General features: G+C 42.0%; 4 protein-coding genes and 1 non-coding gene across 20 annotated transcripts; 3 read left to right on the forward strand and 2 right to left on the reverse strand.

Annotated features, from left to right (window-relative positions):
• Positions 1-991: 991 nt before the first annotated feature.
• Positions 992-80,109, forward strand: LIMS1 (LIM zinc finger domain containing 1). 5 transcript variants are annotated; one of them, XM_065677816.1, is made up of 10 exons: positions 992-1,131; positions 61,784-61,943; positions 68,623-68,689; positions 70,758-70,878; positions 71,595-71,744; positions 72,922-73,072; positions 73,876-73,968; positions 75,521-75,569; positions 77,671-77,746; positions 78,600-80,109. In XM_065677816.1, exons 1-10 carry the CDS (start codon positions 1,085-1,087, stop codon positions 78,712-78,714), a joined length of 1,029 nt encoding a protein of 342 aa, XP_065533888.1. In that variant the 5' UTR covers positions 992-1,084; the 3' UTR covers positions 78,715-80,109. The 5 variants fall into 5 exon arrangements, with proteins under 5 accessions (XP_065533888.1, XP_065533889.1, XP_065533887.1 ...); XM_065677817.1 differs by lacking the exon at positions 992-1,131 and adding an exon at positions 7,142-7,222; XM_065677815.1 differs by lacking the exon at positions 992-1,131 and adding an exon at positions 41,854-42,173.
• Positions 35,680-35,797, reverse strand: LOC136014214 (U6atac minor spliceosomal RNA). Its single transcript, XR_010612557.1, has one exon. It is a non-coding gene; the product is annotated as a U6atac minor spliceosomal RNA (small nuclear RNA).
• A 3,159-nt stretch (positions 80,110-83,268) lies between the features above and the next one.
• RGPD4 (RANBP2 like and GRIP domain containing 4) lies at positions 83,269-115,719 on the forward strand. 2 transcript variants are annotated; one of them, XM_065677819.1, is made up of 29 exons: positions 83,339-83,437; positions 85,847-85,914; positions 86,397-86,508; positions 87,393-87,545; positions 88,364-88,594; positions 89,040-89,185; positions 90,723-90,915; positions 91,600-91,690; positions 92,508-92,717; positions 93,221-93,399; positions 93,494-93,669; positions 93,945-94,068; positions 94,921-95,082; positions 95,420-95,557; positions 95,646-95,792; positions 96,317-96,499; positions 96,590-96,673; positions 97,456-97,594; positions 97,764-97,861; positions 98,435-102,977; positions 108,216-108,383; positions 109,130-109,222; positions 109,552-109,736; positions 110,290-110,518; positions 110,632-110,730; positions 110,903-111,045; positions 112,558-112,831; positions 113,015-113,349; positions 115,143-115,719. In XM_065677819.1, the coding sequence occupies exons 1-29, from the start codon at positions 83,363-83,365 to the stop codon at positions 115,446-115,448; spliced, it is 9,084 nt and encodes a 3,027-aa protein (XP_065533891.1). In that variant the 5' UTR covers positions 83,339-83,362; the 3' UTR covers positions 115,449-115,719. The 2 variants fall into 2 exon arrangements, with proteins under 2 accessions (XP_065533892.1, XP_065533891.1); XM_065677820.1 differs by lacking the exons at positions 108,216-108,383; positions 109,130-109,222; positions 109,552-109,736; ... (4 more) ...; positions 113,015-113,349; positions 115,143-115,719 and adding an exon at positions 107,487-108,209 and having other exon boundaries at positions 83,269-83,437.
• Positions 115,720-116,626: 907 nt separating this feature from the next.
• Positions 116,627-154,374, forward strand: CCDC138 (coiled-coil domain containing 138). 7 transcript variants are annotated; one of them, XM_065677821.1, is made up of 16 exons: positions 116,627-116,729; positions 117,253-117,306; positions 118,426-118,486; positions 119,127-119,265; positions 119,976-120,091; positions 121,329-121,513; positions 122,546-122,704; positions 125,367-125,486; positions 127,435-127,512; positions 127,592-127,699; positions 128,586-128,750; positions 128,976-129,092; positions 131,815-132,007; positions 136,085-136,261; positions 151,516-151,654; positions 152,236-154,374. In XM_065677821.1, the coding sequence occupies exons 1-16, from the start codon at positions 116,676-116,678 to the stop codon at positions 152,405-152,407; spliced, it is 2,037 nt and encodes a 678-aa protein (XP_065533893.1). In that variant the 5' UTR covers positions 116,627-116,675; the 3' UTR covers positions 152,408-154,374. The 7 variants fall into 7 exon arrangements, with proteins under 7 accessions (XP_065533893.1, XP_065533894.1, XP_065533895.1 ...); XM_065677822.1 differs by having other exon boundaries at positions 117,253-117,300; XM_065677825.1 differs by lacking the exons at positions 117,253-117,306; positions 119,127-119,265 and adding exons at positions 117,474-117,547; positions 119,323-119,415 and having other exon boundaries at positions 116,700-116,729.
• An 11,240-nt stretch (positions 154,375-165,614) lies between these two features.
• EDAR (ectodysplasin A receptor) lies at positions 165,615-243,027 on the reverse strand. 5 transcript variants are annotated; one of them, XM_065677831.1, is made up of 13 exons: positions 242,811-243,027; positions 208,287-208,324; positions 193,100-193,168; positions 192,277-192,399; positions 191,020-191,201; positions 186,554-186,639; positions 175,188-175,274; positions 173,932-174,060; positions 173,769-173,843; positions 173,394-173,466; positions 172,535-172,694; positions 169,527-169,587; positions 165,615-168,139 (listed from the first exon to the last, which is right to left on the reverse strand). In XM_065677831.1, the coding sequence occupies exons 3-13, from the start codon at positions 193,148-193,150 to the stop codon at positions 167,820-167,822; spliced, it is 1,347 nt and encodes a 448-aa protein (XP_065533903.1). In that variant the 5' UTR covers positions 193,151-193,168; positions 208,287-208,324; positions 242,811-243,027; the 3' UTR covers positions 165,615-167,819. The 5 variants fall into 5 exon arrangements, with proteins under 5 accessions (XP_065533903.1, XP_065533904.1, XP_065533905.1 ...); XM_065677832.1 differs by lacking the exons at positions 208,287-208,324; positions 242,811-243,027 and adding exons at positions 223,912-224,034; positions 232,776-232,834; XM_065677833.1 differs by lacking the exon at positions 242,811-243,027 and adding an exon at positions 232,776-232,796.
• Between the last annotated feature and the right edge of the window lie 766 nt (positions 243,028-243,793).

Consider the following 243,793-nt stretch of genomic DNA (forward strand, 5'->3'; position numbering starts at 1 on the left):
GGCAAATATTTGCATTTTTTCTTCCACTGTGCAGCTTCCTTGTTCTGATACAAAGGCTGGCAACAGGTTGGCAATACAGATAGCTTAATAAGCCTACGTTTCCCATAACCCTCTTTCCTTTGTCCATATACCTCTGGAACTTGTACAGTTTGGAATGGGATTGCTTCTCTGCAAGTTGAGCAGGGCCTCACCCTCAGGCTGGGCAGCTCTGGCAGCGAAGGCTCCTACTTACTCATATTTGCCTTCTAACAACGTTAGCAGAACCCAGGTGAGGCGCTGGCCCTTTCCTACATGATTGCTTGTTAGTACTGTTGTTAAACAATGCCGATTAAAAACTGAACCTTGCCCCAGCACTCACCTTAAGGAGCCTTATCTTACACTGTACAGTATTACCTCTAGCATGAGAGCTATTGCCTCACCTTAAGCCAGTCTCCAAGCCAGAATAGAAAGACCTCCTTGACATGAGGCAACAGCTCTCTTGCTAGAAATAATACCATACTACACAACCACATGTAAGAAATAGCAAAAATACTTGGAATTTTTTCAACGCTGATCTTCTGGAAAAACACAGCAACAAGCGCTCTCTGGCACCCACTGCAGGCTCCTTCACAGGCCTTTCTGCCCACGACCCCCCCTCCAACCCCGCGCGTTTCCTGAGGGGCTGCTAAAAACCACAAATACACCAGCTCCCAAGACTTACAGCCATAGAACGGCTGGGGTTGGAAGGGGCCTTACAGCTCACCCCGCTCCAACGCCCCGCCATGCGCAGGGACACCTTCCACGAGCGCAGGTTGCTCAAAGCCCGGCGCTGAACACCGCCAAGGGCGGGGCTTTGGCTCCCCCGCGGCCAAGCCCGCCCTCCTCACCGGGCGGGCCCGGGCGGCCTTAGCAGGCGCGGGGGGCGGGCGCACCGGGGCGGTGCCTGCCCTCGGCCCTCGGAGCCGGGCCCGGCAGCAGCGGCGAGGCGGGCGGAGCGCGCCCCCCAGCGGGCGCGGCGCCGGTGGTGCGGCCGCCCAGCGCCATTACCGCCGCCCGGCGTGGCTCCTCCCGACGGCGGCGGGCGCTCTGCGGCGGCGGCGGCAGGATGCTGGGGGTGGCCGCGGCGGCGGCGGCAGGGATGAACTGTAACAGGTAGGAGAAGCACGGGGCCGCCCGCCCCGTCCCGCCTCCCCCGGCGGGCGCCTGCGAGGGCGGCGCTTTGTCTCGGCGCGGCCCGGCCGCTGTCAGCGGTTGCTGCCCGCTTGCTCGAGCACCCCCTGCCCACCTCCGTTCCGGTGCCCCGGGGAAGGCGCTCTCCTTTGCTCCTCTGGGCGCCGTGCGCGGAGGAGGGCGGCGGCGGCGGCGGCCGTGGCCCCGGGCTGCGGCGGGTGGGCAGGGCGCTGGGACGGTGCGCTGCGGGGCTCGGTGAAGGAGCGGGGCCCCGCCACGGCTGGTGGTTTGCAGGCGGGCAGGTGAGCCGCCTCCTCCCCTCGCCCCGGGAAGTTCCCGTTTCTCGTGGAGCTTTCACCTTCCCTCCGGCGGCTCCGGGACGGGGCCGGCAGGAGCGGGCACGGCGAACCCGTGTCCTCTCATCCCCTCGGGGCTGCGTTCACCTGAGGAGCAGCGGGATGGCCGTGCGTCCTTGTCACAGCAAGCCGTAAATGGTACACAAACCTCGAGTGTAACCTGTTTTGGACGGAGTTTGAGGATGGTTTAGTGCCCCTGGCGTTAAGAGGCGGCCTTTCCTAGGGGACGGGGTTGTTCTAAAAGCGCGGTTCTGAGTAACCTCGGGTGTTTACGTGGTGAGATTCGTGCAGTTTTATGCCTATCCCACAATTATGGAGTAGTCATATCTTGGGGAATGGTTAATGGGGATGGGTTATGGAAAGCAAAGTCTCTTCTGCTCCTCGTCCCGTGTTTCAGAGCCTCACCCGCTGTAGTTATTTCTCAAGAAGAAACGTCCCTAGTTAAAGCACTTGGCAAGTGCTGCACTAATAACGGCAAAACCTGGGGTTGCGGGAAGGGAAAAGAGTGACTCGTAGCAGGCTTGGGCTGCGGGCTCCGGACGTCACCTGGTGTCCAGACTTTAGCCTGGCTAAAGACTGCTTTATCTTTCCCGTGCCCGGTTTCTACCGCGAGCCCCTCCAGCTCCACACCACGCCTTTGAAGGAGAGCTGTGTCAGCAGTGAAGGCAAACCGAGTCGGGGCCACTGTGGTGGGCAGTGCTGAGCTGGCCCTGCTCCCGGGTCAGCGCCCCGCTAACGGTGGGTCTCACCAGCCTTGGCCAGCTTCAGCGATAGCTGCTGAGACTGCATGCTGAGGAAAGGATGACAAAGTGATTCAGATGTCTGTGTGTATGAAGGTAACTTTTTTCTTCACTCATTCTAAGTTGCAACCCACATCTCAGTGGGTGATAGGTGTTTCTAGGCCAGGCTTCTTTCTGCATTCATAGAACCACAGAAAAGTTTGGGTTAGAAGGGATCTTTAAGCACATCCAGTTCCAACCCCTGCCATGGGCAGGGACACCTTCCACTAGACCAGCTTTCTCAAAGCCCTGTCCAACCTGGCCTTGAACATTTCCAGGGGTGGAGTATCCGCAGCTTCTTTGGGCAACCTGTGGCAGTGCCTCACCACCCTCATAGTGAAGGATTTCTTCCTACTATCTAATGTAAGTCTCCCCTCTTTCAGCTAAAATCCATTCCTCCTTGTTCTATCACTACATGCCCTTGTAAAAAGTTCCTCTTCAGATTTTTTATAAGCTACCTTTTAGTACTGGAAGGCTGCTATAAGATCGTACTGGAGCCTTCTTTTCTCCAGGCTGAACAACCCCAGCTCTCTCAGCCTGTCTTCATAGGAGAGGTTCTATTCCCAAAAGTGCCTGAGTGGTCAGTGTTTGTGCTGCGAGCATCAGCCTCTTGTGACTGCAAGGATCTGCGTGGCCTTCAGCCCCACACAGGTGCTTCAGCTCCAGTACAGAGCCTGCCTCGTCGGGTAAATAGAGCAATTGCGTATTTGGCATCTGTTTTGCTGAAGTTGTCAGGGAGCAAGCCAGCTGTCCTGCTGGTACACGTTTCCCAGAATATGAAATAGGCTACACCCCGGGCACAGCAAGGAATTTTGGGACAAAGTCAGGCTAGAGCCCACGCTTGCAGAAACTTGCTGAGGCGAAGCAGCAGAGCACTCTGGTGGGAGCCCACTTTGCTTAAAGCTGTCTAAGGGGAAGCTTTTTCAATGCAAAATGCACACCGTGGATCCAAAAGAAGAAAAGCGGGTGGCTAGCACATCCAGGGAAGCGGCATCCGCAGGGCATCCATCCTGGGATTGGCTGATAGCTTGAGCATCCTTCCTCCCTGGCAGCAGGGATGAGCCTGGCTGCTTCCCAGCTGAGCAAATCCTCCCATGGCTGAGAGTCGGGCTGGAGTCCCACTGCTGCTGCTGCACTCTCAGTATGAACTGCTTGCCCAGCAAGGGCTGGATATGGAGCCCCGTGTCTAAATAGGCCAGACCCCTCTGCGGTGCTGTTCCCACCAGTCATTTGGGGTGAATCGTTGTATCGAGGATGAGGGGCTCTGCTGCGGCTCAGGAGGTGGTGGTGCTGTGCAGTTGATTTTGGCAGCAGCGTGACTGGAGGGAGCTGCTGGCCAGGCAGGGAATGCTGCTTGCCTGACAGGGCACAGCGGGGACAGGCTGTGGGGTCAGCTCCAGAGAGGAAGCCAGTTGCAGGACTGCTGGCTGAAGGAGTTTTTCTTTAGATGATTCCAGCCTGTTGAGGTCAAACTAAAACAAAAGGGTAAGGTTTGTATGAGATACATTTCTGTTGGTAAAGTGTAGGGAGAGGAAATTAAAAATCTGTGCTCTTTCTTGTTTTGGTTCTTTGGGGAAATAAAAACCCAAACAAGCTAAAAATGCAAATGTTTCATTCAAAACCACTTTTTAACAAAAAGTGGTTCTCTCAAAGGCTTCCACAGCCTGAAAGTCCTAAGGGTATCAGATCTTTACTTTTTGCTCTGATTTAGAGAGTTCAAATAATCTTGGGAAATAAAAAAGGAAGGAATGATGTGAGGTCCGTCTCTTGGTTTGGTACACGGAAGAGCAGCAGGTCAATAGGTGCATGCATGGGGTTTGCTTTTGTCCTGGGAAATACTCTTAACTTTTTTGTTTATCTCCTTCACTTTATAGAGGCTTTTTTGAACTGGAGTGGCTGCTGCAGCTTTTGTTTTGCAGTTGAAGGAACTTGGAGGCTGGTGCTGAAACCTGGACACGCACTGCCCAAGGCACCCATCCCCACACCCACACCCATCTCACTCAGCATCATGCTGGGAGATGAGACTGCCCCAGAGGAGAGGGGTTTGTGCAGGGAGGGATGTGCAGTGTGTCCTATAGATGAGTCAGTGCTGGGTGGTGGGCTGTCATTTGGGATTGCTGGGTGCTTGCTTAGTATATGTCCTCTGAGTTTTGTGGGCAGCTTTTCCAGCTGGTTGTGCTGAGCTCGTTTTGATGTGTTATCGTTGGAATAAGTTTCTTAGGCATTTCAGAGAAAAAAACATCAGCTTGCAGTATTATTGCATTATTGTCTTAAGTTTTTGTAGTTTCCTAGCACAAACTCTTTAGTTTGTAGCAATAAATGCAGACCAACATGCATACAATACTGAACAAAGCAGGCTGCTCTTTATTTAGAGCGTAACTGCATTTGAAAAACTAGCATAGACTCATTGGATTTATAGCTCTTGATCTGCTGTAGTCTGTAAAGGTCAAAAATGTGGGCACTTTATAGTGTTGCTGGCTTTGATAGGGACTCCGTAAGTAAGAATCTAAATGCAATGCTGCACTCTGTCTCAGTTGTGATGCACAGATCTTTTTCTTAGAACTGTCCGTGTACAGTTACTGCCCAGGAACCGTTAATGGCCTGCAGTAGGCAGAGAATGGTTTTTATAGTTAACAAATTCTTTTTCAAGTTGCAATAAAATATTTATTTTTGAAGCACTTAAGGCAGGCTTTTCAGCTCCTGCAATTGTGGCTTTGTGCTAAGTGTGTGAGGTTAGACATCCTGATTCATCTGGGTTTTGTTCTTCTCCAAAGCCCGATTTAAAGGTTTTTCACTCCGTGGCATAATACAGTCTCTTATTACTTTACAATGTAGGGAGGCTTTAACTATTAGCTGTGCTAAAAGCAGCTTCATAGTTGATGGGGAGCTTACTCCTGTCAGGTCTTTCCATGATGACAGGTGCTAATGACAAGGAAAATTAGACTGACAGTCATGTTTTGATAGCCAAAGCCTTCCCTTGTATAAACTATCCATAGCATGAGCCAAGCGTCTGTGTACGTGGTCTGCTGTCCCTGTTGCGTTAGCAACGTGTTACAGTGCATGAACAGCTTGTGCAGAAGTGGTGGTGTTCAGGCAGCAAGGATGGGAAGGTCCTAATTCAACCTAACAATTAGAGAAAATGTAGCAAGGGAATGTGCTCTGGGGTTAATGCTTTTCTTCAAATTAGGACACTCCTTTGCAATTACTTCAGCACTTCCCTTCCTGCAGTGTCTTAAGTCTTTGTGAAAATGCTTACTTATGTTTTTTAAGCAGATAGAAGGAAAAAAAAAAAAAGATACTGTAATTTCCTTGACTGGTTTTGTGTGCCCTAGTAACCCTTGACGCAGAAGAGTTTGATGAGTTTGTCGTGGAGACCATAGGCAAGGTCCGGGGGGCAGACGCTGATGGTGTACTCAGTGACAAACTATTTATGGGCAGGGTGGACCTCTTGCCTGCAGTCTGAAACGGTGTTCCTGCGCAAAAATGGCATCGTCCGGAGTATCCTAGGGTGCGTAAAAAATAGTGTCACAACAAGGACAGCACCCAGGATGAGGTTTTATGCTAAGTGTTTTTCATCTTGTTTTCCCTTGTATTTTAAATAAGAAGTCCTTGAATTCCAGCTCTGATCGTCCATTTTTTCATTTATTAAAAGAACTCACCAGCCACTTCTACAGAATTCGATAGGAAGATGAGTCTTGAGTCACAGGGCTGTTTCAGTCACTGCTTGCATTAAATAGTGTGAAGAACTAGGAGCACACCAGTGGATGGCATTTTGATTGAGTAAACCCTAAACTGGTGGAAACAGCAGAGTTAAAACCTCAGTGTTTGTTGCTCCCACCATGGGTGGGAAGTTGGTGTGGATAATCTGAGAAACTAAGGCAATGTAATGATGTTATGAATGTTTCCTGGGTGGCCTGAGCAGCATGGGGAAGCTGCCATGCTCAGAATTATAAGGGTTTTCTGTACTGACACATTGTTTTAGTGTAGTTGGGGGCACCGAGAAAGACCACAGTAAAGCTGAGCAGTAACGCCAGCGAATACTTGGGAGGCAACAACATGGCATTGTGGCTCCTGTCCAGACCCCATGCTGATGCGCAACAGCTGTGGGATTGATGTGAGGAGAGACAACCACGCAGAGAAATAGCTTCAAATCTGCCCTGGGAGGGGGAAAGGAGGCATCAGTGCTCTGCAACGATTTGTCGCAGAGTCTTGGTCATCCCCTTGGCGCTGGGTGCTGCCCGGTGGGGGTGAGGAACTGGCTGTCAGCCTCTCGCCTCCCTGAGCCACAGCATCGCTGAGTCCTCCCTTGGTGTGTCCTGGCATGCTGTCTCTGATTTGGGAATGAAAAGCTAGAGCTTGGCAGGCAGGGCGGCACGGACTGCTAGCCAGTGTGGTCAGGGTAAGGCGGCCCCTGCAGATTCAGGGCTGAATCAGCACAGAAGATCTGCTTGCAAAACCCTCTGGTTTTGATGAATCTTCGTTGTGAGGAAACGCTTGCAAATAGGCTCATACTTCAGTTTGTAACCCCTCTACTGTTTTGATAGCAGGACAGGCTTAGGTTCTGTGACAGAGACACCAACATTTGCGCTGGATTAAGTAATTTGTTTTTGCCTGGGTCTGCTGGTAAGTGGGCTGAGGTTCACCCAGCAGTGATGATCTCCCAGCCCCAGCTCTGCCCAGTGTCACGAAGCAGGACACACCATATCTGGGCTGTGCCAGGGCAGCTGCTTTACCCGCAGGCGGCAATTACAGAGACATTTTAATTAAGCATGTGGTTGTGCTACAGCTGACCAGGGTGACTCGCACGCTCCCGTCCCACAACATCGCTCGTGCTGGCAATGGGAACCTGAGCCAGCTGAAAACCCATGGCGAGAGAGACTAGTAGATACATAGATTTAAAACTGATTTTGTCTCAGTCTGGATCGATTCCTTGATCTTGTGAGTGCTGGTGATGTCTGGGGTGAAGGGACATTGGAAAGGTGGACACGCCTATTTCGGCAGAAGCATGGATTTGTGACTGGGTCATGTTGCTGTGGTCCAGTGAGTGGTGTTATAGGTGGGGTCCTGTGAGGAGGTGCTGAGGCTCTAAAGAAGGAGGGAGCTGTGTTTGTTGACGGTCTGGGTTGGGGCTGTGGACTGCCTGTGGCCATCCTGGGTGCAGTGTTGGGAAGGGGCATGTTCATGCTCTGTGTACTGGAAGAGTTGTTGAAGGAGGATTGCCTGGGCAATTTTGCTTGCTGCTGTTGAAAGCACCCTTGAGTATTTTTTCTCCACAGCTTCTTGTCCCCCACTACAGCCCTGCCCGGAGGTAAACTATCACGGCAGTGGTTTTGTTACGGTTGTCACAGAACTAGTCTGCAGAATTCACCTTCAGAGGATTCGGAGGAAGGAGACCTTGTGTCTCATCGCCGTGACACATAGATATGGTTAGAGAGGGCACAGAGAATAGCAGCACATCAATACCTGTTTAAATCTACCTAACATTTGTTGGCAGGACACGACTTCATGATCTGAAGGTGCCCAGAGTCTTTTTTCACCTGTTGCTGTGAAGTCCAGAGGAACTGGATGCTATATATGCCCGCTTGTACTGTTAAGAAATAAAACGGAACAAGAGCTGTGCTTTTGAGGTCTTGCAGGCTGAGTCCCACCATCTAGAGACCTGGCTGTGGGACAGCCACAGTGCATGTGGCTGCTGGCTTGTTCTTCTCAAACTCTGTGCCGTAGAGACCAAGCAAGCTGCTGTGGAAAAGGGGGCTCAGTGGGAGCAGCCAGTGAGCTTCACCGGGGCCAAAAGGAGAAGGGCAGGAACCTCCTGAGTCTGACATTTCCATAGTACTTTAACCATGTCACTAAACAGCGTGTCTTTTCCTCCCTTCTCTGTTTCCTCAACTGTGTATACACAGTTGCATTAGAGAGGCAATATTCTGACTATATGAAAAAGGAATTGAAGTGGATCATTTTAAAGCTGCTGCTGTTAAGAAAAAGCTGACTTACAAAATCTTTGTTCCTTCATTCACATTTTTTTCCCTTTTTGTTAGCCAGCCTCAGGAAATGAGAACATTCTTTTGGCTTTCCGTGCCTGAGTCACATCTTATATATATCTATCTATATAAAAATATGTTAAAACATCTGGAGATGTTTGTTTCAGAGAAGTGCTTGTTTTGTATTAGGGTGTCTGAGCTTTAAATGTTTGTACAGAGTTGGATGTTTCCAGAGTTTCCCATACTTCTCTGGTTACAAGGATATGTGTATTTCTGTCAGAAAAGCCAAGGGAAATGTGCTGATAACCTAGGGAACATGCAAACAAGTAGGAGTAAAGCCTTTAAAGAAGGTGAGAATTTGCCTTTTTTTTTTTTTTTCTTACAAAAATTGAACTATCAAAGTACTTGTTTAATGTATCCAAATATGTAACTCTTTAATGTTTGCCAAGTATGTGTTTAAAAAAGAAAAGTGTGAGGAGGAAAATCCCAGTAGCTCTTCCCTTGTTCTTTAGGGGAAAAAAAAAAGAAAGGAAGTAATTCAAAGCCCTTTATACCCATCTCTGCCATGCAGGGAGCTGACGCTCATTTGGCTCTGGCAGTACTCTGAGTGCACGGCGAGGTCTCCCTGCCTCCCCCTCTGTCCTCCCACCGGGGTCACCCCGGGATCGTGAGACTTTGCTTTAAAAGGAAGAGAAAAAACCCACATTTAGTTTAACCAAAGGCCTAATGTTTAACTTTGGTGGGGGAGGGGGGATTTAGGAGAACGAATAACATTTCCACCCTTGATTGTTTAACTGAAACGGATGGGAGACCCCGGATGGTGTGTGCCGCTGGTGTCCATGCAGGGAAGGAGGAAGGGACATTGGCAGGACACGAGGGCAAGATTCTCTCAGGGGACTCCATCTACCTTGGCCACGCATCCTCTGGGCAGTCATGGCAGCTTCTCCTCCCACAGCTCGCACTGAAATGCCCTTGAGTTTATGGCTGGGATAAGAAACCTCTCACTGATCAAATATTTTGATTGCATCCTGGCCTTCCTGTTAGTTTCTTTGATCTTTTGTCGTTAGTGGATTATAGTGGACTTTCACAAGTCCTGCTTGTTGAAATAGTTGTATAAATATGGTCCATGGAGTAGGTGTTATTTACAAAAGTACTTTTCTCCCAGAAAAAAAAAATCCCACTACCTCCTTTTGCCTCTTCAGTATGCTTATTTGCCATAGTGCACCAAAGAAGTGTGATTTCTATTGTTACATCAAGTAATAGCAGCTTATGTTAATTGTTTGAAATGATCTAAAGGCCAGTGGGGATTATTGTTTTGGCTGATATCCTGCTGGTTCACTGTTTCAGTGAACACTGAAGAACTGTTTCAGGTTCTATAAAAGAAACCTGTAGAGCCAGGGCAGTCTCTGGGGAGACTGATGGGCTTGCAGCCCTCAGATGAATCGTTCTCTGTTGAAATCTCCAGCAATTACAATTTCTCTTTTTCCCAATGAGAAAAGGGTCTCCTTCTCCCTGGGCATCCTGCTTATGTGATGTCCTCTGTGAAATGGCATTGCTCAGTGCCACGCTGGAAGCTGTATGTCTTCAGGCAGCGGAATGAAGCACGAAGCTCTCTGGTCATCAGGCTGAGTTTAGCTTTGGAGTGTGGCCAGGGTGGCTGGGGGAGGAGTTGTGCCATAGCTTTGTAGCCAGATGAAGCAAGGAAGGAAGGATAAAATATTGCCAATGGCTGTGTATGGTGTAAGACCAGAGGTCAGAATTTCCAATCTTCATCTAAGCCCGAAAGCTGTGTTTTCTTTATTGTCCCACACAGGATGGGAATGATCACCCTGACCTCTCCAGTGGGACCTGGGGAGGGTCGAAGGGGGTTCAGCAGTGGTGGGTGTTTGATGTGCCAGGCTCTGCCATGGTCAGTACAGATCATAGCGTTATTCTCAAGGGAAAGCAGGATGCTCCTCGTTGTTGGCTAACACCTGAGGCAAGCCTCACCCAGAAAACATTGCTGCTCTTCACACCCCTCCCTTCCACAGCCTGCATTAACTGCTGGACTGGGGCTCTGTTTTGAAAAGTACAGGGAAAATGAAGTGCTATTTCAAGTGTCAAGTATTAAATGACACTGCTTCATTTTGACACAAGTGAAGCTCTTTGTGCTGGCGATTGCTTAGCTGGTACATGGCAAGGGGGAAATAACTTGGATTTCTTGTGTTGAATTGCATCAGTCACAAATGTGAAAATCAATATTTTTATCATTAGCATGCAGAGATGGGCAAACAGTAGAGTTAAGAGGATCCTTGACATCACTCTTGGGAAAATTGCTAGAACATGATAAAATGGCAGAGAATCCAGGAACAGTAATATTGTGTTATTACTCAGGTTTCATGAGAAAGCCTTCTGCTCACCTTGGGCTGTTTATTCATTTATAAATAGCTTTGTGAACCTGTATTGAAAAGAGACATTCGAGGAGTTTAATGCTGTTGCATGATAACAATGTCTTTTCAGAGCAGTTTCAGCGTGGACAGATTCCCAAGGGAGGCAGAATTACGAAATGAGTGTTTTCTGTCATCTGAGGTAAAATTGGTTTAGTTGTTTTTACCCAATGGATTTTGAGCTTTATGGTAGCTTGACTCATAATGGATTTTTGTTAAGTCCATAAAAACACAGTTTAAAGTGTGCAGCAGTGTTCCTTGCACACACATACAGAAACAAGTGCCGGAGCAAGAAACAAGAGCTCAGAGCAAGGAAGTGATGGGGCAGATGCCAGGTTGTAGATCCCCATGTGCCCAGCAGAGCCCTGTGGCCATCTCAGCCATCACTTGAATAGTTTGGGTGGTGTCAACATGCTGTTGGGAGGTCTTCTGGGGTGAGAAGTTGGGTTTCATCCCCCTAGAGGAGGGACCATGCCACTGAAAGCTGTCTTCTGGTGTCCCACCCATGCAGGCATGGAGGGTGATGATGGTACAAATGTCAAGTGGAGAATTTTTCTCTCATATGCTGAGTAATGCTCCTTGTTTGATTTACACTATAGATATTTATCAGTTCCCCCTGCCGCGGCGAATGGAGAATACAATGAGAAACTGCTGAGTCCAGATTTTCTAACATACCATTAATCCCTTTTCATGAAAGTGTATGTAGAATGAATAGGGCCTTAGCTCCAGAGCAAAAGGTTTTCCATCATATTTGGAAAAACAAAGTTACCTCCTCTGTATTCATGGTTTGAATGATAATGTTCTTGTAGCTGGCCTTGGGGATGTAAGAGAGGCAGGGTCTAACTGAACTAATTAGAAGGAAATCCATAGTTGTCATGCTAAAAATACGTTTTTCTTCATAGCATGGAAATACTGAAGTTCACCTAAAGTTCGTGTTGAACCAAAGCTTAATAAGCCCAAAGTGCTTGTGCCGTCAATATCCATCCAATATTTCGAACTGTAGTGCTGAATTAGTGCTTGAGTGGAAATGTTGCAAGGATATTAATGTAATTGAATTTACTGAAACTTTTTAATATGCTTTTCTCCTTACAATATTATCAGAAATCAAGGAGGACAAGGAGCTCATCATATTTGTCTCAAGTATTCTTGTCTTAAAGGAAACATCAGAAATTTACAGAGAGGATCTACTTGGGTTTCAGAAATTCATGGACAATGAAATGTATCCAAATAAAAATAATTGGATTCATTTATTTAGTCTGAAGACAATATAGTCCTGCTTATGCAGAGCACTTGAGTTAAATTCCTGAGTTCACTCGGGTCACGTTATGAGTTTGAATTGTCATTTCCTTGGAGCCAAGAGCTCAAGTGCGCGGAGCTGGCATGATAAACATCTCCACTAACAGGGCCTGGGTTCACCCTCACTGTCTGTGGCTCACATGGGGACTAAACTGTATCTGTTCCTCTGTATTCCCTTCATAAGCTTTTTAATGAGATGCATGTGAGATATATTTCAGCACATGAAGTATTGAAACCAACCAAATAGGTAAGAAGAATGGCAGGAGAAAATGTAGATTTGTTTGTTTGTTTTTTTTAAAGTGATTCTAACATAAATTATTCCACAACTCTTCATTGTGTACAAGCAGGTGTTGCAGTAGGATGTTGTCTCCAAAATATTATTCACAATTGCCTGGTCAGGTGTATAAACAAACACAGGATGCCACTACTGAAGTTTTTCTTCCAAAGCAAGAAATGCACCTGTGAGAATGACTAACATTTTAAAACCTCAGTAGATGATGGTATGGCATCAAAAGTACTGTGGCAAGGGGAAGCTGAGGAACAGTGACAGCATCTGGGGATATCCAAATAGAAGGCATTGGTTTGCAGCTTGCCTAGTGGCATGGGTGTGAGAACCCTCCTGGCAGCCTTTGCCAAGTGGTGATATGCCACCTCTCCTGTCTCTTACCAGCACCAGAAGAATTTTTTTCCTTATGTACCTTACAATTTTTAATTACTTTATGGCATGCTAGGATGTTTGGTTTTCCAACAGCTCAGGTGTATCCTGTTTCTTTGCTTCTTTAAATACGCAATTTCTATGCTAACAGGTGTATGATGTTGCAGAGAACATCTTCAATGTTTCATCAACCCAAACCACGGCAGTGGCTTTCTCTTCCTCTTCAGCACTCAGGTGTGAGGTCACACTATGAACTAGTTGCACTCATAATTTACATACGGAGGGAGAAGAGAGAAAACTGCAGCTGAAGTCGGGAATTGTTTGCTTATTCATTAGTTATGAAGAGGCAGACTGAGATCATTTCTAGCTAGCTGGCCAATGTGCTGCTGCTTGCTTCTCTTGAGCTATCTTTGCGGTCACTGTTTGCATCACCCCTCTGGCTATATATTTTGGGAGGTGAGGCCAGCCACCAAGGGAGGATGAAGATTAAATTGCCCCACATTTTTTTTCCAGGCATATAGGAGAATTTTCTGAGAATACAGAAGTGTCTTTTACTGGGGAAGAAATGTGTCCACCTCTCAAAATTGGGGGACTGTGACTCAGAAAGGGGTTTTCTGCATTTCTATGTCGAGAGGGAAATCGAGATGGACAACCAGCTGCATTTAGCATTTTTTTCAAATAGAGCAGCTTTGCAGAGGTATTTTAAAGCATGGGGGCAACTTCCTTTTTTGCTGCTTGACAGTGATACAAAACCACCTGAGTAACAGGGTTTAAGAATACCCTGTCTTGTTTCCCCCGCAACACTTCTTGAACTCTATAAAGATGTAATTTTTGTCTTTCCTGACTCCTAGACATGGAAGCTTGTTAGGAATGGATACCAATTTGTCCTGGGACAAAAGCTATCCGTGAATGAGCCCTAAGGTTTTACTATGACATCCCACTTGCTGTTGCTGTTGTCACGTTAATAGCTGCTCAGTCAGATGAGAGTTTTGTAGCTTAGACAGGAACTGAATTTCTAATGGGGAAAATAAACTCCCCGAAAAGAACAAAAAAAAAAAAAAAAGGAAGTTTTGATTAAAAAAATGGCTGTCCTGATTTATCCTTTTGCCAGCTTCTATAGTAAAGTTTGAAATCATTACCTGTCAGAAATATAGGTGATTTTCCCTTACTCAGAATCAAGTACATTTCAGATCTGCAGGGGTGAATAACTAACTTCAATAAAAATAGTTTAGTGGAGCTTGTGACAATTCCTCAGGACTGCATGCATATAAATACGGAATTCTGCACCAGTTGAAGGGAAGAGTCACTTATCTTCTGCACGTTGTTATGAACAGCCTTCCAGTACCTGAAGGGGGCCTATAGGGATGCTGGGGAGGGACTCTTCATCAGGGACTGTAGTGACAGGACAAGGGGTAACGGGTTAAAACTTAAACAGGGGAAGTTTAAATTGGATATAAGGAGGAAATTCTTTCCTGTTAGGGTGGTGAGACACTGGAATGGGTTGCCCAGGGAGGTTGTGAGTGCTCCATCCCTGGCGGTGTTAAAGGCCAGGTTGGATGAAGCCTTGGGTGGGATGGTTTAGTGTGAGGTGTCCCTGCCCATGGCAGGGGGGTTGGAATTAGATGATCTTGAGGTCCTTTCCAACCCTAACTATTCTATGATTCTATGAACACAGAAATACCCCAAGCTGTATATCTGATCACTTGATCATTTGCTTTTATAATGTTTCTCATAACATGTGCAAATGCTAGAGGTTAGTGTGATTAACTGATTAGGTTAAGGCAGCAAGGCTTTCCCAATTCTCTTGAAGCCAATTGAAATTCTATTGTTCTCTTTAATGGGGTTTGGTTTAGACTCAAGGGCCTGTAAGTGGAGCCTCGGTGGCCACATAAGACAAAATACCTGCAAATACTTGGAAAACAATTCTGTCAGCTTTGAAGCCTTGCTTCTGTGTATGAAGTATGGGGATGTTGTTTTGAGTTAGTTTTGTCTGGATGTTACAAGAAGTTCTGTCTCAGAACAGTTACAGCTTGGGAGGATATTTTCCTAATCTATTGTTTCTCATATTTAAAGAAGATCAGGTGCTTGCTGGATAAATGGATACTGTATGCCTGCCCAGTGTTAGATCCCTGTGCCCACAGATAAACACCTTCAGTTGAAGTTGTCCCAAGTTGGATTTTGCACCTAGCAAAGAGTATTTTGTATAGTTCATATCTTGCTTATAAGTAGTAACTAAGGCTGTTTCAGTTTGTTTTTTTTTCATACAGAAGACCTGAATTTAATTAATAAGTGATCATTGTACTATATAGTTTTACTTACAGTTTTTCAAGGGGATGGCAACTCCCTTTCATTGCCCTAATTGGGTTTGCATAGTTTAGCAAACCATTATGCAAATGGCAATGTGAGAAAGAAAACGAAAGTCTGGATCCGCAGGCTACAAAAAGTGAGTCAGTGCAGGTCTGCTTGCTCAGAGTGTGGCACCCAAATGTCAGTTCAGTTTCAGTGGTACACAGTGGGGTGTTATGAAGTTGTGTATTAACCCAGTTCACTGCTAACTGGTAGAATTTAATTTGCATTTATAGCACAGCGTCCACTTGGCTGATGACCTGCACATTGTTCTTTCAGCTTTGGTGCAAACAAAATGGTTACAGATCAGTAAGCAAGAAGGAGGTGCCTGCTCATGGAAGCCTTCAGTGGTACCCGGGGCGAGCCCTGGCGGGTGAATTTTACAGCAAGTGTGTTTCATTTGTGAAAGGGAGCTGAGGTTTGGGTTGGCACTGGAGTTACTACTGCGGGTGGAAGGGAGTGGGGTGAGTTGGAGCCCATGGGACTGTCAGCCAAACTGACTCTGGCAGAGGTGATGTCTAGGTGATGTCCTGGGTCTGGTGTGAGAACTGGTGGTGCTTTGCAGTAGTTACGTTTTGACAAGGCCAGAGCTCCCCTTCAAGAAAGGGAAGGCGGGGGAGAGGTGCTGGGCCCTGTAGCAGTGGTTAGTGAATGATACACATGAATAAAACAGCAGCAGGGAAGATGGCATTTACGTATTAACATGGTTGGGGGAGGTTAATCGCTTACAGTACATCCCACAAGCAGCAGGGCCCTGAAATGCCTGTGGCCGACCACTTTGAAACTAAAGATGTTAAAGAGGAAGAAAGGTAACACTTTTATTGTCAAAGTCGCTGTGTTTTCTAAGGTGCCTGGTGTATTTGTATGTCATGGTCAATGTTTCTGGGGCATTATGCCAGAATTCTTCAGTGACATTAGGAAGAGCACATTGGGATTTAATGGTAAAAACAGGGTTTCTGTTCACCACTTCCCCATGAACCAGACTGAATTCTGGACAACTGTAATGATTTATCCATTAGGTCACTGAAACCATAATCTCTGTATGTGTGCATTGCATTGTGTTTGTGTTCCTAATCAATTTATGCTGGTGCTTTCTGCTAACTGCTGAGCACCAGGTCAGACTGCTCAGAGCTACCTATTGTCATCTCCTTTATAAATACATGTGGAGAAGCCACCTTCCAAAGGGGATAGTTGCAGGGCAGTGTTAGAACAGAAGACCTGCCACCACTGGCAGCAACCAAATGGAGCAACCAAATATTAAACAGATGTTTGGACCCTTGGGTTTTGCCCAGGGTCCAAATTCAGGAAAGAATGTCTAGCTTCATATGTATTACATGTTATCTGTCCTCTAAATATTTTCCTGAGGGAGGATTATAATGGTGATGTTCTCTGATGGGTCATCCAGGTAGGAATCCAGACATTTGTATTTCTAGAGCATGTTGTGCATGGCCTTAACATTTGACATGCTGTCATAGAAGTACAGGCTAGCATTTTTAGATACGTTTTAGTCCAGTGAACAGTACTGGGAAATTTCATAGATACTGTAAATGACTCTGATTCCTATCCCAGTTTCTGAAAGAAAAAATAGCTGGTGATGTTCAGGGACACACATTATGTGTAAATTAAGTGCGGCTTATGGCTGGGCTAACCCCATGTACGATGCCGCTTGGTGGGACAGATGTGGTCAGGCGCAGTTCCGAATGATCTCTCTGTTTAATTGCGCAAAGCATGCAGCACAGTTTATGCCAGCTGTGGGAGTACTGAAGATAACTTCTTCTTAGTAGGTTTTATACTAAGACAGGTCATGTACCAATAGTTTTAATTTAAAGCTTATTTGATCTGTGTAGGAGAGTTTATAGTGGGTTGGTACTTAGCACTGTGTAGCACATCTGATCCTGCCTGAGAAGCTGTGAAAAGGGCTATGCATAAACTGTGTCGCTGAACTGCCATTTCAAGGTGATTGCAGCCTGCTAAAGGTCAGAGAGCAGGACCAGGAATGGTATACAGATTTTCTTCTTGTTGTTTGTTTCGGAAAAGAGAGCTTAAAAGCAAACAGACAGAAGCAGCAAACAGACAGAAGCAGCAAACGGACATTTGCTTTGCCAAATGCCTTGCTCATAAGAACATGAGCAAATGAGATGCTCTTGAACTGGCATCCATGTCCTGCCTTATGGCAGAAAAACAGTCTCTGTTGTTCCTTAGAGGTGTCTGTTTTACAGCTGCTTTGTTTTTATACCCTCAGTTATAGGTTGATTGGGCTGATTATTCTGCATTTGGGAAGGTGCCTGTGAGCAGTCTAAGCATACATTAATGATTGGCCTGAGGGTAAAGCAACCTCTTCCACCCACTGGAGTAGAGGATGTTGCTCTGAACCCAAAAGTATGGTATTCTCCTCTGGCTCCTGTTCGGAGGGTGATGGTAGCATAGCACAGTCCCTGCAGTAACATTAATCCTTCCCTTGGGGTAGGTGAGTGCTATTTGGCATGGTTGGGCTATATACATTCCTTACAATTTTATTAAAAAAAAAAAAATCATCTTTCTACTGTACTTTATCCAAGTACAAATAAAGTGTTAGCAAAGGTCTCCATAGCTTAAAGGAATTCAGCAGGAAATCCTGTGGCTGAGCTGACCACAAGGAAAATTTTATCTTCTTTGTCTTTCTTCCCTTTTGCCTGTAACTTCCAGTATCTAACTGCTGTTCTATGGTTCCTGGCAGTGATAGTTAAAGCTGAGGGCTGATTACATTTTTATTTTTATTATCTTTTAGCATCTATAGGCTGAAAGTCAGGACATGGAAAGACCAGAATTTAAAGTAACTTCGAGTCACTGTGCGTGTGTTCTGTGTGGAAATCAGAGTTAATTCCAAGTTTTAGGTACAGGATAATTTGCAATAATTTAAATCTGGATAAATTAAAAGAGGCTTTTCTGTAATGATTCCAGGAAGAGAAGGCTCTGGGTTATGAGTCCCATTTTGGGAACTGCTGAGTATCTGAAGCCTCTGTTATTCATTTCAGGAGAAGTTCAGATAAATTTCCCCAGCCATCTTTTTGAAGGTGCTCCCTATGGCCTCACTTCTATTTCACATAATGTATTTCATATAATATGGGTGTATATCTGGCTGTATTACTGTCTTGAATCCATTTACTGGAATTCCTGTGCTTTTTTTTTCCAAGCATTTACTGCTAACCACTAATAAATCTGGAACATATTGGGACTTGGTGGGATGTTGGGTTTTCCAGGATAAAACTTCATTGTTTCCTGTTACAGGCTGTGGCTGGCAATTACCTTCCCCTCCCTCCCACCCTCAGTCATCTGAAGTCTCCTCTTACTGCACCAGCTCTTTCTATCAAGCTGTCCCTGCTCGTTGCTGCCTTTGTCCCCTTCTTCCCAGGTTGTCTCTTCCCAGGGTGATCCTGCTAGAAGATGGTCCGGAGTGGTGGTGAAGGCTCCTGGTACAGGCTCCTTCAAATCCCATTTGAGCTGCTTCATCTGCAGTGACTGCAAGAAGTTTTAAGTGACTTGAAATGGCTCACAGGAACAGCCAAGGCCCCAGTCTGAAAGATAAAATTTGAAGTGAATTGGAGTACATGCCCAAGACCACATCTTTTACTAAATTCTTGTTTTCATGTGTCCTTTTTGTTGGTTTTTTTTTTTTCTTCATTTAAAATCTTTAGGATGGTGTCTTTTCTGTAACTGCCCACTGTATTTGAAGCTCTCACGTAAATGTATAAAAAATGTTAGAATCGTTGAAAGGTTTGGATTGGAAGGGACCTTAAAGATGACCTAGTTCCAGCCCTGTCATGGGCAGGGACACCTTCCATTAGACCAGGTTTCTTTTGTGTTTCTTAAATCCTTAGTTGTCGCAGACACCAGCATTAAGCAGTGGGTTTCTCGGCTGCAATCTGGCCAGGTCTCTCTTCATGGGGTTTATATTCACAATCATGAGAGAAATGAAAGGTGACAGAATGCCCCTGCTTTTCTCCCGGTGCCCCTACTCACTGGTTGCAGCATGGCAGAGCTGTACCCAACCCCTGCAGCGATGCAGTGGTACGTGGGGTGAGGAGGGAGCAGGGTGCGTGGGAGATGCTGCAGGGAGGTGGACTCCCATGGCTGAGCTCCCAGCTGCCGAGTGTGGTTTTGTCTTGGGTTGCTTTTCTTTTTGAATAAAGACTTCCTTTGCATTTTTTTTTTTTCCCTGAAGTTGAGGGAGCCCAAATTGTTTTTCCATGTGTGGTTTCTCTTTTTCTTTCTGTCAAAAGAACTAGTGGAAAATTTTTAAAGTATTATTCAAAGATCTTGATTTTTTTTTTTTTTTTTCCCCTCTAGGCTTACTCTTGACTTTGGACTGATGCCTCGTTTTTCAGTAGCAGATCAGAGCTACTGAAAAAGGTTCCAGCTAGACCAACAAAATAACTTTTTATAAATTAATCTTAGACTCTTTTAATACCTTGAGATGGATAATTGTATGTTACTGGCATTGCCATGATCTAAAGATGGTATTAAAATAAAGATGCTTTGGGCTGGCACTTTCTTGCTGTCCCGAATGAATTCTGTTACAGGCTGTGTTCAGAATAACTTGGCATCCTTGCAGCTCTGTATTACTTAGAAAGCAAGAAAGTAAATTTTGGAAGTAACTTCTTTCTATTATTGGAATATCCAGTGCACAAAATTAGTGTTTACTTTTTGCTAGGCACAACTTCTGGGGATTTCTGTTTCTTCTGCTAAATCGTGTGTTCAAGTTAGGGTGGTGATGGTTCTTCTGAATGAATTACATCAGGGTTTCTTTTAGCTGTATGGCAGCAGTATTTTCAGATGAGTTCTTAAGTTTTGAATGTTTATGGAAGTCACAGGTTAAAGCACTTTTCCTCCTAGGGCTTATGTTTTTCTCATCTATTCTTATAATTGGTACAAATGTGTAACTTACCGTAAGGGTATGAATTAAGAGGAAAAAATAAGTATATAATTCTCCTAAGAGTTCTGTTATTGCCCTTACTTTTCTACATTTGACCTATTTTCCACACAGATAAGTGACCTGTACTTTGCCTCACACATGACGTTAATGTTTATGCTTATTTATATGCTGAGTATTTGATGTGCTGTTGAACTTCATGACTTGCTGGTTCTATAGCAGGTAGAAGTAAATGGAAGTAGAAATGGGGAATGGCTGTTGTCAGAGGAAGCACAAATGAATGATGGGCCAAAAAACCACTGCAATTATTACTGACTTTAGACCTCAGTTTTTAACTTCTTGTTAAGTGTATGCTGTGATAGTAATTTTTATCTGAATATGATTGTTTATATGCATAACACACTTCATGTGTGACCTCTGTTTGGATTGCTTTTAGGAGCCCTGTGAATGCTCCTTCTTCACATTCTTTCATGAAGGGTGTGTGTACACAGAGGGTTTAAAAATTACTTTTAGAGGAAAAAAATTCTGACAAATACCACACCCTCTTGCTGCAAAGAAGCCTTGTGCTGTTTTCCTTTGGTTATGTTTCCTGTTGTTTTCTTTTTCCTTCCTGAGGTGCATGCTACCTGAAAGTTGCCCTGGAGTATTTAGTGGTGGTGCTGGCATAAGAGCCTGTATGATGAGCCAATACATTCGATGTATCCGTATCCCTTTTGAATCAGTGTTGAGTTGTGCATGGGATCATCCTTGAAGTTAAACCTAAAAAATTAGGTTTAAATCCAAACAGTGGTGCTTATCCCAGTTTAACCAAGTCAAATTGAAACAGCTCTTCAACCACTGCAGCCTTCATATGTTAACAGATGTGCCCTTCATTTTTACAGAGCCCACAAGCAGCATTTCTGCTTGTGGCTTCGTGAGCAGGTAGGGTAGAACTTGATGTGATCCTTATCTTGGTCCCTGCCAAGGAGAGCAGGCTGTCTGGGGACAACTTACCTTGGGTGGGAATTTGGAGAAGACTAGGTGAAATAGAAAAGGGAATGGTGGGAATGCAAAGATAACAACCTCCTGCTACTTCACTCTGGTCTTCATGTTCTGTCTACTTCACCGTTTGCCTGTAAATCTCTTGAGCTGGCATCAGACTGAGTGCTTGGGTCTTAGCAGTTGTCTGCTGGTTGTTGATGTGCATCCTGCTTCTGGCACCAGGTCGCCAGTGTCACCATGTTATCTGGCACAAGGGTCTTCAAAGCAGAGTGTGCACTGGATGATGCATTGGGGTACAGGAAGAAAATACTAAGACTTCAGTAGTACCTGCTCATAATTTATAAATGAATAAATGTACATATATTGGGGTGGTACACTAAAAGTTTTTTTTTTTTACTAATGGATGTACATGATCAAAATAGTTTGGAGACCAAAGCTCTAGCAGATGGAAAATCAGTTTTCTTTTTAACTCTATTTGCCACGTGATTATGGCTCTGCTGTAAATTCAGCCCTCTGCAAGTACAGCATCCTCCTAGCTTTTAGACACTGTGTAATGAAATGAATTCCCCAGGTAATCTGGCTGAATACCAGCTCTTCTCCAGCAGATGTAAATGAAAGGGTCTGGCTGAAAGAGAAGCATGCTTGCAGCCTGCCTCTCCAATGCAATTAATTGAAATGCATCCACGTGATCTCTTCATTTTGAGTTGTCTGGGAGCTGGTTGGTTTCCCAGTGCAGGCGAAAGAGCTGTTTTCTTCTCCTGAAGTGAAATGCCTGGTATCTGATGCTCAATTCACTGAGGCCAGTCAAAGGAAGGAAAGGGAATGGGCACAGCCAGGCAGCAGGGGGACTGAGGCAGGGGGACATGAGCATGGTGCCAAAATTTGCATGGCAGGCTGGTGGGGTGCAGCAAATGCAGAGGTGGGGTGACTTGGGTGGCATCACTGCCGGTCCATCCTGCTGTGTATTCCTCCTGTCCTGCTGCAGGAGGAACTGTTCTCTTGGAGCAGTTCTTCCCTGCCCTCTCAAAAATGAAAAAGCAGGAAGGAGCCTGCCAAGGCCCTTTTCAGAACGGCCTCTGGCAGGGCACAGCAGTGGGAGCAGGGTCTTGCTCCTGGTGTCAGGTGTATGAGCTCTGGCTAAACCCTATTTGGAGTCATGAACGTGGGTTTGTGCTTATGTGGCCCAGGCAGCACAGGGAAAGCCTTTTGCTCCTGTTTACACTGCCTGGTGCAGAAACTTGGGCAAAGGTGTAGGGAAAAGGAGCGGGATGGATGGACAGGTGGACATACCTTGTCTAGCTGTGTTGCAGTGGGTGCTTTCAGGGCTGACTAGTAAATGCCAGAGCCCTCCATCTCCCAGATGGGAGATGGGTTGTAAATCCAGCTGCGGTGGGACTCATGAGCTTGACAGGCTTGAAGTCCTTCTCTTTTGCTTGAGTTAAAACTACCCGTTTTTTTTTTTTTTTTTTTTTCCCTGTCTTTTTATCTAAACAGCATTTCTGCTTAGAGCATACATCCAGGCTTCAGATGGCCTGAGGTGAGGATGCAAGCCCAGAGCGGGATTTGGTCCCCTGTGCTGCACCTTCTTTCACTCGTGGACCTTTCATAAATGGTGCTGCCCCTGTCTCACACCACCTCCCTGACTTACAGGAGTGCTTGAGGGCAAATAGTTTAAGGACCATGAGATGCTCAAATACTAGTGTCAGATCTGTACACTGTAGGGGAAGCAGCCAGTGAAGAACTGATAAGTAAAGAGATTAGTCATCTAGGGAATGGGTGCCTTGACCACTTCCTTCTTCCTACCTAAAATAAGCAAAATCAGGTAAAACTGCAAGAGGAATACAATTCTGGGATTACAGTGTGTTTAATATTCCGCAAGTGGAATTGCAAACAACAAAAAAAGTGTTGATGCTAAATTAATTCATTAGAATTTATTATCCAGTACTAAGCAGTAGGGTGATTGAACTTGATTTATAATGAAACTATTTTTGTTTCCCCTTAATGACTATAACCTGGTCTAGTGGAGGGTGTCGATGCCCATTTCAGGGTGTTGTAACTAGAAGATCTTACAGTCCTTTCCAACCCAAACCATTCTATGATCTTTTGAAGGGTATTCTTTTGCTCCTTACTGGCTTAAACATGTTGCACACAGTTCTGCCTCTCTGCTGCATGTAATGCTGCTCCTGCTACTGTAAAAGTGCTGATATGGAAAGTAAGTTCCTGGATAAGCCAGTGGATAAGAGAAAGAGGGTGCTGAGGAAGGAGGGGAGGGTGGACAGGGACCAGCAATCTGCCTGGGGGGGTTGGAAGGGAAGCTGGATTAGATACTAGGATGATTTCTGCAGATGCATGACCTCAGTGCTGTTGACCTGAAGGAGTGGAGGAGGTCTTGAGGCTTACTGTAGTGACACACAGGGCAGACATGTGGACTAGAAAGAACTGTTGCTTCAGTAGTAGTACTTCAGGCTATTATGGTCTTCAGAAAGCAATGTTGCATGTATTTCCTGTTGGTTAGAAAGTCCCTCTGCTTGGAGAATGTTAATTCTTTATATAAGTCTTTGGACTCTTAATTGTCTCCCAAAATAGGGTGGGAGAAGAGAGAGGGAAGCGGCATGGTGGGTGAAGTGGGAGGGCAAATGATTAACACAGATGTTGTCAGTGCTACACACATGGTACTAATTCCTCTTTCTTGTGCAGTATGCAAATATGGAGTTCCATTATTGAATAAAAACACTTCAAGGCAGTTTCCTGTTGAAACGCAGATTTATTCAAACTGGAGACCAGCTGATAATGTGAATGAAGTCCGATAATCAAATACTTATTCATAGGTAGGCTATCTGAATCAGAGAGCCTGCAGTCTCTTTCTGAGTCTTTTAAGTACTTTGCAGTCTCGTGAGAGATTGTGTTGAGAACACTTGAAATTTTAAAGGGTGACTCACTATGTATTCCCCTCCAAACAATTAAGCTGTTTCACTGGTCTGATATGTAATAACTTGTTTTTCCTTCTGCTGCTGCCTAAATTTATTCCTCTAGTAGTGTTGTTAAATGTGAGCCTTTTTAATGACTTTTTTAAATGCAGCAGTCGCTCGGTAACCCAGAAGTTCATAGGTGTGTGGAAGGTTGCCACAGGTAATGCAATTCTGTGCAGCTTCTTAATCTTGGCATCAAGCAGACCACTCTTGAAAGAAATCCAGTCCTTGCAGCGAATAGGTTTTTCTGCGTTTTCACTCAGGTTGGGGCAGGCGCTGATGCCCCAGCTCTCTCTTCTATCCTGTGGTCCAGCCCTGGCTGTGTTGACAAGTCCAGACAGGCATTGTGATCCTTCAGCCAGAGAACCCTGAGGTGGCTCTGAGATTCAAAGACAAAGTAGATGCCCCCTGATGCATGGGTGCTTGGGCTTTCTTCACAAGCTGATGAGCTACTGCTGTTGCCTTTGCAAAGGCTGGGGAGTGGGACAAGCCTGTGCAGTGCCCTTGTGAGAGACTGACAAGCAAAAGTTATTTGGTGTGACTGGGAGGAGAGGGGGAAAGGAATAATTTCTGTCCCTGACTCCCGATGGCTGAGACATGGGGAGCAAAAGGGAGGGAGCTGAGACAGGAGAGAAGCAGGGCATCCAGTGGTGTCCAGCTGGCCCTGGGTCCGTGGCAGCCTGCCTGGGAGGGAGATCCCTGGTCCACTGCCAGTGAGTTTGGGAGGAAAGCAGCTACCAATGGTGTTAGTCAGAGCATGACTGCTGTTCAAAGGGCTGGCGTGCTGTAAGCATGACGGGTTGGGCGTTATCTCATTTCCCCTTTCATGTAACCCCAAGGACGGGGGAGACCATTAATGAAACCCTGGCAGTGAATGGAGCCAGAACCAGACTGATATGTGTAAGTAATTTCTCCTTTTGTAGCACTCCAGTTTGCCTGTTGTTTATTTTCCCCTGGCTGTCAGTATTCCTGTTTAAACCTTAAAGGTAACAATATGTAGCAATAAGGGTGAGGTAGAATGCTTTTCTTAACATTAATGTCAAACATAGTGTGATAAAATTTCTGTAACGCTTTGGCTTAATGGGATGGTTGCTAGTGGAAGTACTGAATAGTTCTGACTGCTGTAATGCTCACTAGGGATGCTTTTTCACAGCTCATGTAAGAGGCCCCAGAAGACATACAGAAGAGTGAGCGCAGTATTTGTATTTGAAAATGGTGGCAAAAATAGGCTGCTGGAGAATTAAAGCTCAGTCAGCCTAATTTCAATTCCTAGTAAGGCATGAATGCAACTAACAGTCAGTGTATAAGCAGTTACTGAGTAATGCAGCATTAAAAAAGCCATATGGATTTCGAAGAACAGATCGTTTCAAAGCAGCCAATTTTCCAACTCTGACAGATAAGTGTGCCTCTTAAACAGAAGGGAGGGAATAAATGAGGTGTATCTGCTGATTCTATCTCACACAAAATTTCATAAGCAAACAAGAGGCCTCTAGAATTAGAGCCAGGGTGATTAACTTTGTTGGAGCACAAGCTTTGCAGCTTCTCTTTTGCCTCCATGTATCCAAGTGTTCTTGCTACTGACTTGTTGCTGTCTTAGGTGGTTCACAAAATTGCTGCTGCCATCTCCTGTTCCTTCCTCATCTGCTTGCAAGACGTGTTAGTTTGGGCTCTGTGGTAGGTTTCACTGTTCTTGGCCTTGTTCAAGAGAAGCCCAAGCAGTCTGGAAATAATAGTCTAGGTGAACTTGCCAGAAGGGAGGTGTGCAGCGGCTTGGGAAGGAGCATCTATTCAGGAATTCCTGTTTTGATACAGTTACCAAACAGGACCTTCCCCAGCAGTACCTTCCTGACAGTACCTTGCAGGAGTTCTCCTTTCCCACTTGCATTCAGTAACTTGACCGGTGACCTGGATGTTGGAGCTGAAAGTTAGCTCATGAAGTTTGTGTCCTTGAGTTGAAGGAATCTTGGGGAGCACAGGAGGTGAATTCAAAATGGTCTTAGCAGGCTGGAGAGAGGATGCATGATGAAGAAGTTGAAATTTCACAAAGAGAAGTGCTAACAGCTGTATTCATAAAGGAGAACTCAAATGGCCATAGGCAGGGCCATTTGGAGGGCGTATTGAAAAGACAACATGTCTTATGATGTGCTTGCACAGAAAAACAGATCTTATTTTGGAAACATTGTGTGTAAAATACAAAGAAGGATCGACCTAGATTTTTTCTTAAGAGACTGTGTATTCATTACTGAAAAAGCCTGAGAGCTGTTGTCCTGCCAGAGGATAACAGAGAGGCTTTATAAGAGCAACAAAGTACTTGAAGAAGATTGGAAAGAGTGCAGCAGCCGCTAGCTGATGTGTGCTGCTGTACTGAAATCAGGAGCAGGGTTGTGTCCGTGGATGGCAAATCTATTTTGGTTGTGAGTTAATGCATCTGTAGTCTCTGTAAGTGAAACAGGAGGAATACGATACCCCTACCCAGAAACTGGGATCAGTCTTCTCTCCAAAACACCATTTCCTCCTTCCCTGTGCTCTGTTGCCAAAAGCAGATGGGTACGTCAGATTACACAGGTGAAGTGAGGTCCCAAAATGGGACCCATGCCCAAACATCCTGATGATTGTTAGTTTGGGATGAGAAGCACCCATGTCTGTGCTCTCTGCATGCAAGAGGGTATGTGCGTCTCCCCGCATGCCAGGTTGTAGACTGCAAAGAGCCATCCAGCCATGCTGGGCAATATATAGCCCTCCTGTTTGTCTTTCCCCCTGTCATGGGAATTGCAGAGGAGGAGGCTGGGATATGGAATGGCAATGGGAATGGCAGAAATGATGTCTTCCCTTTCTGGCCATCATTTTTTCTGGGGCTCGGATCTGGTCAGTGCGGCTTTGGACTCTGCAGATGGAATTATAACAGAAGCCAGGGCCATGGGCAGACCCAAAATAGATGAACATTAAAGTCCTTGAGATTCAAAAAGTAACCGGCGAGTAGTGTTTATTGGTTTTGGAGCAAATTCCATTGTTTAACTGCTAACAAGAGAAATGCTGCTTTCACTTCTTCCAGCAGCATGCTGGCAGAAAGGTCAAGCCTTTCTGCTGTTAAGTGTGTTAGAGGAGAGGAAGCTTCTGACAGCTCCCAACATCAAATACTTCCTCCGATCAGCTGCAGTGACTCCAGTCGCACAGCGCAGTAGATGTCCTGTCTGCCACAGTTCTGGATTTCCGAAGGGCCAACTTTGGCCTCTTCAGTCAACTGCTAAGGGAAGTCTCATGGGAAAGTGTACTAGGCGGTAAAGGGGCTCAAGATAGTTGGTTAGCATTCAAGGACCGCTTCTTCCAAGCTCAGGATCGGAGCGTCCCAATGAGTAGGAAGTCAAGTAAGGGATCTAGGAGACCGGCGTGGTTAAACAAGGAGCTGCTGGGCAAACTCAAGTGGAAAAGGAGAATCTATGGATTATGGAAGGAGGGGCTGGCCGCTTGGGAAGAATATAGGACAGTTGTTAGAGGATGTAGGGAGGCAATTAGGACAGCTAAGGCCTCCTTGGAACTCAATCTTGCTAGTCGGGTTAAAGACAATAGAAAGGGCTTCTTCAAATACATAGCAAATAAAACTAACACAAGAGGCAATATAGGCCCACTGCTGAACTAAGTGGGTGCCCTGGAGACAGAGGATATAAAGAAGGCAGAGGTGCTGAATGCCTTCTTTGCCTCTGTCTTTACTCCTGCAGACTCTCCCCGAGGGCCCCGGATTTCTATAGCCCCAGAAGGAGTCAGGACAAAGGAGGAGTTTGCTTTGGTAGATGAGGATTGGGTTAGGGATCAGCTATGCAAACTGGACATCTGTAAATCGATGGGTCCGGATGGAATGCACCCACGGGTGCTGAGGGAGCTGGCGCAGGTCATTGCTAGGCCACTTTCCATCATCTTTGGTAAGTCGTGGGAAACGGGCGAGGTGCCTGAGGATTGGCGGATGGCAAAGGTCACACCAATCTATAAGAAGGGCAAGAAGGAGGACCCGGGTAATTATAGACCGGTCAGCCTTACCTTCATCCCTGGAAAGATGATGGAACAACTTATTCTTGACTCCATCACTAGGCATATCAAGGATGAGGGGGTCATTAAGAACAGCCAACATGGTTTTATGAGGGGGAAGTCATGTATGACCAACCTTATAGCCTTCTATGAGGAAGTGACTAGGTGGAGGGATGATGGTAGAGCGGTAGATGTAGTTTTTCTTGATTTCAGTAAGGCATTTGATACTGTCTCCCACAGCATCCTCATAGATAAGCTAAGGAAGTGTGGGCTTGACGATCAAGTAGTGAGGTGGATCGAGAACTGGTTGAAAGGAAGAAGGCAGAGAGTTGTGGTCAATGGTGCAGAATCTAGCTGGAGGTCTGTGACTAGTGGAGTTCCTCAGGGGTCGGTGCTGGGACCGGTGCTGTTTAATATTTTCATCAATGACCTGGATGAGGGAACTGAGTGCACCATCAGCAAGTTTGCTGATGACACAAAACTGGGAGGAGTGGCTGACACACCAGAGGACTGTGCTGCCATTCAGCGAGACCTGGACAGGCTGGAGAGTTGGGCGGGGAGAAACTTGATGAAATTTAACAAGGGCAAGTGTAGAGTCTTGCATCTGGGGAAGAACAACCCCATGTACCAGTACAGGTTGGGGGTTGACCTGCTGGAAAGTAGTGAACGGGAAAGGGACCTGGGGGTCCTGGTGGATAGGAGGATGACCATGAGCCAGCAATGTACTCTTGTGGCCAAGAAGGCAAATGGCATCTTAGGGTGCATTAGAAAGGGAGTGGTTAGTAGGTCAAGAGAGGTTCTCCTCCCCCTCTACTCAGCCTTGGTGAGGCCGCATCTGGAATATTGCGTCCAGTTCTGGGCCCCTCTGTTCAAGAAGGACAGGGAATTGCTTGAAGGAGTCCAGCGCAGAGCCACAAAGATGATTAAGGGAGTGGAACATCTCCCTTATGAGGAGAGGCTGAGGGAGCTGGGTCTCTTTAGCTTGGAGAAGAGGAGACTGAGGGGTGACCTCATCAATGTTTACAAATATGTGAAGGGTAGGTGTCAGGATGATGGAGCTAGGCTTTTTTCAGTGATATCCAGTGATAGGACAAGGGGCAATGGGTGTAAACTGGAACATAGGAAGTTCCACGTTAACATCAGGAAGAACTTCTTTACTGTAAGAGTGACAGAGCACTGGAACAGGTTGCCCAGGGGGGTTGTGGAGTCTCCTACACTGGAGATATTCAAGGCCCGCCTGGACAAGTTCCTGTGTGATGTACTGTAGGTTACCCTGCTCTTGCAGGGGGGTTGGACTAGATGATCTTTTTAGGTCCCTTCCAACCCTTGGGATTCTGTGATTCTGTGATTCTGTGCTTGTGCCTGGTACCCCAGAGCCTGCAGCCTGCTCGTGCTCCACTCACCCTGCAGATGGGTGCCCTCTGGGCCCGGGAGGGGACACTTGGTGAGGAGAGCAGGTCTACCAGTGGAGCTGGTGTTTCCTATCACTTCTAGGCAAGGGGCCCTCAGCTGAGCACCGCACTTGGTCCCACAGCGTTGCTCAAGGCCTCTCTCAATAAAAGTAGCAATAGCACTTTTCTTTTCAGAAGTTGTGTTTAAATATCCGTGAATTCAAGAGGAGGGAAATGACTGTCATCAGGTGAGAGCAGGAGTTTTATCTTTATTGGTGCTGTTTCACAGAATCATAGCATGGTTTGGGTTGGAAAGGAGCTTTAAAAGTCATCTAGTTCCAATCGCCTGCCATGGGCAGGGATGCCTTCCATTAGGCCAGATTGCTCAAAGCCCCATCCAACCTGGCCTTGAACACTGCCAGGGATGGGGCAGCCACAGCTTCTCTGGGCACCCTGTGCCAGTGGCTCACCACCCTCATCCTAGAAAAATCCTTCCTTATTTGAATGGCTGCAATTTTGTTGCCTGAACCTGAGTCAGCCTGGCTCAGAGGTCCAGCTTTAGTTTGCCATTAGCCGTTGGGGTGATGGACTGTAAGGCAGACCCAGGGGCTTCCTGATTTGATTTTGGTTTTTACCCCCTTTTCTTTTGCCCTGGTTGCACCTTTGCAACTCGGTGATCTCGGCGCAGGCAGCAGCACGCTCGGGGGCAGTGCTGTGGGGAGGAGGCTATGGCGGCTCTGGGGCTCCGCCTGCCGGCGGGAGCGCGCTGTCCGCGGGCAGCGGCTCCCCCTGCTGCAGGTCGGTGCAGGGATGGCTTTGAGCGCGGCTGTCGGGAGAGCTGTGTGTGAGGGGGGCGAGACGTGCCGTGCCGTGCCGGTGCAGGTCCGTGGCCCTGTGTGTGAGGGGGGTGAGACGTGCCGTGCCGTGCCGGTGCAGGTCCGTGGCCCATCCGCCTGCACCACGGCGTGAGTCAGGGGGTTTAATAATTGATGAACGTTTATTTGGACGCTGTTCACGTGCAGGTGGCTTATCAAATATAGTAGAGCCATCTTCTAATTACAGGTGCTTTACTGATTCTGATTCACTGGGAGAGGTCCCCATCCCCTGTCCCTGAGTCCTACCCCACTCCATTCCCTCTTACCCAGCCTGTAGGGTTACCTGCTGCTGCAAACCTGGTGGGAAGGGATGTGCTTGCCAGTCCTGTGCTGGTCATCCCAGCACAGGATGCCCACGCTGAGGGGACACCTCACTTCTGCTGAAATGCAGGGATGCTCCTTGTGTCTTCCTCCCTTGTGCTGGGTGTAGTACTGACTGGTCCTTAGCTGTGCACGAGCTGCATTCACTATCCCACACCCCACATCCCAGTCTCCTGCTGGTTTGGCAGGCTGTGTCGGCTGGGAAAGGGCTCTTGTGAGAGGAAGAGGTGGTCTAAAGGAGGGTGCTGGGCCTTGTGACTGCGGTGGAGGTGAGGGAGGAAGGAGTGGGGTGGTGGGGGAAGGAAGAGCAGTGGAAGGAGAGAAAAGGAACTAGACCTTGACTTTTCTGTGGTGGTGAGCTCCTAGATCAGCTCAGTCATCTCAGCAAAGTGGAACAGCTGAGGCACTAGCACGCATTCCCTTCTACTTATTTTGCCCTGCGAAGGGTGATCTCACAGGGTGGCGAGACAGGCGGCTGCAGGGTGTGACTGTCTGGTTTCTCCACCAGCGCCTGCAATGCAGGCACCTCACAGATCTCCTTGCAGGGGTTATCCAAGCTGCCTGAAGCAGAGAGAAGGACACAGACCTGTCCAGGACCTGCTGAGTATTGAACAGCCCTGGGGATGTGTTTCCACCTGTGTGCTGCTGTTTTGGTTCATGGTGGCCTGCTAGGGATGCAAATTAAAATACTAATGGGAAATGTGGGTGTGAAGTGATAGTGCCCTCCCATAGTCAACCTTTGCTTGACAGCACTGGTCCAATTTCATGCCTAGTGCATGTCCAGACCCTTATCCTCTACCTCAGCAGCATTATCATCACTACAGCTGCTTGATCCCATATTTTGCTGGTGTTGGAAGCCCAGGTGCCAGGACCAAGGTGATGGGCCTGGCTAGACTGTTTGTCTCAAGCTGTTCATGTGGCTCTGAGCTGCATTTTCCCTAATGCCTAGTCTGGGTGACTGCAGACCGCATTGATGTGGCAGTGCTCATGAGCATGGTGTCTGTGGGGCTTGCCCTGTCCTGCTCTCCCCAGCTGTAGTTTGGTTCGCAAGTTTTGTTTTAGCACAGCTCCTCTGGAAAACAGATTGCTGATACACTAGGGCCAACTGTCACAAAGCTGAAAAAAACCCTGTATTTTAGCCAAGCCAAACTGGTTAATAAACAACTCAAATGTGCTTTTAAAAGTGTTAATTAAGGAGTTAATGCTTGTTTTCTTAGTTCCCTATTAACAGATGCCTATTCACGTTCTCTGGGAAGCCTTGCAGCTTTTACAGTTATCATGAATCAACAAACTGTCCTTGCTTTCCTAAAAAGGTGGAACTTCTGGTATGTGAGCAGTATATGAAATAACATGCGTTGCAGTAGCAAGAGAGGACTCTTATTCTGTACAGCAAATGGTTTATTGTGGTTTTCTCCATGCTCAAGAACAAACTGCTCTTGCCTTGACATTTGCCACATTATTTTGGGACAAAGCTGGAGTGCATTCTTTCTCCTAGGTTAGTAACTGTCCACTGATAAGTTTAATGCAACTTTGCTGCTACTTTTGTACTTGAAGGGCCTTTGCAGGAAGAGATAAGTGGTTCAAATGAGGAAGCTCTATGCAGTGGTATGGGAAACAGCAGCTTGGAAAGATAACTTACATTGTTAATTTGTCCACACAAAAGGGTTAGTGATAACATTAAGTGGCCTGAAGACAGAAATAGATGGAGCAAGAAGCCGGCTGTAGAGATGTGGTGGAGAAGGGAAAGCAAAATGAGGCTCTGTTGGTATAGCATAGCATTTGGTGCATACAAGTGAAAGCAGGTAAGAAAGGTTAACAAGGTGCATGTGCATTGTCTGACAAAAATCTTGTAAGAAGGCATGTAATTGTGCATCAGACTTCACCACAATGCATTGAATGTTGCAGATACACTACAGTGCACTAAAATACAGTTTTAAATATCTGAATAGAGCAGCTTCCTGAATTGCCTTTAGGGTCGCTATGAAAAGCCAGCAAAAATGCCATAGATAAAAGCAGCACGTCAGCTTATTCATTAAATGCTGCTGTAAATCTGAGGCTGGCCCTACTCAGTTTCGCAGCTTGAGAGCATAGAGGGCAAGTGGTCATGTTTTCACACGATGTATTTGCTTTTAAGTTACGTCTGTCCATAAACAGACAAATTAATACATACCCTTCCGAGTGACCAAGAAGAAAGAATATCTGTTTTCCTGAATTCCTTTCTAAACTCTACAAGCATACTTTGTAACCATTAATCTCAATGAGTGGTAGAATAGTGTTACGAGGGTTAAATATTTGTGTTTAAAAATATTAATCTTTAAAAATTATTTGGCTTGCTCAGTCTGGGCCAATACTTACATGGGAGAAAGCTGCCTTTGAATGGATTGCAGGGGACATGAAAACTGTACCTTTATAATCTTTTCTCTGTAACCAGTAGCAGGCCAAAAGGCATGTTATTAAGAGCATGCAGTGGAAAATGCCAGTGGGCAGATTTGCACTTGGAGGTGGCCTGGAGCTGTGGTATGAGCAGAGTTGGGACAAGTTCTACCTGGAGGCATGTCCTGCATGTCCCCTTCAGAGGTCAGGTTGTGGCCTCATTTCTCTGTCCCCATCACTGGTGGTAAGCAAGGTTTTAGGCTCCACTTGATACAGCTCTGTGTGGCAAGCGGAAGGGAAGCAATGTCAGTCTTGAGGATAGTGCTGCTTTAACCTGCAAAGGATTGTCTGGGGCCTTTGAGGTATGCAAGGGATCCAGATTGTTTTAGGGAAACTGAGTCTGAGCCCCTGTCCACACAGGAGAAACACAGCTCAACTCTTGTTTGGTCATGCAGGTAGATCACCCTGACCTGCTCTAGGAGGTGGCAGTAACTTTCTGTTCCCAGTTACTCCTTGCCCTGTGCTGAGGATGTCGAAGATGGCAGTGGTCTTCCAGGATATGGAGAGTGAAACTGGATGCCTTCATCTCAGAAAAGAAGAAAATCAGAGGGTATTCCTCCTTTCTCAGCAGGTGGGAAGGAGGGGAGAGAGGGTCTTCCCCTCCCCTTGATATTGACAGAGGTTCTTGTGGTGGGTTAAGGTAGCCCTGTGTGGCTGTTCACAGCTCACCAGTGACTCCAGTGGTAGCTCTTCCCAGGCAAGGACCTGGCACCCAGTCACACTCATTTTGTTGTCTCGGGTTATGCACACAGAGTTGTTGCCTGTTGCTTTTCTTTTTGTCCCCATAAAAAAACCCCAAGTAAGGTATATATCCAGAGGGACTGAAGTTGTCACAATAATTTTCAGTACCTGGAACATCAGGAAATTTGTAAGATCAAAACACCTCAGTGATCCGGAGAAGTGGATTTACAGCTGTTGGCTAGTCCCTCTCCAGGTTTTCTACTTTGTCATTTAAGAAAATACCAGTGCTGTAAGTAAAGCTATGCCCTTTTCTGTAGGGTGGAGGATTTGCTTCCTTCTCTCCTTGGTGTTTTTGAGATGGAGACTTGGCATGACACAGTTTGTGGAACCAGACCGTGAACTTCGATGGGTTTGTCCTCTTCTCGACAGTGTCAGTTTTTTACAGGGTGAAAGGAGGAAATGGTTTGCCAAGTCACTTCTTTTTTTTCTTTTTTTTTTTTTTTTTTAAATAATTTATCACAACTACCAGTAATAACCGCAGGGAAAAGATGCAATGGTGATGCAGTGTAAAGCTGTATATGGGAAAGGCTGCTCATTGCGAACCAGCTGCCAGCGAGGCTGCACCCTGCCAGTAAGTGTCCGGAGTCGCTGGGGCTGAGGGTCGGGCTGTTGCATCTTCCTGAGGGCACGTTGTGCTGCTTTCTGAACCGACAGCTGGGCAAGGAGTTGTACAGTCTTTTAGCTGTTCACAGGGAAATTCTCAGGAGCAGGAGCCATGCATGGAAATGGTGATAAATGGAGTTAGGAAGAGGATGGATAATGCTGGGTTTTATTAGTACTGAAAGCAAGGGGCACCAGTAACAGAGCTTTGAGCAAAGTCGTTCGTCATTCTTGAAATGTGTAAGATGTGTCCTAATATTCCCAGTAGATTTTTATCCATTGCTCATCTGCAGTGTTTTTAGGGACACTGTTTTGTCCCCACCCAGAACAGAGGTTTTGTGGTCGGTTTGAAGATACCCCATTGCTGACAAAGGTTTTTTGAGCAGTGCTGGCAGTGACTGAGGAAGAGGACGTGGAGTAATTGAAGTTGGAAGTGTAATTCCAGTGGAAGGAATAATTTTGTCTCACCTGTTTCAGAAATTACATCACTTCTGGCACCATTTGAGGGAGTCTTTATCTTCAGAAGTCAGGCACTTTTCCAGTGAAGCAGATATTTTATGGTAGGGCACCTGAGTTTTTTTGGTTTAAGGCTTTTGTGCTAATTCTTGAATGTTTTCATGTACTTTAAAATATTATAAAAAATCCATTGAGATCATATTTTTTTATATTTTTGTGCTGAATCTAAAAGTAATCTTCTCAAGATGAAGGCAAGAGGAGTGATGTTTCCATTTTACATTATTCCGAGTTCCCAGGATGAATTAGATTAACTTCTTTTGCACTGTGGACTTCCTTCTCAGTATGTATTTTTCCGCATAGATGTGGATTACAAGTTTTAATAACTCTGAAACCAAAATTTATATACTTAAAAATTAAGATTTTTTTTTTAAGTGGCTGAAAATTGCACCTTGCCTATTTCTTGAGTGGTTTTATGTCTTCAGCTCTATTTTTCTAGAAACGTGAGCTACTTTGCATATTCTGCTTTTGAAATATGCTTTTGCTTATACTAAAAGCCATCAAACTGCTAGTCTCTGACCTTTTAAAGGTGATAATCTCTAAGGAACTACTGCTTTCTACCTTTCCTGGAGATGCTGGTCAGAGTATAGGACACAGGAATATACTTCTCAGTATATCTGGTTTCCTGTGCTATCTCAAGTGTTTTATCTGTGCCCCTAGTGCCTCCTCCCCTTTCCTTTGTAATGTGTTTCCCCTGCCTTCTTTTTGGGGGCAGTAGGGTCTGTTTGAAGTGGCTCTGTGGTATGTTCTAAGACGTACAACCAGGATCATTGCTTCTGGGCTGCTAAACTGACCACCCTTCACCATTCAGCTCACTGTTATTCTTACAGCCAACAGCATCCAAAGTCTCTGGTACCATCTCAGGAGCTCAGGGCTGGGTTGTCCTTCTAAAACCTCATCATTTGGAGCTGTAAAGTAGCGTCACCTACTGCTTTGTCAGTCATATTTGGTTGTATGCCATGAGATGGTGGTACCTTCAAGCATATGCACGTTGTTAGGCACTGGAACCTCTCCCATCCTTGTCAAGGGGAGCATGCCATCTTCTCTCCTCAGCAGTTTAATTTCATTAAGTGTAAAGAACACAAAATCTGGATGAGAAGCTTTTCTCTCTCTACTTGCAATGTAGTGTAGTCATCTGAAAGTTATCTCCATGAGATGGAAAAAAAAAGGGGACAGGAGAATAACTGCTGGGCAGTCAACAGAGTTGACAGAGCAGTTTATAGGCTGCTGTGATTTTGTTTGCATTTATTTGACTCTGATGAGTTGTGTTTTGGAAAAAAACTGAAGACTTACTAATACACCATTCCTTCAGTGAAAGGGCACAGTCAACCTGGGGACAGTTTTGAGATCTCCCCCTAGCACTCCAACAAAACTAGGTCTCAGCAGCTGCCCATCTGACACAGCTTAGTCAGCATTTCTGCAGGCCTGGAAGGGCTCGCTGCTTCAGGGGCACAAACCTGGCTGTCGGGGTATAGGCAGTTCCGCAGGTTATCTGAGGCAGCACATCTCCAGGCAGTTTCCTTCATTTGCCACCCATTTTCAGGTTCTGCTTCTGCCTTTGTCTTTTCTGGAGGCTTCCTCAGTCTTTTGTAGCACCTATTGGGGAACATTCAATCACCCAGAAAGCCAGCTGACGCTGTTGCTTTTTACCCCAATTTCCAAAGGCATTTTATCCCATTATGGTAAAGTAAAATTTCTGGATATATCTTCAGTAGTAGGGTGCAAGTAGAAGTCAACTTGTTTAAACATAAGACTTTGGAGTCTTCTTTTTCAGACTTAGTATCTTCATGCATTATAAACAAAGTGCTTAAATGTAAAAGTGTATTTATGGCTGGGTCTGAAAACCTCTTGGGAAGAAGCTTTTAATTCCCAGGCAGTAAATTACTCTGAAGGGAAGGTCCCATATCTAGAAATGAAGACTGGGAATTGCTTGTGTTTTTCCACATGTTCTAGGCTATGAAGATTAATCTAAACTCTGAATTTGCTGTCTTTAAAGCCAGCCTTACTCCATCTTTTTGGCGTGGGTTCTGTCCGCCCACCTCCTTTCTCTTTTTTAAAGATGTTTATCCAGTGAATTTCAGGGTCCATATGAGTAATTGTACCCATCTTAAAACTTCAACTGCTTGTCAGCTAGTTTATCACTCTTTTTTTAAAGAAGTTTATGTACAAATGGCAGGACAAAACTGATTCATGCTGTGTCATAGGGTTTGTTCTTTGCAACTTACTCATGCATTGATCATCAGCTGATTAACAGCATAAGTTTGTAGCTATAATGCTAACCTGCATCTTCAGCTTCTGGACTGTCATTCCTCTCTGCTCTCAGTTTGGCCTGAATTATTAACCATATGTGGGTTAATTCGAACCTCCCTCTGGTTGTACGGAGAAATACCAGCACTGAGAAATAAGGCAACATTTTCCCAGTAGAGGGAGGTATTGTAGAGTTTAGCTGAAGCAGGATTCCACTTGCTGGATAAAAATGTGCCTTTTTCAGGGCTTTTTTAGCTGAATTTGGGGAATTCATGGGGAAGCATGTGCAGAGAGCTTGGAGGAGGCAGCCAAAAGACCTTGTTCTGCATTTGGGTAGACAGAAGCTTTTCCTGTTCTTGCTTTTATATTTTATTATTATTACTGGAATAGAATTAGTTGGAATGAGAGCAGCGACTTCGGCTTGCCATACCAAAACTTTGTGGGTCACCTGCAGTGGAGGTAGAGATGCCTTTGGTACCACCAGGGTGAGAAGGGACCCCCATGCTCACCACAGCAGCCCCATGTCTTCCCTCTGCCCCTCAAATGCTAAAGGACTTGGGTAGGTTGAGTGCATTACAGCTCTGAAGGATGCTGAGCACTCCCATAATGTAGTTTTTTTTTTTTTTACATTGCATAGCAGGGACATGCAACCATAGAATAGGTTTAAAAACCCCCAGCAACTCCTGTTGAATTGCAGCAAATGTGCGTGGTCAGCTGGAGCACAGACATAAATCCAAAGCACTGCTTTGCATGTCCACATGGATAGTTCAAGTGCTTCAGTACTTAGCCTAATCTGCAGATTAAAGGTGTGTGCTTCAGAATTCATTGATCACTAAGTAGAACAGGACAAGAAACATCAAAACAGATGTTGGAGTCACATTAGACAAGGGAGGAAATGTGCAATTAGTGAATTATTTATCTCCTTGAATCGACAGTTTCGGCTTCTGCGACAGTTTGAAATTTTATTTTCAGAGCATGTGTCCTTAGATTTGTGGCTTGATTTCTCTCCCCTCATTTCCTTCCATCACCACCTGCCCTAGCAGGCACCCAAGGCATGGTACACTATTCACTGACACCCAAACCTGTCTGTGGGGACTGGCCTTAGCAGCCTAGTTCAGAGAATCTGAAATACAGCTTCCTTTGCGGTCGGCCCATTGGTTGGGTGCTCTGGGGGTTCTTGCAGAACTGCTGAAGGGTTATTGCCGCCTTCCTTTCCTTGCTTCATGGAGTCCTGTGCATTCCCACTGATGTACAAGCCTTTCCTTGGTTTTAAAGACTGTTTTTCTTCCAGACCTTGTGAGAAATAGTAGAAAACCAAAGCTCTTGGACACGTTCCCCTGGAAGCTCATTGCAACGATAAGCTGGGTGAGCAACAGGGGATGGAGAAACATGCTTCCCCACTGCAGTCACCTTTTAACTGTGTGCATGCTATGGGCACTCCTGTACTCTTTTTATAAGGTTCTTCTGATTATTTTTTGACCATTTATGCTGCCTTGAAAACAGCTTTTTCTGTCGCTTTGAAAGTCTTCAACTAAATTTGATTGGTATCTGGTGGTTTCTTCAAAGCTTAAAAAAAGAAACAAAACAAAAATTTGCCACTGGAGTGGAATGAAGATCAATCACATTGATAAAGGCTTCTCTGTGTGGAATGAAAGCTAAAGCTTTGTCTTTCCTGGTTTCTGTAGTTAATGTGCATTCTCTGTAAATACAGATTCATGAAGAAATGTACTGAATTTGAAGTGCTTGGCATTTTTTGTTATTCCTAAATTCAATAACGTGGTTTCCAGCATCATGGATTATTGTTCACATCCCTTTGAACACAGTGAAAAGTAACTGGACATAACCTGTCTGTCTTAAAGTCTTTTTAAATTGCAAAGTCATGCTGAATACCTACAGTCAGTAGAACAACGGTACTCTCAGACATTTAAGAAAGTGCACTTCAGGCCTGGTATATCAAGATAAATGCTTTGTGGGGCTGCACTGAAAGCTCAAGCCATGAGCCTTGTCCCACATAATAAAACGTTATTTATTGCTTGGGATGAAGGAAGTTTTCTGTCTAGGTTCCACCTTTTGCTGCTTAGACATGAGTCTAAGCAAAATTCTGATAATGCCAAGCTTATCCATCAGATTGCAGTAGTAGTGTTAGCTTTCTCTGGGGGTGGGAGGAAGGTCACTTGCATGAGTGAAGAGGCATGCACTGGAAAGCGAAGAGTAAACCTTCAAAGTACAGGACATAGAAGGCGGCTGCATGCTACCGGTAGTAGGAAAAGCTGTGGTAACTTGGCTGGCCCTCAAAAATTCTGACGGAATGTGAAAGGTCCGAGTGGTCCCGTCCCACACGAGAAGAATGTAATCTCTCAAAAAGGAATTATAAACAGCAGATAGGGGTTGGAAGGTAAAAGGGGGTGTGGGGAGCAGGAGGCACTCGCTGGGGAAGATATCTTCCTGTAGAACAAGGTCCGCCTGAATTTGCTTTCTGACTGAGGCTGAGGTTGCTTTCTGACAACCTTTAAGCGAGTTAGTGGAGAAATACCATTTACATTCTCAAACATCTCTCCAGAAAACACCCTTAGAACAAGTATTTGCAACTCAGAAGTTAGGGTCTGGCTGTTTGAGGAATTTCAGATTTGAAACCTCATGTCTCATGAGGATTAGTGGAGGATCCCACAGGGCAGAAAGGGAGTCTTGTTTGGATTTCTTCTCGTAGAAAGCTTTTAGCTTGTTCTCACGTCCTCCAAGAAAGTTGTGTGAATCATCTTAGACCCCTGTTGGAGTTTGCTGAAGAAGCCTGCGCAGTGATGATTCTGGAGCTGACTTCCAAGTCTCTTTTACAAACTAACCGTCTTGCCCTCCTTTATTTTGAGGTAGATTTGGTCTGTATAACAAATAACTAATTTTGTGTCTGCACTTCTTGTATTCCTTCTATTTACAGGCTCTGTCTGATGGCATTGGTTTTAAATTTTAATAATACTGGTTTGGTGCAGCTCTGGTTTCCAAGTATGTTTCAGTAAAAGCTGTTGTTCCATAGGCTCTCCAAGCACAGCACCTGCTCGTGCACATAGACGTTAGTTTTAATGCTATGTGCTTCATACTAATGCCGCTTGCAGCAAAGTCTGTTGAAGACTGTTCCTTTAATTTTTGGTAGACTTATGTCATGATTAATACAAAAGTGCTCAGTGTACATTGAAGAGATTGCTGGGTAGTGAATAAAAATTTGTAGGTAATAGTTCAATTTCATTAGTTTACAAAGATCTTCACAGCAAAAAATCCACTCTGTCTTCGCTCTTTAGATCATTATTGTTATTATATGAAATTGATTGTCTGGACAAAGATAAATCATTGCTTCACTGATATTTAAAGCACAATAAAAACTGGTGGTGATATATAAAAGCTGCTGTGCCATGAGCATCTGTCGTCTGCCATCCTTAACCCCCACTCGTAACAGCATTAACTTTTCATTGAATCGCTGATTGACTGAGTGCATGGAATTGGCTTTTAATTATGTTTAAGCTTATCCTACTGCATATTGAGAAACAATTCTAAATACTTTGTTTGAAACTGGAATTCAGCGTGTTTAGGCAGATATCATGACTGCTCTCTCTTGTCTTCTAAAGACCAGAGCTCAGATGTGTAGCTCTTGTTGATGTTTCAGTGCGTGGGACCTTCTAATGTCATGTAAATCACCCTGAATTTCTCCAGCCATTACCTATTTGGCATGTTATGAGATTCCTTTTCCAAACCCCTATCTGTTATTTTTCCATGGTGTGACTCTTTATGTTGTATGTTGATGACATTCCAGGCTGAAGCACACTGACGGTGTTACATAAAATTACTCTGCTTGTGTTCAGTCTGGTAATCCTGACAAAACTGGTGTCATGTGATGTGCCCAGTATTACACGTTACGCTTTTCTCCATTGCAATAACTCAAAAATGCTCTTACATGTATTCTGCTACAAAATACCGACTTCAGTGATGAACCATGAAATTCACACTATATAGACCTCGTTTCCTGTCGTAGTCCAAACAGTCCTTGCAAATTGATAGATTTCCTGGCTTCTATTAAATGCGAGTTCGTTTAAAAACCACACAACAGAGGAGTAAAATCTCTGACTTAAGTTTTTGTTTGTATGTGCTGAGGATAATGTTGAAGAAATTGTAAAAATTTCTCAGAAAGTGGTAAGCTCTTTTGAAGCCTCCTTTTGGGTTGAAACAAAGACTTTTATTACTGAAAAATTACTAAGTGAGATGAGACACAGAGCTTGCAAATCCCTGCCAGTCACCTTCCTGACTTACAGGAAACTTTAAGCACTTTTATTCCTGTTTTACAATTACAGGGGACACTCCATCACTACAGAATGTGACAAATGCTCGCAGTGGTTATGTTTTGATAGCTGAGAGTAGGAAGAAAAATACATTGTGGTTTTCTTCTGATTTTCAGGATGTGTGGAAAAGAGCAATTCCTGACAAGCACTGCGCTATTATGTTTCCAAAAGAGTATTTTAATGCCAGGTACTGAAGTGACTTGCTGCACACTTTGCTGCATTGATCTCCCTCTAAGAATTTGCTCAGATGCTTGAGTAACTGCATTTTCATAGTGCTAATGACTTTCTTCTTGTTATAAATTACATTGTGAGCGATTTAACAGCTCATTGCAGCCCTGGAGACTCACAGCAGGCGCTGGGAGAGCCGCTTACTTTGCACAGCACACGGCAGGGTGGCCGCTGTCGGGACAGCGTGAGTTTGAAGGAAGCTGTAGGGAAGCCGGTGAGCTTGTGGCAGACATCCCTTAGGTGTGATCGAGTGATAAAGGAAATGTGGTGCCCTTCGGGAGGGTGTGTACCTACGAGAAACAGGAAGCCGAGCAGCGGCTGCCTGCCTGCCTGCCTGCTGAGGTTGGTAGCTCCGGCGGGTGCAGGTGTGCCGACACGCCGCTGAGCCTCTTCTCTCCAGGCATCTTGGCAGGCAGCGCTCCTCAGCAGCAACATCTGGAAGAGGCGGGGAAGAGGGGGGGAAGAAACCCAACCCAAAGCCAAAACATCCCCCCCCCTTAAGAAAAACAACCCTCCAGGTAGAGAAATATGATGGCCTTGCAGCTGAAAGAGTTGTCACAGTCAGGTCTGTACAGGAGGAGACGGGATCGCCCTGATAGCGTGGGACTGCCTGGGTCGCACGAAGAGAAGCTGAGGTGAGTGTGAATTGACGAGTACCGCCGGGGCGCCGACCCCTCTCAGTGGAGTGATTGATTCGATGCCTTTAGCAAACAGAATGCAGACACGGCTCTCAAAAGTCACTGCAAAGCACATGGGTTGAGAAGCAGACCCAAAGCCCTTTGGAAAAAAACCCAGTGGAGGGATAACAGGAGCCATATGGTGACCTTGTAGGTTTTGGTGATGGCGAGACTCCCTTCCTTGGCTCTGGGATAGGCAATGTTAGCCGGTGTTTGCTTCTGAACCTGTTCTGACAGCCAGCACTTGCAAGTAAATAACTTTCCACAGCCTAACAACTTTGCTAGGTCTGGTTTGAAGTCAGTTTTGGGTCATTCAGGTGCTGTGGGTTGTGCAGCTTCTTGGGGGTCCTGGTGCAGCCCCTCCGCTTGGCTGGTTTTGTTGTGGAAGGGCTGGGGAAGCTGCTGGGCTCTGGCTTTCTTCATGGGGGGTTCTTTGTTGTGGAAAGGGCTTTAGACAAAAGAATGCAGCAGGACCACTTAGCCTGACCTTATCCAGGAAGGGTGACCAAAAATCGGAAATCCATTTAACATCCAGGGTTATCTTCCTGATGCTACGTGCCTTTTGAAAGGGTAACAGCGCATTTTAAAAAACCTCTGTTTGGAGCAAGGAGATTAAAGAATTGTTGGTAACCTGAGCAAGCGCAGACACCAGACAAGAACGTTAAAACGCAAAGGTGTTTTTCTAAGTGTGCTCGGCGTGAAAGCAATCTGTCCTGCTTCCAGCTCCTCAGAAAAGGATCCTTGTGTAAACGCTAACAAAAGCCTCCGTGGCGAGGAAGTACTTCCTATCTCCTAATGTCTGTTCTCTGGTTGTATTTTTAGATTATTTTTGGTTGTTAGTGTTTGTGCATTGGATTGGAGTGCTGTGTAATATGAAGGGGTTTTGTTACTGCGCTTTCGTTACCTGAGTTATCAGTTTCAGAAGGATGGGTATTCAGATTTGGAGGATTTAACCTTTTGTTATAAATCAGCACTGCAGTTAGAAATTATTGTATAGGATTGTAACCTGAGATTCTTTGCCATGAGATATCAGAATGATCAGAGATGATCATGAGGATCAGTTCTAGGAATGTGTTAACTTGCGGGTCTGATAGGTGAGATTGGTGTTTATTTATAGCATTAATAATTAATCGATTTCCTAGATAGATTTATTAGTGCATTAGCAGTATATATTATATTGATATGATTATATAGATAAAGGAATACTCAGTACAGTAAGAGACGTACAGAGATTCTTGATGTTTTTATGTTTAGTTTCTCTTATACAAAACCTTCAGTGAGGAAGAATAGATCTTTTTAGGGAAGAGACAGATGCTTTTTAAAGCACATAAATAAAAATCAGTGCTAGCTTTCTATGGTTGTGTTGCTGTTCTCTTACTTGTATGCATGTCCAAGATGGGGATGAGGCTCTTACTGGGCTGGGTGGGGTGAAGGGGTTGTCTGGACCAGTCTAGGTGTTTGATCCTCTCCTGAGCCTCTTCTGGTTAAAGATGAGAAATATGTGAAACCGGGATGGGCCTTGAGAAATAAACAAGTTAGAGGAAATAGCAGATCAGGGGACTTATGAATCAGCTCAAGGCAGGGTAGTGGAGATAAAGAAGATTAATAGAGTGAGATGATGCTTCTAGAGCAGAGGGACAACTGGTACCTGAAGACAGAGCTGCTTTTGTATTTGCTAAGAGCTAAAGATAGTTCTAATTCAAACTAAACCTTGCTCCTTCCTAACCCATTTTGTGACATTTCAGTGTGTTGCCAGGCAACCTTATTTGCCATTTTTACTGCATTCTCCATGACAAAAGGCTGTGGTATTGTAAATGCAAAATAATGACAGAACAACTGGGCAAAGAGCAGTCAGGAACAAAGATAAAAAGTTCTTTAGTTTTCTAAAACTTGAGGCCTCCAGCTTTTCTTGTGTGCTCTCCCTGGTGACACTTAGGTGCTTGTCCTTAGCAAGTACTTTCAGAGTATCTAGAGTCCACAAGAAAGACAAGAGGTTTGTTTCATGTCTGCTAAATATAGCTTGCCATCCTCCATGGCTTTGCAGTACCCTCCCATAGTTTCTCTCTTCAGTTCTTTGTTCTAGTTCCTTTATATTTTGTTTTACATACATATTAATCCACGTGTTAAATAATGTCAGCCCTCGAGGAACAGTTCACTGAAAGCTGCTTTTTTTGGTTCAGGTATCATATTTTTCTAATCCTGGGCCAAAATGTACTCAGGATGCCAATATCCTCAGGGTATCCTGTGAGAATTCCTGTATTTAAAAAAGAATTAAAATGAAAATCACCCTTTGTTAAAGTAATACATGGTATCTGCTGGGTTGCATTTTACAGCCTTTTGCGCTTCAGCCCAGTATGGGATTTCTCTCTCTCCTGCCCTTTTTGAGGTCTTTGTCTCCTTTGGTAATAGTTTCCTGGGATCCAGGCTGGGGTAGTCCTCTGTTAAGGCACAAACCAGCAGTAAGTAAGCAGCAGAACCCCCTTTGCCTTGCTGCAAGGTGCCTTGGACTGCCTCTGCTCTGCTGCTGCAAGCACCACTGTAACTGCAGCTCCTGGGTCCAGCCATCACAGCAGGAGCTGGACAATGCTCAGTAGAATGGGGATTTGTGTGCCCATAAACTGTGGCCAAGATGAAGACAAATACTGGGAATATCAGTGCTGCAAAGCAGCTCAGGGTGGGGCTTGGTGTCAAAATCCTGCCTTCGCTCTTTCCTGGGAACATCAGTGTAATTTGTACTTAAAATGCCTGAGGTTACTTATAATGAAGAAACTGTGAAGCAATGGCACTGGAACTCCTAAATGTGTACGGAGTGTATGTTTATCATATAATGTATCACATACATTTTATTTTCCAGGAACCAAAATTTCTTGAAACAATTCTCTTTACAGGATAAAAACAATTTCCTGTGTTGACATAGCTTCATGATGGGTTGTGTGCTGTGGGACTCTGAGCCTCACAACAGGAAGGCAAGCTTTAGCCTCTGCATCTGTGTCCACTGATGTCACTTTACCCAGAGGTTTGACCCTTATCATTGTCTTCTAGATCTGCTGTTCATTTTATGAGTTGTCAGTCTCTGTGCACACATCTCTGTGCACTCAGTCTTTTGCAGGAAAGACCATAGGAATATAGTTTGGCTCTTTCCATTAAGTTTTATACGTTGTCAGGTTTCCATTTACAGTAGAAGCTCCTAAATAAATGTTTAAAAGTCTCTCCAGATACCTCTTGCTCTAGCAAGTAGGTGCCAGGTCATCCTGAGGGGAACTCACCTCATGCAGCTGTGACTGTCTGCAGGGCCTGATTCACAAGAAGCAAAGCTTACTTTAGTGCCTAGTTTTGCTCAGTTTGCTCACCAGTCACTGTGGTTCCTGGTGCTGCTGTGGAGGGAGTTCTATGCCTCACAGTGCAGCCGCTGCCATGCTGCAGGTTACAGGCAGGTGCTTGATGCTACTTCACCAGCCTTGGTTGCAGGTGGGTGAGTAGCTGAGCTGTCCCACTGGCAGCAGTGGGGACCTGGTGGGGCTGGGAAGGACCACCAGAGCCCATCCGGTTGAGGAGGGTGAGGGCATTTCAAGGGAAGCTACCCATAGCCATAAATAGCAAGCCCTAAGCTCAACTTTGTCTGGAGTAGGGGTCTCTCTTCACAGAATTGGGGTTGGAAGGGACCTCTGGACATCATCCAGTCCAACCCCCCTGCCAAGGCAGGGCCACCTAGAGCAGGTTGCACAGAATCATATTCAGGTGGCTTTTGAATATCTCTAGTGAAGGAGGCTCTACAACCTCCATGGCCAGCCTGTCCCAGTTCCTCATCACTCTCAAAGTAAAGTAATTCTTCTGCATATTCAGGTGGAACTTCCTATGTTTCAGTTTGTGCCTACTGTCCCTTACCCTGTTGCTGGGTACAGCTGAATAGAGTCTGGCTCCATCCTCATGACACCTGCCTTTAAGATATTTGTGGTGTTGATAACATCCCCTCTCAGTTGTTTCTCCTCCAGGCCAAATAGGCCCAGCTTTGTCATTTGGATACCTTAAGCTAAGGTTCAACACAAAGTATTTGCCCAGTCCGAACGCCCAGCCTTTCCTCATAAGAGAGATGTTCCAGACTCCAGTCATCTTTGTGGCCCTTTGATGGACCCTCTGCAGCAGCTCCTTGTCTTTCTTGTACTGAGGAGCCCAGAACTGGACAAAGTACTACAGATGCAGCCTCACCAGGGTCAAGTAGAGGGGCAGGATCACCTTGCTTGGCCACACTCCTCCAGGACACCCCAGGATACTATTGACCTTCTTGGTCACATTGCTGGCTTATGGTTAACTTGTTGTCTGCCATGACCCCCAGATCCTTCTCTGCAGAGCTGCTTTCCAGCAGGTCAGCCCCTAACCTGTACTGGTGCATGGCGTTCTTTCCTCCATGTGCCTAGAGATGACATCCGGGATGAGCTGCTCCATCACCTTTCCAGGGATGGAGGTGAGGCTGAGTGGCCTGTAGACGCGTGTGTCCTTCTTGCCATTTTTTAAGACTGGAGTGATGTTGGCTTTCCTGCAGGCACCTTTCCTGTTCTCCGTAACCTTTCAAAGGTGATGGAGAGTGACTTAGCAGTAAGATCTGCCAGCTCCCTCAGCAGTCATCAGTGCATCCCATCGGGGCCAATGGATTTGTGTGCATCAGGTTTGCCTCAATGATCTCTAACACAACCCTCCTCGACCAAGGGAAGGTCTTCTTTTCTTTAGACTTTCTCTCTTGTCTCCAGGGTCTGGGATTACTGAGAACTGGTCTTAGCAGTAAAGACTGAAGTGAAGGCATTAAGTAACATAGCCTTCTCTGTATCCTTCATAGAATCATAGAACAGTTAGGGTTGGAAAGGACCTCAAGATCATCTAGTTCCAACCCCCCTGCCATGGGCAGGGACACCTCTCACTAAACCATCCAACACAAGGCTTCATCCAACCTGGCCTTGAACACCGCCAGTGATGGAGCACTCACAACCTCCCTGGGCAACCCATTCCAGTGTCTCACCACCCTAACAGGAAAATTTCCTCCTTATATCCAATTTAAACTTCCCCTGTTTAAGTTTTAACCCGTTACCCCTTGTCCTGTCACCACAGTCCCTGACAAAGAGTCCCTCCCCAGCATCCCTATAGGCCCCCTTCAGGTACTGGAAGGCTGCTATGAGGTCTCCACGCAGCCTTCTCTTCTCCAGGCTGAAAAGCCCCAACTTCCTCAGCCTGTCTTCATATGGGAGGTGCTCCAGTCCCCTGATCATCCTTGTGGCCCTCCTCTGGACTTGTTGCAGCAGTTCATCACCAGGGCACCCACCTCTTTCAGCAGCAGGCTCACATTTTCCCTGGTATTCCTTTTGCTACTGGTGTAGTTGAAGTAGCCCTTCTTGTTGTCCTTGACATTTCTTGCTAGATTTAATTGCAAATGGACCTTAGGCTTCCTCATCACATCCTTGCATACTCTGACAATGTTATTTTCCTCCTAAGTGGACTGTTCCTTTTTCCAAAAACTTACTTCCTTCTGTTGAGTTTTATCAGAAGCTACTTGCTCATCCATGCAGTCTTCTGTTCCCTTTGCTCCATTTCTTACTCATTCTCCTTGAGCTTGGAGGAAGTGATGCTTGAATATTAACTAGCTCTCTTGGACCCTACTTTCTCCCCCTACCTCTTAGAGTCCTATCCCATGGGATTCCTCCAGGTAGGTCCTTGAAGAGGCCAGAGTTTGCTCTCCTGAAGTCCAGGGTTGTAGCTCTATTTATTACCTTGCTTCCTCCATGCAGGATCCTGAACTCCAACACTGCATGGTCACTGCAGCCAAGGGTACCCCCAGCCTTCACATCCCCACATCCCCAGCAAGTCCTTCTTTGTTAGTACAAGGTGCAACAGCACAGTACTCCTCTTTGACTCCTCCACCACCTGTGTAAAAAAGGTTACCATCATTGCTTTGCAGGAACATCCTGTACTGTGTGTCTTTCCAGCAGATATCTGTGGTGTCTTTCCAGCAGATATCAGGGTGGTTGAAGTCCCCCGTAAGAACCAGGGCCTGTGAGGCTGTTTCCTGCTGTCCGTAGAAGACCTCATTGACTTCATCTTCTGGATCTGGTGGTCTGTACTAAACACCAACAGCTGTCACTTGTGTTAGCCTGTCACTTAACCCTTGCCTGTAAGTTTTTTACTTATTCTTCATCCACCCGTAGGCAGAGTTCAATACGTTCCGGTTGTTTCTCCTGTATCAAGAGCAACTCCACCACCTCGCCTTGCTGGCCTGTCTTTCCTAAAGAGTACATCGCCATCCATGACAGCACTCCAGTCATGCTAGCTGTCCCATTGTGTCTCTGCAATTGCAGTGAGGTTGTGACCACACACAGATCTCTTAATTCTTCCTGTTTATTCCCTGTGCTGAATGCGTCAGTATACAGGCATTTCAGAGAGGTAATTGAGCATGCAGGTTTCCTCGGTGGGGTGCAAGAGGATCCACCATGGCCATAACACACATCTTCCCCTGCTCGAGATAGGCTCACCAATGCACAGACCTTAACTACATGGGATGCTCCCCAGGTGCAGAGCTCAGAGTGCGGGGGGCTACCTAGCACCTTCATTTCTCCCGTTGAGCCATTGAACTAAGTGCAACCTGAGAAATCTGCTTGTCAGAGCAGAGGGGAAGCTATATTGATTTGGTGGGAAAAAATGACATCTCTCATAAATCTTGTCCTGCCTTGTCTTTAGAAATTGCATGTAACAAATTCTTTCTTGCTTTTCTCAGCAAACAGGATGCAAAGGAAATTGTACACATACATTTATGATTAATCATTAGGAGTCACTTAACAATATGCTTGCTATTTTTGCTCTTTTTCCTTCTCATCCCATGGTCTTTGTAAAAATAGAATGATTCCTTTAAAAAAAATGAGACCATTAATTTCCAAAGCTCAGTACAAGGTAGTGGGAAAAGCAGGGGCAATTACATATTCTTTTTTTGACAACTAAAGTTAATTTGATCATTGTTGTCCATAGCTCTCTTTTCTAAGTTCATGTGGGTTCAAATGTGATTAAAGTAGCTAAATTTTGAAGAGGTTAGTCTCAAGTTCTTACTAAACAGTAAATTTTTAGCATTTGCTGCAAATAAGCATTGGCAAGCTTCAGTCAGTAGCTGTCAGTTACTCAGCTGGTTCACTGCTCAGTTCTCTTGTGCAGAAAGCACATGTTTTCTACATGAATAGGTTTGAAGTATCTGCTTTGTTTTGCTCTCTGCTGTTGAAGCTGATGGGTACATCTGTATGAATAGGTGCAGGCAATCTTATGCTGGGTCCATTCAGGCTCCCAGCTACCTTTGTGCTCTGATTCCAGGCTGGAAGGCATGTGGATGTGCCCCAAAACTTCATGCACAAAGACTCCCTCGCAGATGAAATAGGAGACAAAAGCACATTCTTACATCCCACTGAGCCTTGGGGGGATAGGCTCTGCACAGCTAAGCTCGTAGCTGATATAAAATGAACAAATGAATAAAATCCCCCAAACATCGGCAATGTGGTAGGGCTGAATGCCTCCCTTTCCTTATGAGATGCCGCATTTGGGAGCTGTGTGAGGTCACAAATATCAGCCTGCCATCAAAAACCCACGTGTAGCAGGCATCCAAGGTGAGCAGCTGTTTCCAGCCACATTTTCCCCCTGAAGATGTCCTGCTCTTCCTGGGAGGGAGAGAAGATGATGCTGGTCAGGGGCTGTCTGGGGAACCAGGGGCCCTATTGAGCTTTCAGATGTCTTAGAGGACTGAAAGCAGAAACAAAAGATCTGTCTGCACCTCCTTGAATTTTATTTCTACAGTAACATTTCTTAGTAGCATCACAAATGTTAATATTTATATAGCCACTTGCTGTAAGTATTTTTTTTACTTGCTTTGCCAGTGTCAGCAGGTAAAGCAGTAATTATTCAATACATTGGTAAAAAAAAGTGACTAATACGTTAAACCAGGAAGAGCTTGAAAATAAATGTTATGTCACAAAATACTACACTGCTTCATTTGTTGCAGTTAGAAACTGCTGGAATAGTAGAGAGTTTGAACCAAGAAATACTCATTTGAACCAGGTGCTTGGGGACTCGTGATTAAAAAGCACTTTGGCTCACTGGCTAGCTGCTCTAATTGAAGAGGGGATTTGTCCATGTAAATGTAACACTGATTTATTATTATTAATTATAGTAACTTCCCTCCAGCAAAAAAATGCTTCATGGCTATATTTAATATTGCAATACATAGAATTTGCGTTGAGCCTTAGCTTGAGGTATCGAAATTAGTAGAGGCTTTACTCTTCATCTGTGCTGTATTTCTTATTGCTCTAGGGGTTAAAATAACTCATAAGGAACACACCCTTTTTTCTTCTTGCCTTCCCTCTCACCCCTTGTCTCCTGCCTTGCATAACAACTCCTAAGCAATTTTGTTTGACTTGCTCACCTGTCTATCACTTCCCATGACTCCAAATGACTGGATGTGGCTGCTTGTTTAACAGAAACTCAAGCAATTACTGCTGTTCCTTTTAGGCTTGCCTCATTATAATAATCTATGATTTCATAAACTGTTAAGCTTTAATGATTATAGCAATTAGGATTTTAATTGCTTTCTCACAAGATTAGCTGTCTGAAGATAAATTGTTGGTTTCTTTTTTTTTTCCTGCCTTTGCTTTTATGTGTTTTGATAACACCTAATCAGAAGTGTACCCTACAGAAAATGTACTGTGATTGCTCATTATTCTTCATTATAATTAAGCATTGCTTGATGCATTCTCTCACACTGAAGTGAAATTACACACAGAAGTATTCTGCAGAGGAGATAAAAACTAAATTATGTCAATGTAACTACTTAATAAAAATTACCAACTTGGAGGCACTGGGGAGAACAAGTTTAAAGGCTGTAAGTTTGGGTTCCCTTTCTGTCTGTTTTGTTTTACTGTGGTCTCTGAGCTGTTCTGGAAGATGCAAAACAAACAGACATGGTCTCCTGGAGAGGACTGTAAGCTTTTTACATGATGCTCTCCAGACACAGGAACAGTTCCGGCTTGCCAAGTTATGTTGCCTTTGATGGTGGTCAAAAGCTGATGTGTGTGGTGGGAGGTAGAAGGAAAGAGCGGGCCTTTTGTGGGATTTCCCTTGCTTGCAATCCCACGTTACCACCAGCTGTGGCTCAGGGACTTCCTACAGAGTTTGTGACATTCAGTGTTTTTTCCCTTCAGGTTAACTCCTCTGGTCTGGCCTGGCACCCAGCAATCTCGGGACACTTACCAAGCACGAGTGGTGCTCCGAGTTTTCATGTGTATTATCTGATGCCCTGATGCACAGGACTGTGTGTTTGTTTTTTCTTGATTTGCTTTGTCATAGCAGCTTTGGTCATTATTCAGTTTTTATCTTTGTATCTGCCAGCTTTGTAGAAACTTCAGGTTGTAGGTAGTTCCTGGCAGCATTCCGAAATGCTGGTTTCATGTATGACACTCTGTGAACCGTGATTCTGGATGACACTGCTCAGCTTTGCCAGCAGATTGTAAATTATCCTGCATTCGGTCCTTACATATCAAGGAGATGAAGCTTCGTGAGCTTGTTGTCCAACAAGAGAAATGTGGTGTATGACTTTTGTGAAATATTTCCCTACAGATTTTCTGCTGCTTTTTGGTCTGCTCTGATGGCCATGGTAGACCTAGCAGAAAGCTAATTACAAACTATCAGCTGTTGCCCTCAAAGGCAGTAGCATACTCGCAGAGCAGACACAGCCAGCAATACCTGGCAGCATTTCTCAGCTGTGCCTTTTTACATGAAAGATTCAAAAGATAAAAGCTGTTCCAGCAATGAATGAACAGATGAAGGTGAAGTGGATGTGAAATGGCATTTGTCTTTTCCAGTATGTTAAATCTGTGTGTGCCACGCTCTTCATAGAGCGTAAAGTTCCTAATCCCAAGTTGAGTCTAGCTCTTGAACTCTGTTTCTATGCAGCTATTCGAAGAATATTGCTCACTCAGAATCATGACTCAAAACTGCCCTGCCTGGTCCCCTTCTTGTTCCAGTATGGAAAGTTTGCATTGAAAGTTGTTTGGATTGCTTGATGTTTGGCTTTTCAGCTGTTGTCTGGCACATTTCTCCTCGCTGACTTCAGAAACTGAAGCATATGCTATATTACATTTCTGATATATTAAAAAATCTGATGCTTTTATATGTATTAAAAGGACATGGTAGCAGTCCAATTTCAGGATATGATACCTCCATGAGTTACCAGGTTGTAGGTCATGAATTTTGCCTGAAGTGTACAAGTACTTGCTTAGTTTTAAACTACATTCCTTTCAAAAGCTAATCCTCAAATTACTGGCTACCCTTATTTAGCAAAAGGGGAAGGAGGTTTGGCAGGGCTTGACCCCTGTGATCCAAAGCACAAAACCCCGTCCTCTTCCCTTTTCCCTTTGGTTCTGTTCTACCAAGCAAATAACCTGTGCCGCTCCTTCAGATAATTCCAGCAACATGCTGTTGCATGGGATTACTTTTACATCTTCCCTCACAAGTTTTACATGTTGTAAACATTCACTCCTGCTTTACTCATTCAGGATTAGTTAGTTGTTGGGGTGAAAAATGTTACTTTAAAAAAACTTGTAATAGTTACCAAAGCCTTTGGTTTGGAAAATGTGTGGAAGTTTTGCTTTGCACTAACTGAAATTCAGTCATGTTTACTTGATAGGTCTGCTACTAGTATTGAAAAGATAATAAAGTGCAAGATGAAGACCTTCAATTTGTATTACCCAGAATGTTAAGACCATCATAATGAAATATGAAAGCAATGGTATTTTGTACCAGCTTTATTTGTTGATACATTAATCATGCTTGACTCTTAGGAACATAAATTGCTTCTAGTTACTCTCTTTTGGCTGTTGAATATTATGGCCATTATTTAATCCCACAGTGTTAACTGCAGGTGGCTCAGCTGTCTGCCATCCTCTGCTAGTGTTAAAGCTTGGTAATGCTGCAGTGAATGTAGGAAGAGAAAAATGTGAAGCCAAAACCTGGAATGACTAATAATTACAATTTAATATGTGTGTGAGGGAAGAACAACAGCTGAGGAGATGTTTTCTTTACCACATTCTGCTTCTGCCCAAAACAAATTAATTCAGGCAATGAAGAGCTTTGCACTTCCTCATACAGCAGAGAAAAATAAACTTGATGAAGGTGAAAAATGGTTCAAGAGGTTACATTGCTTGCAATGGAGATTAATAGTAATACTCAAGAGGAAACTTGGAAGTGACGTGCTGGTTAGTAAAGCTGTTGCTTAGTCCTTAGTATGGTATCTCCAATGGAGATGTTGCTATAATAAGGATGTAAGCCGGGAAGCCTGGTGTTGCAGTTAACTGTACCCTACAAGGAACTGCGTGGACATACTGAAAATCTCTCCTGGTAGCTGGGGTGTTATGTTATGTTGAGTCATGGTATTAATTATAGCTTCTGGATAAACCACTCATGTCATCATGTTTGGCTTGTGAAAATACCAGTTTCAGCTAGCATGGGCAAATGGCTAAAGCAGGAGCAAACACTGGCAGTTGCCATTACATTAAGGATTAGGTGAAGGATTTTTGATGGATTTCAGTGACAGGTGACATGGACAGGATATTGGTGTTAGGAAACTGTTAGTCTGAAGACTATAGGTAGCTGTAGAGAGCAATAAGGTTCCCCCTGAGCCTTCTCTTCTCCAGACTAAACACCTCCAGTTCCCTCAGCCATTCCTCATAAGGCTTGTTCGCCAGACCCTTCACCTTGCTGCCCTACTCTGTACTGGCTCCAGTGACTCAATAGCTTTCTTGCAGTGAGAGGCCCAGAACTGAACACAGTATTCGAGGTGTACCCTCACCAGTGCCAAGTATAACAGGGCAATTGCTTCCCTGGACCTGCTGGCTATGCTATTTCTGATACAGGCCAGGATACTATTTTCCTGAAATGTCAGAAAATGTATCTCAAGCATTTTTCCATATTTGAAATTTAAATCTGATCCTTAACCAAGGGAGAAAAGAGCACATGTACACCGAGTTACAATTTCCTTGCAGTTGCCTGATTACACTCTGTTGTGCCTCCCTTGACTTTCCAGTAGTTTTATTTCTACCAGTATAAATACTGTTCTGCTCAAACACTTTCAGATTTTAGAACTGAATGACCTTGGTGTTGTGTTCACTGTGTGCATGTCCAAGCAGAAGGATGCTTTTGAGCTTGGTGGGCCTGATCTTGTCTTACTGGTCTTGAAGAGCCAGTTCTTTTCAGTTCTTTTCACACATTTGCTGTGCAGCCCCTAGTATTGAGTAGCTGACCTTGTTCATTAGTCTTAAATTCGAAATGGGATACAAATGTTGTTATATGAAATGCATCTTTAAAAAATGCTGAGTTGGAAGAGTTTGGATACAGTATAGTCACAGTAGTGAAGTATACATACAGTCAACTACACAAGGTGCGTATTTTAGGAATGACTGACAGCATGCTGTATCTCATGCAATACAGATTTATTAGAGCTCTTGTGAGCTTCTTACATGTGATGGGGTGTCCCCTTTTGTTTTTCCTGTCTGCAGAGGAAAAACTTGGGGGGGGGGGGGGCGGGGAGGGAAGAAAGGGCTGTTTTAAAAAGTATCAAATATCTGTACACAGAAGTCATTTCTTGTTTTACAAGAAGAACGGCTTCATTTGGTAATGTTTGTAACCAGCAGGAAGAAAATACCATAGGTTTTTTTTGTAAATATTGCTTACAACGGGAAAGTGCTCTTGTTAAATATTGCTCTCCCTTTCTACAGATTCTGTCAGACTGATTTTTTCACTGTGCTTGTGTGGCTGATAAAACACTGTGTGGGAAGGTGCTGCTTACCTGTTCGTTCCAGTTATGTTCATTTCCTTATGGAGAGATGGAATGTTAACCATCTCTGTTTGTGGAGACCAAAGCATTTTTTGGACATGTTTATACTAGAATAAATTTATATTGAAGTATATGAAACAGCTAGAGCTGCATTTTTGTTTGCCATGTTGAAACTCACACCACATAAGTTTAATTATCCTCTTAGTGGTGAAGACTAAAGACTGAAACTTTCAGGAGCACTCAGAATTCACCTTGTTGTTTTATCGCAGTGGTTTCAAGTGGTTTTCCATCCTTCTTAATAGAAACAGAAGTTAGAGCAGTGCTGGGCACATGTGAAAATCCTACTGGTAATGTGCATTTTATCATAGAAAATACTTACATTTTTCCAGATTGCCTTAGGAGACCAGCTTAACACAGAAATTGTTAAAAGATAAACAATTACAGCAACCAGAACCCAAGACTGTTTTTCACTTCAATTAAAAGAAGACACAAAAAGTCAGTTAGTGCTTAAAGAAGTTGGTGCAGAAATCAGTGCAGGGGTCTGCAAGCCCATGCATATTTTGCAGTAAACCTCTGTCCTAGTTGTTCTGTATTTTGCACACGAGGGCCATTGCATAGCTTCTGTGTTAGATGATGTTAGAATGAAATCACTGTTAACCTATGCGGGAAGGGGAGGGATGCGTTGTGATTACTTATCCCCCCCACATAACCCAAAGGGGCACGTGGCCTCCAGACTGTGCCAGTGACGCAGTGATATTTCATGGTGGCATGAGTAGGTTGCCAAGCAGCAGCTGCTTGTGCCAAGCGCCTTGTTTGGAGCTATGACTGCTCAGCACGTCTATTTGTGGCATGGAGCAAAGCACTCAGAGGGGTTGGCCAGCCACCGAGCCTTCTCTGTAAGAGTCCCCATCTGCCTCTGGCAGCCACCGGCATGGGCAGCTGGATTGGAAAGCTGTCCAGCGAAAGCAGTGTGTGAGCTGGGCAGCAGTCATCCATTGGTGATGGTGAAGCAGTGTGGCTATTTTTGCTGTTTTCCAAAGCTCTTCTCATAGCTGCAGTGGGAGGCTTCCTCTCCCCTCTTCTGCTGTTTCCTTTAGTACCTTCCCCACCTTCAGCTTTAGCTTTTGATACAATCCTCAGTGTGCCAGGAGGAGCCTCTCTCTCCTTCCTTCCTAATTACCTCTTGCAGTCAAATACTCAGCTTCTCCCTTTTCTGTTCTCCTTATCACTGCTTCCTTAACAGCAGGCTGGTAGGTTTTGTCCCAGATCCCAGGACTGCCCTTGGGAAACTGCTGCCACAAATCAGCAACCCCCTACACACTTCTTGCTCCCTATGGATGGCTTCACCTCAGAGTAACCTAGAATTCCCTAATGAGAATGTCATGTATTTTTAGCAGTGTATTTCAGGTCTTGGCAACGTGCCTCCAGCAAAATGACAGAAAAGAGGAGCATGGCCCGCTGCTCTGGATTTGTGGATCACCAGACTTTCACAGCAGAAACTGCACTTTGCTTCAATAGCAGAAAGGCCCATTTTAAACTCCTGGCCCATTTTAAACTTCTTTTTTCCTTAATCAAAACCAAATTGTGACTAATTCCACCAGCAGCAATGGCAATACGCTTCAAGGACCAGGCATCTTCTACTTACTGCATATATGGAGTCCTAGTACCATGAAGGACTACTTCTTGAAAAAAGCTAGGAAGAGTAAACCAAGGGTTTTGAATGGACATATTATACTGACTTACTGTGTTACTTGCTTTGCTGCAGCCACGCAGAAGACTGCAGCGTGGCAAGCCAAAGACGCAGGCAAGTATTTTCCTGTTGACCACAAAAGACACAAGGCAGCAGAAGTGGCTTCCAGTCACATTAGTAGCCTGTGGAGTGTAGGTTACATCAAGGATTGAAGTAATCCACCAGGAGAAAGAAACTCTTCAGGGCTCTCTGATTCACAGTGCAGCCTCCTAGGAGAACTGCCTGCAATGTGGGACAAAATACAAGAAAACAATTGAGAAAATGGTCAGTGACAAGGGGAAGAGGCAGATTGACCTGCTGGCTCTTAGTGGCTTGGTGTACCTGCACTAGCCTTGGATGAATCAGTATGGTTAGTCCATTGCAGTCAGTCTCCCTAGAGTTTGTCATACCCAGAGAAGCTCAACATTGGCCTGTGCAGGACATGTTGGAAGGCAGGATGGAGAATAAGAGCCTGCATCACTGTGCCTGCATCTCTGTTGGCAAGCATTGCTCTTTTTTGTGCTCCAGAGGACGCAGACACCTTTCTTCCAGCGCTGTTTCCTGTCATGGTGCTATGGCAGAGATCATTGTGGCCTAGGGCTAAAACCTGAGCACTGCTTGATCTGGAGCTTGCTCCATGGCAGATAAAATAGGGCTTGAGCTCCAGCCAAGTGGTGTCAGTGGTGAGGGTGCAGCCTCCTCAGCCTGTTACAGCTTGTGACTCGCGGCAGCCCTGTGCAGGATGGGTAATCACACCTACAGACAGGCAAATATGCAGGGTCAGGCTGCCTGGATCCCACCTACACGGGGGAATAGCTTGCCCGGGAGTTGCTGAGAAGTGAATGAAAGACGCCTGACCAAACCTATCCCGTAAATCAGGCAGCAGCAGAAGCGTGGTTCTGTGTTGGCCAGGCTGCAGGAAGGTGGATATGTGCAAGCCCAGGCCTGTGTGGAGAGTGGCATGGGTGCTGCTGTGGTCTTACTGAGCAAGCTGTTCCAACTGGTGGTGAGAGATACAGCCTAAAACCTTCATAAACCAGACCCTCTGCAGTGGGATCTGGGAAGGTGAAGGCATGTTAAGTAGAAGCCTTGACTGGACTTTTTGTCATATACTTTGTCATCTTCTAGGTAACAAGTGATAGAGGATGAGAGGAAATGGCCTCACGTTGTTCCAGAAGAGGTTTAGATTGGATATTGGGAAAATTATCTTCACCAAAGGGGTTGTCAAGCACTGGAACAGGCTGCCCACAGAAGTGATGTGGAGTAACACCCCTGGAGTTACTTAAAAGATGTGTAGATGTGGCATTTAGGGTCATGTTTTAATGGCACTTGGTGGTGCTGGGTCAACAGTTGGACTTGATGACTTTAAAGGTGTTTCCCAACCCAAATGATTTTATGATTCAGTGGTCTTCTAGTCCTTATTTCTCTATTTGTTCTCTACTTCATCTCTGTCCTGTCCTACTCTGCTTTCTCATACCCCTTCGCAGACTAGCAGATTCTTCAGATACCAACGTGCCGTGTGTCATGAGCACAAAGTGCATGCAGTTCTGCAGTTCAGCTGATTGCCACCCAGGCTGAGTCAGTTCAACCCAAGAGATGGTTCCTTGGGGTGGCTTCCCAAAAGCCTGCTTTGTCTGCAGTTAGGAGTTGCAGGAAGCTGAGTGTCCCACGTCTTCCACAAGCGCTGCACTTCAAGCAGGGAGAGCTTTCAGGAGTGCGATTAGCTGCAGATCTGCAGCTAATCGACACTGCCTTCCCTAGTAAGCAGTGCACAACAGGGTTTTAAAATAGAATATAGCCATGAAATAACTGCAACATTAGGAGAGCGTTCTGTGGTGAAGAAATGATTAATTTCAGTTCTTTCTTCCTGGTTTTACTCTCTCTGTTCCCTGATATCCACATTAAATTACTTCAGTAAGTGTTCTTATGTTAGATAATTGTTCTAAACCCAGCACATCACTGGAAATCAAGCTTCGTTCTTCCTCCGTTATATATTGCCCTTTATAGCATACCTGGCAGTCAGGTTAATGGCCTGTGAAGCACAACAGAAACCAGACTATCCATCTGTACTTACCTCTTCTCTGAAGTACAGACAAGAAGAAAGATGCCTATAGATAAATTCAGCACATATGATTTAGAAGAAGCAAGTGGAACATTAAAGTCCATAAAATACTGTTGGAATCTGCTTCCATCCCCCTGCCCAGCAGAAGGTAGTTGCAGACAAGTTTGGTAGTGAACAAATTTGCTCCCGTAGGTTACTCACACCACAGCTCTCCTGGGCTGCTTCTGTCAGCAGTCATCAGTGAAAGCCCCTTTCCAGCAAGTTTGCATGAGGGCCTGGCAGGGGAATGTGCTCCTCCGCTTGCAGGCAGCATCAGTAAATCACAGCGCGACGGGCTCACCGCCCCGCCGCTGAACTTTTAACTTGAAGCTCGAGCAGGGTGCTGAGCAGCTCCAGCTACATGACACGGAGCTGTGAAAGTAAATCACTTCTTTGGGAGCAAGGGGAAGTCCAGGATACTGTTCTGCAGACTTTGCCTACAGCTTCCTTGCAGTATAAGCACAGAATATATACACCTGGGAAAGCAATTAGAGAGCGATGGACCTCCAGCACAGAACTCGCCCTTTCCCCATCCCGGAGGATGAAGAGGTTGCACACAAGGGCGCTCCTGATGCTCACAACTCTGCAGGGAATGAAGAGAAACCAGTGTCAAAATTGCAGCGTAGGCACAGTGAAATAAAGCTCTACAAAGAGTTTTGTGACTTTTATGCAAGATTGTAAGTTCATTCTGCTCGGCTTCGCGGTGTAACTGCAGTGACATTGTTGCTGTACTGTACATATGTATTTTATTATCTGAGCTCCGGGCAGGCTGTGCAAGTCATTCTGTAATGCAACCTTTGCCACTGTTCTGCTTGATACATTGCCAGTTGTAATCATCAACTAAAATTTGTGCTGTTGCTTTAAACTCCATCATTAATTGCATCAAAAGTTTTTATCATCAGTTGAAACGGGGTTGGAATTTGTCACATAGTGGCTCTGACTTCAGGTCCTTTCCCTATTATTTTGAGTAAATGGATAAATTGCTTCACTTAATGCAGAAGTATTACATACATCACTGGTTTTGCATACATGATGTGTTTCGAAGTGAAGTTCTTTTGCATATTGAGGAGGAAAGCTTTATGTTTTCATTTATTTTTTAACTTTGTTTCATCTTTTTGCTTGTATTATACGTTTTCTGGCAGCACTTACCATCCCTAGTGCTCAAGGACTGTTGAAGTTATGATGAAAGATCCCGATTTCTGTTATAATTATTCTTCATTTAGATTGAGAAGGAGGATGGGTGAAGTGACTGAGGCTTTTTACCATGGAAAGCATGTATAATCTAAGGAAAATATTGGTGAGCTTTATAGTTAACCACATCTTATATGTGTAGTCACTGCAGTTTGTGTGTTACGTGTGGGATACATATATTTGATCTCCTTGTGAAAATTGCCCCCTTGCTTCACCAAGGGGGCAGTGAATATTTGTATAGCAGTTACTGTTTTTCTCTTCTGCAAAGATCTCTAGAGAGAGGAGAGGGGGAGAAAAAGCCAGCTAATAATAACTGGTCAGATGTGACCTTGCATAGGTCTCTTCTGTGAGACAGTGTAAGAAATAGATAAAGCACATTCCTTTTTCAGCCACGTGCTAGGTGTTTGCTTGCTCCCTTGGATGCTGTGCAAGGAAAGAATTCAGTTCCTGTTGAACCTGGTGGGAACTGAGAGTTGTTATCCCCTTGGGAGGGAAAGCTCGGCATCGTGAAGAGGACTGAGGGTTCTGCACTTACAGGCACAGCATAATAGCTGTATCAAAATGTGTGCATGCATGCACATGGGTTTAAAATAATCTCAGTTTTTTAATAAGCTTCCAGATGGATGTTTGATTGCCAGCTGTTGCCGGATTGTAATGAAACTAGACCATTACCTGTATTTGCTCTCTGATGTCAAATAGTATTAGGGGAGATAATTTATCCTGAACGCATAGCTTTGAGAGTCTAGATATGAGTAAGAAAACGGTTGCAAAGGAAAAATGAGGCCTTTTTCTGGCCTTAATTACTGAAAAACAGCTGTACTCTCTTCTGCAGATGTGGAAACGGTCCTAATGAAGTAGCTAATTCCTCTCTGGTTTACAGTTACCACACTGTCATTGTACGGTCACATACCTTTGAGAAGCAACTGAGGTTGCTATTTCAGTATTCTTTTGCATCCTTGGCATGGGTTTGCCACCTTGTGTTTGCCTGTGTTTGGGTCACAGTGGGGCAGCCAGAGAATTGCCACCCTCTACCTTGGCCCTGGACCAACACCAGTACACTGTGAGCTGAGTTCCCTTAGCAAACCAACCAAAAATCCCATCACTGCAAACTACATTTGTAAAATGACTTCAAGCTATGCAGAGCTTATATAGGGAATAATTGTTTACTTGCTCTGGTTCTCAGTAATATCTGCTGGGTTAGATACCGTACACTCTTTCACATTGCTTATTTAGAGCTTTCAAACCAATGTTGTTGTCTACATTGTAGAATTAGGAATTATTTTGGAATTACCATTTATGTTTTCCTGTGTGATGCCAGTCCTCAATTATTGTGAATATTTGCCCTTGTTTTCTGTAATTCTAATGTATTTTTTAATAGTACTTCTTTGAATTGCCTGCCATTTCTCATTCTAAAAAAACTTGCAAATGCATCTGTAGTAATGACATTTCAGTTTGATTTTTTGAGTTAATTACAGTTACGAGTGTGTGTTTTGTTTCTAAAGAGTTTGGGAGCAGGGGGAAACGTCAGTTGTATTTATGAAAGGATGCCACAAGTTATTAAGTCCATTGAAAAACTTCTGTTGAGTTGAGCAGCCTAGCGTTAGGCTGATGCAGTTGGCTTTGGAGAAAGAAAAGAGCCCCACAACTAGTGCTGCTGCCTAATTGGGCTAATTTTCTTTCTGCTTCTCTTTTCTTTATGACAGCAACATGGCCAATGCGCTTGCAAACGCCATCTGTGAGCGCTGCCGAGGTGGCTTTGCCCCTGCGGAGAAAATTGTCAACAGCAACGGGGAGCTGTACCACGAGCAGTGCTTCGTCTGTGCCCAGTGCTTCCAACAGTTTCCTGAAGGGCTCTTCTACGAGGTAAGCAGGCAGAGTGCTCCTCTTGTGACAGCCTTTGCCTTGTGCCTTCATTCCATAGCAGAAGTAGCTATAGGCAGATCAATAGCTTAGAAGGTCCAGTGGCTAAAACTAGGCTCCAAAAGGATATGCTCAGAAGAGGGAGAAAAGAATCTCTGTGCTAATTTGGAAGGCTTCAGTGTATATAACCTTTTTTAAATGTGTAGCCTAATCTGATCAGAGCTGAGAAAAAAAAAAAACCCCAACAAAAAAACGCTGGACATTTCTTTGTCAGTGCCGATTTTTTTCCCTAAAATGTGTGAATCTGATAACATCGTAGAATCACAGAATGGTTTGGGTTGGAACGGACCTTAAAGCTCATCTAGTTCCAACCCCCTGCCATGGGCAGGGACACCTTCCACTAGACCAAGTTGCTCCAAGCCCCATCCAACCTGGCTTTGAACAGTGCCAGGGATGGTGCAGCCACAGCTTCTCTGGGCAGCCTGTGCCAGTGCCTCACTGCCCTCAGAGGGAAGAATTTCTTCCTGATGTCTAATCTAAACCTACCCTCTTTCAATTTAAAGCCATTCCCCCTTGTCCTGTCACTACATGCCCTTGTAAAAAATCCTACTCCGGATTTCATACCAGAATTACAGATAAAGCATACATCTTAGGGGAGGATGCTCACATAGAGGGAAAACCCAGCATCCTGCAGTCCATAGGAGATTTATCGCTGAATTCAGTGAGGCCAGCATGGCACGTGAAAAGGTGCACTTAGAGATGACTTGTAAGTCAGCATGCTGTGATCAGGGTGTGTGGAGAGCCCAAACCAAATGGGGACTCTGTAGGGTCAATTCTAGGTTTATCAAAGTGGAACATTCAAAATTAGCAGTTCTTACATACTTTCAAGGGTTAAAACCCATTCTCACTCATATTTCTCAGCCCCAGGTAGATTGCCTTCAGCTCAGATGGGTATTTTGATATCAATGTCATTTTCTTTTGCCTTCTCCTGTTGTGGGTATTCAGGTTGTGGCTCATCTGTCTCAAGGACAGAGTGGTTTTAGTGAAAGCTATAGACTAGTTCATAAAACCTGAAGTGTTTAGTGTAAGGAAGGGTAGATGATGTGAGACGGGGAATTAACTGTGTGAGAGATAAGGTCCCACTCAAGTGGCTTGTAGCCCCATTTACAGTAAGTGGTTACAGGAATTTTGTCATACTGTGATCTGAAAAGAAAGGTGAGCAATGTGTTACAAGCACAAAGCTATGCCCTCACATGCAGTGTACCATCCTTGTGGCAAGAGCACAACAGTTTATCTTCCACAGCAGTATTTCTAATTTTACAGAGCCACATTACATGGCGAGGAAGAGAGGCTGAGGGAGGACTGTGGCTTGGAAAAGAGAGATTCCTGGGTTTTCTTTCTCTCACTGCCCTAGGATCAAAAGTCTTTTCACTGCTGTAGGGATAGTGCTGCACAAATTGTGGTAAAGGAGACACTAGTGTTCCGTAAGACATCAAAAGGTGAGCTGCAAGGCAGGAGCAATTAAATTAAAACAAAACAAAACACCCCCTAGATACTTAAATGTTGCATTACAATTGTTACATACTGAGCTGCTGCCTGCTTGCAGGCCTGGTAAAGACTCCATCCTGATCTGCAAGACCTGAGGCAAATGTGAAGTGAGATGAATGTTCTAAAACTGAAGTATTTGTAATTGTGTCAATAAAATTTATTTTCTCTACATGAGTACTGTATTCATCCTTTTTCTGACTCAAAAAACCAGTGAGACATTCCAGGGACCTCTTTCAGAAAGTCAAATGGTCCTTTGTTAAAGACAAAAGTTTGAGAAGTCCTGCTGTAGGCAGCCTGTATATCCTAAGGGATGGACCAGGACTACAATTTTCTTACTTTTCCACCTAGCCCAGGAATATTACAACCTCCCTGTTGCTCATGCCTGGCCATACCTGAGACTCCTTGGCAGGGGCAAGTAACCTGATGGTGTTCAGATATAGTAGGCATTTTGCTTCCTACTGCTACCTTGCTACACATTCATGATGGTTTGAGCACTCTCCTATTGCAGAGTGATGCTCCCTGTTAAAGACAGTAAGCCAGAAATGAGTGTTGATAGATTGTCCTGGGAATGAAAATAGCCCCATGTACTAAACATGTTTTGATTAATGTTGCTAGGGCTTTTTTCAGGCTGGGTAGAGACTTTGTTCTTGATAAATGTTACATAGAAAGTGGAAAGTTTCGGTTGAGATTAGACACTTTTTGCCACAGCTGGCAGAGGTAATAGTTGATGAGGATTAAATGAATATGTAAAGACTTGTGTGTGGCTTCAGCTTCACATCACCGTTTTGCTTCTAGCCCTTCTAGTCTGCCTCTAGCCCTTCTGGTGTCCAGCACAAGCTCTTGCAGTTTTTCTCCACATCAGTAAGTCCCTCTGCTGCTGTTGAAGAGAGGTACTTTTCTGGTCTGTTTAAGCGCTCTGCCAGTCTTCAGGTGGTGGCTTACAGTTCTTAACCCAGCCTTCCTCCCCCATCTCTACTGGCCTGTCCAGGGCATTTCAAGAGAGTGGACTGGTCAGTGCTGTCCATGTCATCCTAGTCTCCATGATTTTGGGGCTGTTTCAGCTAGGAAATCTTTGGCAGGGCCTTCTCCTCTGTCTCTGAACCGTTTAGGGTATCCACACATCTCATGCTGCCAGAAAGACTCTCACTTAGCACTGGAGAGGCCAGTGAGATGATTGCAGTGGAAACCCCAACTTGTTTCCTGGTGGTGCTGCTTAGGGAGAATGATGGACAAGGGCACAGCTTTCTCTTCTGTCATTCAGCACCTGGGTACTAGAGATGAGAACATACTGGGTTTGGGGGAGAGGGAGGGACAGCCCTAAACTGGTAGAGGATGGGCTTAGGTTGGCCAGTCCTCAGGAAATGGCTGATAGTGCTCTGAAGACTTGACATGATCTGTATCACTGTCAAGAACAAGTACTGAAGAAGACAGGCAGAAAGGGTATCTTCCTCAGGCTGGCATAATGTGCTCTTTGAGAAGATGGATGCATTTGGGTTTGTGCCTAGGTAACATGTTTCTGAGTAGGTTCTCTGTGGGTAAATGCAGGCATTGCTGGTTGCCCAGCATGAGTTTGTGTTTATTCTGCATCTGGTTTGGCTAAGCTGGTGTTCCTTGGAAATGATTTCCAGCTCTTATCAATCAGGAAGTCCCATATTCTTCACCTGCCTATTGCAAGCCTTGCAGAGTTCCCCCAGTTAGTCATTAAGCTGCTTATCATATTTGCTGTCACGTGCTGCTGTGATAAGCTTTCACGCTGTGGTTCCATGGGTGGAGGCTGAACTGGTCAGACCAGTGTGGGTCTCCTGCACCACTGGGCCATGTCTCTGGGCTGCCTGCAAGGATCAGCACAGCTTGCCTGGTCTGGCACCAGAGCTGAGCCGCTGCCAGGTGCAAACAGAGGCACATGGAGCAGTGCCCATGAGCAGCTTGGGGTTTGCACAGCATAGCAGGAATTTTGCTGGTGTCCTCATGAACATGTAGAAATGATAATACAGGTTTGTATCCAGCCAGTGCTGGCCTTGTCACCTAAAGGAGTAAGCAAGAGCTGTGTGCCTTATGTTGCATGGGAACTGCGGGGTTAGGAGCTGCTGGGATACATGTTCCAGTTTGGTCAGTATCATCAGTTTAGCATACTTTCTTATGCATTCAACCTAAACAGAAATTAGCACAAGCACATGCCATCAGAGTTTCTAAACTCTCCATGCTTTGCTGTCACATGTGAAGTGGTAGCAATTCTGGTCTGCTTTTACTCCACTGCTTGGAAGCTGTTGATTCTGTAAAGCTGTTGTTGCAGTCTTACAACAGGTAGCAGTGGACAGTCCCATACTAATAGCAGAACAGCTGGGTAAATGGAGACTTTCAGTGGCAGTGTGCTCAGAGGGACAGGTCGGCCCCACTGTAATCAGTCAGTGGGCATTTCCTCCAGCTGACGTCACACTCAGGTCCAAGATCGGCTCTTTCCTACTAGAGACTGCCTGTGTTTTGCACTGGGGAGCATGGGCACCTCATCCTCAGACAGGAGAGGTTAGGAGAGATGAGTCTTACCCCTGGTCTAGCTATTCATTAACAGACTCTTGCTTTCAGAACCAACTTGTTCTGCACAGTGCTGAGGTGGGGGAGATGGAAGGGTTTAGAGAGGTGCCTTCTACAATAGAAGTAGCACAGCAAAATCCTCATGGACTACTCACAAGAGCTATAATTAGGGAATCTGTATCACCTAATTATTGTTGTTACAATTATTGTTATTGCTATTGTTAATAATAATAAAATGGAATAGCACATGAAAGGAGGATGGAGAGAGGAAGTGGCTGATCTCTTTTCCCAAGTAACAAGTGACAGCACAACAGGTTTGTTGTAGCTTAAAGTAACAGCCTAAAGCTGTGCCAGGGGAGATTTAGACTGGATATTAGGAAAAAAATTCTTCACTGAAAGGGTAGTCAGTCATTGGAACAGGCTGCCCAGGGAAGTGGTGGAGTCACTCCAAAAAAACGTGTAGATGTAGTGTTCAAAAACTGTGTAGATGAGGCCCTCAGTGACACGGTCTAGTGGTGGACTTGGCAGTCCTGGGGTAGAGAGGTTGGACTTGATAATCTTAAATGGCTTTTTCAGTCTAGCTGCTTCTGTGATGCTGTAACTTTTGTCTCCTAGATGAGAGGGAGTGCCTTTCAGTTTGGGTCTTTTCCTGAGATGTTTGTAATAACCTGTAGGAAGATTAAAGGAAGTTGCAGCTGCAGTGCTTGTCAGATTTGTTTCTATTCCAGCTGCACCTTGAGTGTTTTCTTAAAATGGGCTTTACCAAAAAACTACATTAGAAAAAGCATCTTTACTCATGTCTTTCCACTAAGTTAGCTAAAAACATGGAGATCAGCTGAAGGCTATGTCACAGTGAAATGTCCAGTGCAGAGCCATTTAACTCGTGGGCCTCCAGCATACAACAATCAAATGACCTTGCTGTTAAAGTATGTGATGTGGGTCATCCACGAAAGGCAGCACAAATGAACTGAGAAGGCTGAAAATATAAACTAGGCTGAACGGAAACCAACCTGCCTGACACAAACCAGAGGGAAAGAAAACCTGTCTGGTCCGCCCAGATCAACATGTGGTGGCTCTGAAATCCAAGCAAACCTAAGCATCGCCCATTGGACCATCTATTTACACAAAACAGAAAGCTTTTGGATTTTGTTTATGTTTAAAAAGGATTTTACCTGGCAGGAAGCAAGCACGATTCAACAAACCAACAATTCCTGCTACTATTTGAGAAAATATTAGCCCTCTGTCTCTCAATTTTTCATTTTTTATTTTAAAGCTCCAGTTTAAAAAGTCATCTTTTTTAGACTGTTACACTGGAAAAAAACCACTTGATAAATTGCTGGAAGAGACTTCTGAAAGAGTCTGTATCAAACACGTGTCTTTCTGTTCTTAGCATGTGCAATTCAGGTCAGGCAAAGGAATTAACTTTGTGATCTCAAGAGTATTCATTATGTACTCATCCTGCCACTTGCATGAGTAATTACTATGCTTGTATTTGATCCTTGGAATTTCATAATATATAATATTAAACAGGTAATCTTGAAGCACATTGTTGTATTTTCCTTCCATACACCAAAACTTTATATGTGGCTACTATTTTATGCTATTTGCTTTGTTTTCTCTTAGGCCCAGTAAAAAGAAAGGAGTGGGGTTTCCTGCTGTCCCTCTTCTTCCACTGTTTTAAACTAAGACATTAAGATCCAAACATTTTACAGCATACCTAATACTGTCTATCTGGTTTTGACATGCTACTTGGCATTTGTGTCTAGAAATGATGTGCCTTGAAGGTATCTAAACATTTCCCTTACTTCAGGACATACTTGCATGCATGTTTTTGCATATTCTTTGGCTAAATTGCTAATGCAGTGTTGTAGAACTTTTTTTCTCCATATGGGTTTTTTTTAGTATGCAAGCTTGAACTGCAACTGAACTTCTTTAAGCTTTGATAAAATTCAGATCCAACTCCCTTAAGATCAGTTTCTTATCTCACAGATGTAGTGAACTTTGTTCCTTAAAATTTGGACTCAATTTTAAGGGTCTTTTCCAACCTAAATGATTCTGTGATTCTATGAAATAAGCATCACAAAGGAAAAACCTTATTTCCCTTCATGTTTTGGCTGTGCTGCTCCACAAATTGCAAGGATTTCTGTCCCTGGGTGTTCTTCCTCTCCTCCTCCTTACTTCCTCCAGTATGCTGGGTCATTCTTGCAGGAAATGCAGAGTGGGGAAGAGATCAAATGGGTTCAGGAAAAATGCTTCCCCTCCAGGAGAGGTTTTTGTTAGCTAATTTCCTGCCCAGAATTTGTCCAGTTGCATCAGAGTCTCAGCAGTCTGTGAAAATTCAGATGTCTCTTGTGATGTAAATGGGTGACAGAAAATGCCTTATACTGTGAGCAGCATTAGAGGAATGGTGTGCTATTAACACTACATGCATTGTAGTAGCTGAATTAAGGTGGGTGGATTTAATGCCTAACGTATAGTCTTTTTTTGTGTCTGTTTTACTACCCAATTGCATCTGGAAACAAATTGGTGTGTTACATACAGCATTTATGTTACCTGCAGGCTCTTCATTCTCTAACACTCAGATTTTTTTTTCCGTTTGCAGTTTGAAGGGAGGAAGTACTGTGAACATGATTTTCAAATGCTTTTTGCCCCTTGCTGCCATCAGTGTGGTGAGTTTTACATCAAGGTGAAACACTGTGCACTGATCACAAATGGGAGCGTCACTGGGGGAAGAGGTGCAACCCTTGTCTGTGTGTTCTCTGGAGAAGGCCCTATGCAGCTGAGCATCTGAACTTCCAGAATGAACTAGACTTCAGACAGTTTGAGAACCTGCTTGTCCTAAAGGTCATCAAAGAGTATGATGTAAAAAAAAGACCCCAAGCCCAAAAATGTTTGCTTATTTGATTGAGTAGTTTAGCTGTTGATCCAGTGACCCAGTGAACAGACTATTCATGTACTTCTGATTATATATGTCTATACATCTGGCTGTGATCATATTTGGCCCTTCTCATGCAGTTGAACCCCACAACAAATCTTTGTCATCTGCTTTGACTATTATAACCCACCCATGCTGTCCAGCTCCCCATGGAAGCTGGGACAACCTTCAACATCTACTGTTACAATCAAATGACGATCAGCTGGTCCCCTGTTGTATTTACCTTTAAGGCTTCAGCATCTAATGTCCACCCTACGTATCACTGAGGGCTGCTTTTCATTTGCCACTGTTGATGTAAATGCTTGTGTGTCTGCTGCACTGTAATTATTTGCACGGGTTTTTTTCCCTCCCTGTGTGTGACACATCGTTCTTGGGCAGGGCTGGGAAGTCATTACTTGACTGTTTCCACTGGTCTGGAAGTGCTTGTGTTTCTGTGGCACCTTGACAAGGCACTACAGCTTTCAGTTACATCAGTGAGGACTTTGGCTGAGTGGAGGGAGGGGTTGAACACCAAAGGAGAGGGAAGCAGATGTTACGGACCTTTGCATTTAAAGCTGCAGATGTGAGCAAGCAGGAGAAGAGGAAGAAATGGGGCGGTGATGATTTCTGAGGAGCTACACAACCTATCTCCAGAGTTTCTCTGGCCCAGCTGACACAGCTTCCACTTCTGCCCTGGCTCCTTGTAGCACCAGCTTCCTTAAAACATCATCAAGGCCCTGTCAGAGCTGGGCTTTGCCACTGCTTGGATTTCATAAGCACAGCCAAAATCAATTGGGCTGTTGTCAGCAACGAGGCCTCAAACATTCCTGACATTTATGGAGTCTGTGGGGTTTTGTTCTTGAAAAGCTATGACTTCATGGGAACACCACAGAGCCTCATGCCCGATGTTATCTGTCTGCTGTGTCTGCATCAGTTACCTGCCCGACCGTTTCCCTTTGGCAGCTGTTGGAGTTGTATTCTCCAAAGCCAGGACTCAGCCTCCCACAGAACTGGGTAGCTGATCTCTCAGTGCATTTTAGGCAGAGCCTTTGTACTGCTCAGGGGCCTTGGCTACAATGTCTGCATACAGAATGACTGAATTGTGTATGGTGGACATAGCTCCACTGCCTGTGTGGTACAGTCATACTGCATACAAAACGGTGGTTCTCATGCTAGTTTTTTAATGTCTTGCAGGACAGGATTCCTTGTGGTAGGTCAGAAGCTGTATGTGTTAGAATGATTGTTCTGCAGCTTCACTGCAGCTTTGCGTTTTGACTCCATGTGAGGTGTTTTGCAGGATGTCCATAGCCACCCAAGCTCAGTTCTATTGTACTTTGAGCACAGAACCCCTTCAAGGCTTGGTCCTAGTAGAGTAGAAACCAGTACTATGTACATGACAAGTTAAAGGTGACATCTTCTTGAGGAAAAGAAGGAGGAAGGTTATTAGGACACAAGAAAGACATATTATATAAAGAACTCCATATATTTCTGAACAGCTTGAGAAGAGAAGTAAAAACAGGAAAGGGACTGATAAAGGATGGTTACAGAGAGGAGGTAGAGTGTGCATCTAGAAGGGCTTGTCTGTAAATAACAGAAGGTCCTCCATCAGCATGACATTTTCTTCTGACCCGTAGCAAAAAACCCCACACAAACCCAAATTCCAGAGTTCAGAACCAGAACTGTGATACTGAAGGCAATGTATCTACCAGATTTGGGGGGGGGAGAGGAAGAGGATGATGCTGTCATTCTAGCAGTTCTGTTGTGGGTTGACTTTAACGTTGTCTGGTATGTTATTTTACATCCTGGTGTTGTGTTTCTTACAGGTGAGTTCATTATTGGTCGTGTTATTAAAGCTATGAACAATAGCTGGCATCCAGAGTGCTTCTGCTGCGATATCTGCCAACAAGTACTGGCCGATATTGGATTTGTCAAGAATGCTGGCAGGTAGATCTTCACCCTTCCTTCTGTTAATTGATCATGAATAAAATTGACTAAGAGCGGGGACTGAGAGGTTTTGGTTCCTGAAGCTTTCCAGCTGAGATGGAAAAAACGAAGCATCTTTTGTGGGGAAAAGTCTAAGAGAGCATGACAAAACTAAGAATGGCTATTTTAGAATACACACTTTAAAAATGAACACCAGATTTCTTGGCAAACACGGTGATGTTTTGGGGCCACTGTTGTGCTTAATAAGAGAGAAAACATTCAGTTACGGAAGCATTGTCTTTATTTTTTTCATACAAATGTTTACTTTCTTTTCCAACTTAGGTTTCCAGTTTTGGTCTTGTTTAGCACCTATTTATTAATAATTGCTTTAAGTTCAGTGGGAACCTTCACAGACCAGGATATTTTTACCAGCTGTGATCAGAAGAATGTTTGACATGCGGATTTTACAGCCATTGGCTTCATATGTATAATAAGAGAATTTATAGCAAACTGTTTCAACACAGTTTAAACTCAAATGAGGCTCCCATGGTGACAGAAGATAAAGAGATCACCTTGCCTCTTCTGAACTTGGTTAGTCTAGCTAGCAAATCATTTTAAAGACTATTTTCCTTCCAAAAAGGACTGATTGAAAGGAGGTTCTCACAGAATTTTGGCTTATAGTTTGCACTACAGTACCTGGTACCAGTACTTACCTCTCTTTCTTTATGCTGTTTCAGACATCTCTGCCGTCCTTGCCATAACAGGGAAAAAGCCAGAGGCCTGGGAAAGTACATTTGCCAGAAGTGTCATGCCATTATTGACGAACAGCCTCTCATATTCAAAAATGATCCTTATCACCCTGATCATTTCAACTGTGCAAACTGCGGGTAACTCGAGTTCTGCAAAGGGAAATGGGAAAATGCTGGGTTTACTTGCTTCATCAGTTTACATCTTAAAGTGAAAACCTCTCCTGTGCAGTTGGCAAGAGGGGTGGGGTCTGGGTGCCTTGTAGCTAGACGTGTGTTACTGCTTTTGGGATCGTGGAGTTGGACCTTGAGTTCAAACAATCTGTCAGGGAGCAGAGAAAGACTGGACTCTGCAGAACAGGGTGGTACAAAATATGAAGTATGGACACATGTAATGGTTTCTGCAGTAGCGAAATGACAGGTTGTTATTCTGCTGTGAGAAGAAGAAAAGTGGTCCTCTTTGGCTGCTTGAGTTACTATCTTGCCTATATTAATTTCATTTTAGCTGAATGTCACACAAACTTTGTTCTGTCCTTATAAAACCTATCTTTTTCTTAGACGCTTTCTCCCATCTCATTTTATCAGCTTCTGCAACTGCAGTCCATGAAGCTGCGTGTTTCTACAGTGCACTGATGCACAGACCACAGAGCACTGTAGGATATAGCATGGATTATTAGTTGTTTATTTCTGGTGCAAAGGGAGCCACTATTTCATTGCCATAGCAAAGACTGATTTGAATAACATGTACAGTTGTGTCAATGGCAACCAGCTGAGAGCATTAGTGAGTACAGCCACATTCTAACCATGCAAATTAGTAAAAAGTAGAGTATATGAGATTCTGCAGTTGGCAGTGAATAGATGTAGTTAGCTCATTTGTGTCCATAGTTTTCGTTCTCTGAAGTTTGATACAACAAGGAAAATGTACCTAGATGTAGAGGACTACATTTTACTTTCAGTTACAGCTACACAAATCTAAAATAAACCAGTGATAAGATTGCCAGAATATAAATCAAACATGTCTACAGCTTGCACACACACATTTGTGCCACATAACCAGAATGCTGAATGCCAGTAGCTCTGTTGTGTTTTCCAGAGACTTAGTGTCTTAGTGCCTCTCACTTTGCAGCCTATTCTCAGTTTATTGTGATCAGTCTTGAGCTGTGTTGAACTGTCGTATTTGATGCTGCTGCCTTACTGTAGGACAAACACAGTTTCTAAAACAAATTTTAAAAGTTATTTTTTTCTTTTCAGACACTTTCAGGAGTTGACATTGTTCAGTGCTGTTACTCATGTTCTCAATTCATGAACTTTTGAACAGGAAGGAACTTACTGCTGATGCTCGTGAGTTGAAGGGAGAATTATACTGCTTACCCTGCCATGACAAAATGGGCGTCCCCATCTGTGGGGCATGTAGGAGACCAATTGAGGGCCGTGTGGTGAATGCTATGGGCAAACAATGGCATGTGGAGGTAAATACCAGATAATATATATTGTCTTTTACAAACATAAATGTTAACATACTTATCTGTGATTTTGCTGATGAATTTCAATGAAAGGATTAGCAAAGTATGCAGCAATGATTACTAAATGCCTTCTCCTAATCCTGTTTTCAGCCTTCTTGTGGCCAGTCTTCCATGGTGAAATAGGAGTTATTTCCTACGTTATGGACAGCTTTGTCTGTGAAACTAGAATCATTTATCAAAGGAAGCACTGTGAGGTCTTTACAAAAGAAAATTTCAGAATGCAAAGTAGTATGAGTGGAAATGCAGTAAAATTCTGTGTCAACCGCAATATTACTGATCATCATAATACCCTCATGTCTTCCATAGTCACCTGCCATGTAAATATCTCTAAAGCACTTTATGTGAGAGTTCATATTTCAGGCACGTGTACAAGATGTAGTTCTACATCTTCAATTGAAATCAGAAAGATAACCAGTTTATTCATTTTACTGTCTTCACAAGAGTGTAATAATGTTGTACATTATCTCCAGTTTAATATCTCCTCATTCTGTTCACTGATAACATGGGAATCCCTTTGCTTGATTTTTTTCTTGTTGTAACTTTTGGATTGAAATCTTGAAGACATTAAAAGGAACATTATTTCAGTGGTCTAAGTGTAGAAATGAGAAAGTTTTAATTCTCCTTTTCAGTATGGGACAGCTAGCTCAATAGACTTCAGTAATGTTCAGCATTGGGTTTGGTTGGTTTGCTTTCCAGAAAAAAAAATCATTACTTCCAAATAATAAAATGGTGTGTAATGTTCTTTGTAGCACTTTGTTTGTGCAAAATGTGAAAAGCCATTCCTGGGTCATCGTCATTATGAGAGAAAAGGCTTGGCGTATTGTGAAACCCACTACAACCAGGTAAGGCTGAGTATTCTTTAAACTGGTGTTAATCAGTAAACTCACAAATCGGTTTTATGAGATAGAGATGGAAACCCATGAACATTCTTCTGTCCTCTTACAGGCACCTGTGGGTGTAATGCCAATTAGCAGATGTTATGTTACAGTGAATTTATATGAGTTTCTCTGTACGTTGGTATTGAGAAAGAAAGTTGCAGGTATTTCACAAGGGATAGCCAGGACAATCTGTACTGAGTTGTTCTTCAAGCTTATTGGTAGTTAAGTAGAGCTGTTACAAGCTTTTATATGTCTGGGAGATCATAGCAGGTAATGGTCTTTCCCAAGAAACTGAGGTATATTTGCCCCTCGGTAGCTGTGGTTTAAGATAAGGCCCTAGTGACTAGTGTGGTTTTCCCTACAGCTGCTGCACTAAGGGGACTGACTGTTTTAACCCAGGTCATTCATTAGGTTGCTGAAGACTGCACACTAAATTTGTTAGATGACACCACCTAGTGACCACTTGCATTTATGTAGGAGTTCTAGAGCATAAAATTATATAATCACAGAATGGTTTGGGTTAGAAGGGACCTTAAAGACCAGCTAGTTTCAACCTCCTGCCATAGGCAGGGACACCTTCCACTATGCCAGGTTGCTCCAAGCCCCATCCAACCTGGCCTTGAACACTGCCAGGGATGGGGCAGCCACAGCTTCTCTGGGCAGCCTGTGCCAGTGCCTCACCACCCTCACAGTGAAGAACTTAATCATCTCTCTCCAGACTCCCTTGATTGTGTGGTCCTGCATCATGATGCATAGACCTTTTTCATTTGGAAGCTGTCAGCATTGTGTCATGTCCACCTCTTCATTTATATAAATACAAGAGTAAGGGTTATATTTGGGAGTTGTAAGGCACCTGCTAATTACAGATGGGTTCTTAATTTGCCAGTGATGAAGGGCAGATGATTGAAAAGTTGCTGGCATACTTGTAGACAATAAATGCTGTGACATTAGTAGTAGTAGTGTTGCAGCCATGATGGGGCAGTTACACATCCCAGGCAAGTGCTGTGTGTAGAGTGGATGTCTTTTACTAGGTTAACTTCTACAGTTACAAGAAAACACATGACACTTTGGGCACTTCTTAACTGTTGTGGATGAATGTTAAGCCCTAAAATAGAATGAATAATTTTTGGCCTAAATTTTCCTCTTTTTTAATAAAAATAACATTTCCTTACAGTTTTTGCCAGAAACAGTAATGTGTTGTTCTAGTCATGCATTTAAGTCCAAATGTTAAACTGCCTGGTTATTAACTATGTGTATGTGACACCAACTGCTGTATTTCAGATGTTCGGGATTAGAGAAATGTTAAAACAAAATTGATCGGAGTTACACAAATATTTTCATCTTTAATATTGTAAAGACTTTTTGTGATGTACTTGGAAAACCAGACCAGACTTGCCAGCATTCTCTTTATTTTACTGAAATATTGAGTCCATCAGCTGAAGTATTTTGTTAGTTTCAGAAGCTCCTCTTGATAAAATCATTACATAAAATTTCGTCACTTATCTTTCCTCTTCAGCTCTTTGGTGATGTTTGTTTCCACTGCAACCGTGTGATTGAAGGAGACGGTAAGCACTTTTCTGTTTCCTTAATGTCCCTTTCTGATAGAAGTCCTCTTTAAAAGTGGAAGCAAACGGAAAACAGCCCCCTGTTGCATCCTTATTAAAATAATACCACCCATTCACTTGATCAGAGATAAGGCTAGAGCAAGCATTTCATGACAGTAGAAGACTCGTCAGTAGAAGTGGTCAACTGGAAACCCTTTAATGACATGCAAAGGCCAGGAATGCTGAGAGATGCACAAAAGCAGCTTCCTGCCTCACCAGCTTCCAAAATAGGACGCATGTAATGGTGAGAATGACCACACAGGCATCTCCTTAAGCGAGTTTAGGAATCATGAAGCAACTATGATAAAGTATTTAGATATTGAAAGACATGGGTGGTCACTCTAAGGGATTTTTTAAAAGTGCCTAGTTCCCATGACATCAGTTTGGTTCTTAGAGTATCACAGGCACATGTGTTTTGAAATCTAGGCTGATGATAATGTCACAAACCCAGTAAAAATCATTCTTGGAAAGATCTGTCCTGTAGAAGTGGCAGAGCTGGAAGCAAGCGATTTAAGGTTTTTGGTGGGTTTGTTGTTTGTTTGTTGTTTGTTTTTTGAGGGGAGGTGTGGTTTTGTGGGGGTTTTGGGACAACCAGGTATGATAAAACGCCAAAAGCAAATTATTCTACCGGAAATAATGCAACATTATGTGCCTGTTTACCCCTGCCTGAAGTAAATACTATAATGTTAGCCTAAGCCAAAGCCATTAGCAAAGTAGGAGGAAACCTCCAGCATGTAAAAAGAGGCATAAACTGGTTTATAGTCATGTAACTATAGGGTGAGACCTACGTTCCAGAGGTGTGCTTTCCCCACATTGTCTGAACTGGACCTGCAGAACAACAATCCAAAACTCTTTAGAGGAAACAGTGTCCTCTTTTTCAATAAAATCCTGCAAAAATGAGCGAAACTGGAACTTGAGGTGAATGAATAAATCCAGTTTGTCCCATAACTACATCTCTGTGTAATTCTAACCTTTCACCCTACTATCTGACACCCATGTTGTATGTTTTGGTCTCTGTGGAAATGAACAGAATATAGTGTAATGCAGTAGTTTCTTGATTTTCAGTGTATGTTTTCAGTTACATTTCTCCTTTCATTTACACACACAAATTTGACACTGCTGTCACAAACTAGGAATATCCAATATTATTCTCTCTCTGAGTGGTGAAACAGACATCTGTGGCAGCAGTTTTTGAGTGTCTGTGACTGTTGCTTGGGAGCAGAGACTTTCATCTGACTAGTACTATTTTGGCAAGCAGTGGTATAACTGCATCTGAGGATGTGCTTGCCCCATAGTGCAGGAAAAAAGCTCTGCATGATAATGCTCTGGTTCTGTCTGTTGTTGACAAAATATTGTATTTTATGAGAAGACCATTGTCCTGCATCCTCTAACCTGGATTAAGAAGAGAGACACATTTTGGCAGGGAAAACTGAGAAGGTATATTGAAAAAGAGGGAGAACAGAAAATGGATTGAGGTACAGAACAAAAAGAAAATACTTTCTCTCCAAAGCAAAGAATAAAAATATGTCCAAGTTTGTCTCAATCAAGTAATTTACTCCATGAGTCCATAGATATTTTCACCTTGGTAGTGCTGATTTACCAACAGTGTCTTTGGGCTGTGCAAGTGCCACTGTTGAAGGCACTGCAGTCTGAACTGGCCCTGAGAAATGAAACCAAATGAAAACTTAAACATAGTTTTGCTGGATCGGTCTTCAGCTGAAAAAGTTTCCTGACAAAGTTGAAAACACAGCCTCATAGAACAGTTGCCTGAGGTCAATATGCTATCAGATGAGGTGGAGGCAAGAAACAGGAGGCAGAAGGAGGTTAAACTGGTCTTGTCTCAGCTTTATCAGTGCTCACAGTCCTGCTACGCTACACTCCCATGTGCCTTTCTCATCTTGCCCCATTATTCTTGTAATCCATAATACTTGATACAAGAATCAGATGACTGTTCCTCATGCCTCATGAACATGTGAACTTAAAATTCCTGTACCAACTTTTTCTTTATTTTTTTTTTTTTTGTAATGTTAATGATTTCTCCTTTTTTTTTCCCATCACCTAGTTGTGTCTGCTCTGAATAAGGCATGGTGTGTGAACTGTTTCGCTTGTTCAACTTGCAACACTAAGTTAACACTCAAGTAAGTCTACCAGTGAGAGTGATGCCTTCGAGTGATGCCTTCAAAACATATCAGTGTTTATCTTCAGAGTGTAGATGTTCCTAGAGTGTAACTGTTACGGTATGAAAAAATATAAAAGCAGCATTGAGAAAACATGTGCATCTTTCTTCCTCTTCCTCCACTTAATAATTTACATCTCGTTCAGCTCTCTGTTCAGGTCTTCCTTCACCTAGTGTTCTTAACTCTTCTCCTTTTCTGTCCTTTATTTTTTCTGTGTTTAACTCTAAAGGGATAAGTTTGTTGAAATTGATCTAAAACCTGTCTGCAAACACTGTTATGAGAAAATGCCAGATGAATTTAAGCGACGACTTGCCAAACGGGAACGTGAAGCAAAGGATAAAGAGAAGCAGAAAAAGAAAAAGCCAATCTGTTTGTAAACTTTTTTTTCCTTCTCACCACCATCTCTGCTCCTTTCTTCTTTGGTCAGTGCTAAGGATGCTTTTATTTTGAGTTCTTGCATGAATTTATGGCATTCAAAACCAAAATATTTTTCACACAACTGCAACTTGAAATCTTAACTTGTTATTCCATTATCTTATGTTTAGTCTGTTTAGCTCTTCAGTTAGTTTTTGAAGGCTTTTTAAATGCCACAGTTAATAAATATGGGCATTTGGGTAAAAACAGGGTAACTTATTCAACAGGATATGTGTAATTACTGCTTACAGTGTATAACCTTGTAAAAGTAACTTCATAGATATGTATAAACTGCAGTTGTAATTTTTTGCCTGTGCACATTTAATAGTGTACTTTTAAAATGTATTTTTCACTATCCCTGATGATAAAACTTTGCCTGTATTTTGCTTTGTCATTTTAGGAATAAATTTGTTGAGTTTGATATGAAACCTGTCTGCAAAAAGTGTTATGAGAAGTTTCCTCTAGAGCTGAAGAAAAGACTGAAGAAACTAGCTGAAACTTTGGGAAGGAAGTAAAGACTTCATCTGCTCTCGGCATCCTCTGTGAAAACCCTATATATATTACTTGGGGGGAATGGTGCTGTTCTGAGGCTGCAGTCAGGCAACAAATGATGATGTATGCCTTCTATCTTAATGAAATTGTCTTAAGAGTCTCTGTTCTCTACATGAGAACATGTGTGCTTATTTGTTGATAAACAGACTGTACTTCTGAACTAAATTAAATACCCGCTCACCTGAAAGGTTTCTGACCCTGATAATGCAGTTGAACTCATGCAGGTGGCCCATTCTGCACAGTCATCTCTGGAATTTTACACAGAGAATTTGCTTGTGAACACCTGTGAAAAGAAATTGTGCAAATGTGTCCAACTTTTGGGGCATGTGTTGTCATTTATATTAATGGAAGTATTAACCTTCATATTAAGCATGCACACAAAATGTGCCCAAGTCAAGTGACTTGGGCAAGAATCCAATATACTTATCCTTGTTGGAAAATATATGCTTGGATTTCAGGCCAAGTGGTCTCATTAAAGGAGCCTTGTTTCTGATGGTTTGATCAGATTTCTAAATACAGTCACGCTACAAATGACCTGCTTCTTCTAGATTATGCTTACATGATGAAACTTGGTACATCAGGCTTAGCATGAAATATCTATATAAAATATGTATTCCTATTGCAAGAAATGAGCATACTCAGAACTACTTGAATTTTGCTATATTCCACTCAAAATAACACATTAACTTTTATATATGCTTTTGCGTTCTATTTACTTTTTGTGCCTTATTCTGCTGGACCATATGTAAGTGTTCTCTTAAATATATATAGTTTTATTTTTTATTTCATATTTTTATGCAGAAATATATACAAGGTATTTTCAAAAGATAACATACTTTGCCTTAATTATGCAGGATGTGAAGTATTTTATTTCAAATGTGAACACCTGAACTTAAAATTTAGCTTCTAGACTTCATTGATTTTCAGAACAGTACTGAAAGTGTGTATTTCAGTGAACTGGCAATATTACTTTTACACCTAAGAGTGTAAATATACAAGGTTTGATCCTGCTAGGATCTACTTCTATAGTCATCCTCAAGAACTGAGCTCACAAATCATCAGAATTCCTTATACATTGAATTGTTTTAATACTGTTGACTTCTGTCCATGCAAATGTGTTTCATTTTTCCCTTTGTTATAGAAAATACAGTTATTTAGGACTTCTTGATGGTACTACATTCTGAAGTACGCATTTTATTTTATTCTATTTTTTAATTTTTTATATATTAGTGACTTAAACAGATTTTATGTAATTACATCATAGGAAGTAAAATTTTCTTTCCTGTTTATGAAAAATTAGTTGCTTTAAAACACTTGCTTTCCAGTGTCCTCAATAAAGGCTATGTTATTAAACCTTGTATCACCTCTCTTAAATGAGTGCTTGAGAAGGTGGGAAAGCAGCTAGGCTCTCTTGGTTCCCTATGCTTTTACCTGTGAATGTACGTAAATACTTCCTTATTATCCTGATTTAAAGGAGACATGTACCTTTCCTAAATACCTCACAGGAGTTAGTTCTTAGGTTCATGAAAGAAACTGCAGTTTGTTTTATGAAGAACAGCTTGATTCTTCTGGATGTTTTCTGCACTGGCACAGTCACTAGGTTTTCCCCAAGAAAGTGTCTCGTCTCAGTTTAAAACGTACACCTTCCTAACAACTTCTTCTGTCCTACTTTGCCTGTAATAAAACTGTCACCCCAAACTTCCAGTTTCGTGCTAGATACGGTATTTTTTTGACTACTTTATCCTATGTAGTTATCAAATGCTGTAGTTCAGCAACTGAGCATGGTCTTGACTCTGTTAAAGATTGGAAAAGCTTAAAATGTGCCAAATAAATGTACATAACTAGCATGGTAGTCCCACTGGGATTTTGTACTGTGCCATGGATTGAGTAGACCGTACTCAGCAATGCTTTCTTGTTCTAGGTTTTTCATGTTACACCAACTGTACATCTTTTCCTTCAGCCTATGTATGCACAGCCTTACTGTTTGAAGAGCTGGGCATGGTCCCTAAGCCTGAGGCTAAATGGCAAGACCTGGCTCACATCCACACTGCTTGGAGTTACATCCATCTACGACACAGAGGCCTTGTTTGCACTGTGCAGCCACACGTCTGCTTTCAACTCAGTGGTAGCCCTGTGGTCCTAACACAGGTTTTATTTGTTTTCAAGTTCCTGATGGTGAAGGCTGTGCTACTGTTGACCAAGGCAGCAGCTTCTATTTCATTAACATAAGCATATGTATCTTGGACCCCACCATGTAGCCCTGAGAACATCCGAGGGTACTTGACCGTTCAAAGCCTGATGAATCATGGAAAAATGTTGGTTGGAAGGACTGCTACAGATCAACTAGCCCAACCGTCTGCTCAAAGCATACCTAGCTCCAAGTTGGATCAATACTGAAGGTCTTGCTCAGCCAAGCTGCGAGTTATCTCCACATGAGATTTCAGAGACGTTTGTAGGAAATACATTCCTGTGCTTAATCACCTTCATGATGATTTTTTTTTATTATTACTATTGGAATCCTAGCTCAAGTGGAGGGTTCACCAAATCCATACTGCTCTCCTGGGAGCTGTCTTTGGAGTGAGCTATCATTGAAATAACACCCCTGGACATTGTCGTGAAAAGGATTAATTAAAAGCAGTTGCAAAACAGCCAGGGAGCAAGCTAGCAATTAGAGAGCCTGGATGATTACATGGCTGGTGGTGAAGCTCACTTCCTGGCCTGCTAGTATTCTAAATATTATGCATAGCTGCGCATACTTTACTGGAAGAGGCAGAGTTTATTATTGTTTTTCTAGCCATGACCTCTACTAGGTCTTTCAAAAAAGGCTGTGAGCCTGGGATTTGGGAATGGATGCCTCAAAAGTCTGTCTTCTTTCTGCATGGGATCAATCACACCAGAGGAAAAGAAATGCTTTTAGAAGCTCCTGCTTAGACTAACAGTAGGGATCGCTTCAGAAAGCCCAGTGGGTATAGGTGTAGGGGGAAGAAACTGAGCCTAAAGCCTTTCTGCTGCTGCTGGTGCAAGTGCTGGGCTCTGTTCCATCATGCAGATAGCGAGCTGAGCTGCGTGCAGTTGCGTTGCAACACAAGAGTCAACTGCTGCCCTGCCTGGTGAGCTGTCTGGTTGAGCTGTCCCCACCAAGAACAACACAGGGTGTGCCCCTTCTACAGGGATGGGTGAGAAACAGCAGCCAGTGTCAAAATACACTGGATCTTGTGTGCAAGAAGGCAATTTCCCATGCCTCCCCATCAGCTGAATGGCAGTAATTTCCTCCAGTGAGCCAGCTGAGAATTCCAGCATTCTCTGCACCAGCACCAAGACTTTTAGTACTCAGCCTAGTGGGTGCTCATAAACTGTTTGGTAACCCCAGCTGTAGACACGCTATAGGGAAGTACAGAGAAAATATCTTCTTTCTTGGGGAATTAAATCCAATGTCAAAATAAATCACCATTAATAGAAGAAATAATAAAAAAGGGTTATTCTTTCAGACATGGGTGCTGCTGGTCTCCTTAAAGGACCAAGCAGCTGTGTTTTCTTGTGTTTTTTCCTGCAAAGATGGTAAAAGCAGTGGGGATGTCAGTATTTTGTAGGTGTAGCAGGACTCACAAGGCTTTCAGTGGGTTGCTTGATATTAAGAATGGGACAGTGTTTTAATGATGCTTTTTGAGAGACACAGCCCAGCGGCCTCATTTTGACTGAAGTGTCTGAACTGACAGAGGAGTAATTCCGAGGAGCAAAACATGAGACTGCCTGCTCGGGACTGCACTGTGAGCCACCACCCCAGAACCAGCAAACTTAGAACTGCAACTTGCAAACTTCTGCCTTGAGAGTTGCCACTCTTGTCGTCTTTTGACCCATGTTCCCAGCTGCACTCCAGGGTGGATATCGAAGAGCATAATCGTGCTCTCACAGTGCCTGTAAAGTTTCTCACCACAGCTACTGAAGTATTTGGAAACTCGTTTTGTAGAGCCCTGGGTATCTTGTGTATACAGTTGCTGAGAACCACAATGCAGAGGCTTAAGTCAGGAAACAATAAAGCTCGGTTCCACACACGTGAAGGTTCTCGGGCACAGCGGAAGACCCGTGCACTGACAGAAGCTGGCCTAGTAACAACGGAGCAATGACCAGCTGCCCCTTACATTGAGGGGGGTACAAAAATCAGGCAGCCCTCCGGCAATGCCTCACCCCGGCCCAACCCGCCCGCGCCAGGCGGCCTCCGGGAGACGACAGGAAGAGCCTCCGCCATTACCTCAACGGCCCAACCGGGGCCTAAAAGAGGCTTGAGACCGAACGGGCCGGACACCAGCCCCGAGCTCGGATAGCCACCATCTCACTGCCCCCATCCTAGCCATAGCGCATGCGCAGTGGCGGCGCCCTCCCAGCCCCCGCCCCGCCGAGGCTCCGCCCCCCGCCCCGAGGCCGGGTCTCGCGCACTCTCCGGCTGCCGCGCGGCCTGCCCGGTTGCGCGGGAACTTGCGTAACGCGCGGCGGCCTGCGCGTCGCTGCGGACGTCGCTTCCTCCTCGCCTTCCGAAGGTGCCGCGCGAAGGCCGGCGCGGCAGGCGCTCCGCAGGGAGAGGGGCCGGGCGCGGCCTGCCGCCGCCGCGCCGCCATGATGAGGCGCACCAAGCCCGAAGTGGAGCGGTACGTCGCCTCTGTGCAGGCCGCCGCGCCTTCCCCCAGAGAGGTGAGTGCCGCCGGCTGCGGGCCCAGGCGCGGGCCGCCAGTGGGCTTTCAGCGGCCTTGCCCGCCCCGACCCGCCTGCGCCGGTCCCGGGGGCTCTTGCGGCTGCTGGTGGCCTCCCGGCTCGGCGCAGCCCGTGGGGGGGGCCTCTTGAACGGGGCGTCAGCGGTGGTCTCCCTTGCTTTCTTAGGGGCTACCGGGGGGGGGAGGCCTCGCTGTTCCTACCTGGCCAGGGGAGGCGGCTGCTTTCTGTGTGTGCTGCCGCTCCCCGCGCCGTGTCCGGCGCTGGGGTGCTCGGGTTGGGTTTGTCCTGCACTTACTTAGACATGGCGGTAAGAGGAAGAGGGGGTTGTGGTGTCTGTGGGAGCATTTCTGAGTCTGTATTTGTCCAGGGTTTCGTTAAGTGAAACGAGGTAGGGGAAGTTACGGTGAGGAAGGACGTGTAGTTTTGCTGCTGGAGGTGTTTTCCCTAACCAGGAGCAGTGGTTTACCAGAGCTGTGTGCCTGCCTTTTGCACCTGGTAAGCCCTAGTGTAGTTTTAAAGAGCCCACCAGTTGTCTAAGTACAGAATTCTTCGGTTTTATGAGTGTACTTGCTAAGTTTCCTGGGTTTCTGTGTTCTGGAGAAATAAAACCTCCAAACAGGGAACATGTGAGATACTTTCGGTTTCCTTTTACACGACTAATATTCTTATCTGCATGACTGCTTTGTGAAGTAACAGTATTAAGAGAGGGAAGACCGGGAGGAAGTACTTTTCCTACTGTACTTTAGTAACTTGAAAGAATGGTGAGGAACTCTGCATGACTGGTTACTGTGTGCCATTATATCGGGAAAATAGTATGCAGGTCACAGTGATGCAATTCACGAGAGCTGTTTAATAGTGAAAGATCCTGTTCTGCTGCTCTGAATTGATTTTATTGTGGAAGTAGAATATTCAGCAGTGCGTTGTGTAGAGTGAATGCATCAATGTTCACCATGATGCAGTTAGGTCTTTATGCAGGGTCTGTGTAATGATGATGATCATAGTTTATACCTATCCCAACAGCAACAAAGTTGTCCTGTGACTTTGTTTGATCGACTTGGGTTCTGTTTAGACCAAACAGTGTCAGGTACATCACTGCCAGAAATGGAATGCCCTTGAATTGTTTTGGTATTTCTGTTGAAATTGATAAAAACAAAAATTCTCTTCTGCTGCGCTTAGGACCAACTGGTGCATATGTAGGATGTAGATTTTTAAAGTATTTTGATCTCTTTAAGTAATGCTTACAAATAACTGTATCAGCACAGTCAGTGGCAAAAATAATTACTGGCTTTCTTGTTTTGCTGTTAGGGGATAGTTCTTACAAGGCTGCAAAACATTTATTTGGAGGTTAGGTTTCATCCAGGTTTAAAAGGAGATGCCAAGTGTGACTCCACTCCTACATGTTTCAGTGCTTTTTGTAACATACTGCAAAAATACAGACTGAAAATTTGAAGTATCTTGGATCTGAGGAGGCCTGCTTTCATTCTAAACTACTTCTTAAAGCTTTTCATTAATGGCAGAATGGGAGAGGGAGGGAGGATAGTAATTGAAAAGTATTCAAAATGTACACATTGTTTGGAATCACAGATTTAATTAGTTCCAGTGATTTTTGGTTCACAAGCAAAATCTGCTTTTGAACTGATACAGATAGCTCAAGCTTTACATTTCTGTCAGGTTTACTTGCATGTTTTTGATGTTTTTGCATGTGACTTAGTTCTTTAGCTCATTCTTTTCACTCTTTTTCTGCTGCCCGTGATCTGTCATCTTGCCCTTTGTATACTCTCTGATTTCTTTTTTCTTTTTCCTTTATTGCTTCCTTGTTCTACTCCACAAAAATTATCTTTGAAAATGTTTCATCTTTTGCTTACAGGGTGTGTATGTTCAAGTTACCTTAGCCTGACAACATCAGAAATAAACTGTATAAAGATATTTCTTATCCAAACTGAGAACGACTTCTGTAGAAATTGCTTTTTCCTCAAGTATACTTAAACAGTAGTGTCTGATGGCAATATACTACAGTAGGGCTAAATGACAGGTCTTTCTTGGTTTGCAGGATTCCCTTTTTCTTTGCTACATTGTAAAAAAGAGACTAAATGTAGCTGACCCTTTTTTCTCTTTAATCAGAAGTGTTTATGAAATTCCACGTGTGATGACTTGTTTGCTTTGCTCATAATCTCTATTTTGTGTAGAAGCTTTTGTCAGTTATAGGAAAAACTCTTAATCCTGCATCTCTCCAAACCCTTGAACGTGAAGTGGATTTGAGCTCATAATGAGTTGTCATATTCAGGCATTTAGAAGTATTATGCATTGCTGAAAAGAAGGGTCATCCTTTTGAGTTATTTTAACGGTACTGTATGTCTAAAGTATGTCATGGTTTTTTTTCTCTTTCAGAAATCGATGAAAGGATTCCTCTTTGCTAAGCTGTATTTTGAAATTAAAGAATATGAACTTGCTAAAAGGTAATGTATTGATGTATGTCTGGTTTTCTGTTCTCTAAAGTGTAAGTGTAAAGCTAAATTAATGTGAAGTAGACCAGAGAAAACAAGATCAATATCATGTTCTTTTAAGGTAGCAGTAATTGTGGGTGGAGTGCTATTTAAATCTTTATAAAACAACAACTTGGAAGAAGATTAGTTACATGGTAGTGAAAAAACTTACCTGGTTAAAATTGCTTTTTTTTTAATGTATTATGTAGTTCTTACTGTTTCTGTTAATTACTGCTAGTTTGTTTTTTTTAATAAACAGAAATACTTGCTGGCAAGTGAGTAGCATCTGTACATGTAAAACTGTGTTGCTTTTTACTTTAAGATCCAGACAGAGTATCTAGAACAAAATATGTCTGTACTTTCCTGTATGGCATATTAAGTTATCATTACAGCTTGGCGGAGGGGGGAATGTTGAAAAATATTAGTAAAGTCACTGACTTTTTCCACCTCCATAGGTACATATCTACATACCTCAATGTACAAGAGAGAGATCCCAAAGCACACAGATTTCTTGGACAAATTTATGAAGCTGAGGATAACGTAGAAAAAGCTTTTGGGTGTTACAAGGTAAGTACTACACTGACCCCTAATGTCCTGCCTTATTCCTTTGTAAATGGACTGTAAAATTCTTCCGTGCTGGGCATTATGAAAACCGTAGAAGAAAACATGTTCTGTGAAAAACTGTATTATTTATTCACATGTGACAATGGAAAGCGAATGAAGCACTGTAGAGGAAATCTTTCACTCGATATCTCTTCCTTCAGTAGTGTATATTTTAAGCTGATGCTTTGTGTTTTGTTCTTTACTTGATCTGTTAAATTCTTCCCATGTCATACATTGCCTTTTGGACTAAGGATCTGTGACTGGTGTAGAATTCCTTAATGTGGACTGTGATGACAACAGAAATCTAGTTGCTACTAGAAGACTGTAGGTGTAATGTGGTTTTTGGTTCGTTGGTTTTGGAGGGGGTAAGGGCAGGAGGGAAAGGCAAGTTTAATTTTGATTAGATAAGCATATAAATGTCAAATTCCTGATTGGAATGTCTGGTTTTGTTCTGGTTTTGTGGAGGTAGATGATGTGTTCAGAAGTCTGTTTGCTAGAACAACTCCATGAAGTGCTATCATACTTTTTAAAGTGTCCACATCTGGCTAGACTAAAGGTGCTTATAGTCCTACTGCCTGTGTATAGCAGTAGTTAGAGGTAGATGCGGAGGAGCTGGCTTTTGCATTATTTCTCTCATGATCTTTTGAATTTCAACAGCTGTATCTGGGTGCTATAAACTAGTGGAGGTGTTTAAAAAGGTTTTTCTTAATATATTCCATAATGATAGATCTAACTAATTTGAATAGCTGGGTCTCTTTGTGGAGGGTAACTACTTCCTGTTGTATATGGATTGTAAGATCGAGTTAACTTTTTTGGTTTTCTTCCTTTCTGTGCATTGTTAAAAACAGCGCTCTGTGGAGTTGAACCCAACACAGAAAGATCTTGTATTGAAGATTGCAGAGTTACTATGCAATAATGACATTACTGATGGAAGAGCAAAATACTGGGTTGAGAGAGCTGCTAAGCTCTTTCCTGGGAGTCCTGCTGTTTACAGGTTGAAGGTAAATTTCAAATTACTTCTATTCTGCGGCTTAAAGAAACTTTTGGCATCTGTCTGCAATGCTTTTTTTGTATCACCTGGTGCTAAACTTTTCTCGGCAACATTGGTTTAGAGTCTTTATTATAAAATCTGTTAGATATTACTTTTTTTTGCAGTCTGACACTTTTGTCTAGCTTTCAAGAAAGCTGCAGCTACAGGCTTTAACGTTTCAAGGTTAATCCTCTAAAAACACTGAGAAACTGTGTTAGCTATCACGTTCAAGAAGTGAGGAATAGCCACTACTTGATCTTTCTGTTTTCACTTGCAAGAAGGTAGCAGGTCTGTGAACTCAGACTTTCTTGCTCTACACTTCTTTTTTGTTTTAAAATCTGTATGACAATCTACTCTGCAGAATGTGAGAAATGTAATTCACAAAGACTGTAAAGGTTTTCAGCCATGCAATCACACTTTTGCACAGGTATATCAATTTTATGTAACTAGACAGCAACCACATTGAAGTCTTAAAATGTCTGGGTTGTTTGTTTTTTAAGTAAAGTAGTCTATGGCTATGTATGCTGTCGTTGAACCACACGGTTTGACAAGCATTACTTACTGTTGAGAAGAGGCAAATTCTTCCAAGGATTTGCTTCTATGATATCTCAATTTTTAAAACATCTGAGTATTTTTTCAGACTTCATGTAATACCTGAGAAGTACTAAGAGTAATGTAGTTTGAGTAATGTCATCTGTGAAGTGGAGGAAAAAAACCTAACTGGTACTGGAGTTGCTGAAAAGACTTGTGGGAAATGGAGTGCTAACATATTGCCTTCATGTTTAACAGGAGCAGTTACTGGATTGTAAAGGTGAAGATGGATGGAATCAGCTTTTTGACTTGATTCAAGCAGAACTTTATGCAAGACCAGATGATGTCTACATAAATATCAGACTAGTTGCACTCTACCGTTCAAATAATAGATTAAGAGATGCTGTGCTCCATTGTCAAGAAGCAGAAAAAAAAATACCTTTGCAGTCAAGCTTGGAATGGTGCTCCTGTGTTGTAGAGACATTTGAGGTGTTTATTCATGTTTTGATCCTGTGATAGATAGTCTTCCATATCTTTTTAACTGGTCTATTTCTCGTAGTGTCATTATTCTGTCACCTATTTCTCAAGTGATAACTCCTTCAATTGCAAGTCTACTGAAACCAGTGGAACTACAAAATAGTTCTTGTGGGTTTTTTGGTTTTGTTTTTAAGTGAAATTTTCTCCCTAAAATTGAGCCTTATAGAGATATTGAGTTTGTGACTTCAAAAGCTTGAGTTAGGTACAGCAGTTCCACTGGGGATAAAGTTGCTCAGGCAAACAGTTCCCTGGAACTTTGCTGCTGAAGAATGCATTAAGGTCTCACCTATGAAACTGGATTATGCAGTAAATGCTACTAATATGTTTTGGAGAAGTACTGCCCTTGCCTTCTGGAAGGATGACTGTTCCTGATCCTGTGATGAACTTTCTTCTTTAGGAATATCTGGAATCTTTACAAGACTTGGAGTCTGATAAAAGTAATTGGAGAGCTATCAAGAAAGATCATCTGCTGGCCTACTCCAGCTTTGTAAGAATGACGCTTTCTTCTAGAGATGTTCAGGAATGCAGAGAGGCACTTGAAAGGTACTGTTTGGTGAAATTATTTTCCTGTAGTAAAAAACCAACCCACTCAAATCTGTAAGAACGGTTTGGGGGTTTGTTGGGTTTTTGGTTGGTTGGTTATTTTTTCCTGGGTTACAGAACATCTACCAAGCTTCTGTTCCACTGTGTGTTTGTGGATAGGAGAGGAGATTCTCTGTACTAACCACTGAGAATTATTCTTACTGGGTTTGAACCCTAAGCTCTATCTTTTGACAGAGGTGCTAGCCTTGTTTGAATAGTCGTCATGCATCAATGGAGAAGACTCATTAATATCCTGGGTCAATTAGTTTTGTCCCTTCCTTCCCTTCAGTAAGAGAATGTTGTTCTGTACTTCAGCAATTGACTAATCCAAATTTCCCAGCTAGTTAAACCCCAACCCCCAAACCAAACAAAAAAACCCCACCAAAACCCAACCAAAACAAAAGGGAAGCCAAAAAAAAAAAAGAAAAAAAAAGCAAGCACCACCTCTTGTATATCAGCTTTGTCCTGGTCATTTTGTTCTAAATTAACAGACTGAAATAATTAGGAACTTCAGATACATAGTGTAAGTGGGAGGGAGGAAGCCACTTGCAGTAAGAACACTCTCCTTCAGGGAAAATTGGTGGTGTTACAGGGCCAGCTAAACTAGCTGGTTTCAAGGTATATCATCTGTGACACACCTAAAGTAGTAAAAACCAATTGTTTGTAGTCAGTACATTGATTAAGGTGTGTGTTCTTTTCTTCCCATTATCTTTCCTTTCCTTACTGGCTTTTGTTGATTTACCTTTGTTCCTTAATTATGCAATGGCTGTTATAAATTATAAAATAATATTCTTCAGTTTTGTAATCTTAAATGATTTTTTGAAGCAATACAGACAATGGATGAGGACTATTTAATACCCAAGTATATTTTATTTTCTTTCTCTCCTCTAATATTGACCAAAGCCATCTTGCATTTTCTGCTGCTGTTTTAGAGTCTTTCAAAGTGAAAGGCTGAAGCACTTCCAGCTCATAGTAATGTTAACAAACCATTTTAGTTTTGTTTGGTAATTGAAAGAGCATTTTAACTGTGATCTGGAAAGCCTAAGTGGGGGTTGTATGCTAGCCTATGGCTACTCAGATTTCTACAGTAGCTTCTATTTTTGAAGAGCCTGTCTAGCTGTATTTTGGGCCTTTCTGATAAATGACAGGGAACAGCAGAGTGACTAGTGCCTCCTGCATGTCTCTGAATCTGCAGCAGCGAGCAAGTTTATCGGCATGGTTTGGGAGGATAGTTTCGAAAGCAGGTGTGCAAAGATATGTTGAGAAAAAGACTAAATATCTAAGTAATATTTAGCATGTTTTACTCAGTAAACTGAGTTGAGAATTTTGGGAGTTGAGACCATCGTTGTACCTTATAGTGCAACTCAGGTTTAAACAGTGGAGTACTAAGCATTGACTTATGAAGCTACTCGATTCGTAGTTAAATAACATCAACCAAAACCATCTGCTATACCTTTTACCAGGACTCTTTTTAGAATCAGTCTTCTCTATATTCTAGTTTTGATCGCGTGCTTCAGTCAGTGAAACCATATGTGAATGGGGCTGATGAGTTGTCTCGTACCTTTGTGGAAATGAAAGGACAGCTATACATGCATGCTGGAACTTTGCTGCTGAAAATGGCCCAACACAATGAGGCGCAGTGGAGAGTTGTGTGTGAACTAGCAGCATTGTGCTATCTGATAAGCTTCCAAGTAAGTAATTTTTCATGCCTTTAGTTGATGCAGTTCTTGAAATGTTTTTGTTTACATGTGTGAACTCCTGTATTCTTTAAAAGAACTTAGTGGTTTGTGCCTAAAAAAAGACTATCTCCTTACTCACTAAACCCTACCCTTTCACAATTCTTTAAGAGGTTTCGAATTACATGAATAGGGTAAATACATATCTTTAGCTGTTTCCTTTGTCAGAGTAACCTGATTGTGAAAGGTCAGCGAGTTTATTTCCCTCAGTATTCCCTTTTCTATAATACAGATACATACATTAAGTATTAGGCTTATTGCTATGGGGAGGGGAGGGGTATGAGCTGAGTAGTTCCTATATGCTTTTTGTGTAGACAGAACTAAAAACTCAGGCTTAAATCTGTGCTTTAAGAAGTAAAATTCTTTTGTCCTTTTTTATGCCACTGCTTGCATTCCAGATATTGTTCCTGTGGGCACATAGAGTTACTTGTAATATCTAAAACTGCCCGTTTTGGGGTTTTGGGTGAATCCCCACTCCATTCCCTCTTGCCCCAGGATATGTGACATGGTACCTTCTGAATTAATTGTGTATTTTTTTTAATCGCTATAAATTAACTTTTTTCCTGATTGGTAAGACTGATGTGAATGATGTGCTTTTACTGTGAAAAAGCTGTAACAGTTCTCTCCATACTTCACCAGGTTCCTAAACCAAAGTCAAAACTGATAAAGGGGGATCAAACTGGACAAGACACACTTGAAATGTTGGCCTGTGATCGAAAAAGCCAGTCTGGTAATAAATAATTCTATTTTAGTGTTACGGCATTAAAACCTAAGTGGTTTGTTAAAGAATACATTTGTTATTTTGAGGTGTAATGTTAACAATTCGGTATGTAGTAAAACCTAGATTCTGACTACATGTGTAAAACGAAACAATAGTTTTGTCTTGACACCTAAAGTCATGTTTTCTCCTCTTTAGCATGCTAGTAGAGCATATCTTTTACAGATGTTTTCTTTTTGCTTCTCCAGCAAACTAAAATGGAATTTAACTTTTACGGTCTCTTAAACTACTGGAAATGGCTTCTGCCTGCTAATACTATTTTGCTAGTGTTTTTAGCCCCAATAGGAAAAGAAAATATCTCTGTCCTTTCCATCCTCTTACTTGTTAATCAGCTTTGCTCATTTTGCTGCTAAGTATAGACAGTTTTCCAGTCTAAAACTCTTGCAGGGCCTAGATGAAAACAAGTGAAACCACCTAGACATCAGGTTCAATTGTTTCAGAATGTATTTTGGTAAGAGGCTTCTACTTATGACAGCTACTTATTTTAAGGACAGTTGCAAGGCCTATTAGAATAGTAGTAATAATAAAATGGCTTTGTTTTCTTGAAGAACTGGATTTGTGAATGCCTTGGGATTGTTGTCACTAAGAGCTTGGAAAGCCTATGTGCTGGAACACTGACCTAATTACAGGGAGAGCATAACAATCTGTAAGCTTCATAAGGGGAAGTCCCAGTTCCTACCCAGCCTGTAGTAGCAAGAACAGTCCAGTGCATCAAATGCTATTTGCATTCACTGCTTTATGTATGTAGAGTGATATTTCTGTTTTCTAGGTCATATGCTGCTGAACTTAAGCCATGGCAAGCAAGACTTCTTTAAAGAGATCGTGGAATCATTTGCAAACAAGACTGGTTCATTTACATTGTTTGATAGCCTGTTTGAGAGCGGAGCTTCGAGAGAGAGGTCTTTTATTGGCACGAATGATATTGGAAATATCAGTACACAAGCACCAGTGCAAATGGAACTTAATAAGTATGATACTGGTAAGAGCTGTTACTTTGTGAAACTCAGCATAACTTTCTGTACTAGGATCTCTTCTAAACATACTTCATATTGCAACAGAAGACAAATATCTGGAATAGCTGTCCAAAGTTGCCTTAATGTCCTAGGCAAGACTTAGACTTTCTTGCAAAATAAAGAAGTGCTTCTTTAATAATTCCTTAAAGATTTGGGAGAAATAAAGAGATTTTCTAAAAAACAGTTGCCTATTGGACTGCATATGGTAAGGATGGAAGGGAAGAGAAATCTGAGCGTCACCCCCCTCAGATTGCTTGAGCACTCAGATGAACTGTGTACTTGATATGTTTAGCTAATTTGAAGTTTGTAATCTTTCTTGAATGAAAGCTGGAATCTTGATGCTAGTTGGTTTGCAGAATACTTCTGTCTGCTCTGACAGAGTGAAATGTGAAATCCAGCTTTCATCAGGTGCAAGTCTTGCTGACTTGTCAGAAGTGGACATCTGCATCCAACTCTGTTTTTTTCATAGGTGCTGTTCGAATGCACAGTGACAGTCTCCAGCACCTTGTGTGGCTTGGCTTACAGTGGAACTCTCTGTCAGTCTTGCCCCCAATGCGCAAATGGCTAAAACAGCTTTTTCACTTGCCCCAAGAAACATCAAGACTTGAGACAGATGCTCCTGAATCCATTTGCCTGTTGGACCTTGAAGTAAGTAAACAGTCCAAACTCTGGAATGTGCTATACAATTTAAGGGTTTTATTGATATTTAATACCTTTTATTTATTTATTTTTACAAAACCAGGTATTCCTCCTTGGGGTGGTATTCACCAGCAACTTACAATTGCAAGAGAAGTTTAATTCTCACTACGGTGCACATCAGCCTCAATTCTTACCATTGCCAGTGTGCAAACAGCTCTATACTGAAAAGCAAAAATCCTGGTGGGATGCTGTTCGTACTCTTATTCAGAGAAAAACAACGTAAGGCGTTTTCAGTTTGGAAATCTTTGACTAAGACTTCAGGCAGCTTCTGCTTGGTCCTAAGAGATTTTTGTAATACTGATTTATTTTCCAACTCATTTTGTTGTAGTAGGGACTTGATATGCTTGAAAGATTTTGAAAAATGGGATTTTAATTTCTAGCAATGCATTTCTAAACTAGAGGCAGCTTAGGACAAAAACTGCAGGCACATGATATGTGAACAAATGAAAAATAGAGAATACTAATCAAGAAATGTTTCTTCTTCTGATATTTAGACCAGGAACAGCAGCAAAACTGAGGCTTATCGTACAGCATGGATTAAGTACTCTGCGAACACTGGTGAAGCATGGCCTTCAACCTGCCTTAATTATCCACTGGGCAAAAAGCCTGCAAAAAACAGTAAGCTGAGATTATTTTTAACCATGTAGAAGCTGAGGTGTTTTTCTGTCTTATTTTTCCAAACTATAAACAGACACTGGGGGAGGAATGAGATTGAGAACATGTTCTTGAGAAGGGCTGTTTATTTTGTCAGGAAAATTAGTTGCTCTAGTCACCCTATGAAGTATGCTGTCTTAAACTATAGTGTCTCAGAATTATAAAATGGTTTGGGTTGGACGGGACCTTAAAGATCATCCAGTTCCAACCATCCTGTCACGGGCAGGGATACCTTCCACTAGACCAGGCTGCTCAAAACCACAGCCAGTCTGGCCTTGAACACTGCCAGGTATGGGGCAGCCACAGCTTCTCTGGGCAAACTGTGCCAGTGGCTCACCATCCTCACAGTAAATAATTTTTTTTCCTAATCTTAATCTGTCCTCTATCTATACTTTTCTAGTCTAAATCTACCTTCATTCAGTTTAAAGCTGTTCCCCCTAGTCCTATCACTACACACTCTTGTCAAAAGTCCCTCTCTGTATTTCTTGTAGGCCCCCCTTAGGTATTAGAAGGCTTTTCTAAGGTCTCCCTTGAGCCTTCTCTTCTCCAGGGTGCACAAGCCAGCTCTCTCAGCCTGTCTTTGTAGCAGAGGTGCTCCCATTCTCTTGATCAGCATGGTGATCCTCCTCTGGACTTGCTTCAACAGGTCAATGTCTGTCTTATGCTAGGGGTTGTTGTTGTTTTGAAGATAACCCCTCTGAGGTTCATCTCATGTTTCAGAGAGGCACTCCTGGGACTTCTCAAGAAATCAGGAGAATTTGTTGAAATCTGAATTTGTTGAAATAACTTCTGCTTCTATTCTCTTTTCTTCACCAGGGCATTAGCCTTAACTCTTTCTATGACCAGAAGGAATACATCGGGCGAAGTGTCTATTACTGGAAGAAAGTTTTGCCTATGCTGGAAATTATCAAAAAGAAGAGGAGTATTCCTGAACCTACTGATCCTCTCTTCAAACACTTCCATAGTGTAGACATTCAGGTACAGATTAAGCCAAAGCTTGAAGTAAGAGAAGGGTATATGTCATAAATTTATGTACATCTGGTATTTTTTTCTGCATTGTATGACTTGTACTGTTACTGCTATGAAAGTGTTAATGATGAGATTTGATAGTATCAGTGTCTGATGGGGGGGGCGGGGAGGAGAATCTTCCCTTACAACTTTATTTACAACCTATAAAACTATGATTGGAAGGCAGTAGACGCCCTTAGTACCAGCCTACTTCAAAAAACTTTTTCCCTGATTATAGGAATAAAAAGAAAATAATGGATGTGTCATTGCATTGTCAGGTATGGGTTGTCTTTCACTTTCTTTGTAGGTCTTTCAGGTTTCAGCGTATGAAGAAGAAGCACGTATAGCATTTGCAATGTTGGATGCAGTTGATGGCAAAACTGATGATGCTTTATTAGCATTTGAAGCTATTAACAGTGTGGTTTCATACTGGAATCTTGCCATGGTAATATCAATTGCATTAATCCTAAAATCATTTGCTTTATTCAGTTGTCTTCTGACTGGTCCTAGTTAATCACCATCCTGTTCTTTAGATCTTCCAAAGAAAGGCAGAAGAGATGGAAAATGATACCATGCTGCCAGAAGAACAAGAAGAGCACAAAACCTATCTTCTTAAAAGCAAGCATTATTTAATGAAGATCATTGAGGAAAGCTCCTCAGATATGTCAGTAACTGAGAAAGTAAGTAATTCTTGCCTTAAAAACTTGTTTCAAGAGGTGCTGTGGCTTTAGTTAGTTTCAAAACCAAACTGTTTGCATTTGTTAGTTTTAAGACCAGGCTCTGCATTAAGGCAAGTTGAACCTGTTTCTTTGCTCATGTCAAATAACCTGCTTAACACTAGTGGAGTGATAAACTCTGGGTAACTTTTGCAACCAGTCAGACTATGGCTGGTTCATTCAACCATTCAGACTACTCTGTGGCTAAAAGCTTTAATGTAAACACATGGCTTTTGCCGCTGTCTTTTTGTAGAGGTTAGTAGTTTGAAAAAAACAGAATTAATGTTTGTGTGAATTGGTTATGTTATGTTAATTATGTTAATTTTTCACATTTTTTACGTTACGCTCTAAAGCAGGTTTAGAGCTTTGCTGAAAAGAGTATTTTTGTAATGAAAGCCTTAAAATTGCTCAACTGGAATTCTGAAGACAGTCTGTCTTGCTCTAAGGGAGAATTGCAATCGTGATTTATGTTTCAAATAATTCTCCAGCTGCCGGTGTCTATTGAAACTGTGAGGGAAATGCTAGATACAGTGATCCAGGAGCTTGGCGAAAATGCTGAGGAGGGAGGTCCTGCCTTCAGAAATGGTCTGTCACGAGCTGTAGACTCAGAGGTGAAACACTCTACTCCATCACCAACTAGGTTCTCTCTTTCACCATCTAAGAGCTACAAGGTAAATTATTATTATTTCAGGGGATAGTTACATTTGAAGAAACTTCACAAGATTAAAATAGCTCTCTTTTTTGTTTTTATTTTCCCTTAGTTTTCTCCTAAAACTCCTCCTCAGTGGGCAGAAGATCACAGATCTATACTTCAAATGATCTGTCAGCAAGTGGAAGCTTTAAAGGTAAACAATTTTGTCACTATATTCAGTGAAGAACACTTTGAGTGATTATAAGGATTTAGTGATAATAGCATGGGCTAACTTACAGTTCGTGGACTACTACTTAAATCAGTGAAATTATCTTCTATAAACATCTGCCTAAATTGAGTGCAAGAATAAATCTTTTTGCTTGAAAACTCTTACCTGGGACTTGGGCAGGGGTGCAGAGAGTTGTTCTTTCATCAGCTTGGTTCTCTTCCAGTTGGGTCTGGTGTTTTTATTTCTGGATTTAGAATGCAATCTCAGTACTTTGTACTGCTGGAGCAGGTCCAGAAAAGGGCAGTGGAGCTGGTGAAGGGTCTGGAGCACAAGTCTGTTGAGGAAGGGCTGAGGGAGATGGGATTGCTCAGTCTGGAGAAGAGAAGGCTCAGGGGGGACCTTACCACTCTATACAGCTGCCTAAAAGGAGGATGGAGAGAGGAGGTGGCTGGTCTTTTTACCCAAGTAACAAGTGACAGGACAAGAGGTAACGGCTTCAAGCCATCAGTCAGTCCTGGGGTAAAGGTTGAACTTGATGGCCCTAAAGGTCTTTACAACCTAGTTGATTCTATGATTCTACTGCATGGGCAGGTTTTGGATGATGCTGGGAGGGGTACCTCTTTTTTTTTTTTTTTTTTTCCCCTTCTTCCCCTGAGCTTGAACATTCTTTTAAGTAGCAAAAGTGTAGGGATCATTCCTTTTGTTTTCTTCTAAAAATCCATATGTAATATATACTTATACCCTTGATTGGCACACTGTCTTGTCAGAATGAAATGCAAGAAATGAAACTTAATAATTCCAACTCAAATGCATCATCTCATCGGTGGCCTGCTGAAAGCTATGGAGCAGATACAATGGCAGAGGGTTATCAGAGACCACAAAATCTTCATGAAGCTCCATTAACAGGTAACTGCTGAATTTCTGTCTAAATGCTTAGCTAAACCAAGTAAGACTTCTAAAAATAATGTAGATTGTTTTAATGATTCAAAATTAAAAACTGATTGCTGGGGAGAGTCCATTTAAAACAACAACATAAAAACCAGGTATGAACTGTTTTCCTGCTGTTCTTTTTTAGTTGCTACCACTGGCCCCTCTGTTTACTACAGCCAGTCACCTGCCTATAACTCTCAGTATCTTCTCAGAACTGCCCCAACCAACGTAACGCCAACAAAGGTGAGAATAGATCTATCCACTTAAGCTATTTCCAGTGATGTGCTGAAAATGACCACTTTTGATTCAGTATGCAGCTGGATGTAATTGCAGTTCCTTAAATAGTGTTTGGTAAACTTGAATTGCTGGGGACAAACCGATCATTTATCTCTGCCTCATTCTGGGGATGTGGAGTTCGGGAGGGAAAGCCAGCACAATATGTCTGTAATGTGTTAGTACATGTCCGCTACAGGGTATGTATGATATCAAGCACTTAATTTCCACACAACTTCCTCCCTCCCTCACAACAAGTTGTATGGCAAAACAGAATGGGGTTTTCGAGGCTTTTCTTGTGGGTTTTTTTTTTTTTTTTACAAGAAAATACCACCCAAAAACCACAACCTACTCACCTTGTGCCCCTTGTTTTCAGATGCCCTTAAAGATTTAAACTAATCAGTTTTAAGTTAAAATTAGCTTAAACTCGTGGAAGCACTGCACTGCTTTAAACAGTATATGCTATGTGGGCTTCAGCACAGTAAGACTTTGTCTTCTATGTTACCATAATGAGCAAAACACTTGGTTTTACTTTTTCTATAGGCTCCTGTCTATGGCATGAACCGACTTGCACCTCAGCAGCATATATATGCTTACCAACAACCGATGCATACACCACCTCTGCAAAACCCTTCTTGTATGTTTTCCCAAGATATATATGGCACACCTCTGCGTTTTGATTCTCCCGCTACTGGACTTATTTCTCCCCGTGTGGGTGATGATTATTACAATTACAGTGTTCCACCAGCAAGCACAAATCCATCATTGCCTAAACCAGGATATTTCACAAAGCCTGTAGAATCAAAAGTGGTAGAAACTCCAAAGTCTAAATTTGGGCAGCCAGGAACAGCAGAAGGATCAAAACCACCTGTGCCGCCACCAGCACAGTTGAGTCAGCCAACAACTTTTAAATTCAACAATAACTTCAAGTCTAATGATGGAGACTTCACCTTTCCTTCTCTTCAGGTTGGAACACCTCCTAGTAATGCAGCTTTTAATAACAGCGACAGCCTCTTAAGTCTCCTGACGTCTGATAAACCTTTACAGGATGATAGATACGTGGAACAAAAACCAGTTAACAATGGCTTAACCAGTCAAAGAAATACCTTCACTTTTGGAAATAAACATACTCCAGGCATCTCTTTTGGAGAGGGCATGGGACAAAATACGCACAAAACCCTGGGGTTTGAGAAGGGTGATACGTTTAATGCTCAAGAACCAAGCAAACTTTTATATATGACTTCAAATTCTGATTTGGCCAATAGAGGTCATGAAACAGAGGGAGGAAGCACCCATGGTGGAGATGAGGATGATGATGGTCCTCATTTTGATCCTGTGGTGCCACTCCCTGACAAGATTGAAGTAAAGACAGGTGAGGAAGATGAAGAAGAATTCTTCTGCAACAGAGGCAAGCTCTTTCGTTTTGATGCAGAAACTAAAGAATGGAAAGAAAGAGGTATTGGCAATGTGAAAATACTGAAACATAAAGTATCTGGCAAATTCCGTCTCTTAATGAGACGGGACCAAGTGCTGAAAATCTGTGCAAATCACTACATAAATACTGATATGAAGTTAACTCCAAATGCTGGATCAGATAAGTCATTTGTATGGCATGCCGTAGATTATGCAGACGAGTTGCCAAAACCAGAACAGCTTGCAATTAGATTTAAAACACCTGAGGAAGCAATGCTTTTCAAAAGTAAGTTTGAGGAGTCTCAGAATATTCTGAAAACCTTGGGATCAAATGTTGACGTATCTGCAACTCAGAGTAGTGGGACAAGAGAAACAACAAATCAGGACATCAAGGAGCCTAGCAGATCCATTTCTGGGACCCCAAACTTTGGATTTCAGTTACCGAAAAATGGGGTGAGCAGTGAATCTGATAACAAAGACAGCCTTACAGCTGCATCAACCGCACTTGGCACTAGCACTTCTTCATTTGGAAAAGAAGCTCTGCATACTTATTCTTCTGGTGGGCTTGAGCAGCATCTCTTGAAGAAGGACCAATGGGAGTGTAAAATATGTTCAGTTCCAAATGATGCAACTGTGAAGAGTTGTGTATCATGTCAAAATCCAAATCCAGATATGTGGGAAACACAAGGCACGCCATTAACTGAGTCTGCTGAAACTGTGAAAGCCAGTGGTAACACTGTGCAGGACACATTTGGATCTGCTTTTGCTAAAAAGGAAGGTCAATGGGACTGCACTGTCCGTTCAGTAAGAAACGAACCCACTGCTTCCAAGGGTATTGCCTGCCAGAATCCAAACAAAACCAGTGCAGCAATATCTGGTCAAGAAACTTCCTCTAAATTTGGCCAAGCAGTTACTCCAAAGGCTGTTCAAAATGACTTGGGTACTGCTTTTGCTAAAAAGGAAGGTCAGTGGGAGTGCTCTGCATGCCTAGTCCAAAATGAAGCAAAAGATGTGAACTGTCATTCTTGTCACAATCCTAACTCTCAAAGTCAGCCAAATGCATCTACTGTTCAGGCATCCCCTGCTCCCAGGTTTGATTCAAGTAAGCCACAGAAAAATGGATTTGAAGGGCTCTTTACTAAAAAAGAGGGGCAATGGGATTGTAGTACGTGCCTTGTAAGGAATGAGGGTTTTTCACCAGCCTGCGTAGCTTGCCAAACACCAAATCCATCTGGTAAGACCGCTGGTGATTCTTCACCAGCTCCTGCTTTTGGCATGAAAAGTAAGTTACCTGAACCTGCTGGAGGACAGTTGGGAACAGGCTTTAAGTGTGATTTCTTAGAAAAGGGCTTTAAGTTTGGTCTTGAGCCAAGCAAGACGCCTTCATTTACATTTCAGATTCCTACTGATACTGAAACTAAGCCTGCAAAGGAAGGATTTAGCTTTTCAATGCCAGTGCCTGCAAACGGATTTAAATTTGGGATACAGGAGTCTAATAAAAATACCACTAAGAAAGATGAGCCGTCCAAAGAGTGTACAACTGGCTTCTTAAAAAGCACTGATGAAAAAGACAAAAAGGAACTGCCTTCAGATAGCGGAATTACATTCCAATTTCAAGAAGCAGCAGGCAAGGAGAAAGGTGACTTTGTTTTTGGGCAAAATAGCAGCACTTTTACTTTTGCTGAACTTGCAAAAAATACTCCCAGGGAAGGCTTTCAGTTTGGCAAGAAAGACCCTGACTTTAAAGGCTTCTCAGGCGCAGGTGAAAAGCTGTTTTCTTCACAGGATTCTAAAATGGATCACAAAGCCAACACGTCTGCTGACCTTAGCGAGAAGGATGATGATGTATATAAGACAGAGGACAGTGATGATATCCATTTTGAACCTATAGTTCAAATGCCTGAAAAAGTAGAACCATTTACAGGAGAGGAAGATGAGAAAGTGTTGTATTCCCAAAGAGTCAAGCTGTTCAGGTTTGATCCAGAAACAAGCCAGTGGAAAGAACGTGGGGTGGGCAACCTGAAGATTCTTAAAAATGAAGTTAATGGCAAAGTAAGAATATTAATGCGGCGTGAGCAGGTACTGAAGGTGTGTGCAAATCACTGGATAACAACCACAATGAACTTGAAACAACTGTCTGGCTCAGACAAAGCATGGATGTGGATGGCCAATGACTTCTCTGATGGTGATGCAAAGTTGGAACAGTTGGCAGCAAAATTCAAGACGCCGGAGCAGGCTGAGGAGTTCAAACAGAAGTTTGAAGAATGTCAGAGGCTACTACTAGACATACCACTGCAGACACCCCATAAACTTGTTGATACAGGTAGGACTGCTCAACTTATACAGAAAGCAGAAGAAATGAAGTGTGGCTTAAAAGATCTCAAAACCTTTCTGACAGATGACAAAACTAAACTGTCAGAAGAGGAAAATGTAAACTCTGTTTGTGCCAGCAGTACTTCTGATCTGGTTATAAAGCCGCATGCTGAAAGTACTGGGCCTACTCTGGAGTGGGATAACTATGATTTGCGTGAAGAAGCATTGGATGATAGTGTAAGTAGTTCTGTATATGCATCACCTCTTGCAAGTAGCCCTGTAAGGAAAAATCTGTTTAGATTTGGAGAGTCTACGACAGGTTTTAGTTTCAGCTTTAAATCTGCCTTGAGCCCATCCAAATCTCCTGCCAAACAGAACCAGAGTAGAACATCAGTAGGCACAGATGAAGATTCTGATGTTACTCAAGAAGAAGAGAGAGATGGGCAGTACTTTGAACCTGTGGTACCTCTGCCTGATCTTGTGGAAGTGACCAGTGGTGAGGAAAATGAGCAGGTTGTCTTCAGTCACAGAGCTAAGCTCTACAGGTATGACAAAGATGCTAATCAGTGGAAAGAGAGAGGTATTGGAGATATCAAGATACTACAGAACTACGACAACAAACAAGTACGTATCGTAATGAGAAGGGACCAGGTACTAAAACTCTGTGCCAACCATAGAATAACACCAGATATGAATATACAACAAATGAAAGGATCTGATAGAGCGTGGGTATGGACAGCATGTGACTTTGCAGATGGAGAAAGGAAAGTAGAACTTCTAGCTGTCCGATTCAAGCTGCAAGATGTTGCAGACTCATTTAAGCAAATTTTTGATGAAGCAAAGCATGCCCAAGAGAGAGAGACACTGATAACCCCTCTTTCTTCTCGTGCAAATACGCCAAAGGAATCTCCCTGTGGTAAAAATGCTGTAGCTGTCTTGGAAGAAACTACCAGAGAAAGAACTGACCTCAGCCACGGTGATGATACTTCTGATGTAACTGTAGAGGTTGCAGAGGTGTCCAGCACTTCAGAGACACCAACAAAAACAGTGGTTTCTCCTCCGAAGTTTGTATTTGGATCTGAATCTGTCAAGAGCATTTTTAGTAACGAAAAATCAAAGACATTCACATTTGGAAATACTTCAGCTACTGGTTCTCTCTTTGGCTTCAGCTTTACTCCTCCAAAAAAGAGTGAAAACCATATTCCAGTGGCTCAGAACACAGCACAGAAAGAACTGGAAGTTTCTGAACCAGCAAAAAGCTCTAGTGCTCCTCAGAAGCCTCTAGACAGCAAGGTAGAAAACTTGCCTACTTCAACACAAGATGGACCCTCAAACTTCTCATTTAGAATTATGGAAAAAGGTGAGTGTCAATTGAACTAGTAATGTATCAACCATGCAACTTACAAAGCAGTCATCTCTGTGCTATTCTTTACTCTTTGTTGTCTTAATGTGTAGTTCTGTGCAGTTGTAATGCGGATACTTGCTTCTTCACAAGTTCTCGAGTTTCAACTAAAAGAGTGAATTTCAATTCATAATTATTTTCCTGTAAAAATCAAAGTGTGATGCAAGATGGGGTATTATTGATCAGTGAGAAAGGGGGTTTCAAATAGGAGCTATAACTTTGAAGTGCCGTACCTGAATGTCAGGCTTAAATGTTTAAAGAAAAAGCTGTGGATTCACTTTTTGAGACTTAAATAGGTAGTTGTATTGGTATTGTATGTACCTGGGCCTTTGCTCTGAGTGGCGAAGTGTGAGAACAGCAAATGTATGCTTCAGCTGAACTTTGAATTATCCCCATGGTTGAACAGATGGGTATTCTAAAAATACTTTTTCTACATATGTTTAAAGTCTTAATTATTGGCCTCTGTAATTTCAGATGTGTAGCTTAAATAACACCAGATGTTAGCCTCTTTCCTTAGCCTGAGAAGAGATCATGTGATTACACCCTCAATTACATAGTTTTTGACACTGCCTGAAAAAGATGCACTTGCAGAAGTTGTGGCTGCAACATGATCACTATAAAGTGATGACCTGTCTTTGTGACAAGAATGGGATTTACTACTATTTTAATGGTAGAGTACTTTTCTTCGAAGGCTTCATGTACTGCTTCCCATCAGTGCAAGGCTGTTTAAGCAGATGATAAGTTTTTAATTTGCATACTAGTCTCAATTATCAAGACATACTGTCATTAACTAAAGAATAATAAAATGACATGGCAGAAGATAGCTGCAGTCTATTTATATGGGTTGGATAAGCTTGTATTGAATTAGCAGATGAAAGTTCCTGCTGTGTAATACAACTATGGAGTGCTTCCAGAACTTGGATAAGTCTGTTTTACCCATTTAAAATTCCAGGTAAACACTTATACCCAAACGATTTATTTTTTTAGGATTTAATTTTAGCCTTTTTAAATCTAATCCAATGGCCTTTTGGACAAGCACACCTTCTTTGCAACCTGATAGTAAAGGTATTTATGTACTGCATTGAATGTGTGACACTGAATGTGTGATCAGAACATTTGAGCAGGCATGGACAGTAACCCAACTGTGGCAAAGCAGTTGGTTTGGTAATCCTTGTAATTAACGTGCATGCTGAAGAAGAGTACTTAAAACTGTTTGACTACTGTGTTTGTCCTGTTGGAGAATGTCTCTAGCCCTTGGTATGAGCTAGCACAATGGATGGCCCTGTTTAAGCTTCTAGCTTCTGCTTGCCTTATATTCTTGCACTTCTCTGGCACAGTTTTACTGAACATGCACATTGGATCTCTCAAATTCCCCTTTTCTAAAGAAATTAAATTCTCCTGTTATTTTTAGAGAACGCATCTCTTAGTGCCTGAAGTTTTCCACTTCCGTGAGAGATGCTTGAAGATCTCAAGACAGGTTGTACAGTAGTATGCTTGAATGTATTTACCCTCTCTGTTGGAAATACTTAATTCAGTTTCCAGATAATCAGTGTTAACTACTGCACTTCTGAAAAAAAGGAGCATGTAGACAGGAGAAAGGCAGTAGCTAAAGAGTTGGATATATATATATAGATAGATATAGATATAGATATATACTACTTGTAGAATTTGAAGTGCACCTTAGCTGACCAGAACTCTTGCTGAGTAACCAGTTTGCTTATATTCAGAATCTGTAACCAAAACTTAACAGCTTGTAGTTTGATTGGTTTCTAACCGTGCTTATTGGAAGTATGCTTGCTGTAAGCACGCTTAACTTACACAGTTCAACTGTATCTTAATTTTAAAAAGCAAATTTTTATTGCAGTCTGCACACGAGACAGTCTTTTGTGTCTTACATTGTTCAAAATATCAAAATGTCATTCCAAACACCGTTTTCCCAAAATGGTATTTCTGGAGGCGCTGTTCTTACCTAAACACTGAACACCTGTATATATGATCTAAAGTCAACTGTTCTGTGTTTTAGGCATCCCTGTGCATGGAGTTTATTAACAATTAGGTTTAAATTTTTCGTCATTCAGTGTCCATAGTGTGAAGTGATTAAGCATTTTGTGCCAATGCATATGTGCAAGAACTGCTGCTGCCTCAAATTGATCCTGTTTGTACACTTGGGGTGTGTGAGGGTGTGTATGTGTGTGTTTACAAAACCCCAAATGGACCTTGCTAGTACTTCAGACTGTTCTTCACTTTTACTTTTCTGCTACCTAGGATAGGATTATATACTTGGTGGTTATATACGGTTGATAATTGTCTTCAGTGTAGCTTTTTGATGGCTTTGTGTTGAGCTTTGGCTTAATAACATACGACTGAGAAGTCTAATCAGTGTAAATATAATCTGAGGCTTTCTCATGGGGGATGTCTTTCAGGGAGCAGCTTCTAAGTTGTGCTAGAGCAGCATTCAAAAGAAATAGAACCTCGCAGTAGTTCTGTACCTCCATGCAGAAGTACTTAAGTTTTTCTCAGGTCAGGTCATGAGCTTTTTGCAAGCGCTTTATGAGTGAAGCAAAGTTGACAATTGCATGTTACTGTATCGGTTACATGCATAAAGATTTAAACTGATGCTTTTTATATCCAGAAGAAAGGAAAAAAAAAAAATCAGTATTGTGACTAGCTGGATATTTAGGCCTACCTGGTATTAATGTTAGTTGAAACAAAAGCAAAAATACAGTTCAGCAGTGAAAAGAACTGTTGTGCATGACATTGTTCTTTATTTTGTGCCTTCCATATACTAACAATGCTTTGTGTGGAATTTTTTCCCCCAAGTAGTAAGTACTATTATCACAAAACCAAAAGTCTTTTAAGAATGTGTTGTATGTATGCATGGCTCTTGGTTTTCATGGCTGCCTGTGAAAATACATTTAAGCTGTTTGCAGCATTTTTGAATAAGGAAAGTTAAGTTTCTTGTGCGGAGGGTGAGTAGACATTGAGTTAACTGAACCAGTGAGCATCTTGGTCAGTCTTCCTATTCTGAGGGCAAATACATGTTGTAATTTTAATCTTTATTGTTGAAGCCTTTTGAGTGGATGTTTGGAACACTAGAATCTTAATCCAGTGGTGTTTGGTAGACCATCTTCATGGAGAACTTTACCTATGGATTAAGATGAAGCGACGTTATAATGTATTTGTCTTATTCAGCTACTTTGCACAAAGGCTACTGAAAGAGACTGCGTGATAGTTCTTTGGGAATGATGTCTGTTGAATATGATGAACTGTATCATCTGTTGCCAGGTTCTTCTAGCTAGCTTTGTACTGCTCAGATTAAAGGAAGCTCACACTTGTACCATCTGCCTGACTGACTCTGGAAGAATCTTTTTGTTGTTGAAGATAGATTTCTTTTTTTTTTTTTTTTTTTTAATTCTCTGATCTTAAGGAAAACTTTCTTTGTTGTAACATTTAATGGCTGTAAAACTAAATACTGCACACTTAGACCTCTGTGGTGAACGTGGTGCAAATTTACTCAGTCCAGCTGAGACCACTTGCTCAGCTAATCTGAGAGAATAAACCATATGTTAGTATGCAGGATACCTGTGTATCTTCATGACACAGTTTGAGCTACACTGGTACTTAATCATTAACTTGAAATCAAAGGGAAAGTCAAATGGGGCAAAAAGGTCGTGGAGAGAGCACTGCGGGGGGGGGGGGGGGGGGAATGTCTTAAAATTTAACTAGTACTTTGGATTTTGCTCTTATTCCACTATTCTCTAAATACTCTTAATCTACTGGAAAATTCCAGTGGTGAAAACTGCTTTTAAAAACCAGTTTTATTTTAGTGTGTCAGTTGTGTCAGAGGATCAAAGGGCATGCCTATAAACATTGCAGTTCTCTTTTGTCCTGGTATCCTCTTGCAATGATGAATACTGAATTGCACGAGCAGGAAGATTGGTGTTCCTCAGGAAGTAAGAAGTGGTCTGGTTCATAGCTGAAGATTTAGGTTTCCACTGGCTACTTTGTGCCACAGAATTACCAAGTATTTTCTAATGAAATGAACAGTGAGCTTTTGAGAGCGTGCTTCAAATTCTCCTGACTACTTAAACTCAAACCTGGAGAATGTAACACATAGGTTGACTTATTAGAGTAATCCAGCCGTTCTTCGAAAAAGCCAGTGCATGGATATTGATGTGCTTTTATAGGGTAATTCCTATAAATAGTTAGCATTCATGTTTTACACTTTCCCCAGTAACTCTCACTCTCAAAACAACACTAAAACCCTACCCAAATGAGCAAAACCTCAACCAAAGAATACATGAGGCAGTTTGCTCTAGGCTGTGCTTCCAGCTTTAACCTTTGATTATGCACTGTTTCATTTTGGTTTTTGTTTGTTTTGGTTTGGTTTGGTTTTGGGGGGGTGGGGTTGTTTTATTTGTTTGGAGTTTGGTTTTTGGTTTGGGTTTTTTTTTTTCTCTTTTTCAGTACAAGTGGAATGGACAGCTTCATGTTGAAGGAGAGAGGAGAAAAAGCTATAATAAAACTGATAGTGGTATTTTTTCTTGCTAGAAAAGCTAGCTAAATTGGCTGAAAGCAGTATTTTTTGTTGTTCAACCAAGTGGAACTAAAAATTACTTTAACTTTGTAACAATAGTAGTTTCAGCAACAGCTGTTAAGGTAGATGGAGATGAGCTAATAAAAAGCTCAGCTTTCCCATAGTTAATCTGAAACAAGTTCTGTTCAGTATCTGTTTAGTATTTTCTAGAACTTAAAGATTTTTAAGCAGTGCAGTGGACATGTTGCTGTAGACAACTTCACTTTCTTCAGGCCTGAAGTTTGCCTCACTACCTCTAGATAGCACCTCTGTCCCTCTTCTCCATAGGCATATTGCTTGACATGAGGACTTAATCCTTAATATAAAGAAACAGGCTTGTTTCTGTTCTGATATTTGGAATTCCAAAGAATTATATCCAATAGACTAGAATATAATTGTGCATGCAGGTTAGAATTTCTTAACAGGATGCTCTGTCCTAACATCCTGTAACTTTGATTTTTATTTCCTGTGGATCAACAGAATTATATATATATGCTCCAAATGTATTTTTTACTGCCTTAGAATGAATTCAGTTCTGTAATAATGGCAATACAGGGCTAATGTTATTCCCTGTTCTGAAATTGCTCGGTTTTAATGGTTTGTTCTATTTCTGTAAAAAGCTGAGAAGATAACAACATCAGAAGATGATCTTCCATCTGATGAGGTTACAATAGTTTATGAATTAACACCTACCCCTGAACAGAGAGCTCTCGCTGGCTTTCTCAAGCTACCTTCAACATTCTTCTGCTACAAGAATAAGCCTGGATATGTGAGTGATGAAGATGATGGTAAGGAGTGCCAAAGTTGATCTTCATGTTGTCTTTTGGGGGGAAAGGGGGTATTTATAGTGTTTTATGGGCATTGACACTTATATTACCAATGCAGTTGTTTAGGTAAGACTAAATAATTGCATTTGAGCAAGAGGCTTGCTTCTGTAACTATTTTTAGAGACAAGTACAAGGCAGTTTTTATCAAAAAGGAACATGCTCAGGTTCCCTAAATGCTAGACTAATGGCTAATTTTTTTTTTCAAAAGCAAACTCCAAACACTAAAACTGGACAAATTTTATATCAAATCTTACTACATTCAACTAAATTACTTCTGAGTTATTCAGCAGCAAGTATGTTAAATGGAATTTCTGCAGCATTGTATTCAATAGAAAATTGGAGAAGACAAGCCCATGAATACCCAAGCTTGATAGTTTTTAATTTAAAAGATCTTCAGTATTTCTTCCCAATTCTGTTTAGTGGTACCCGTAATAAAATCACTCGAGAAATGTTTTCTGAAAACCTTTGCCATTTATCTGTAACAGTCTAGGCTGAGAAAAGTGTCAGTAGCACACTGAAGCACATATATGCAATATGGGAAATGAAATTTTACTTGTTGACCTGTGGAACTCTTAAAACATAAGTAGGAATTACGCATGCTTGCTAGCCTTATGAATTGGAAGGGCTTAGCAGACTTCTCTGTATTTGAGGATGCAGACTTCTCAGTACTCTGTACTGAGAACTTACACTTGTTTTCTGTATTTAAGATGAAGACTATGAAACAGCTGTTAAGAAACTTAATGGAAGACTTTATCCCAGTGATTCAGGAAAGAAAAAGAAATTGCAAGATCCTGTAAAAGGTATGTCTTAAAACATAAAACCAAAATAAATTTTAAACTCTAAATCCAAAGGATACAGGGCACTGAGATTAATTTTGTTTCCTGCGATAGTTTTTAGAAGCAGTGATGCTGAACTCAAAATACAGCTTTAAGCTCAGTAAGTAAGTTAAGTAAGTCAGTCTTCACTTCCACTGTTTTAAACAGCAGTGCTATTTGAAAAAAACTCTTGGAAGTCATTTCAAGTTGCTCTGGCTATCATGAGGTTATTTTATAGTGTAGGTGTGAAAAAATTATTTTGGTATTTAGCAGCCTTCCCAGCTATTTTTACTCTTTTTATTCACTTTTCACAGGGAAAAGTAAATCCAACAATGAAGGAGAATGCGCTACTACTTGGGAAAAGAAACCAGCTCCTGAGGAGAAGGCTGAAGCAGAAACTCTTGAGGTTCCTTCTACATCTGTGTGTGGCATCAGCAGTGGTACTGAGGATGACAGTCCAGAAGACTTCCAGGCAGAAGTTAAAACTCAAGAAACAAAAGTAAGAACTAAATCTTTATTATTTGTCATTAAACTTGTACAGTTACCTTATCTGCATGCTTGCATAGTTTTCACCTTGTGAGAACTAAAACATCCAGTGGGGGAAAACTGACTCTTGGTTCTGCCTCAAATTTTTGCCAACACTGAAACAGAAGCTGAGATCTAAAGTTCCTTGGGAAGTAAAAGGAGGTACAGCTATTCTCATAAATTATAAACTGCTTTGGGTAGTAAAATCACAGCTAATGTGTGTATAGATAAGGACTAACTAATTTCAGGAAGTCATAGTTGGTTTTTTCTTGGGGGGGGGGGTTGTTGTTGTTTTTTTTGAAAGCATAATACTTCAGAGATACTTCAGTTTTTTGTCACGTTAATGTCCTTGCGTGTTACCTGTAATGGAGAAACTTCAAAAAGCTTATAACAACAATTTTTCTTGGCATTGTTTTGGTTTTTGTGTTTTTTTCCTAAAATGACTGTTAGGTCTCCTGAGAGGTGGCGTGAATACTAGGTTCTTCTAGCTCATTTGCTTATTACTTTACTTTTTTTATTAATCTCAGGAGAATGAGGTTACAAGCTCAAGTGACTTAGTCTGTACCAATGAGGGAGAAGTGCCGACTCCATCAACCAGCGAAGTGACAGTAGTTGTCCAGTCAGCTGCCAACAATGAAGAACCAGATACCACCACAGAAACTGTACATGTATCGCAGACTGGATCAGGAGCCGAGGACACACCTGTAGACTTGTCAACTAAAAAAAGTGATTCAGACTCTCCAGAGTCAACACAAGGTATGGTCAGGGGTATATTCTGTTTGTTTGGGGTTTTTTTGGTAGGCGCCTAACTGTGCTTTTCTGTAGATGAGGCAGAGAAAAACCTTTGACTTTTTCCTCTTCTTTGATAGAAAACAGAGTCATCTCATTTGGTTTCGGCAATGCTGCAGGCTTGTCATTTGCAGATCTGGCTTCCAAAAACTCTGGAAACTTTGCTTTTGGCTCAAAAGGTGAGTTAAACTAGTCTCTGAGAAAGTTGCTCAGCTGGACTTTTGTTTCGTACAACACACACTTTGTGCACCAAATTTCTACTGATAATCAGTTATCCACAAGTTTTAGCAAGTTCTTGTCATGAAGGAAAAAAACTCCACGAAGTTTAAAATGCAACTCTCTTAATTGTAGATAAAAATTTCAAATGGGCAAATACAGGAGCAGCTGTGTTTGGAGAGACAGCCTGTAAAGCAGATGAAGATGAAGGTGGTAGTGATGATGAGGTGGTACATAATGATGATATCCACTTTGAACCGATTGTGTCCTTACCAGAGGTAAGGTGACTTCTGGCATATAAACCAACGTTAACATAAGCATGTCTGCTAACACAGCAAGTTTTTTAAATGCTTTGCCTAACTAATTTTTTGCACTGCTTAAGTAGAGCACCTGCTGCTTTAAATCCTAGTATAGCTTAGCCCTGGGGAATTGTCTGGTGCATCAGTTAAAATCTTCTATTTCATTATACCTTGACCATATTCATACACATAACTTGTAAAAGCTAAACCTGATTCATTGTGGCACATTTGAAAACCAAGTTGTACTGTTAATGCCAGTACAACTCAGCTGTGGCTTTGTATCAGTGACTTGTAGATGAAATTCTGAGAAAGCCATGCCTTTAATTAAAAATAAAACTTTTTAAATAAAAGGTTTACTCTGAACTAGGCAAGAGATTTCTAGAATCACTGAGCAATAAGGATGTAGTACAGTTAACCTCACCTGAACTAACTTCATTAGTTTGAAAATAAATTGGTTTTCAAGAAGTAGGAGGACCTTCTGCTTTGAAGGTAGCCTTATAAGCTAGAGTGAGTCTTCACACAGTTCATGTCTTGATTTGGTATTTAACTGTAGTGTTACAATAGCCATTTAAAACTTTTCTGATGTTATATCATCTGGTGAATTTAATTCTAGATTAGTATAATTATTAAGCGAAACAGTGCAAATAAACTATATGCACTGCTGCTTGATTTGAACAGCAAATGTGATGTAGTTTGTAACATGCCTTCAACCTCCTTCAGAACTTGGTATGCCTTCACTCATCTCTGTGTCATATTATGACTTATGTGATCTTTCTTTCTTCCCTTACTTGCTGCTTCTCTTCTTCAGTCTCATTTCTCCCTCCACAAATAGTTGATTGTCTTGTATCTCGCCAGTTCTTTCAAGTGTTCCTTATCTTAAGATGATGTGATAGCTAGATAGTTCTATAAAGTGAGCAGGTACAGCAATCAGGCCTCAGTTTGTTATACTTTGTTGGTGTTTATTCTGTTCAAATGCAAATACCAAGTTCTTCAACAGCATTTGAAAAGTAGTGCCTGGAATGGTAATATATCTTCAGTTCTTGGTTTGCAGGTCATTCAGCAAGCCTGAAGCTTTTCCTTGGCAGAAGCTTGCCAGAACATCTGATAGTGGGTATTTATTTTTCAGGAAAAAAACAAAACAAAAAAAAAAAAAAAAAAACAAATCAAATACACACAGAAAAGAAAACCAACTAAAAAACTAACAAACAAACAAAAAAACACCCCGACTTGCGAAGACAACCCAACAAACGCCCACCAAAATGATATCCAGCTTGGCAAAGTAGTATTGCAGTGCTATAATTAATCTCAAATAGTAGAATTCTTTGAGCTCTTAAATTCAGAAAAGGCTAGGTGTTTATTCATTTTGGTGTGTGATGAATATGGTCTTGGAGGAAGGAACACATTGAGTAATTTTGTATAGTAGTATGTCAAAATCATTGTGTTTGTAATACTGTTTAATACTGTTGGTGACAGCAGCTCTCTGTTTTTTAGGTGGAAGTAAAATCTGGAGAAGAAGATGAAGAAATTCTCTTCAAAGAGAGGGCAAAACTTTACAGATGGGACAGGGATGCTACTCAATGGAAGGAACGTGGTGTTGGGGAGATAAAGATCCTCTTCCATACACAGAAGAAATACTATAGAGTCCTAATGAGAAGAGACCAGGTTCTTAAAGTCTGTGCAAACCATGTCATCACCAAAGAAATGAACTTGGTGCCCTCTGATACATCAAACAATGCTTTAATTTGGACAGCCACAGATTATGCTGGTGAGTTTTTCCAGGTGGTTTTTGGTTTTTCTAAGTGTTCTGTAGCTTCTGTGGTTTTTTGTTTTGTTGTTTTTTGGTTTTTTTTTTTTTTTTTTTTACCTGGAGATTATATAATACAAAAGGTATTTGTTTCCAACTACACTGAACAGAACTAAAGAAACCTGTTCTCTGGTCTATTTTCAGATGGTGAAGTAAAAGTGGAGCAACTTGCAGTCAGATTTAAAAGCCAAGAACTGGCTAATTCTTTCAAGAGGAGGTTTGAAGAATGCCAGCAGAGCTTGTCAGAACTACAGAAGGGACACTTATCTCTGGCAGCAGGACTGTCAAAGGACACTAACCCTGTTGTGTATTTTGAAGTTTCTGCTGACGATGAACCTTTAGGACACATAACTATGGAGCTATTTTCAAATATTGTTCCTCGAACTGCTGAAAACTTCAGGGCCCTGTGCACAGGAGAGAAAGGATTTGGATTCAAGAACTCCAGCTTTCACAGGATAGTCACTGACTTTGTGTGTCAGGTAAGCATGACAGGAAAACTCTTCATTGAGAGAATGAGGTGCATCTTCTTAACAATGGCACTGAAAAATCACTTACACAGCATAGCACGTTCTTGTTGGCAGCATGAATACAGTGTGCAAGATACTCTCATTTGTCCTTTCCCTACAAGGAGATGAGAAAGTGTGAGCAGCACATGCTGCCCTAAGATGAATGCTTTTTACCTGTGTCTGCCAGCTGCCTGATGCTTTAGGTATTACCTAGTGCTGCCTAAGTGCTACTTACTGTGGAAGAAAAAAAAATAGATTTTTCTCTTACAATGGACAGGTGGCCTGTTTCTGAAGAAGAATATGAAGGAAAGTATGGGTTCACCAAACTACCATTCACCCCCTATCCCTGTACAGATAGGACCTTCTGTATGCTCACCTGCTAAGAACACTTACTTTCCGGGCTTCTGTTCCATTTCGAAGTACACTGTGTATTTCAGATAATGTGTACTTTAAAACCGATATTCCAAGTATTTTAGATGCTCAAGCTTCCATCTAAAAGAAGTCTTATAGATCTCATTGTCATGCAATGAAAATCCTGTTCCTTAAAATATTCAAATTTTGCATCCAGAGTATCAGCCTGCAGTGCACCAGAAGCCTCATGTAGATAGTGTTGCTTTTAAACCTCTGTGTCCATTCAGTAGCACTAGTAAGTTCTTCATAAATGCTGAAGGCATAGGAGATTGATTATAGGTCATATAGACCTTTCCTAAGATTCACATCAATAATTCAGTGAGTTTTAATGGCTTGTAACAGGCAGAATGAAACACCTTCCTTACACACTGCACTAATGTTCCTGCATGTCACTACATCCCTGAATCAAGGCTCAACCTGCAAACTCAAAAGTAGACAGTAATACAGGAGTGGCTTGTCACCAGAATTAAGAAATTATCCGGTCTCTTCATGAGGTATCGCCTGTGCCTGAAGTATGCACTTTTATGTCTCTTTTGTTAAACTTTGTGCCTTTCAGATAAGGAAGGCAGCATTGCTCATTTAGGGTTTAAGCTTGTTTCAAGGTATTCTACAACCTGTAAGTTGCAGGCTTTATTTTAAAACCATTAACTGTACTATGGACACCCTGACAAAGTGTGAGCTTTTATCACATGAAATCAGTATATTCTAAGTTTGCTCTGCTTTGCCTGAACTTTCTCCAGGTACTGTGAGAAACTTTTCAATGAGAATTCAAATATACAATAACTTACACTGTCACCTTTTATGCGTATAGCCAAATACTAAGGAGCCAGAAGCTTGCTGACTTGCAGAAAGACAAAAGACATTACTCGCTAGCTGTAGCTGCGTTCCCAAACAAGCAGTCATGTGGCAAAAGCTGCTGCCTGCACAGAAGCAAGAGACTGCTGGTCTTTGGTACCTTAACCTTCTTCAGTTGATCAATCCCATGCCTGCAGGGACTAAGCAAGGAAAGGCCTTCTTCAGTGAGATAAGGGCAGCTCTTAGCTATTTGGACCACCCGATGCAGGAAGCAGGCAGTGGGAAAGACAGGCCTAGAGGAGTGGTCACCCTATGGAGCAGGAAGGTAAAATTGTGTTCAGAATAAACAAGGGATATACTTTCCACTGCTGTTTCCGTCACTATGAACAAAGCCGCTGAACCTGTGAAGCCTTTTAGCTAAGTAAATGTGTACTTGGGAAGACTGAGTTCTTATGAAGCAGAGTCTTTAGGGTTGAAAGGGAATGTAACTGTATTGTTGGCTTATGTTTCAGGACTTTCAGGTTAATGCTGTGCCCCCCCCCCCTTTTTTTTTTCTTAAGGGAGGTGATATAACTAACCATGATGGAACAGGTGGACAGTCAATTTATGGATCAGCATTTGAAGATGAGAATTTCGAAGTGAAACATACTGGTCCTGGATTGTTGTCAATGGCAAATAAGGGCAGGGATACGAATACTTCCCAATTCTTCATAACACTTAAAAAAGCAGAACACTTGGACTTCAAGCATGTGGTGTTTGGGTTTGTCAAAGATGGAATGGATGTTGTGAAAAAGATTGAATCCTTTGGTTCTCCTAAAGGGCTAGTAAATGGAAGAATTGTCATTACAGACTGTGGGCAAATATAGAATTATTGCTTTGAGTATACAGATGTTCTAGCAGTATAAATCAGTATTTAGATGTTAATTGACTAATTATTTCAACTTCTTAAAATGGACACTTCTGATGTATAAATGTAAAATTACAGCTTATAGTTGGGTTTTTTATGTGTTCTAATTGATTTTTTTGCATGTTGAAGTTCAGACACTGGCATATTTCAGGTGTATTTGTGTTAATCCTGACATATTTGTATTAAATGTCAAATTTTAAAAATTAAATCTTAGTCTTGTTAAAAATAAATGTCTTGTCTTCACTTTGGTTTGTTTAAAAAAGAACTTGTGTAGTTTGGCTTCCTGCTCCGATAAATCTGTATTTTGAAAATGACGGTAGGTGCTAATTGCTAGTCAGTAAACTTGAAGGCCTTTGAAATGTAATGCTTACTCTGATGTGTAGAAAGCAAGTGGCGGCTGCTGGCAGGTAAGTGCTAGTTTGTGCTATCTGAAGTCTCGCTAGCGCTTCAGTAGTTGAAAGCTGGAGAATAGTTCTTGAATGCTTTGATCAGTATTTTGCTAGAGAAGCGTGCCTATTTATTTTTTACATAAAATAGGTCTAAATGCCTTAGTAGAGTGAAAAACAGCTACTTGACATTAGGATTTTACCTGAAATGCTGTAGTACAGCAACACTGCTACTTCTGTGATACGTCTCTCCCTGCTCTTTTAATGTTTATTAGCTTCCTTTCCTGGAGCAGAGTTCTGGTAACTGGGCCAGAGCCATTTTCTCTCTTAATAGTTGACTATATATAAATAAGTGCTGGTTTGGGGGTTTTGTTTAACTTCTCTGCAGCTCAGGACTGCCATTATAAAGGTTTTTAACAAGGTAACCAGTCAGCCACCATTATCTGTAAGCTGGAACTGTGTAACTTGTATCAAAGCGGGGTTTTCTGAGAGTAGTGGGAGTAATTCTTTCCCGAAGTTCCTTCAGCAGCATTCGTCTGGGAGACCGAGCCGTTAGAGGAGCTGGCCTTGTGAGGCTGGGGCCTGTCTACAGCCGCTGCTGGGCAGGGCCTGTGCAGCAGAGCGGAGCGCGCCAGGGGCGGGGCGGTGGATCCGGCCGTGCCCGGCCGCTGCGAGGGCTGTCCCGTCCCTCCGTAGAGCCCGGTCCCAACGAGCGGCGGGCGCATGCGCGCTGCCTCCCGCGCGTGCGCCCGCCGGCCTCGGGTTGTGGCGGTTAGTTCGATCGCGGCGGGCGGTGCGACATGGCCGGTCCCGGCCCCTCTGTTGGATGTCTGCGGCGGCTTGGCTCCGCGCGGGTGAGACGGGAGGGCTGAGGGTGCAGCCAAGGGAGGGAAGTGGGAGGAGGAGAGGGAAAGTTGCCCCTTCTCGCCTAGTCCCAGAGGTGCTTGGGGATGGTGGTGTCTGTGTCCCCTCTCTTGGGGTTCGTTGTAAACACATCACATACGTGTAGTAGGGCGTGAGAGCTGAAAATGGGTTTTGAACAAGCTTTAGGAGCTTAGGTATAAAATACGTACTTTCTACTCCTCCTCTTGTTCCCTCCGCTTTGTTTGCGGTACATAGAATGGGTTGGATTGGAAGGGATCTTAAAAAGATCAAGTACAGTACAAGTACTAAAGAGACATCCCTGTCTGAACTTGGAATTTCCCTGGAAATTGCAATTCCAGATTTTGTGCATTCCCAAAACACAGTCTGAGCAGCTTGGGTCTTAATTTATGCCTAAAACGTTCTGGTGTCTGCTAGTTGGTGAAGATTGTATGTGAATCCTCTCAGTATACTAGTGGGATAACTTGTGTATTTTGTATTCTCTTACCCGTGCAGATGAGGCCCTCAGTGACACGGTTTAGTGGTGGACCTGGCAGTCCTGGGGTAAAGGTTGGACTTGATGATCTTAAAGATTTTTTCCAACCTGGCTGATTCTACAGTTCTTTTGCCACAGCAATCGCCAGCCTTATTTATAATGTGTTAGGTGTGCTTGTGATTTTTTTGTGTTTGTTTGTTTATTTTTTTGTAAAGTCTATAGTGGTCAGTTCTGTTTTCAGGGAGCAAGAAATTGTGCCATGTCTAGTCAGAATCAAGCCCGTAGTTCACAATAAACTGCTGCAATGACCATAGAGTAAGTTATGATGAGTGTCATTCCCTTGCCAAGGTAAAAGCTATGTTATTTTACTCCAGATAATGCCGGGTTCTTTGCACCAAAGTGAATGAAGGAACTGAATTGTGATTCTGTTTCCATTCCTTCCATTATTTATGGATGTGCACAGTGGATTAGGAAACTGTTCCAGCAGCATAGAGTTCTCTCACATGCTGGTGTTTCACAGGTGCTTGAACTCATGCTGAAAGGGAAGTAATATGTTGTGCTTGCAAGGAACCAAATGCTAGATTTGTTTGTGCATTTTATTATTTCATTAAAAAGCAGTGTTTAAGTACAAGAAAATACAGTAGTTGATCTCTTTAGAGTATATGTCCTAGTTTCAGGAGAGATGCAGTGAAACACAGCTAAGCTCGTGAGAGCTGCTTTGGGTCTAATTTTTTATGATGTACATTTAATTGATTTTAATTGTAACCTAATACTCCTGTCATTCGTTTTTGTAGTATGTAGTTGCAGGTTAGTAGGAAAAAGTAGAGCAGGGAACTTTGACATAAAAAACCTAGATGTGAAAATAGATGGCACTGTTACCTAATCCTCCTTTTATGCTCTTATTTTAATGTTACTGTCTTCATAGAGTCTTAGAGTCTCTCAAATTTTTTAACATATAACACTATGAATATTTCATCATTACACTGTAGAGGATGTTTGCCTCTTTATATTAATATGAAGGCCATTTACATTTGTATATTGAAAAAAAACAAAAACCACTTCCCTTCTCAAAGGCAGTAGTTTGTAGTAAGAGTTCTATCACAAGGCATTGTAACTGTGAAAAACATAAGTTGTAACATGCACTTTACCTGAAAATTCAGACTATATTACAGTGTGTTTGTGCTTTCTTGTAGGGTTGCCTTTCAGGAGCATTACATATTGACGGGAAGAGTGGAAGCTCCCTAGGATACAAAGGTAATACCAAAAGTGGTGCTTTGATATATTTTTCAGAGAAAATGTATACCAAAACTGTGTCATTCCTAAATTTAAGTAGTTTTGTATTTTCTCATTTTAAAAGGGTAGACATTCTTGATCAGGGGTTTGTTCTACCTAGAGCCAGCCTAGCAATGTTAATGTTTGCATAGAAAGCACAAAGGATGCTTTAGAACAATGGTTCCCAACCTGTTTGTGTTGAAGTCCTGCTTGAAGTGGTTGGTAGCAGTCCACTTCATAATGCATATGCTTGGCTTTAACTTAAAGATACATACACATTTATTATTTAGAGTGTCTTTGGGCTTCTTGAGAAACACATGTTGCTGGTGCATGTAGACAACAGGGTAAAACTATGTTTTTATCCGACTTTGGTTCTAGAAAAAGTAGGATATGAATACAAGCTGTAAAATTTAAGAAAGACTTACCTGGTTTGAAAACTAAATAACATCTCCCATTGTTTAAGCTGTTAAATTTTTTCATTCATTTGTAAGCGTGTATCAGTGGGGTTTCGGTTCTTCAACCTGCCTGATTAGATGGAAAGCATTTCTCATAAGCCCTGTTGATTTCTTAACATCAGCTTCTCAAATGCAAAATAGAATTGTTACTATCTTCTGTATTTCAGGTGACACAGACAGCTCACTGGAAAATACAGCTATTTCTTTATCCAAATGTTCTTTACAGTCAGAATTTACTGAAAGTGGAAAAGACAACAGCATCAGATCTTCTAATGATTTCCTCCAAAGTTTCAAAGTCTGGGATTGGTAAAAGGCATTTTCTCTTCAGCTCTCCTTTATCATTTGTTATCTTTCATAATCTAGATAAACCATAAGTAAACAATACATTCAGATTGCACAGATGCAGAAGTCGTTTCAAGATTCTTTTCATCTCATAAAGAACTGTCTGTGGCTGAGGTATGAAATAATGTGAATTCCAATTCTAATGAGGAATATTGTCTCACTTTCTAGTCTAATCTGTGTATGCTGGAATTGCTAATGGATACAGGGATGATATAAACTGAACTAGAAGGAAAGCAAAGACTGATAAACAGCTTTAAGTTTATTTAGAGATAATTTGATTCCAAAAGCCAAGAAGCATCTTTTCAGGGCTGGTTTACACCAAATATGAAAAATAATTTAAAAAAGCATTTTGTATTTTCAGCTTTCCTGGAATTTGGTGATTGGTGATGAAAGGAGAGGTTTTTACCTGCTGCAAATGTGCTTACAGCCTGAAAAGTCTAGCTATTCTTACTAATCTTATGTCAGCAGCATTACTAATTGTTGTGGTTAAAATCTTGTGAATAATAGTGCCTTTTATCCAAAATGATTTTACTCTATTTGTTATCAGTCAAATACAAAATTCTTAAATTGAACCATGTTTACATTTTTATACAGACTTCTCTCAATGCTCTATATGTAGTATGTGAGAAAGGTATTGAGTAATTTCCAATTATTGCTTTTTTGTATTTGTTTAGGTTTGATGATAAGCAAGATTCATGTTGTGATTCAAGTGGTCTAGAAAAAGAAGAAAAGACCATTAACTGGTCTGAAACTGATGCAGTTGAAAATACAGCTATATATGTGGAAACAGGTAAATACTGAATTTTAAATATTTTTACAGCTCTGTGTGAAGTATAACATGTATTTTAAAAAACTTTCTAGTAAACGTATTTCTGTTTGATTCAGAAATACAATGATCAGCAGAAATGTATTTTAATTTGGGGATTTAATCTTTAATCAGTGTGAGTAACACGTATAGAGTTAGTCTAGGAGGTCCAGGCATTCTTGATGAAATATTAACATACATTTAAGAAAAAAAAGTCAACTTTTTATAAAACGGGTTGCCATGTGACTTTATAATATAAATGAAGAAACAGGATGGTTTGGAGGGGGTTTTGTTTATTTGTTTTGGTTTATTTTGTTTTAAGTAGCTAGCTGCATTACCAAACAGTACAACTCTTTTAAGCCGGATATCTTTTTTCAGTTTAAGGTTGGAAAACTGGCATTAGGTAGAAAAAGGATGTTAACTCAGGAAATCCTAGCTAGAAGGTTGTAGCAGGGACCAACTGGCATTCATTCACAACAAATGTGTGAAAATGCTGCTACAGTTGGAGGGTTTGTGAATCAGTGTAGCTCTGTTGTAGAGGGTTTTAGGTTTAGGAGGACATCAATGTATTCTTTCTGAAGTGTATATGGAACTGTAGAGACAGACAGACAACCAACCAACCCTAAAGTGCCTATAAGGAACCTCAAAAGTCAGGCAGATCGTAAAACTTCCCTTCAGTTATCTGTGAATTTCGGGTGTTTGACTATTTGTGAAATCCAACCATTCCTCACTGTGCTTTCTGCAACTTTAATCAGCTTCTTACACTGTAATCTGTTGTGTCTGTTTCTCCTGTTGCGAACAGCAGTTTCTTAAGTCTTGTTCTCTTAACTTTGATGTCAGGCCAAGGTCTAGTCAGCAGCAAATCACTTGTCTGAAGACCTTACAGAAAGTTCCTTACAAGAGGAGGTTTGGGCTACATTATGATTCAGGCTGTGCTTAGATTTCATACAGGTATCTATGAGATTTCTGTACTGAAGTGGAGGCTATAGTTTTACTTCTAAAACACCATTGATCACTGATCATTTCAGCCAAGTCATAGAACCCAGCTTTGAGCAATTCGGCATAATTCTTTAGGAGATTACTTTCTCATTTTGCTACATCTTGCTCTGTATTTGTTCTTTAAATGGCTAAAACAAGTTTTCGCTGTTTTGGAACAGCAATCATGTAATTATTTATCTAGGATTAATTTTCTAATGTAAAATGGGTTTTTTTCTTTCCATAGGCAGCACCTTACCTTCTCATTTGGCAGCAAATACACAAGAAAATAGTGACCAAAATATTACCAATGGTTTGCTAAGGAAAATTCTAAGTGGAACTAATGCTCAAGCATGTAGTAGTCAAGGCTTAATACTGCCTCACATCAGTCAAATTTATAATGAATTATTTGTCATACATCAGAAGCTCCAGGTAGGAACTGGAATCACTTTGTAACATTACTCAACAAAATGTTTAAAGACTCTTATTTTTGACAGAGAATTCAGAAATTACTTGTATACTAAATAACTATTACTTTTATACTAAGACTATTAGTTATTACTATTATTTATGCTAATCACAATGACTCATGTACTAAAATTCTATCATCATCCACCTCTTCCTCTAAATAAATTTGCCGATTTGATAATGGTACTTTGTCTTGCATAGTGGGTAGATAATACCAACAGTCTTAAGGGAGTTTGAACACAGTGCTTCGACATCCAAGAGTGTCTTGTGATGCACTGTGGGCATAGAAGGAAACACCTGCAAGTACTGCTTCTCCTGAGAGCATCCAAAACTTTTCTCATGACCTAGGCATTCATGGCCTCCTCTTAAAACCTTCCATTCTGCCTTATCTTTAGTTTTGCACTGCTGAGGAAACCCAGCAGTTCATCCCCTAGAAGGCCTAGGCCACTAGCAGAAGAACCTGCTATATGGCTTTAGTCTGTAATAGCTCCCATGCTTCTGCTGGTTTCCCCATCAAGACTACCTTTTGCATCATATGAGATACAAAATTATTTTTGTCTCTTTTTTCCTCACTGCTTTTACAGGGGTGCTTCCCACTAATCAAAGAAACAACATAATAATCTCATGTTCAGTGTTGACAGTCACATCAGACTCTGTTTCGTCTTACAGTTAATATTATTACCCAAAACTTTTGAAAGCAAAAGCCTAGGTTTAATTGTATTAAGTTTATAGTTAACAGCCATGTAGAGTTGAATTTTGTATTCTGGGAGGCTGAACCATCCTGATACACCTCAAAGTCATTTGAGTTAATGTCTGAGGAAGCTGAACATAGATAGCCATCAGGATGTTTTTAATGAGTAAGCTATTAGGTAACGCTATAATTTTACAAGAAGCTAAGCATATCTCTGGGAGAAAAAATTAAAATTCAGTATAAAATGTGACAATTTCATGGTTTTTAAAACCATTTCAACTTTTTTTTTTTTTTTCTTGATACAGAGGGAAAGTTTAGCACAGCAGGAATATGCTCTCCAACTCCGGAAAAGAGAGCATTTTCTAACAGAACGAGAAACGGTGCTTTTTAGACATGAAGCAGCTTTGGCTAAAATACGTGGTGTTGAGGAAGAAGTTCACACAAAATTTGGAATTATAAAAGAGGTGCAGTAATACATTAAATCACATTTATTGCTCTACATGCCATTTAACTTATCTTAAGCCATCATGTTTGCTGGATATATACTGCTAATTTTTTTAAATGCCTGAAATCCATAATTGAAACATTTATATAAAAAGTACGACATAAAATATTTAGGGGTTTGTATTGCTTCTCTTTCAGAATGGTGCATTTAATTTTCTTACGCATAGATGCATTTCACTGTTATAATTTAAAAAAGAGGTAACTTGTTTCTAAAATAAAAATATATGACCAGTATTAGAGAAAAAAATTGTGGTCTATCTGTACTTCTATGTAACTTAAATTAGTATCTTTGCATTAGCTGTAGTTGAAGTAGATATCCTTGGGAAGGCTTGAAGACATAATGAGATCTTATGACATAACAACTATTGCAGAGAGTATTAGCAAAAAACACTCAAAGAGTTCAAAGGAAGAAAAGATCAACCTAACTTTGAGAGTGTGGGAGGAAATGAAATGGTGTGATCTTGCTATAAGAAGAGGTGGTAATAACAACACTGTTCTTGTGAGTATTTCCTATTGAATTTAGGTCTTGTAAAGTTTCGATTACTACCCAGAAGGTCACCAAGAGAAGTCCTGAGATGTGTGTAGTTTGTGTCAAAACCATAAGCCTGAGAAAGCCTGAGATATCGCATTTCTTTAAACGGTGCAGATAAACCTTTCCCGCAAGTTGTTGAGGGAGGATAAGACTACATTTTAAAAGGGGGGAAAAGGCGTCGGAGTGGGACCTCAACTTTTGAACAGGGAAGGAGTAGGCTTAGGTGTTAATTTAGATGTTGCAAATCTTCCAAGCATATAAAAATGTTACACCAGTTAGAGCACAGGCTGGTGAAAACACAGCAAAAATTGGTGGTTATCTGGGAAAATCTGTGGAGGAAGACTAAAAAAATGGGGTTCCTGTCTTGTCAAAAGGCAGAGTTCTACAGCTTTCAACTTAATGTCAGTTCTTTAAGTAAGTAAGTAAATAAATAAATTCTGGAAAAAAAAAAAGCTATGAACAAACCATGGCAAGTGTCATGCAGAAAACAATGTAATAACTAACTACTAGCATATGTTAATCATAAATTGTCAAATCAGTCTCATTTCTACTACAGCAAGGTAATGGCCATTGCTAATAGAGGAGGAGGTGTTATATGTCTGGGCCGAATTAGAAATGTTTTACATAGTTTTGCATGGCATTTTTGTAATCATGTGAGTAAAATATAACATAAATGTGGTGCAGTTAGTGTAAAGACATAGTGAGACAGTAGTTCACAGTAAAGTTGAAGGAATGTACCTAGTGGATTTGGAGTATCTTTTCAGTCCAGTATTATTCAGTATTTTCAGTGAGGAGTTTGATGGTGAAAAAGAGCACATTCATTAAATTTGAAGTAAATAGCAAGGGAGGGTGAATTTCAAGCATGCTGAAAAAGAACATTGGGATTAAAATTGATCGTGACAAATTGAAGATATTGTAGGTCTGAAAAAACTGTACTATTCAGGAGGTGTGAGTGTGCAGTACTGCATTTGAATAGAAATATCAGCTACAGAAATAGAGGATAATGGGTGAATGCATGGGTTAAACATACAGGATGAATTGAGGGTTAATGTGCCAATCTTCAGCTACATAAAAGGCTGCAACAAAGAGGAAATTTTTTTTTTTTTCATGTTTGTGATAGAAGCAGTGAGGGAAAATTAGGTTAAGTATTAGGAAAAAACATCTGGCAAAAATAGGTAAGCATACAGAGAGGTAGATTGGCAAGACTGTAGTGTAGTATTGGAGGACTTAAGAACAGACTAGGCACGCCTGGGAAAAGTGAAATGGGATAGCTGGTTATGATATAGATGACACTACCTGGTGTATATAGAGGTGTATATATATATATATATATGTATAAATATATGCATATAAAATAGTATCTTGTAGAACAGTAACTAAAAACATCAGTGTTATCAGCACTGTTCCCAGGCCGAAAGTCAAAAACATAGCACTGCACCAGCTACTAAGAAGGAGAAAAAATGACTGCTACTGCTGAACCCAGGACAATGCTCCATCCCTGGCAGTGTTCAAGGCCAGGTTGGACAGAGCCTTGGGTGACAAAGGTTTTTGTGAGGTGTCCCTGCCCATGGCAGGGGGGTTGGAACCTGATGATCTTAAGGTCCTTTCCTGTTGATGCGGGAGTCACGGACAATGCGAAAACGATCAATGTGATAAAGCAATTGCCAAAGTTTATTGCGCACACACTAGGTTATATACTGATCGTGTTCTTCCAGCTTGTGTTACATCCCTAGATACAGCAATTCCATTGGCTAACATGCAGAGGCTAACTTACATCACGAGCTAACAACAACAGTTCCATTGGCTAATGTTCCAACATTCAAAAGTTAGCAATGTCGACTTGCTCAACATTGCTTGCCGACCACAACTTTTCAACATCTTAATTCTGAGGTTTCGCATCCTGTTTCCAACTGTAAGACTATGCAGCATCAGCAATCTTACTTCCATAATATGCCTCCCCAGACGCTCTGGGGTAAAGGAGCACGAGTTCTGTCCAAGGCCTCTTGCTTCTGCTCACAGCTATGACAAACCTGCCCACACTTTCCAACCCTAACTATGATTCTATGTTCTTAATTTTTGTATTTCTATAGCAACATGAGGCAGAAGTTAAACAACTGACAGAAGTCTTGAGAGAAATAACTAAAGAAAATAGGAGGCTGAAGTCATCATTTGAAACCTTGAAGGAAGTGAACGACTCTTTAAGAAAACAGGTAAAATTAATTATTTCCTGTTATCAGTAATTTTACAAGCTACACTCAGCTATTTTAAATATTTGAATTGCTTGAGTTTGGCAAATTGCTGATTTTTTTTTTTTTTTTTTGTAAAACAAGAAGTGTGTGAATGGCTGAAAGTATTTTCTGCACCTGTTTGAAATTTAGCCTGACTTTTTACAGTACAAATAAAGTTGGACTTATTCCTCTGACCCACTAGCAACAGTAGAGACTTATTCTTTCACTTAGAGAACGTCAGACCTAACTCCTAGAATGTTGATGGTTCTGGTGCACCCTATCTTTCTCTTCCCCTTGCTAACCTCCAACCCCCTGCTTCCATGCTCGTGACAGGGGGTTGGAACTGGATGAGCTTTAAGGTCCCTTCCGACCCAAACTGGTCTGTGATTCTGATAAGTTAGGCGTGAAAATAACAAAAGCTAGGAGAAGAGGCACAGTTAAAAAGACTGTCTGTAGAGGGTTTATGAAGAAGAGAAGCCTAGTAATACATTGGTGTAAAATAATGAACAATACAGAACAGGCTAGGCAAATGTTCCTATTTCTTCTTTATTGCCAATAAAGAAAAGGGGGTAGCTTTTGAAATTGAAAATTCCCATTTCATTCCGATTTGGAAAGTGCAAGTGAAGCATAGTTGTTCAAAGATCACAGGAAGAAATGCCTCCAGCTTTGTGGCCACTTAATCACAGCCAGTACGCCTAGAGGGAGAGGGAGAAGAGGGGTGGCCATAAGGGAAGATTATGAGAGTAGAGGAGGGGTGACTGTGAGTGGGGAGCATGGATGGCCATGAGGGGAGAGCAGGGGCAGCCATGAGGGGAGATCATAAGGGGAAAGCAGGGGTGGCCATGAGGGGGAGATCATGAGGGGAGAGCAGGGGCGGCCATGAGGAGTGAAGGGGATATTGTGAGGGGAGAAGAGGCTGTGCAGGGAGATTGTGATGGGGGTAGACATAAGGGAAAATCATGAGGAGAGGTAAGGGAAGAGCACAGGCAGCCATGGGGCCTGAGGGTTGACCATGAAGGGAGATGACGTGTGACCCTGAGGGGTTGATGCAGCAGCAGTGCAGTGTGGGTCACTATGGGGCATAGATGAGGGGTGGCTGTGGGTGGAGATTATGAGAGGCATCCATGTGGGGAGATGGGTTTGCCCTTAGTGACATTGTTTAGTGGTGGTTTATTGGTTTAGTCAGTTCTGGGGTAATGGTTGGACTCAATGATCTTAAAGGTGTTTTTCAACTTAGTTGATGCTATGATTGATTGATTCTGTGATAAGTATGCTGCTCGTTGTATACACAGAGCATGTTTCTTATATTTGAATAGAGTTTACAGTTTCCTTAATCTTTTCTCGTGGAGTGAACTGGTTTTGTAGCATGGTCAGTAACTGTTTCATTTTGCAGAGAAGAAAGCTATCATCTTATTAACAAGATCATTCTTGAAAAGTGCGCTCTGTTTTCATGTCACTGCTTCATGAAAAGTAATGAAATGTATACTGCCTCTATATCCTGAGTGGCATTGTAGTGCCTATTCTTCCCCTGCAAATCGAAAGGTTTGGCTGCAAATTGTCAAAGAGCCTCTAGTGTCTTATTTATCCTGGAGCAGGTTGCTCAGAAAGGTGGTGGAGTCTCCCAGCTTGGCAATATTCCAAGGCTTTCTGTACACAATGCAACTGGCTCTAGGTGCCCCTGCTCGAGGAGGGGCATTGGACCACATGTCCTTTAGAGGTGTCTGCCAACCTCAACCACCCTGTGATTCCATGATTTGTTGAGGAGTTGGATGATTATTTTGTTTCTATCACATCATATGCTCAAAAGCAAGAACTTGAACTGAAATAATGTAGGTGCTCAGCAACAATATCAAATTGTTTCAGTGCAATAATGAAGTCAAGAAATGAGTTTTGAATTTACAGATACTTAAATATTTTCTGATTCTTTCAGTTAAGTGATGTAACTGAGCTGAACAAGAAGTTGGAAGGTCAAGCAAGAAAAGTACAAGCTCGTTTAGAAAATCTACAAGTAAGGTTTATTTTTACATGTACCTGCTTTCTTTATAGGTGATAAGTTAAATAAAACCCATTTTTACGTTTTGTTGTAGAGGAAGCATGAATTGTTAACAGTACAGAAGTCTAAGAATATCTGTCAAGTGGTGCAACAAAGTAAACCTGTCAAGCAGGAAAAAGTGGTAACGTCGAAAAATGCTAAGGTAAGAACTGGTCAAAATGAAAGATTCATTTGAAAAACATTAGGTAGTGGAACATTCTCTGTGTATCTGCTAGAAATCAGAAAATGTAACTGCCAATTTCAGTTCATGAGTGAATTAGTTACAGTAAGAAAAGATATAGTTTATATTGGGGCAAAACAGTTAAAGAATTAAGCTTGTTGCTGTTGGATTTTATATTGTGTTTGTATATACTAATACATATATATTTATTTATATGGCATGTTTTGCTCTTCCTGTCATGTTATCTTTCATCTGTCAATTAAAATTATAACATGCTTACACTGGTTTCTTCTACTGTGTCAAAGCAAATCTTAAACTCATTCTGGTTACTGCTACAGTACAGCACTGTTCTTATGAATAAAACCAACTAAAAAGTACTCGGTCTGAAGTATCAGATAAATAACTTTAATTTTCTAAGACAAAAATTGTTACTACTGTTACTTTATTTGGGGCCAAGCGCAGGATAAACTATGCAACTGATTGATCTGTGCAGCACAGTACAGGGTCTCTGACACAGCATCTCTGACCCCTGTATGCACAGTAGTCTCAGTAAGGATTACCACCTTCTACCTGTTGATCCACATCTGTTTACCTTTCCCAGAGATAATAGTAAGTTACAGGTTGTATTAAAAGCATACAGGCTTCTCAAACCCTAGGTTCAAGGTCCAGCAGAGCACACGTGACCTGTTTAAGATCACTTATTCTTTTAATATAATGTTTTCACAGGCTCTGACTTACCTCCCATATTTTATCAGGCTCATCATCCTTTATGCACGTCTCAGAACAAATATATCTCTCAGTCCGTTACTGGCTTAGAAAAATCATTAACTTAAAAGCTGAAATATCTGATGTCATATATGTATTACAGCTACCAATGAATTCACAAGTTTATGAGCTCCTAACTTGTCTTATGGATTGGATCTCAGACCAGCATCTTAGCAAAATAAAAATACATGAAGAAAGAGAAGGCAGTCATAAACCTCTGGCTATTGAGACCTCAAAAAAGATCTGCACCCAGGAAAGATGTATGAAGGTAAAGGGGTTTGGATTGTTTGCTTGTGTTAATGTTTTCAGATTTATGGGGTTTTTTTACATGATTCTGAGAATATAGCAGGTCAGCCTGTTTTATACATGCCCAGCGAGTATTTGCATATGTAACCCGTTCAACTCCAAGAGATGGTTGTGAGTTCTGTTTGTTTTTCACTTACACATTAGTTTCATATACTACATGTAATTTTACTTCTGTATATGTTTGCAGCTTCTGCCTATAGCTACTGAGCAACTCCAGTGGATGCCATTTGTGAATTCCAAACTACACATGCCTGTGATTAAATTTATTTACTGGTCTATAAGACAGTTAGACACTGGTGTTCAGGTAAGATAAATAGTCCTCTTGCAGTATGTTGGGTTTTTTTAACTTAAATTCATAGAAGATATTAATAGAGTTTTTATTTTAAGTACATATGAAAAGTGGATGCTTTCAGGTAGTATATATAAAACCTGTGCTGTCTTTACAAAGCATAAATTGACAGTGTTTGCCACAGATAGATGGCAAGTGAAAAAATAAATTCTTTTTCAAGCTACTTTTAAATTTTGCATTGTGTATCTAAACATAATTTTCTCAGTTTCTCTCTTAGGTGGTGTCTAAGTATTTCAGAAATTATATTTTTACATATGTATTACAAACCTTCTGCATTAGAAAAGACTTTTCAGGTTCACTTTATGCATGGAATTTGTGGAAAATGATGGAGTAAGTGTGTGACAAAGCCAGGAAGTAATTTTGATTTTCATGTTCTCTGTTCGATGTCTAACTCTAGGCACTCCTTATTCTCTGACTAGACTGCTGTAAGAAAAGATCTAGCAGTATAATAAAGGAAAAAACAGTAGACACACTGTAGAGACTCAGTATAGTACACAGTGCTTTCGATAGTGCTTTTGCTAAAGCAAAGGTAGGAAATCTTGTAAATATTTTGAGTTTATTAGGATAATGAGCTGTTGGTTTTATTGCTAATAAGAAACTGTATTTTAAATTAGCATATTGTGAAGTTTGATTCTGAAGTAGTATTTCCGTATGGTTTATGATGAAAAGGCTAATAGATCTGAGCTGCAGAGTGTTCTTAAGGTTCATGATGAATGAAGAATGAATGAAGACCTTGGGCCCACTGTAGGAGAAGATCTGGTTCGAGACCATCTTCAAAATCTGAACGTGCACAAGTCCGTGGGACCTGATGGAATCCATCCGCGGGTCCTGAAGGAGCTGGCGAATGAAGTTGCTAAGCTACTGGCCATCATATCTGAAAAATCATGGCAGTCAGGTGAAGTTCCCGACGACTGGAAAAAGGGAAATATAACCCCCATTTCAAGAAGGGGAGACCCGGGGAATTACAGACCAGTCAGTCTCACCTCTGTGCCTGGTAAAATCTTGGAGCAGATTCTCCTGGAAGGCATGCTAAGGCACATGAAAAACAATAAGATGCTTGGTGACAGCCAGCATGGCTTCACTAAGGGGAAATCCTGCCTGACCAATTTGGTGGCCTTCTGTGATGGGGCTACAGAATTGATGGATAAGGGTAGAGCAGTTGATGTCATCTACCTGGCCTTGTGCAGAGCGTTTGACACTGTCCCACATGACATCCTTCTCTCTAAATTGGAGAGATATCAATTTGATGGATGGACCACTCGGTGGATAAAGAACTGGCTGGATGGCCGCACACAAAGACTTGTGGTCAATGGCTCGATGACCGGCTGGAGACCGGTAACGAGTGGTGTCCCTCAGGGAACGGTGTTGGGACCGGTCTTGTTCAACATCTTCGTCGCTGACATGGACAGTGGGATTGAGTGCGCCCTCAGCAAGTTTGCCGATGGCACCAAGCTGTGTGGTCCGGTTGATACGCTGGAGGGAAGGGATGCCATCCAGAGGGACCTTGACACGCTTGTAAGGTGGGCTGATGCCAACCTCATGAAGTTCAACCACAACAAGTGCAAGGTCCTACACCTGGGTCGGAGCAATCCCAGGCACAGCTACAGACTGGGCAAAGAAGAGATTCAGAGCGGCCCTGCAGAGAAGGACTTGGGGGTGCTGGTCGAGGAGAAAATGAACATGAGCTGGCTTCAGTGTGCACTCGCAGCCCAGAAAGCCAACCGTATCCTGGGCCGCATCAAAGGAGCGTGACCAGCAGGTCGAAGGAGGTGATCCTGCCCCTCTACTCTGCTCTTGTGAGACCTCACCTGGAGTATTGTGTGCAGTTCTGGTGTCCTCAACATAAAAAGGACATGGAACTGCTGGAACAAGTCCAGAGGAGGGCCACGAGGATGATCAGGGGACTGGAGCACCTCCCGTATGGCCCGACAGGCTGAGGAAGTTTGGGCTGTTCAGCCTGGAGAAGAGAAGGCTGCGTGGGGACCTCATAGCAGCCTTCCAGTATCTGAAGGGGGCCTGTAGGGATGCTGGGGATGGACTCTTCATCAGGGACTGTAGTGACAGGACAAGGGGTAACGGGTTCAAACTTAAACAGGGGAAGTTTAGATTGGATATAAGGAGGAAATTCTTTCCTGTTAGGGTGGTGAGACACTGGAATGGGTTGCCCAGGGAGGTTGTGAATGCTCCATCCCTGGCAGTGTTCAAGGCCAGGTTGGACGAAGCCTTGTGTGGGATGGTTTAGTATGAGGTGTCCCTGCCCATGGCAGGGGGGGGTTGGAACTAGATGATCTTGAGGTCCTTTCCAGCCCTAACTATTCTATGATTAGATCATGATTCTGTAAATGCTTTTAAAGGTTATGATTTCAGGCAGCATTGTAGAGTTGGGTGAAGATGAGCTTATTCTGGAACCAGAGGCAACTTAAATAATGTCAGTGTGTCAGGGGCCCTCATTAACTAGTCTCATTATGAAGTATGTGTTGATATGATACAGTGGTAATGTTATTCAGCTGCTTTTGTAACACGAAGTAGTATATCCTGTACAGATTACATTCCAATACATGGTCAAACAATTTGCTACCTGGTATTTAATCATTAGGGAAACATATGTATCTCTATATAGTACACAGGATTTTAATGTGGTTTAATGGTTATGCTAACTCTGCATTTTTTGAAACAGCATGCAACAATGACATCAACAATGAGGAGACTTGGTGAAGATATTTTCAAAGGCATAGTAATTAAGGGAAACCCACATAGTTCTTCTGAACAGTCTACAGAGAGTAAATCAAAATTGGCAGCTTTTTTTAAGAGTTCATGTATGCCTTTGAGATTTCTCTCAACTTTAATTGTGCTTAAAACAGTGACACAAGGTAAGTTCTGCTTTTCTAAATGTTTATTTCAGTCATGTGCCTGGACAAAAAGCATTTCAGTGATACTGTAGAGTCTCCTATGCTCTATTAGTGAACAGTGGATTTACTTGAGTTTTACTAGTTTGTGAAGCAAAACATATTGGAAACAAGTATGAATCTTGCTATGAATCTTTTAACGTTGGAATTTGCATGTTCCTTTTAATACAACGACTTCTTGTCTGACAAATCAACATTTCTTAGGTGGGGGAAAAGAGATGTCACCGCAGCAGCAATTGGTTTACCAAGATCTTTGTTGCATTGAATCGCAAAGCTAGTTGCTCTTCTATAAACTAAATAGCGGATTTTGCACAGTTGCTTACCTATCCCTGAAAGGCTGATCATCTGCAGTGCCAAGTGTTTATTTTCTGACATATTAGTTATCTTTATAGATAAATTGCATGTTCATAGGTATTTCTTATGTATCTTTAATGACATAAAGTCACTCATGTAGTGGATGGTAATTGTTGGATCAAATTGTGTGATACAATATATGTCCTTGAAATTGCTTTATCCTTTGATCTAGTTTAGTATACAGTCCAAACTCCAGCCCTTACCTGTCTGCTGCTCCCCTCTTCTCCTACTAAGTCTGGCACTGCAAATGGCTATGCATAAAATATTATCTATATTGAAAACTGCTACTCTATGAAACTGTCAGTCCTTGATGCAATTGTCCTTTCAGATTTCACTGTTAAATAGACTCATTTCCAAAGGCACCTTTGTTTTAGACTTCAAAGCCACCTGTCAAATGGCCTTTTTATCCAAATTATTCCAAATTCCTATGTTGATGTAGCATAGTAATGTAGTACTTTAACAAGGCGAAAGCAAACAAGGTCAGGAGATAACACAGTTCTGAAAATAGTGTCTTCTTCAGGTCATGACAGGTTACTCTGCTTGTGCAGTTTTTAAAATGCTGTAGCAAATCTTGTCAGTGGAGCCTTCTTTGGAAACAGATGCTGTCAGAAAAGACTAAAAGATTTTTGTTAAAATGATGACAAAAAATGACTGTTTCTTGTGAGCTCTGAATGTTGAGCACACTGTGAGAAGAGGCACAAACTCAGATTTTTAGTGCTTTCCTTCCTTACCCTTTTGACATAGAGATTGGTATACTTCTCTGTCAGAACCCAGAGAAGAAAGACCTTAAATCAATCTGACTTACAGAGGTATTTTAATAACTGATAGATTAACTTTGATCATTTAAACATTCTTCCCGATTTCTAATTTATATATGACTTCTTTAAAAACTTTAGTTTTTAGTACCTAATCTGAATTATGCTTGAAGGCTCTTAAATCTGCAGATTTGATGAGTAATCCCAAAGAATGTCTTACTTTGACTTCTTTTATTATTTTTCTTTTTTGATATATTTTTGCAATTCAGTAATGGCTTAAATGATGGCTATAAAACAGTTCTGTTCACCTGTGCAAAAAGAGTCATCAGCATAAAAGCAGCAGAGTTGATAGGTCCCCTCTGAATGCTAAATGCAACATAATTGTCATATATTATCTAATTGAGCTTCTGACTGTATAAGGACTTGGTTTTTTTGTGTATTTATATCTTTGAGGGGAAAAAAAACAACAAATATCTTTGTAAGCAATATAGTCCAAACAACCTTCAATGCCTGTTAGAGGATTATTGTATCTGAAACAGCTACATCATTTTCGGCTCACACTTCTGCCTTTTATTGATAAAAAAGTAATGGGAGGTTGGGCATCACAGGGCATACAACTCCTTTCACTGTGAGGGTTTTTTTTCCCCTTTGTTCCCAGGATCCTCCCAATTTTTACATTCGTGGATGAGTATAATAATAAAGTAGGATTCTCTACTTAGAACTTACATAATTTTGTGTTGGCAATAAAACAGAGGAAGTTTGGGTCTTCCCTGCCTCATGGGATAGGGAGAAGGTAAAGGTTTCAAATAGACATAATGAGATAACAAGTCAGATTGCATCAGGACAGTGTGAGAAAAAGCTGTGGAAAATGTATCTCAAATAATAGAGTAACTGTTCTCTCAGCTGATTTGTTAACTGCTGCCTTCAGTTACGAAGCCTTTTCTCTGTTTGAAGGAAATAGGAAGTGAGGTGTTGCAGATCCTTTTTATGGAAGTCAGGCAGAAAACACTAATTATATACCATCAAGAGCAGGTGTAAGAGGTGATTATTGTCTACCTGCGGCAACTTAGGAGTACTATAGTGCTGCATAATTGAGATTTTCTGCAAGAATAAGTTTTACAGGGGTAGCATAAGAATTAATGTATCTGTACCCTTTTTCCAACTGTTTATGATGCTAACCACTTATTTTTCCCTTTTCAAAGACATTTTGAAAGCACAGATTGTTTTGATAGCAAGTAGTTTTAAGTGGGGTTACGACTGGGCAAACTGACCTAACTTCAGAGACAGTCCTACTTTGGGCAGGAGGGTTGGACTAGATTCCAGCTTAAATTATTCATTGATTCTGTTTTTGCTATCTCTTTTAATCAGAATGTTTTCTGTTTTAAAACGTTCTTACTACTAACATATCCCCAAACAAAGAAATGAAGACAGGTTACAGAGATGTTAATTTTCAAGGTAATCCTTGAAAACCATGGCGGTATGTCAAAATCCAATGCCTACTTTGGCATCTGATCTTTTTTTCAGTCTCTTGCATGAAATATGTTGTGAATTTTGGGCCATTTCTTAGACAGCAGAGATCTACACCACAAAATTGCTTCAATCTCTGGCATAGTGAGTGACACTAAACAGGGGTGCCAAAGATTTTAAATCCATAGGTAACGAACAGTGTTCTTGTTCATAGAAGTCGTATTTCTGGATTAGATGGTTGAGCAGATGAGTATGCCTTTATGCTTAACTGACCTGTGCAGTAGCTGTATTGTGAGTCTCTACAGTAAATATCAGATATAAACATGGTGGAAATCCACCCTTGACATCATTAATGAACAAATGCAATATTTCAGCTGTCAGAGGAAACTATTTCAGTCAAGATATTTTGGTGAATCATGATAATTACTCCTAAATTGAGACTCGCATTTCTAGAAATGTTTGATAAAAATGATAAAAAGAATTGCAAGACCAAAAATAGTTATTGCAGACACTTAACCTAAGCAGATGAATGCTCTTGATTAGAACGAATTAGTTTAGCAGGCATTTCTCATGGTTGCTTTTTATTGCTGTCTTCTATAACAGGGAAAATTAGTTTCATTGTTAAACATATGTTGAATATCACTATGTATGAATTTGGATCACTGTGACTACATGGCACTAATGATCTAGTGATAAAGTAGCAGATTCGTTTTGAACATAGATCCCATTTCCTTCAGAGTCCGTATCCTGCAGATGGCACTGTAGTTAAACTTTTGCTACAGAATAAATTATTTCCTTGTAGTTAATTTTCTGCGCTCCAGATGATCAATGCTGTTCCAAGATACTAAGAAAGATCTGACATCAGGAAATTAAGAAAATTGAATTGGTTCACTTAATCTACATTCCGCATATAATTTAGTGCACTCCACAATGGATGGGTGTATAAAATGTGTGCACTGAAGCTTAAACTACAGCTCTTATAGGAAGGAATCGGAGTAGTTGCTCTTGGGCAGCATGGTCTAATGTGAGGCATCCCTGCCCATGGCAAGGGGTTTGGAACTAGATGATCTTAAGGTCCTTTCCAACCCTAACCATTATATGATTTATCAAATTAATCGCTCTTCTTCAGACAAATCAGCCCTTAACTCCTTTAGTAGGAGTTTCACAGATGTTGAAACCAACATTGTCTCAAACTATGCAAGCTTGTAATTTTCTCTTAAGCATTTGTAAGTGTATTTTTCTTCAACATATGAGTTGTAGTTTGTCTTTTTCCTCACTTACAATAATAATGTTAGGGAATAAAAGCAAGCAGATGATGTCTTTAAATAAAAATAAAATTTAATATTTTCAGTCATTTAACTTGCTGAGAGTTACTGAAACAGTAACTCTCAGGATAGTTGTTCACATATTGCTTAATGGTGCTATATTATAGAAGTTTTATTGCCTTTATTCTGATGTCTTACAGTGGATTACCTGGCTCAGGCGTTTGATTCCCTTCGAACAGACTTGAAGACAGATGAAGGGAAGGCCTTATTTTTGGAATACCAGTGTGTGCCTATTATATTAAGTCACTTAAAAGTATCCAGTAGAGGTCTGCTTTCCATTGCTCTTGATGGATTACTTCAGATGACCACAGAATCTGGTAAATTTGGATAATTAATAAAATAAAATCATTATGAAAACAGGTAAGGTAAGCAGAAATACAATGTGAAAAGTAACAGAATTCTTCTGGGTAAATATTCTAATCTAGTATTAGAATTTGTTTGTATCACGTAAATTCAACAGAGACACAAAATAAGTTTCTGAATTGTCTTTCTCTGAGTTGTCTTTTCTTTTCCCTTCAAGTGCCTATGCTTTATATTTTGTCCTGGTTGCTTTCTATTTATTGATGTGAAATTTTTCATTGTTATTTTTAGGTTGGCTTTTTCATTTATTCCACTGAATTACCTTACAGATGTTTTTCTTTGAAGTCAGGCTGTGCCAAGGAAGCCGTATTATGAAAACCTGCCAGCAGGTGGAGATAAAAAATAGGCTTTACTTAATTTCTTTTTCTAGTTTGAACAGCTCATCCCCAATCATTTTTTAGTTTCTGATAATTGGAAATGGCCTTTTTGGAAGAGATGGTCATGTTTTGCTGAATTTTACTGAGCTGTCACCATGTAAAGGGTTTATAATCTCATTTGTCACAGCACTTTTCCAAGTGATACAGGCTAAGAATCAGTTGATAAACAACTGGATGAACATATACAGGTAGTGAGGCATTCCAGTGCCATGTTGAATAAACCTTCTGACTGGTTTAGGTAGGAGTTCTTTTTAAGATAGGAATTACTCACTGTCTTTTAGAACAGAATAGGGGAAGGGGCTGCTGCTATTTTTGAAACGTATGGTGTTATTTTGGAAGTATTTTGTTACCAGGCATTGTAGTGGTAAAAATAGCGAGCATGTTTGACTTGGGATGGAATAGCATTGAATTAAAAAGCCATTTTGTACTGATGTGAGTAGCAGAAATATTAAATTAAACTTTTAATCTTCCTTTCAGGCTCTTTTTCGGACGTGTAGTTAGTGTGGTCTTACACTGAAGTATTCTTCCTAATAGTCATAACTATGATTGGTAAAGTGACTAGGAAAGAGATACTTGTATGCACAAAAGTAAGCTGAGCAAGGTGGGTGGTGTCTGATATTACTTCGGGTAATGCCAATAAATAACAGTACATCTTCTGTTACCTAGCAGTAGTCGTTGTGATATACTAAATGCCTGAAGTTTGAAGAATAATGGAGATACATTGTGACTCATATTTTGCTTTGTTGCTTCTCAGAGAAGATGTATTACATGTGAAATCAGGGAAGGGAGGAGTAATGTCTAATTCAGTTGACATTTGATTGAGAATTTATTTCTCGGCAACTGGATATAAAGCTTATGCAGGGCCTTATCTCTTTAGTAGAATAAATAGCCAATACAGTAGTTACAGGCATGTTCTGCTCTTTTACATTACATAGTGTGTTGCAAGAAATTGTTAGCAATGACAAGTAGAAGTAGTGTTGTTGGTGGGAATTAGATATTTTCATTCGTATATAAGCATCCTATTGAAAAGTCATTAAAAGACGAACTAGAAGGTGGCAGTGAATATTCAGAGAGCTTGCTGTGTTAGATTAAAATAGGAATTTATGATCTTAATGCTGTATTGGTGTGCAGCCTTAAATATAAAGTTGTAGGTAGTCGGCCATATACTAAACCGTGCAGTATTATTACCCTGAAAGACAGCGTCTGACCAAAAGGAGGCAAAGTCTAGGCTCTCTTTCTTTTTTTTTTTTGTCCTGTAAGATATGCAATCACAGGCATTCTTTCAACTTGCTGCAATAATTTTCAATTGGAGTATTCAAATATTTGCTCAAAAATATTACCTTTAGAGCTGAAATGATTTGAAGTTATGTTGGAAAAAAAGGTTTTAATTTTTTTTAAAGTATTTTTAAAGATTAAAATTTCAGTTGGCCAGGTTGAAAGGTGTGAATCAAGTGGGAAATAACTGCTGTGTTGTACTACTCTTCCCTGTAACTGCATGTACCTTCTGTTACCGTAAGCAATGAACGCCAATGGTTCTGTACAGTCCAGGTCTGTCTGAGGTCCTCATGTAGGTTCTCTTCCCTGTAAGAAAAATCTTGCTCATGTTCCAGAAATGAAACTTAGATTTCCCTCATATATTAAGGAAAATTACTTAAGCTGCATATGAAGAAAGTACCTACTACTCTAAGATGAATATTTCTGTTGCTAAAAATTATAAGTCTGCAGTACTGCTTAAGCCCATTGACTGATTTGGGTTTGGTATGCACGTTTTCAGATTTTTGATCAGTATCATTACTTTTGGCTTTAGAGTAGATGTAGTACAATGGGTCCAAGATCCAAGTTTCCATTATGAGTTCATCCAACATTGATAGTGCTGATGAGGCATTCAGTTACTGAAAATATGATGTCAAATGCAAGAGTTGAGGCATTCGTATCATCTGCTTTCTGTCAATGTACAAGATCTTAATGGCAAATTAAAATTAATGGCAAATTAAAATTAACAGTCTTACTGTTGTGCATCTTACTGGTACAAGAGAACTTCTCTTTCCGTTTATGTTAGTGCTATAATAGCCTTGTAACTTCGGCATTTACATCTTCCGGTACTTCTGTGGATTCTGTTCACTTCTTTTGGTGATAATATGTTTGAGGAAAGAAATTTGCAGTTGCGTTGAGTTCTTACCCTAACCATTTGCTTTCCGTTCGTAAATACTTGCTTCATTAAACCTAAGCTAGAAACTTTATAAGTAGCTGAAATTGAGTTGTAGGTAATTTTTAGGATACAAAATGTAATTTTAAAAAATTTATGTTTTATTTCATGCCTTTTGCATGCTGGAGTGATTCTTTTCCTTCACATGAGCTCAGTGACCTAAGTTGAGATCTAGTTGGTTTAGTCTATCTTCAGTGGAAGCAATAGGTTGATTTTTAAATTCCGCATTTATAAGAGTTAACAGCTTGTTATGAACCTGACAATAGAAAATAAGCCCAGCAAAGGTATTTTATACCTTTTCTCTTACTGCATTCTGGTACATTCGGTACAGCCCAGCACAAGGAATCCAGGAGGTTCCTCGATTGTGTGGAAGACAGCTTCCTTCTGCAAGTAATAGAGGAGCCGACAAGGAGAGGTGCCATGCTTGACCTCATGCTCACCAATAGGGAAGGGCTCGTTGGAAATGTGATGCTGCAGGGCAGCCTTGGATGCAGTGATCACGAGATGGTCGAATTCAAGATCCTCAGGACAGTGAGAAGAACATGCAGCAAGCTCACTGCCCTGGACTGCAAGAGAGCAGACTTTGGCCTCTTCAAGAGCCTGCTTAGTAAGGTTCCGTGGGATATAGCCCTAGAGGGCAGGGGGGGCCAAGACTGTTGGTTGATATTCAAGGATCACCTGCTACAAGCTCAGGAGTGTTGCATCCCAACTAGAAGGAAGTGCATCAGGAGGGCCAGGAGACCTCCTTGGATGGATAAGGAGCTGCTGAGGAAAATTCAAAGGAAAAAAGAGGCTTATAAAAAATGGAAGCAAGGACAGGCGGCCTGGGAAGAATACAGGGATGTTGTCTGGGAAGCTAGGGACCACGTTAGGAAAGCTAAGGCCCAGTTAGAATTAAACTTGGCCAGGGATGTTAAGGATAACAGGAAGGGATTCTACAGGTACGTAGCAAATAAAAAACAGACTAGGGACAACATAGGCCCCCTGAGGAAGCTATCAGGAGAACTGGCTGCCCTGGATTTGGAGAAGGCTGAGGTTCTGAATGACTTCTTCGCCTCGGTCTTCACTGGCAAAGGCTCTGAGCGTACCGCCCAAGTCTTAGAAGGTAGACACAGAGACTGTGAGAATGAAGACCTTGGGCCCACTGTAGGAGAGGATCTTGTTCGAGACCATCTTAAAAACCTGAACGTGCACAAAGTCTATGGGACCTGATGAAATCCATCTGTGGGTCCTGAAGGAGCTGGCGAATGAAGTTGCTAAGCCACTGGCCATCATATCTGAAAAATCATGGCAGTCAGGTGAAGTTCCCGACGACTGGGAAAAGGGAAATATAACCCCCATTTTCAAGAATGGGAAAGTGGAAGACCCGGGGAATTACAGACCAGTCAGTCTCACCTCTGTGCCTGGCAAAATCTTGGAGCACATTCTCCTGGAAGGCATGCTAAGGCACATGAAAAACAACAAGGTGCTTGGTGACAGCCAGCATGGCTTCAGTAAGGGGAAATCCTGCCTGACCAATTTGGTGGCCTTCTATGATGGGGCTACGGAACTGATGGACAAGGGTAGAGCAGTTGATGTCATCTACCTGGACTTGTGCAAAGCGTTTGTCACTATCCCACATGACATCCTTGTCTCTAACTTGGAAAGATATCAATTTGATAGGTGGACCACTCAGTGGATAAAGAACTGGCTGGATGGCCACACACAAAGACTTGTGGTCAATGGCTCGATGTCCGGCTGGAGACCGGTAACGAGTGGTGTCCCTCAGGGATCGGTGTTGGGACCAGTCCTGTTCAACATCTTTGTCAGTGACATGGACAGTGGGATTGAGTGCGCCCTCAGCAAGTTTGCTGATGACACCAAGCTGTGTGGTTCGGTTGATATGCTGGAGGGAAGGGATGCCATCCAGAGGGACTACGACATGCTTGTGAGGTGGGCTGATGCCAACCTTATGAAGTTCAACCGTGCCAAGTGCAAGGTCCTACACCTGGGATGGAGCAATCCCAGGCACAGCTACAGGTTGGGCAGAGAAGAGATTCAGAGCGGCCCTGCAGAGAAGGACTTGGGGGTGTTGGTCCATGAGAAAATGAAGGTGAGCTGGCTTCAGTGTGCGCTCGCAGCCCAGAAAGCCAACCGTATCCTGGGCTGCATCAAAGGAGTGTGACCAGCAGGTTGAAGGAGGGGTGATCCTGCCCCTCTACTCTGCTCTTGTGAGACCTCACCTGGAGTATTGTGTGCAGTTCTGGTGTCCTCAACATAAAAAGGACATGGAACTGCTGGAACAAGTCCAGAGGAGGGCCATGAGGATGATCAGGGGACTGAAGCACCTCCTGCATGAAGATAGGCTGAGGAAGTTTGGGCTGTTCAGCCTGGAGAAGAGAAGGCTGCGTGGAGACCTCAGCAGCCTTCCAGTACCTGAAGGGGGCCTATAGGGATGCTGGGGAGGGTCTCTTCATCAGGGACTATAATGACAGGACAAGGGGTAACAGTTTAAGTCTTAAACAGGGGAAGTTTAGATTGGATATAAGGAAGAAATTCTTTACTGTGAGGGTGGTGAGGCACTGGAATGGGTTGCCCAGGGAGGTTGTGAGTGCTCCATCCCTGGCAGTGTTCAAGGCCAGGTTGGACGAAGCCTTGGGTAGCATGCTTTAGTTTGAGGTGTCCCTGCCCATGGCAGGGGGTTGGAACTAGATGATCTTGAGGTCCTTTCCAACCCTAACTATTCTATGATTCTAATACTTTTACCTAAAAATGTCCATAATGGTGCATAAGTTGGTCCATTTTAACCTGCTAAGCCTTCTATTTTGAATATCCTTTCCAGTAGCTGATACAAGTGAAACACAGCACTGAAGCAGCAGTTTAGCTGTATCTTCACTGTAGGTGTCCATCATTATTGTTTCTTTTTCATGGTAAGATGGGATGAATGCCAGTTCAAGTTTATCATTTTCAGTCTCTTATTTGGCTTTCCATACCCATTACTGGGATTTCAATCCTTGTTTGTTGGAGGATGCCTATCTTTCCTTTGCAGGAAAGATTGAATGATTAAAAGCAGAATCAAGGTAGCAAGTCCTTCAGGGTATTTTTAACGGTGGTGGTATTTTGCTTGAATCTGGGGCTTGAGATGAGTGCCATAAAATTCAACTTGATCCTTCTTTTGATCTTTGAAACCAATGTAAAGGCAGCTTTCTTGCATCCTGTTGAGTAAAAGGGGAAGAGATACATTCCTGCTCTTTTGACAGGGATGAAAGATTTTCGCACCAAAGATTTTCTTACCTTAGTTAAGGAAAGCAGGCTACCTAGCCGTGATGTTTGGGTTTTAGTCCTATCTTTAAGCTACGAACCTGTGTGAAGGAAGAAGTAAGAACAAAACCATCTTTGATAGCACTGTCACAGAAAATAGATTTAGTTTCTTGGTAAACTGTGAATGTGCTTGGTGATAGATCTCCACAGATGTAATGCTTTGACTACCTTTGAAATTTTGGGAGGAAAATGTATTAGCTGCTAAATACTGATATGTTTCAGATTAGTCAAAAGGCTTATAATGTATTTATCGCTTAATAAAACTCTTACCATTTCCCACTTAAATTACTATTGAAATTAATTTAATAAATAAAGTACTAGTTCCTTTAAATCATCCAAATTTTTACAGTATGACACCAGTGGCTTCCAGAGTATCTTCATACCCAAGTTCTCTTCCCATACCGAGTTCTCTTCCTAAGACTACAAATTTCTTATATTAACAGATCTTGTTTCTAGGACAGTAGTTGCAGCACTCTGTTCAAGAGAATTCCTGGATGCCAGACATGAAACATTTCCTGGAAACAAGCTAGTAATAAATAGCATGACCTCAGCAAGAAAATTTGCTCTGTGGGTGTTGAAGAACATCATTAGTTTTAAATCACCCAGTAGTTGAATATGTGTCATATACAGTCTTGGTGAATACTGTTGTTCCTGTCATCTCGCTTCTTAAGCAGTTTCCTGGGTTTTTTTTTTTTACCTGTGAATCAGTTAAAGGGTTCCAAAGGATATAGTGAATTTCTAGTCACCTATCAAAAATACCTCTGTTGAGCTGTGGTCTGATTCATGCTTGATTTGAGATCTGCTATCTCAAATCTGATATTAAGCACAGAGCTGCCTTCCTCAGTTTCACCCTTTGCACTTTTGCACAAAGACAGTATGTCTTAAATTCCTCTTGCAGTGATGGCTAACTTCTATCATGTAGATTAGTACATTCCCTTTTCCCAACCTTATGTTCATTCAAGGAAATCAAAACTTGCTCATTAGGCATTACAAAGCACTGCCCTGTGATTTAAATAAACCTTATGTTTACTTTGTCTTCAAGCTTACTTCTGTTTTACAGAGAGAATATTTTGCATTAGTGTGTGCTTATTTACAAATACACAAGTGCATATTGGGGAAAAAAAAATCTCTAAATGACTCTCATGTTCACTCTAAGATGTATTCTCATAGGGCTTAAGTATGATTTCTTAACCATATTAACATTGCTTAAGAGTTTTAGTAACTGCGGAAGTGAGCTGTATTTAAACATTAACTGAACTTTACTTATTTTTTTTTTTTAGAAGAAAATATTATTGGCGTGGATGAGCAAGTCTGTATCCAGATGTACTCTTTTTACAGGGGAGTTAAGCCAGTGGAGATAAAAAAAAAATGCCTCTATAGCAAGAAGTTGTAATTACTTACTTGTAAATTGAATTTAAGGTCCCTTCCAACCCAAACCATTCTATGGTACTACGAATCTTTTAATGTGGACTGCATATATGGACACTCTCTCTCTTGCTTCATGTTGGGGTGCTTCCATGACTAATGCTAGGTATTCTACAATTCACACTGATCAAGTGCTTCTAAAAATCAGTGGCTGGAATCTATTAAGGGAAACCCAAACCTACTCTTTTTTTTTTTTTTTTTTTTTTCCCTTGAATCTTCACATTTTGGGACTTTAAAGACTACAAGCAGTGAAGGTATGAAGTAAAAAATGCCTGTATGCTTAAACAGATTACAACTTAGATGTATTTTTCAACATATTATCTTTACTGGTTACTTTGCAGGATTGAAACTTTTCAAATGAGCTTATTCTGCAGTACTGAAGGGTAAAAATGTCAAGTCTGTAAATAGCCATACTAAAGTAGGATTCCCCCTCACCTGTGTGAAAGGCAGATGTGAAATTATCCTGAGGAACTGTGTTTGAAGCTATAGCGAACGGAATGATTTACGGCTTATGTGGGATAAACATTGAAATACAAACCATTTAAAAGGAAATCCTTCCTCTATTATCCTGTCTTACCTTTGTAATTTTTTTACTCATTCTTCTGAAAACAGTGAATAATTATGTTGGATTAATAGATGTCTGTTTAATATTTTAACCACAGATAAATATTTCTATTAATACGTCTAACCGTTACATACAGCCTGTGATAATGTTAGGAGCAACCTGTTTGTTTGCTGAAAGCAAGCAAGTACACCAAAAGCTTGCACACATCTTTGTTGTTTTTATTTTGTATTTGACTAGCAGAACTACTATACTTGGTAGCTGGCTTTTCAAGGTGAATTTAGAGCAATGTTGTAATTGAAATGATTTTATACAATAATTTCAGAGTTCGGACTTTATTTACACGCTTACTTGCAATCTGACTTTACAGAATCACAGGTTATGCCAGGTTACATTTATTTATGCAAAGTCTTCCTTATCAGACTTTGTCACTGACTTTGAAATACTGTGCTTAGTTCTGAGCTGGTTATTACAGGTGTGGAGATACAAGAGCAGAGGAAACAAGGCAGGCAAGATCTGACAGAAAAAATGTTAGAACAAAGTTCCTTTAGGTGTCCTCTGTAAGAGAGTTGTGATTCCTTCAGTAATTCTGGTAGTTCATTAGGTTTTTTCTAGTTTCTTGAGTAAAGTAACCCATAATAATACTGCATAGCTTCAATTTATAGTGCTACTTAGGTTACTTGTAAAATGGTGGGGTTTTCTCTCAGGCCTCATTAGAATCTGTCTTTAATGGTTAGGCCATGTTGGTTGCTCACAGACATACTGAGTTCAATAAGCACACCAAGAGTTTTCATCCTCTCATGTTTCTAATCAGTGATTTTACAGGAAAAATGTTTGTTGCTTCTTAGTGTATTGTCTTTACGCTTCTGTTATTCCAGCAAGTAAAATAATTCTGCCTTTCATTTATTTTATACCTCTTACCTAAATGAGCAATTCCGACATGGAATTTCATTTGGCTACTCCTGTTTCCATGCCACAGTCATTAATTAATACATGAAATAAGCACAATTAAAGAATCAGTATATAAAATGCACTTCTCAAGGCAAAGTATTTTGTTTTGCTTTTAGCCACTTTCATAAGCTACCCACCTTTCAGTCCTTTTACTAACTGCCATCTTCTCCAATATAATATGTGTTGTCCTCTACGTGTCTTATGATGGCACTCAAGGTGATCTGCTCCATAACCTTTTTTGGCACTGAGATCAGACTGACAGGCCTGGAGTTCCCCATATTTTCCTTTTAGCCCTTCTGGTAGATGGGCATCACATTTGCTAACCTCCAGTCAGCTGAGACCAACTAGGTCAGCCAGGACTGCTGGTTAATGATGGAAAGTGGCTTGGTGAGCACTTCCACCAGCTCCCTCAGTACCCTTGGGTGGATCCCTGGCCCCAGATAATTGTGTTTGTCTAAGTGGTGTAGCAGTCACTGACTATTTTCCCTTGGATTATGGGGACTTCATTCTGCTCCCTGTCTTCCAGCTCAGGAGGCTGGGTACCCTGAGAAGAACTGGTCTGACTATTAAAGACTGAGACAAAATGGGCATTAAGTACATCAGCCTTTTCCTTAGCCTTTGTCACTATGTTTCCTCCCACATCCAATAAAGGATTAATATTTTCCTTAGCCCTGTTTTTGTTGCTAATGTATTTATAGAAACATTTTCTACTATTTTTTATGGCAGCAAACTGATTCAAAGTTCTGGTTGGGTTTTGTCCCTTGTGATTTTCTCCCTGCATAACCTCATGACATCCTTGTAGTCCTCCTGAGTGGCCTGCACCTTCTTATAAAGGTCATAAACTCCCTTCTTTTTTTTCCTGAGTTCCAGCCAAAGCTCTCTGTTCAGCCAGGCCAGTCTTCCCCACTGGCTCATCTTTCTGCCCATGGGGACAGTGACAGCCTGCTCCTGTGCCTTTGAGATTTCCTTCTTGAAGAATGTCCAGCCATCCTGGACTCCTCTGCCCTTCAGGACTGCCTCCACTGTGACTCTGTCAACAAGGCCAGAGTCTGACCCTGAAAGCCTAAGGCAGCAGTTCTGCTGACCCTCTCCTTACTTCTCCAAGAACTGAAAACCATCATTTTGTGTTCTCTACGCCCAAGACAGCTTCCAGCCATCACATCACCCACAAGTCCTTCTTTGTTCACAAACAACAGGTCCAGTGGGACACCTCCTGTAGTTGGCTCCCTCACCAGCTGTGTCAGCAGGTTTTCTTCCACACACTGTAGGAACCTCCTCGAGAGTTTGCTGTATTGTATTTCCAGGAGACATCTGGTAAGTGGAAATCCCCCATGAGAGCAAGGGTTAGTGACAGTGAGACTTCTCCCAGCTGCTTATAGAATATTTCCTCTGCCTCTTCATCATGGTTGGGTGGTCTGTAACAGACTCTCACCATAATGTCTGTCTTGTCCTTCCCCCTGATTCTTAGCCATAAACTACTCAACCCCACTGTCACCATCATCAAGCTCTAGCCCTCTGTATTAGGTAGCCCTAACACAGAGGGCTACCCCATGGCCTATGCTTCTTTGCCTGTCTCTTCTGGAGAGTTTATAACCACCCATTGCAGCACTCCGCTTGTGGGAGTCATCCCACCGTATTTGCATCATGGCAGCTATTTCGTAATTTTCCTGCTGCACAATGGCTTCCAGCTCCTCCTATTTATTGCATATGCTGCATGCGCTGGTGTAGGTGCACTTCAGTTGAGCTATTGATCCCACCACCTTTTTGCAGGGGAAGCCATAACTCCTACATAACCGTTCCTAGGCATTTCTATTAGTGTGTAGTTTCTAACACATCAGTAACCCTTGTGTCTTTGCTGGCACATGGTTCTCCATCCCTTGCTTCCCCTGAGACAGTAGACCAAAGGACCTTGCTAGCACACCATATCTCAAACATTGGTGTGCTGCACCTGCGGCTTATCTCTAGTGGATCTGGTTAGTGAGATGACCTTGCTACCTTTTTTTATGGCTGGGAGAACTTTTTGTTTCTTACTGAGGTCTTCATTGACTTTTTGTACTATCCTTCTTATCATAAAGATAGTTTCTGACCTCCAAGTCAGAGGTCCCTCCTTGTAGGCTTCTTTTCATTCCAAGCATGTCTTGTTACATAAGTATTCCTGTGATTTTGTTTTTCTTTTTTTTTTTTTTTTTCATTTTTTTCTTTGTGAGTCTAACCTTTAGCTGCCATTTGAGAATATTGGTCTCCCGTACATCCTGTCTAGTGTCTGCATTAATATCTTGCATACTGTAGGAAACTTAAGAGTAATTCAGATCATACTGAGGTCAACACATACTGGGTGACCAGCTGAAACTGCCACTTGGGCTCCCTTAATTCAGGGTCACCCATGTAAACATCTGCATTTGAAGTGCCCTATGCTGAATGGAATGTCACCCTATCTCCACAGTGCTTTAATCACTGGCGCTTGATCATCCTGGCTATTGATTGTAGGAAAAAAAGTTAAATTCAGCAAATGGTTCAAGTCATACAGGGACTGTATTGTAGACAGCTGGTTATTAGCAACATGTGATATTACCGTTTCCTTTTAAGTGTTTCTGCTGTGATGCATAGTTGTTAGTTAACTTTTCCATGCTAGCAGACAGTGCTGTGTGACTCACTTGCATTGCTGTCACCTGTTCTCCATTCTCCTGGCAGATCCTCATGCAATTAGAAATGACGCAAAATTGTAATCGTGAACTTAGAGTTGGCATTCTGGACAGTCTTCGTTTTCCAAGGGGTTTAGCTTCTGGTATAAAACAGAATTTTCCAGTTGACTATAGCTGGTGAGATTTTGTGCTGTGAGTGACTGATTACTTTGAGGGTAAATTTCAGATGAATTCTGTCAACATTGATAAATTGTTTATTGTTCATTGCAGCCTCCCAATCAAGTTAAGCTAATGCAGCTACAACATGCTGCAATTTTATTAAAGATACCCGCAAGGCTTTTACAGATTAAATTGTGCCAAAGTCCTGTCAGGATGGACTCCAATTTAGTTTTTCTAAAATAGTTAATAAAACAAAATCTGTGCAGATCTAGAACATTTAAAAATGCACCAAAGTGTTTAAAATGTAAAGTTTATATTCTTTTAGCTCATCAGCTAGACATGCATTTAAATTATATGCTTATTTTGTACATTTTCTTATTACTTAGAATATGTTCTCCAAAAGCTTATCTGAAATGAATATATAGACAGTGTACAGAACATGTGTCTTTTAAATGTGTGCCTTTATCAATTTGCTTTCACATTGTCATGTTTTAAACCCAGCCAGTAACTCAGTGCCGTGCAGCTGTTCACTCACCCTTCCCCCTTTCCCCCTCGGGGCGGGATGGGGAGGAGAATCAAAAGAATGTAAACCCCATGGGTTGAGATGAGAATCAAAAGAATGTAAACCCCATAGGTTGAGATAAGAACAGTTTAATAACTAAAATAAAGTAAAATATAGTGATAATAGAAAGAATACCAATAACAACAATAATAATAATAGGAAACAAGAGAAGAAATGAAAGCTCAGAAAACCCAAGGGATGCATAATGCAGTTGCTCCCCACCCACCAACCTATACCCAGCCTGACCAGAGCAGTGATCTGGGCCTTCCGGGTAACTCCCCCAGTTTCTATACTATGCATGACGTGCTGTGGTATGGAATACCCCTTTGGCTACTTTGAGTCAGGTGTCCTGTCTCTGCTTCCTCCCAGCTTCCTGTGCCCCTCCTCACTGGCAGAGCATGAAACTGAAAAGTCCTTTGGTTGGAGTAAGCATTACTTAGAAACAACTAAAACATCAGTGTGTTATCAGCATTGTTCCCAGACTAAAGCTGAAACAACGCTGCAGCATCTACTAGGAAGAAAAATAAGCATTATAACTGAAACCAGGACACATAATTGAACTTTGCAAACTTTTAAAAGTTATTTCTGCTTTGGTTCTTCTGTTTTATAGTAAACAATCCTGTCTTAAAATTAATGCATATCTTTTACATTGGTTCATAAACTTCATAGTCAAAACATTCTTACAGCATCTCTCTAATTATTGTTTTTAAAAGAAATATTTTTAAGGAACCAATAAGAGCAAGGCAACAAAGAACTCTCCAGGTCAGCTGAAATGGTATTTGTTTACCCCTGCAGAAAAGGACTGTGAAAGCATTTTATGACTATTTAAGGAGTTTTATAGGAACAAATTGTAGGACCGCCCTCTTCATCCCAACAGACTCATTACCTTCAGATCTCTCATGAATCAGAATTCAGCTTATTCAGAAGTCATGTAAAATGAGAGGTTTCTAAAGCCATTTGTTTTAACAGGCAATGGAAAGAAGAAAAACCTTTCTTTTCAATTTACTTTTTGAATGTCAGTGTTCTTACACATTTATTTACACTTTTCTCACCTTTCGTAAGTAAGGGATACTGTCTCAAGTTTTTGTTGTTAAAACAGATTTCATTAGTGGTACAGTGCAAATAGATAGGACCATTTCTGTTTCTTGCAAATAGGCAGTCATTTGTAGGAGCCCTAGCAAGATATTGAAGAATTTCTCAAAGTTGTAGTTCTGTATAATTTCTATAAAGTTATGATAACATAATTTGTAGTTCTAGGTTTTTCTTGCTTTAGGGAAGGTTATCTCTTCTTGATACCTGTATAGAAGTGTTTACCTCAAACACTCTTAAATGATGGAAGTGCTTTGATATGAAGTACTGTTAAGATAGTAGGATCGTATTCGTTGCGCTTTTGCGTATTTGCCATTTCTGTTTATAGCTTCTGTTACCTCTTCTTATGGATTTTAACAAGTTAGACTTACTAGGGCATGATACCATCACACTAGAAGTGACTTCTGGGTTAGTTATTTTTCCAGGTTTAAGATACTGCTGTGTGTACTTAATACTTCAAAGTTCTGTTACAGAGAGCAGTGGCTCAATAAAGAGCACCGATTCTTGAGTGTATGTCAGTTGTGTAACACTAAATGGAGCACACTCTCTGAACCCATGTAAGGATTTTCTGCTTGCTGTTATTGACACGTAGCCCTGAGTTTTTGATATCATAATTTCTGAAAAATACCTTCTGCAGCATAAAATACAGGTTTTGAAAGATCTTCTTCCTAACAGTAAGGTCTAGGAATTACTGTGTCCTTGTTGAAAATCAGTTGTTTAGGCTCTCAAGCTCACTTTAATTGCCAAGTTGATTTTTTTTTTTTGGGTCCCTATTCTGAACAGCTTTTCTGTGGTATTTCTTTTCATTTCATATCAGTAAGCATCCTGAAATAAATTAAAACCTTGAATTCACTCCAAGGCTACTACTTATATTTAGTAAGCTGTATGTCCTTGCACCAAGGAAAAGGAAAATTTTGCCCAAAAGATATGTCCATCCTCTCTGTACTGATAAAAGCACCTTGACACCCTATTTATAAATTCCAGTATTCAGCACATGTACAAAGAATTTTTTAATGTCTGTGTTTGTTGGTTTGTGCTGTAATTTGCATGGTGCAATTTCTTATTAAGTATGACACATACAAAATAAAAAAAATATTTTTAACATACAAACATTAACATGTTTTTCTAAGTGTATTCTGCTAATGCAAATGCCTATGTTATGTAAAAGATCATTCATTTTAACAAAAAGAATCAGTTGTTACTTATTTTCTTTGTTTTTACTATAAATTAATATCGGAACCAAGAATGACATAATAAAGGAACAGATTTAACCTTTTCCAGAAGTGATTTGATTTTGAGGGGTAGGATAGAGGGAAATGTTCAACATGATTAAAAAACTCATCCACTATTTTAAGGGAGTTTTGTTGGTATTTAAATGTATTGGAGTGTTCTTATCCAGCTCTTACTTTTACCTCTCAAGTGTTATTTTGCCTGTCTTGAAAAAGAGTACAATGACAGTATTTTGATAATGAAAGGCTCTCAAGTATCACATTAGCTTCTACATGTACTGTCCCTGTCCATGTGATTTGCAGCAGCTTAAAGTATTTCCTTCTGACTTTGTGCACAGCTTAATGTTCCCCTCACATGATCAAAAGGAAATAACCATGATAAATGAGCATTGAGTAAGCATGTTCAAGATAAGAATTTTTATTTGAGTTAAAAATTGTTCTGTTTCCTGTTTTCCTTTGTTCTCAAGGGAAAAGGCCTTGTTTTAATACAAGGTTTGGAAATGTCAGAACTCTATGGAACTTGCATTTTTTTCAGTTCCTAGTTTTACCTGAGTTTTGCATCACATGCTAAGCATAAACTGAATTATTTTGTGCTTCTAATAGTTGCACAGCATGAAGCACTTAAAGCCCTTTAAATGTATCTAACAGCTATTTTACTTTTCCCTGCGCTGAGCTGTGTAATATAGATTTTAATTGTTTTCTTTTACAGATTCTGTACAGCCTTTCCTGGAAGCCTGCAGTAATGAATCCTTCTTCCGAACTTGCTCTCTTTTGCTTCGAAGTTCTAAGCTAGATACTCAGATTTTGGAAAAGCTCTGTGTGATACTGCAAAAACTCTCCAGAATAAAGTAATTCTTTATTACTATATTACTTTATTACTATTACTGTTAGTTATTATTACATCAGCAAACTCAAGGACTTTTATTTTTCTCCTTTTTTCAAAAACTCATCTCTGTTTTGCTGTTTATTTGCTCCACCATAGACAATGCTGGATGTTCTCTGTTAGCAGGTGGGGTTGGAATTAGATGATTTTTAAGGTCCCTTCCAGCCCAAACCATTCTGTGAGTCTATAAATTGCATTGGAAAGGTACTAAAAGTAAAATTAAAAAATTTAATTTGTTGCTTTTAGAAACTTTTCACATGAGTGTGAAACCCTGTTATAGCCTTTCCTTGAGCTTTCATTGTACTACATGTTCACTTACTCAAGTGAAATTATATTTTTTGGTGACTTTTGACAAGATTTTTCTCACCATGCATTTATAACCTCCTGCTTAGAGACATTATACGCAATGTAGAACACTTATATGAAACTCCCGATGTAATGCACATTTTTCTTCATCAAAAATACCATTTTCTGTAGAATCTTTAATGTTTAGATGAAACCTCTCAATTTTAAATTGACAAATATTGTATGTAAAATCTTTTGCAGAAGTAATAAGAAGATGTTTGAAATGTTTACTCTTCATCAAATGATCCAAGAACTGCACAGGACTACAAATCCAGATCATGTTTTTCTCTGTATAAACCTCAACTCAATTCTGTTAAATTTGGGATTGTCAAGGAGTAACTCTCTTACCTCCAGTTTAAGCACAAGTCACTAGCACTATCATTCAGTCTAATTTTTGTTCTGTATAACTTTTACCAGCAGCCTATGTTACTTGAAATTTGGAGGGGTTTTCTTACTGTTTTGTGTAAATTAATTAAGCAGAACCTCAGTACTGTATGAGTTACTCTGTATTGTGTAGAATCTCATTAATATTTCCCTCACCCATGAAAAGGAAAATGAAAAATTACATGTTAAATGGCTTTCTTCATTGAAAGAAATTAAAATAATGCTTCTGATCTGAATGATTCATGTGTCCTAAGGAACTGGATCCCTTGAGTCAGCAGATCAGAAATACCAACCTTTCCTTCCAGGTATGGATCTTGGTTTCCTTTGACTCTTCAGAGAGTTTTATAAATTCATTTATTTATTTTATGGTTGATAAGTAACCAACAAGTATCTTATCAAATTACCTTTTGAGATAATTAGAGTTGTAATATGATTTAACATAACTAGATGTGTTGAATGAGAAATATTTTTGGTTTAATTTCAGAATGTCATAGTGTTTTTTTTTTTATTTTTTATATGTATATGTAACAGTATTTTATCCTGCTTTGTAAGAATTTCTAGTGTCACTTTGGGTTGTAATATCTCTGCAAATGTGAATAAAAACATTCCTTCAAATGCCTGGTAATAGTAGTCCCCAATGTAAAATACTTTATTATTTCTGCTATATTTTGTATTAATTTGCAATACAATCCTCATAGTACCCACATTTCTTTTCTGCATGTAATGAATATACTTTTTGTCTGCCGCAGTTCAGTGTTCAGAAGTTCTTGCACGTAGGAAATAGGATACTACTTAAAAATTCAACTTAGTCTTCCGATTTCTGATTTGTACTGTAATTACTGAAACTCTTTAATTGTAAAATTGAGGTTCTGGTTAAAATTTAAAGATCTGCTGTATGTTTTTCACTAAGACTGGCAGTAGAAAACTTCAGAGTGGTTCACTTCTCAGTTCCATACTTCCCCTCCCCCCCCCCCCAACCCCAGCCCTGCTTGGTTTTCCTTTGTATTTTTTAGCAGAACTCTTTGAACTGAGTCTTTGAAGTTGAATTCTAAATGCAGATATTTTTCTAGCAATGTGACTTGAGTTTCTGACAAGCTTTCCTACGGAAGAAGTCTACACTACATTTGGCGCCACGTATGTCCAGAAGAGAGAACAAGCAGTGCGTACTCTTTGGGCAGGAAATGAATTCTAAGTGATTTTTAAATCACACTAATAATAGCTAAAAGCTTTTGCTGACAGTGGGTTATGTTTTGGAATAGGGTTTCTTCATCAGGCATTTCAGAATTTTGTCAGATTTACCCGAAGTGCAAAAGCTTGCTTATACCCTTGGCTGGAGATAAAACCCTCTTATTTAGGAAGTGTGTTCCCAGTCCTCATGTGCTTCTCCATCCACTTGGTTATTAAAAATACTAGAAAATAAATAATCAAAAAAAAGCTATAGAAAGTTGTTAGGTTTCCTGCATTCACAGGAATGTTGATTGTGCTTATGGCTTTCAGCCTTCATCACTGTGGTTTGTTAATCTAACCATTTTTGTGGTACCAATTTAACACTTGTGTTCATCTAATAATCGCAAAGGTAATGCAGTAAAAGAGCATGATGTAGCTTTTACGATGGGTCCCTTGTGTTTTCTATTCAGTGGGATTTACAGTCTGACAAGATGAATCACTGTTCAAATTTTTATGATCTAGAATGTTTCTGTTAAAATGCAAAAAATATTTTTGAATCTGTTACATATTAATGCAATTAAATTGATTGATGAACTAAGGATAAGACAAATGATTTTGATCTCAAGTAAATTTTAACTGAGCTGTAAAGAAAAATAGAAGTACTTGATTTAACATTCGTGTAACAGTAAACAAAAAGTATCAGGAATAAAGAAATTAATTATGAATATGAAGTGTCTTTTGAAGAATAGATACTTATATAAATAAAAAAGCTTTAGTAAAGTTCCAAAATGTGCATGTGGTTTTTGATGCAGGGTAATTCTTTGCCAAAAAATGAGAGTCACAAATACATTCTAGTAGAGTCATATGAAGGCTATACTTGTGATGGTAGAAGTGATTTTTTTTGAATCCAGCCAACTTAGAGTAGTTCCTTAGTACGCTGTCATAAAATTGTTCTGTGAAGATATTTGAAGAACATATACCATGCCATGGTTTTTCCAAAATTTATTACTAATCAATCCCTGTTAAGGCAGAAATATTTCTGAAGCCTCCTAATATCTAGAAAGGCAAAACGATGAATTTGGAATTGATTTTATTTGCTATCAGATTTTCAGTTTGTGTTGAATTGCATCTTTAAATATGTATGGGTTTATGGTACATGCAGACTATAAATACAAGTGAAAATGTCTTACAATATGTTTTCAGGATCAGAGACTTCAAGGAATGTAGTATGTCAGTCTACCAAAGATGAAACTAAAATGATCAAAAATAAACTGAAATGGAGATTTTAGATCCATTCTGGTTCAATTTGAAATTGATTATCTAGAGTAATTTATGATGTCTGTGTTATAAACGAAGATAATCTGGCTTGCCTTCGTCATTAGGAAGTTGAAATATGTGCTATGATAAATACTATACCAAAATCACAGTTATTTCTGTGTTTCTGGTTCTAAACATTTGGTATATCAAATTTTGTACACACCTGCTGGTTGCACTGTCTTCAACATCAGTCCTGTGGGCCAGTCCACCCCAACTGTCCACACTAATCCATGTTCTGGCCTTGCCCAAGCATCCCCATCCTGTTGTTCTTCTGAGGCACCTTCGCAGCCTCTGGGGAAGGGGAACTGAGGAAATCGGTTTCATTCACAGAATCACAGAATCCCAAGGGTTGGAAGGGACCTAAAAAGATCATCTAGTCCAACCCCCCTGCAAGAGCAGGGTAACCTACAGTACATCACACAGGAACTTGTCCAGGCGAGCCTTGAATATCTCCAGTGTAGGAGACTCCACAACCCCCCTGGGCAACCTGTTCCAGTGCTCTGTCACTCTTACAGTAAAGAAGTTCTTCCTGATGTTAACGTGGAACTTCCTATGCTCCAGTTTACACCCATTGCCCCTTGTCCTATCACTGGATATCACTGAAAAAAGCCTAGCTCCATCATCCTGACACCTACCCTTTACATATTTGTAAACATTGATGAGGTCACCCCTCAGTCTCCTCTTCTCCAAGCTAAAGAGACCCAGCTCCCTCAGCCTCTCCTCATAAGGGAGATGTTCCACTCCCTTAATCATCTTTGTGGCTCTGCGCTGGACTCCTTCAAGCAATTCCCTGTCCTGTCTTTTGTGTTTTTTTAAAAGAAAGACAGGGACCCTCACACTTCCTGATGAGTCAGAACATGTAGCTTCAAACTAGCTATAATCTTGCTTGTGTATCAGTCTGCAGTAGTGATCTAATACCATTACTGGCATGAAATGAAGAAAGCTTCTGGTAGTCGTAATCTGCCATTTTAAAGGAAGATAGAGAATTGACCCACGATTTTGTGTTGCTGTCTTTGGAACAGCTGTGAGAGTCACCATTGTGAAAGTTAACAAGAATATTGCATATGCTTGTGTTAGGGTAGTTTTCATCACAGAAAAGGCTACCAAAGCTGAAGAGAAGTAATTTAATTTCCTTTTTTTTTTTTTGTTACAAACGTGTCTATTGCAGAATTGTCATCCCTTCACTGTTCATCAAAGGCTTCCTATTGATAAATGGGCAAGACAATGTTTCAGACCTGATCTACAAAATCTAGATTTGGAAGATCTGTAAGAAAGATTGTTCGGGGTGGACAATTGTATTTGGGGATGTTGGTACAGTTGTATTTGCAGAAGCTTGACAGATTTAAATAAAGCAAGTTAATATTAGCCAGTCTGCACAGTTTTGCTCTGTTTCTTCATGTTTGTGAGTGTCACCAGCACAAAGAAGGTCTGTCTCTTAAGGTGGGATTTCACAGTTAGGTTCCAGTTCTCCTTAACATGAATGGCTTGCACCGTTCTAATGTTATATAACTGAATTCAATATGTTATGGGGAAATATTTCTTATAGCAGATAAATTAACCTGGAAGGTAAAAGTATGCTGAAGGCAACGTATTTTTGATGAACTTTTATTCACGATCAGCATCAATGTCTGAAATGTATGATTTAACTTACCAGACCAGATTTAAAAGAAGCTCATAATTCAGAGTTATGACACTGGATCCTTTAATTATATACTGAATTTTTCACCTAAAACTTATACAGCTTCAGGGATTAATGGTCTGGTAGAAAGCATTTATCTTCAGGATAATGTATTTAAACATAGTCCAGAAAGCCTGAAAATATGATCTATGAAGCAATCTGGTAGTCTTCTACTTTCCAAATGGTTAGAGGAACTACAATGGCAAAGCAGTGACCCCTTGTGCTCCTGTTAATGATATAATGCTCATGCACTTTAAAAACAAAAATTATTGTAAAAGTAATAGTGCTGTATAGTGTTGTGATCCTACCTTTGACATCCCCCCAAGAAATGCTGTTGTGGACAAAGGCATCTTCATGTGCTATACTGACTCTTATATTGTGCTCTGTCAACACCACCATTATTGATCATCAACGGTAAGCATTAGGGGCTGGTGAAAGCTTTAATGCCATCTTCTGACCATGGTTAGGAACTTTCCTGTTTATTAGACTTCTGTTTTCCCCATAATTTTGAAAGCAAGCATCTTGTATATTTGGCTACCTGATCACTACTAGAAGAGAGAACTTTGAACAGAGCCGCTTACTGTTTTTATTCGTACCTCCTTTTTTTTTGAGTGAATGGTCCTGAGTCAAACTTTAACAAGACATAACTCACAAGGCATTCTGATCTCTGAATTCACAGTCACTCTCAGTCACACTGAGAGAATTACCTGAGAAAAAGAGATCCAAGGAGCCATATATATATGTATATATTTTTTTTCCCCAAAATCAGTTCTTCTCCGTGCCCATTACTCAAGGATATTTAGACTGGTACCAAGGAATATCTCCCAGAAAATACCACATTTCTCTGATCACTGCTCCTTAATGGGAAGTGACTGCTCTGGTAGACGTACGTAACATAGGGCTACAAACACATTGGTCGTTATACTGCTAACAACAGTAGCTATGAAAGCCCAGCTTTTAATACATTTACTTTAAGGTCATCTTCAGCTCCATTAAATGGCATTCTCATTGCAGTTAGTTGTGGAGAAAATAAATAATCTATCCATCTTACAGGAAAAAAGTATGTGATAGAGTTTCAAACAGGAGCATAATATTCCACCCACACATCAGCTTTTTGGAGAAGTAGCATGCCTTTGAAGAAGGTCGGAGGTAACTGGTGTTGCCAGACTGGTTTTGTCCTTCAGAAGAAATAGTGTTCTGGTATGTAGATTCAGGAGCTATTTATATAAGGAATGCAAATAAACAGACTTGCTCTGTTCCACTTTCCTCCCCACAATGCAGCAGTTTGGTGTCCTCCTGCTCTGTCCTCCTCCACACTGAAGTGTGACTGTAATTTTTTTTCACAGCAACCTTGCACACCACGGCCAGATTCCAGGAACAGAATCCTAACTCAGCTTCCTTCCTGTGTCAGTCGTCTTTCTACTCGTCAGTCTTCAGCGTTACCTCCTCCTGATTTTTCATTTACTTCTATGTGGCGCATTGAATTTGAGTATCACTGTGTATTCCTGAATTGCTTTGCAGTACTAACTTGAATCCTATTACAAGCTTGTTTTTAAAGCAGCCTTAAGCACAGAAGAAAAAAAAATAGAATTCTCTGGTTTTTTGTTAAAAAGTGATGGACAAATGAGACGCCTCTGCATGACCTGTGTAATGGCTAATCCCTGGCGTCTTCTGCAGCAGAGCATGCAAAGGCTTCCTGCCGTTCTTCCATAAGTATTCAGACAGTCTAGTTTCACAGAACACTGGCAAAAAGAAATCAACATTTTTCTGTCCTTGAAGTAGTGGTTGATAGTGATAAATTAATACCTGAGGTAACAAGTGCTGTGCATTATAACTCATATCTCAATAAATAATCAGAAAAGCTTATTTGGATGTGGGTGAAAAAGAATATATATGCAATATTATGTGTCTAGAACTAGATATAAACCGAGGCAGTGCATTCTTACCCTGTTTATATTAATATATTTACTGGAATATGCACTAGGAAGCCTATCCAATACATAATAAGAGCATGAGCTCTCTTTGCTTTTCATTATCACAGAGGAGTATAGAGGTTGCTTGCAGAAGAATGACTGCTGCATACACGAATCATTGCTTTAGCTCTGGGTCATGATTTTCAGCTGCAGCAGTAAGGTTTTTTTCTCATAACTACATCTTCCTTATAACAAGGCAGGGCAGTATGAGACTGAGTTCATTGGAAAGATACTGACTGAACTGGCAAGCCTTTTCAGCTCATTCTCCAGCCCATACTCCTGGGCATTTATGCATATTATCTTTTTGTTCATTAGTAATTCCATATTATAGAATATGGAGGCAGTTTGCCGCTGTTGCTTTATGCTGCAAAGCAGACACCCATCCTTTTCAGCCCACCTTACCTCTGTTGTTTCTCTTTATTAATGTCATGAAACCAGGACCGTCAGTTGTCAAACACTATGTAGATGACAGTTCCTGTCTGCAAACTAAGATCAGGAGAGCCTGAAAGTCCAGCAAGTTTCTATAAGGAAAAACTGGGACAATACTGGTCAGGCTAGGAAGATGGGGTTAGGTGGGAAAGGTCTCACAGGGTAGAAAGTATTAGTCTTGCCTGGGAGAAACTTTCCTCAAAGTCACCCAAAAGGCTAGTGATGGAGTAGGGACTAGGTTTATCTAGAGACGCGCAGCTAAACACTCTCTTTAGTAAGGCCTGCTGATGTAAAACAAAAGAAAAACTTATGTTGTTTTTGCATTGTCCACAGCACAAGCTGTAGAAGTCCTTGCAGCAAAACCATGAGTTGACCAGAGATTTGTATGCAGTTCTTAAGTCTTTTATTTTAAGTGAGTATTTCCAAGGACTTAAAGGGTCTTTTCAACTTGAAAGCTGGGTTTTATCAGAGTATAAAGAAGAATAATTAGCTTTTAAGAAGAAAAAAAAAATGCACATCAAAAAGGAAATAAAACGTCTTGTTGATAATTTTCTCCCTAACCTGCTCATTTCCTTAGGGGTTGGGTCTTAATTTTAATTCCAACTCTAATAACTTCCTCTTTGCAGCGATTTCTGTGTGTCTCCTCTGACTCCCGGAAACATTAATCTTTGTATCATAGAACAGTTAGGGTTGGAAAGGACCTCAAGATCATCTAGTTCCAACCCCCCTGCCATGGGCAGGGACACCTCACGCTAAACCATCCCACCCAAGGCTTCATCCAACCTGGCCTTGAATGCTGCCAGGGATGGAGCACTCACAACCTCCCTGGGCAACCCATTCCAGTGTCTCACCACCCTAACAGGAAAGAATTTCCTCCTTATATCCAATCTAAACTTCCCCTGTTTAAGTTTTAACCCATTACCCCTTGTCCTGTCACTACAGTCCCTGACGAAGAGTCCCTCCCCAGCATCCCTATAGGCCCCCTTCAGGTACTGGAAGGCTGCTATGAGGTCTCCACGCAGCCTTCTCTTCTCCAGGCTGAACAGCCCCAACTTCCTCAGCCTGTCTTCATACGGGAGGTGCTCCAGTCCCCTGATCATCCTCGTGGCCCTCCTCTGGACTTGTTCCAGCAGTTCCATGTCCTTTTTATGTTGAGGACACCAGAACTGCACACAATACTCCAGGTGAGGTCTCACAAGAGCAGAGTAGAGGGGCAGGATCACCTCCTTCGACCTGCTGGTCACACTCCTTTTGATGCAGCCCAGGATACGGTTGGCTTTCTGGGCTGCGAGTGCACACTGAAGCCAGCTCATGTTCATTTTCTCATTGACCAGCACCCCCAAGTCCTTCTCTGCAGGGCCGCTCTGAATCTCTTCTCTGCCCAACCTGTAGCTTGCCTGGGATTGCTCCGACCCAGGTGTAGGACCTTGCACTTGTTGTGGTTGAACTTCATAAGGTTGGCATCAGCCCACTTCACAAGCGTGTCAAGGTCCCTCTGGATGGCATCCCTTCCCTCCAGCGTATCAACCGAACCACACAGCTTGGTGCCATCGGCAAACTTGCTGAGGGCACACTCCATCCCACTGTCCATGTCAGCGACGAAGATGTTGAAAAAGACCGGTCCCAACACCTATCCCTGAGGGACACCACTCGTTACTGGTCTCCAGCCGGTCATCGAGCCATTGACCACAACTCTTTGTGTGCGGCCATCCAGCCAGTTCTTTATCCACCGAGTGGTCCATCCATCAAATTGATATCTCTCCAATTTAGAGAGAAGGATGTCATGTGGGACAGTGTCAAACGCTTTGCACAAGTCCAGGTAGATGACATCAACTGGTTTACCCTTCTCCATCAATTCTGTAGCCCCATCATAGAAGGCCACCAAATTGGTCAGGCAGGATTTCCCCTTAGTGAAGCCATGCTGGCTGTCACCAAGCACCTTGTTGTTTTTCATGTACCTTAGCATGCCTTCCAGGAGAATCTGCTCCAAGATTTTACCAGGCACAGAGGTGAGACTGACTGGTCTGTAATTCCCCGGGTCTTCCATTTTCCCCTTCTTGAAAATGGGGGTTATATTTCCCTTTTTCCAGTCGTCCGGAACTTCACCTGACTGCCATGATTTTTCAAATACGATGGCCAGTGGCTTAGCAACTTCATTCGCCAGCTCCTTCAGGACCCGTGGATGGATTTCATCAGGTCCCACGGACTTGTGCGTGTTCAGGTTTTTAAGATGGTCTTGAACCAGATCCTCTCCTACAGTGGGCCCAAGGTCTTCATTCTCACAGTCCCTGCATCTACTTTCTAAGAACTGGGTGTTGCAGTCAGAGCCTTTGCCAGTGAAGACCGAGGCGAAGAAGTCATTCAGAACCTCAGCCTTCTCCAAATCCTGTGTAGCCAGTTCTCCCGAAAGCTTCCTCAGGGGGCCTGTTTTGTCCCTAGTCTGTTTTTTGTTTGCTACGTACCTGTAGAATCCCTTCCTGTTATCCTTAACATCCCTGGCTAGGTTTAATTCTAACTGGGCCTTAGCCTTCCTAACCTGGTCCCTAGCTTCCCGGACAACATCCCTGTACTCTACCCAGGCCGCCTGTCCTTGCTTCCATTTTTTATAAGCCTCTTTTTTCCTTTGAATTTTCCTCAGCAGCTCCTTATCCATCCAAGGAGGTCTCCTGGCCCTCCTGATGCACTTCCTTCTAGTTGGGATGCAGCACTCCTGAGCTTGTAGCAGGTGATCTTTGAGTATCAACCAACAGTTTTGGGCCCCCCTGCCCTCCAGGGCTATATCCCATGGAACCTTACTAAGCAGGCTCCCAAAGAGGCCAAAGTCTGCTCTTCTGAAGTCCAGGGCAGTGAGCTTGCTACACGCTCTTCTCACTGTCCTGGGGATCTCAAATTCGACCATCTCGTGATCGCTGCATCCAAGGCTGCCCTGGAGTACCACATTCTCAACGAGCCCTTCCCTGTTGGTGAGCACGAGGTCAAGCATGGCACCTCTCCTTGTCGGCTCCTCTATTACTTGCAGAAGGAAGTTGTCTTCCACACAATCGAGGAACCTCCTGGATTGCTTGTGCCGTGCAGTGCCATCGTTCCAACGGATGTCAGGGTGGTTGAAATCCCCCATGAGAACAAGGGCCTGCGAGCGTGAGGCTTTTCCTATCTGTCTGTAGAGTGCTTCATCCGCAGGTTCTCCTTGATCAGGCGGCCTGTAACAGATCCCCACAGTAATGTCTCCCACGGCTGTTTTCCCTTTAACCCTGACCCACAAACTCTCTGTAAACTGCTCACCTGTCCCCAGACAGAGTTCCATACTCTCCAGCCTATCCCTAACATAAAGGGCAACTCCCCCTCCCCGCCTGCCAGGCCTGTCCTTTCTAAAGAGCCTGTAACCTTCCATTCCAACACTCCAGTCATAGGAGCCATCCCACCATGTTTCTGTGATGCCTATTATATCATACCCCCGTAGTTGTGCACACATCTCTAATTCCTCTTGTTTGTTCCCCATGCTGCGGGCGTTTGTATAGAGGCATCTGAGCCGAGCTCCAATTGAAGCCAGCTCGTTGGCTGGAGCAGCTGGAATATATCTACATTGTTCCGAGCATTTATTATAGGTGCTGGCAACTGACTGGGTGTGTTGGGATGGAATGATGCCCCTCTCCCCCAACACATCTAGTTTAAAGCCTCCTTGACCAGTCTGGCAAGCCTCCTACCAAAACTGCTCTTCCCCTTCTTTACCAGAGCAGCTCCACCAGCCCCCAGTAGACCTGGCCTACTAACTTCAGTCCTATGTTCAAGACACCCAAACCCCTGACTATGACACCACCCTTTTAACCATTTATTAACCTGGACAATCCTCCTAGCTTTTCCTTGGTCCTCCCCTGTGTCCTGGAGAATTGACAAAAAGACTATCTGAATCAATCACAACTATCTGAGGCTTTGTCCTGTACCTGCTCCTGCCTTTACCAGTGGTCTCCCTTTCCTTGTTGTGCTGCAGAGTCTCTTCTTTCTCATTTTGCCTCCCAGCCTTTTCCACCTTGCATTCTTGAAGCTGCTCTTGCTGCTGGCATGATTCTTTGCTCTGAAGGAAGGCACAGGCTTTTAACCTGCCCAGGGGAAAAGCTTGAGACAGTTCGTGGCAGTTAGAACCAGTAAAACAGTGGCCTTTCCACTCTGCTGTGAAAAGGCAGCCTTCCTTTTAAAGGAATATGATATTGTACTGTAACTGATTTTTTCCAGAGAATTGGAGTTGTTCAGTCTGGAAAAGAGAAGATTTCCCAGTCTTCTTACTGTGGCCTTTCAGTACTTCAAAGGGCCCTCTAAGAAAGATGGGGAGAGACTATTAGCAGGGCCTGTTGCAACAGGACAAGGGTAATGGTTTTAAACTAAAAGAGGGGAGGTTTAAACTGGATATAAGGAAGAAAATTTTTGCAATGAGAGTGGTGATACACAGCAACAAATGGCCCAGAGAGGTGTTAGATGCTCCATCCCTGGAGATATTCAAGGCCAGGTTGGATGTGGTTCTGAGCAACTTGATCTAGTTGAAGATGTCCAGGCTCATTGCAGGGGGTTTGGACTAGATGATTTTTAAAGGTCCCTTCCAACACAAACTATTCTATGATTCTGTGATTTATTTCCCTGCTGAGTCTGTTTTTTCAGTGTTAGCTTAAAAAGCTCAGACCAAAATAGCGACCAATTCTTTCCTAAAGAAGTCCTGCCAGGAGACGAAAAATATCTTTTCTAAAATCAAAAATACAAAGTGGTCTCTCCACAGCAAAAGCAGGGTTGATATTTTCTCTAAAGGAGACGGAGAGGAAAAGAGCCACTTTGAAACAATGGTGGTCGTGATTTCCTCCGGGTTTGGATTGTTGAAGTGAGTTTGTTTTAAGATTGTGTGGTAAAAAAGGTGCTTCTATTGAGGTAAGGTCGCTGCAACAAGTTGAAATCTTTAATGTTCTTACATGAAAATTCTTCAGAAATGCTTCAGAAAGTTCTGTTTAAGTTCTTGTTGAAGACTACTTACCGTACCTAGGACAGCAGTCAGTCATAACTTCAACCCCACATAGGCCAAATTTGCTGTAAATACTAAGAACATTATTACACAATTCCAGAGACATTAACCTTCAGTACACCGTAAGCATTCATCTGATCCAATAATTCCTCAAAACAGAGCACCAGTTAACATCATTTGTAATGGGTTCAGGTTCATCTTCATTCTGCGCTTCCTACTGCAGCTGTTTCAGGGCTGAAATAGTCACACACCTGAACTTGATTGGTTACTTGGTAAGACTAAACTCATCCAACATTTGACATCTGTAGAATAACTGTATACATCAAAGCTTGTCACTCCAGGCGTGGTCTCGAGACACTATAGCCTGTAGTTTGAGGATGCAGCCTATCCTGATTACTTTAGATGTCCACTTTAGAGCAAGATGAATCTCCCAGCAGGTACATCCCAGTGTGCTGGAAGCACTGCACATGAATAAAAAACTTAAAAGTAATAAACCCAAAAAGAAGCAAGAATTGGAACAAGGGTGACATCCTCACAGAAGCTCTCGGGTGGTTTGGTTTCTTATGTTCCTGTGTTTTGTGTTTTTATTTTGCACAGTTGAAGGAAATGGGTATTTTATGTGGATCTGAGTTTGTGCTTTGTCAAGTTAAATCTAAGAAGCTGAAGTTTCTCCTTTGGGTGGCTGTCTGTAAGCACATTAAAGCAGAGAATGCTCAAGCCTTTTGGGCAGTGATGTGCTTAGATGCAGCAATGTCTGCTGGAGTGTGCTCATGATATATTAACTTCTGCACATAGAGTGCAGGAAGTAAAAAGACAATAAAGTGAAACTCAGAACATCAGTTCCTCCCAACCATTTGTGAAGCTCAAAGCTTCTGTTGAGGTTTCTGGAGCCTTTCTCTCCTTTAATGTTAACGTTCTTGTTCCCTTAACGGAACAAGAATGCATTCATCATGCTGAAACCAACAAATGAAGCTGAATAAACAAAATCCCAAACTGTTTTTAAAGTAGGGCAGTGTTTCATCCATTTAGAAAGTGTTTGATCTCTATGAAATACTGTGCAAGTCTTAGCTTAGCCACAAGGGCCTGCGAGAAATGCAGCTTGGCGCTCTGTTTTCTGTAGCAGCTAGCAGTTTTGCTGGCGGTCTCACCGGTGCAGCCTGAGATTGGATGAACATAATTATCCTGTCATGCAGTGAAAGCTTCCAGTTATGATCTCTGATAATGTGGTGCAGTACTGCTAATTTCGGAATGCAAAATGAAAACGCATTTATGAGAGAGTATTGCTACTGTGAAATTACTCACCAGTCTCACAGTCTGTACCAGCTCTCAGTACATATAGAATAACTTACAGTTTCTTCATGGAGTTGCAGGGAGTTTGGTGTTTTCATAATACATACAAGGTCAAATTTTTAACCAAAACTACATTGGCAAAATTGTTTCTGCTTCAAAAGATTCCAAAGCATGATGCAGAGAAGCAGTATCCTGCAGGAATGCAAAGATTCTTTCATGTATGTTACCTAGGCACTCCCATACCACAGGAATGTGCCTACTAGCTCTTGGCAAACTCATTCAATTACAGAGTTATAAGGCAATATATGATATAATCAAAGAAATGGCTAATGCAACTATGTTCAACCTCTTTCTTTTATTAGCATATTTTATGTTCATACTTTACAATATAATAAGTTATATATACAGCATTAAACAAAATTATTAGAAAGTGATCTTTGGCAAGATCTACAGGAAAATTTTTCATTCCTGTACATCTTTTGTGTAACAATAAAAATACTGTATACTGAATAAAATAATGTTAAATAGTCTGTGTTCACATTGGCACCATTGGTTTCAAGACCCTAACTTTTCGTGGCCTAATAAACATTAAAAAGGGGATTCCTGTAGCTTCTTCTGAACGAATAAATGAAGTGTATTAATAAATGACACAAGAAATATAGGAGGCAGTCCACTGAATAACACAGTAGTTACACACTGGCACAAGAAAAACAGAATCTTTACAATTTGGGTGGTGGTGGTGGTTGTTTCCCTTTTGTTTTTCTAATAGCAATAGTATTCGACTGCAAATTCAGGGCCTTGAAAATCTTGTTGAAGATTGTTGAGTTGTCAGCTGATCTAGGAATCTCACAGAAGCCCGTTGAAATCTATATGACTTTGTCATTGATTTCAAGACATCAAGAATTTGACCCATAAATTAAACACCAAATGGCTACTAAAATGTTTAAATAAATGCATCTTGCTGCTTCATTAAAAGTCAAAATTCTCATCAAAATTGGCATATGCAAATTAATGAAGAGTGTGTTATGATACAAAAGCAATGGTGAAAGAGGAATAATGAGAGGGATAGGTTTTATGTTGCAGTATGTACTTCCTCTGCTATATGAATCAAGTGCTAAGAAGATATTAAATATAGACGTTAAAGGGTGATACTAAATGTTCTGCAAAATAACGATACTATCATAGACAAAATCTAGTTACTAACTGATGGAATACTGGTTGTTCACCTCAGGGTAATAGTTAATATTTTTTATAGCATTTCATTCAGTCATGAATCTTGGAGTCTTAAAATATTGCTCTGTAACTGACATGACTTAATTTAGTGGTTGCACTTGTTGAAATGCGTCATCACTCATTTTAGCTATAAATTAAGCAAATAGGTTTGGTAACAGCTACTGATTTGTGGTCTGAAGAAGTTTTAGAGAACTTTCAGTGGTGAAAATCAGAGATTAGTTAAAACGAAAGAAATAGGTCAACTTTTTCTGTACACAAACTCACAATAATGCTTTGCCTTCCTGAGGAGCTGGTTTTTACCTGTGGATTCTGTGCTCATGGTCTACGCTTACAAGAGCATAGAGTTTGAAAAAACACCTCTGCATTTCAGGTGTCCCTAGAGAAATCTACTCTTCTTGTTCCTAGTGTCAAACGTGCACTGCTGTTGTCTGAATTCCTCTGCTTGAAATATAATTCACTGGAAAAATATAGGTTTCACGGTAGTGGATAAGCTGGTTTGGTTGCTTCTTTTTTTCATAATGGCAAGGAAGAAGAGAACTTGTTGCTCTCAGCTTACAAGGAGTGACTTCCAGCTTTTACTGCCCAGTAACCGGCTTGTCCTCAGCAAGTCAGCAAATTGAATTTACGGTTTCTGAAATGTCACTATGGACCAAGTATGCATTTATGTGCGTTATGTACAGCATTTTGAAGCACTTCAATCTGTAAATTATGTTAGACTCTTTTTTCATATAGCAAATTAATCTGAGGACTGTGTGTACGCACCTATGCACATACTTCTACATTCAACAAACCCATAGTAAGTGTAGAAAACTAAACTGGTTACATATTGAATGTGTTAGAGCCAATAGAAATGTACGTGCCTTATGTGTATTAATTACATTAGCTGTGGTACTGCTTCTGTCTGTAACTATGAAACTGTTGAATAAAGTCCTAAGAGACCGGAATATTTTCAGAGAGCAATTCAACGCCTCTCTTGAAGGCCAGGCAGGAAGGGTATCAGCAGGGTTATATGCACTTATACACAGACTGCAAAATGGGTGTTTGTGTGTCCACTTATCAGTAACTGTTTAACATGATCATTCTGTTTATTGACATGTTTCATACCAAGCTTCTTGGGAGATTTCTGCTTTTGTTTCAGTAGGTGTGTAACTTCACTTCTTTTAGAAGTCAAACGGAACACTTCCCATTGGTTATCTGGAACGATCATGTAGAATAAACATCAGTGGTCTCTTGTCCAAAGTCTTTGATGTGGTGCTCACCGGAATCATGCTTCTTGAGGGTGATGTGGAAGCGCGGCTCCCAGGCAGGCATGTCAGGATGTCCCTGCTGGCTCAGGAGCAGGCATTGCTTGTGCCCACTCCAGAATATCTGCACACAAGGATTCAACAGCATCCAACCGCTCTATTTGCACCAGTTTGGTTAGCAGTTCTGGGATGCTGTAACCTGCTGTGCTGATGCGATCAAAGAGCTGCATGCCGTCTGTCATACCACCGATCTCATCTCTTTTCAGTCCAAAGCTCTCGGCAAGGTGGCGCCATGTTTTCACTATGGCTTTTTCTGTGTTGTAGGTTGAGCTGAGCATTCGGCTGGTCTTCTCCAGGCAATCAAATGGCAACTCCGTTGGGCTCAGACCTGCAGCGGGAGGTGTTTATTGTCAGGTGGCTCCGTGCTCAAGTCTAGACTATCCAAGACATTTATTTAAGTACTACAGTATATACTGTTAGCTGTAAATACAGCTAAAATCTTGAAGTGAAAGTCCATGATAGGTATTTCTAGCTTCAAAGTTATTACTGTGTATTACTAAGTTAATTCTTCCTAGGGACAGTAAGGTACAATAATTAGAATAAAAAGTTGTCTGGGAAAGAAGTATTCAATGGGTTGTATGAATTCTCATAGCACTTCCCCTTCCTTCAACAATTTACTAGCTGTTAGAGACTAAGTACATTGCAGTCATATACCTAGTGAGTAGCTCTATTAATACACCTCTGCACGTCAGGCGCAGTGTTTGAGCTCAAGAGACATCTTCAATCCTTCCCTGAGTCTGTCACCAGCAGCTGCTATAACACATCTGTAATTGAAAGTTGCCCTTGTAGGAGTGTGAGGATTGAGGTGAAGCAATGGTGCCAGATGCTTGCAAGCATAAAAGCCCCTGCTAGTGCTTGATTGTCTTTACTATCACTGAATCTCTAGAGAGGATTTAACATTTACCCTGTGGGAAAAAAGCTATTCTTTACCTGAGCATATTTTCTATGTATTCATGATCACAGAATAGAGGAGAGAATCAGCTACAACGTTTTTCCAAACCCAGTCTTTTGCTTCTGTAGTTTCCTGGTTCATACTCAATAGCAGCAATTTGGTGGGAGATATGGCTCCCTGAACAACAAAAAACCCAGATGCACATGTGCACACAAAATGTGTGTGTGAAGTAAATGCAGTAATTTCTGCTGTTCTGGGAAATTAATTCACGTCTCTCTGCCAAAACAGTTGAGGTAGTCCAGGGGTAAAAGTGGGTTAAACCACTTTAAACTTGGAAACCACACTTCGTGTTGTGAAAGGTGGGACAGCATTTAGAGAAGTAGAGTAGGTTGAGACTTGTGTCTTACTCTCAGTCCTGACACTCCCCAAATTACAGTTTTGTATTTGGAATTAGTTTCTATCTGTTATCAAACAGGTTTCCTCTGGATGGGGAACACAAGAGTGCTATTGCACTACTTGGTCTGTGTGTGCATGTCCTGACATGACCCAACACTACCCTTCCTGCTCTCCATAGGAAAGAATTTCATGCACATGCCTGGAAAGGGGCCGTGGTGTGCTTCAGCCTAAGCCCAGCCTGGATAGCTCTGGGGTGAGGGCACCACGGCGCTTCATGACAAGGGACTACAAATCTGCCTACAGAGTGTCTTCTCTGAATTGGGATTTTCTGCTTTCCATAGGAAGGCAGAAGCCTTTCTTATTTTGTAACAAACGCTTGTAATCTAATTGTGTGCTGTTAGTAGAGGTGCAAGTTTTGTCCACTCACCTTCTGCAACGTCGCATACGTTAGCGTACACATCAAGTATCTTTTTCCTTCGACTTTGAATCTAAATAAGAAGAGATTTATTCATTATTTTTTCAGTCATGGGAGTAAACAATTAGCAGACAGCAGTGAAAAACCCGTGGAAATTCTTCATTTCAGGGTGCTAGGGGCTATCACATAACGCTCTCAAGGGTGCTTTTTGAAGACTCGAAAGAACGCGATTAGTCCATGAAGCATAAACCTCGTTCTGGTTTCCATTCCCACTGCTAGAGATCTTTCTTTCCATCTTCTAGCCCCTTTTTAGAGCAATTACTTTTCTGCTCCATGTATTTCTTGTGTTTTTTCTTCACTTTCAGACTGAAGCAAACTCCTGACAATGAGGACAAAGCCAGTATCACACATAGAGATAACGACTGTAGGGCTCTCCAGGTAAACCAGGACAGGACTGCCCACAAGGAATTAAATTTAGATTAAAATTGCCTTCTTCCAGTAATCTAAAAGGACTGTAGACAAGGGGATCTTCCTTTCTGTTGTTTGATGTAGAACTGCTTAGTGCATTACCAATCAACTGTTTTTACTTCTATGATGTAATGCCTGGTGAAATCTGAAACATTTTACAGTTAGGAAAAGAAATAAATCAGTGAAGCTTTGGACAGGGAGAATCAGAGGTCCAGGGAGCTCCAGTCATTTTTGACATGAAAGACACTTAGACTGAAAACCTGACATTTTCCAAGCTGAAAACAGACATTTTGATACAGTTTCATTTAGCAAAAATATGCTGAAGGTTTGGCTTTGGATTCCATGTGGAGTGAAAACAAATGTCAAAATGTCATGAGCTCTCAGGGACTGGAATTGTCATCCCTCTGCCAGCTCTCATTAGAACTGAGCTTTCTGAAAAGCTGTCTTTCTGATAGCACCTTAGCATTATCTCCACAGATTTGACACTTTTCACCAGGCTAGAAGAAAAAAGCTCTGCTTTCCGTTTTTGGTTTTGTGGAAATTTTTCCTCATTTTATTTGGGCTCTAAAGGCACATCAATGACTTGCTTTAATAGACTTGGCAGCTGGAGACCACAGAGTGGCTGCTCCACCCAAAGCCCGTCTTGCTGGCGCAGATGCTGTACAAGTGTGTTGTATTGCAGGGCAATGCAATGCAGACAATAACTGTTGTTCACATATTCTTGGTATAATTTACATCTGCTTAATCAGTTGTCCTGCTATTGTAGGCTTGGATTAGCTGGTTTAGAACCTTGTAAACAGGAAATTTTCTTTTAATGGGATTTATTAAAACTCCTCCTAAGCAAAGTGTTATTTTCATTTTCTTCTCATTTTTAGGGCAATGAGGGAGGGTAAATGATTCCATACCCATGAAGGATTATTCAGGATGCTTTTTTCACCAGCACCAGAAGATGGGGGATTTGAGAAGGTTATGCTGAAAGCAAGCAGCCTGATGTTCTTCCCTGTGGTAGCTCACTGTATAATGGTTTCTGCTTTAACTAGGAGGAAGCAGACTTGGTTAAGAGCAAGCCTCTTAACTTTCTTTACCCTTATCCAATAGCTCCTTAATACTCTTTTTTTGTACTAGAAATGTTACTTAATCTCCAGCCTGAAGCAAATTACTGCTTTTCTAGCTTCTGACAACTGGCTTGATAGGGAAATCTTAGGTGTGGAGCAGAGGATCTTGGTGCAATGTGCACTTTCATTGAATGGTTTTCTTCAGCCTTGTCAGGAGGCTTCACTCCATGAGAATTATGTTAGAACAGAAGGTCTGGAAGAAATAATTCATGTTTCAGTTGTCTTTCAAGCTGTCTATCCAAATCACTCTGGAGAACATATCTATTATATATGGTCTTTAGAAGGTAAGTCACTCATATTAAGTGTTTTGATTTCATGACTACATAGTTCATATTATCCAGTTTCAAGCCAGTGTACACAGACATACAATGAAGTTGGATATTTTGAAAGATATCACAAAACTGAATTTTAAAAGGTGAGCATTGGAGCAGTAAGTTACTTTCAGATGGTCATAAGTGTCTAGAGCTGTAAAACCATTTCTCTTTTGTTGAGACTTTCTGTGTCAGGTCTTAGCTGAAAAATGAGCTATTTTAGAAAGTTTGAGCTGAACCAACCCAACAGTTTGAAAGATGTAAACATGAAAATATGCATTTTCAAATTTTCTTATTCTTAAATGATATCTAATGATTGATATTGATGATGTGATTTTGTCCTAGCTATTACCATTTACAAATTATTTTTGAAATACTAAACCCACAAAAATTATCTAAGCAGGCAGCTTCTTTTTAAGGATAGTTTCATTTAAATACAAACTAAAAAGTTGTGTGTGTGTGAGGTGTAGCCTTAACTTTGCCTCGAAATACTCCAAGTGAGATAAACTGCTCTCAGCAGTACACACACAGCAGGAAGAAGTGAAGGCCTTCCACAGCAAAATAAACAGCGGCTTTATAGTGTCCTTCAGAGCACAGGCATGACCTTCAAAACACGTGTGTTCTTCAAAATAATACTCAAAAACTGAGCACATCACTGGGTATTATTGAAAAGTCTATGCCTTGAAAATACTGATGCTTCTTGGTTAAGGCACTCAGATGCTACCCTGTTGTATAAATCTGTCCATGCTGCTACACTATTTTTCTGTCTTGGATTTTCTGTGGTAAATATAGCATCGGGGTTAGTTATATTAGCATTAGCTATATCAGGAGGGGTTGCTGTTATCTGTTTTTTCTTCCTTTAGACTATAAAATATAATACTAAAAAAAGCATTTACTACCTCTGTAAGAAATTTGTTTTTTTTTCAACCCTGAGCATTATATATATACATATATGTCACTAAATAAATGAGATTCTGTACTAAATCTTTCTGTAGAAGTTCTTGAAATTAGCCTTGTCTGCATGATAATACATTTTAGAGGTGATATTTTGCACATTATTTTCCTAAAAAGGCCCCAAAATAAGACAGAGAAATTCCCTCAAATTTAATTCTCGAAACAGACTTACCCCAGTTGACTTATTGCTCGTAGAAGACTTATCTCTGGCCAAATGCACTAAAGATAACAAGCATCTCTCTGGAGTCCCTTGCTTGTCAATTGCAGCTTCTTCATCACTATCCATACTACGGCTTAAAAGTCGTTCATTCTCAGAAGATGCATCATTTTCACTGTAAAATGAAGGTTATAGTTATATTAGTGAAACCTTTCATAGGTTATATTCAAATAATCTCCTTTTTGTTACCTTAAAGTAATAGAAGTGGCTTCCATTTTTCAAAACACCTTTCCTCTTGTCCTGTGAATGTAACTGCATTCACCTGCCCAGAGTATGTGTGTAATGCCTATCAAATCACGCACAGCTTGCAAGAATCCTTTTATAGAGGGGTTTTCCAACCTAGGGCATGTTTAGTCCACCTTAATCATGTTATCCGGCCAGGGCTGGATGCCAGGCAGACAATAGATGAGGAAAATTATCACACCATGCCAAGGAGTTTCCCAAAGGCCTGGAGCAGGTATTTTTAGTCTTCTTGCCTAAAAGTGAAGGGGAACCTTACTAAGCGCATATATGTGACAGCACCACTTGGGTCCCAAAGGCACCTCACCAAATAGGAGGTGGAGGCCCAAGAGCTGATGTACTGGTCACAGAGGAAGTGGTGAGGACACAGGTTTCTCTTTGGTAACAGCTGTAGTCCTGTCCTAGAAACCAGAGAAAGAAAAATCTACTAAGGTGTCTAGTCTCTTCTCTGCTGCAGCAAGCTACCAGCGTACCCATCTACTTTGTTCTTCATGTATTCCTCTGTACCAGAATGAATGGTGACTATGTCCCTCACCTACTTCAGTTAAGCTGGAAGCACATTTGTCTTACCCACCTTTTAACAGCCTTAGCTGGAGTTGCTGTAAGTTTCTCAAACTCTTCTTTCTCAGAGAATATCACAACATTATCTGTAGATCAACAATTAGAGACATTTAAATTGGCAATGAGTTTCCAAACCAGTGCTTAGTCTCAGGAGCTGGTTCTGGTGGTAACCTTTCTGCAAACATGAATCTCTCTGACATGTTTTTAATTGCTATCGGAGGATTAAGTGACATGCTGGAAGTACAAAAACTGTCATACATAATTCTTTAGTAAGCTCATGTGTATTTTACACAATTCAAAGGAGAATTGTAACTCAGAGAAATGCATTAAGAGTATTTAAGCCCAATATTCTCTTGAACAGAAAAAGCAAAACCAAAGTAACTTGTACCTTGCACTTCTTTCTTCTCTTCTTGTGTGTTAGCCTGAGCTTCGACATTTTTTACCGAATGGCTCTTGCAACAGGCTAGAATATAAAAATATAACACTAATTATTCTCAGAAGCTATCTAAAAATAGCATTTGCAGCTAAAATTTCATGTGCTGAACAATTACCTTGAGCAGAAGGTTTTGTTTTCACAATATAAAACATGATGATGAGGACAATGGCAATAGCCATTATGAAGATGGTAGACATTGCAATTATAAGAGCTGTAGCCAGATGTCCTTGTCCTGAAAGATCTCCTGAAATAAATATTTTCATAAAGGAGCAACTGTTAGGATCAGAGAACAGTTAATGGCTTGTGGTCTGCTCTACACTTACATTTTATTTGTTAAGCATTGAAGAACTTGCTGTTACATTGGAAAGGCAAAGAGGTTTTCAAAATTGAAAACATTTATGCGGCACTGACCGGTTAACAGTATTCATCAAAAAAATTTGATGGCATGATCCGTCAGATAGAAAGGCATAGGAAATTTTATTGTCTGCTAATAATATAGGAAGCTATACATAAGGAAGAGTAGCAGCTTTCCTACACTGTATGCTGGGAAAGAGCATTGGAATCTAAGAATAGAAAGTACATAAACAAATGGGATGAGACCTAAAACAACTGTTGGTGACTATGGCAGCCTCAGAAGGCTTGCAGCAAAAAGGAGAACACATGCAGAAGAGCTGAAGTTTTTCTAACTTCAACTTAAAAGACTTAAAATGCAGCATAGCTAGAAGGTAACATAAGGTATGTGAAAAGGTATTCAGAAGGAAAATTTGGATGCAAAAGACTGGAATTGAAAAGCCACAAAAGGATGTAGAAAATGACAGATATGCTAAGATGCATGAAAACTAATTTTTCTGAAAACATGATTCTCACGATCATGTTTCAAAATCAACACCAGGAACATCAGCATTGTCAGTGTATATATAAATACCTATATATAATAATTATAGAGTCATAGAATCATAGAATAGTCAGGGTTGGAAAGGACCTTGCGATCATCTAGTTCCAACCCCATGCTTTAGAACTGTTCAGGTTAGCTTAGTAACAGACTGGCCATATTTGTGCATTAAACTGCTTTTACTAGTCTAAGATAAGCTTTGCTGAGGCATAGTGCCATTTCTGTAGGGTACAGAGCTAAATTTATTGCTGGCATTACTGAGCACAGTTCAAATCCATTTAAAGTCCACTTGATTAAAACAGCAGTGTTGATTAACCAAGAAAGAAAAACTCATTCTGAATTATTTTTAGCAGCAGTTTTAGAAAACTGGAAATAGTGGCAGTGAAATTCACAGTAGATATTTCCAGTTTGGCTGCACTTCGTTGATGCCGTTTTCAAAACAACCAGCTACTAAATTAAATCTCTGAATGCATTCTTACCTTTGTGAGCATGCTGGTAAGGCGAAAAAGTGCTTGTACCAGAGGTACTCGGGAAGATGGCTGAAATGCCAGAGGTAGCCCCTGCACCTGCAATATAAACAGAAATGCCATAAACTGCTACGGTTACTTTGTCCAGTCAAAGGAACATCTTGGCCCACGTAAACAGAGCTTTTACTTAGCTTGATTGCATTTCCCATGCATTAACAAAGAGCCCATGAACTTTTTTGAGCTGTCAGTAATCCCAATACTCATTTCTGGCACACTGAAAATTGTGTTACAGACTACATTTTGCATAGCATCTAGAGGGAGAGGAAGAAATCAAAGCTCCTGAACAGTCATGAGCTTAGAAGAAACCCAAGCATCTTCAGACACAGGCAGGGTCAACTGTCATACATGGATTCCCACATTACAAATATATCCTGGGTAGCAGAAAGCTTTCTGGGATCCAGCTGATGACTCAAACTGTTCACAACCCGCACTCCATTATTTGCAACAGCAGATCCCAAGTCCCATTTGGTAGAGTCATCAAATTAGTGCTTCCCACAAGCATCCTTCACTAGCAGGATCAGTGTGAAGCTCTGATGGTGCGCAAAACCTCATGAGCCCACAGAAAAATATAGGGGAGGTGACAAATAATAGTGCTGAATGCCTTTCTGTTCCATGGAGCTGCTCTGTCATAAAAGGGCATATTAGACTTTCCTGCAATCTAGCCAGGCAGTACTTTTCTTATGATTCTTCTCCCTGTCAGTACAAATCTATACTCCGGGGAGGGAGGAAAGCCACAAAAACAGTAACATGAAGAGCTTAATGTCGGGAGAGGAGTGAGATTGCCCAACGTGAGTTTCCATATCTAAACTCTACAGTTAAGTTTGAAAGTCAACATTAATTTTTCAGATGGTATCATACACCAAGTCTTCAAAGCAGTCAACCAAGTCATAAATTAACATATCTGACATAATACTGCATATTATTGGGAATAAGGCTGTTGATAGGAATGCTCTCAGACAGGATGGTGTTGGTATAGCATTCCAAAACAGAAAAAAAACATTAAGGTTGGGAGAAAACATTCTCTTCATTCTTAAACAAACTTTAATATCATTGGTAAGCAGGTAATGCAAACAGCTACTATCAACAGACACTGAAAAACATCTTGTGGCTTGGAGAGGGTACAAAATCCCTCCTGTTTTGTATTAGCTGCCTATGGAAAAAGTCCAGTGATAATTAAATTCAGCAGACCTAAGGGCAAAAGACTTTCCCAGTCATCTGGTAAGGTGCACACAGCACTCAGCTCCACAAGCCAGTTTGGCAACTAGAGTAGCTGAGAACCAACCATGCCGTTCTTTAGACCTAGTAAATATTCTGAGAAATTAAACCCACCAGGTAAACTTGACAGGAAATTAAGCGGTCTGGAACGGTCTGAGAAATGTTCCATGGTTAAGAACAAAGCGATGGACATGTTCTTCGAATTAAGAGAAACGCTTTCTAAAAAAAAACCAAACCGAAAGAAAAGTAGTACCTAACATAAAACATGGCTGCATGTAGTGAATGAGAAATGTCCACTTGAAGTGGCTGCAAAGTATGAGTTGCAGATGTCTTCAAAAGAAATTTTCTTTAACAATGGTAAAACTTCTTTCAAACCTCATTTGTTGGGAGGAAATGGATTAACTTATTAGAATTCTTTTTTTTTTTTCCCAGCTGAAGAAGTGTTTTCATAAAGTTTTAAATACACAAATTTGTTAATTCAGATGCTTTTCATATTATGTAAATGACAGGGAGATGACGTAAGTCTTGCCTCTGGTCCCTTCTCTGTTACAAACTTCCTTCTAAGAATTAGTTACGAGCTTCAGAAACTACAGTACAGCAGTAGACCATCTATGTATCAGTAGATGTAGAGGTCATCTGCATGTAGTGGAGATTAAAGACAGGTAATGTTTTAAATTTTAGCAATTCTTCACAAAACTGAAGCGAATCATCCTGGTCTTAACCCTGTGTCTACTAATTATAGTTGGACAACAGAAGAAAATTAGTAAATGACCAAAGCTGTAGCCAGATACTTTCCTTCATGTCCACAGCTACCAGGTTTATGCCTATTCTTGCAATCCCCCTGGCAAATCCAATTACAGCCAATTGTAATTCCGTGCTGTCCTTGCATGCTGCAACAAGTCCACAATAGCTTTTTTTATGCTGCCTTTCAGCTAACACAAGCAAGCTGTGCTGCTTTGTCTGCATGGAGTTTATCTGACAAGCTTCAGCTTGTCTCCTCCATAAACAAGTTTTATCAAGCTTTCCTCTCTCTCTTTTTCTTCATCTGAAACACATAGTCATTGAAGGATTTCTGCCTAATCAATCTTTCAATCATTTGTACTATTAACCTCACGTTTGTCGTATCTTCATTTCCCCATCCCTGGCAGTGTCCAAGGCCAGGTTGGACAGGGCTTTGAGCAACCTGGACTAGTGGAATGTGCCCCTGCCCATGGCCTGCCCCTGCCCTGCCCATGGTTGGAACTGGATGAGCTTCAAGGTCCCTTCCAGCCTCAACCATTCTGTGATTCTGTGATTCACCTGTTTGTGAAAGGAAGTAGAGCCTTCTAAGGTGGGAAGACTCACAGCAATGGGTAGCATAGGACTGGTAATAAGGAAAGTCACTCATTCTTCATTCAGCATCATTGTCACCCTTCACCCAGCTCTACCCCACATCAGGATAACAGCATGTTGCCCATGCTGTGCATGCACACATGAACCTCTGCTGTGCACAAGAGTGAGCACCCTTAGCTTCAGAGCTTACGTGCAGAATTTTCTTCGCATGGGAATGGGGCCACCTCGTTTGTTCTGTAGAGCCTGTTGTGGCAAAATCAAGGCTGGTGCTAGAACGTCATGGCCTTTTTCATATGCCTAGGTGGGAGTTAGTCATTATGCATATTTTAAGCCCATTATCAAATTTAATAATTTGGCATATTCATTATGAGCCAAGGTTTTTCTTTAGATGTGGCTTAGAAGAAAGTGCCAATTCGTACACCTGCACTACAAGAGGAACAAAAAATGCCAGCTTCTGCAAAAGTTCAGTTCATATCGGTTTTGTGTGAGTGAAAAGAAACAGAACTTGGAGCTGCTGCTTTTTCCCAGCCCAGCACTACACCATGACTGCAATATCAGTCAGTTCCTGTGCACATCCAGTCTTGCATCCCGATCACATTATTAATTCTGGTTCCAATATAGATGGCACTTACATAGTCTATAAAGGCTTAGCTACAGCTTAAGCAGAGACATCCTAAGCTCCTACAGCACAGCATATGGAAACAACTCTATTTTAGGTGTAAAAAAAAAAGACTGATGTCTGTAATACAGTTGTGCAAAAGACTGCTTTATATTCCTAGGCATCTGCAAGTAATATTGTAGCAATGTGATAAGGACATTAGGAAAGAAGTTTATTACTGAAGGTTGGTCAGCTTTTGCATTATAAATGCTTTTATTAAAAAATTGTAATTTAGTTATAACTTTCTTGGAGTCTAAATAGGGTTTAATTTAAAATACCCACACTTACTATTTAAAAGAACAATTGAATTTGTATTTACGTTTGACCGTTTGGGGGTTTTTAAATCCAAAGGTACCTTTAACTTCGATTGCCGTGCAGCCGGCCTTTTGTCCTCATCCTGAACAAATGCTGGTCAATAAAATACTTTTGGTTGTTTGTTTCAAAGAACATTTCTGTTTTATGTAACAGCACTACTATAGTTGTTCATGTATCTCAAGACAGAATAAGAAGTGACGAACAAAACTACCAGACATGTGAGAGGAGAAGGGTGCAGGGAGGGAAGGTTTTACCAATGTGCCCCCTTGCAAGTGTTTGTGAGTGAATAAAATCTGGTGCAGTAGGAGACCATATGTGCTCCTGACATATGCTGCTGTGGGTGTCAGCTTACTGGTCCATGCAAAGGACTGCTGCTCATAGCTAGCAACTGCTTTTTTTTTAAGTTTATTTAGTACTTAATAACATATTACAAAAATACCCAAAGTGTGTATACAACAGACTATCATCAGAGTGATCCTGTAGTAAGAAGTGTTTTAACAATGTCTTTGTGTATATATGTTTCTATTTCTTGCCACTGAGTACAGCTTGCTTTCTCCCAGTGCATCCTGCTTCTCAAAGCCATGGTTCAGGCACACTCGCTACTGCCAGCCGAGCTTTGAGCACCATCATTAAGACTGTTTTCCAGGGGAGATGTGAGATAAAACACACATACAAATAAATAACTAGCAGCCTGGAATATGAGGTGAGAAATAAATTATATTGAGTTGAAATTCAATAAAGGTAGACAGTTTATGGCTGACAAAGTAATAAAAATCTGGATTATAACTAAACCTAGCTGTAAATAAGACCTAGATATGTAGAAAGCAGAGGTCAGAGTTTTCAAATTAATGTAAATCTGTATTTGGGTATTCACATGAAAGGTTTGGTTTAAAACTTCAAGAAACAACGCTTTGAATGGAAACCGTGTGTGCCTGAAAAGTTATGGAAGTTGAAGCAGCAGTCAAAGTCAAGCCACTCTCTAAGATGTCTACGTATGACTTCAGTAATCAAACAATAGCCAACTCTGAAAATATTGCACATCACTAATAACAGAGCATATCCTAGACAATGGATGATTTCCTGACTGCTCTATATTTTACTGTCTTTTGTTTTCAGGGGGCATAAAAGATACTATAAGACAAGTTACCCTAATGTTTCCAGGTAGATACTTCAGCTGTTGTAGGTAGTTAATAAACCAGGAAGAGCATGAAGTAAATTAGTTCCTGAGACGGAAACTCCTGAAAAAAGTAATGTCAAAGTTCCCCCTGGACTTCTATTTTTGACCTGGTCATTCTCACTGCAAGTAAGCACTACTGTTCAGACACGTAAAATGAAATATTTTATGTTGTTGTGCCCTCTGTAATGCCTTTAATTATTTCATTTCTCTCTCTTTTTATTTTGCAGGGGCAGGGATGTGATGACAATTATGGGCCACATGGCCTTAGCCCGACAGTTTGCAATTTGGAGAAGGACTTTTTACATGTAGTGACAGGACAAGGGGGAATGGCTTTAAACTGGAAGAGGATAGATTTAGATTAGACATTGGGAAGAAGCTCTTTCCTGTGAGGATGGTGACGCGCTGGCACAGGTTGCCCAGAGAAGCTGTGGCTGCCCCATCCCTGGCAGTGTTCAAGGCCAGGTTGGATGGGGCTTTGAGCAGTCTGGCTTAGTAGAAGGTGTCCCTGCCCATGGCAGTGGGCTGGAACTGGATGAGCTTTAAGGTCACTTTTAACCTAAACCATTTTATGATTCTATGATTCACTTGGAGCTGTAATCAATGCACAGTACTGGAAAGTCAGGAACATGCTTCCTGAACTAAGCCTATGTCCAGAAATGCAGTGTTATCACCTCTTTCACTGTGCAACACCAAGGAGGTTATTGCCATTTAAACTTTACTACGGTGACTTCAGGGCATTGGAAGGAGGAGAATCGACCTGCAAGGAGCTCATTTCCCCTGTGCTTGGTGACCAGCCTGTAGAGGTGGTAGAAAGCTGCAGCTCTGCAGGTTTTTCAGCTCAGGAGCCTGGACAGAGCTACAGAAACCTGCAGCATCTCCCATGGGTGGGTGGGTGGTGCTCACTGTGGGAGCTGCAGCTCCAGCACAGGTGAAAACATCAAAGTCGCTGGAGTTTTCTTCAGGAGAACTTCACGAGGACCACATCCCCTCCCGAGTCATACCTAGGCACAGCTTTCCCAGTGGTTGACAACAGCAAACCTCATATTTGCTTCTCAGACCCCTCTCCTTGAAGGTTTATGGCTGTGGCTGGCCAATTTTGCTCTAAGAAGATCAGGTTCCTTTCCTAATATAGATAAACCCTAAGGGGATGAGAATTAGACCATACCACCAGTGAACAATAAAGCACTGCCTTCAACATTTCTTCCATTCCACATGTGAGGAGGGATGGGGTGTTCGGAGATCAAACAACTCCAAAAAGAAAAGTTTGTTAGCTCCAACTAACAAGCCTATTCATTTGTAAGTGTAATTAGAAACAGAAGGGGAAAAAAGTCCTGATGCTGATCATACAACAAAAGGACAAATCTGGCAAGGAAGGAAAATTAGTGATATTACAAAGAATGGAGAGTTAAAATAAAATTCTCTGAAATAATTATTTTTCGCTAATACAAGTGGGTTTGGCACTAGGCTTGTTTGTGTTATGCACTTCAACTAGGGAGGCTGAGTTCTCGGTCTTCAGTGCACAGGGATGGAGAGGACCCCCTGATTTAAGCTCGTCACGCAAAGCCATCAGCCTCTTAGTCAATTGTTCCACCTCATCTCTCTAATTGTTCTGAAGTTATAATGATACAATAATAAAAATGATCTTTTCTGTTTCTAGATGCCGTTCGCTCTCTGGTAATTGGCAAATAACTTGACTACATATATTTTAACCTGTTGGTATTCCTTTTTTGTTTTAATTTTCCTAAGCCCTCATTGGTAGGTTTTAGACTCTTATACAGGTTGACTATTGCATCTGTTTTCACATATACAACCAGAAAATAGGTGAGAGTATTTTGTGCCCATCCACTCTGATGTATGTATACGGTCGATTAGAAAGGAGACCCTCAATCACTTGCCAAATTTCTCTAGATCAATAATCTGTGAGTGAAAAAGATTTATGTATTTGATATAATTGTGTAAATACAACTTCAAAGTAAATGTTCTTTAGGTTTTTGTAGCAGGGTTTGATTTTGTTTTCCTCCATAATTTTTGAACTGGAATGGCAGATATCAAAGTTTGAAGAGAGGAGTTAATATACATAAACTGATAGAGAGTTGCAGCTGCTAAAAGACAAGATCTCTTCCAGCAGTAACTGTACTCTCTGCCAGAGAAACTCCATGGAGGTTTACATCTTCTGTCTTGCGTGTACTTTTACATCGAATAAAACAAAACCAAAACAAATCAAAATGAAAAACAAACCAAACCAAAAAACAAACCAAAACCAAATCCAAACCCCAATAAAATAGTCAGAGGCCTCAAGTGACTCTAGTTCCAAAGGTGTCAACAGAAAGTCCAGCACCATTAACTGTGGGAAGCCACATCTTAAAGGTTTGATGCTCGTTACCTTCATTCTTTGATTTGCATAGGAAACTTGCCTCCCCTATTTTTTGCAGAGCTGCTATTTATTACAGAGGTATCTTATCCCAGTTTAGTGTCAGCGAGGTGTACTGACTGCTGGTTTTCTGCTTCATACACAGCTGAAGGTCTCGCATCTTTGATGCTTTGGCATTGCCCTCCTCCAGCAGACCAGTCCTGAGGCTCCCACACAGTACACTGGGGGGAACTGCATGCTGAGAAGCCAGAAGTCTTAAATTGGTGTTTCACAGTGCACAAGATATGAAAAAATGCAGTCTTTATGGTGATGTTTACCCTCTTCACAGTGAGAAAAAGCTTTCCTGCTACACAGCACACATCCTTAACCTCGCATATGCACCACCCCTTCCCCATATGCGCCCATTGCACACTGACTGCGGCTGAAGCCTGGTATTCCTCTCAGACTGCAGAGCACTGTTGCTCCCATCCTTCAGACCAGGTGATACGCTTGCCTCAATTAAATCTCTGGCCTCTGTGAAATGTCTTCCTGTCCTCCCCCTCTTTTCCATGCCATTTTGTGCTGTTTCTTTAAAAGGTGACACAGGCCCATGAGGGAATTTCCTTCTCACTTTTTACACTAGTATTTCCACATGGTGGAAGATGGGGTGTTCATCTTCTTTCCTCAGCCATTTCAAGGTTTATTGACTGTGTAGGAGATGAAAGTTGCACAGCAGGCTCTTGGAGTTGAAGGCTATTTGTTTACCCTTTGATCAGAGCCAAGTATTTTTCTGCCAGATAAAATGTATCATCAGGCAAATCCTCTGAGCGGGTTTCCATGCAGCAGCAGCACACCCCGTTACTTCCCTCTCCTTCTGGCCCTTTGTAACACGCAGACCAAGCACTTCCCCAGCTAAGGCGAGGACCACTGTCCTCTAACCCTGTCACAGACCTAATGAAGGGCTGAAGTGGGGTTTATCTGCCCTTGTTTTTTCTGCCTAGGAGTGCAAACCCAGAGCTTGTCACCCACAGCTTCCTCCTCTGAAGTAATTTGACATCCTTGTTTCCTTGCAAGCCATTGGTCACCTTTCTCCAGTGGTATGCCACATGCAGGAGTGTTTGAAGAAAAGGAGCCTTAGGAGAGAGGCACCCCTTTAGTGTGGTGTTTAGGCTCATGAATGCTTCTCAGCTCTGTTTTGATGTCTCAAGAAAGGAACAGAAGATTCCTGGAACTATTAGGAGTCCTTACTCTGGGTCCTCCACCATGACAGTAGGTCAGTAAACAGAAGTTAAACTTCATAGAGGAACCATTCCTACCAAAGAGCTGATATTATTCTTCATATGGTGAAATCTGATGACAGTGAGACATGCGATAAAGCTCACTTGCTAATACCAGCAGATTTTATGCTGCCTGCCACAACAACAGTGAGCTTTTCAAAAGGTTCCTGCAGCAAGGCTGATTTTCCATCTGGAGTACAAATTACTGCCTACGTATTAGGGGGCTGCCATTCCAAATGGTGCCTGGAAGTTTAGGCATCGTAAACCAAATTACCTGAGCTTAGTGATCTGGGGGATTTGGATTTTAAGAAGCTTTCCCACTTTTTGAACACTTGTAATCAAATGGTTGGCTTCGTAGACTTGATTAAAATGGTAATGTTTACTCTTTCTAAAACTAATTTCTCCCACTTTAATACCCAGTCAATTTCTTGGTTTATGCACCTGTCTAAATTCCACCCCCCCACCCCCCCCAAAATAATATATATTTATTCTTGTATTTGTCAGGTTAAAAATCGCATGTGGTTAGCCAGTTGTGCAATTCATACTTTCCTTACAGAACTAAGCATGTTATAAATCATATCTGCTAGATATCCTATAGAAGACAGAGATTTGGTTTTTGAATTGAGTAATAGCTGTAAGATCTTTTGGTAGTTCCTCACCAAAACAGTACGCGGCAACAGTAAGGTACAATGTTTGATACTACTAGAACCCTATTTTAGCAGGGTTTGAAGCAGACCGTCAGAGCTGAGGAAGGATTCATTTCTGGCTATTGGTTAGCAGCAAGCATGGTTGTATTCCCACCAACAGGGCAGCCAGCCTGTGCACGCATACAGGAGAAGGTGTCCACATCCTCTTACCATACACCATCATCCCCCACCAAGACTTCTACCCTCATGTTTTCACTTACCTCTCCACCTTCTTCCCACATTGTACATTTGGGTTCTCCTTTATGCCCTTACCTCACCTTTTAATACAGACTTTATCTCACCAAAATCGCCCTCACCCTGCCCTCGCCCATTCCCACTGTCTCAGGAAGAAATGTATGTCTCAGGACCCAGTGGGTTTCTGCAGCCAAGCGAGGTGCGTAGCTGTATATGGGCAGCCACTTTGCATGCAAACAGTCCAAGGAGATGCCTCCACCCGGGCTGTGAGGTGGTAATTATCCCCAAGCTCACCTGAGCTCTTGCGCTTCAGAAAAGGTGGTAGCTGCTCACAACCTATCCTCCTCTGAAGTGGCTCACAGGGCACCAATGACACAGTTCAGCAGCGTCTGAACTAAGTAATTGCTATTTACTTACACTAATAAATGCCCAGGGACTTTTGTGTCAACCTCTGCTTTCAAATCAACCCCACACAATATTGCAATTCTTTTTCATGATAAAGACTTTAAAAGAGCAGAACACGGGCAGGATTTTGGGTTAAGATGCATTAGGTTTCTGTAGGGGACTGCCCATTTTTGTCTGGGTTTTTCTTTTAAAGTTTTTCTCCTGATGGGCTCCAGATTCTCTGAGGGGGTGTCAAAGTGATTTGGTCATTCACAGAGAACCTCATCTTTCCTTTTCTTTTTCTCACTTTCTTTACCCCTGAAGGAGACAGAATTTTTTTGGGGGGTTGCCTCTGCATTACAGTGCAGGCGTGTGGCTGTCCCTCTTCTCCGTAGCATGAGGATGTTCCTTAACATGGGACACTTTTAAGATTGGAAGAAATTCTTTACTGTGAGAGTGGGGAGGCACCGGAATAGGCTGCCCAAAGAAGTTGTGAATGCTCTACCCCTGTCAGTATTCAAGACCAAGTTGGATAGTGCCTTCAGCAACCTGGTCTAGTGTGAGGTGTCCCTGCCCGTGGCAGGGGGGTGGAACTAGATCCTAAGGTCCTTTCCAACCCAAACCATTCTATGATTCTAAGCTGTTTTAAGATTTGGCTGGACAGCGTGCTGGGACATCTAGACTAGGTAGTGCTTTGCCAAGATGGGTTGAATCAGATGATCCCTGAGATCCCTTCCAACCTTGCATTACATGGTTCTGTGATGGGTAAGCCATTGCACATGTGGCATGCAAATGAACAGGTACTAATGCTGGGGTGTCACACACACATACATGCATTGTTTTCAATTACCAAACTACAGCTTCTTTTGTCAATTAAATCTATAGAATTAGCTGTCTTATCAGTGCTGACTACTACACACCAGCATCAATCCTTGCATCACTTTAAAACCAAAGCAGAAGAGAAGCTGCGTGGAGACCTCGTAGCAGCCTTCCAGTATCTGAAGGGGGCCTACAGAGATGCTGGGGAGAGATTCTTCATTAGGGACTGTAGTGATAGGACAGGGGGTAACGGGTTTAAACTCAAACATGGGAAATTCAGGTTAGATATAAGGAAGAAGCTCTTTACTGTAAGGGTGGTGAGGCACTGGAATGGGTTGCCCAGGGAAGTGGTGAATGCTCCATCCTTGGTGGTATTCAAGGCCAGGTTGGACAGAGGCTTGGGTGAGATGGTTTAGTGTGAGATGTCCCTGCCATGGCAGGGGGGTTGGAACTTGATGATCTTAAGGTCCTTTCCAACCCAAACCATTCTGTGATTCTATGATATGAAAGGTGTGATGCACTTCTACTAGGATCTATGAAGTGTCCCATGACTTTTTCATAGCTGACCTGAAACTGAAACTGAATTTAAAAAAAAATGAAAATACAGATTTGTGACTTCCTGTACCTACTGGTTAAATAACCATAATAAGTCCTGTATGGGACGGCTTAACACATGAAAACTGGAACACAACTGAAAAACAGCAGGTCCTAAAATCAAAGGCTCTGATTCCTCCCCAAATGTTCAGCATTTGGGGGGGAATGGCAAGGCTGGTTGGAAGCAGAAATTGCTTTACTGGAGATGGAATTATTGTTTGAACAGAATAATCATCGCTGAAAGATTTCATATTGAGCATCCAGATGATTCCAAGTCAAAACCAGATGAAATGCATAGAGATTGCAGAACACTTACATTCCTTGGTGTTAGGAGGCGCCAGCAAGCACGAGTAGCAAACCATCCCGTATATATTGCGAGGTCTGTTTTCCAGCATGTAGTAACTGAAATGGAGGGCAAGATGAGGCAAAACAGCGTAAATTAATATGCTGCAACAGAGCATGGTTCATCAGCAAGCAATTACACTGAGATAAAATCATTAAAAAAAACTTCTATAAGCAATTTGATGCAAAGATGAGTCTTTTTCTTTTTTTAAGCTGCCTGAATAGAGACAGTGTTTCTCTTCTTCCTTTCCTCCTAAAATGCAATTAATCAACCATCAAGCCTACATGACAAGAAGTAGTATCATTGCTTAAACCAACATTATACTCCCTGCTGAGTTCAAGCTGCAGTTTACAGCATGCCCTGAAATAAGACTTTTCAAAACAAGGGAATGCTATTTTTTGAAGTAGTAATCTTTCAGGCAAGACCACCAGTTGGATATGGTTGGCTAATTTTCTTCACAATCACCATAAGAGTAATTACCTTAATGCTAGAACCAAATCTGAGCCAAATCAGAATAAAAAATACAGCAAAACCCACCACACTTACAGGGAAAGACAGATTAGGTTTTACAGCTTTTGGGTTTATTTTAGTTCCTTGTGCTATAGTTTATAAGTTAGTTCCTGATACTGGAAATAAAGATTGAAGGAAAGGTTTTCATGGTTTGAACTTTTGGGCTGCTAATAAAGTTAGTGTTGAAATAAAGTAATTGGTTATGCAAGAATCGGATCCACAGGAAAGCTAATGAGTAAATTACATTAAAATCATACATGGATGGTGTTACGGATATGTCTTTACAAATCACTTGTAAATCACTGCAAATTTTAATGAAGGAATGAATAAATTCATAATCCATTTATGCAGACAAGTACTCAACATGATAAACACTTTACACAATGGGGAATCTGTTTTCTGCTCTTACATACCTGTCTATGCACGTGCAGGATGTTTTTTCTGGGAAACGTATGCATTGTTAGGAAATTACTGCTGAAACTGTCCATCAAGATCAGTTTGTCATTAATGAATGCCCCAGCCTACAAGTAAGGGATAAAGTCCGGGAAGTGGAGTACACAGAGATATAAGAGGGTGACAGGGGCTGGAGGTACCGCAGAGAGGCAGTAAACTGAGCATGGTTCCTCCTTTATTTCTCACTGGTTTTAAAAGATTCAAGGTTTCACCCTCATTCTTCCCTTCAACTGTTTCTTGTGCCCCATCTGCCAATCTACCCTTCTCTCGGGAGTAAAACTTCATCTTTCCTCTCTTACAGGGGCCTGTGGAACATTAGACAGTGAAGCAGTTAATAAATAATCAGGAAATGTCTGCCAAAGCACAAAAAGGGAAAAAAGAAAAGGGTGGCAGGCCAAAGATGCTTATAAATCTGTAAAGAAAAAGATAGGACAGGGAGGATCCACAGTCTAACCGTCACAGTGGTTTAGGAAAGACAAACAACCCTTCTAACAGTTAACTAAATCAAGGTGGTAGAATATTCCTCAGTTTTTGCCACAATGCAGAATGATGGAGGAGGTGGCAAGCAACAGTTCACTCACATGAGAAGGAAGCTCTGCAGCTGCAGACATTAATGATTCACCCCTATGAAAGACCAGCAACATATTTGTGTTTCTGGCTACTTTGCACTGCACCAGATACTAAAGGCAGTGTTGGAAATATCCGATCCGTTTGCATCACTAACTACAGAGAAGAAGTGACACAGTAATGAAATAATGAATTTTCATGGTGTTACTCTTCCACTCTTTCTTGAAAAGGGGAAGCATCAGTAGTGGAGGCATCTCTGAATACATTTTGAAAGAAAATTATCTCTTTGCAATTCCAGAGACTTGCTCCAAGCTGAAAATATGTGCTCGAACAACATGAGGGGTATGTATCATGTACACTTGGCCTGTTCTTACTCCTCTGTGTGTTTCCACTTAGGACTGCTACTGAGGACAGATGGCTAGTGTAGAGGGACCCTTGCTCTGACCTGCTGTATCTGCTTCTAGTTTGTTGTGATCTCAGTCATGCATCATTAGATGTTCTTGATCTAATGGATCATCCCATTGAGGGAAATAGTCTGAATTGCACCTGATTTCCACATTATTGACCTGTCCTATTTACCATGATGGAAGATCTTCTGGGCAGGAGCAGAGGATGAAGCACTGTCCCAGGAGGTTAGGTACTCTAGATACCTCCAGCGTTCACTGACAGCTGAACTTTGTTTTTGAGGATCATAGCTTTGCACCTAAGCCTTTAAATTCTTCCCTGGCTACAGTCTTGCATCCTTCTTGTGAGCATGACAAATAGTGTTATTCCTATATCATCTGAAAGGGAACCGGTACACTGAGAAGCAGTGGATGATCTGTGCTCTTGTACCAAAGGTCTCCTTCCCTTAAACTGATTAGAAGTAACAGTGAAAAAATAGAAGGAAGAATATATAATTATCCAGCACCTATTTTAAGGCAAATGACAGAGAAAGGCACTTTAAGCCATTGGGAAAAGGCTGCCAGTTCAGTGGTGTTTTGTCTAAAAACTTAAGGTCAGAATGTCTTTGCTCATCTTTTCCTCAGGCTGCTTTACTGAGCTGGTGAAAAATAGCAAAGGGATGAGATGCCTCTAAATATAGACCGCAGCATGTGGACTGTTACCTTGGGAAGGTCTGCACTACCTTATGGAATCACTGTCCTCTGCAAATGGAAACCTTATTTTTTCCCTCCCATTGACTCAGGGGCTCTTTGAGGTTTAGTGCCCAGGGAAGGGAGCACTCTGCCAGCTGCCACTCACCCAGGCATGCGACTGTCCCTGTGCCACTGGGACAATGAGGAAGGGTTGCTGGGCAGCCAGCACTACTTGACAGCTCTCTGGCCTGACACTAGATTTCCCCCACCATCACACAGGAGCAACCTCTGGGGTCCCTAAGTTGTGTGGGGAGTCAAGGCAGCTCCAGAGCTTGTCTTAGCCCTCATTGAGTTCATCCTGAGAATTTCATGTCTTCATGCTCAGAGTAAGAGGGTGTTTCTCCTTAACTGCTGGCTTTGCCAAACCATCCCAGGACCTGGGAGTCACACAGAGAGCGGCACGCAGCCAGACTCAGGCAGGCCAGTTTCTGCTACAGGTTACACCTGTGCAAACACGATGTTTTGAGATTACTCCCCAAGCACCAGCTGTGCAAGCTGATTATTTTCAGTGAGCACCCCACTCCCACCTGGGTGACCCCATTAGTCCCAAAAGAAATTGCAAAACAGTGACTGTGGCCACTGTTTAACTTTCTTGCTCCTTATGATGTATGAGGGGAAGTCAAGAGGGAGCTCTTTTCAAATCACATCATCAGTCTGTTCAGCTGGCAGCTAGACAAGTCCTTCCTTTTGTTTGTAAACTGTGAAAATTTCACACAGGCTCACTGATACAATAAACCTGGAAGCTTGCAGGGCCTCCTTAACAGGGTTTCCTGCTCTTTAAGTAGTGTGGGTTATTCAGCATCTGCAAACTGCACAAAAGCCAAATGTCAGTGGGAATTACTCTCTAAACCAAAGCGACACACTGGCAGAAACTGGAAAGGTATGTAAGGTGAGGTGGTGTTTGAGAGTATTTACTCAGCCTACAAAATAAAAAGTGTTGAGAAAGCAAATGCATGCCTGGATTTGGAGGCTTTCAAAGGCAATATAGTCAGGAATATATTGTTAACATATTCAATGTAGATATCGCTTTCTCACCATTGCCATCAGAATTATACTGAGCTTGAGACCATTAAAAAGATGGACTTACTAAAAAAACATCTATTTTAAGCCCATTCAAGCTTCCCTGGAATTTGTTTTCATTCTGAACAGCAGCACACACACCACATTAGCAGCTCTTAAGACCCCTTTCTATTGGTTAGAAAGGACCCCGAGAGACTAAATGCCTTGGTAAATCTCACCTAATAGCTATGTTAGCTAATGCTGTCAACTACTGACAAATCTGCCAGCTGGTCACATCTGGAGAAGAGATATTTTATGTTCCTAAGCACACCATAGTGCTAGCATGGACCCTACGGGGCATCCAAGGCATCTTCATGGAGGTCGTTCATAGGATGCAAGACTTATGAGGTGGCCATCTGAAACCACAGCAGGAAGCCAAGCTGGATTTCTGACAGTGTCTAAAATTGCACTCCACACCTGGTAGGGTACATGAGCTGTTCCCTTTCCACTTCTAGAGAGGAGAAGTTTCAGTTTTTCTTGTTTTTAGTTGTTTTTTCAGTGAGATTTCAGTAAGGTTACTGTTGTCTTCTACTGAATTCACTGATGCTTTTGAAACATTTAGATGTATTGCTTTACAGAGACTAAAAAGAACAATTCACCAGTATCGTACCTACAGTCAGCTAGGACATGAAGAGAGGCTGTCAGGGATTTTGACATCAGAAAGGTATTTTGCAGTGCTTTGTGTAGAGCAAAGGTCCGCGGTTAAGTCCTTACCCTGGGAGACAAGGACCGCACTCAGCATCGTTCTCCTGATCACCAGGTGTCAAGACTGTGGCTCGGAAAAACCCCTCACAGTCTTTATGCCGCCTGCATATCTGGTAACCTCCTCTGGAGAACTTCTCTGAAGGGCAGGGGATGCAGCCGTAGTCCTCGTCTTTGGTGCCATATCCACATGTCTGCAACAACACAAAGTCACTGACAGGCAGGCTTGTGCTGCACACCTGCTTCTAGCAAAAGGAAACATTCATAGCCTGGCCCATTGGCTTTGTGGCACGTCATGGGAAAGAATTGTGCCATTTGGTACCTTAATGTCTGTGCTAAAAAAGCCATAGAAGGATATAAGGATGCAGCAAGCTGTGTGCTGGAGAGGAAAATGGGGAACCAGAGCATTGTACTCCTTGAAAGTGGCTCCCCATAGCTATTTATATCATACTCCAGTGAGCCATGGAAGTGAATTTCAGCTGCTGCTCAGATAGAAAGTGAACTGAAAATTGAAGAGCAGAGGAGAAGATTACAGGGGAAGCATGGCTACAGCAGCGATATCAGCAATCTTGCTTTCATGCTAGGAGAGCCCAGAGGGAACAGCACAAAAGGCAATGTTCAGATGAGATTTCGTAACCTCTGAACTCACATGTCCCAGCTGAATATTATGCTCAGATTAAACAAAACTAAAACCAACTGGTTATTATTCAAACGTACTTGTTCAGGACTACCAACTGTGCGAAATTCTTGAAATAGGATGTTTATCCCATTAAAACCAAACATGACTTCAGTATTTTTTTTTTTAATAAGCAACAATTATCTGCTGTAAATCAAATGGTTACTTAGGAACTGTAATTTAAAATGTTGCAGAAGCATCCAAGTTCCTTTAGTGCCAAAATATCTTAGCGGGAGAGCAAAATTAAATCCTCAGTGTGGGGGGCCAGCAAGCACAGCAGACTGACCCATTCATCACACCATGCCAGAATAGAGCATCAGATTGCAAATAACTATTGAGAAGAGAATGGACTGGCAGAGACTGTGTGTGAAACTTTTACCTTACAACTTTTACAATATTGCTTTTGACAGGCTGCTCCTGGGATAGGCACACAAGGTGCCCAGCTCCCATGACATGCTTGCAGGCGTAATGCTTAAGCATCTCTGCCCATACTCATTTTCTCTCCTATCCATATATTCCCACCATGTAACAAAGCATTTGTTTTTGCATTTGGTGCTGGATATGTGTTCCCTACCAGCGGAAGCTGAAATTACCATGTAAGGCTCTTCACCCGGCTCACACTTGGGGCAGTCGTGGCACATGCCAGTGGTCTGGTTGTAGTACTCATTCTCACCGCAGTTGGAGTATTCAGCGCTGGCAGAGTACACCAGGGAGACCTGTCACCAGAGAGCATCGCACAGCACCGTCACTTCCACTGGTCACTTCCACTGCCTTTGTCTCCCAAGCTTTGTCCTCCCTCCCTTGCCCAGCTTCTGTGGCTCAGAAGGCAACAGGATCAGCATTGCAGCGTGAAGCACCCTAAAGCTCAGAAACAGAAGTGGTGCCACTATGTGGGATGGAGGCAGATACAGTTTTCAGTAACTTGGTCCTTCTAAGAGTTTCTCAGAGCACTGACGTTCGTGCTTGTTGGCAAAACCACTCCTCAAAATACTGAAGGCCATGATTCCTGATCTATTAATTCTCACACTCTTCTGCACAGCAAATGCCTGAGTTTACACCCTCACCCTTCCCAGCTCTAATGAGCCTTCACAAATCTGACTGCAGATAATGAGATAATGTGCTGCCTTGGGCCTCAACTATGATATGGCTGTACTTCGTGTGACACCTGGGCTCATCAGCTCTTCCAGGGCCTTCTGTTTCTGCTCCATCCTGAGTCCTTCTCCTTCCCCTCCTCCCTTGCAGCCTCAGTTTAAGCAGCACACGCCCAGGTGTTTTATTGGGTGGAAACCAACCACTACATCAGGGTTCAGTTCCTAAGTTGTCTGTGGCTGTGCCATGACTATTCACAGATGTTTGCAAAGACCCAAGCAGGTATTTTTGCACACTGGGGAGACATATATGCACATAAATACCTACCACCAGAAAAGGGAACATGTGAGTCCATTTACGTTCACCTAGGTGAGCCATGCTCTCTTGATACTTCACCTGGAAAGATAGAATAGGTGATTGTTTATGAACATAAGCAAATATTTGTGTGTGTTGCCAAAATAAGAACAGAAGGGCTCATAAGCAGAGCAAAGGTTACATGGCAGCGATGAGCAGAGGTCTGAACAAAGACAGGGGGAGATGTGCACGTGCACTCACACACAGAGGCGAGCTACACACCCTTACTGCACATCTCTTTCCCCTCTTTGAGAAGACCAATGGCATGAGGGAGTCTGGTCTTGCAACAGTTCTAAAAGTCTGTGAAAGATGAGGAACCAGCTCTGAGCTCTGGCACTTCTTGGCTGACTGGGAAATCTTCCCGCAGAGGAACTGAGTGCTGTGTCTCGACTGCTAAATGAAAGAGGGCTGGGGATCAGTAGCCTGGCTTGTGTCCACACCACTTAGTGCTTAACCCCAGTAGACGAGATTTGTCTGGAAAGATGTAGGTGGAGAAGCCACAAACAGAGCCAGGAAGTGAACCGACGGCAAGCAGCACAGGCAGTTGGCATGCCGGGCTATACCTCCCTTGTCGGGTCCTGCAGATCCACCAAGAAAACCCTCAACTGCCTTTTTCTGTAGGAAGCAAAGGCTGCTTTTTGTTCTTGATAAGCAAACTGCAGATTTAAGAGGTTAGACCCCAGGAAGAATCCAAATTTTATATTTGAAACGCTATTGCAATAGTTAGGGAAAAGAAAGGCTGCAATCTCTGTTATAAACACATGTGTTAATTTATTTCATTTATTCAAAAGAATCGTTTCGACTAAGAACTAATGTTGCATATTCATGTACTGTATTTCTTTCTAAGGGGAAAAAAGAGACAGGAAAAGGAGGCACAAATTGTTTCGTTAGCATGATACAACATATTTAATGGTATTATTACAGCACATAATACGCCCTAGGGATTTTACCGCTTCAAATTGCAAATGTTTGAGATACAGTTGCAACACTTTGGTCCTAGCAGATGTAAACTGCTCTTTAAATTTTCCAGGTCTCAGACACTGCAAGGCTTTTAGTCTCCCAGAAGAGTACAATTACAGCTTTGTGCCACGTTTGAGGATACAACCTACATGAGAGCAGCACTCTAGTATTTGCGATAGCTGCTAACATTTACATTTTTAAACACTAAGTAGATTAAGCGAAGATTATATCACTCCAGCATCAAGCTATGAACTTGCTTTATACGTTCCTTCCAGCAACTGGGCTAGCTGAGACAGGTAGCTGGGTGGGTGGGTGGACAACCTGAATTATATTAATTTCTGCAGGAAATTAAAGTTTGAAACCTAGAAACAAAAGAGAACCAGAGATAAATTGTCCCAAATATAGAGGTAAGAGATGGAAAATAGTAATGCAATTGTATAAACTGTCAAACATGTAAGTTGGACAAAGGCTTTGTCTGTGACAATGCAGTTGCTTGGAAAAGTTCCAAAGATACAGTCTTAACACATATGTCTGTTAAACTGAACCCTAATTATGAAAGAGCTTGCTAGACTTTAAATATGAATATAATTATGTCCATGTCCCCACTGATACTGCAAAATTGTTGTTTTCATTATAAATCAGATCTGAGGCTGCTCAGGACCAAGAATTTCACTAGGAAAGCTTGAATCTAAAACTTTACAGTAAGAACATGTTTTACGGTAAAAACATGCTTCAGTTGCTTTCAAGCCACGCAGATGTTTGCTGTTTGAGGTACTTGTATGCAATCATAGCCAGATTTGAAAAATGGAAATGAAGAATTGTAGCCCATTAATATATAATACAATCTTCTCCATCCATTTGGCATTTGGCATTTATTTATATAAAATGTTGAAAGTGTCAAGTTATACATATATACATAAAATATTTTTCCATCTCAATATAAATATGCATGTGGGGGTATATTTTATATGTAAATATACACTTTTTTTCCCCTGCATTCCATCATTATACACAGCAATATGTCAAACTTATGGGAAATACTTTTTTAACTGGAAAAAGCCAGTCCTAATTACTGAATACGGCCAGATTAGAACTCTAGGGGGGATTTTTTCCCCAAATTGGAGTACCAAAAAGTTAAATGTAATTATTCATCCGCCTAAATAAGTGCAGTGCCATACACTGGCAGTGTTATTTTCTGGGTTTTTCTTTTTCCTTCTTCTTTTTTTTTTTCCCCTCTCCTGCTTTGGAGTTAAAAAACAAAACACTCATTTTCTAACACAAGAGTGGGGAAGGCAGATGCAGGAGGTTTCTGGCAGTAGGGCTATAGATACCTCCTTAGCAGGGGTGATATCTGAAGCTATATACCAAGATATGCCAGGCAGATCTTGGGCTTGCTGTCTATTTTCAGGCATGTTAATTTATACCTGTGCTATATTATCTGTCAGGCAGTAATCCCATTCACACAACAAGGGATCTTCTAGTGCTAAGATCACTTTTGTCTCTAGCTGACATCGGTGAAAACATGCAAAGCTTGGACAATCAGGGAGCATATGCCAAGAAGCAGGAAAAAGAGTGACCAGTTTTTATGGCCCCTAATCATTAAAAGCAATTAGTTCTTAATGAATTAACAGATGCTGCACTTTTTCTTTGTATTCTGCCATGCTCTGACTAAAGAAAATGACTCTCCCTGTGATGGCATGCAATGGTAAGCAGGAAGCAGCTGGATGTGTGGTTTTGCTGGGACCACGGGATCACTCTTAAGCAATTTGGGATCTCCGGCAGCTCATCTACAGATCCTGATGTGTGTTTTTGTTTAGGCTGTGTGGGTGTCTCCAGAGAGGAGGTGTAAAACACAGACCTAACGTCTTTGTGGATCAGGTGTGCAACACAGAGCAAGCCTCATCATGACTAGAGGGGGTTGCTAATTACAGCCATATTTGCCTTTCGGGCACGTTTGTTAATAGCTGTTAAAAATATACACATAAGCTGACAGGAAAAGGAAGACTATTTTCCCAGTGGCAACTGCAGCAAGAAATGCTAGAGCATCCTTGTCTCATCTTCTCTCTTGTAGACTGAGAGGCACAAATTTGGCCTGGGGGAATGGAAAAAGAGATGCCTGAGACCCTATTTCTCCAGTATTGCTCCTCCTAGATGAAACTCCCTTCTAGATAGTGTTTGTGGTTTCATACCAAAACCTGGCAGATATAAATGGCAGTGAAGAGATTCAGAGCAGCCCTGCAGAGAAGGACTTGGGGGTGTTGGTCGATGAGAAAATGAACATGAGCCAGCTTCAGTGTGCGCTCGCAGCACAGAAAGCCAACCGTATCCTGGGCTGCATCAAAAGGAGCGTGACCAACAGGTCGAAGGAGGTGATCCTGCCCCTCTACACTCCTCTTATGAGACCTCACCTGGAGTATTGTGTGCAGTTCTGGTGTCCTCAACATAAAAAGGACATGGAACTGCTGGAACAAGTCCAGAGGAGGGCCACGAGGATGATCAGGGGACTGGTGTACCTCCTGTATGAAGACAGGCTGAGGAAGTTGGGGCTGTTCAGCCTGGAGAAGGCTGCATGGAGACCTCATAGCAGCCTTCCAGTATCTGAAGAGGGGCTATAGGGATGCTGGGGATGGACTCTTCATTAGGGACTGTAGTGATAGGACAAGGGGTAATGGGTTAAAACTTAAACAGGGGAATTTTAGATTGGATATAAGGAAGAAGTTCTTTACTGTAAGGGTGGTGAGGCACTGGAATGGGTTGCCCAGGGAAGTGGTGAATGCTCCATCCCTGGTGGTATTCAGGGCCAGGTTGGATAGGGCCTTGGGTGACATGGTTTAGTGTGAGGTGTCCCTGCCCATGGCAGGGGTGTTGGAACTAGATGATCTTGAGGTCCTTTCCAACCCTAACTATTCTATGATTCTATGATACATAAATAAATCACCAAGCAGAAAATGTTTAGTTCATGCTGTCTAAAAGAGAAAAAGCACAATTCATGGTAGTCAGCCTTTGGATTTTATAATTTACTTAGATTATAAGGTAATGCTGCCATGGTATTTACAGTATCCATGAATAAATGGAGTAAATATTGGAAATATGCAAACAATGAGGTTACCACAGCTGGTGGTCTAAGCTAAAGCTCATGAAAGCTCATGACTTTCAATGACCTACCTTACGTATTATTTTAATTCTGTGGATTCAGTAATTAACATAGTGCAAAAGATATTTTCCTATCATAGACTTCTTGTTTTTTAAAAATAAGTTTGAAAAAAAGGAGGAAAACAACAGAAATATGTGTGCCTTAATGTTGTAGAGAGGCAGGGTTTTTTTGGTATCTCTGCTTTCCTTGAGTTTGATATCTACTGATGTAGATATGCTTCAAGGACATAAAACTTGACTTTGCAAAAAGGGAAAGGTACAACCGCTGTCTCAGACAACTTCACCATTTGATATTTCTATATCATAAAATCAATCATAGAATAGTTCATGTTGGAAAGGAGCCTTCAAAGGTCATCTAGTCCACCCCCCCTGCAGTGAGCAGGGACATCTTCAACTAGACCAGTTTACTCAGAACTACATCCAGCCTGGCCTTGAGCACTGCTAGGGATGGAGCATCTACCACTTCCCTGGGCAACCTGTTTCAGTGTTTCACTGTAGAATCATAGAATAGTTAGGATTGGAAATGACCTTAAGATCATCTAGTTCCAACTGCCATCATTGTAAAAAATTTTCTTCCTTATATCCAGTTTAAATCTCCCCTATTTTAGTTTAAAACCATTACTCTTGTCCTATCGCTACAAGCCATACTAAAAAGTCTCTCCCCATCATTCTTATAGGCGCCTTTGAAGTACTGAAAGGCTCTAATAAGGTCTCCCTGGGGCCTTTTTCATCATGAGTCCACGTCCAAGATCTCCACCACTAAAAATAGCAGAATGCAAGACAAACGCTTTCACATAAATAACATGGTCAGGTTGTATGTACTTCACAGGTGCCACCAACAAACCCAGCGCTTGCCCCAGGTTCCCAGGTTTAGGATAGGAACCTCATGAACCACCTTCTGCACAGATTATCACAGATTTTTGCATGGGCTCAGTAGAAAACGTCTGTATGCTCCTGATGCTGCTAAACCCTTCTTAACTAAGACAAACATATAATCCTCATTGCAAAACCTCACGAGTTTCAGAGTTTGACAACAGAGCTCAGCCTGGCTCTGGTTTTGTGAAAGAAGATGCTGTTTGAGTTTTAGTTCCAGGAGGAAAGATGGCTCTCCGAGCCCATCACTGAGTGACAATGGTGGCAAGGGAGAGCTTAAACTTAGAGAAGTATAAGCAAATGGAAATAGAGATGATGAAGAAAACTGTTTTGTAGCCTTGGTTACAGTTTTTATTGTTGTGAAAAAATATTGCACAAAATATTTGTAGAACAACACGAACTACAGTTTCCCATATCTGTTTTTTATCCCTTTGACCTTGCAAGTACCTTAAGAATTACCTCAAAGAGAGATGTAAAAAGTGTAAAAATGATAGCACTCCATTCTTCCTTTACCTGAAGCATCAAACAGAAGTGAGAACAGCTCAAGCGACACATAAAACTGGAATTGCCCCTGTGATCTGGCAATCCATCAGAGAAGTAATTCATTGCTTGGGCACAGAAACAAGATTTCTTTGCAGTGGGAGTTGCATTGACAAGAGCGGACATAAGAGATTCTTTAATTTGTTAATGGGGCACTGTGTGCTGAGGACATGGGGGCAATCAAGCTTAATGTAATGCTATCCATCTCTTACAGACTTGCTTATCTGGAAACTATACCTGGACATCCATATTTGAACCTGTTTTTTCACTTTACATAAAGGCGTGTGTTGGCTGTCATATAGACAGGCCATCATCTTTCTGAAGAAGTTTTCAGGGAAAGAAAAAGAGGTCACAATAGAGAAACAAAGCAAAAGCAAGAAAGAAGGATAGGTTCTTTCCAACACACTTTGCATGTCTGGTATGCATTTCTGCATAAATGGGGCACTAAAGAGATGCAAGGGCCAAGGGAACCCTGGGGTCTCCCTGCACCCACAGCCAGCTGTGGTGCAGGGCCACAGCTGACCCAGTGGCCCACCAACCCCTTGTTACTGGCATATTCCCAATTTGGCCTCCCTATAAGCTGATGTTGGTCTTATCTGTTAGCAGTATCCAAAACCCAGTGCTGCCAGGCCAGGGCTGTTGGAGGAGCATAGTGGTCTCCACTGCACCCAGAGGCCTTCCAGGGCACATAGCTCACAGGCAAACCTCCCCCCCTTGCTGCCTAAGTGCTTGGGGAGGTATGAAGGGAGTGAGCATTTCAGCGGGAAAATGATAATTTGTTGATCCTGAAACCTTCTATTTCCACACATCCACTTCAGTGATGTTCCCACTAGAAAGGCTGGCAATTTGGTGGGGAAGTGATGCAGAAGGGAAAAGGCAGTCATGACCTCCTGCCATGGAAGTTGCTGTGGTTGGTGCTGCTTTATACAAACAAGAAGATACTCATTAGGGCAAAAATGTGAGCAGGGACTTGTACCTCACCCAGTCAAAAGGCTGCCCTGACTCTTAGGCTAAGCCACATGATCTCTTTTGTTTTCTATAATTTAAAAAAATAAATAAAACAAAATCTGGGATTTGTTCTGACGCACGATTAAAAAAAATAAAACCCAGAAACCTCATATTTGTAACGGGGAAAAAAGTTGTGACTGTTTGGCTGGTCCCTGTAATGATTTTCCCTCAGCAGGAGAGGCTTGCTTTCCATCTCTCCTCAAACAAATTTTTTTCTAAGGTGATTTACACGAAGACTTCCCTGTTGTTTTCATCCCCTCCTAATGTCTGTCGGGAAGTGCTACAGCTGGAGTGTTATTCCTTCTGGTTTGCTTGCTTACTTGTTTGTTTTAGGAGGGTTTGGGCTTTCTTTCAAGAAGCACTGGCACTGGTGGTGGGAGCAGTGTGCTGGAGGCATGTCAGGACTGTGCCCTATTCCCCCCCCCCGGACAGCTCCTGCTTGAGAGCTCCTGCTCCTCAAGCTCCTTCAGGTGAGCTTGCCCCACTGCCAGCTTGCAGCTGCTGGAGGGCACTCGAGTTTTCCATGGAAATAGCTGGAAGATGAATCTTACATCATCATGAAAAGCTGCAAATGAGCATGCTAGATTTCCAAGCTTAATAATTCTAAGGCGAGAATTAATGAGCAGCAATACAGTTTTTCACCATTTATGGGGTCATCCCAGTGCCGCATCATCTCGGTGTTTTCTCCACCACTGCTTCTTAAGAAGTTTCCCCATCTGTGCCTACCTTAGGGAGAAGAAACTTGTTTTTCACATTTCGCTTCCAGGGGCGAGGTAAAACTGCTGTTATTAAACCAACTCATTTTAGATTCAGCAGCTCTCCTTAGTTCCTAAGACAATTCTTTCCATTCTGAGCAGAAAATTAAAAGCTTATCAGGAAAACACAAATGACAGATCAACGATGATGCTTTTTTGACATTTTTTTCTTTTTACTAGGTTTTATGCTTTCTAGATGACAGATAACCTAATAAGAACAGTCTGAGTCTTAGCTTCCATTATTAAGTGTCTGAAGCTGTGGGTACCTTCAAATCTCACAGTATTTCGGAGTTTTAGCACTGTGCAGAGACTGACATCATTTTAATACAATAATGGTTGAAGGAAAGGACAGAGGTGGAGAAATCTAGAAAAACTTTGCAGGAAGGAATTTAGGTGAAATTCTACAGTAACCATCAACAGAATATATTGAAATTGTAATAGAATAGAAATCCCATGGTGACCATCAATAAATAATGTCTGTTCTTAGCTCCACAGCACATTAGCATTTCTCAGCCTAAAAGCCAGAAAATTGCTAGAGAGGTCAACACACAGTTCTGCTTTTTCCACGGTTTACATGAAAACATCTGAAATACTGCATTTTACAGGCACAGTGAATAGCAGCTGGGGTGCTGCGGGAGGGGGCTGCCACAAAGCGTGGTGGCACCTTTGAGGATACCCCTGAGCAGGTCACTCCACTGCAGCACTGGGAGGCTCATGGCCACAGACTTTCCTTGTATAAGTGCATTAAGCAACAGAGCACAGTTTCACTGTGTTTGGCAAATGTAATGAAGTCAGTATTAGGTGGTGGCCATTTATACTTCGGTACTTGATTTTAGAGTCCCGGAAAAGCCTCTTGTTTGTCAACAGGCCTCTGTCTTGCAGACAAAGGGATACATAAGCTGCCAACAAACATTAGGTTTTTAATTATTCTACTTTTTACATAACTCCGTTTGAAGGGGATTTATTATTTTTGTAGACTGAAGGCTGGCCGCATTTAAATTCAAAACTACATCGCAAGCTGCCTGGGCCATCATTGTTGGGAAGAGCAGGGAGAGGGAACACAGGGAGGGGAAGTTCTCTGCTGGGAATAGGGGCCACACAGTGAGCAGGCGCCATGCCGGGGGATGCCCGAGGGGAGAGGCAGCTGGGGGGCACAGCATGGGGTGGCCAAAGCACCAGCCAGGGTTTTGGACCACTGTGCCCCAAGCAGGGGGATGCAGGGTGGTACCTGGGAGCAGCCCTCCCATGTTCTCCATTCACCACCCATCTTTCAGGCGTGGGTCCCCCCAGGGGGACACCAAGGGTGTAGAGGCCAGAAAGCAGCTTCCAGTCCAAAGTCAGACAGAGGAACATGCCCCAGCAACCAAATCCTTCATATCTGTGGGTAGTTGCAAGCTATGACCTGCTGGGGCTACTATTTATGCCAACCGCCACGCGTACAGGCAAGAGGAGGAACAACCACCGCCTTGGCTAATAGCTGCTGAAGTCACAGCCCACTACATGGGCATGCCTGTAGAAATTGCATGTTTACAGGCAAGCATGTGTACACAAACACATCTATTTATACCCACACGCCCTCGGAGAGGTTGACTGTCCCTCACATCTCTGTTCAGCCTGTTTATCCCAAATCTCAGATAATATCCCAGTGGAGGGAAATCTCTGTGCTTAATGTGCCGTGTAGGGTTGCAATTAGAAAGTGAGTTGCCTCCACTACTAGGGAAGGAGGAAGAAATGCCTTTCTCGGTTGGAATACTTTCTCTTTTGAGTCGATAATCATAAAATCTCTTCATAATTTCTCCGAGGCTCTCATTTCTTTTTTTTTAATGAAGGTGTTTACATTCCTAATTAAGGAGCACATTAAGCTTAGTGGTACCTTATCTGATAAACCCCTTCGTAGGTTATGTCAAGCTGAGCCTTTCAAGGGAGCTAACTAGTTTTAAAAACTGGTTGTCCTCTGGGCTGGAAATGTGCAAGCCAAGCGCTCGCAATTAACTTGGGTTAATTACAAAATACCAGAAATGTAATAATGTATTTAAAAATATAACACAGGTGCTAATGATCTTGTTTTCTGACTTCCCCCTCTCTCCTTTTCCCCCCTCTGCAAGAACTTGCAGCCTATCACTTTGCTCCCAGGTAACACCCCCCATGCTCCACAGGTGTTTGCCACCTTTTTCTCTCATGTGGTGGGATTGATTAGCATAGCTGGACTGATTCAAGAGTGGTCGCTTCTACCTTGCAGTTAGCATGGCTTCTACTGTTGCTTTCTGGGCTTGCTGAAGGAAGTGGGCCTGAGAACTTCATTTTTCCTAGGTCTATCATCTAGTCTAATCAAAGATATCACTTCTCTTTCCAAGCCACCACCACCACAAACATCATGAGAACTTTGAGACACCACTACCAGCAGTGCTATGCAAGATGTAAGCCTGTGTGAGTAACCACTTGACCTTCCCATGAAGCAGCAACCTTGCGACTGCACACTGTCCATTTTAGCCTTCCGTCCCGGCATGCTCAGCCAATTCTGATTGCAACTTGCAGCCCATGATACTCAAATAACACGGGTTTTGAGAGAACAGGCAGGAGCTTTCAGTTCAGCAGTTGCTCTTCTGGCATGACCTGTCCATAGCTTTTTGCTTCTCGTGTTTTTACCTGTTTTACCTATGCCATGTTCCTTATTAATATCGGCATGAAATGCTTTACTGAAGTCCAGACAGCCCATGGTACCTGCTCTTTTAGGAATTAAAGCTTCCTGTCAAGGATAACTTAGGGTTTTGACCTACCCACCTCATATTGTATTGCACATCTAATTTGTGCAATGTCTATTTCTCCTATGATTTTACAGGAGGCATAGTCACATTTCTTGTGCAAAACCCTCTGAACTAAACAACTGCAGCTATTAACCCCAAGAGTAGATGGGGAGGGTAGACTATGTTCAGGCTTAGGGTGCCACAACCAAAAGTGTTACAAAACCAAACTTCGCACCCCACAAGCCCTACGGTTGAGTGCTGAAACCATGAGAGGCCAGCAGCAACGCAGGACACAGGAAGGATGAATGACCATGGGTTCAACTGGCCCAAGTCCTCTCCACCTGCGAGAGGAGTCTGATGAAGGAGAGGAGCTTGTGGAAGCTGAGTGAGAGAGGGAGCATGTTGCTAGCACCCATTCTGAGAGAAGGGGCCAGCTGTGTCCAGGGGCTGCTTGCTGCAGGTAGCTCAGCAAGTCTCCTGCCAGGAGAGGCATGGAGCTGCCTCATGCTGCTGTCTCAGCCTGGATGTCTGCATCCTGGGAACTGGGGTAACTGGAAAGCATTTCACACGCTTCTGGACACCCCACAGTGTCTAAGGGGTCAGACTTTGCACCTGCTGACTTAACAGCAAGCACCAGAGAAGGCACAGGCAAAGGGGGCAGTTCAGGCTGGCAAATTAATGATCTGGAATGCAAGCTTACAGGGTGTTTGGAAAATATATATACAGAAAGGAAGCTATACTCCTTCTGCTTGTGGTATGCCAGACACTGCTTTTCCCAAGTGTACTATGAGGGTGTTCATGACTGCCTCCTGCAGTTACCTAAGCAGGCTGCTGCCTACTCCTGACTTGAGTTCTGCCAAGCCTAGCCTACATGTTCTTTCCAAACATAACTGTATTTCACACTGGCTTTATATTTCTTCTCCACACAACCCCTCCTCCATTAACTGGTCATTTAGCTGATTCGGATGCCTTTTATGGCTCTACAACCCAACTATGCTGTGAACAGAGAAAGATATTTTTATCGTGTGTATGAACATCTATTGCCTCATCCCATTCCAGTGATACAAGCACAAGAAGAAGTGGAGATGTGGTTTCAGAAGCGTTACCCTGTCCTGACACAGAGGTGATGTGATGGAAATGTGTCAGAGAGCTACGAGAAAAGAGAATTAAAAACATAGTGAACATCGTGGTCTTATGGTCTTGATTCCTGCCATCTAGATACTTAGTTGCATGCATTTTTAATATTTATATTTATCTAAAACTGTTTTTTGATAAAAGACTCTTTGGACATGCCAAGCTGACTGTGACTGTGACCCAAACCCCAGTTTTCAAATATTCCATGTTATTGTAGGGAAAACTAGATGATGAGAGGAAAAGGACCTCTGGGAAGCAGTGGCAGTCCTAAGAAGTCTGGAGACAAGGAGCCAGTGAGAGGGTTTAAAGTTATCTCCAAAAACATTTAAGATGATCAAATAAACATAGCCTTCTGTGTTGTGAACCAGAAGGTGCCACATTTTCTTACCAGACGATGAGGGATGTTGTAGTGAGCGAATGCAGCTCCTACTGGCTGCTTTAATAGCTATGTGTCACGCCTTGTCAGCCCTGAGACATTTTGGATTTGGCTGTTTTTAAAATGGCAACTTCCTATAGCTCCCTTTAGAAGGTCTGAGAAGCGAAGTGTCATCCACAAGGAGCTGCAGACCTTCTGCTCCCTCTGACTGCATTACTTGCGGAGAAAGGAGGTGTTTTGAAACAGCACTTTTTTGTGCTGCAGTTTTAGAATACGATGTGAATTATCCTCTCCGTAAGCCACCTTTGAACAGATTTAGCACCGCTCCACCAATGTTTAATTTAATGTTTTGATGTAAATTATGTCCTGTGAACACGTGAAGGTTTGCAAAGCTCCATCTCCCAAACCAGATCCCGACTCCACTGGGGGGCAGTGCATTAGCACATATATTAATACAGCGCTCACCTTCTCCTGAGAAAGCAAGTTCCCCACAGAAATACATAGCTACCATGCGAGGCCCTGCTTAATGGAACAAATATGCACGGACAGATACATACAGCAAATATCTCTCCCGTATATGCTGTTAGATTACTGGCTTGCTGGCTAAACAACCAACACTAACCTGAGAACGAAACCAAGTCTGAGTACAGAGATAGTTCAAAGATAAACTATTTGTTGGCACCAGGATCAACAGATTCTAAATTAGCTATAAAGCTGCAGGGAATAATGACATGTGAAATCACTTTTTTGGGGGTTATTTTTTCTTTTCTTTTTTTTTTTTTTTTTAATACTCAGCCCCTTAGGAGATTTGGGATGGTTTGATGTTCATCTGGAGGCTTGTCAAAATTCTGTAGAAACTTAATAGCCTGCCAACATGGGTGGTTGCTGCTTGAAGGCATTTCAACATGGCAAAAGTCCTGTCTGCATGCTGCAAACCTGTATCTGTCAAAGGCTGCTTGGAAGGACATGAAAACAGGAGCTGTGCAGTGTCAGAATGCCGTGTGCAGGATTGCAGGGGTAATGTATGCACAGCCCCGCTCTCTTGGGGCCGCCAAGCTGTGCGAGGAATGAGTTTGGCCCCTTAATTATTCTGAGCACTGCCTAAGCATTAAACCCCACAAGGTGCTGCCACACCTATATACCAGGTTTGGGTGGGACGGGGCTCCCTGTTCTCTGGTTAGAAGAGAAATGAAGACCGGAGGGCAGCTGGGGAGGAGGGACGAAGCTAGGTAGAAGCAGGAATCAGGGCAAAAGTCTAGGCATGGAGCTAGAGGAGGCATGGACAACTGGCATTCCAGATCAGGAGCCCTAGCCTGGAGAAAGGGCATGAAGAGTGAGGACAAGAGTGGAGAGCATGGTGTAACTGGAAAGCAGCAGAGCCAAGCATGGGCTGTAGTTTTTCTTTGGTGGGCTCCCATGCACTGGTGCCTCCACAGCAAGTTGTAGAGACAGGTGCCTGGTGCGGTCTGGGTTACATGGCTGCTGAAAACAGCATGGGGCCTCCAGCACTGGAGGCAATCACAATGCATGGGGCCTCCAGGGTTGGAGGCAATTGCAACGTGGGGGAACGGTATGAGTTGCCAGGGCTCTGGGAAGCAGAACTGCAGCCATCCTGTGCCGAGTGTTGGGGAGGAGAAGAAGATGAGCCTTAAACCATCCTTGTGATGAGGTTCAGGCTCCTACTCGAAGGCCTGGGAGAAGACTGCTTGACAGACATCAAGGATGTCTGCCCCATGGCAGAACAGAGAGAGTTCTTTGCATGTCCCCTGGCAAAGCTCTGCAGCACCATGCCAAGAGCCTTGGGATAGTGACAAGAATCAGAGTGAAGAACCAGCTGGTAGGACAAAACCTTGGTTACACACCACCCTAAAGGGAGACATATAGGTATTCTGGCCTGAATCCAGGAGCTGGGTAGCTGAGGGATAGATACACACAGAGAAGCTACTGTAGGTGAAACACAGGAGTTGCACCACAGCAGAGAAGGCACTTGGGCAGGCTGTGCCTTTCCAAGTGAAGCCCTCACTCTGAGCCGTGCACATGGAGAAACTGCTTAGCTGAGAGGACCCTGTGCTGGCAGATGGACCGGGGCTGCCTGGGACACGTGCTTGGTGAGAGCATTATCTGCAACCCATTCTCCATGCACGAGTAAATCCTTTCTCACTGGGGCCCTAATTTGCCCTCTCCGGGGCCCTCATGGTGTTTTTGCAGTTACATGGCTGCACCCTCTGAGAGGAGACAGGTGCTTTTCTGTATCTTGTTCCAGGCTGTAGGGAAATGTAAAGTACATATTTGATACCCGCACCAGGACTATAGTCCTATCTGATGACTGGAGCTACTCTTGTCCCTGGTGGGGTGCATTCAAACACCTCAGGTTTCGGAGCAGGACTGGTTGTAAGTGTAGACCTACTTAGGATCCCTCTAGGCTAGAAGAGACAGAATTTGCTGGAAGTTCATGCTGACTCATCAGTCCCTGGTTTTGGAGCTTGTGGAGGAGGAGGTTCTCACTGTGCTTTATGGTTTTGTTTCATTTTGCTTTGTTTTGTTTTCGTGGCTGGACATGTCACGGATGGTTTTGTCCAAGAGCCTTATGGCCAAGAGCAGATTTACTTTGCAACAGGTTGGTGGAGAATATCTGGGCTTTATAAGGAAGAGACTTCTGAAGCAGGAGGAGGAGGCTGAGGAGGCTCCCAAAGAAATGGCCTTATCTAAGTCCCACACAGCTAAAGATGCCAGATAAACTGGCCATGGGAGGGTGGGGTAGGAAGCTGTATATGCTGGGCCCTGGATAGGGATGATGCGCTATTGGGAAGCAGTGCATTAGATCCCTGACAGAGGAGAAATGCTACGTCTGGTTGGAGGTATGTCACTCAGCTTGTGGGCAGAAGAGAAGTGCAAAGCAGAAAGCAGAGCTGGCTAAAACTAACTGAGATAATTCTAAGAAGATTAAAAATAATTTTAGGTAATTAATGGATAATTCGTGTTATCAGGATTACAAGAAATAAGAATAGCTTACAGCTGTAAATGCAAGGGTTTTTTTTTACTTTCCTAGTGCTTAGGAACTTGCTGTAATTGCAGCAATGAGAGGCTGAAGGCTCTCCTTGGATTAAATTTGCCTGCAATTCAGATGATACTATAAACACTTCTTCAGCTTTCATAGACCTTTATTGGAAAACTTGGATCATAGATGCTTACTGGTTTGGATATTGCATCTCCATCTTATGGCCTTCATGCAGTTTATTACTAAACATGGAAAAAAAATAATTCTCCCTATATTTCATTTCTATCACATCTGACAGCTTTCTAGTTTGTGTCTATGTGGGCAACATTTGTAGCCAAGTATTTTAACATAAAAATTCCTTTTCCAAGGCCAGCATGGATGTTTTTCCTGTACTTCATCTGTCTGACTCTGAAGGAGCGATTTTGATGCTGAGGTAACATTAATATAATGAAACTTATACTGAAGCAAATCTCAGAGCTATATTAAATTAGCCTAATTAAAACAAGATTCTTGCATCTTCTGGGCTATACTTTCTTTAAAAGTCTGTGTAGCTCCAAGGCACATCTAGCACCAAAACCAGACTGTAAAGCCATTAAATTTTACACAGAATTATACTGACCTTTGCCAATTCAGTCCATCAGTACAGTAAAAGGCATCCTGTCAGAAGAAAAAGGGTGATTCTGAGATCTCTGCTTGTTATATACTTCTCAGTTACCAAATAATTCAATTATGAGGTATGCATGGAGACCTCATAGCAGCCTTCCAGTATCTGAAGGGGACTTATAAGGATGCTGGGGAGGGACTATTCATTAGGGACTATAATGATAGGACAAGGGGCTATGGGTTAAAACTTAAACAGGGGAAGTTTACGTTGGATATAAGGAGGAAATTCTTTCCTGTAAGGGTGGTGAGGCACTGGAATGGGTTGCCCAGGAAAGTTGTGAATGCTCTATCCCTGGTGGTGTTCAAGGCCAGGTTGGATGGAGTCTTGGGTGAGATGGTTTAGTGTGAGGTGTCCCTGCCCATGGCAGGGGAGTTGGAACCAGATGATCTTAAGGTCCTTTCCAACCCTAACTATTCTATGATTCTAATTATAAAAAAAAAACCAAAAAGGCCTGGATGGGACCTCAAGAAGTTATCTAGCTTATCCTTTTGTTTCACACGAAGACAAAATCATTCTCCACCACCCCAGCAAGCATTTATCTATTCCTCCAACTGGGTCTTAGGATCCTCCAGTGACAGAGATTACACAATTTTCCCTTGTCTGTTTATTACAGTGCTTTGCTGTTCTTGGTCTCAGGCAGCTTCTCTTAATGTCTTTTCTACATCTCTTTTCGCCCACTTGAAGCTGCTGTTGTTTGGTTTACCCACCAGGATTTGAAGAACAGATTATTTCCTTCTGCTCTGCAGTGGTCTCCTAGTCATTTGAGTCTGACCTCATACTTCAGCTTGGTCATATTCTATGCAAAACAGTCCTTATTCATCCAGTCTTGTACCATTAAGCCTCAATTTCTAGAGCACTGGCTGTTCGTATTTCTACCTCGATTTTCTCCAGTTTGACCTTTTCTTTCTTGAGGTGAAACTAAACAGAATAGTTTTATGAAGGCCTCGGCCATCCTGGGTAGAGTATTTAATCGAAGAGTTTATAAGCTCTTTTTCACACATCCCTGGATGAGGTTGTGGAGAGAATAAAGGTCTCTCAGTCAGATAGGAATCTACTAGAGACTGTAAAATGTCATCTACTAAGCTATTACATGTTTGAAGCTGGTAAGCTTTTTGACCTGGTCTTCTCCATCCTTCCCTGTAATCTATGTTGGCATTTCTACCAAGACGTGAAAAAGTATCTTGCATTTATAAGACACTTATCAATTTTGCAGTGTTACAATTTCTGCCCCACCAAATACATTCCTTTTGTGCCTAACAACTGCCCTGGGTTTTCCACCCTGCTGGAGCAAACTCTACCAAATTTGTTGTTTTGCCAGGGATGCCATAGCAGCATATTCCCATTCTCCACGCTCCTTGCTTTGCCAGGTTGGTGAAGGGGATGTTGAGACTGCCATGGTAAGAGTGTTTTCATCTGGAGAACAAAAGCAATCTGCACCCTCAGAAAGCTGTCATCATATCTCCTGCAGACTGCTGAGCCATGCCAGCTCAGATCTTTTCACTGTGGTACTGGATGAAAGCAATGACTCGTGCATCATGAGCTGCTATTTTAAGTTGGATGCTCCAGTTTCTGAAAAAGATCTTTCTGGCAGAACATCTTTGCAATATTTCCGCTACAAAAATCTGCTTTCATGCTCAAATTCTAATGTTTGTTTCTGAGGACTGAACTTATTATAAGCAAACACACTTGCGTGGTCAGGAGAGAACCCAGTTGTGAGGGCTGGCAGGAACAGTTCTGCTTTAATCAAAGAAATTGCTCCCCTTCGTCCATTAACTTCTCTGAGTATCTTGTATATCACTTGATGGCCACCCCTGAGCTCAAACTACTGGAGGATGTCCTAATAGATAACATCTATTTTAATAAAATAACACAGAAGTATAGTCCTCAGCAAATGCATATTGCAGATATTCAATTGCTTTTTGATCAGCCATGTTAAAATAAGGTTGTTAATTTCTTAAGTAGCCTGTAGAACTAAGCATAAAAACAAAACAGTGATATGTAATGTGTGGAGCCTAGAAGATGCTACAGTGAAGCCTATGTCTTGGAGTATGTATCTTTGGAGTATACATACCATGTGCTTAGTGGTGACTGTGGTTTTTTAATGCGTGGAAGACTGAAGGGTGGCTTTCACATGGAGACAGTGAACCTTTCAGCAGCTTTGTTTTGCATAAAGTAGTGACTGCTCCCATAGAGCCAGCACCTTTGTACTTGGAAGATCAGCAACTTAGAAGAAACATGGGAAGCTTCAATTTAATACAATCCCTAATTTTTTTCTATCTGTAACACTATGTGACCCTTACTAAAGAGAAAGGGCATTCAGAGAGTGAAATTTCCATGTTGCTATGGGTGGTGGTGAAGTTTTGAAGGACCCTATCCTACAGGTTGCAGTAACATCAAGTCTGAAGGAGAAAAGAGATGGATGATGAAGATATACGGGTTTAGCTTTTTAGCTTTTTTTTTTTATTTTGGTCTCCTCAAAAGACAGTGCATTAAAAGTAGACTGGAGTGCCTTGCAGTATTATTGTTTGCTTGAGTTTGCACCCAGAGAAAGCACTTGCTGGAGTCAAGTATCTGCTTTGAAAGGAGTCAAACAAACAGGTCAAAGCTCTACTTATACTACTATCACATGAGCAAGCCAGTGTTAACTAAGGGGAGGGAAAGACTGTTTGTCTCATCTGTCAGCTATTCTTAATCCTAGCTGTCAGGATGTGACCACATTGTTTTGAGTTTATTCTGAGCAGAAAGCTAGTATGTACGTCAAAGCCAGCTCTAGTCTGCTGGGTTCATCTGAAATAGAGGAAGCTTGCTCTTTAACTGGATCAGCTCATACGTAGCTAGCTTACACTGGTAATACCTCCTTCAATACTTTCTGGAGAACCTTGAGATGCTGCTTAGAGTTAGTTAACGGGGTAACCTCCATCCTGAGCAGTACAGATTGTGAGATCGATTTCCCAGGTCAGCTGGATATATTTTAATTAGTTACATTTATGGTAAAAATATGTTGCTCCTGCAAGGCAAGTTGGAAAAAACCCTTGTGTCCAGCAAAGTAATATCTAATATCTAATATCCAAAAGTAATATCCATATCTACTGTATGATCTATGAAGGGACAGACATTCATAGCAGTGGGGAGAAGTGTGTCACAGATAGGGCATGGGTGGATTAGCAAGGTAAACAGCCCAAATAGGACACAACAGTAACGCTGGGTGCTCCAGCGTTCCTGGGCACTGCAGGGACACTGGAGAAGCTGACGCTGCTGCCTGCACACATCTCAGTGTCCAGGCACCAGGACGAGGAAGAAATCAAGGCAAGATACACAATAAACCCATCATCTTTGAGCTAGAAAGGTAAGTTGAATAGCTGCTTGAAGAGGTAGAAGCAGAAACACATTGTTTACTCCTTAAAGCCTAAAATGTTTCACAGAATTGGAAATAGAATAGGTGACTTTGTAGAATGACAAGGTTTGGGTTTTTTTAGCTTTTCTTTTATAAACAGCTTTGCTTTATTCCTGGTGGTGGGGCAGCCAGCCACTAACCTTCTCTAGCCATTTCTTTTGCCTGCTGTAGAGCTGGTTCATACGTCAGTGGTGATCTCACCTTAAATTTTTCTTTATGTAAATAAACATATTTTTCAGATGCAGAACTCAGCACCTGTTTTTATGGCAAGATCTCTCTACCACCCTGAAATCACAGTTGCTGCTACTAGATTACCACTTTTCCTCACTTCCCTCTACCTTAACTGCACTGTAGATAGCAAATCACATTGGTTTTTACCAGCTGGTTATACCTGGAAATATTGTTTTGCGGCGATTGCTGCAGCGATCTTGCAAACTGGTGCATGGTTTCTGCAGGACAAAGATACATATCACAAAGTATTTTATGGGGCTAGTGAATCTACCTAGCCCAAATTTGTAGAAGGTATTATTTTTAAGCTAAAATATTCAGGGTGATGGGTGATCCTTATTGGTCACAAATGAAATTTTAAGTTGTCTTCCCATCCTGCAGGTTAAAATGTCTGCAGACATCAATATGGAAATAACCCAGACACAGATGGTCCTGAATCTCACAGGTGACTGTGGTGCTTGGTGAATACAAATAAGAAGGGACTATCCCCTCTTGGAGAAGCTGTGTTGGTAAATTCAAGTCTAAGCATGAAGCAAGCAAAACATACATTTTAGGCCTTTCCTGTCAAACATGCTGCCTTGTTCCACTGGTTTGGAAAAGATCTTAGCTGTTGTTTCCCTTAGAACAATATGAAAGCCTTGGGGAAAATTAAATTGGTGAAGGATTCAGTATGTAAAATATACAGAACACTAGAGAAATCTCAGACTGAGCGTGAAGAATCACTCTTGCCATGAGTTGGCAGGATTTGTATCCCTTGTTTACAGAAAATTGAGTTTTGGGGATTGGTCAGTGTGCCTCCTGGGTGAGCCATTTACTGGCTGTGTGATGCTGTGCCGACCTGCCAATCCCCAAATTCCAGGTGTGAATGTGTGGAGAAAATCTAATGCAGCAGGATGTGTGCCCCTGTGAAGCAAGATGGTGTCAATTAGTTCATTACTGGGAAATATAATTCGAAGAATTTTTGGAAGAGGAAATGCCAAGTTTCTAGTTAAACTTGTTGAGTATCTCTAGCAAATTTGAATAAGAAACTTTCTCTGGAGAGACTATAAAAATAACTGCTCAAGCCAAGTAAACAATGTATTCAATGTGACAACTTTTGTCATCATGTCAACTCCGATTTTCACAGATTATGATGAATGCAAGAGCGAGAAGCTAAAATAACACAAAAGGCTTGTAAACATGGGGGGAGTCTGGGAGAGGAACTGGAGTGGGGGAATGAACTAAACCTATGAAGTTAAAGCATATTAAATCTGTAAGGCTTCTTCCGAACGTGGCTGCTAGAGCGTTCTCAGTCTGCTTACTTGACTGACTTAACATTCAGAATGAAAAATACCTGGAACGGCCAAAGAGTTACATCACTGTGCAGCTAAGAAAGCAGTCTGAGGGCAGCAAATGTAAGTGTTCTCTCATGCTTCGCATACTTGCTGCTGACATCCTGTGTTTAAGTGCTGCATATTGGCAGCGCCTGTATCTTCAGCTCTATCTGAATGTATGAATATGAAACTCACCGACTGCTGCAGCTGGAAAACAGAGATCTCCTCTTACTGGGAAAGACAGCATTTGTCTATAGGTATAATTAGAAATTGCTCTACAGTGTCAGAAAGGACTAATACTATTTTTCTAACCTACAGGAGGCACAGGCAAACCTCAGATGCACATTCTTAGTTAGCTCAACAGAGCATGCCATTGTGCAGTGCTGCTTCTGTTCCTGTTCTTGGCCTCACACTAGTGAAGGTTAGCCATTAAACCACCTTGCAGGGAAGGGAGGTTATCCTGAAAGCAGGCTGCATTAACAGAGGCTGGGGCATGGCCTGCACAGATAAGTAGCCTAGCAGAATTTGTTTGTTGTGTTTCACAATAGCAGCATGCTTTAAAAGGGCCTGAAACACAGAAGAATAATTCCTATGATAGGCTGACTGCTGTAGGTCAGTTTGGAAGAAGTAAATATGGGAAACATTTGCTCTTATGTAAACACATTCGCTTTTGTAAAGCCTTGGACCTATCTCAGAAGGTGAGCTCATGTGCAGCTGAGTAGACTTTAGTTATCTTCCTGTGGATCAGCCTGACAAGTTGCTATGGATGCTTCAATTAACTTAGAAAACCTGTAAGCATTCCTATACCCTGCCCATGTACCTTAGTGGTCCACTGGAGCCCTTTTAGTCAGATACAAGTTAGAGCAGCCCTCAGGCTACTTTAATATAATATTCTGGGGCTAAGCCAGCAGAGGCAAAGCCTAAGGCATACATCAGCCTGTATACTAAAGTCAGTGTTGCAACATGGATGTATTTCTTCCTCTGCGCTAACTCTATGGTGTGATGCAGTAGCACCTGGTCACACCTCACATGGTGCTTGCCTGCCCTAATTAAAAATGACTCAGTCAGCCCCATCTTGTTTCCAAGGTAGGTTTCTTTCCCTGTCCTTCTGTTGTCTTAGAGGTCTAAACCCTGTAATTTCTGTCAGTATTTGTTGGGAGGCATGGAGGGACATGGCTGTGTCTCCGCATACTGTTCCACACTCCCCGTGTGACTGATGGGGTAGGAGTTATTGAGGTCCCTGCCTCCAGACCTGTGGGGGGTAGAGACCGCTGTCTCTAGACTAGGAGGGGCTGAGACACTTGAGATGACACAGGTTGTCTGAACAGCCCTGGTTCAAAGGAAGAACCTGACATTCAGAGGAGAGCAAGACTACTTCCTCCCAGAGGTGGAGCATCAGGCACAGCTGTGCAGGTGAAATCCCACTGAAGTCTGAGGTGAAATTCCCAGTGTTCCTGGCGGCATCTGGATTTGAGCCATGACACACAAAGAGCGCACTCGATGCGGTAGTTGACAGAACTAATAAAAGGGGATCATGTAGATAAAAACGGTGTGTGTTCATTGAACTCAAAGGAAGTAGTTATATAATTTCCCTATCAAAACAATGCCACTACAAGGACCACAGACTTACACTAACATAAACCTGTACTTAAAGGCTGATCAGAAACCTTAAGATTCTCTTGAAAACAGCCAAATCCTAGCTCAGAGCCTGAAATGTAACACTCTTTATATTCCAGGCAACTAGACAGTCACTAGCACATTAACAGTTAAGTAATAGTTCATGATTAGCAAAGATACGAAAACTGCTGTAGCCTTCACTGCAGCAAAGGGCTTATTTGTAGTCTGTTGCTTGCATCAAAATGACATGTTACAGAAAGATGAAGGGAGCCTGTCACAGCCCATTTGAAAAGTCAGTTCTTCTAGACAAGGCTGGCTGCTTTCATCCGTCTTTGCATTATCAGCTGAACTGCTGGCACCAGGTATTCAAGGAATTTCAGAGGGAAGGAGGAGAGCACAATATTTCCTTGTCACTCTGATAGGTTTCACAGACCATTTGGGCAGTACATCTAGCATCCTGCCGCACAAATTGAAATCTTTGGAAGGCCAACATGCTTTAAGAACAATACTCAGCTTACTCTAGGACTGGGGTGTTTGGTTGTGACTAGATCCTTTTTTTGCTCACGAATCACTAACTTTCATCCTTTAAATGTGGTCAGAGAATTGGGGATTGGGATAGTTCTGCAACAGTCTACCTGGCTTGGTAATTAAAGTGTCCACATCCATTCTTCTTTGTTCCCATGTACCTGTATCTCAGAGAATAGGGTTTCTCTGCTAGAGATGGAGCTACTCCCCAGGCTGCTGTACATCGCAGAGACAATTAACTGTGTTTACAAAGGCTATTGTGTGTGTGGTGTGTGGTCAGCAGGCATGGCGTTAGGAAAGATCCTGGGCTTCACCAAAGGGGCAGGTTTGGCACTTGTGACTGGAGGTGAGACAAGCTGCCGTGCCAAGTGATGTGGGCACCCTGCCTTCAGGGTGCTGGAACCCAGCCAGTAACCTAGCAAGATCTTTGAAGTATCAAGCTGCTGACAGTGCTATTTAAGATTGGTAAACAGGCATCCTATTTAAACCGTGGTTAGGGAAGGATCCTTAGTGCTTGGGAAAGGGAGTGCTGTCAATCTAGAGCCTGGGGAGCACAGGACCCCAAAGGACTGCCTTGCTCCCTGCAAAGTGGCCATGCAGGCAAAGCCCGCTCCTCTTTCTGGATTAAATACCTGAGTCACCTTTATGTTGTGCAGTCCAGAGCCCATTACGTAGCTACATTTCACCAGCTGATATTTTCCCGTAACACCTCAAACATTACCCTTCCATTCACATGCTCCAAACTCAAACCTTCCTGAGGGAAATGGAAAGTATTGCTGAGCACAGTGCTGTTTTCTAGCCTGTGTCATGAAGCCGGTGGCATGCTGGTATGAACAAGCCTGGTTTTCTGTACAATTTGTATGTACTTTTAAAAATTTTTCCATGTGTTTGGGATTGAAGCTGTTTTATGAATAAGGCTGAAAATACAGTCCTATCTATTGTCTTCCCTCTTTTTAATTACCTCTCAACATCTGCCTGCATGCTGTTTCTCAGTAGTACAGCACAATGTGTCAGACACGTACAAACTTTGGCCTTCTGCACTTCAATGGCACCCTGATTAAACTCAAAGGACCCTTTAAACAGCACCCTGATTTTGAAAACATCCCAGAGCAGATACATCAGTAAACAATTAGAGGCACTGTCCTCAGTTCCGATGGGTTAATTCCTCCTCTCTTCCATTGCCTATTCCCAAGGCATAGCTTGCAAACGCTTCTAACCCTGTCATACTCTGCTCATTTTTATTTTCAAGTTGGAAAAGTGCACACTCCTCAGCAAAGACCATAAGATTGTTTCCATGCAAACTCTAGGCTTTCAAACTGCATCTATCTTTCTGTCACTTTGCCCAAGGAAACAATACTTTAGAGAGGGTAAAATGGCTTCTTACCTACTTGGAAATCTGATAGCTCATTTTTTCCCACTCTTTTCTTCAAACAGTTTATCTTTTGGGGAGAGATCAACTGCAGACAACTTGTGGAATCGGTTTTTTTTTTTTTTGGCCATTATTAGGATGCATGCAAAGAGTTGTGCTGTAAGATCTCACCTTTAAGTGGCTAGGCGTAGCTAACCATATTTCTAGGCTCCCATTAGGAACAAAAGAGACCTCTGACTTGTTTCAAGAACTTGTTCTCCCATATACAGAGAGAAAACCATTATTTTCCCTTAACTGTTTTGGAGAAGCACTGGGTAGCACAGGGCTTGCTTGTTTGTTTGGTATACACTATCACGCTTTCTGCTGATTTTAAAGGAGGTACCCAAACTTGCCCAATCAAATTTGCCAAGCTGTACCTGCTCAGGCCCTTTACCTTGTGCTGTGCAAAGATTCAAACCAGAGGCTTTCTCATACTCTTCCTTACAAGGAGGAAGCAGAAGGTGAAACACTAAGTGACTAAGTGTGTGACTCCTCGATAAGAAGGTTAATCTAAAACTGTACACTTTGCTCATTTAACTTTTTTCTTTTTGTGTGAGGAAATATAAAACGCCACTGTAATTGCACTTTGGCCTGTGGGAATAATATCCCAGAAATAACAGCTCTACTTAAATTCTAGTAGCTTAAGATCTCTGTGGGGCTGCTTCTTTCACTGCAAGACCTATAATTAGCCATTCATTATGGCACTGAACAGTAATCCTGAGGAAGCCCATATTTCCCCTCAAGCGCTGTATCCCAAACGTGCCAGTGAGCAGGTTGGAATACTACTCTGCAGTTCATCCTCCTGCTCAACACAGGCAGCTCAGGGGGTTGGAGAACCGCCCCAGCGGCACCCCACAGGGCTCTGCAGCAGGGGCACCTTGTGGGACACCTCATTGCTTTCAGGTGTCTTGTACTGTGTCTCATGCTGCAAACATGGGATTGCTACACTCTAAGTCTGAAAGCTCTGGTGGCATGATTCAGGCTGCTTTCCACCTATCTTTTTGCTCTGTGAGAAAAGAAAGTGACTTCTCATTTAGGAAGGAGGGGAAACCATTAAGCCAAGCATTCCTTTCCTCTGGGGTGGAAAATTTCCTCAGCCTTTGGACCAAGCATGACTGCTTTGGGGATGGGGATAGCTCACTGGTGCTGCTCCAGGTCTAGCAGCCTGTGCCTCCACGACAGGTGATGTTTTCCCAGCACAATCAGAGGGGATACTTCCAGGGAGCTTTATCAGTCAAACTGCAGACTGAGTTCAGGTTGGGTGAAATGGCTCATATGAAGAAGACCTGACATGTTTTTTGGGAAAGATTTTAGCTTCACTTAAAAGAAATAAGCAATTTTCTCAGATAAAGTACAATAAGTATATAAACTGTTTCACTGAGCAAATCCTACATTTGAATCTGTTTGTATTTTCCAAAGCCTTTTCCCAGTTTTATTGTCTAAAACTCTCTTCTGAATTAGAATTAAATTTGTCAATGATGTTTTCAGTTGCTTAGAGACAGTGTTGGCAGAGTTCATGTGTGTGTTTGTGAGCAAATTACTGGCTGAAAAGACTGCCCCTTTCTGTGTGTAACCTTTATTACCAGTGGTGCAAACTACTCTGTAAAAGGGGCTTGGAGAACTCTGTGGTGGTGAACATGGAGCTGATAAGACACAGTTAAGGTGCTGAGATCAATGTACAGACAGTCCTCAGATGTGCCTGAATACATCCCTTTTATAACTTCCTCTGAACTACCAGACGGCCTAAACTTTTGTTTAGAAAAGGCATTAAATCCTTCTGATGTTAATTATCAAGAACATAGGGTCTCCAAGGCTCAGCAACATCAGGAATATTGTTTCAAGACAGGTCTTGTGTCTCTAGCTTTGAGTGCAAGGTAAAGGAAATAATGTTTTTTACAAACACTTCATTACTACAGATCAATGCCACCACACACTCAAATTTGTTTTTCCCAGATTTAACGTAATATGAACAAAGGGGGTTACTACAAAGTACTGGAAATCTGAGGTCAAGGGAATGAAGGCATGTAGGAGGTGTAATTCTCTGCTAGACTTTTAAATGTGGTCCTGACAAGCAATATTGTATGTTGGTCCTCACCAGCCTACTAAGAGACACTCTAAGAGACAAATCCGTGAGCTGCCTCGGGTGCAGATACACTTTAACTTCACTTTGTCATGTATTTTCAATGAAGAAATTGGTACAGAGAGAAGCAAGGTTTTACTAAAAGAAGAGGTCAAGTTTCTCTGAAATTCCTGATGATCTTCCTCTCCATGATAACACTGGGTTGGAGGCTTGGACAAAGTTTTAGATTAAATCTTTAGACACTGCAATAGGTCAAGCTCAAAAAAAAAAAAAGCACTTTGCATTACCAGTTAGGCACACTTTCTTCATCTAGCAGTTGTAGTGCATGTTGAAGTAAATCTCATATTACTTGTTCAGTAATGTCACAGGCCTGATCATGTTCCAGGCTTCTTTGGAAACACGGGGGTAAGCTGCACAAGGCACAGGAAATTTGTATTTAGAAAAAAAATAGAATGAGCTCGCTGTTCCTATGCTCAGTGTTTGGAGCTGGAGCTCAAAACCCCCTGCTTTGATCTTGCCCCTCAGCCAATACTTTGTTGTTCTGTTCTCAGTCTGATTTTCTCAAAAGTTTGTAAAGAGTCAATGATGGGTTCATATTTGCGATATTAAAAGTATCTTCTTAACTTTGAAACCCTACAAGGGTGCTATAAAATAAACTAAAATAAAATATTCAAGCTAAGAATCCACTATATGCAGAAACAAGCGTAGAAGTAGCAATTCCTTGGAGAGCTGAGAGCCACCATGGGAGCAAGAAAGAAGAAATGCACGTGGGGCAAAAGAAGTCATCTGATGACCAGAGAGATATCAGGAGCTTTCTGGAGCTGTTACCTAAGCAATTCTTCTAGTTGCTGTACTCTACAAGGGCTCAACACAGCTGCCCACACACAGGTGCCTGGTGCCACCTGAGATGTCCTACAGCACCCTTCCTGGCCTCAGGTTCCCTCTCCAAAAGACTGCAGGTCCCCTCTGGGTCCTGTGTCAAACTGGCCAGCCACACGTGAGCATCTTACATAGCACATCATAAATGGCAGTAGCCATACATAGGCAGGCAAATGAATACAGCTCTTCAGTAAGATCTTTTACTCATTTAAAATCAGAGGCAGAAAAAAAAAAGCAACACTGAAAGATCTCATCCCCAAGACCACATAAAAGCAAGATGCAGAGCAATTTTCTGATTTCAGGTTGTGATGGAAGTCAGGGAAAGAAAGCAGGTATAAACTTCCAGTAGCTGGTGCCCACACAATTACTTATTCCTACATGAACTGAGGGTGAAAGTACTATTTTTCTGACTTCATTCTCTTGCAGGTCACCAGAGAAAAGTATCTCATAGAATCACAGAATCATAGAATAGTTAGGGTTGGAAAGGACCTCAAGATCATCTGGTTCCAACCCCCCTGCCATGGGCAGGGACACCTCACACTAAACCATCCCACACAAGGCTTCATCCAACCTGGCCTTGAACACCGCCAGGGATGGAGCACTCATAACCTCCCTGGGCAACCGATTCCAGTGTCTCACCACCCTAATAGGAAAGAATTTCCTCCTTATATCCAATTTAAACTTCCCCTGTTTAAGTTTTAACCCATTACCCCTTGTCCTGTCACTACAGTCCCTGACGAAGAGTCCCTCCCCAGCATCCCTATAGGCCCCCTTCAGGTACTGGAAGGCTGCTATGAGGCTGCATGCAGCCTTCTCTTCTCCAGGCTGAACAGCCCCAACTTCCTCAGCCTGTCTTCATACAGGAGGTGCTCCAGTCCCCTGATCATCCTCGTGGCCCTCCTCTGGACTTGTTCCAGCAGTTCCATGTCCTTTTTATGTTGAGGACACCAGAACTGCACACAATACTCAGGGAGAGGTCTCACAAGAGCAGAGCAGAGGGGCAGGATCACCTCCTTCGACCTGCTGGTCACGCTGCTTTTGATGCAGCCCAGGATACGGTTGGCTTTCTGGGCTGCGAGTGCACACTGAAGCTGGCTCATGTTCATTTTCTCATCGATCAGCACCCCCAAGTCCTTCTCTGCAGGGCCGCTCTGAATCTCTTCCTTGCCCAACCTGTAGCTGTGCCTGGGATTGCTCTGACCCAGGCGTAGGACCTTGCACTTGTTGTGGTTGAACTTCATAAGGCTGGCATCAGCCCACCTCACAAGCGTGTCAAGGTCCCTCTGGATGGCATCCCTTCCCTCCAGTGTATCAACCGGACCACACAGTTTGGTGTCATCGGCAAACTTGCTGAGGGCGCACTCAATCCCACTGTCCATGTCAGCGACGAAGATGTTAAACAAGACCGGTCCCAACACCGATCCCTGAGGGACACCACTTGTTACCGGTCTCCAGCTGGATGTTGAGCCATTGACCACAACTCTTTGAGTGCAGCCATCCAGCCAGTTCTTTATCCACTGAGTGGTCCATCCATCAAATTGATATCTCTCCAATTTAGAGAGAAGGATGTCGTGTGGGACAGTGTCAAACACTTTGCACAAGTCCAGGTAGATGACATCAACTGCTTTACCCTTACCCATTATTTCTGTAGCCCCATCATAGAAGGCCACCAAATTGGTCAGGCAGGATTTCCCCTTAGTGAAGCCATGCTGGCTGCCACCAAGCACCTTGTTGTTTTTCATGTGCCTTAGCATGCCTTCCAGGAGAATGTGCTCCAAGATTTTACCAGGCACTGAGGTGAGACTGACTGGTCTGTAATTCCCCGGTTCTTCCATTTTCCCCTTCTTTCATGTGGAAAAGTGCCATACAGAGTCAAACTAGCTGCTATTTACCTATAAACTGAACATATATGTAGGGATTATATGGTAGAATAAATAAAACTCATCAAAGACACTGTTCCTCTAACTTTAAAGCAGACCTGCATTTTGAGCACAAGATAAAAAATCTGGGGCCTCACACAGCAGGTCTGAAGTATAAAAGAGGATGGGGTGGAGAGGCGAAGACAAATGTGGAAATGCCTCATTTCCCTGAGCAAACAGACTATTAAGTGTGAGCACAGTGACCATAGAACCTCTCCAGCTCTTCCTGAAAATGTCCCTATCAAAACCTTTTCATGATGATGGCAGTGATTAAGGTGCAAGTTGCACAGGGAAGAAAGCAGCTAAGGAGCAAAACTGTCATTGCACTGGCAACCTCAACTGTGTACTGACCAACACCGCACCTAAAATTGGCAACTATTTTACAGTGTAGGCAAACATTTGAGTTTAGTGTTACATATGCCGGGTGTTGTACAGTACACAAATAAAGACTGTCTCTTCCTCAAAGATCTTACAGTCTGAAAGATAAGAAGATGAAAGAAGGGTAGATGAGTAACTAGGGGGACTGTGGGAGGGGTTCACCTCAGTTAAAACGTAAAATCCTGGAAATGATTCAAAGAACATACAGAATTTGGTACTGGAAGTGTGTGATTTTTTTACGTATGAAAGTTTAGCAGTTAAGAAAAAAGTGAAGCTGTTGACATTTGCTTGTGCCTGGTTTTGTTAGGACTTAGGTAGCACATTGCTGCTACTTCTGACACCCCCACGGCTGTCTGCACAAAGCCAAACACTCTTGATCAAAACCCTGGTCCTGCTCTGAGGGAAACCTTCACGTAACAGCTCCCTGGTGTCCCATGAACTTGCTGGATTTTGACCTTGATAGGTGTTAGAGGGAAAGCTTTAGAGACCAGATGTCTACTGCATATGGCAGATGACTTTTCAGATAAATACAAGAAATCGTTTGATTTTTTTTTTTTTTGCATACACTTAGGAAGTTATGAGTCACAAAGTGAACAGAAATAAATATGATGTAATCAGAATGTGCAACTTTCCACGATTCAGTTGTGCAAACATTCATTCAAACCAAACCTATCTATCTTCAGACATCAAGCACGAGTTAAACACAAGGACCCCCAGTCACAAAGGCACTGGACCGTTCCCTCCTAGGGAGTAGCTGGGGCACAGGCTGCTGGGGCACAACAGCAGGGTGCTCAGTGATGCCCTGCACCCTCTGCTCATATTTGCCTTGATGTTTCTAGAAGCACAGTTTATTGTTACTGGAGACAGAGGGACTCACCATCAGGTAGCATGAACTTTAATAGGGTACAGCGATGGTGTGGTGGACATCCCTGGGTCATAGCTTCTTTGCAAAGGACGAAGATTAAGTCCTCTTTCATTTTTAATATGGTTTAGCACACATCAGACAGTGCCTCTGTTGGTTTTGGGATTCTACCAGGTTAGCTTGTTCCTCAAACAGTGTTTGACATCAGACCTATCCCAGATCACACAGAAGACAGAGCTAACTTTGTCTCAGCAATGCCAGAAAAGTTCTGACACCAATAGGAATGATGCGGCTGCAGCTTCTCTTCGCAAACCATTTGCAAAACGCCACATGCATGTGAAATTGAGTGATCCCCAGCATAATGAAGTCATGCACCCATTGTTTGTACGTAAAGGCAAAGCTTGCCATTGTTTTGCGAATCTGAGTGACACACTTGGAGCAATCCCTGGTTTGATTACAGGCCAGTGAAAACCAGATTTTTCCTTTTGCTAGAGTAGCTGAAAGGTTGGTGGAGCGGAAGGCAGCTAGTGCCAAGGCAAAACTATGCACACTTCTTGTCATATGTCTTCAAGTGATGCATTCCACAGTGGCTCTTCATTTAATTATCCAAAGATAAATAAGCTACCACTTATTACAAACCAATTATGTTTTAAGCAGCACAGTTAAAAGACGATCTGTGCTATGGAGTTCCTGGTGGCAAAACATCCATCATGAATCTGCTGCGATGCTTTTGAAGTTTTAACGCTAACACATATGCATTTGCTTAAAAAGTAGTCTGCAAGGAATGAACACCCTTGTTTGGTTCCGGTCCTTAATGATGCAATGCAGGTAGTGCTGCACTTAACTTCATGGGCTCAGTCTTCACAAGTCTGACCTAGCTGGTGACATTTTGGAACCATATGGTTATCTCTCAGTGCAACTGACAAATTGTTGTGGGTTTAGTATCGATTAGTCACCTCACCAAACATAATGCTCACCTCTAAAACACTGAAGACTGGTGTGCAAAAAAGTGGCTTCACAAAGACACTTTGAAGGGAAAAAAACAAACACGGTCCTTTTCTTTTGTTCCTCTAATTGCTGCAGATGTTGTGTAGTCGCACCTATGAAAAGTTAAATATTATGTCTTTGTAACATTTTTGATCTTCATTAATTATAGCTCAGAAAAGCTTATAAAAAGCAGCCTGCCTCTTTAACACAAATAAGATTAATTGCAGGGTTGTTCAGAAAATGAACCACCAGTAGTTAAACAAAAAATGTTTGTCTTTAAGCAGCCCTTGGATGATTTTTTTCTTAAACTGTTACAGGAAGTGAAGAGGCTGCCAAATTACCATGCCCGTGAGCCCCACTCTCATTATCAGCCTAAATGAACGCACACACCCCGCCACTTTCATCCTCTTCCAGGTCCAAGAAAAAGAAAAAGGAGGCATGAAAAAAAGAAACCCTTCCACACAAAGAGGTGTCTCTGAAGTCTGGAATGCACCCTGGCTGTTTGAAGACAAGATTTATACCTGACACCCTCCTTTAAGCTCATTGTTGAGACTCGCCTGTGTTCAAATCAACCGCAGACTGGCTGCTGCAGGTAGTTCATCTTACAACGGCCACATCATCCAAGATAAATGCACCAGGAATTGCTATCACTTTGAGGTGGAAAAAAAAGGAGAAAAATAAAAATCAACCCCCTGATGCAGGTACTGGGTGGAGGGAAAACCAGACAGGCTCAAAGGAGCTCATGGGGGTGTGCCCAGGGAAGGAGCCGGTGACGGACGACAGTCTGCGGCATGAGGTTGTGTGTGAAATGGGGTTGATCACCTGCGCAGGCACATGTTCTGGCACAGCCTCCCCTCTCCTCTGTCAGTCGGGCTGTGGGACAAGGCACCAGGCGTGATGTCTAAGCCATCGCCACTGCCACGGGAGAGGGAGCATGTCGGCTGCGTGAGAAAGGCCAAAAGGATATTTTTGACTTGGTGGGAGACGATGAGAAGGACGATGAGCAGCATCAGCTCGTGTCATCCCCATGTTTTCTGAAACAAGCCTGGTTTCCTCATTTCAGTCATACCCATCCTCTCTCTAAGCAAGCTGTGGTTAGACACTTTCATGCAGCCTCTTAAATCCCTCTGGAAGAAAGCCCTTGGTAGTAGGCACTTAATTTTACACCGAACCCATCTGATGGGAGGCAAAAACATAGAGCACTGAGATATAGGAAACAAATGATAAGAGGGAAAGAAGAGAGTGCTCAGGACAGTGTCAGGACGTAGAGAAACACAACTGAATATCCCAGAACTCAGGCTGCTGAAACTCCACCATTAGCAGGTGTTGTGCTAATTACCAAATGCTTTGAAACGACACGATCAGAAAATGCGTGTCATACGGAAAGAATAACACACGGCAATTTACAAAGATATTTGTTGTCTGTATCATCATATTGCTCAAAGGCCCAATAAATTTTAGGGTGTAATGGGGATGCCCTTCATGGTGCAGAACCAGTTAAGGAAGATTTTCCAGGGTGAAGAATTACCATAGCATTTGGAATAATGCTGCATTAATCCATGGCACTCAAAAACATTTGTGAGGAGCTATTCTGAAATTACACTGAAAGAGAAAAAAAGGCAGAAAAATTACAGTCCACGTGGTTAGTATAAAGCTTAAAATTGGAAAAACTTGCCCTTCTTGAACATTCATAACACCTATCTTTGATCCTGGGAGCAGAAAGCATATTGGATTAGAAACAAAACTAAGGATCCTTAAGGGCTGTTCTAGCGTCACGGATTGGTTTCCCACCGGGGAGGACCCATCAGCATGTTCTGGATTTAACCCAACAGAAAGCTCTAGATTTGGTTTTCTGATTCTCTATTCAAGCAGTTCAGAGCCAGGCCTTTATGGGGCTTCTTCCAAAATTTCTGGCCTCACAGGGATGTTTGGGATGTTGAGCTCTGGGAAAAAGGAGCTGGTTGAATCCATTTCAGTTATAGAGCACTTTCTATATTTAGGATTTTAAATTATGTTTTATTAAGAATGCAAATTATGAGCATTTCTAGAACTCCAGGTACTTGCATGTCCCAGCTAGCACATAAACCTCATGCTGTTACAAATCTGGATAAAGCAGTGTAAGTTTGCAGCAGATTTAAAATAGGGCAAAAGGGAGGGTGGGAAGAGAGCCTGTACAACATGTTCAACATCTACCCACCTAGGATGGGCAAAGACATATCTACACTTGAGCTGAACTGACACAACTGCCTGTGAAGCTGCAGCATCAATCTCAGCTTGGCCACAGGTATCCTGTTCTATTTTCACATTTGAAAGATTTACCATTTATACTTATTTTTCTTCCTGTAGGGTGTTTGTTGTTTGTTTGGGATTTTTTCCTTGGGGGATGATGTCTCCTATCTGGTGTCAGCAGGAGGTTCTCAGACAAATCAGTTACATCAGCCCATGGCCAATGTATTGAAAAATGGAGCATGGCACCATGACAGCAATCACAGGAATCCATTGCGGACGCTTAGCCTGGAGCCTCCATAATTTCCAGTGCCAAGCATCTGAGGAAATGCATTCAGTATTTCATTCCAACATTTCAGATCTTGACAGCGCTACAGAATGCTGCTTGAACCCAAAGTCAAATGCAATAAACAAAACACAGCTTTGGAAAAAAAGAAAGGAAGAAAAGAAGCATAAGCAAGGCCAGTTCAGCTTGCCCTATCGCACAGGCAGCCACAGGAGAGGGAAACAGAAATGTGCTCTAGGCAGAAACATGGCTCTAGGCAGCTGCTCCATTGCTGCCTGGGTGTTAGAAATAAGTTCCAATTTTAAAGAAGCAGTTACATGCACTATCAGGCCCTTCTGGCCTAATGAGACCACCAGCAATGAATTAGGCAGCAAATGCCCTGTATTCCCCAGCAATTCCTTCTCCAGCCCCCAGAAACACATCATCTTTCTTCTTGTTCTCCAAGCATTCGTTATTTCTGTCTCCATTTAGTCCTTTGCCTTGTATTTCTTCTTCAACACAAACTCTTTGTGGTGCCAATAACTCCTCTTTAACTCTGCAATACCCCTTTCGCCACCTTTCCTCACTCTGCTCCAGCTGAAGCAGCACAACACTGGAAAGCAGCAGGTACCCCTTCCCCCTGCTTGCACACCATGTTGTCATAGCCACTGCTCATGTGCCCCCTGCTTTTCACACACCTGGAAGCCCAAAGATGATTTGAGCATCCTTTCCTTCAACCCTCACTTGCACTGCAGTCCTGACCTTCTGCTCTACCTGCTCCCCTTATGCAGCCTTTCTCTGTAGCAGTTCAGCTCCCTGAAGGTGGCAAAGACATGCTGGGCAACTGCTGCCTCTGCATCGGAAAAACATCTGGAGGGAAACCCCAGACAACTCACCCTCACCTGCCCGGGGCCCATCGATGGCATCATGTGCCATCAGTCTGTCTGCAAAGGGGTAGGTAGTGTCAAGATCATCTTACAGTCTTGTTTGTGGCTTGTGAGGGCTTTGACAAGAGCCCCTTCCTGCCTCCTGGCGTACCCACTCCTCTCCCAGGTCCGGGGTAACTTTTAGAAGATAGCCTGACTAAAGGAATTGCTCTATGTAAGCTGTGGAAAAATCACGCTTATAACTGCAGCAATGTATTCTATAGCAAAATTCTACAATAGAAAATGATTTATTTCCATGACTTTTTGCTTGAAGTAAGTAAAGGGTTATAGAAACAACATTTCTGAATGATACAACTATCAAGTGCACAACAGCAATCGAGAAGCTACGTTTCTTTTACAGCTTGTCTAAAATGTCAAACTGTGCAAAGGCCTGGGGGCATGTTTTAGTGATGTGCTTTAAATGGCGAACAGTGAAAGCTAATACTTCTCCAAAAAAGGATGCAAGCAGGAAATTTGTTTAGAGGAAAAAGCTTTCAATGGAAAACAAGTGCTTGTGTTCACATGTGGGCTCAGGTTGCTTTCAGAGTCAGTTTTTGGCTGACTTTACTCTGCTTTATAAAACACCTGTATGTGCCTAGGTGCCAGATGTGTATACAGCATCTCAACTTCAACAGCAAGTGACGGTTAATTCAAACCATGCATTACAGAGAGCTCGTCCTTTCATGATAAATGATGGTATTGACAGAAAAGGTTTTTTTATGTTATGCTTAATTACACCAAAACTTGACCCATCAGCTTTGAGACAGAAAGTGTAGTATTTTTGTTTGTTGCTAGAAACCTGTGTTTGTTGCTTATAATGAAAAGTGACCCAAACCCACGTACATGATATGTGATTTAAAACCATTTCTTTTTTGTTGTCATGTATGACACACTGGGTATAAAAATCCATTGAAAAAATAGCCATAAGACTACCCTGCTTCTTGGCACCTCAAGGTGATGTAATTTTAAACCCTTAAGGAAACAGTGGCTGAGTTTCCCTATTTGTGTGGAGCCAGTTCTTTGTATTTTCCTCGCTCAGACTGTTTTATATATGAAGCTCCTCACCTGAATCCCTGAGGTCCTGTTTATCTCTAGCACATATGTTCTTCTTGTAAGAAGAATCCAAAGCTCTACACAGAGCTACAGGAAAGTTTCTCCCTAATTTATGTGCCTAATAAAACAAACTCCTCCAAAAGGGAATAACTTTGGCCTTCAAAACATAATGACCAGTTCATGCTGCCCCCATTCATGGAGCAGCATCAGAGCTGAGGTCAGGCCTACTAAGAGAAAAGAGTATTACCACCGTTAGCAGTCTCCTGCATAAAACCCAAATAGTCTACAATAAAAGTGTGCTTTTGAAATCTGCCTTTGCTGTTCAGAAAATATTATAGTTCCTGTAGAGTGCTCTTATTTCAATGCCACTCAAAAGCCTGAAAATGAAAACCTAAGATGGCCACATTCATACCACCTATCACCCCTCCACTGCAACATCTTACTTCTAAATCTCTGCTGCACTCTCTACTTGCACTATGAATAGTTGTTCTTGAACAGATTAAAAAGCATTGCTACTCTGCTTAGTAAGCACTAAGGGTGAATACAGGGTATGGCTAGCTCATTTCAGAGGAGTTTCAGAGGTTTCCACAGGTCAGTTTATTAGTGGAGCAGTATGACACACTTTAAGTAAATGGAACACCAAATACTCCCTCTGTTAAAATTGGAACAGGGAGTTGAACTTCCAACTCCTGTCTCTCAAGAGAGTACCAAAACCACCAGGTTATTGGATATTTGCGGGGGGGGGGGGGGGGGGGGCTGTTGTTTAAAGTGGATTCCAAAGCAAATGGTGCTTGTGTGGCTATGACACAATTTCTCACCCACCCCCCAGCTTACCCATACACCCCTAGCCCCTCTCCCCAGCAGTCCTTCCCACAGGGACAGCGCAGGGAGAAATCACACAATCTCAGAATAGTTTAGATTGGAAGGGACCTTCAAACCTCATCTAGTCCAACCTCCTGCTATGAGCAGGGACGTCTTCAACTAGACCAGGTTGCTCAGAACCACATCAGCCTGGCCTTGAATGTCTCCAGGGATGGTGCATCCACCACCTCTCTGGGCAATCTGTGCCAGTGTTTTACCACCCTCATTGTAAAGAATGTTTTCCTCATGGCCACCATGACTTTCACTTCTTTTAGTTTAAAACCATTGCCCCTCATCCTATTGCAACAGGCCCTGCTAAAAAGTCTCTACCCATCTTTCTTATAGGCCCCTTTTAAGTACTGTAAGGCTGCAATAAGGTCTTCCCTGAGCCTTCTCTTCTCCAAACTAAACCCCCCCCAGTTCCTTCAGCCATTCCTCATCACACGAGTGCTCCAGACCCTTCATCAGCATTGTATCCACTAGAGGATGGAGATCTTCATTGGTCTTCCTCAAGAAACCACGGAGCCACGAATTAATAAGATTTTTCTGATGTAACTGTTGTCATTAACTGTGACTGACAGGAGGGACCAGAACACTACTTGGGCTCTTGAACCCTGAACCAGTCGCCCCAAGGCCCTGAAATCCTTCTTGAGTCCTCTCGGGCTTCTTGAAGAGATTTCCTCATTGCTCATCTGGAAGACTAATAAAGGATAGTAGAGCTGTACCAGAGGAGTGAGTTTTCTGGTGATGTCCCTTACCCTGGCCCCAGGGAGGCAGCAGACGTCCCTGGTGCACATCACCATAGGAAGAGTCTGCCGGTGAGCCACTGACAAATGCACAGGGCAGTAAGGTCTTTGGAAATGTCCCAGTGAGGAGAGCTTCAGCTGGATCTGGGAATCAGCCACAAGACTGAACCATCAGAAATCAATCTTCAACCATGCTGGTGCTCCGGGAGCTACTTGCCTCATAGCCATTCCTGATTTAAACCAGTTTGGACTGAACTCTAGCACACTTTTCCTAAGAAAGCTCCCTGCTGAAGCAGGGATTAGGCCAGATTCACAACAGGAGCAGTGCCACAATGGACTCAGTGCTCTGTGGAAGACACAGGAGGTGGCAGCATCCTTGCTACAGCCAGAGCTTTGGGTGAATGAGACGTCTCAAAACAGAGATCCTCAAAACCCAGCACATATGCCTTGGCCATGACCCTGGCAAGGTTTAGTTAGGAACCTGGCAAGGCTTTGCCAACCAGTCCTCCAGGCTCCCCCCACAATCCAGTCTATGGAACCCCTCCTACCACTTCTCCATACATGTGCACTTACAACCCCATCACCCATGGGGCAATGCAAGGCCGAACACCTCTGCCTGTCTGCTGAAAGCGTCCTCCTTTGTCTGAACATCATTTTGGAAATCTTTCTTCCACTAGTGACTGGGGGCAGGGTGGGCAGGATCCATGGAGAGGGCATAGCCCCAGGTCCCTGGCCAGGCAGCATGGCTACTGGGGCTCCCTTGCAGACTGTCTTGCTCCCTCCTGTTGACGATTTTCTGCTTTGCATGAGAGTTTTCTTCTGTTTTTCACTCAGCACATGACTCCAAAACTAGCGATTGGGCACCACCTGGGCAGGGTTTAGAAACCAAGCTCTAGTTCTTACTCTGACAAAAGATCATGTATCTTATATTGAGTATTCCCCAGACCCTGTATCTCCATACACCCTGGCAAGTGACCTAGCCACCATGCAGTGGCATTATTTTGATTTTGCTCTCCAAATAGTGACTTATGCCTAGGAAAATGTAACAGTTAAAAAATGGAGGGATGGACAGACAGATGGACACCTCTTCCAGAATGCACAAGAGCTGGGGCTGAGGGCACTGCCGTGAGAGAAACAGCAAAAGTCTCCCCAGGCTGAGGAGCACATCGAATCCAGATGTCCCACCTGAGTTCCCAAAGCACGGGCTAAACACGACAGTGCAACCATTCTCATTGGCAGGACTTACGCGTGGCCTGTTAGTCTGTTCACCCAGCACAGGCCAGGCCAGGTAAAGCATGTCCAGAAACACACGTTCAGGCATGCAAGGAACTCAGTGGATGCAAACGTGGGTGTTAAGGTATGTAGATACCTCGGGGTGAAGGGACAGGCGAGCAAGGTTTCTTAAGATCTAAATTTCAGATGGAGCATGTGAAGTGACAGGTCTGATAAGCATCCGAGTTCCTCTGTGGGATTAAGTCCATAAAGATGATCTAACAGAAAGTATATCTGCTTCTCACCGCAGAGTGCTCCCAAATCAAAGACTCAGAGAGTGCTTGCTATTCTACGTGCTTTTCACACACCCATCACTAATTGCTCTCCTGTGATTACAGAAGTGTTTCATCTATAAATACAAAAAAGGGTGAAAACTCCAGATGAAATTAAACAGAACTGATTATGAATTTTCATCTGTTCTGCAAAAATGAACATGTCTATGAAGCTAAGCAATGGGCTGTGTGCGATGCTTGGTAAATTAATCCAGCTAGCATCAGTAATGATAGGGAAAATACCACAGATGATAGCAGCTTTGCTTCTGTATGTGTTTCTGTGGAGCCTGAGCTGTTCAGCCCTTGCACTTGGCTTTGCAAGGGAAAAGCAGATGCCTCTTTCATTCATTTTGATTAAACTAATACAGTTTTGGCAGCTCCTGCAGCAATTGTACCTTTTCTGTAAAGTTCCATCACAGACACAAGCCACAGCAAATAAAAGCACATCATCAGCTTATTAAAAGAAACAGCAAAAACACCCATGACATCAGGACTGAGGGAGCATCTCAAGTCTTTACTCTCAAGTCTTTCCACTAAACTTCTTTTAAAAGGGATGAACAGAAAATTCTGAAGGAACAAAACAAGCCCAGACACCATGCTTCCCTTTCATTTTCTTTGCTTCTATGTCTTAGAATTCCAGAAGAAAAAGCCAAGCATACATACAAAATATTACTTGTTTCAGGTGGTAAACATATATATCATTCCACCATTTTTTTCTTGGTTTTGTCAGTTATTTTTTAAGAAATAACTTTGCCACGCTTCTTAATGTGCATCTCTGAAATTCTTCAGGGATGCTTGTATAATTAGGAAGAACTCACTGAATAAACAAGGCAGAATGCTTTGGAAAGGCACTAAAATAGTGTGAGAGGCACAACTAAGGCTGTGCTGTGGGCAAGCAACGCATGGAGTTGAGCTCAAGTACATTTTGCTGGAAGCAAGCATTCTCCTCCAAAGCGGATAGTGGCCATACCAGCTGTAAGCCCATCACTTTGCAGTCACAGACTCATACAGTGATGCTGTACAAAGCCTTTTGAGCTGCTACAAACCACAACAAGTTCAAAACCTGACTCATGTCTAGAACTTCGATTTGCTTGCTGTTACTGGCTTAGTCATTGCCAGCAGCCCTACATGCATCTGCTAATCCTGCGGTATCCTCAGCACCATTCCCTCCTGTGGGAAAGCCCTGGTTAGTCAGCCTTGCAGAAAGGTAGGGTATTGTGATATTTCTCTTACCATTGTGCTGCTTTGTTCTTCTTGCATTCCCATCTTAATGACAGTGCAAGCTGTTGGCCTTCCACACTCTCTTTGTGCCTATGTAAATTCAGTGTTTGATGCTGAAGAGGCGGAGACGATTTCTAAGTCAAGGGGCAGGTGTGAGTGAAAGGAGCAACCCAACAGCCAAACTATTTGAAAAAGAAACCTTTAATGTCTCATCAGCTCAGCACTGGAAAAAAAAAAGGCCTTCGTAACTAGTCTTGAAAACTGGAAAAACAGGGTGTCTAGCCATAATTTAAGACATTAATAACAAGCATATATTGAGTTCCCTGACATATTTTGACTTTTGAACAGTGAAATGCTATCTTAAAGCTAGGCCTGATTATTAATATGTGAAACACTGTCAGTGACAAAGAAATTACAAATGGGTTGATTTGCTTCTCATTCACTAGTCAAAATTTCAACATATTTTGAGGAAAAGAGACCAGGCTAAATTTTAGAGCACACCTGAAAAAATGGTGCTTTCCTTCTGTCAGACATACCGATGAGTATTTTGGCATGACCAGAAATTTAAGCATACTTATAGTACTGTAACAGCTTTACAGGACTGACCATGGTCTTCAGAGGTATTCAGTGGCTACCATAAGCACCCCTGAAACTGCAGCCTTGGGATGTGACACCCCAGTTAACAAACTAAGTTTCAGTGAAAAGTATTTTTCACTCTCAACCATTGAGTATGCTCTCTTTCAGTCTGGATGTCTCCTTTAGAGCACATAAAGCACAACAAAGCAAGAACAAACACACTTTGCCATTAGGGAACAGAAAGCAGTATGAGCCGTCTGAATTCCCACAGCTTATATTTATTTCCCTGGCCCAAAGAAAGACTTTCAAGCATGAAATTAAAACTTAAAAACATGAGCAGCTTATTCGCCTTCTGTGGGACAACTTTCCTGCTTGAAGTTGTGTGGGCACTTACAAGCTCTGCCATGTAAGCCATGATTTACAGAAACCAGTCATATAGAGCCTCCTCTGCACGAGCATCTTTACAGTTATCTATCACAACAAGAAACCAAAAGTCAAATTTCCTATTGGACGTCTTCCTTCTGCTGAAATAATCAACTTCCTACGTGGTTGCCTCATCTAGAAAATTTTCCTGATGCTAGTAGATAGATGGGCGAATGCAAGCATCCTGCTCCTTGCACCTTCAAAGCTACAACATAAAGATAACAGTGATTTCTTTTAGTCTTTTTTTCATTACTGAATATTATGCTTACAATAATCCTGCTTTGCTACAGATGGTTTCCTGTTGTTTCTGCCAAATGTGAAATAGCTATAAAACTTGAAAAGGTTTTGATGCTGTCACTGCATGAAAAATTGCATCTTCGAGGGAAAATTAAATATGAGCCTTAGCCTTTAATTGCTTTAATCTTACTTAGTAAGTGAACTTTTTTATCCCCACCCCCAACTCAAAGCTTCCGATAACATGACCTGAAGGAGAAAATATAGCTGTGTATTTTAGTCAGGTATAAAGCCTTAATTAACAAAAACAAAAAAGAGGAAGGGGAAGTAGATAATTCTCATGTCCAGACCAACCAAACAGCCACCAACTACAGCTAACAAGAGCAGTGCCTTTGGCTCAGCTTCATAAAATATGTAAAGTCATTTCTGTCAGAATACAGTGAAGTTCCTGTTTTCAGTGCTATAATAAGGAAATCTGTCACTTTAGCAGACAAATTACTAGAAAATGGCTTGCGTACTCCCAAGGGGACAGAGCCTCTGCTTCTTGCATGGGCAAATTTCAGTGAACTCAGTGACAGCTTTACTTGAATGCAAAAGGAGTGTTAACTACTTCAAAGAAAAATTGAATTTATAGATTTCTCATCTGACGAGGAAAACTGTTGATGTTCTGATGCTCTCTATAGGCATGAACTCGGTGTTGTATGGGAGAAGGGCTAGAGAAGAGGTATTTTAACAACAAAGGCAAGGGATGGGCACACGACGTACGAGTGGAGCATCAACGAATGAGTGAGCTATACAGGCTCTCTCAAATTTCTGCCAGCATTTGACTGGCACCACATCAACACACTCATTTTCTAGAAAAAGCAGCAAGCATTTAACCACATCCTTCTACCTTACAAGGTAAGAACTGTGCTCAATGCCATGGATCTGCCTGTACAAGCACTGAAGGTAGAAGCAAAGAGAGTAAATATTCAAAATCTCTTTGTCATTTTGAGTGCATTTGTCTGTCTGTTGCTTTACATAGAAGGCCTGATATCTTAGGGCTCTGCAGCGTAAGAAGCAAGCGCTCTGTGTTACACTGGAGATTTGGCAAGCACCCATTTCTGCAGGAAGAAAGCATGCAATTGTAGTCTCACTCAACCAAGACATCAGACCTCAACCTTCCAGCTGTTCAGACCTCTATTGTTCATTCCTGGTAATGGATCCGATATCCATTCACTATAAGGAGAGATCCACTCTTGGTGGAAAGAGAATCTGGTGGGATTTTAGTTTCTAGTGTCTTTTCCTGCTCAGAAGGCTGGAATTTAAAAGCTGAGGCAGAGGTGACATTGTGGGCATGAGAGTGGAAAATGTGTACACTCATCAAACTGCAGCCAGATGTCTCATCTACATGTGGACGTGCCTCACCCATGTGCTTTACTCCCAAGGGCACTGTTCACTGCCTCCTCAAAGTGCTCCTGGTGTTTCCCCATACAGAGATACTCACAGCAGAGATTATGTTTGTTTGTTTAGTCTGACTTTCACCTCAGCTAAATTAAAAACAACCTTATACAAGCTCTGGGAGACCTGCACCGCACAGCTACAGACAAAAACCTGCAGTTCAGCTCATCTGTGGCTCCTGGTTCATCGTGAAGACCTCCAGGTTGTGTGGAGCAAGGGCACACGGGCTGCCTGGGACCCATGTGGCTGACGTGCTGGACTTGCTTCCTACCCTGAGGGAACCTGCATGGTGCCCAATTTTGATGTTTGTGAAAAAAAGTGGCTCCTTGCTTGGGTCAGCAAAGCATTCATGGACAAGCATCTTCTGTTTCTCTTTTGTTAGTGTAGCCTGTGTGCATCTGGACCTTGGATAAAAATCCGGAATAGGCATGCAGGTCCCATTCAGCTAGCTGCTGACATTATTGGAGGGTGTCCTGTTAACTTCAGTAGAAAGTGGATCGATCCCCTGTATGGTCATTTATTTATTTATTTATTAGTAAATTTGTCATTTGGTTGCCAGCTGAATCATTTGCACCTTTCACATCCAATTAAATACCACAAACTGCTAGTGCTGGATTTTTCTCACAACTAGTTAGAAACCATGATAGAAAACATAACCCGGCCACATCAGAGATGTTCTTCATATACCGTACTGTATTTGCATCTAGGTTTCCTTGTTGCTAGCCAGTGCCATCTGTTATCTGTTTTGGTCTGCTTATGAGAGCTGGTAATTATTGAAAATCGAGAGCAAGGAAAGAACAATGGCTTCTTCCTTTTAATTTTACATCCTAAGGAAACCAACTAGATCTACACATGCACACAAAACTATACCCCTCTAACTGGCAGCTATGTTAGCACATGCTTTTTCTCTATGGAAAATGTAAAGAGACAAGGCTCACCATGGGGAAATATTTGAATGTAATGGAATAAATCTGTGCCCCACAATGCTTGGATACAGGGTTCTGCTTTTGTCTCTCTTGGAGAGTGCTGACACTCAGACTTGGTGATGAATTAAATGGTGACAGCTGAGATAGTTACTGCCCTGAGCTGTGTTCTCTGCCCTTCTCTTGGCAATTGCTGCCCTCCTGCAGCTGGCACAACTGAACACTTCATGAATCCAGTTTCACACTGCCAGACTTCATGCCAGCCTTGGCTCACACGGGTGCGCCAGACCATAAACTCCCGTGGCTAGAAGGCAAGTCCGTGAGCAATTGAGCCATGTCTGCTGTGCAGGTGGAAAAGACTCGGAAAGAAAGGGGGTGGCCAGCAGAAGGTGGTGCTGCATTGCTTCCCCCCCCCCCCCACCCCCGTCACAGGCCACAGGTGGCAGCTCACGGATCATTCTCTGCTATTTTTGGACATACAGATGCATCTGAGTGGGAAGACCCACTGTCACCAGCTACCTACCAAGACAAGAAATGGTGAGATCTCAAGTGACAAAAGGAGGACACATCCCCAGCCTTTTCTTGGTGTTTGGGGGTTGGTTTTTAGTTTTTTGTTGACTCGGTTAGTTTTTTTTGCAACTGCCATTCAGGGAGAGTATTAAACTGTGCTCAACACTGACTAAACTCTGTTGCTTTGCAAATATTTTACTTTCTCTGATAGAAAGAGAAACTTTAAGAAAGTTTCCTAACAGAAAAACTTTAGGAAAGAGAAATTTTAGGTAATTTCAAATTCCTTTTTGTTATAAGTGGCAAATCTACGTCCCGTGTTTGAGGATGTCTGTTTCATAGTTCCTGACTATAGCAGGCTATAAAACAGCAACAGGTATTTTAACAAATTCTGACATTTTTAGCCCTTGATCTCATCTGTTCCTCATATTTTTGCAGTCCCAGTTATTGTCTTCCAAGATGTGTGATCTGGATGCACAGGGCTTTTTTTTCTCCTTCTTTTCAGTGACAGAAGCCAATTTCTACAAAGCCTCTATTTATAACCTGTTAGTATACAGGCCTTATAGCAGCCTTCCAGTACCTAAAAAGAGGGTCTACAAGAAAGCTGGAGAGAGACCTTTTATAAGAGCATGTAGTGACAGGACAAGAGGGAATGACTTTAAACTGAAAGATGATAGATTTAGATTAGATATTAGGAAGAAATTCTTTACTGTGAGGGCAGTGAGACACTGGAGCAGGTTGCCCAAAGAAGTTGTGGCTTCCCCATCCTTGGAAGTGTTCAAGGGCAGGTTGGATGGGGCTTGGACCAACTTGGTCTGGTGGAAGGTGTTCCTGCCCATGGCAGGGGGGTTGGAACTGGATGAGCTTTAAGGTCCCTTCTGACCCAAACCATTCTATGATTCTCTGAAGCTATTATCTCCTTCCCTCTCTGATCCGTCTCCCAAGCAATGGCGAGAGTATTGAGTTGTGAGAGAAAAATGGAGCGTGTCATAGGAATGCATCCTTCCAGCTTGGATAATTGTAAATATCTAATCCTGAGCTATTAAAATGGTTCTTGCTTAAAAAGAAAAGAATCCTGACACTTAGTCTGCAAATAATTGTATGCAGCTTAACTGGCACTTTAGCAGTTTTTATTCGTGATATATCCAAAGGAAGAGATGTATGCACTGTCAGAAGTAAAAGCTTTCTCAGTACTTGGCCATATGTTTCTGCTTTTGTCCCCAGCTTGTTACACTGTTGAACAGAGCATAAAGGCTGGTCTGACAGAGCTTCATATACAACACAATCTCAAGGGGAGGTGGGGAAAAAAAGTTAATTTTTCCAGGGTTCCTTCTTACCAAAGAGCTGCCTTGGACTTGGATTCAGCCAAGTTTTACAGCACCATGTCTTGGCCATAAAGCCTAGTGAACCAGAGGCTCATTAACATGGTCTGCAGGGGGTGTACATCCATTAGGACTTGCACAGCAGAGGCAAAACCAGCGAGAAACTGAAGCTTATATATCTTTCTATGCCAGGCTCCAGTAGGGAAGCACTGAAGATCAGTTGGGAAGGTTTGGATGCTGCAGATTTGCAACTACATTGATCTTGGCCTCTAAGATCAAAAGGATCTCAGGTCTACCAGCATTTCAGGATGCTATGAGTGTCAAGCTAATCATTATAAACTCTTTATAACTCCCCAGATCCTCAGCAGCCATTTGCTGTACCTAAATAACATTCCCAAAACACAGTTTACCCTTCACATCTTTATAATCAAAGCAGGCCCCTGGATAGTTGGACATCAAGGCCCTCATAGCCTCATGTACACAGCAAGTCGAGCAAGGGTCAGCTGAGACACGGCCAACTGCTGGAGATGTTTCTTGTAGGACAGAGAAAAGGGCAACATCAACCGCCTGAAAAAGCCTTTCTGCTATAAAACTGACACAGCTCTGGCCGTCCCTTCCGCCACATAAAACCCTACCCCGCTCCCCCCCACCCCCTCCGTCCAAAAAGGAAATGAGCAGAACTTATGGCGCCAAATCCAAAAAAAGCTCAGCTCCGCAGAACTGAGTCTGAAAAAGGATAAATGCCAGAATGCCAGACACTCTATGAAATCCACCAGGGACTTTGCTACTGATTTTGCGCTGCAGGTGGTCAGATGTTATGGTAATGTGGTAATGTAAAACCTGTTGCTAGATTCATGGTGGGTGATTCAGCTCAAGCATCGTGGATTAACTTCACAAAATGCCACTTATGACAGTTCAAAATCAGCACTCCACCAGATCAGGAGGATGTGGCCCTGACTCCCCTGTCTCCACAGAAGTTTGAAAATCCACTGGCAAAGCTTTAACTTCTTCAAAAGACAATAGTAGACAAAGCTTTGAAATAGTCTTTGTTTATCTTTTATTCTTTTGTTTCTGATGGACTTCTTCTGAATTTGAAAGTAACAGCCTCTCGTTTTGTTTTGATTTCCCTGGTCAGAAGAAACTGAAAGATCTGAGATACGTCAAGTCAGAAGAAATGAATGCAAGGCTAACATGGTTCAGGAAGCAGTGTTGGTCACTAAGAGTTGCCACAGAGCCAGCAAGAGCTGGGCACACCACCCTTGTGTGAGCTCTGACACTGACTCCATGAGCCTGTGATCTCTATTTGTTTGTTATAGAATTGTATGAGTGATAAATCAAACAAAAGAACAGTAAGTTACTTGGCCCCCAAATAATATTTAGAAGTGCTAGTCTTCAGCTGCATGGAGCCAGGTTCTTAGCTGTATGGGAAAAGTATGCCAAGCACTTTATCCACACAGTGACCGTTGGCACAGGTCAATTATTCTGGCCAACATGTATATGTATATGTATAATATGTCATGTCAAACATATCACAATATGTAATAATATTACAATCGTATGATATATCATGTCATACATATTATATATATTACACATATACATGTCATAAATGATATATTATCATGTCATAAATGTCATGATACCATCTTTGTTCAGTAGTATCTAATCCTTTACAGGGTCTCAACTTCTTGGAATGTACATGGCAAGAATGTGTATCTGGTGTTGCAAACAACTCCCTGCCCTAACGACACACTGGCTGGACCATTTATACGTATTAGGATGGAAGGGATATCCCCAAGAAGAATTGCTGCTGCTGGGTAAAAAGGGCACCTGCTATCTTCTGGATGCATAATAAAAATTATAGTGAGTCCTGAGGGTCAGGAGGGCACCAGAAGGCAGCAAAGGCCTGGATTAGAGAATAACCAGAGGGAGAAATGAGATACTTTCAACAGGAGTGAATGGAAAGGCTGACCTACCCCCAGCTCATCACAAATGACTCATGTAGGGTGTGGTCATGCTGGAACCTCTATGCTTATTCTGCTATAGGCAGTAGCTCACATTGCAATTTATCTATCCTTTAGCTGAGAAGAGAAGCAGCATAGATAATGATCTGAAACCCAGTTCCATCCTAGCATGGTTAAAGGAAACAACTCTGTTGAGGATATTAGAGGGGAATTCCTCTACTGATGACAACATGAGAAAAACATTATCTTAATACTATCTTATCTTCAAAAGCTTATGCTGTTATTTTTTGAAAACTGAGACTTTGACCATTTATCTAGCATGGCTATATGGGTTCAATTAGAAACTATAGACTCTGACAAAGTATTACAGTCCTCTAAGAAATGTCACCTTTAATATGTAAAGTTGAAATGTTTCATGTGAAACCACTTTCAGAGGAATTCTAAATGCCGCTGTGGTACAGTTCCATTCAGTACAGCGTTTACAGTGAGATGATTTCCACAGCATGCAATTCAGTACAATCCCTTCAAAATTACCATCTCACAATTTGATGTGAAAACTTAAACCTTACATGTTTTTCATCTAGTTGTAATAGAGAATAAAAATGCCTGTTTATGGCAGCAGTTTTCTGTAAAAGCTATCTACTAAAAAAAAAACCAACCCAGCAAAAAAAAAAAAAAAAAAACCAAACCCCAAAAAAACACTCTGTCCTTTTTTTTTCTGGGCACATTCTCATCTGATATCTTTGTCAGACTATGCTACTGCAAACGGCAACACAACTACATTATATCCTACCAACCAAAGGAACTGGGCCAAGCTTTGGTCACAGTTTCACCCTTGTCAGACAACTCCAGCGAAACTGGGCTCATAGGAGCCTACCTGAGATGAAATTGTTCCCACTGAGTGGTGTGAAGCCAAAGTGGCTGCTGATGGTATTTCCTGCATTTGATTGCTCTTGCTTCATTTAATTTCAGAATTAATTTCTTACCAGTATAACTCTTCTATAGGGGATGCCTAAATTTCCTTTTTACTTTCTATATACTAGGCATTTCTGATGAAGAAGAACAACACACTGAGTAATCCTGATCCTAGTCATGGGGTTTGACTCCACTTTGCACAGCCATATTAATTTCCTTTTAAAAATTATCATCTCCCATGATTTTTCTTATAGAGCTGCCAGAGTTTTCCACCAGCTATCCAAAACATTTCAAGACCACTGTCGTGGTTTAAACCAATCCACACAGGTCGTCCACTCACCCCCCCCCCCCCCGACCCTCCCCACTCCCGGAGGGATGGGGAGGAAAATCAGGAGAATGTAACTCCCACAGGTTGAGATAAGAACAGCCCAGTAACTAAGGTATAACACAAACCACTACTGCTACCACAAATGATAATATTGATAAGAGAAAATAACAAGAGAATACGAGTTTCAAATGATAGGTTGTCCTGGGTTTGAAACTCCAGTGTACAACATCATTTCCTGCCTCTGCTGCAGATGAGTGGCAGCAGTAGCCATAGGCCTCATCTCTTCCAACAAAGAGCAGCTGTGAGTGTGAAAGTTTTCCTTGTAGCTTGAGGCATATAAAGAGGTTTTGGGTGGCACCATAAGGAGGCGGTGATCACTAAGCTCCTTGGATCTGTACAGTGGATGAGGATCTCACCTGTTACCCCATGGGGGACAGATCCAAAGTGCTATCCAGTGCCCCTTTGTGTAATGCCTAAAGCTCCAATAGCTGTAAAAATGAAAACACTTTTTTTTTTCTTAGGCATAAAAATGTCTAGTTTTACTTTTTCCCAATATGTGGTATCAGTGTTGTAGTCATGGCAGCAGAAGCAGCTAAAACCAGATAGCTCAGTACCAACAACGGTCTTTTATAGTCATGCAAGGCTCATGCACGCCACTTTACTGTTGTAGCCCTAGCTGAGATCTCTGCTTCCTCAGAGGCAGCTAAGCTGGGCATTTCAAAACTGCTCTGGCACTATGTACAGCTACAGAATACCATGCTCAGAGCAGGTATGAGATGCCACTGCCACCCAGGCACTCCTCGCTGTGAGGAACAGCCCACTTTCCTCTCTGGATCTCAGTGCCACAGCACCCTTTAACAGTAAGACTGTGGATGCACGGAATCTTGAAATCGGCATGCTACAAACATGTATTCACATGTATATTCAGTCAGCTGCAACACTACCGATGCTGTGATATTTTACAGCGTTGGTCGTGATTTCAAAAGTATACTAACAGTCTAAAATGTACAGGCAAATTAGTCTGTAATGTTAACACAAAACCCAAAACAGCAGTTCCACTATCCTCTGGAGAAATATGTACTTCCAGTCAAACAAAAAACCCGCTGGATCCTCTGTGTGAACTGATCAGAACATCAGTACTTTTAATAATAAGAAAGTCTAAAACACATTAAATGTGACGAAACTTTAGATTTTAAGCAAAGATGTTACCAGGAACTGTAGCTACTTTTGAGCATTCATAGGAAAAAAGCAGTTTTTTAGCCCAATGCTGGGAGCGGAGAAACTCACTGAACAGTAGTTCAGTTCTCGCTCAAACGAAACCCAAGAACAATATGATTCCCAGCCACAGCCTGCAGTGACATCCCCATGACAGAGCAGCTCCCATACCAGAGAAGAGGCAGCAGATGTAAGCCTACCTTGTGCAGATGGGTTCACCACCACCAAAACCCAGAGAAGTGGTCCTCGGACAGGTACAGAGCACACGATAACAACCTCTCGGTTAGGCTCTCACAGGTGCCGAGGCTCAGGCACAGCCAGCGCTCGCCTCCTCTTCTCACAGAGCTTGTCATGAATGTCCCCAGCTCCAACCCAGGGAGCCCAGACGCACCAAAGCCCTCAGCTCTGCAGGCTCGGAGGGGCTTCCCAACAACTTCTTCTCCGCTCGCTCTCTGCTAGGAAGTTTTGCAAAGCCGCGGGCGACGGAGCGGGCTCCGCTCGCTGTGAAACTCGCCTACCCCACCTAGAGGAGCACCGCAGGAAGAGGAGAAGCCCCGCAGCCCTGGCCCGCTCCTGCCCGCGTCGGATTTTGCTGGTGAACAGGAGGAAAAGAAGATTTTTATCAGGTTGGGCTCGGAGATGGGGAGCCGGTCGCTGAGGCGCAGAGCAGGGGAACACTTCTGGGAAGCACCCAGAGTAGAAGGAACCAGGGGGAAGTTCTCGTGCGAAGCCGGATAATAAGGCAGGGAACCCCTGAGACAAGGTTGTGCCAGTGGCAGGGTTTCCAGGGCAGTATTTGGCTGCCTGGAGTGTGAAAATTCTCCTTCTCCTCCTTCATCCTTTTGCTTCTACCTTTGGCAACTCCAGTATGAGGAGTTTTGCCTGTTTAGATCTTCCTCTGTAGCATTTGGATAACTTTCTCCAGATCACTAGGCAGACTGTTCAAGGACAGATCATTTAAATATTATTCTAATTTTCAGAATCACGTCTTTCTACAGGGAAGGCATCTGAAAATTACAAAGCAATTAGCTTAGTTCAAACACCAACAGTAACCATGCTCTTGTGCTTTTAATGAGTATTTGAATTAGTCAACAACATATTTCTGTGCCTTCTAGAGTGTATGTAATTAACAAATATATTAATCATGACTCCCTTCCTAGAAGGAAGACCTCACGTCAACTAC

The sequence above is a fragment of the Lathamus discolor genome, chromosome 4, assembly GCF_037157495.1.
Source record: "Lathamus discolor isolate bLatDis1 chromosome 4, bLatDis1.hap1, whole genome shotgun sequence".
Classification (NCBI taxonomy): domain Eukaryota; kingdom Metazoa; phylum Chordata; class Aves; order Psittaciformes; family Psittacidae; genus Lathamus; species Lathamus discolor.

Excerpts from the sequence above, each read along its gene's own strand:
- LIMS1 (XM_065677818.1), top strand. The coding sequence starts at position 59,388 with ATGGACCTCCAGCACAGAACTCGCCCTTTCCCCATCCCGGAGGATGAA. Across the intron at positions 59,567-61,783 it reads TGTGACTTTTATGCAAGATT|CAACATGGCCAATGCGCTTG; the intron begins GTAAGTTCATTC and ends TCTTTATGACAG. Across the intron at positions 75,570-77,670 it reads CCGTGTGATTGAAGGAGACG|TTGTGTCTGCTCTGAATAAG; the intron begins GTAAGCACTTTT and ends CCCATCACCTAG.
- RGPD4 (XM_065677819.1), top strand. The coding sequence starts at position 83,363 with ATGATGAGGCGCACCAAGCCCGAAGTGGAGCGGTACGTCGCCTCTGTG. Across the intron at positions 95,558-95,645 it reads CATACTGGAATCTTGCCATG|ATCTTCCAAAGAAAGGCAGA; the intron begins GTAATATCAATT and ends CCTGTTCTTTAG. Across the intron at positions 96,500-96,589 it reads CACCATCTAAGAGCTACAAG|TTTTCTCCTAAAACTCCTCC; the intron begins GTAAATTATTAT and ends ATTTTCCCTTAG.
- CCDC138 (XM_065677821.1), top strand. The coding sequence starts at position 116,676 with ATGGCCGGTCCCGGCCCCTCTGTTGGATGTCTGCGGCGGCTTGGCTCC. Across the intron at positions 128,751-128,975 it reads CCCAGGAAAGATGTATGAAG|CTTCTGCCTATAGCTACTGA; the intron begins GTAAAGGGGTTT and ends ATATGTTTGCAG. Across the intron at positions 136,262-151,515 it reads TCAGATGACCACAGAATCTG|ATTCTGTACAGCCTTTCCTG; the intron begins GTAAATTTGGAT and ends TTTCTTTTACAG.
- EDAR (XM_065677829.1), bottom strand. The coding sequence starts at position 232,808 with ATGGGAATGCAAGAAGAACAAAGCAGCACAATG. Across the intron at positions 173,844-173,931 it reads AACAAAACCTTCTGCTCAAG|CCTGTTGCAAGAGCCATTCG; the intron begins GTAATTGTTCAG and ends TTTATATTCTAG. Across the intron at positions 169,588-172,534 it reads CGAGCAATAAGTCAACTGGG|ATTCAAAGTCGAAGGAAAAA; the intron begins GTAAGTCTGTTT and ends CTTCTTATTTAG.